Source organism: Podarcis cretensis (genome assembly GCF_951804945.1).
Source record: "Podarcis cretensis genome assembly, chromosome: 15".
Lineage (NCBI taxonomy): Eukaryota > Metazoa > Chordata > Lepidosauria > Squamata > Lacertidae > Podarcis > Podarcis cretensis.
The window spans coordinates 7,179,776-7,462,310 of record NC_137185.1 but is presented as its reverse complement, the minus strand read 5'-3'; the positions used below and the strand labels follow the sequence as shown (position 1 = coordinate 7,462,310).

Below are 282,535 nucleotides of genomic sequence, written 5' to 3'. Positions count from 1 at the left end.
CAAACTTAGAAGCAGTCTTGTGGTTATTCAGAAACCCTTTAAAGATCTTAGTTGAATCTTTCATCCAGTTTTTTTTTTTTTTTTTACTCATTGTGGGTTTCAAAAATATTTACCTCTGGTTGGTGAAATGTTTAAAATTCTTTATTGCAAAATACATTGGATCAAGCTGGCTTATTCCCTTGGCAGAGGATAACAAGCCTTATTTGGAAACTTCTAAATGTTATAAAGGTAAAGGGACCCCTGACCGTTAGGTCCAGTCGTGGTCGACTCTGGGGTTGCGCCACTCATCTTGCTTTATTGGCCGAGGGAGCCGGCGTACAGCTTCCAGGTCATGTGGCCAGCATGACTAAGCTGCTTCTGGCGAACCAGAGCAGCGCACGGAAACGCCGTTTACCTTCCCGCCGGAGCGGTACCTATTTATCTACTTGCACTTTGACGTGCTTTCAAACTGCTAGGTTGGCAGGAGCAGGGACAGAGCAACGGGAGCTCACCCTGTCGTGGGGATTCGAACCGCCAACCTTCTGATCGGCAAGCTCTAGGCTTTGTGGTTTAACACACAGAGCAGCAAAGTGGCTCACAGTCCTCTGATTATTCTGCCTTTGGGAATTTTTAAAGTGTTAGACTGTGTGGGGCTTTCTTACTTAATTGGTGTTATTAAAATGCATGGACTTGACCCTAAATTTATAATTTACCTTGGCTTGACAGAACCTGGCCTTTTTTGTGGTGACACCAGGGATATGTTTCTCTCTGTAGACACGTTTAGCTTGCTCTTTGCCGATCAAACCCTGCTTTTTCAAGGAAGCTGTTTTTGTGCTGGTGGATTGCAGTTGACACTTCCATTCTGCTGTTGGTCTGTTACAGCGTTCACCAACCTCTAGCCCTATATATTTTGAACTACAGCTCAGTCATAGGCAACATGGCCAGTGGCTTTGTTGGATCCTGCCCTGAGATATATCGGCAGAGATAAGAATCAAATATTGGAAGACTGAGACAGGAAGCCCAACAGTGCATACCTTGAGTGCACTGCAGATTCTTCCCTGTCCGGCTGCCTCTGTGGTGCCACCAGATGAAGGTAAGAGTAGAAAAGGCAGTTATGGTGCAAGGCAGAGGAGGTCAGCAAAGAGCAGTTTAGGATAAATGCCCAGACTAGTGGAGGAATTCCAAAGCCCCTTTCTGGGTACTGAACTGTTATGAGCTGCATCTTGCACTGTTTCTCGAACTTCGATCTAATGATGTCCCAAGGCCTAGCAACTTGGATTCACACCATACATTCAATGCACTTTTATACCACTCGAACAGTTGTATAGAGTCCTGGGAACTCTAGTTTATTAAGGATGCTGAGAATTCCAGCTCTGAGGTTAGCACCCTGATACAGCTGTTCTCATGATTCTTTTTTGGGGGGGGAGCCATAAAGTGGTGTAAGAGCACTTTAAATGTGTGGTTGTGACTTTGCTTGGGATTTCAAATGCAAGCCTGAGAGCAGAGTTCTCAAAGCAGCATCACACAGATGACTGATTCCTAACTCTTCTTTTCTTTTTGGAGCCTCAGGTTTGTGGGGGAATGGGCTTTAACAGCCTTTTTAAAAGGTGGAGGTGTTTTTTCCTCCTTGCCCTGAATCAGCTTTTATTGAGCTGCTTGCCTTGTTGTTCTGTTTGCAAGACAGCCCTTTTTATAGACTCCCCTGTGAATTGTTTCAAGGTGAGGCCACTTAGCTTATCAGCTGGAGGAATGATTTATTATCACCTAAGAAGCAACAGGGCGCATCAGAGCAACATAGGCCTTCTTTGAAAACTAAGGGTAGTGGCTTTTAAAGTTTTTGCTCTGTGGGTAGAACTGCAGCTAACACACCAAAGTTCAGCAATGATGGGAGTTACATTCTAAGGAATATTGGAGAGCCACAGGCTCCCCATCTCTCCTGTGCACCTTATTCTGTGATTCAAATTATTGTGTTTCTTGGCATTCTGCCGGGATTTGCTCAGGTGACACTGTTGGCCTTGTGAATCCCATACCTGCAAGGAATTACAGCTTGGTGAATTAATCTTTCCTCGTGAAAACAAGTCCGCTGTGACTTAACTAGGAACATGTTTCCATCCTGTGTCAGTGTCCATAACAAGCTTCTTCTACTGTGTTAAGATCACTGGTCCATTTAGCTCAGCATTGTCCACACTGACTGGCAGCAGCTCCTAAGGGCTTCAGATGGGAGCATTCCCAGCTCTACCTGGAGATGCCGGGGATTGAACTGGGGACCTTTGGCCTGCAAAGCAGATGCTCTACCCACTGAGCTATGACTCACCCCAACATCCCTGTACTGCATTGGCTTTCAAACAGTATTCTGGGGAAACCCTAGGATTTCTTGAAAGCTAATAGGGAGTTCCTCTAAATTCTTTCTGATTTTAAACCCCAAATGGTTTGGAAATGGGTGATGTGAAAGTCAAACCTGCTTGTATATGAGTCTGCCAAGGTCTTGACATCAGCCTTAGAAGTCCTTCCTTGCAGGCCCTTCTTTTAAGATCAGTCAGATTGGCAGGTCTAATACCTGTGGAACATACTCCCAAGAGACATCAGCATTGGCCTTTAAATGGTTCTCACACTCAATTTATTTCAAGCTGCTTTTAACTGGGATGCTGGGCAGAATTTGTGTGTGCGTGTGTTGTTAAAGTGTTTTACTGCTGTGGATTATTAAATTATTCCTTAATTATTTAAGCTAGGTCTTTATACCAGTGTGCTGGACTGCCAGAGGTTTTCAGCCGCTGTTTTATATGACTGTATTTTTAAAAAATAGTATATTGTAGTTCATGCTGTCATTTAGGGACTGCCCTAAAATGTGGCCAGCAATCTTCAGCAAAATAAATAAGAGCCCTCGTGGGTCAGATCTGAAGCTCCACCCAGTCTTCATAGTGCCCAGTCAAATCCCCTGGCAAGTCTCCAAGCAGGGAATGAAAGCAACAGCCCTGTTGTTTCTCCCCAGAAGCTGATGATTCAGAATCTGGAACTAATATATAGCTTGTGGTGATCTACTAGTTCCAGGTTTGTCACTAGTAACAACTGAAAGGCAAATTCTTGGAGGATAAGTCTTCACAACCCTTTAGAGCAACCTTCCTCAACCTTAGATTCCACAGGAGGTGTTGGACTACAATTTCCATCATCCCTAGCTAGCAGGACCAGTGCTCAGGGAACATGAGAGTTGTACTCGAACAAGATCTGGGAAAGGCTGCTTCAGAGCCATCTAAGATAGTTACAGCAAGCTGAACTTGGGAAGATCCCAGCGATTGACGGGCTATTAGGAATTGCAGGGTCCACCAAGCTGGAACCTGAAATGTGCTTCCATTGAATGTGAACCTAGCAAAGTCTAGAGGGTTTCCTTCATATGTTTAGGAGGGAAGGGTGGAAGAATACCACTAAAAAGTGCATTTGACATATTTTTGTGGTGCCACCACTGGTGTGAACCGAGAGTGCCCTTTGGAAGATGATACGGATCTTTTGGCTTGGATGTTGAGGCTCTCCTGCAAAAGATTTGAAGGCAAAGGTTGAAAATGGCATGAGACTGGAGCGGAGATTCTCCTGGCTTGTCCTGCTCCTGAAAAGGGCATCTCCAGCTTCTCCCCCCTCCCGCCCTCCTAAGCCTCGAGCAATCAGAAGTCCAAAGCTCAAGTTGCAGCTTTGAGTTAGTTATACAACCCAGTTTTATAGCTTCATGACCTATAGAGGTCAAACATGCCATTTTCCTGTTCAAAAAGGAACAAGATAGTTCCTTTCTTGACTTTGCCCCAGCGAGGACTCTGCAAACCCACAGGGGTTAAGGAGACTGTTTCCAAAAGTTTGCTAAATGCTGAACTCCATTCCCAGCTTGCCATTAAAAAGTTGTGTGCTTTCTTAATCTATATTTAAGGGGAGAGAGTCTCTGGCATGCAGAAAGCCCCAGCTTTGCATGCAGAAGGCACCTCCCTGGCCTAGATGGACAAATAGCCTAAGTTTAACTGTTAGACTTCTCCATATCCTCCATCACTTCACAGGTTGCAATAGGGGCCAGCCTGCAATATCCCTATTTTAATACCATGGATCACTTTACACTCCCCAGTGGATTAGAGTAGGCATCCCCAAACTCGGCCCTTCAGATGTTTTGGGACTACAGTTCCCATCATCCCTAACCACTGGTCCTGTTAGCTAGGGATGATGGGAGTTGCAGTCCCAAAACATCTGGAGGGCTGAGTTTGGGGATGCCTGGATTAGAGTTCACTCCTATTGCCAGCTGCATAAGATCACAATGGGATACAAACATAAATTATGATCTTCTGGGTCTGCAATAGAAATGGTCTGTGTGGTGCAAATACCAACCTCTCACCGGTTGGGGTGACACTTTCCCTGAAACGTCTTTTGTAAATTCATTTAATGAATGTCTAGCCCTTTGACTGATGGAGATAAAAGGAAAAGTGATCAGCCTGTATTCTGCATGCCAGTCGGTGGGCAACGATACCTCTCTCATACCCCACTTCAGATCTTATAAAAACAAACAAAAATCAGAAACCCTCTCTTCAGCTTTCAGCTCTTCCACTGTCCTCCAGTTTGACCTTGTTGGCTGGGCCCCAAACTTTGGTCAGCCAGCCCTCCCAAGACTGGCCTTTATTGAGCATTGGTTCTCATTTGTTTATGGGGCAGTTTCCCAACCATGAGCATTCATCCCGATTAGTTTCATCCACCCCACACTTTTCATTGTATTTTCCCATTGCTTTCCTAACTGCAAAACGCCTGTTTAAAACAGAAAGTGGGTGGTTAGGCTGTACTTGGGCGACAGAGCACTATAACCCACTTTATTTGTGCAAACCCAAAAATCCGATATGCTCTTGAATTCCTCCCATAGAACAGCAACAACGTTCAGAATTGCAGACCAAGTTGCAATTGTAGACCACACAGTTAAACTATGGAACTTCTAGGAATTGCATGTGGGGAGATTATTCTTGTGCTCGTATCCTGCTTGCAGGTTTCTCACATGCATCTTGCTCAGCCACTGTGAGAACAGGATTCTGGACTAGATGGGCCACTGGCCTGATCCAACAGGACACTTCTTACATCCTTAAGTTCTTGCATTAAATTCCAGAGGGCCGGCGTGGGGTGGGGAGCTGAACTTCCCACCTTGCAGCCTGACGCAGGTCAATCCAAGCAAACCTTGTTTATCTCTGGTGTACCAAGCCGCCCTGAGAGAGGCCCAAAGGAGTCACCTGCTGGAATTTGGATTAGGATGACATTTTAGGTCTCCCAAATTGCCGTCTGTCGTGTCCCGGGTGGCGCTGAAATGACCCCAGTGTAACTATGGGAGAAGATAGCAATAAAATGGATAAGAGCGAGGCCTGGCTGGAATCTATTCATTCCCCATCCATTCCTTCTCTTCTTCTAACACCCCACCCCCAATGATAAAGACTCATCCAGGAAATCCTGCGAGTGACCCTTTGACAGATTAAAAAAATCCACAATTTAAAGGGTTTTGGGTGTGTTTTTGTGTCGTCGTCCCCCAATTTGCACAGCTGCAAACAAACACAGAGTTAATCTTAGGTCAAGCAAACCCTGGTGCACAGCTCAATTATTTTGTTTTTATTGGGTTTTTTTGCATGGCAGGTTTGTCACTGACCACAGAAGTTTTTTTCAGTGGGGTCCAAAGTCTAAACTGCATGGGGCTCAGCTGGGAATCTGCTGAGCTCAGCTGGTGGAAAGTTCTCTGTTCTTTCATCCTTGACTGCCTCTTTGCTTGAATTGTCTTCCACCTTGCCTGAGGGTGGGAACAGAGGGTTCCTCTTGTGAGGAGCTGGCTATTTTAAATGGAGGGCTTCCTCTGTCAGGGAGACAATCTTAGAGAAAGGTCTGTAAGTCAGAGGGCTTTGTATGCAGAAGGTCCCAGATTCAGTCCCCAGCCATCTCCTGGTAGGTTTGAGACTGTCCCCTATCTGAGCCCCTGGAGATCTGCTGCCAGTCAGTGTAGACAACACTAAACTAAGTGGAACAATGGGCTAACTCAGTATAAGACAGCTTCAGAGTCATGAGAACTGGGATCTACTTTTAGGTGAAGGACTGTAGTTCAGTGGTAGGGCATGCAGGAAGTCCCAGGTTCAATCCTTGGCACCTCCAAGTAGGGCTGGGAAAATATTACCAGCCTGGAAACTTGGAAAGCTACTGCAAGTCAGCGTTGAGACTATTGCACTTGATGGGCCCACTCGTCTGATTCCCATGTTTCTCCGATCAACCGTTGTGTTTTTGTTAAGTTTTTACTAGCGTTGAGCTAGATCAGCTCTGGGGAACCTTTGGCCCCTCCTGATGTTGCACTACAATTCCCATCAGGCCCAGCCAGCATGGCCAATGCTTAAAAGATGATGGGAGTTGTAGTCCAACAACATCTGGAGGGCCAAAGGTTCTCCAGCCCTGAGCTAGATGCACCAGTGGTCTGACTCAATATAAGATAGCTTCCTATGTTCCTGAGAACATAGAAGAGAAGACTCCCCGGAGAAGAGAAGACTCCCTGGAAAAGACCCTGATGTTGGGAAAGATGGAGGGCACAAGGAGAAGGGGACGACAGAGGACGAGATGGTTGGATAGTGTTCTCGAAGCTACCAGCATCAGTTTGACCAAACTGCGGGAGGCAGAGGAAGACAGGAGTGTCTGGCGTGCTCTGGTCCAGGGGGTCACGAAGAGTCGGACATGACTAAACGACTAAACAACAACAACCTATGTTCCTATATATTATCCAGCCACCTTCTAATCAATGAAAGAGGTGGGAACCTGCCTCCAGAATATGGCAATGTATGGTTGTCACCTAATAGGTGTGCTTCTGTTCTGGGTTCCAACCAACCACACTTCCTGCAGCTGGCTGTCCAACCTCTCCTGCTTCTCAGGGACCGTGTTTGCACAGAACACTAAGCCGAACCATAGCTTAGCACAAGCACACTTGTTCCTAACTATTACAACCGCTTTGTAACTTTATGGAGGACATGTTTGTCCATGAGAACTTGCCATGATTGCTTTCTGCTGCTTCCGAGAATCAGAGGCTGTAGATGTTGGAATATCCCTTTGCTTGGGAACAGAAGGGAGGCAGGGCTCTTCCTTCCACATCCCGCTTGTGGGCTTCCCAGTAACATCCAGTTAGCCACTGTGAGAAACAGATGGGTCTTGGAGAATAATCCAGAAAGGCTCATCTCTGTTGTGGAGATTGTCGAACACCCTCAAACCGGGTGACCCAGGAACAATTAGCTGAAGGTACTTCCTTGGGATCACGTATTGCAAGATTAGTTAAGCCTCCTCAGTATATCTAGCTTATTTTGTGTTGACACAAGAAGGGAGATTGCAAACTGACTTTATCCAATCTACCACCATGGTTGTGTTTTCTTGTGTTTGTCGTCTTTGGGTGTGCTCAGGGAGATGCAGAAAGCATCTTGGGGCTTCCTGCAGTTCAAATAGATAGAAGGACTATTCTTTTTCTAAAATCAAGAACGACATTTTACACATACAAAATATGCACATTGAAAGTATGTAACAGGACATTGACACACAGGCCCCATCTCACTATACATTTAAAGCAGTATCACTATCACTTTAACAGTCATGGCTTCCCCCAAAGAATTATGGGAGCCATAGTTTGATGGGGTACTAAGTTGTTTGAAGGCCCCCTTATTCCCCTTAAAAGGTAAAGGTAAAGGGACCCCTGACCATTAGGTCCAGTCGTGACCAACTCTGGGGTTGCGGCGCTCATCTCGCTTTACTGGCCGAGGGAGCTGGCGTACAGCTTCTGGGTCATGTGGCCAGCATGACTAAGCCGCTTCTGGCAAACCAGAGCAGCGCATGGAAATGCCATTTACTTTCCCGCAGGAGCGGTACCTATTTATCTACTTGCACTTGACATGCTTTCGAACTGCTAGGTGGCAGGAGCAGGGAATGAGCCACGGGAGCTCACCCCGGCGCAGGGATTCAAACCGCCGACCTTCTGATCAGCAAGCCCTAGGCTCTGTGGTTTAACCCACAGTGCCACCCGCGTCCCTTCTTATTCCCCTTACAGAGCTACAATTCCCAGAGTTCTCTGGGAAGAGGTACCGGTAAACCATTCTGGAACTGTTGCTCTGTGAAGTGAACAGGGGTCCCCTGACACATCTGAGCACCCTTAACAACTGAGAGAAACAAGAATGGGTATATGGTGCACCTAACCTAGCATTGTCTGCACTGACTGGCAGCAGGTTAAAACATGAGTCTCTCCCAGCCCTACCTGGAGATGCCCAGGGATTGAACCTGGGACCTTCTGCATGCAAAGCAGATGCTCTGCCACAGAGCCACAGCCTTTCCCCAAGGGATGCCCCACTTCAGCATCCCTGAGAGATGACCGTATGTATGGTCAGCACAAGAGCACCACCTGTGTCCTGGGAGGTGGACGTTTCCATCATTGTCCCACTCAGAGCCTTCATCACCTTTTAAACAGAGAGGCTGTGCTGATTGCTGGGAGTTGACATTCAACAACATGGAGGGTCAAAGATTTATTGGGTTGTACCCAACGTCAGGGCCTAACTGTGGTCTTTCAAATTTCACTGGTGCCTGTGTGAGGTCAAAATTTGGTGCCCCCCCCCCGGCTTCCATTCTGCTCAGTTCACTACGTCATAGCTGTGGCACCCTGCGGCATCCCCTAGGCTCAGTGCCCAGTACAGTGGAACCAGTCGCACAGCCCTAAATCACCCTCTGCCAGTGTTAACCACATTCAAGTGCAGAATCACTGAAACAATAGATGTGGCTTATTTATGTCCATTCATTTCAACAAGTCTGTTATGAGTAGCACTTAGTTGGATATACAAGATTTTTGGATTAAGGGCAAGATCTCAGTATCTGACATTAAGCACATCTGAAGTGGTACAGCCCTGAAAGAGTGAGCTGCACCACACCTCTACCTACAGAAAGGCACAGAGCAGAACATTCTTCCTTGGTGGTATCATTCTTACTAGGCAACTTCTTTCCCATCCCCTGCCTTTGTCTGTATGTTGCACGTATGGCTTCCAGTACATTTCTAAGCACAATTCAAAGTGTTGGTGCTGACCTTAAAGCCCTAAATGGCTTCGGCCCAGTAGACCCGAAGGAGCATCTCCACCCCCATCACTCTGCCTGGACACTGAGGTCCAGCTCCAAAAGCCTTCTGGTGGTTCCCTCACTGCGAGAAGTGAGGTTACAGGGAACCAAGCAGAGAGACTTCTCGGTGGTGGCGCCTGCCCTGTGGAATGCCCTCCCTTCAGATGTCAGAGATAAACAACTATCTTTTAGAAAACATCTGAAGGCAGCCCTGTTTAGGGAAGTTTTTAATGTTTGTTGTTTTATTGTGTTTTTAATATTCTGTTGGGGGCCACCCAGAGTGGCTGGGGAGGCCTGGCCAGATGGGTGGGGTATAAGTAATTTATGATCATCATCATCATTATCACCATCACTATTGCAGTTTTCACCAAGCACCACTGACCACCATGCCTCTACCCAGCTCTACCTCTCTTTTAAATCCGAGCCAGTGAAGGCGGTGAAGGTCCTGTGTGAGTGTCTGGAGGCGGTTGGAGGATGGATGGCGGCTAACAGATTGAGGTTGAATCCTGACAAGACAGAAGTACTGTTTTTGGGGTAAAGGGGGCGGGCGGGTGTGGGGGATTCCCTGGTCCTGAATGGGGTAACTGTGCCCCTGAAGGACCAGGTGCGCAGCCTGGGAGTCATTTTGGATTCACAGCTGTCCATGGAGGTGCAGGTTAATTCTGTGTCCAGGGCAGCTGTCTACCAGCTCCATTTGGTATGCAGGCTGAGACCCTACCTGCCCGCAGACTGTCTCGCCAGAGTGGTGCATGTTCTGGTTATCTCCCGCGTGGACTACTGCAATGCGCTCTACGTGGGGCTACCTTTGAAGGTGACCCAGAAACTGCAATTAATCCAGAATGCGGCAGCTAGACTGGTGACTGGGAGTGGCCGCCGGGACCACATAACACTGGTCCTGAGAGATCTGCACTCGCTCCCACTATGTTTCTGAGCACAATTCAAAGTGTTGGTGCTGACCTTTAAAGCCCTGAACGGCCTCGGTCCCGTATACCTGAAGGAGCGTCTCCACCCCCATCATTCAGCCCAGACACTGAGATCCAGCTCCGAGGGCCTTCTGGCGGTTCCCTCTCTGCGAGAAGTGAGGTTACAGGGAACCAGACAGAGGGCCTTCTCGGTAGTGGCGCCCGCCTTGTGGAACACCCTCCCTTCAGATGTGAAGGAAATAAGCAGCTATCCTATCCTTAAAAGACATCTGAAGGCAGCCCTGTTTAGGGAAGTTTTTAATATTTAATGCTGTATTGTTTTTAACACTCGAGTGGGAGCCGCCCAGAGTGGCTGGGGAAACTCAGCCAGATGGGCGGGGTATAAATTATTATTATTATTATTATTATTATTATTATTATTATTATTAATGGTACACAACAGTTGTATCTTGCAATGTAAGTCTTAGGACTGTAGCTTCTTAAGTTTATATGGGGAAAGCAGACATGCGTATATACACATGCACACACTTGTTGTTGTTGTTGTTTAGTCTTTTAGTCATGTCCGACTCTTCGTGACCCCATGGACCAGAGCACGCCAGGCACTTCTGTCTTCCACTGCCTCCCGCAGTTTGGTCAAACTCATGCTGGTCATGCACACACTAGCAAGCCTCAGTTGTTACCAGGAGGATTTAATTGCAATTCACCAATGCGTGTGCGAGCCAGTGAGATGTTTCTGGTTCCAAGAAGAAAACCGCCAACACCCCCCTGCACAATCTGGGCTTCAGCCCAAACCCGGCCAACCTCTTGAGAGGACATCAAACACCAGCCGTCTCCCATCTAAGCTGCAGTGGGTGTGACCCCGTCTGCTTTTGAAGTTATGCCAGCTCCTGATTGTAGCTTTTTATCAAGTGGGTGGCAGCTGGGGTTAGCTGCACCCTCTTCCATTACTTTTCCAGGGAGCAGGGAGGGGGAAGCTGGTTTAGACAGATAAAACAAGGATTTAAACAGTATTATCTAATCCAGAGTTCCAATTTAGATAAGGGCAAGTAACCAGTTCTCCCATATTAAGAACATAGGAAGCTGCTTCATATGGAGTACAGAACATTAATCTCCCTATGCTCAGTATTGTCTGCTCTGACTGGCAGTGGCTGTCCAGGGTTTCAGGCCGTTGACATTCTTAGCTCTACTGTGATTGAACCTGGGATGTATTTCTGATGCCCAGCTGTTTTATTTAAGCATTTGTAAACTCATTCATATTTTTCTTTTTAAAAATCTCTGAGCACTGGACATTATAAAAACAACAACAGCGACAATATCATTAAAAAGCAAAAAGCACAACGTCAGACCAATAGCTCAGCAATATATCAACATATAAAAGCAAAGAAAATTAAAATTTCAGGGCATCAGGCTCCACCCTAATGGAGCAGGGAATATCTGGGCAAAAAGAGAAGTCTTTGCAATGCCTCTGAACCAACTGGTGGTTACTTCTTCATACAAGGCTGAGGGAAAGGCTTTCCCCAGTCCTGGGGCGGCGGCAGAAAATTTCCCATTTCTGAGTCACTGCCCAGCAATATTCTGTAGGGTGCAGGGCCAGGAGAAAAATTTCCCCGGATGAGCTAAGAGTTTATGGCAAGGGCAAAAATGATTTCCCAGTGCCTAAACTAGATTACACAGCTAAAATAAAGAAAGCTAAGCAGGAAGCAGACGTCTTTGTGACACTGGATAGCTCCGTTGGTTAGAGCATGGTGCTAATAACCCCAAGGTTGCAGGTTTGATCCCTGTATGGGACAGCTGCATATTCCTGCATTTCAGGGGGTTGGACTAGATGATCCTCAGGGTCCCTTCCAACTCTTTGATTCTATGCACGCTCTTTTCCTTGACCTTTGCCACCTGAGATGTGTGTTTGCAGGACCCACCCATATCTGTGACTGCTTTTGATTCAGAATGCTAAATCATTGTAACCTGCCTTGGGACCTGCTGGTCAAGGGCAGGTAGTGAATAAGAATAATAAATACAACTGCTGAAATGTTGGTCTGTTTCTGCTAAGTGGGCAACTGTGCGGACAGCAACTTCCAAGGCCCAGAGGAGGCAGGCAGTGGTTGGAGCATGCTTGTTGCTGTCCGCACATTTGCCCACTAATAATAATAGTAATAATAATAATTTATTATTTATACCCCACCCATCTGACTGGGCTTCCCCAGCCACTCTGGGCGGCTTCCAACAGAACACTAAAATACAATAACCTATTAAAGTTTAAAAGCTTCCCTAAAGAGGGCTGCCTTCAGATGTCTTCTAAAAGTCTGGTAGTTGTTCTTCTCTTTGACCTCTGATGGGAGGGTGTTCCACAGGGTGGGTGCCACTACCGAGAAGGCCCTCTGCCTGGTTCCCTGCAACTTGGCTTCTTGCAGCGAGGGAACTACCAGAAGGCTCTCGGCACTGGACCTCAGTGTCCGGGCAGAACGATGGGGGTGGAGACGCTCCTTCAGGTATACGGGACCTAGCAGAAATAGACCAACATTTCAGCAGTTGTATTTATTATTCACTACCTGCCCTTGACCCAGTGGCGTAGCGTGGGTTGTCAGCACCCGGGGCAAGGCAAGTAATTTGCGCCCCCTAACCCGTGGATTTGCGCCCCCCAACCCGTGGATTTGCCCTAACCCCAGATGTTGCGCCCGGTGCGGCCGGCCCCCCCTGCACCCCCACGCTACGCCACTGCCTTGACCAGCAGGTCCCAAGGCAGGATCGGACATAATGATCCACTTTGTGCACCTTGGACCACCAAGATTCCCAGGTAACCATGTGCAAAGTTTTGTGTTGCCTGAAATGTCCAGCTGTAGAGCACGCATGACACTGATGCATGGCCCTAGTTCTCCGTTTGCCTGAAGGCATGTACGCACATCAGTATTTATCGAGAAGCCCCTTGTGGGTTTTGGGGGGGAAGGATTGAAAAAATGCTGGTGGGGGATGGAATGGAGTAGCCTGGGAAAAGGTCTGTGGGCTTGGCTGGCTGGCATCCTGAACAGCGGTACTGCAGCTGGCAATATTGTGTGGCAACAGGTCCCACTTGTTCATAAATGGTGAGAAACCCCAACTTCAGCTCCCATCATTGCTGACCAATGGCCATGTTGGGGCTGAGGATGATGGGAGTCAGAGTACAGCAATATCTGAAGAGCCACTGGTTCCCCCATCCCTGCGCTAGACCGAGATGAGAAAATATATCCTGTGCTGACTCCACACAAGCACTAGGTGGCGCTGTGTCCCAATTTCTATTTTGGAAATCTTGTTTAAGGGTAGTTGTCAATAGAGAAAATTGCACTAAAAATGCTAGATTTTCATGAGGACTTAGGTAAAAAAGAAAGAAGAATTGCAAACTGATATGGAGATGTGGGGAACTGGTCTTAAGACTGGAAAAAACCGAGAAACCAGGAGAAACTGAAATTAACATATTTGTTCATCGCTGGTACTACATGGTTTCATTGTATCTCACCTCATGCCTACACACACACACACACACACACACACACACACCATTTCAGCTCAGCCCTACTTCAGAGGTCAAAGCCAGCACTTTGAATTGTGCCCAGGAATGACCCAAAAGCTAGTGCAAATCTCTAAAGCATCGGCAAAATAATGTACAACTTGGCTGCCAAGTTCTGAAACGGCTGAAGTTTCAAATACTCTTTAAAAGGAAACCCATGCTTAATGCATTGCCGTAATCCAGCTATGCAATGCATTATATTTGAAAGATGGAGCAAGCTTGTTTTCTCCTGCTCCAGAGGGTAGGACCTGAATCTGTGCATTCAAATGACAATAAAGGGGATTCCAGTTTAACATTAGGGAGAACTTTCTGTCAGTAAGAGCTATTCGACAGTTGAAATGGTCTCCCTCAGAAGGTGGTGGACTCTCCTTCATTGGAGGTTGGATAGCCATCTGTCATTGATGCTTCAGATAAGATTCCTGCACTTCCGGGGGTTGGACTAGATGACCCTCAGGGTCCCTTCCAACTCCACAGTTCCAGTATGCCATCTTTGTGGTGGCCTTAGAGACTCTTAGAGCTCCTCCAGACACTTGTTTATTGGCTATTCAGCCTGATTTCCTTGCACAAAGCATACAGAGATGTTAGATCATGTCTGATCTTTAATGAGCATCCGTTTTGATTTGTTTGCAGGGAGGCTGTGGGACAACAAATATTCACCCTAATTTGCTTGCTCCTTTTGTGGAAGTTAGACTGTGTTCAGTCTTCACTCGGTAGTGGCGCCCGCCCTGTGGAACGCCCTTCCAGCAGATGTCAAAGCGATAAACAACTACCTGACATTCAGAAGACATCTTAAGGCAGCCCTGTTCAGGGAAGTTTTTAACGTGTGATATTTTAGTGTATTTTTGGTTTTTATGGAAGCCGCCCAGAGTGGCTGGGGAGGCCCAGCCAGATGGGCGGGGTATAAATAATAAATTATTGTTATTGTTATTGTTATTGTTATTGTTATTGTTATTGTTATTGTTATTGTTATTGTTATTGTTATTGTTATTGTTATTGTTATTGTTATTGTATTCACTGAGTGTTCATCCTGATTTGCTTGTGGGGTATTGAATATGTCTTCCCATTAATTATTTGTCTATCCCATGCTTTTCAGAATATTTCCCCATCACTTTCCTAACTGCAAAAAGCCTGTAGGGTTTCCCCCCAGTTACTTTGTTGCAACAGAGTGCTGCACAAATCCACATTTATGGTGTGCCGTCCAGTTCTTCCCACAAACTGCTGGCAGTCTGGAGGCAACCAAAGAGGCAACTGGGTTACAGGAGAGGCACGGTCTGGTCCCCTGTGGTGCTTCTTAGGCGGCTGATCAAATGCAAACCTGGTGTTTTAACGTTTTGCTTGTAGTGGATGGTGACTACTGGGGTTGGTGGAGCGGAAGGCAGGGAGCCCAACAGTAGATGAAGCCAAAACCAACTGGCCGGCAAGGCTAAATCTAATTTTGCCTCCATCCTGTTCCCTCCTGAGTTCTTTGAGGTCAGCAGAGGAAGCAGGCAGGTGATTGTCTGGCTGAAGGTAGACTGAGGTTGGTGGGGCAGTGCCCAGTTCGCCCTTATGGACCTGTCTCCGTTGGTAACAAGGAACCTGACAGACACTCAGTGCAGCTGCTATGCTATGCTACCCTTCCAAGCAACATTCCCATAGAGCCTCTGGTTCCTCCCTCCCTCCTCCCACATTTGCAACTCCTTTGGTGGTGTTTTCCCTCCTAGCTGATTTCTGAGCTGGCTTGATTTATGGGATGTCAGAAGATCCTGACTTGCCAACATGGAGGAGGAGGTTGCAAGTGAATGTGTTTCTGGGATGACTCTGACTCCCCTTGTCCTCCCCGCGGCGCTTCAAAGATATATATATATATATTGAGCTCCCAAGAATTATAATAATAACAGCAGCCGGCTTCAGCCTGGGAGTTGCTAGCTGGCTCTGCTTCTAAAATAGGTGCTTGTAAAGAGGCAGGGCAGGTGGGGAAGAAGGCAAAAGTGGTGAGGTTCTAAGGAGATGGCTATTATGTGTAGGTCATTAAAATTAGCATCAGCTGCCAGTACTCTAGCATTACAGGAGAAAGTTGGGTGAAATTACACACTGCATTTTTTTAAATATTTAGTTTGTTGCCGTCCTCACAGAGTGATTTCCCATTAAAACAATTAAGAACAAAGAAAAACCCCAACCCTATAAATTTTGTTAAATAAAACAAAGGAACAAACTTGCTGAAACTCCTTTGGCTACTACACAATTGTTAAAGGTGCAAACCCTCTTTCTTCTCTTGAAGCTCATCAGGGATGGGGGGGGGGGGACCTGTGGTCTGCCAGATATTGTTTTCCTCTGGTTCTCCTCAGACCCTGCTGGAGTGGCCCATATCCAGGTATGGTGATAGTTCAGCACCATCCAATTCTCCGTTAAAGTAAAGGTAAAGGGACCCCTGACCATTAGGCCCAGTCATGACCGACTCTTGGGTTGTGGCGCTCATCTCGCTTTATTGGCTGAGGGAGCCGGCGTACAGCTTCCGGGTCATGTGGCCAGCATGACTAAGCCGCTTCTGGCGAACCAGAGCAGCGCACGGAAACACCGTTTACCTTCCCGTCGGAGCGGTACCTATTTATCTACTTGCACTTTGACGTGCTTTCGAACTGCTAGGTGGGCAGGAGCTGGGACCGAGCAACGGGAGCTCACCCTGTCACTGGGATTTGAACCGCCGACCTTCTGATTGGCAAGTCCTGGGCTCAGTGGTTTAACCCATAGTGCTACCCGTGTTCCTCTAATTCTCCGTTGTCACATAAAATGCTGTGGAAACCAATGGAGTCACAGCTTGTGTCACAGTAAATGTGTTAGTCTTGAAGGTGCCACGCGGCTTTGAGAGTGTGCGTCACCCTGAGCACTTTGGAGGAAAGGTGTGTGTTGATCAAACAAATGTGATTGATCACATATACTGATATAGGAGCTTCGGGGCTTGTAGAAGCTTCTCCTTCCTCTCTCATAATACTAGACCCAGGGGACATCCAATGAAACTGAATACTGGAAGACTCGGGACAGACGAAAGAAAGTCTCGTGGAACAGTGGCATTCCCTCCCACGGGATGTAGTGACGATGGGCACCAACTGGGCTGGCTTCAGAAGAGGATGAGACAAATTAAGATTATCGGTGGCCACTAGCCACGATGGCTGTATTTTGCCTCCATTGTCAGAGACAACATTACTCTGAATGCCAGTCATTGGAAATTAGAAAATGGAAGAGTGTTCAGGTTCTGCTTCTGCGCTTCCATAGGCCACAATGAGAGCAGGGTGCTGGCCTGATCCAGGATAGCTGCTCTTATAATCTTAGAGGTAAGGGCGTAATTATGGCACCCCCTTTAAATTGACCTCAAACAGCCCAATGTTTGTAGGGACAAAATTCTGAGGAGCCCCTTCTGCAAAATCCAGAATCTTCTAGACTCCACCCTTGACCCCCATACTGGCTCTCTATATTCCAACTTTGCCCAGCCACCCCTGTGGTGCAATATGGCCTAGCTGTGCTGTGCCAGTGTGGTGTAGCGGTTAGAGTGTCAGACTAGGGCATGGGAGACCCAGATTCGAATCCCCACTCGGCCATGAAGCTCCCAGAGTGACCTTGGGCTAGTCACTCACTCTCACACTAGCCTACTGCACAGGGTTGTTGTGAGGATAAAATGGGGAAGAGGGGGAGAACTTGGTTCTCCACCTTGAGCTCCTTGGAGGAAAGATGGGATACAGATGTAATAATAATAATAATAATAATAATAATAATAATAATAATAATATCTTTATTGTCATTGCCCCCTCTCAGGGACAACGAAATTTACTTGGCTGCTCCATCCACCCAGGTAGGGCACTCCACACAAAATCAGAACAACTATAAAAACACTAATTAAAACAATGCAATATAATACAGCAAGGAAGATTAGATGACTTTCGAAGTCCAGGTTTCCCATTCAGGGCCGAGATCGCTCTGGAGAAGAAGCTGTTCTTGAGGCGGCTCGTTCTTGTCTTCATCGTCCTGTATCTCCGTCCCGACGGCAGGAGCTCGAAGAGACAGTGACCAGGATGCGATGGATCTTTTACTATGTCCAGTGCCTTCCTATGGCACCTTGTGGCATAAATCTGCTCTAAGGTGGAAAGTGGGCAGCCAACAATGCTCTCTGCTGCCTTAACAACTCTGCACAACCCCATCCTGTCCTGGGTAGTACAGCTTCCGTACCACACACATAAGCCATAAGTGAGCACGCTCTCAATGGCACAGTGAGAGAAGGCAAGCAGCAGTTTCTGCGGAAGATGGTTTTTCCTTAAGATTCTCAAAAAGTACAGTCTTTGCTGCGCCTTCTTCACAAGCCCCCTTGTGTTGACACCCCAGGACAGATCCTCTTGTAATTCAATACCCAAAAATCTGAATGTTCGGGTGGTGCTGTGGTCTGAACCACAGAGCCTAGGGCTTGCCAATCAGAAGGTCAGTGGTTTGAATCCCCGTGACAGGGTGAACTGCCCACCTAGTAGTTTGAAAGCACGTCAAGTGCAATTAGATAAATACCGTATTTTTTGCTCTATAAGACTCACTTTTTCTCTCCTGAAAAGTAAGGGGAAATGTGTGTGCGTCTTATGGAGCGAATGCAGGCTGCGCAGCTATCCCAGAAGCCAGAACAGCAAGAGGGATTGCTGCTTTCACTGCGCAGCGATCCCTCTTGCTGTTCTGGCTTCTGAGATTCAGAATATTTTTTTTTTGTTTTCCTCCTCCAAAAACTAGGTGCGTCTTGTGGTCTGGTGCGTCTTATAGAGCTCTGGCGGGAAGGTAAACAGCGTTTCCGTGCGCTGCTCTGGTTCACCAGAAACGGCTTAGTCATGCTGGCCACATGACCCGGAAGCTGTACACCGGCTCCCTCGGCCAGTAAAGCAAGATGAGCACCGCAACCCCAGAGTTGGCCACAACTGGACCTAATGGTCAGGGGTCCCTTTACCTTTATATACCCATCAGCCCCAAACTATGTATATCACCCATCCAAGTTCCCTTTTCCAGCTCAGCGTATTTTGTGAAATTCGGAAGCAAACAGTAAAGACTATTTTCTCTCTGTCTTTACAAATGAGGGAAGGTTAATTACCCTGCACCTCTCTGCCAAAACCCCAAAGCGGGCAGTGGGCAGTGAATTTCAGGCCGCCATTGCCTGCAGATCTGACATAAGGACAGGTGGCAAAACTCCCCACTGGGAACACCATCAGCCTTCTAGCTTGGAGACGTGAGGCAGCTGGTCTATGGCAGTCCCCTGGCCACCTTTCTATTGCACTCCAGTGAAATCCAGCTAACAGCCAGCTCCACCTGTTTAAGGAAGGAGAGATGCCTATATTTTCCTTTGTGTGCGTGGGTGGGTCAAATTTCACCTTTTGCAGGGTGAAGCGTGGGCAGATGAGAACCTCTGTTTTAACGTTTGGGTGGCTGTCATTTTGGCCTTCCCCAGCGAAGGTGTCATCCAGGCCACCTGCCTGACTCCGTCACTCTCGCTCTGCTCAGAACGGTGTGAAATTTAACTTTTTTCCTTTTCTCTCTCCCCTACCCTCCCAATTTCTTCTCTGGACTTTTTCTCTTTCTCTTCTCTTTTCTTTTTTTAAATTCCCCCCTCAAGCGGAACTGTTCTCAGAGAAACATTCCATTTCACAAGCGCTAACGACTTTCCTCTGTGCGCTTGCATTAATGAGGCCCAGGCCTGGCCCTCATCGGAGGGAAGCCATGCAAGTAATTGCCCGCATTTTTAATTCAGGAGGGTTATGATAGGAGAATCAAAGTCACACACTACAGTCGCTGAGGCCGACTCCGTCACGGGCCATTGGCTTGGCCAATTTTCTTTGATTTCCCCCCTTTTTTTGAAAAAAAAATATATATATATTTATTGCTCTCCCCATTTCCATCTCCTTCATTCTACTTGTGTGCGAGTCTGTTTCATTAAAATAATAATAACCAAACCTTTGTTTTGAAAAGCCAGTCTTTTCGGAGACCCCCACCAAAGTTTCCAAGCTTTAGGCTTTTCAGCCTAGAAGCTGAGGTCGTCCCCTGGCCCCTTGCTTCTCTGGTTGACGGCTGGAGATTATTCCACACCTGGGTCTAACTGTTGGGTTATGGGAGACTGCTTCCGCTAACGCTCTCCCCCAGATCGAGTTCGGTCTGCTGAGAAGAGGGTTGATGCATCCAGCAGGAAACGCGCTAGAGAAACAGGACAGTTTTTGGCTGTGCCTCCCCCACCCAGCTACCCGAGGCCCTCTTGGGAAAGGAGAAGACAATCAAATTAGGACCCCAAACAACCAATTTTGCCTTTACGAAGGGTCACTAGCTGGATCAAGGGCCACGGCTTCATGTCTTGTGGGAAAGGAGGTTGGAAGGAGATGAGTGTATAGGTGTTTTTAACTATCTCAGGGTGCTAAACGTGACTCTCGCCTCCGAAACCAGTCAACAGCAGTGAGAGGCTGCATGCACAAGGTACATTTGAAGCACATTTTTCTACCCAAAGATTCCTGGGAATTGTAGTTCTCCCCTAACAGAGCAAAACCTGTTTTTGGTTTTTGGTGGTAATGTGCTTTAAGCGTACAGTGGTACCTCGGGTTAAGTACTTAATTCGTTCCGGAGGTCCGTACTTAACCTGGAACTGTTCTTAACCTGAAGCACCACTTTAGCTAATGGGGCCTCCTGCTGCGCCACAGGAGCATGATTTCTGTTCTCATCCTGAAGCAAAGTTCTTAACCTGAAGCACTATTTCTGGGTTAGCGGAGTCTGTAACCTGAAGCGTATGTAACCTGAAGCGTATGTAACCCGAGGTACCACTGTATAAGCAGTAATAGAAGATTATTCCTTTCACATAGCCCCACTTGGAATCATCTTAGGATCGGTTTATGGGCATATTTATTTACTGAAGTCCAGTTCAAAGTGCTGGTTTTGACCTATAAAGCCTCAGGGACCACTTCTCCCCATATGAACCTACCCAGACCCTGCATCCCTCCTCTGAGGCTCTTCTCTGTTTGCCACCTCTGCCACTCTTCCGGAAGATGGCAACTTAAGAAGTGGCCTTTTCCGCAGTAGCTCCCCGCTTGTGGGATGCTCTCGCCATTGGAGGCACGCCTGGTGCCTTCGTTACGTAGAAACATTTCTCTTCACCCAGGCCTTTGGCTGATTAAACAATCTATGGCCTTTTAAAAGGGACGCGGGTGGTGCTGTGGGTTAAGTCACAGAGCCTAGGACTTGCCGATCAGAAGGTCAGTGGTTCGAATCCCCACGACAGGGTGAGCTCCCGTTGCTCGGTCCCTGCTCCTGCCAACCTAGCAGTTCGAAAGCACACCAGTGCAAGTAGATAAATAGGTACCACTCCAGCGGGAAGGTAAACGGCGTTATCCATGTGCTCCTCTGGTTCGCCAGAAGCAGCTTAGTCATGCTGGCCACATGACCCGGAAGCTGTCTGCGGACAAATGCCGGCTCCCTCAGCCAATAAAGTGAGATGAGAGCTGCAACCCCTAATAGTCAGGGGTCCCCTTACCTTTACCTTTATGGCCTTTTAAACTTTGGGGGGGTATTGTTTTTGTTTGTTATTATGGTATGTATTTTGTGGTTTTTATATTGTAAACCACCCTGTGATCTTCGGATGAAGCGTGGCATAGAAAATAAATGATAGATAGATGATGATGATGGTAGATAGATGATAGATAGATAGATAGATAGATAGATAGATAGATAGATAGATAGATAGATAGATATAGATGATAGATGATAGATAGATAGATAGATAGATAGATAGATAGATAGATGATAGATAGATAATAGATAGATTAGATAGATAGATAGATAGATAGATGATAGATAGATAGATAGATAGATAGATAGATAGATAGATAGATGATAGATAGAGAGATAGGTTCACAAACAGCACCTATGATTCTGCTTTCTGGCTTGGCTTTAGCAAATATTTGATGGATGGATATCAGGAACAGGGCCTATTTGGTGGTGGGACCACAGGTGTGGAGCTCTCTCCCAGGGAGGTCCAGCAAGAGCCCTCCCTTTCTGTTTTTAGGACACTTCCAGACTGTTGCTATTGTCAGGCAGGATTCCAACTATGTACTGGCAAATTAAGGTTGCACAATCAAAATTGATTTGGAACTGGATTTTTTGAAACAAGGAAAGTGATGAGGAAATGCATTGGAAAATGTGTGATAACATTTTCATGGCGCAACATCTAACTTCACTTCAAACAAATTATCTCAATAAAGTGGCTGGATGGAAGCAGGCAAATGTTGATTTTAAAAAAGAAAAGAAAAAAGGTGTTTTAGAATTGACTTCTGCTGTCTTTTAATTGTGAATTTCTAAATTTGCTACTTTTAAAAAACTGCTGCGTTTTATACTTTATATATTTTAAGTGTCACCTTTTTATTGTTGTTATTACACTTTGTTTTTCTGTGAGCCACTTTTGAAAACTGTTTTAAAAGCAGGGAATAAACAAATAACACTCATTCCATTGGGTCTCACACACACCCCAAAATAAAATTTGTACCTGGGCCCATTGACAAGAAAAGTCTTACCTTGCAGTGCAGTATTGCACATGTTTACTCAAAAGAAAGTGCGGCTGTAATCAATAGGGCATCATCCTCAGGATTGCATCAGGTGGCCATTTACCTATTGTCAAGATGACAGAGATTTACATAAATGTGCATGTGCTAATTTATACATCAGAGATGCAAATCTTTAAATAGCAGTATAATACTCCGCACTGTAGTGGGGATGACTGTGACCAGTGATCTTTCTGGGTGTGTACAATGGTACCTCGGGTTACATACGCTTCAGGTTACATACGCTTCAGGTTACAGACTCCACTAACCCAGAAATAGTACCTCGGGTTAAGAACTTTGCTTCAGGATGAGAACAGAAATCGTGCTGCGGTGGCGCAGCAGCAGCAGCGGGAGGCCCCATTAGCTAAAGTGGTGCTTCAGCTTAAGAACAGTTTCAGGTTAAGAACAGACCTCCGGAACGAATTAAGTTCTTAACCCGAGGTACCACTGTACCTGCTTATTCTGCTGTGCAGCTGCTGGCAATTTCAGAATCCCAGCTTCTAAGAACATAAGCCCTACTCAATTGGGCCAAAGGACCATCTATGCCGGCATTCACAGTAACCAACCAGGTACCTATGGGGAGCCCTAGGAAAGCAGCTTTGAACCTTTCCAGACTCAGGGTCCACTAATAATCTATTTTTCTCTCTCTTTCTCTCCTCCCTCTTCTCCTTTTCTTGCTCCCTTTTGTTCCTTCTTTATATCGCCTTTATTTTAACTCTTTTTTTCCCCCCGAAATGAAAGAAAGAGGCCCTAGTTCTGTTGATGCCCATAGAATGGAGTATGTAAAATATAATGCAGTCAAGGTTTACCTGCTAAAAACCCAGGCATGACTTTGAAATAGCACTAAGGCTTTAGGATCCTATTTGCATGAAGAGACACATTAATATTTCTGCTGATGTTTTTTACAAGGTCAGGAGCTGACATTTCAGCTCTACCTTCCGGAATATCTTTAAGTGCCAGGCAAAAACATACCCTTTATCCCAGGCCTTTGGCTAATTAAACAATCCATGAGTGTGTTGAGGGGGTACTGTTTTTGTTTGTTACTATGGTGTGTATTTTTGTTCTTTTATATCAGGGGTCAGCAACCTTTTTCAGCCATGGCCCGGTCCACCGTCCCTCAGACCATGTGGTGGGCTGGACTATATTTTGAAAATAAATAAATGAACGAATTTCTATGCCCCACAAATAACCCAGAGATGCATTTTAAATAAAAGCACACATTCTACTCATGTAAAAACACGCTGATTCCCGGACCGTCCGCGGGCCGGATTGAGAAGGCGATTGGGCCGCATCCGACCCGCGGACCTTAGGTTGCCTACCCCTGTTTTATATTGTAAACATGCTGCTCTGGCTTTCCTTTGGACCACATCAGCAAGACCAAGCGAGGGGTCTTGTCGTCTGGACACCCCAGGACCTCCATCCACACTGCCTCAGAGAGATCACTTCGATGCCGGCAGCCAATGCAACGGTTTGACTTCACCCTTGGAGGCACACTCCATTGTCTCTCCAGACAGACGGGTGTCAACAGCAATGGCAAACCACCCTGTGATCCTTGGGTGAAGGGCAGTATAGAAGTTGGAACCACCACCACAACATTCCCAACTTTATGAGGAATGGTTGAAGGAGTTGGGTACGTTTAGCCTGGAGAAGAGAAGACTGAGAGGTGAAAAGATAGCCACCTTCAAATATCTTCTGTGTGCTCTAGAAGGTGGGACCTGGACCATTGAATTCAAATGACAAAAAAAGGAGATTCCAATTTAACATTAGGAAGAACTTTGATAAGAGATGTCAGACAGTGGAATGGACCAGTGGCTGATCTTCTAGTCTCCAATTTCAGCAACGCCCTGTGTGACCCCAAAAGTTGCCCCCTTCCCACCTCTCGCACTCCATTCTAAATCATAGTTGCAGTGTCCCTGGCAGAGTCCCCAAAGTTCCAAAGGTAAAGGACCCCTGGAATGGTTAAGTCCAGTCAAAGGTGACTATGGGGTTGCGGCCCTCAGCTCGCTTTCAGGCCAAGGGAACCGGCATTTGTCCACAGAAAGCTTTCCAGGTCATGTGGCCAGCATGACTAAACAGCTTCTGGCTCAACGGAACACCATGACGGAAACCAGGGTGCACGGAAATGCTGTTTACCTTCCTGCCGGAGTGCTACCTATTTCTCTACTTGCACTGGTGTGCTTTCGAACTGCTAGGTTGGCAGGAACTGGGACAGAGCAACGGGAACTCACCCTGTCGCTGACCTTCTGATTGGCAAGCCCAAGAGGCTCAGTGGTTTAGACCACAGCGCCACCCGCTTCACCAAGGCTCCACACCCAGTGTGACCGAACCAGTCATGCTCCCCTAAATCTGCCTCTGAGTGGACTCTGTCAGTAGGTAGTGGACTCCATTGGAGGCTTTCCAGCGGAGGTTGGGTGGCCATCTGCCAGGGATTCTTTAGCTGTGGTTCCTGCATTGCAAGGGGCTGGACTAGATGACCCTTGGGGTCCCTCCCAACTCTACAATTCTATGATTCTAAAAGCCCTACTTGGAGATGCTATTGAACATGGAACCTTCTGCATTCAAGTCTGAAGAGCTTCAGACTGGGGTGTGGAGCTTGAAGGCTACTTCTCAGGGTTTCTGCACTTCCTGTGTTTCATACCTGGAACTCGCCTTTGCCAGCTCACCGTTCCAGGTGTTGTTCATTCAGAACTACCCCTTACAGGGTGTCCCAGTCCAAATGTGATGTTTTCCTCCCCCCCCCCCACTGCGTCCCAGCAGAATCTTCCAGTAACACCTGCCGCCGCCAAGCTCAATTTATTCAGCCTGTCGAAATGGGTCCGTTTTAGGGGTCTGAAGGTCACTGCATCTTGTTTCTGCTGCCCACGGCGATGCCATTACTCACTTCCTGTGTTTTGAAATGAAGGCTGGCATCGCAGACCAGGTTCATGACTGTGCAGGTTATCTCAGAAGTCGAAACAGGGAACAGCCTTTTCGTGATGTGTTGCGGAAAAGCACACACAATATCCGCATATATGCAAGGTGTGTCATGAAACCCTAATAAGTGGGGTTTCATGTACATACAGCACACTGCTTTTAAATGAAAAATAGCTCCAGGGGGTTATGCTTTGAGTGGGAGAGTGATGGCAGGGGAGGCTGCTTAACCCCTTCCCCACCTGCCGTTTCCCTGCTCTAAATTGTCCCCATCCGAGATCGGATGTGCCATTACACTTGCACACACATATGGACAGAGTAGACCCGTTGAAATTAACGGGGCTCATTTTAGTCAAGTTCATTAAGTTAAATAGAATTAACATTGGATGCAACCTCCCCCGCTCCAATTTAAATAAAACAAAATTTAGAGTTTGCTCCCCAAGGAAAGCAGAACCTTCCTTTTCAAGTGTGTTACCTTTTCCTTGGTTCCTTTCTTAAATATTAACCCAAACGCCATTGGATGAGTGTTCAATGGAGCAGAAGGACCCCTGTTCAAAGTACGTGTGTCTTGTGCAAGTATCTGGGGGGTGGGGTTTGGGAGGGTGATTTTATTGAGGACGCATTCCCCTTTCTTTCTGACCCTTGAGGCCATGCTACCCCTTGCGCTAAAGTGGGGCAATCCTCAGTGGTATGAAAAGTGGTATGAGAGCATTACTTTTTGTGCTCGTGATGTTGGGGTAGTTAAACTTGATCCCATTTACAGCGCTATTTGCTCCTGCAAAGGTTTTGGGGTGGTCACACTGTTTTGTTTCCAGCCAGTGTACGTCCTATAAATTCCTGCTGGAATCCTTTTCATCCCACAAATGTCCCACAGAACATACCCATATTTTTCGCTCTATAAGACGCACCAGACCACAAGACGCACCTAGTTTTTGGAGGGGGAAAATAGGGGGAAAAAATTCTGAATCTCAGAAGCCAGAACAGCAAGAGGGATCGCTGCGCAGTGAAAGCAGCGATCCCTCTTGCTGTTCTGGCTCCTGGGATAGCTGCGCAGCCTGCATTCGCTCCATAAGACGCACACACATTTCCCCTTACTTTTTAGGAGGGAAAAAGTGAGTCTTATAGAGCAATAAATATGGTATGTGTGTTGTCCTGCTTTTGCTGCCCTGTAGTGCCAGAGTTCCCCTCCAAATGACCATAATGTGGCCACATTGGGAAACCCTCGCAAAACAACTGATAACGCAGAATGAAGTGTGGATGGACCAGCACACATCCACTTTGAATGTGCTATAGTTGCAGCAACAACGTGCTGCAGAGTAACCTGATGTGGCCATTGATATTTATGTATGTTGCGATATTTATTCAAAAGAAGGTGAAGGGTGGCTATAGATAACATTTCTCCTCTGTACCCTTACGGCCTCCATCAGTTACTAATCTGCACCCCAAAATGAATATTAATTGTTGCAGCAATTTCACTCAAGAAATGCACATATAGACTTCTTGTTCATGTCTGTTGACATCTTTTTTATTTAACAAAAAAAAAGTTCAGGGAGGTTGATGGCTGATACTGAATGTGTTTCTCTCTTTCTTTGCTTTCCAAAAGTGAGGAGGATAACTTCAAAGTGGCTGTTATTTACCTCCTGGACAAAGAAAATCCAGGATTTGTTTGCAAAGTGCTCAAAAGACATCAATTATTGGAGCAACAAGAAGTCATTTTCCCCCCTAGCTGTGCCTCCCTCCTTTGTATTTAAAGAAGTTGCAATAGGTCACAAAGCAAAGCTGAGTGCATTGAAAAGCACTTATTTCCACAAAGCAAAAAATTAGCCAGAAATTCATTGGCCACTAGTTTAGGACTAGGCTAATTTGTGAGATGGCCTAGAAATGGTTAAGCAGTCTAAATGGAACCCTCATGCTCAGAAGTCTACCTTGTGAGTAGGGATGGGGAAAAATTTCCTTCACATTTCAAGGTGAATTTACCTAATTTGTCCTTTCTGAAACAATACACAAACCGAAACACAACTATCCTTCAAAGTCTGCACCATTGCAAATTTCACAGTTCAGTTTTCTAGGCAAGTAATGTGCACAAAAATGCATCTACAAGGGGAAAGTGTGTTTAAAATGCATATATTTGTTTTAAAAACCACACGCCAAAATTAAATAGGAAATTGCATAGGGAAACATGTATACTGGGAGAAAAGGAACATTCCAACACTGATTACTTTTCAGGAGGACTTTTATTCTTAAATGCAAACTGATGTGGAAATGTGGAGAGCCAAGCTTACAACTGGGAAAATAAGAGAAACCAACACTGACCTATTCGCTCATACCTCCAGATGGGAAGGTAGCTCAGTTGGTAGAGCACGAGACTCTTAATCTCAGGATGATGAGTTCAAGCCCCGCATTGGGCAAAAGCCCTAAACGGCCTTGGTCCAGTATACCTGAAGGAGCGTCTCCAACCCCATCATTCTGCCCGGACGCTGAGGTCCAGCGCTGAGGGCCTTCTGGCGGTTCCCTCATTGCGAGAAGCAAAGCTACAGGGAACCAGGCAGAGGGCCTTCTTGGTAGTGGCGCCCGCCCTGTGGAATGCCCTTCCAGCAGATGTCAAAGCGATAAACAACTACCTGACATTCAGAAGACATCTTAAGGCAGCCCTGTTCAGGGAAGTTTTTAACGTGTGATATTTTACTGTATCTTTGCTTTCTATGGAAGCCGCCCAGAGTGGCTGGGGAGGCCCAGCCAGATGGGCGGGGTATAAATAATAAATTATTATTATTATTATAAAAGATTCCTGCACTGCAGGGGGTTGGACTAGGTGACCCTCAGGGTCCCTTCCAACTCTACAATTCTGTTCTCCCTCTAAGTCCCAGGTGCTGAAGGCAGCAGAAAAAGGGCAAAGAGTTCCCCAGGACAAGGCCAGCTGAACTTTGGAGATGTGTGGGATCATCAAAATGACCTCGGTGACTGAGATGGAGTCAGGCGATCCTCAAGTTACTTTCGGCCTTGCTTGTTCCGTGCTTTGTGAAGTAACACAAGAACCTTGAACCTGGCTGGTAGTGAATTCTCAGCTGGCTCAGCCTCTCTGAGCAGCAGGTAGCCTGTTCCTGGAAGCAGCCTGGCCACTGCCTTGTTTTCCCCACCCTGTCCTAGCCACACAGTTACAGAGACACATGCTGTTGTCTGTCCTCTGCCAAAGAAAAGTACAGTCCGTGGGAGGTTTAAGGACGCGCGGAGGATCTTTGATCCCTTGCAGATTAGTCCTAACACCTGCAACTTGAAAGGCACATTTGGAAGATCTTATGCCGCGTCTCCTGAGGAATAGGTGGAACCAGTGCTTCCCACAGGCCTTGGTATGACGGACATCACTCCTGCAAATACGTAAATACCTGCTCTATAAGACGCAGTGTTCCCTTCTTTAAAAGTAAGGGGAAATGTGTGTGCATCTTATGGAGCGAATGCAGGCTCCATGGCTTCAGCGAAAGCAACACGAAGCCTCCGGAGTGCAGCAGGAGCTCCCGCTGTGCTCCGGAGGCTTAGCGTTGCTTTCGCTGAAGCCAGGAGAGCAAGAGGGGTTGGTGCACACCTGGCTTTGTTTTGCTGGAGAGGCGCTGCGCAGCTTTCCCTCTCTGCGCAGCGCCCCTTCAGTGAAGCGGGAGGAGAAATGGAAGGGGCTCCGCTTCTCCTGCCGCTTCGCTGAAGGGGCGCTGCCACAGAGAGAGAGAGAATTTTTTTCTTCTTGTTCTCCTCTAAAACTAGGTGCATCTTATGGTCGGCTGCGTCTTATAGAGCAAAAAATATGGTATGTGCCCAAGGAGGAGAACTGGCCCAAAGCATTGGGAAGTAACAGCTGAGAAGACTGCCTGGGGCATTTTTGTCGTGCGTGATGCTCAAAGTTCCTTACCAGCGCTGTCATTAGCATATGTGCCGCCAGGGTGCAAAGACCCACCCAGCGCCCCCAAATTTAGTTTAGCCCTCAAATTAACTTTTATTATGTTTATGTCAGACACCACACTAACGCCTTATCTCTTGTTTACGAAAGAAGGGAGGAAAAAGAAACAGACTTCCTTATTTGCTCATTTATTTACAATACACTTATACTTAAGGATAAAACACCACCACACTTAAACTTAAAAGTATTGTTTAGGCAAGTGGGCCGCGGGTGGTGCTGTGGGTTAAACCACAGAGCCTAGGACTTGGGGATCAGAAGGTTGGTGGTTCGAATCCCCATGACGGAGTGAGCTCCCGTTGCTCGGTCCCTGCTCCTGCCAACCTAACCTGCCAACCTAACACTTCGAAAGCACGTCAAAGTGCAAGTAGATAAATAGGTACTGCTCCGGCGGGAAGGTAAATGGTGTTTCTGTGCGCTGCTCTGGTTTGCCAGAAGTGGCTTAGTCATGCTGGCCACATGACCCGGAAGCTGTACGCCGGCTCCCTCGGCCAATAAAACGAGATGAGCGCAGCAACCCCAGAGTCGGCCACGACTGGACCTAATGGTCAGGAGTCCCTTTACCTTTACCCTATTGTTTAGGCACCTACTTAAGAGGAACATCAGTTGTGTCAAAGGTGCTGCTGACCCCACTGCCACATAGCAGCTCAATACAGTACGTAACATAATATTTTGATGTAAGAGTTAATTTTGCGTGCACAGCGCCGTTGTGAATGACAAGCGCCGCAGCTGTTGTGGTGCATCTTTGGTAAATGAGTGCACAAAGTCGAAAGTCCTTTAATGAAACAGTAGGTATACATTTCTGTAATACCTATGTATATATTTATTTTGTTTCTCTAGCTTGATCAAAATTATTATTATTTCATAACAGGTAGGTAGTTAAGAGCTTAGGCAGCTTCAGCGGTGGGTGCCTGGTGCCCCCCAGAATTTGGCGCCCAGGTGCCCCGCATCCCTTGCACCCCCAGGTAAAGACAGCCCTGTTCCTTACAGTCTGGAAAGTGACGAGTCTGGATGTATAATGTAGTATAGGTTCTGAAACAATTCTTAATCGCCCTTTATCAAAAGATTCCAGGGCGGTGTCTGAAAGCGTGACTTAAGATTGATTCACACAACATATCAAGGCTATTTAGAAGCAACCAATAAGCAAAACAAACAAAACACCATATTTACTCGAATCTAATGCTCACCTTTTTTGGCCAACTTATGTTGTGAAAATTAAGGTGTGCATTAGATTTGATGGCACATTTACATCCACCAGCAAATACTTTTTGGGGTTTCAAGGTTCTGAAAAATGAGGTGCACATTAGATATGATGGTACATTGGGCTCAAGTAATTATGGTAAATAACCCCCACCAAAGCTAGAAACAAAACAATTCCAAAAATTATCTAGGATCTAAAATGCTCCTGTTCTTCCACCTTGTGAGTATCTCAGTTCATAGGTTGGGGCAAATGCTTTCCTAATGACTGGATTGTATATTTTGATGGCACCAGCTTCAGCCTTTTATGGGCTTGGCAAAACAAAGGCCTGCAGTTTCACACTGGGCATATTTGTGTTCGTAAGACAATGGCTGCATTCACACACAATGCTAAGCCATAGTTTGTTTTCAGCATGGTTTGTTCTGGGCACCCTGAGTCGTTATGAATGTCACACAACATCCTATTTCTCTAAACCTTGGTTTATTTGTTGCTGCCTTGGCCTCATGACTTTGTGGCTTGATGAGTGCCTGGAATGGAATGGCGGAACAAACTGTGGTTAAGTGAGGCTATTGAGTTCATATGTAATACCAAACCAAAGGTAAAACAAGCCATGGTTTGTGAAATTATGGCTTTACATCATGGCTTTGTGCTGGAAAACAAACCATAGTTTTACTAAACAAACCATGGTTTACCTTTATGTGTGACCGGGCGAATAACTCCATAGAACAATAGGATAGCAGAATAACATTTGGAACACATCTTCATGACACCATCCTGTACCGCAGGTTAGACCCCCAACTTAAACCCTGCACTCATTTTCAAGCCATCAGCAACGCAGGAGACAATACAGGGCACAGAGGGGGAGGTTGCCAGGCTGACAACGGGCAATGACGCAAGCGGAAGTTGCATTTCAGCGACGGCAGCAGTGAGGGGAGCATCCCGTTGCCTATCTATGGCTGCTGCCGCCGGCCTCCTCCCTTGGGCAGCTCGTAGCGGCTGCTGGAGAGCAGGCAAGGAAGACGAGAGGCCATGGCGCCAAGGCCCAGTCCTGCATGATGCGCTGGCTCCGAGGAGCAGTCAGGGACAGGCTGTCCTGGGTGGGAATAAAGGGGAGCAGAGCAGAGCACAAGGAGTCTTGAATTTTTTTAAAGTGCTTTGTGCATCCACATCTAATCTTGTCCTTTTCTTAATTTTTTTTCCATTTTTTGCATTACTTTTTGTAAATCTTACCAAAAAATAAAATCAGAATTAAGGGGTTTTCTCAGGACGCTGGAGAGTGTGTGTGCTGTGTCCTATTTGTGTTAGTGGTGGTGGCATTTGCCCTTTTTCTGATAGGAAATGCTTGGGGGGGGGGGGACACCAGGGAAGAGATGGCATATAAACCAAATCAATAAGGATAGGTGTTAACAGTGGTGTAGCGTGGGGGGTGCAGGGGGGGCCGGCCACACCGGGCGCAACATCTGAGGGTTAGGGTTAGGGGGTGCAAATCCACGGGTTAGGGGGCGCAAATCCACGGGTTAGGGGGCGCAAATTACTTGCCTTGCCCCAGGTGCTGACAACCCACGCTACACCACTGGGTGTTAAAAGAGCCCCCAACTCTCCACCCCCCCCGCTTGTCTCATGGGCCCAAAGACAGTGCCCCAATGCCCCCTCCGTCGCTTCCCCCTTTGCAAAGGGACAACCTGTTCCCCTTACTCCCACTCTCCTGAACCTACTGCAGCAATTCAGACTGTAAATATTAGGAGTAGGACGTCCTTAGTGCAAGTGGAAACAACTCCGAGCAATTCCTGTGCAGTTGATTGAGCTTGGAGGCCAAAAGTATATATAAAAAATAAAAAAATAAGTGACTTCTTTCATGCCGGTTCCTTTCTTTACTTTCTTTCTATCTATCTATCTTTTTTTTTTTTTTTTAAAGCCAAAACCACAGCTTCCCCATCAGCCAGAGGCTGGGGGATCAAATACAGGTCATATTTAGCAAAGGTGGAGATGAAACACGTTTAAAGGAGCTGGCGAATATGACATCACTGCGTGTAAGAGTGGGGGGGGGGGCTGGAGAAAGTGAGGAGGGGGAAGGGGCTCCGTCCTCAGCCAAAGGAGTCAGAATCCCATGGAGACGTTTTTTTAATGGCCCTGTTTGTGAAAAACACCTCTCACCCACAGAACGAGAGGTCGGAGTGCAGTTTGTTGGACGCACTGATGCATTCAAAAGAAATTGTAAAATAGAACCTTTGTTTTCTTTCCTTCTGGAAAAAAAAAATCACATACAGTGGTACTTCGGGTTACAGACGCTTCAGGTTACAGACGCTTCAGGTTACAGACTCCACTAACCCAGAAATAGTACCTCGGTTTAAGAAGAGATGAGAGCAGAAATCGTGCTCCGGCGGCAGCAGGAGGCCCCATTAGCTAAAGTGGTACCTCAGGTTAAGAACAGTTTCAGGTTAAGAATGGACCTCCGGAACGAATTAAGTTCTTAACCCAAGGTACCACTGTATTCGTTCTTGAGGCACTTCCACACCACTTGTTTAATGAGCGTTTTAGGGAGATCAGATGATGTTGTTTCTTTAAAGAGTACCCATTCTGATTTGTTGGTGGGGACTTTAGAGGACAGTCGCTTCATAGCAAGTGTTATCCCACACATTCCAAAGTGTTTTCACTTTCCTCATCACAAGAAGTCCAATCTTTTTGACCTGGATTGGCAGGGATGTGATTGAATCGGGAGGAGCCCTTCGTCACTCTGTCACACTCTGTCACAGAAACAAGCGAGGGCTTCTAAATTCTCTTTTGAGTTCGGAATTGATTTTTTGCCTTCCCTCCCGCAAAAATAAAATTAAGTTATAGGTTTGTTTGTGGTTTTTTAGGGGCTGTTCCACATTGACAACCTGTTTTGCAAGGGCTACTGGGAAGCTGGAGTCTGTGCTTACTATTACACCCAGTGGCTAGAAGTGGGCAATTCTGATGCTCTGGACTTAACGTGTAAATTACCCAGTGGTGGATGGTGCCCATTGGGGCCTAGATGGGGTGGAAGACAGGGAGCCCAACAGTGGGTGGAGCCAGGGTGAGTGACAGCCAGAGCCGGAACCAGTGACAGCCAGAGCCAACTAATTTTAGTTTCTGCCCCACCCTCTCCTTGGATGCGGGCAGCACAGTAAAGAGGAAGAGGAAGGGGGCAGCAGTGCCACCCCTGGGCTGGAAGCAAGTGAGAAGGCGGGTGTCAGGCAGCAGGCTGAGAGCAGATTGAAGCTGGTGAGCCAGCTCCCCTTATACCCAAGCAGACCGACCTCCTCTGGCATTGTAGTTGTTTAGTCGTTTCTCCATGGACCAGAGCACGCCAGGCACTCCTGTCTTCCACTGCCTCCCGCAGTTTGGTCAAACTCATGCTGGTAGCTTCGAGAACACTGTCCAACCATCTCGTCCTCTGTCGTCCCCTTCTCCTTGTGCCCTCCATCTTTCCCAACATCAGGGTCTTTTCCAGGGAGTCTTCTCTTCTCATGAGGTGGCCAAAGTCTTGTAGCCTCACCTTCAGGATCTGTCCTTCCAGTGAGCACTCAGGGCTGATTTCCTTCAGAATGGATCGGTTTGATCTTCTTGCAGTCCATGGGACTCTCAAGAGTCTCCTCCAGCACCATAATTCAAAAGCATCAATTATTTGGCGATCAGCCTTTTTTATGGTCCAGCTCTCACTTCCATACATCACGACTGGGAAAACCATAGCTTTAACTATACGGACCTTTGTTGGCAAGGTGATGTCTCTGCTTTTTAAGATGCTGTCTAGGTTTGTCATTGCTTTCCTCCCAAGAAGCAGGCGTCTTTTAATTTCGTGACTGCTGTCACCATCTGCAGTGATCAGGGAGCCCAAGAAAGTAAAATCTCTCACTGCCTCCATTTCTTCCCCTTCTATTTGCCAGGAGGTGATGGGCTCAGCGGCCATGATCTTCGTTTTTTTGATGTTGAGCTTCAGACCATATTTTGCGCTCTCCTCTTTCACCCTCGGCATTACCTTCATTTATTTCAAAATGTGCCAAGTCAGCCCTGCTGCATTTCAGGGGCCCCTCCTGCTCATTCTACTGAGTCATCTCATCCAAAGTTCTATCCTGTGGGTGTTCCCCACCCCCTAAAATAATGTAGAGAAATGTGGAATTGTAGAGCTGGAAGGGAACCCCCAGGGCCATCTAGTCCACCCCCTGCATTGCAGGAATCACTGCAAATAATGAGGAGTCTGAAAGCTCAGTCAGTAAAGCGTGAGACTCTTAATCTCAGGGTCGTGGTTTCAAGCCCCATGTTGGGCAAAAAATTCCGGCATTGCAGGGGGTTGGACTAGATGATCTTTGGGGGACCCTTTCAACTCTGCAATTCTGTGACTAGGATTCTATCCCTCAGATACCTATTTATCGAACTGCTAGGTTGGCAGGAGCAGGGACCGAGCAACGGGAGCTCACCCCGTCGCGGGGATTCGAACCGCTGACCTTCTGATCGGCAAGTCCTAGGTTCTGTGGTTTAACCCACAGCGCCACCCGCATCCCGCAAAAATGTGTACGTTAGGGGAAATTACATATTTAAAAAATGTGTCTAGGAAAAATTTGCACCTAAATGCTGGAGAATTTTCATGAGAGTGTTCTTTTTTAAAAAAAAGCACACTGAGGTGGAAAGGTGGAGAACTGGATTTCAGGTTGGAAAAATGAGAATTTGGGAGAAATTGAAATGGGCAAAATCGCCCGTCCCTAGAACACCAGAAACTGCCTTATACGAAGTCAGACCATTTGTCCATCTAGCTTGGTATTGTCTACACTGACTGGCAGCAGCTCTCCAGGGTTTCAGGCAGCAGTCTTTCCCCAGCTCTACTTTGAGATGCCATTGGGAAGCAAACCTGGATCCTTCTGCATGCGCAGCAGGTGTCCTCCACCTGACAGTGGCAGGATTGCTTTCAACAACAGTAGCTCTGCCCATCCCCACCTGTCCCTTCCCACGACCGATTCCCAACAGGACAGAATTATTGAGCTTGAAACTTCTGAGAAACGGTGTGTTGTCCGAGGCCCTGAGGAACCCAGCAACCCTGGGCAAGCAGAATGGCCGTGATCTTCATCTGAGAAGAATTAATGAGGCATGTAGGATAGTAATGGGTGGAGGGATGGGCGGGGGGGGGGGGAGAAAACACCCAAGCAACTCTCTCGCAATTCCCTCTGGACCTCCTGCCCGTGGAGCAATGGGTCTGGCGAGAATGGGGTCGAGGGGCAGTGGTGGGGAATGGCAGTAAGGGAAGGAGAACAATATCGCCTCAATTAGCACGGTGTTTCCAAAAGTGTGGAGAGCAGCCAAGGCCCGGCTTACTGACTGTGACAGAACATTATTACAATCAAACGGGCATGGAATTTGCTCAAAGGCCAAGCTGAGGCGTTCCTTCACAGATGGCTGACTTCTTGCACCACAGAATCTCTGCCGACCCACCAGCTCAGGAGGTCGCTTGGTGCAGGGATCTTTAGAGTCTCAAAATCCTAGGTAGCTCAGGCCAGGGATTGTCAGGATCCTGCCCAACCCAAAACCCAGAGAGACCTCGATGTCAAAGACCAGTTGCTGGAAATTGCAAGTGAGGAGATTTACTGATTCACTCAGCTGCTGCTTGTGGGCTTCTCATGGTTGGCCACTGTGAGAACAGGATGCTGGGATTGGTGACACATTGGCCTGATCCAGCTGGCTCTTTTCTTGTTGTTCAGTCTTTTAGTCGTGTCCGACTCTTCATGACCCCATGGACCAGAGCACGCCAGGCACTCCTGTCTTCCACTGCCTCCCACAGTTTGGTCAAACTCATGCTGGTAGCTTCGAGAACACTGTCCAACCATCTCGTCCTCTGTCGTCCCCTTCTCCTTCTGCCCTCCATCTTTCCCAACATCAGGGTCTTTTCCAGGGAGTCTTCTCTTCTCAGGAGGTGGCCAAAGTATTGGAGCCTCAGCTTCAGGATCTATCCTTCCAGTGAGCACTCAGGGCTGATTTCCTTAAGAATGGAGAGGTTTGATCTTCTTGCAGTCCATGGGACTCTCAAGAGTCTCCTCCAGCACCATAGCTGGCTCTTTTAGGTTTATTTTATTTCAGGCACCCCCAAACTCGGCCCTCCAGATGTTTTGGGACTACAACTCCCATCATCCCTAACTAACAGGACCAGTGGTCAGGGATGGTGGGAACTGTAGTCCCAAAACATCTGAAGGGCCGAGTTTGGGGGTGCCTGTTTTATTTGATGTATCGGATTTATATACCGCCCTTTATCGAAAGATCTCAGGCTGGTTCACAGAATGATAACACGAAACAAAAAGCACAAACAACAGAAGCAGCAAAACGATGACCCACAAACGCTTTAAAAGGCTGTAGAATATTAATCGGCCTGGTTGAAGAGGAACAATTTTGCCTGGCGCCTCAATATATAAAGGAAGTCACCAGGCAAGCTACTGCAGAAAAGGGCCCTTCTCATGTTTCTCCCTCTGGGGCGCTCTTGGAGGAGGCACACAAAGAAGGGCCTCTGATGATGATCGCAGAGTCCGGGTTGGTTTATATGGGGAGAGGCAGTCCTTGAGGTGTTGCGGTTCTTAAATAAGAGGCATGGGACCCTGTGGAGAACCCCAGGCAATCCCAAGTATCTGGTCACATTAACCTCTAGCTTGCGGCACCCTCCTCCTAGAATATCGTGAACCTGCCCCGAGCCCAGATTCCTCCTCTTTGCTCCTTACAGACTTCAAGAGTGCAATGAGGCTTCTCCATTTGTGGCACTGCCCCACCACCCTCAGTCTGCCCTCAGCCAGCCCCCTCCTGCCTGCTCTTCTATGTACAACAGTCCAGAAGGGGCCTCTGTCTGTCCGCTTCCTCCCCACACTCTGTAGTCTTAATGTTGCCGTTTGTAGAACTTAGTATAGAATTGTAGAGTTGGGACTGGGACCCCAGTGGTCATTTAGTCCAACCCCCTGCAATGCTGAAGTGGTCCATATGATGGGGAACGAACCTGCAGCCTTCATCTTTTCTGCTCTGTTTTTGTTTCTGCTCTGCTTTGGTCTTTCGTATTTCATGTGGTTCTCCACTCAGGGTTAAGGAGGGCCTAAAATGCAGATGAAGGTGATCGTTGGTTGAAGAAGGACTCTGTGTGAGAGGCAGGGGAGGAAAGAGAAGAAAGGGATGCTCCCAGGTGAGAGCTGGGAGGGTTCACCTTTCTCTGTGTGGGACAAGTGAAGCTGAAAAAGGATTTTGTCTTCTTTTCCCTTCCACTTTCCCCTTCATTTTAGTTTAGTTTGGTTTTTTATGGTAATGTATTATGAAGGGCCTTAATAAAAATCTTACAAATTGATATACGATCAGCACCACACTCTAACCCAGGCATATGCAAACTCCGGCCCTCCAGATGTTTGGGACTACAACTCCCATCATCCCTGACCACTGGTCCTGTTAGCTAGGGATGATGGGAATTGTAGTCCCAAACATCTGGAGGGCCGGAGTTTGCCTATGCCTGCTCTAACCACTGGTTCAGAGGATGATGTGGACAAAAGCAGAATTAGTTGGTCCTGCCTATCATGGGCTTCTTCTCTCCTCCCTGCACTTCTGCCCTAACAGTTCCAGCAGCCCCATGCAGAGGGGGTGCAAGCAGCCGGGTGCGTTTGCCCCGGGCATCAGAGGGCAAAGTCAACTGGGGTACCCTGCCAGGGGGCTGCCACACTTACGCTGTCATGCCAAGAACAAGACTCCCGGCCTGGGCCTCACCCAAGCTCTGCATGGACCTGGGCACCAGCCATCACTGCAAGAGTGAAGGCAGCAGTGGACCTTGTGGGAAGCCTTCTCCAAAGCAGGGTCCTCCAACTGTTGTCAGACTCCAGCTTCCATAAGCCCCAGCAAGCCTGAGCAATGGTCCAGGATGGTGGCAGTTGTAGTCCAGCAACATCTGAAGGCCCTTCAGATGTTTTCGGACTACAGTTCCCAGAATCCCCCACTCATTTGCCATGCTGGCCAGGGGCTGGTGGGAGTTGGAGTCCAACAAACTGTGTGGAGGGTCACGACTTCCCAAATGTTAGATAAGAGAATCAGCTGTGTACAATGACCCAGCAGATACGAGGAAGGGCTTCTAAAAACTCAGGCTGCTACCCTAAACACACTTCCTAGAGGCAGGAAGACCCTCTGAACTCAGAAGGCACTTCCTTCTGAGTAAAGATGGTTTATGATTGCAGGCACTATGATTTTTTTATTTAAAAAAATTAAAATTAGGGGAGCCTTAGGGCCTTGCAGGCGCTATCTGAAGACACCATGTTGGGAACCCCAGAGTAAAGTGTGGAATGGACTGTTTTATTGGAATAATTTCATAAAATCATAGAATTTGAAGGGAGTCTGAGGATCAACTAGTTCAACTTCCTGCAATGCAGGAATATGTATCAAACCTTGGGTGGATCTAAAAATGGGGGGGGGGAACCACGTTATAAATAAGTTAGAAATTAGATCATTTTAACAACAAAATCTCTATGGAAAATCACTTTTTAAAATTTTCTGCTCTCTGGCACCATCTGGTGTTGCATATGTATAGCGCATTCAAATCACTGTTTCTTTACTAATGTAGCTGAGTCCCTCATTTCCTTTCTAGATCAACGACTGGGTTCTGCCATATGGAGGAAATAGACAGAGGCACTCCATGCCCCTACTTTTGCTGGCAAAAGAACAATTGGAATGTCCTCAGGAACCCAGAAAAAAATGCTGAGCAGGCTCATATCCTGCTCTAGAGTGTTGGACCTGATCCAATGGCTTCAAGTTACAAGGAAGGAGATTCCAAGTAAACATCAGGAAGAAGTTGCTAATGGCTAGGGTTGCTGGACAGTTGAATGGACTACCTTGGAAGGTGATGGACTCTCCTTCCTTGGAGGTTTTTAAGCAGAGGTTGGATGACCATCCGTCATGGATGCTTCAGCTGAGATTCCTGCATTGCAGGGGGCTGGACTAGATGATCCTTGAGGTCCCCTCCGACTCCACAGTTCTAGAACTCCATCTTTTGTGATGGCCTGAGAGCCTCTTAAGAGTTCCCCCAGACAACTTCTTTATTGGCTATTCATCCTGATTTCCTCGCACAAAGCATACAGAGATGTTAGATCCTGCCTGATCTATATTGATGTGTGCCTTGCTCTTTTGCACAGAAGGAAAAATAATCCAGTTAGTATTCTCTTGAAGAAGGGTAGGGAATCTCAGGTCTGAGGGCTGAAGCTGGCTCTCCAGGCATCTCTTTTGGGTCCCTCAAGAAGAGGCTGGAGCCAGGCCACACCTCTCACTGGCTCTGCTCTGCCCCCTCCTGTAATGTGTCCTTCACATGTAATAATACCTATTGCTGGCCTGGATTGATAGGGTGGGTGTGTATATCTGTCTGACCACACCCACTTTCGCCATGCCTGGCCCTTGGAATGTGTCCCAAAAACAAATGTGGCCCTCAGACTGTATAATCTTCCCCAAAATCCCCGCCTGAGAGGCTTGGATTAACTACCCCAGTAAATACCCATCTATGTGAATCAGTCCTTGGCTGAGAGATTAATACCTCAGTATTTGCAGACCCCAGACTGGTGCCGCACTGATCACACCCTCTCTCCCTTTAAGGAGGGAGACATGATGGCAATCATCAGTTTGCCTACCTTGATTAAAAGGGCCTTGTTCTTTTAGGGAAGGCTTTGATTTGATAATTGGATGAAAGAGAAACACTTCCGAAGTCTCCATTGTGCGATGCATCTTTTGTTCAGTTCTCCCTTTCCAGTCCGCTTAGCCAGAGAGGGGCAAATGACGTTTTAAACCTGACGTTTCAGCAGTGGCGTAGCGTGGGTTGTCAGCACCCGGGGCAAGGCAAGTAATTTGCGCCCCCTAACCCGTGGATTTGCGCCCCTAACCCGTGGATTTGCGCCCCCTAACCCTAACCCCCAGATGTTGCGCCCGGTGCAGCCGGCCCCCCCTGCACCCCCCACGCTATGCCACTGCGTTTCAGGGCACTGGGCCAAAGCTGTCTGTAGCCAGGCCAAATGCCCAGAGTGGTCAGATAGGGACGGCTCAAGATGCTTTGCGGTTGAAGAACAAGATGTTGCTGCACATTGCATATGGAGAAGCTGACTGGACTGGCAAGCAAATCTCGGATTGCGTACACCCCATACATTTAAAGCACAAAGAATCCTAAGAACTGCAATTTACCTCCACTACAGCCCTGTTTAGGGAAGCTTTTAATATTTGATGAATTATTGTATTTTAATATTTTTCTGGAAGCCACCCAGCCAGATGGGTGGAGTATAAATATATTATTATTATTATTATTATTATTATTATTATTATTATTATTACCCTCCCCTGTACAGTTTTCCCCACCTGAGGCAGGCACCTCACTCCACGTACTGCAGGGATGGTAAACAGTCTCCACCCAAGGGCCACATTCTCTTCTGGGAAAACTTATGGGGGCCACATGCCAGTGCCAGATAGGGCCAGGTGTAAATTTTGTAAATTTTGCATTTGTATGGCGGGCTCGTTTGTACATACTCACTCACACCCACTCTCTCGTCCATCTAATTTCCTGTTGGGTCTTCCCTCGTTCCACTTCTGGTATTACCCATCTCTTAGCCTAACTCCCTCACAGGGTTGTTGTGAGGCTGAAATGGGAAGGAGAAGTACCATGCACACCACCCTTAAATTCTTGGAAGGTAAAAGTAGTATATAAATGTACTAAATAAGTAAATATTCAGAGGTATACTGCTCATGCATCTGAAAGCAATTTCTAAACAGTATATGTATAACGCTGGGGTTGTGGACCACGCAAAGAATAAGGTCAAAACTATTCATGGAAATAGAAAGCTGTAAAATACCTGTTGAAATACATCAATATCCATAACACTTTAGAGTAGCACAGGCAAAAATAAAACTAGATCGTTCCCTGACCCTAAGATCTCACAGTCTAAATGCTGACAGTGGGGCTGCAGACAACAAGAAGATAGGAGGGAGAAGAAAGAGAAAACCACAGATAACAGACAATAGGGAATAGGGATGAGGCTGAGCTCCTGTTAATTGAAATTTTGTGACTAGTCTGCAAGATTTGGGGTTCTGCAGAACTCTTGGTTCTAGGAAATGCTATATAGACTCTGTATAACTTGACAGACTTCACCCCTGGAAGCATGCTCCACTGTCTCTCGAGAAAGACGAAGGCCAACAACATTTGCCATATTGTTGAGCTTTTTTTGGGAAATCACCCCAAAAAGGCAAAGAGTGATACTCAAACACATACATACTGGTTCTGTTGGCAAAAACCCAGACATTTTGCCAACCCTGGACATATGGCAACCTTACAGGCTGCATTTGATTCTATATAACTTGGAGTGAGCCCAACCATTATTTATTTATTTTTTTTAAAAAAATGCATTTCACTATTTCATGCCTATAAAAGAAAGATTTGGTCATATCTAATGCAAGAGTGGAGAACCCATGGCTCTCCAGGTGTTTCTGGATTCCAGCTCACATCATCTCTGACCATTGGTCATGCTAGCTGCCGGGGCTGATGGGAGTTGTAGTCCAACAACATCTGGAGAGCCACCAACCCACCCTGTCTACTCTGCTTCGGTTGGCACTCAGCAACCACCACTGTCAGCCTGACCTCATTCATGTGCTAGATTTTGGTATTAGCAAATAATTTTCTAGTGCAATTAAAAGAAAAAGTTTTAGAAGAAAAAGAGGGGATCATCTATATCTTAAAGGGACCCCTGACCCTTAGGTCCAGTCATGGCTGACTCTGGGGTTGCTGCGCTCATCTCACTTTACTGGCCGAGGGAGCCGGCGTACAGCTTCCGGGTCATGTGGTCAGCATGACTAAGCCGCTTCTGGCGAACCAGAGCAGCACACGGAAACGCTGTTAACCTTCTCGCCGGAGCGGTACCTATTTATCTACTTGCACTTTGTTGTTTTTTTATAATATATTTATTAAAGTTTTCAAAAATGATACAAAAAAAGAAACAACAAAAATATAAAAATACAAAAATAAAAACAATTTAAAAACACGTACAATTTCCATTCACTTATTTTCTTTTAACTTATTTTCCCGACCTCCTCGCACCTCCCTTTCTTATATTCCAATTCAGATTATTTGTTCAGCAAATCCTCACCATTAGTTCTTTTACTTATTTCGAAACCTTATTTTCCATATCTCTTAGCATTACAGCTGGAAACCATTTACTTTCTTTCCAACATCATTCTAACATTCATTAATTTTACAATATTTCTGCAAGTAGTCTTTAAACTTCTTCCAATCTTCTTCCGCCGACTCCTTTCCCTGGTCTCTGATTCTGCCAGTCATTTCTGCCAGTCCCATATAATCAATCATCTTCATCTGCCATTCTTCCAGAGTGGGTAGATCTTGTGTCTTCCAGTATTTTGCAATCAGTATTCTTGCTGCTGTTGTAGCATACATAAAAAAGGTTCTATCTTTCTTTGGCACCAATTGGCCAACCATGCCCAGGAGAAAGGCCTCTGGTTTCTTCTATCTACTTGCACTTTGATGTGCTTTCGAACTGCTAGGTTGGCAGGAGCAGGGACCAAGCAACGGGAGCTCACCCCGTCGCAGGGATTCAAACCGCCGACCTTCTGATCAGCAAGCCCAAGGCTCTGTGGTTTGACCCACAGTGCCACCCGCATCCCTATCTATATCTTATGTATGGTTAAATAACGCCTCTTGTTCCTGGATGGAGGATAGAGAGGGGTGTGTAGAAACCAGTCTAGTGTACAAATGTAAAATTTACATTCTTAGTTCTGCCCACTTTTGATTTTAACCCCGCCCACTCCTGGCATGTGCCCCCCCCCCCAAGTTGAGTAAAAGGGAAGGCGGCCCTCGGACTGAAGATGGTTCATCTTGTTACCGGAGGCTTTTTTAAATGCAGAAGTGACACCTGTGTATACAGGTTTAGGGGTGAGATAACCTGCAGAATCCATTGGAATAAAAGTCTGGGGTTTTTTCTTCTTCTTCCCTTTGGTTTTATGTTTTTTCACTCAAGGCTCTGCCAAAGTGCTTCTTAAAACAAAAACAAACCAAGACTCCTCCAGCTATATGGCAAAGGAGCCTCCTTTGAATTCAGGTATTGTTTTCCAGAAACAACCACACACACACACACACACACACACACACTTGCCTCATTCCATCACAGCTTAAAATAACCACTGCCCACTCTGGAAGTTAAATTATTATTTTTTCCTGCTGCGAACACGGTCAGCTGGGGCACTTCCTTGTTGGAGCTATATTGAACAGTATTCTTTTCTCTCTAGCCACCCCCTTTCAAATACACCTCTGGAGGGAAAACTGGAAAGTGTTTAAACAAAACCGCCTAGGATTCTTTGCTCAGCCTAAATGGCCTTGGAACCGGCCATGCCCTCAGTTAAGGTTTTTTTTTCCGTGGAGGCAGGTAAACAGACCTGGAAAGGAGCAGACACCTTTGTTGTGTGTGGCTGTTAAATTTCATTCAGCTTCTCAAGTAATTTGGTAGCATGCATATATATATATCTCCAAAATTAAAGGCATTTTGATTGTCAGTAAATAAAGAAAAATGTTTCACTGGGACCTGTCTGACACAAACAAATAAATAAGCAATCGACAGTGCAATCCTATACTGGTCTACTTGGAAGTAATTTCCACTGACTTCAGTGGGGCTTATGACCAGGAAAGCAGGCACAAATTGGAGTCTTCCGTTGTGATATCCAGTCTCCTACTGCTGAAGACAGTTCCTAAATGTAGATTGGGAGTGGGGGGAAAGTTGGTTGCAAATCTGGTGGGGGTTCCGTGTCCTGCTTCACTCTACCTGTCCGTGCAGTCCACGGCCACGTGCAAGGCTGAGTCTCCTATGCACATCGCCACAAGTTTAGTCGTTTTCTCCAGATCACCGGCTGAAATGATTAAAAAAACCGAATCGCACTTTTAAAAAGCCATACGGACATAAGGACCATATCGCTTTTCTTTGACATGTTCAAAGGCAGCAAATACATCGCCCGCTGACATTGGGTGTGTGTGAACTTTTAAGGCTGCAGTTCTATGCACGCTTAAGCTAAGAGTAAGTTCCATTGAACACAGTGGCACTTACTTCTGAGTAAACATGCATTGGCTTAATGAAGGAAAGAGAGACGCACATGTCTGAGACTGACCACACTCCTACCAGGAAGTGAGTCCTTGGACACAAACAGCGGAGCTTACGCCACAATCAACATACAGCCCCGTTCTCTGCTTGTGTTTACTTAGAAGTAAGTCCCAGTGAACTCTGTGGGAATTACTTCTAAGTAAACACGAATCATTTCAGAGGGCTGGGAGCGCTTAGCTTTTTTAGCCGGACCCTGCTTGCAAAGTGTTTAATCGTTTTGTTTTAACTGAAATTGATTGAGTTAAAATGAACGTTTGCTCATTACAAATCATAAGCAGGGTCTTTTTCGTTGTTTAATTAAGAAATGTTTGTTGACACATGTACACATGCAAGGAAGGTTTACCTAATGCATTCTTGCAAAGTACAGCTTATTTTTTTAAGTGAAAATAATCATTCCTAATTTCAACTCAACTTCTTCTCAAGTAAGTGGATCTGGGCTGCAAATAAAAACCAACAAATCTTCCAACGTGGAATTATTTTTAAATGAAGTATTATATTTTATTTAAAGTATATATATTTTGACCAGTTCAATCATGCAAAATATTGTTTTCTATAGTTCAGATTTGGACCCAGATCTCGAATATAAAAATACACACATTTCAAACGTTGTTTTAAGTCTTGACAAATTTCTCTCTAATGAACCTCAGAAAATTGGAACTGGTAGCGAGTAGTCGGGGGCATAAGAAGGAGAAATAATAATAATTTGGGAAGTTCTTCTACCTTGCGAAGTGACAGGTAATATTTGTCCTGTCAAGGTTTTCCCTACCAAACTTGAATCCAGAAAGAAATCGAAGGAGATAGAAAGAAATCTGGGGAGTTATAGCTATAAAAACGGAACATGAAATTGACAAAGCCACTATTTTAAGACAACGGTGAAACTGTGATCCCGCAGAGCCGGTCAAGGGATCGGGACCCATCTTTCCCCAATTTATTTTCTTTTTAAGCGAACGGGGGGGGGGAGGTTTCGATCCTGCACGCTTAGCTCAATTTTTGGAGTTTACAGGACGAGGCGAATCGATCTAATCTCCCCAGCGGTTTCCAGATTAGCTCCCCCCTCCCCACAAGAAGGAGAGACTCTCGGTCGCCCTTGATAGCTCACCTCACCCTCCCTCTCACTCTCTCCCTAAACAGGTTCAAAGTACAGTGAAGAAGAAGAAAAAAAGATTTGGCGATCTCTTAGACACCCTGGTTCTGAGCGCAGCCAATTCTAGACAGGGGAGAGAATCCTGGTGCGGCTCTCTCTCCCCCTCCCCTCCTGCCCAGTACCACCCCCCTTGCCCATCATTTGCATGCTGCAAGAATGCCCCCGCCTGCCCACTTCATTTGCATATCTTATATTGCCTAATGGAGATCATCAAATTGGAGTAGAGGCCGGCCGAGGCATCCTTCGAGGGTGATTCTCCAGTGATCCTCTCTGCAGAAACAGGTGTCAAGACTGGAGATTCGGGGGGTTACCATCCGAAAGGGAAGCAAAGCTGGATTTCTGAGGGTCGGGAGTTTTTTGGAGGGTCTCTTTCCTCACCCCTTCCCTAACCCTTCCCCCCCTTTCCCTCCCTTTCTCTCTCTCCTTCCCCCCTGGTTTAAAATGGTGTCCAAATTGAGCGCTCTGCAGCAAGAACTTCTCGAAGCGCTCCTCACCTCGGGGGTGACCAAAGAGGTCCTGATCCAAGCTCTGGAGGAGCTGATGCCCACCTCCGGCACCGCCAGCGGGAATAGCAACACCGCCAGCAACGGCGCCTACGGGGTCAAACTGGAAAACTTGCAGCTCTCGCCCAGCAGCGGCGGAGGCAGCGGCGGCCCCGACGTGGACAGCAAGCCGGTTTTCCACACGCTGACCAACGGGCACGGCAAGGACAAGCTGTCCGGGGACGAAGGCTCCGACGACGGGGATGACTTCGACACCCCGCAGATCCTCCGCGAGCTGCAGGCGCTCAACACCGAGGAGGCGGCCGAGCAAAGGGCCGAAGTGGAGAGGATGATCAGGTAAAAATTAGGCAGCGGGGACGGACGGACGGATAACCGGGCTCCAGGCAAGCCGGGGGCGCAGCACCGCGCGCGGAGTGAAAGGGAGAGGATGGAACGTCCAGATCAAAAGGGGGGAGGATGGAACGTCCAGATCAAAAGGGGAGGATGGAACGTTCGGATAAACGGAACGTTTGGTCGGACGGAGCGTTCGAAGCCGGCGGGAGCCTTTGGCGCAAAAACTTTTTAAAAAAGAGCACGGAAAAATGGGGGGTGGGGTGGTTTTAGAAGTTTCTATTTAAACTCTCCCTCCTCGCCCCCACAGTGCATCCCCATTTATTTCATGTCTCCTATTGAAACATGGATCGATTGGGGGAACCCACCCACCTCAAAATTTTGCCCAACCACGTTGTGATCCCCGTGGTCAGCATACATATGCCTCACCCGCGCGCAATTTGAGAAGGCTTGTCTGGATTCAGGACCGAGGTGTTCCCCTTATTCGGCCACCCCCTTTTAAATACATGAAAACTGATTGCCATGCTCCCTAAAACAAAAGCCGAAAAGCCTGCTTTCCCAGGACGCGGGCGGCTCGATCTTGTGCGTGTTTTACCCGGGAGTTAGTCCACTGTGTTGAGTGGGGTCTTCCTTTCCTAGGAAGCCTGTTTTAGGGGTGCAAGTCCCAAGAGAAATGAAAAACTCCCGCCTTCCCAGAATCCCCTCACGTGAAACCCTTCCCTCTCACGCCCAGCAAGCTAGTAAACAAATTGTCACGGTAAGCAGGGTATATATACTATGTCTTTTTATTATTATTTTACAGAATTTGTAGATTGCTCCAAAAATCGAAAATAAAATAAAAACCCTCTAAACTGCTTACCATGATTCCACCCGCCATTTCAATAGGTTGAGCGGGAGAAAAAGTAATATTTGGACTGGATCTTTTTTTAAATAGAAAAGCCAAAATATTGGCCACGCTTAGGGGAGAGTAAGTCCCATAAAATGCAAGGAAATTAATTTCTGAGCGAAATTCGCCTAGGATTCCGCTGCAGTTTTTTCTGAGAAGATGCAAAAGAGCCCAGTCGCTGCTCCGCTGCCACAGCTGTTCTTGTGGTTGTGCTTTTTGAAATCGACTTACCTAGAAGTTGAGTTTCCAGCTGCCCTCTGCCCCTCCCCTCAGACGCTTCTTTGCCCAAGGTGAAGGCCAAAAGGGAAGAAGGACGAGACTTAAACCGCTTGAGGGAGGGAGGGGGATAATTTCAAGGGGGTGGTGGAACAACGTGGGAATTCTTCCTTTATTTCACATCATCTTGTTTAAATGGGCTTTTCTTCGTGTGAGCGTGCACCTGTGTGTACATAATTTGTATAATACCGTATACATAGAGTAGATATCACATCTGCAAGATACGTATGTATTATGTCGTGCCTTAATTAGGCATTGCACGCGTTATATGGATGACGCACGTGTCATTCGTTGAAGGTCAAAAAATTGGTGGATTTTGACAGTCTCAGGTGAATTTCGGGACGGTCGGAAACTAGGCAGGCAACTCCTTGTGATTCAGACACAAATCGCTGGCGATTAGCTTTGCTTTTCATTTATTCGCAAGGACTGCCTGGAATTGGCAGCATCGACGCAATGTCGAGAAGTGGCCAAGTTTTGTGGGATTCGCTGACATTCTCTAATTTAAATTGATGAATATACAATATTTTAGTGAAGCACACACACTGTGGGGAATTTTCAGCACCTATATTTGTACATGAATATCGACAAGCGGCCAACTTTTCCGAAGTCGCTCTTATACAACGTTGACTGACCCATATTGTTGAATATATAATATTTGTGTGTGTGTGTGTGTGTGTGTGTGTGTGTGTGTGTAGATATATACTCCTCAGTTGCTTTTTCTCAAAAAAGACAAATCATAAGCATGATAACCCATAATAAATAATAATAATCTGCCATCATCTAGTCAAGAAGCCATCCATCATAATCAATAATAATAGCGATATAAAGTCCATAAAGAGAAGTGGGAGTTTGTTGTTAAGGGGTATATAACAACAACAACAACTAGTAGTAGTAGGAGGAGGAGGAGAAATATATTTGTGGGTAGGCCCCAGAGAGAGAAGTGTGAGTTTGATTAAAAGGGAATCTAATAATAATTAACTCCGAGTAAACCCTTCCACTTCCTAGTAAGATTTCCCTCCCTCCTCTCTCTGCAAAAACTTTTCTTTTGTCAAATAAGCACCTCGTTTGCTTCCATCCCCTTCTCGGTCCAAGTTCCTCTTCTCTTCCCTTCGATTTGTTAGCTAAAGATCTTATAAATATGTGTGTATCTCTCAACTGAAAGTCAGCTGAACGGCTTTGACAAGTTGGTTACTAATTATCCCGCGTAGTTTACGATTTTTTTTTCCTTTAGCAAAATATCAACTAAATAAACTCTGCTATTTATTAACCCCACACCTCAATTTAAAGAGAAGCTGGGGATTTCTTCCCGGTTTAGCTCAACTCTCCTCAGCGGCCTAGAAGCCAACAGCTCAAAAATGGCTTTCAGTCTAAAGGTAACTTTTTAAAAATTATAATAATACTTTTTTCTTGATTTATTCTGATGGAATGTAATTGACTAGGGTTAGGTTAGGTTAGGAGAGCCAAGCATAAATATATTTCCTATTATTCCCATCCTGCTTTTTTTTTTTTTTTAAAAAAAGCTATTTAAATGGGAAAATACGAGGTGTTTTGTTTTTTAAAAAGGACCCAGGAAATTCAGTAGTGTTTTGAACGATTTGTTTCGTCTAATTCAATTTCGTTGAAGTGTGTTCAGTGGGATATGCTTAATGTTTTGAGGATCGCAGCCTGAATTATTAAGGTACTTTTTGGCACCCGATCCAACGTATAATTTACTCGGAAGCAAGTTCCAGGGAGTTCAGTCGCGCTTGCTCCAATTTTAACTGGGCAACATAGGATTTAGTGAACGGGACTTTTTCGAACAAAGGGGGTTAGGAACGGGGGCTGTGTGGGCTGCAATCTACTATTGTCCGTTTACTTTGGAAGCAACTCAACAGAAACTGTGGCTTACTTCAGAGTAAACCTACCAGAACAAGGCCACACTTTTGGATCCCATGGGTTGGCTGGGGAAGTTCATCCCGGAGACCACGTTTCTTCTTTTGTGGCCGGATCTTAACCAAGTTTCCTTCGTTTATTTCCAAAGGCGCTTACTTTTGAGTAAGCGTTTTTTAACAGCCTATATACATAAAAGAGGCAGATCCTGCGCGCGCCTTTGTCCACAAGTCAACCCCAGTGAGTTCAAGGAGGTTTACTTTCCGGTAAATACCCAACTGCTTGGTTTAAACTGGTAGGCATATCGCCCCAAAGAAACACTCCGGTCCCATTTGGACGTAGCAAACGTCCCTTGATTTTCAGTGCTATTGACGTACGGGTAATAAATGTCACGAGGGGTGGGTTTGGGGAACGGACAACCTTCTTCCCCCCCACAAAAAAACCCCTAACCCCCTGAGATTTTCAGGCCAGTATGTCAATCCAATTGCCTTGGACAAACTCTGGAATTAAAAAAAGGCTTGAAACCACTATGCCTAATTTTAACAGCTCCGAGAGAGCAGGGACCCGAAGCCCCTTCCCCACCACTGGTCCGTTTACACGCCATATAATAAAACCGGAGCATTTGTATACGTGCTGCCGGAGCATTTGGAAATTGGCAGCACGGTGCTCTTTCAACACCCCCCCCCCCATCTAGGATTGCGGCCTAAACGTTGTAGAGGCTGCAATCTTATCCACGGCTCCTCGGTTAGAAAGGAAGAGGAAGCGAGGCCCGGTTTGAATTCAGTGGGGCTGACTCACGAGTAAACACGCACAAGATCAGGCCGCGCCCTTCTGGGAGAGAGAGAGAGAGACCCTCGGCACCTCTTGTAGGCTAAAGGGATTTGGCAAGGCGTTTTGTGGATCCTAATCTGGTCAGTTTCCCATTGATCTGAATGATCTCCATTCGCAAGGGGTCCAGGCCTCTCTCGATCCACGCTCGGGCCGGTTCGTAACAGTCCGATCCAATGAATGCGTATTTACTTAGAAGCGAAGCCCGTTGAGTTCAATGAGTTGGGGACTCCCAGGGAAGTATGGGCATAGGATTCCCAGTGCGAACTTACTCAGAAGTAAATTCAGTGGGGATTGCAGCCCAGGAGAATTCCACCGGAAAGACCCCCAGCAGCAAGCAGAATCATTTCTTCAGTGATTGCATTTTAACTCTGTTCCACGAGGCAGGAACCAGTTTGGAGTGCCTATGCACAGCATAGAAAACATGCAGAGAGGACCAAACCCATTTTTATCGAGGGCTTTCATCCAAATTCCCAAATTTTCATATTATTTTATTTTGGCAGATATTGTTGCAAATATTCAGTCAACCAAAATGATGGTTTTGGTGTGTGTGTGTGTGTGTGTGTTTTGGTGTATTATCAGATGTTAGGATGTATGGCAAAATGGAACCTCCCAAGTCTGGAGCAGTCTACCTCTGGGCCACAGCTGCTTGGCACTGATAGGAGGGGAAGTTCATATCTTGCCAAGGGTTCTGAAACTCATGTCTTTCAAGGGGAGGTTGCCCAGCTTGTCAGGAACCAAGAATGATGGACACTTCCCCCTGATGCATACAATGAAGCAGTTCTTACGTTTAAATAAATCTGACCCAAATCTGATGGCGTGGAAGATACTGGAGAACATAAACTTCCAGCACGTGGGGACTGGCTGTTATTAATTTATTTCTATAAATCATCAACAGAAAGATACACAAGAGCTTGCGATTAAAAAAAGAGAGAGAGGGGAGGAGGGTTATTCATTGGCAAAGTTGTAAATCAAATCCTGGTTTTGTGTATGTACCCACATGTGTCTCTGTGTAGCGGTGGGGGGAGATGTTGGTTGGTTAAGAAGTGAAGAGGGAAAGCCTACACAGATTTCCCCCCGCCGCCACGTCTTTCAAAGCACACCCTTAAATAAATAAGCACAAGCATGGTAGCTGTGCTCTTGCAGGAAGGCTCCTCAAATATTGCCTTGGCCTGACCAGCTTAGTCAATTCGCTCCAAGGCATGTCATTCCAGTTGGCACCCAGTCTTACTTGGAACAGGGACGCGGGTGGCACTGTGGGTTAAACCAGGACTTGCCGATCGGAAGGTTGGTGGTTTGAATCCCAGCGACGGGGTGAGCTCCCATTGCTCAGTCCCTGCTCCTGCCAACCTAGCAGTTTGAAAGCACGTCAAATTGCAAGTAGATAAATAGGTACCACTCCGGCGGGAAGGTAAACGGCGTTTCCATGCACTGCTGTGGTTTGCCAGAAGCGGCTTAGTCATGCTGGCCACATCACCCGGAAGCTGTACACCGGCTCCCTCGGCCAATAAAGCGAGATGAGCACTGCAACCCCAGAGTCGGCCACGACTGGACCTAATGGTCAGGGGTCCCTTTACCTTTACCTTACCTGGAACACAGCAATCAGCCTTATACTAAGTCAGACCAATGGTTCCTCTAGACCAGTGTTGTCTACACTGACTGACAGCTGCTCTCCATGGTTTCAGGCAGAGGTTTCTTCCAGCCCTACCTGGAGATATGCTGCAAATTGAACGTGGGGAGTTCTGCATGCAAGGCAGATGTTGTACCCTTGAGCTAGGGCCTTTCCTTTGATATGGTGGTGCTGGATTCACATTTGTGGCTGGTTGAAAGGGGCACCCAATCCTTAGAATCATAGAACGGTAGAGCTGGAAGGGACCATGCAGGTCATCTAGTCCAACCCTCTGCCATGCGGGAATCTTTTGCTCAATGTGGGGCTCAAATCCATGACCCTGTGATTAATAGAGTCTCATGCTTGGGCGGGGAGTGGAGGTGAAAACGGAACTGCGAAATCAGAGGACGCTAATAGGGGAGCTGCTACAAAAAACCAATTTCCTGTAAGCCTGCTAGATGCCATTGGACTTTGAATCCCATCAGCCCCAGACAACATAGCCAGAGGTCGGGGATGATGGGAGCTGTGGTTCAGCAACATCTGGTGGGTACAGGTTCCCCATCTCTGCCCTTGGGACATCTGGCTAGTTCCTGCTGCGAAGAAAGGCTGGACTAGCTTGTACGCAGTCAAAATAAATTAAAAAATTAAAATATTGTCCAGTAGCACCTTCGAGACCAGTTGGTCTCGAAGGTGCTACTAGACAAATTTTTTATTTATTTTGACTTATATTATTTATCGCTTCTGGGCTCTTGCAAGACTAACACCCCCACTTCAGCCATAAGTGCACCGCCCCTCAAAAAGTGAGGAGATCAGCTCCCTCTTGATGGTAGGACAAGGTAGGATGGTAGGGTCATGTGATGCTAAAATTTGGCGCATCCCCCCCACTGTTCTACACTGCAATCAACAAGTCACGCTTCCCTAAAACTGCCTCTGGTTGGGTTGTGAGTGTTAGAACATGCTAACGTTTATTAATCTGAACGAAGTGTTTTGAAAACCACTTTGTGACTAAGGTGGAAAGGTGCAGGGATCCTATCCCTCAATATTGGTCTCTCATCCAAGTACTAACCAGGCTTGACCCTGCTTAGCTTCTGAGATCAGATGAGATCAGGTGTGTTCAGGGTAGTATGGCTGTAGACCACCTTAATATTGGTGTAAAAGATGGTACGGTTCCTGCACTATTAATACTGGTTTAGAAGAGGGATTTCAGCAGCTGTAGCTTGTCATGTGAAGTGCTGCCTTTTCTGTCTTTCACATGTTCGCAAACGGAGTCTGAATCCTGGCAAGACGGAGGGTCCGTGGGTGAGTAGATCCCAGGTCCTGCTCTGGATGGGATCGCAGTACCCTTGAAGGAGCAGCAGTTTGGGGGTGCTCTGAAATCCAGCTCTGTCACTGGAGGTGCAGCTGTCCTCAGTGGCTAGGAGTTTTTGTTGGTGAGACAGCTATGGCCATTCCTGGCTTGGGATATCTTGACCACAGTTGTCCGTGCATTGGTAACCTCACGGTTGGAATACCGCAATGCACTCTACATGGGGCTACCCTTGGGACTGATCTGGAGGCTGCAGTTGGTGCAGAATGCAGTGGCAAGGTTGCTTGTTGGAGGCAAGCTATTGCCAGCATATAACAACTTGCTTTCAGGATTTGCAGGCTGGCTGCCGATTTGCTATCGAACCAAGTTCAGGATGTCAATGCTAAGGTTACCTGAGAGATTGCCTTATTCCTTATACACCTGGCAGATCGCTGCAAACTTTGGAGACCGTCTTTCATGCAAGGTCCAAAATTTACAGAAGTTCCCTCCATGGTAATGCGGAGCAGCAGGGCTTTTAGTGTGGCTTCCCCTGCCGCGTGGAATAGCTTTTTCCTGTTGAGACACAAAAGGCACCCACAATCTGCACTTTCCAGAAAAAGACTTACTTGTTCCAGTGGATAAATAGACAAATGGATCTTTACCATTAGTTTTCATTTGTAACAGTTTATTTCTTGTTTTATATGTATTTATTGTTGCTGGCTTTTAAACAATTTTAAATTAAAGGTAAAGGTAAAGATACCCCTGCCCGTACGGGCCAGTCTTGACAGACTCTGGGGTTGTGCGCCCATCTCACTTAAGAGGCCAGGGGCCAGCGCTGTCCGGAGACACTTCCGGGTCACGTGGCCAGCGTGACATCGCTGCTCTGGCGAGCCAGAGCCGCACACGGAAACGCCGTTTACCTTCCCGCTGGTAAGCGGTCCCTATTTATCTACTTGCACCCGGAGGTGCTTTCGAACTGCTAGGTTGGCAGGCGCTGGGACCGAGCAGCGGGAGCGCACCCCGCCGCAGGGATTCGAACCGCCGACCTTTCGATCGGCAAGTCCTAGGCGCTGAGGCTTTAACCCACAGCGCCACCTGCGTCCCTCTAATTTTAAATTATTTATGTGTAAATCACCTGGAGATGGTGGTTTAGAAGGTGATTAATAAATTAATTGAATAATAATAATAATGGTGAATACCTAGCTCATAGGTGACCAACCTCTGCTGGATGACTTAATTAACATCGGAAGTTGCCTTATACTGAGTTAGATCTTTGCACTGTCTAGCTCAGTATTGTCTACACTGACTGGCAGCAGCTGTCCAGGACATCTGGCAGGAAAGCTCTCCCAACCCTATCTGAAAATGTTAGGGGTCATCTAACTTTCTGCCTGCAAAGCAGATGCTCTTACCACTGAGATGCAGCCTTCTCCAGCAAGGCAGAGCCTGCTCACCCCTCTAGGCAATTGGATCCATCCCTGGACAGTTCCTAGCATATGTAAGTTTATTCTAATTTGAAGTTGTGGATTTTATTCCCTTGAAAAGCATTGCATTGGAAAGGGGGATGTGGTGTGTGTTAGCAAAATCCCTTCTGTGTGGTTACCACTGGCACTGTCTATTTGCACTCGCAATGTTGCAGACGTCACACAAGGAGCACAGGTGTGCAATAAAAGCCTGACCTGTGCTGAACACATTGCTTGAAGAACTAGTCCCAGCAGCTTGTCAAAACCTTTTAAAATTAAATTTTGTGCTAACTGCTGTAGGATTTATTTTAATGCTGTTACTGTATTTTTAATGAACGTTGTTGTAAATCGCCTTGCAATCTTTTCATATTAGGCAGTACTATTTTTAATGCATATTCATATTTCTAAGAGAGAGAAGAAATGAAAAATATCTGATTTGGCCTCAATTGAGAGTTCAAGGGAGTTGGATAATGGATAACCAAGACAGTACCCAAAACACTCAATCAAAGCTACACTAAACTTTCCCTTAAAAACCTCTAAGGAAGGAGATTCCCTAATTTTCCTCAGCTGGCTGTTAATTGCCAAACTGCTCATCTAGATCCATGGTTCTCCTTAATATTTAACACCAGCCTTTCCTTGTACGCTTGGGCGTATCTTCATTCCCTGCTAGGGAGGTCTGAAAATGCTAAACATACATTGTAAACAACTTGACTCACCCACAGCCAAATGGGGGTTATCTTCAATCTGTGACACAGAGGTAAAAACGCTCAGGTTTATAATAACCCATAATCCAGGATGCCCCTCATTTGAACTCCACTGAATAAGGTATGGAGCTCATGGCTGATGAGAAGAAAAATATGAAAACAGGTGTTCTGTTTTGTTTTACAATTCCCATTCCAGGATAATGGGGATTCTGTTGCTACCATTGTTATTTACGGAACCTGCGTGTGTAGAAACAAATCTCCTAGCAAAAGGTAAAATGTACATTTGTTGTTCTGTGCACTTTTGCCATGCCCACCACATGCATATGGCCCCTGGGAAGTTGCTCAGTAGGGAATGTGGCCCTCAGGCTAAAGAAAGATTCTGCTGCCCTGCTATACATGCCAGTGTGGTGTAGTGGTTAAGAGCGGTGGACTCATAATCTGGTGAACTGGGTTCGATTCCCCACTCCTTCACATGCAGCTGCTGGGTGACCTTGGGCTAGTCACACTTCAAAGAAGTCTCTCAGCCCCACTCACCTCACAGAGTGTTTTGGGGGAGGAAGGGAAAGGAGATTGAGACTCCTTCAGGTAGTGATAAAGCGGGATATCAAATCCAAACTCCTCCTCCTCTTCTTCTTACCTGGGACTGAGTCCCACTGAACTAAATGGGACTTACATTTGAGGAGACGTGCATAGGATTGCGTGCTGGACGGCTACAAACCTTTGTATGCGTTTAACCTGCGAGTAAGTTCCATTCAGTTTCATGGCATTTTCCTTCTGATTTTGACATCTGTACTGTAATCGGTCTTTGCTTTACGCAAACTAGAGCAGCTGTCCCTGTCCTTATCTGAGTTGCTATACCTTGTATTTTCCTTAGCCATTTAGAATTTGCTTGTCCTAAATGGATTCTAATTCCCCAACGCCACCCATTATTTTTAGTGATCTTGGTCTGCCGAAGGACCAGAGAGTAGTTTGTAGAAAAGAAGGGAAAGAACAGAATATAATTGTTGAGATGATATTTTCTAAATTGCTTTGGGAAGTAGTAGATTAGTGGCTTTTAGAGCTGCTTGTCCTTTCCAAAATAATATTCCAATCCTTCCTTCCTTCTTCAGTAAATTATATATTGAGAATCAGGATAAAAGGAGTAAGAAAGCACATGTGTTGTTGTTTACAGTTTTATAATACAAATGGTATTTGGTTCATCTCTGAATTACAGCTCCATTTCCCTGTACAGCAGAGCTTTCCAAAATGTGTGTCGCGACACTTTAGTGTGTCAGCTGCAGTGTGTAGGTGTGTTGTGCCATATGTGTCTATATCTCTATATCTCTTATAAGGGGTTAGTTGAACCTCCGGTTTGCTAGTAAAACTGAATTACTGTGTCGCGAAATTATGCATGTCACCAGCATGAAAAGTTTGGAAATCTCTCCTGTACAGGCTTCCATAGGCTTGCATTGTAGCATGTGGTACAGGGATTGTTATTTATTTATCTATTTAGTGCATTTGTACCCCACTCTTCAGCCGAAAAGGCACCCAGTGCCACTTACATATAATCAATTCATAGAATCATAAAATTATAGAATTAGAAGGGACCCCATGGGTCATCTAGTTCAATGCAGGAATTGAATCAAGACAGTCCCTGCCCACAGGCTGATGATGATGAAGAAGAAGATGATGATGATGATGATACACACAAGGGGAAAAGGACAGGAAGGGAAGGGAGTGGAAATCCAACTCAGTCTCTATACACATTGTTGTCTTTATTCTCCCTCCCCTTTTGAAACATGTAACAACCAAAGATAGACACCGTTGAGGAATTATCGTGCACCTGGGACATAATTTTGGGTAGTTTCGTAGGGGAGGTCCTGTGTTTTAGAACAGATCCTTTCCCACCCATCCCAGTAATTCAGGACTGGGGTAATTTTTTCACTCTTAGGTCTTCATTCCCTACTGATCAACCTTGCAGGGGCCAGTGGTGGGTGGGGCCAGAGGTAAAAGTGGTCTAAGCAGCAAATGTAAATATTACCTTTGTATAGTAGTCTGCTGTTTCCTACACACACTCCCACCCCTCTCTCTATCTTTCATTCAGGCAAGTGAGAGGCATTATCAAAGTCCAAGGATGCATTCCAGACAGGCAAAAAAAGATTTTGGGTGCAATACTGTGCTAGTGGGGGGTGAGGTGTGGGGAGAGACTTCTTGAGGGCCAGACAGAGAGGTCCGGAGGCCACATTTGACTCCTGGGCCTGAGGTTCCCCACCTACTTGATCACCTGTTTCTTTTGTCTTTTTGCCTTCTGTGTTGGTGTAGGAGGTGATTTTCCATAGCTGATTATGAGTGTAGACTGGTTATGAACTGGATTGAGTCAGAGATGTCACAGTATAGCTTACCTGGTGCTGTTCAGCCTAAAAACTGTTTCTTTCTTACCCTCCCACCCCCCAGGTCATGGGGTGGAGGGGTGGTGGTGGTGGACTGTAATGACAGTTCTTGTGACTTGGCTAAATTGTGTGTTCTCATGGCTCATAAAGCAGACGACCAAAAGAGACCATTCTTCAGTGCATAATTAAAAAGCAAACAGAAGTTTGCTGTTTGAAGGCCACCCAGAGATGCAACTTCCTGGTCCGTTGGGGACCTATAGCCTATATTAATATTAGAGGAGCGGTTCCTTCCTCTTTTTTTTACCCGCACATACCATTTGAAAATTGCTTAGGGTCTCTTGGTGGGTTTTTCTGTGTCTTCTGTTGATTGCCATTGACTGTGTTTGATGTTGAATGATTTTCAATTGTATTCTTATTGCTTCTTTTATTGCAAAATACAATAGAAGACATAAAAGAAGCAATAAAAATGCCATTAAAAATCAGTATAAATATTCAATGTAATGTCTTCCGTCTTCCAACACCACCACCCTGGCTTTAAAATCTTCTTAACATTCCTTTTGTGCTGATTGCTATTTTTTAAAAAATCAGCTGACTGCTTTTAATATTCTCATTTTAATGTTTTTCTTTGAATCTGTTTAACTGTGATTGCTTAACTTTTTTGCTAGCTGACCTGGGAGGGGCGCAAGGGCCGCTTTCTCTCGTGAGCAGCTTTTCAGGGACCACATGCCCATAGTGGAGAGAGGCCAGAGAAAATGTTGATGGGCAGAGCAAGTGGGCAGAGCAAGAGAGATGTGGCTTTTACCTTTGTGGAATAGCCAACATTCCAACTATGAATAAACCAGGTGTTCCTACCCATGCACAACCACTCACTTCTCTCATCTGGGCAAGGAGGAGATATTATCAAGAACAGATTCCAGCTAAACAAAACACCCAAGGTGGACCAGTGACTGGCATGGGCTGCGGAGACTCCTACGTGCCTGATAAAGAGAATTGGAAGCCCATTTCCAGCCTCTGAGCCAGAGGCTCCCCTCCCCTGGATTAAATGAATATCCAAGAGCGGTGAAGAGGTAGACCTCAGCTGAGGAAACACAACCTGAATCATGATGCCATTGCAGGTTCAGTCCTCTCCCCTGGTGCAGTTTTGAATGGAGAAGACCCACAGAGTCCCCGCCCCAGCTGCTCCAGGGTTTCCAGTGTCAGGGCAAAGTTTCCCTCCTGTACAAACAAAAGATCAATCCCATGGCCCCTAAGAGGCTTTTGCAACCAGGTCCCTGTTTGCTTTAAAGGGAGCCTTTGTACCTGGAGAAGAGGCTGGCTTTAGGGAGCCTAGTTCAGGCCCTCTGTGTACCGGGTGATGAGCACAAAATAATAAGCACATATCCATCCCATGAGAACTTATTTTGCCACCTAGGGTAGGGGTGGTGACCCCGTGGCTCTACAGATGCTGCTGGACTATGGTTATCATAATCGCTGGTCCTGCTGGCTGGGGTTGAAGGTAACCCAACACCCAGAAGACCCTTCCTTGATTTAGGGAGTATGGACACACGTTTCATCACACATACAATTATTCTTCAAGAGCATCTAGGACAGCATGCCTACCATACATTTAAAGCACACACACTGAAAAGAATCTTGGGAACTGTAGTTTACACCCAGAGCTACAATTCCCAGCACTCTTAACAAACTACATTTCCCAGTATTGGGGGAGGGGGGAAATATGCTGTAAATGTGCTTTCAATGTGTACGCTTCTTCTTCTTCTTCTTCTTCTTCTTCTTCTTCTTCTTCTTCTTCTTCTTCTTTTCTTCTTCGGCAATCACTCATAGCCGAGTAAGATTGTCTTCCATAAACATGGTTTTAACAATGAGTCCGTAAGTGACTGTGGAGGCCAATTCTGGATCCACACGTCCTTCCACAGTGGGGACAGTGGTCTGACCACCTCACTGTTTTATGTAACAAGTTGTTATTGCTATTAAGCTTTCAGGTACCTTGTTGGTTCATAATAATAATAAAAAAACAGAAGTAATAACAGTATTATAATAACGCCTTTTGTAGGAACTCAGGAAAGCTTGCTCACTATGTTAGGAACACAGGTAGCCGAGTCAGACCATTAATATGTCTTGTTCAGTATTGCCCACACTGATTGGCAGCATCTCTCCAGGGTTTCTGACTCCGGTTCCTCTAGCCCTAGTGGTTGGCTGGCACCTTCCGTGGATTCAGTAGCTGGCTCATGTCCCCATGAGGGAAGAGGGGAGATGGGAGTCCTGGTTCCTCAGCAAGGACAAGCTTTATCCAGGAAAGGGAGAAGTACATGCCTCCTCCAGTCTCTTTCCTGGGACTCAGCTATACAGCTGCAAATAAAACGTTTGAAGTGTGTTTTACATGCAATATACAATGAGACACTAGATGGCGATGGTGAGCCTTATGGAAAATTCAATGTATTTTTAAAAACGCCTTTAAAAAATCATTTTCAGAATGTTTTTTATGTGTGTGTAGATTCCACCCGGGTCTCATCCTCCTGTTTGCCATCCTCCATCATCTGTCTTAAGGTCTGTCACTCCACTCCTGGAGCCTTGCAGCACTTTGGGACTCATGGCAATGTGGATGGGGTGGAAAATGAAGAACTGGAGGGGAAGGGGAGCAGATTGGAGTACCATGGAGGAAGGTATGGCTGGCAGAAGCTCCATAAACAACATACAATTAAAAGCACATTTAGATCACATTCCCTTGCCCTGCAAAGAATATTGGGAATTGTAGCTGTGAGGGGTAAACAACAGTTCATAGGATTCTTGGGTGTGGGAGAAACACTTCATACAACGTTTTGTTACTGGTTAGTAAGAACAGTGCTGTTAGTCTGCTGAAGAAAAAGTAACAGAGTCTAGAGGCACTTTGTAACTTGGGATACCTCCAGACACCCTTTTTATTGTGTGTTCATGATTATTTCTGATCATTTTAATATTAGGGTCAGTCCAACACAGTCCTGCTTTTCAACGCTGTTTGTGCCTGCTGCTTCGTTGCCAAACAACACATATCCTGCAACTGCCTCCTGAAATCCCATTGCTTTCTGATACCGTCAATACAGTGGTACCTCGGGTTAAGTACTTAATTTGTTCCGGAGGTCTGTTCTTAACCTGAAACTGTTCTTAACCTGAAGCACCACTTTAGCTAATGGGGCCTCCTGCTGCCGCCGCGCCGCCAGAGCACGATTTCTGTTCTCATCCTGAAGCAAAGTTCTTAACCTGAAGCACTATTTCTGGGTTAGTGGAGTCTGTAACCTGAAGTGTATGTAACCTGAAGCATATGTAACCCGAGGTACCACTGTATATAATTTACTCAAGAAGGAAGGAAGGATTGGAATATTATTTTGGAAAGGACAAGCAGCTCTAAAAGCCACTAATCTACTACTTCCGAAAGCAATTTAGAAAATATCATCTCAACAATATATTCTGTTCTTTCCCTTCTTTTCTACAAACTACTCTCTGGTCTTCAGCAGATCAAGATCATTAAAAATAATGGGTGGCGTTGGGGAATTAGAATGTATTTAGGACAAGCAAATATAGCGTATGTAACCTGAAGCGTATGTAACCTGAGGTACCACTATGTTCTGGTTTATTTTTGCTCTGCTTTTGTTGCGTTGTAGCCCTTCCAGACACCAGTAATGGGATGTACCACTAGAGAAGCCCCACAACACCAACAAAAACAGAATAAATCCACAACAAATGCTCAATTATTTGGTCAAAAACATTCTATAACATGTTCTATAACATTCTATAATATGTACCCACAACCCCCCCCCCCACTGATCTCAAGGAACCCTTAACAGATATGAGACAGGCGATTGGCGGGGGGGGGGGATACTGAGGGAAAGGGCAGATTTTGGAGGAAGAATGCCTGGCTGGGCAGAATCCCCTTTGTATGCGAGTGCAGATATAGTTAAGATAGATTTTCTTAATCCGGAGAGCCAGGGTGTGTGGTTTTTTTTATAATCCAGGAGAATAAATTCTTGGCATATTTCTTGGGAGGATGTGGGGTTTTATTTGCCTACCCTTGTTGTGAAGATGGCTGAGATGCTGAGGGCGGGAGAGCAGGGCAGGTAAACTCTGTGACAAAACTTATCCGAAACCACAAACCCGCGAGCCGCCTGTGATTGGGCAACTTCCAATGTTTGTCGGAGGATCGCTGTGTTTTCCTGACCTTGTGCATGTAGCTATCGTACGTTTCTGTGACTCAGCAAAGGGCCTGACTTCCATCCAATAACTGTGGGTACACAAGGCAAGAAAAGAGATCGCAAAGTGGTGTGGTTTTGTAAGAAAAGTTGCCACTGTCAACTGTGCACTCCCTGGTAGAGTGAGAAAATGTTCAGAGGCAACATTTTCAGTTGGTTAGTGACAAACTCCAGATGTATAGCCATATTGGTCTTTTAAAAGACATTTTAAAAGAATAATGTGGCATGATAATTTTTTTGGTGTGGGGTACTTGTGAGGGGACTGAAGGCAAGAGGAGTTTACATTTAATTTCCACACTGAGTGCAGATGGTGGATACTCTTATTTATGCCCCCCCCCCAAAATAAGCACTTTTTCCACCTGTTGAAGCTTCAACGTCCTGCTCAGATGTGGATTCATTGTAAAGATGAATCTGGCCACCCTCAGGCACCTACTGGAGCCCCAGAGCCCCAAATACTGCCCCCTGTTCTGGACTTCATATTGGTAATAGTGGTGAGTGGCCATTTTGCAATGCCCAGTGTGGGGTAATGTGTGAAATTAAAATGCCACTCTCTTATGGGATGCCAACATTATTAGACTACTTCCACATGTCCTAAAGGTAAAGGTAAAGGTACCCCTGCCCGTACGGGCCAGTCTTGACAGACTCTGGGGTTGGTGCGCCCATCTCACTCAAGAGGCCGGGGGCCAGCGCTGTCCGGAGACACTTCCGGGTCACGTGGCCAGCGTGACAAAGCTGCATCTGGCGAGCCAGCGCAGCACACGGAAACGCCGTTTACCTTCCCGCCAGTAAGCGGTCCCTATTTATCTACTTGCACCCGGGGGTGCTTTCGAACTGCTAGGTTGGCAGGCGCTGGGACCGAGCAGCGGGAGCGCACCCCGCCGCGGGGATTCGAACCGCCGACCTTCCGATTGGCAAGCCCTAGGCGCTGAGGCTTTTACCCACAGCGCCACCCGCGTCCCTTCTTCCACATGTCCTAGAGACCTGTAATTTGGTCCATGAGTAACTCAACACGCTCCAGTGATTTTTTAAAAAATCAGGAAGGTAGAGGCAATTTCTACATTTCTCCCTCAAAATGAGGGCATGAAGTTTTACCTCACAACAGAGGCCAGCCCTTGAGAGCAGAGCAAACGGGAGGCCATCACATCTGAGGTGAAATTTCAGGCTGTGAGTGTTCTCCGTCTTCTTCACACACTTGAGTCAGCCTTGGAGTGATTCCAGTTAAAACCAGTAATGTGTATCTAGAATTTCCCAGAGTAGCTGTATGATTCATTTTATAAAAGTCAAAACACAAATAACTTCGTGTACGTGTTTGTGTACGTACATGTGGGTTTCTTGGCTTATTTAAAGACCTGAATCTATGAATGGGTAATTCTGTCCTGCATCATTGCATCATGGCTTCTAGTCAGCTTCTGGCCGGCCCTGCCATTAGGCATTGTGAAGTGGCTTTCCTAGGGCAGATGCTTTGGGTGACATGAAATTATTTGTTGTTGTTGTTGCATTTTTACTGAGAGGTATGGGGAACTCTCTGCAATTCAGGGATTTCAACTACAGCATTCATGACAGATGGCCATCCAATCCCTGCTTAAAAACCTCCAAGGAAGGAGAGTCCACAACATCCTGAGGGAGTCCGTTGCACTGTCAAACAGCTCTTTGGCCTGGGTGCCTTTGTTGGGGGCGGGGAAAACCATGCCATTTTGCTATTCAGCCTCAGGCGGCAAATATTTTAGAACCACCCTGGGTTGAGTCATCAGGTAAATTTTAAACAAATTTTACTCCAAATATACTTTCCCCTCAAGGGAAAAAGCATAACTCCCCACCCTACTTTTTGATCCTCAACACACCAAACATTTTACATGCCTAAAACTGTTTCTTCTAGTGCCTTCCACAGAGTGGTGGTTAACTATCATTTCCCCCCTTTCTTAGCGAGGACCCTTGGCGAGCGGCGAAGATGATCAAGGGTTACATGCAGCAACACAACATCCCCCAGAGGGAGGTGGTGGATGTCACTGGACTGAATCAGTCCCATCTCTCGCAACATCTCAACAAGGGGACGCCCATGAAAACGCAGAAGCGGGCGGCTCTCTATACGTGGTACGTCCGGAAGCAGAGGGAGATTCTCCGGCGTAAGTATAATTTTTTTTGGCATGTTGTTGTGTGTGTTTGTGTGCATACGTCCACATTGTGTAACTTGACAAGAGAGTGGGTTCCAGCTGGTGACCTGTTGACATGCACTTGCCATGCGGTTGAGCTGCTGGAGTTCCATCACCACAGAAGGATGTTGTACGTTGGCTGTGCTCTACCTCCACTGCCTGAGGCAATGTGCCTTTGAATGCCCATTGCTGGGAACCCCAAGTGAGGAGAATAGTGTTGTTGCACTCAGGTCCTGCTTGTGGGCTTCCCATTGGGGCATCTAGTTGGCCACTGTGAGAACAGGATGCTGGGCTAGATGGGCCTGATCCAGCAGGGCTCTTCTTCTGTTAACCCCAGCCAATGTAGCCAGTAACCAGAGATTATGGGGTTTTTATTCCAGCCATGGGGTCCCAATCTGCAGCATCTCCAGGCAAGATTAGGAAATGTTCTAGCACATTTGCAAAGCTAAGCAAGGTTTGGTATGGTGTTTGAGATTTCCACATTGCAGGGGTGTGGATTAAGATGACCCTCTGTCTCCTTTCCAACTCTACAATTCTACGATTCTAAGTAGACCAGGGGTAGCCAATATTGATTATGGCTCCCATCATCCCTGACCATTGGCTATGCTGGCTTGTGCCAACGAGAGTTGTAGTTAGTCCAAAACACCTGGGCTACACCATGATGGCTACCCTTGGCATGGATGATAGTGAGCTAGACCATGGGTAGGCAAACTAAGGCCCGGGGGCTGGATCCGGCCCAATCGCCTTCTAAATCCGGCCTGCGAATCAGCATGTTTTTACATGAGTAGAATGTGTGCTTTTATTTAAAATGCATCTCTGGGTTATTTGTGGGGCATAGGAATTTGTTCATTCCCCCCCCCCCAAAAAAAAATGTAGGTCTGAGGAACAGTGGACCCACCCCCTGCTGAAAAAGTTTGCTGACCCCTGAGCTAGACAGACCATTGGTCTGACTCAGTATTAAGGCAGCTTCCTAGGCTACCCTTCAATTTCAGGGGATGGGGGACCTGTGCCACCCATCACATGTTATTAGGCTACAACTCCCATCATCCCCCAGCTAGCATGGCCAATGTGAAGGGAGTGTTAGTCCAACAGTATTTGGAGAACCACACTTCATCCTGCTCCACCGTGATCTGCAGACAAAGGACGAAAGCGTCTGAGTGCTCTATCACAGAGCCTCAGAGCCTCACCTACCCTATTGATCAGGGAGCTGAGGCTAAGATAATCTTGTTATCACTTATCTGGGCATTAGCTCCGTTGAGCTCAGTGGGACTTAGTTTTGAGTAGCTGTTTATAGGATTGTGCCACATATTCTGTCACCTCCCATCTGAAAAGTTGGGTTTCTGTCATCTCTGCTCTCCCCCTCCCCCCCCCCCCCCCCCGCCAATCCCATACACAAACGTTTCATTTTGTTTTTGTTGTTTGGCATTGTGGCACTGGAAGAGCAACCTGGGCTTTCTTCTCTGGTAGAATTACCTTCCAGGCTTGTCTACAGAGATCTGAGTAAATTTAAATAGGCTATTGTGTCGATTGCCTTGGGGAGGACAATGTCATGCGGACAGAGTGATCCAATTAGCTGGTTGCGTTCTGACACATCCAAAGATAAACTGGTTGACTTTTGTTTTGCTTTCTTTTGTTTTATGGCACCAGGTTTAAGCAGGGCACAAGATACCAAGGAGGTATTGCAAAGTATAATTATCACTGTTTTTGATGAATAGATCTGAGGTAGATCAGAGCTTCTCAATTAGTCAACACATATAAGATTCTTGCCCCACCCTAAAAAAACCCCCACCTCTTTTCTTTTTATCTTGGCAAAATTTCTGAGCATTTAAACAGCCACATGAAAGGCAGAAATATAGCAGCTCAGGTTTTCAACATGCAGGAAAAAGCTTAACCTTCTGAATTTCTCGTGTGCTATTGAAGCCTACAAGAAAGAGAAAGAGAGTTTGTCCACACGAGACCAAAATGGGAACATCATTCCAGAGTCTTCCTGGACCCATCCCCATTTTAAATGCAAGATTTTAGAATCCTGGCTGTTTCAGAATTTCCAAAGATCAAAAGGTCCACATTTAAAGCGGGGAGAGATCTGGGATAACGCTGAGATGGGGAGGACATCATATTGATGTCCCTAAATTATTGGGGAAACAGATTGGTGCAAATCCACATTTTTCTCTGATGTATGCAAGCCCAGAGAGAGAAAATGTCAACCTTACAGGCAATTCAAACTCAAAACTTGATTAGCGTGTTGGTGGGCCAAGGGGCTAAGACCAACCTCTCTAAAGACATACAGAGTTGGACAGGACATTGGAAGTCATTCAAGTGCAACTCCCTGATTCATACGATCTTCAGTGTAGGATCCTGTGGTGGCCTTGACTGGTGGCCCATTTAGCCTCTGCTGATAGCTTATAACCATGGTTTGTTACACATCGGAGCCCAAGCCTTGAAAAAGTGTGGCTTGCTGGGGCAGTCACTTCAAATGCTTGTCAAGAGCAGCTGGAAATCAAAAAGCTCTGGCGAAACACACCTTGGTTTGTTTGCTCATCTGTGAGACAACTCAGTTTGCTTGAACCAACTGGTAAAACAAAACCCATGACTTCACATTATGTTGTGAATGCTGCTGCAGTTTGTCGTAGCTTTTGGTTACCGTATTTTTTGTCCCATAGGACGCACCTAGTTTTTTTGGGGGGAAATAAAGGGAAATTTTTTTCCCTTTATTTCCCCCCCCCCCAAAACCAGGTCGGGGAAACCAAACCAGGTCGAGGAACAGCGGGATGGTGGCGCTGCGCCTCCCCGCTGTCCCCCGAGCTTGTGGGGCTGGCCGATGTCTGCCCGAAGCGTGGGGCGCTCTGCTTCAGCGCGCCCCGCGCTCCATGCAGCAGCCTGCTATCCGCAGCCTAGGGAGCCCTGCGGGAACTCCCGCAGGGCTCCCCAGGCTGCGGATATCTGCCCGGCGCGAGGGGCGCTCTGCTTCAGGGTGCCCCGCGTGCCGGGTGGCAGGCTGCTATCCGCAGCCTAGGGAGCCCTGCGGGAACCTGTATTCACCCCATAGGATGCACACAGATTTCCCCTTCATTTTTGGAGGGGAAAAAGTGCGTCCTATAGGGCGAAAAATACGGTAGTTTGTGGCTTCTCCTCCTATTGAGGGTAACAGGCAGCCAGCCAGTCATACCCTAAACCAGACAATCCTTTCCACCTCCTGCTTTTCTGCCCCTCTCACAGTCAGTCAGTATTCTGTGCCCACTTAGGATTATCAGTTTTCACTGAGATCTCCCGCCGCAAATATTTTGAACTTGTGCAAAACTTGGGTCCTTCCAAGTCGGCTTCTTCTGCATGGATTTTGGCTACGTAAGGACCCATACTTGGGGCCCACAGCAATTTAAACTGGTATGATACTGCATTAAAAGTCTAGCGCAGATGGGACCTAAACGTACACAGAATTATAGCCTGAAGCTAGGCCCCTTCCACGGCTTGTCTGAGACCTGGGGCGGCAAGGAGCCATGGGGTGTTCTTGGCATGACAACATAAGTGTGGCATAGCCCTCCAAGGCCCGGGGCAAGTGTTCCCGGCTTCCCCTTCTGTGTGGGCTTGCCCTGACCACTGACTCTGTTGGATGGGCTGATGGGAGATGGAGTCCATGAACATCTGGAGGGCTACAGATGTTCTCCATCCCTGACCTAAAGGGCTTAACTTGAGATCAGCTGCCTGCTTCTTACACACAAGCCCTGGCTTGGTAGTCAACTTCCTCTAGTCTCCTGCTACTTCTGGATTGAGAGAGGGCATTCTGCATACAAGGGGGGGGGGTACAGCTGGTGGTCCCAAATGTAGGATTCCCTCCCCAGGGAGGTTTGCTTGGCACCAAATCTAATGTCTTTTTAAAATTTCCTAGCATATTGAATAAGTCGCTTTTATTGGCTCAGCCAGATTTTATTACAGTATTCTGCTCTTCTATGTCTCTTGTATTGAAATTTTTAAACTTTTGTTTGTTAGCTTTTTGCTTTCTATTTTGTCATGGCTAATATCTAAGAAAATACTGTTATTGCCTACAAACAATGGGTATTTATTGTATGTCTTTTATCATTATTATTATTCAGCTGTCAGGGGGATATTTTTAATGAAAGGATGGGGAATTCTCTAAATGCAATAAGTGAACAAATAAACAATAAGCACACTGGAGCCTTTTTGAGCTATTTGTCCCTCGCTAGATTGAAGTTTAAACATTTCAGCATTGCTTGTCTTGGGGTGGAAGAACTATATGTCTAGCCTAGGCCTTTGAACGTGGACTGTCACTGAGCAATTTTCAAGGGAAAAAACACCTGGGGGAAGGGGAGGCTACTTTTTCTTTTAGCTGGGATCATCTCAATGTGAGCTTGGAGTGGAAGAAAAATAGCTTTGGGGGGCGGTGAATCCCAAGAAGTGTTAAGGATTCCCTTCTGTTCATGGATATACATGGGGCGGGTAAGGGGGCAGTCCCCAACCGGATGAAACATAACCCCCAGATTCCCAGTTTTCATTTTAAAAAATAATAAGTTTCTAGCATTTGCACCTATGAGGTAAAATGTAGAGGCACTGTTCTCCCCATTTTTTTTGGTCAGAAACTAGTATGCTCACCACTTCCATCGTTTATTAAAAGCCCTTCACTCTGTAGCCACAACGTCTCCCTGTTTTGAAACAGGGAGACATTGGGGCTGCAGCTCCACAGAAATATTCCTGCAGATTGCTCCCATCTGCGGCTTCTCCTCTTGAAAGCAGGTTCCCAACCCACCAACTCACTGTAGCACGTTCAAAGAAATGGGCCCGTCATGTGCCTTCCTCCGCTGGAAAGAGGTTTTCAAAAGCTTGACGTGTTTCCTTAATCACACAATCTGTACAAAATGGAGGATCGTAATTGTTGTAGTGGGAAGCAATTGCAGTCCCTTGGGCCAAATAAGATCTCCAGAGGGGTTGTTGCCTGCTCTCCCCACACTTAACCTAGCAATTCAAAAGCACGTCAGGGGAATAGCCAAGGGCAGTGCCCTCCAGGAGTGGATGGACTCCAGCTCCCATCATTCCTGTCCACTGGGGCTGATGGGAGTTGTAGTCCAATAACATTCAGAGGTTGCCAGGCCAACAATTTTTTTCTATCTGGGTTTTCACTGTTTGAAATATGGCAACCCTAATGTTAAAGCTACGCTTGCCCCAGATGCGGGCCTAGTTTGCCTCAGCAAACTGCATCATATAGGCATAGCTGTCAACTTTTCCCTTTTCTTGCGAGGAATCCTATTTGGAATAAGGGAATTTCCCTTTTAAAAAGGGAAACGTTGACAGCTATGCATATAGGAGAAGCTTGATCAGACTGTCTGGCTTCCATGAAGTGAAGTTTACTCTTGTGCAATGAAGGTTTTCTTGTTGAGTGGCGGCGGCTATAGGCCCGATCAAAATCTGCTCCTTTCTCTTTTCAGAATTCAACCAGACAGTCCAGGGTTCGGGAAATATGACAGACAAAAGCAGTCAGGATCAGCTGCTGTTTCTCTTTCCAGAGTTCAACCAGCAAAGCCAGGGGGTGGGTCAGCTGGACGACCCCTGCGCCGAAACGCCCAGCAAGAAGATGAGGCGGAACCGGTTCAAGTGGGGCCCCGCTTCGCAGCAGATCTTGTACCAGGCCTATGAACGGCAAAAGAACCCCAACAAGGAGGAAAGGGAGGCCCTGGTTGAGGAGTGCAACAGGTAAACAGAAATAAGGGGGGGAAATAAACGCCTAAAACTTAAGCCCTGCACAAAAGACAAAGGCGTCTTCCCCCCTGTCTTGCTTCTAATTAGTTGTTGGCAGAGGGCAAAGCCTGCATTGTTTTCGTTAACCCCCATTGTGTGAAGTGTCTGGCACGTCCTGTGTCAAAGGAAAAAGAACCTGGTATTCTTACCATCTAGGATAAGTCAACAACTGAGAGAAAAAACTACCCAGGAAGAGGGTAAGGCCTGCAGGAGTTTGAGACTCAGCCCTCCACCAAGTTAAATTCAGTCCCTGAGGAGGCTTATTAACGGCGGACCCCAAAATTAGGGATCCCCCTCTAAACCTGTGCCCAAATGTGGGGTTTTCCCTGCAAAACTTTGGCACAGGTTTGGAGGGGATCCAAAACTGTGGGGTTCGTAGTTAACGGGGCCTCCACAAGGGATGTATAATGGCCCCTGGTTTTGTAGGCGGCTGAAAGCAAAATATAATTTAGTTATTCTTATTGGGATTTCCAAGCTGCCCTTCACAAAAATGGCCCCAGGGCAGATTATGATATAAAAATACAATATTGAAATGGATTAAATAAAAGGGTTGAGCTCCTCGTGTTGAGTTAAGCAACTTCTTCCGGTCCAATGGCAATATTTCATTGAGGGCAACATTTGGCGATGTGCAACCAGTCACTACTGCAGACCTGGGCAGAGCAATGGTATGATCCCTACATTTTACATTGTATTTCAGCCATGCAAAAGGCAGGGGTTTATCTACCCACACCCTTTGGGGAGGGCTAGAAGGCCCCAGAAGCATTCATAGCCATGTGTTTATGCATTTTAAAAAGATGTGCTGGAAAGGGTTTGTGGTGAATAACAAACTTTTACATCATTATTATATACCTGGAGCAGTTTCAGAAATATTTTGAATGTATTTTTGTACTTTGGTTTCATCCGCACAAGTTCCCATGTAGCCTTTTCAAGGTTGATGATGATAAATATGATGATTTAAGCAAACAAATATTTATTTACTGTATTTCATAAGATTTATACAACGCTTGACTGCAAAAAAACCCTAAAAGCATTTTGCAAAAAGATAAAACAAGGAAATCAAGAAAAATTTACAACCACACTTCAAAACATAAAAAGTTCAATTGCTAAAACAAATGAAACTTCAACCTTCTAAGCATCCAGGTAAACTTGTGTAAACAAGAAAGTTTTTAGCAGGAGCCAGAAAGAGTCCTATGACGATGCCTCCTTGATCTCAACAGGCAGGCAAATTTAAATTTGTCTTAAATTAAAAACACCAACCTGTTATAGTACTTATTTTATTCAGAGTCTCTCTTTTCTGTAATAACATGGCTTAAAAGGAAGGCCACGTTTTATATAAGCATGTTAATTTCCTTCTGCAGGAAACCTATCAGAACGTCCCACCTTGGAGGCTGATGGATCTGTATGGATTCCTGAGAGCCCTTTGTGAAGTGGAGGCTGGTCTATTTGGGGGAACTGCCCTACCAACCCCAGTCTGCCCTCAGCCAGCCTCCACCTGCCTGCCCCCTTACTAATCATCAGGCAGTCTCAGTGTTGCCCTAGTATAACTCAGCAGGGAGGAGGATGGGGACCAAACTAGAATTGGTCCCCTCTGCCTGTCCAATGGGCACCAACCAGCACTGCCTTGGATCATGTTTGCTTTGTTCAGCTAGTGTTCCTGTTGATGCTCTGATTGCTCTGAGGGGTAGAGAAGATGGCCCAGGCGATGCGATTGATAGAACCAAAGTACCCTCTGCTGCTGTGGAAAGCTGGACTTTCACCTTGGGTTTTCGGCTCCCATAAGTCCCTATTGAGTGTGGCCAGTGTTCGGGAATGATGGGACTTTTGTTTATTTATTTGGCAAAATTTATATACCCATTGTGTAAGTCAAAATTCTAAGCCATTTATTTAAAAAAAGTCAGTGAAAGACTAAAGTTGAAAATGTATGTGTGTGCAATCGTAAATGTAAGTACAGTGGTACCTCGGGTTACATACGCTTCAGGTTACATAAGCTTCAGGTTACATAAGCTTCAGGTTACATACGCTTCAGGTTACAGACTCTGCTAACCCAGAAATATTACCTTGGGTTAAGAACTTTGCTTCAGGATGAGAACAGAAATCGTGCTCCGGTGGCGTAGCGGCAGCAGGAGGCCCCATTAGCTAAAGTGGTGCTTCAGGTTAAGAACAGTTTCAGGTTAAGAACAGACCTCCGGAACGAAATAAGTACTTAACCTGAGGTTCCACTGTAAAATCAAGAGTTAAGCTAAAAACAGATTAAAGCACATTTCAGCTTTTACATGTCTGTATAGGTTTTCCTGAACGAAAACAGGTTTTTAGCAGGTTCCGGAAGGTATACAGCAAAGGCACTACTGGATGTAAATAGGCAGGGAGTTTGAAAGTGTAGGTGCTGCCACACTAAACTGTTACAAGTGCCTCATAATATTAGTTCTGAGCTCGTAAGAAATCAGTTCAGCAGCTCAACTTTTAACACATCAACAGCATCTAGACAGCCACTGTTACCCCCATTAAGTCCTCATAAGGTTTTCTGAACACCAGTGGAATCTGTCATCCGTAGAAGCCTGTCCCATAATAAATTCATTAAGTCTTTAAGGTGCTTCCACTGCTGGAGGCAGCATGCTTCTGAATGCCAGTTTGCTGGAAACCACAGAAAGGACAGATCCTGTTGTGCTCAGGTCCTGTTTGTGGGCTTCCCATAGGCATTTGGTTGGTCACTGTGAGAACAGGATGCTGAACTAGGTGGACCACTGGCCTGATCCAGCAGTGCCAGGATAGCTCTGGTTGCCTACCGAAGGCTTTTATTGCAAGCTTTTTCAATGAGCTCTCTTTATTCTCCTCCTCCTAGGGCAGAATGCCACCAGCGGGGTGTATCCCCCTCTAAGGCACATGGACTGGGTTCAAATTTGGTGACGGAAGTCCGGGTCTACAACTGGTTTGCGAACCGGAGGAAAGAGGAGGCTTTTCGTCAGAAGCTGGCTATGGATGCTTACAGCACGGGCCAACCTCACAGCATGAACCTTTTGCTCTCCCACAATTCCCCCCATCATGCGCAACCCAGCTCTTCCCCACCAAGCAAAATGTCAGGTAAGGAAATTATGTGTTTCCCCAGCAAACACTGTTATAAGCACTTGCTGTTTATAGTACATTTCAGAGTAAATGACGACTTAACAAAGTGACATAACCAGAAGTAGTTCACTGCTTGCAAGAAGCTTACAATCAAAAACAGACAACGGGGAACTCAGTAGTAGAGACTGTTTATTATACCATCATTTACAAAATCTCGTAAATGCTGGTATTGTGTTGCTGGGAATTGCAGGTGAGCAGAGTGCTATTTCCAGCCAACCTAGCAGTTCGGAAGCACGTCAAAGTGCAAGTAGCTAAATAGGTACTGCTCCGGTGGGAAGGTAAACGGCGTTTCCGTGTGCTGCTCTGGTTCGCCAGAAGCGGCTTAATCATGCTGGCCACATGACCCGGAAGCTGTCTGCGGACAAACGCCGGCTCCCTCGGCCAATAAAGCGAGATGAGTGCCGCAACCCAGAGTTGGTCACGACTGGACCTAATGGTCAGGGGCCCCTTTACCTTTACCTAGAGTGCTATTGCATTCGGGTTTTGTTCTCTGTTTGCTGGCCACTGTGAGAACACAGTGCTGGACAGATCTATGGCATGTCCACATTTGGAAGACTCCGCAGTTTGGAAAAGGTTCAGAAAGGGGCAACCAAGATGAGGAACCCCTGTTGGGAGAAAGGTTGCAGCATTTGGGCTTTTTTAGTTTAGAGAAGAGGCGAGTTTGAGGCAGCGTGACAGAGGTGTATAAAAATTTTCACGGTATGAGAAAAGTGAATATAGAGAGAAGCTTTCCTTCTCTCAAAACACCAGAACTTTGGGCCATCCAATGAAGTTGAATGCTGGACAGACAAAAGAAATACTTATTCACACAGTGCATAGTTAAAACTCTGGGATTTGCTCCAAAGAGATGTACTGATAGTCACCAATTTGGATGGCTTTGAAACAGGATAGGGACACGGGTGGCACTGTGGGTTAAACCACAGAGCCTAGGATTTGCCAGGCAAACATATACATAAATGTATGGGCCACATGTTTGAGGCAGCACAGGGGGCAGTCCTGGAGCCATTTTGGCTCCCAAACTGACCAAATGTTTTCTCTGCAAGGTCAAAGGAAAATGGAAACGCCCCCCCCATTGTCTTTCCATTCACAAAAGGGTATATCTGTGTATGAATAGGGTGAGCCTGTGACCTGGCTCAGGAACTAAGTATTTGTCACTACAAAATACTGGCCAGGATCCCCAGGGTATCCAATCAAGTAAACATTAACAGGTAACCTGCCAGACAGGAGATAAACAACGACAGGAGATAAACAATGCACTCAGATTTCTGTGATGTAGGTATGATGTGTCTGGGGGGTGGTCTTGAGCTACACCCCTTCTGTGATGTATGATGATGTTTCTGGGGGTGGTCTTGGACTCCAGGACAGGCAATTTTAAATGTCTATATAAGGGCGGGCACACCTGGGTTCTGGGTCTTGCTCCTTTCATGTGAGGGGAGCACCCTGTTACAACAGTTCAATAAAGATCAGGCTTACGAGCTGCTTTGCTTCTCAATATTCTCTGGTTTTCCTCTGTTCTTTTCTCCAACCGATGGAGAACCTACAAAGGACTCTATAAGGGCTCTTGTGTCACCCATAAGGGAATAAGGGCAGATTTTCGTTTATTACAGAATCCCCGCGACGGGGTGAGCTCCCTTTGCTTGGTCCCTGCTCCTGCCAACCTAGCATTTCGAAAGCACAAAGTGCAAGTAGATAAATAGGTACCACTCCGGCGGGAAGGTAAACGGAGTTTCCATGCGCTGTTCTGGTTTGCCAGAAGCGGCTTAGTCATGCTGGCCACATGACCCGGAAGCTGTACGCCGGCTCCCTCGGCCAGTAAAGTGAGATGAGCGCCGCAACCCCAGAGTCGGTCACAACTGGACCTAATGGTCAGGGGTCCCTTTACCTTTAAAACAGGATTAGACAAAATGATGGAGGATAAGGCTGCCACCAATGGCTGGTAGCCACAGGGGCTATGCTCTGCCTCCACTGTCAAGAGGCAGTGTCCCTTGGAAAAACAGTTTTTTTAAACCTTCCTGATGCCATCATGGGCACAAATCATCATGGATGCACAATAAAAAAGGGGACACCCTGAGGGGAACTTTCACTGCCTGTCTCATGCTCTCCCCCATCTGTGTTTATGGCAAGTCTTTGGTCATTTTATAACTTGTTGGGTGGACCAGAGGGTTGTCACAAAAGCAAAGCAGGATAATGGAGAGGGACGAGAGATGGGGAAGCAGGCACATTTAAATTGGGAGAGTTTGGAAAGGGACAAGGCTAGAAGAGAGTGGCGCTTAATTGGGGGAGGGGGGAGGCTATCTCAAGTGACTGAGTGGTGTAGAGCAAGGAGCATTGTTGGGCAGAACAATCCCCATTGTTCTTGTACCTGTAATCTACACACCAAAGTCAGCGAGCTCAAGAGGCAAACAACAGAAATCAGCTTTCTGACAAGCGTTAGGGTTGTGTTGGGGTCAGTGTGGGGTCACTAGCTCTTTTCTTTTGGGTCTCTGCTGCTGGTTCCTTAAACAATACAGCATCCTCAATCTCTATCACTCTCTCTCTCCACCCCCCCCCCTTTCTAAAGGAACGGGTGGAGGGAGACAACTAATGTAATCCCACCCAGTTGCAGCATGGAAGCTGCAGAACTTCTATCTAGCATTGCTGGTTACAAACAGGGAACTGATAAATGGGACCTTTTGAGTCATCTTTTATGATGGAAGCACTCAAAATATTGCATCATACTTGTGAACAGCCACTGTGCTAGAGTTTCTGTTTTCTGGTTGGGATTGAATCACATGCCAGCAAATTCAGGTTGTACAATTAAAGCTGATTTGGTACTCTTGCGCAGCACAGCTACTTGCTCCCTCCCTCCCTCCCCAAAAAGGATTTTATGTGGTAAGGAAAGTTATGGGATCATCCACTTGGAAAGTGTGGGACTGCTTCGTGCAATGTTGTCTGACCCCTCCACCCACCAGTCAGAATGAGTTCTCACTAAATACTTACCGTAAATAATGTTTTTGTTTAAGAATGCTTTTCCTGATGGTTGACCCGGTCATTTATAAGATATCAATTATAGATCTGCATAAATATTCTTCTTTGGTTTTTAGAATTTGTCAGAACAATGCTATTGTTGTGAGAATGTTACGTTTTGGGGTCTGGGTCAGTTTTCATCTTACACAGTGCTTTGATGGCTTTATGCTATAAAGCAATCTTTGAATAAATAACCAATGTCGTTTGCACAATCCACATAATGCATTCAAAGCACATAGCTTCTACCATAAAAAGGAAGCCTGGGATCTGTCATTTGCTAAGGGTGCTGGGAGTTTTAACTCCGGGAGGGGGAGGCTACAGTTCCCAGGATCCTTTGGGGGAAGTCATGTGCTTTAAATGAATGTGACTGTCTTCTGATGTCCTCACAAACTCGGTGCAAACGAATCACCAGAATAAACATTCAATAAACAGGGTGTCTGGGAGCAACCTGAATTCAGTGTCAGTCAGGCTCACCTTTGGACTGGACCCCTCGTTCTTCTCATCAGACTACAATTTCCAGGATGTTTTGGTGGAGGAGCCATTATATTATTACCATTAGTATATTTTATGAAATTTGTATACCATCCTTTACCCATAGGTCTCAGGGTGGTTCACAGCATGTTATTAATCGCAGCATAAAGTTTTGTGGCTAAAATTAAAGTCTCGGAAGAACCTCAGAGGAATCATCGTCTACAGATTTCCTGAATTTCAGGCCAAAATCTCTCCCAAGCCCTTTCTGGAGTTGAACCTAGGATACACTAGAGCCAGTGTGTGTTCATATCACTGAGCTACGGCCCTTTCTCTGATTCACATGTCATCATTTAAGCTGCCTCTAATCTTAAATGTACAGGAAGATTTTAGCAGATTGAACCAGTCTGGTTTTTATCGGCTAAGGTCCTCCCTGCCCTACCCACCGAATTGAAATCCCACCCATCATTGGGATAGTGAGACCAATTTACCCTCCGGCCTTCTGCAGATGAATAAAGGGTGCTTATGTAACACCCCTTTCCTCATGCCAAAGACCACTGACTGATCAGGTCACAGCCACACATGGTACATAAAAGCACTCCTATAACACTTGAATCATCATGGCTTCCCCCACCCCAAAGAATCCTGGAAACTGTAGCTTGCTAAGGATTCTGGGAGTTGCAGCTCTGTGAGGGGTCTCCTGCCAACTTGCAGCACCCTTAACAAACTGGGATTCATTTGTCATGATGGTTAAAAGTGGTATAAAGGTGCTTTAAATGCATGGGGTGGATGTGGCTTGATTCCACTCCACTGGCTGTATTGATTTCACCGATTTTATTTAATGTCATTTTACAACCTATTCTCTAGTAACTGAAATGCCAGCATAGCATTAGTTAAAGAAATGTTAGGGCTGGGGTGGCGACAGCTACGATTATGTGCTAGCACAGATCACATATACTGTGTGCAGCATGTGCCTTTGGTGTTCCTGAACATGCATCATTATTATTATTATTATTATTATTATTATTATTATCATTTATTAATTCATTTGTATACCACTTACATACCAAAAAATGGCTGTAAAATCCATAATTAAAATGCACAGTAACAAATCCTTTAGGGCATCAAAACATCCTTAATTGGAATATGCAGCAATGCAAAAACAATTGAACAGCACAGCAATTAAAACATTTAAAAACTAGTTGAAACAATGAAACAAGAAGTTCAGTTCAGGGGAAAGCTTGCCTAGTCAGGGGTGTTCCTTCAGAATGCCAGCCCTCATGGCGGCTCCTGTATTTGGGCAATGAGGGCGTTCCACAACCCTGGTGCCACCAGTGTAGAAGCTCGCCTCCATGCTGCCACACGCTGGTGATAATCAGGCTGTGGCAAAACTACCGGTTATATAGATCCCATTAACTGATTGCAGCATGTGCTAGAAGGGAATCACAAAACCACTCCTTGCCGCCAAGATTGAATGGGGGGGGGGGGCAGGGGCTGAACCTTAGAATTATAGAGCTTGAAGTTGTCTAGTCCAGCCAATTGGAAGCTTACAATTATGATTATTGTTGTTATTAATTACCCACCTTTGAGCTGCTAGGAGGAAAGGTGGGCTGGAAAATACAAATAGAGTGGTACCTTGGTTCTCAAACTTAATCCGTTCCAGAAGTTCGTTCCAAAACCAAGGTGTGCTTTCTCATAGAAAGTAATGCAAAATGGATTAATCCATTCCAGACTTTTAAAAACAACCCCTAAAACAACAATTTAACATGAATTTTACCATCTAACGAGACCATTGATCCATAAAATGAAAGCAATGAACAATGTACTGCAGTCATACAATCAATCAATCAGTAGCTGAACCAGGTTCCACACAGTCACAAAAACAAAACAAAAAAGCCACAAAAACACAAAATAGACAGACCTCAGCGTAACACTCAAAACGGAAGTGTAACACTCAAAATGGAGCACATTTGGCTTCCAAAAAATGTTTGCAAACCGGAACACTTAACTTCCTGGTTTGCAGTGTTTGGGTTCCAAGTTGTTTGAGTACCAAGGTGTTTGAGAACCAAGGTACCACTGTATAACAAAAATACAAATAATCATGGGAACTGTAGTTGAAGGGTGCTGGGAGCAGTAGCTCTTTGAGGGGTAAACTATGGTTCACAGGGATGTTTGTTTTAAATATGGTTTAGATAGATGTATGGTGTGTATGTAGCAGTGTTCCTCCGACTGTCCTGGATGTGCTTTGAAGCAGCTGCCTAAAGAGGCTCCACTCTCTTCCCCACTGACCACAATGTGACCCTAGTGGTGGAATGTCCCACACAATACCCGTGTGACAGAGAGAGGAGCTTACTCTCTTCTGTCAGGGCCTGATTGCTTACAAGATGCACTACCAGCACACTGTCAGCAAAATCAGCTGTTTTCAGTGTTTTCCCTGCTTGCCTTTACAATAATACGCCAGCATGGAGTCGGGAGGGGGGGTTACCCTGGCTTTGTTTCCAGCCCCCCCCAGCCCCCCCCAACTCCTCCCGGTTATGCATGCTTAATTGACAATTAAAGTTGGGGCTTTGAACCAGCGTGGGTGCCTTTGATGTGTCCTCCGCATCCCTCCAGCATCTGTTGAGTTAGCCAATGACTCTCTTTTGTTTTTCCCCTTATTACGGGGCCACTGAGATGGTTCAGCCAGTGTCCAGTTTATTCCGAGAGGATGGAAAGGCTCTTAAATGTGGTCCTTTTAACCCATCCTCCCTATATCCCTTCCTTTAAACAATAAAATAAATAGCATTGTGCTTTGGATCAGCAAGGTTTGCCATTACAGGCCTCTACCTCAGAGGGCACAGACTTCAGTCCGAAAATAGTGAAATTCAACACTCTGAGAAATATGGAATTGTCACCATGCTGATTCTTAAGAACATAGATTGTTGCCTTAATACTGAGTCAGACCAATGGTCCATCTGGCTCAGTATTGTCTACACAGACTGGTAGCAGCTCTCCGGGATTTCAGACAAAGGTCTTTCCCAGCCCTATCTGAACCTGGGACCTTCTGCATGCAAAGCAGGTGCACTGCTGCTTAGCTATGGTGCATCCCAGGAACATAGGAAGCTGCAATATACTTCACAGGTCCATTTAGTTCAGTATTGTCTGCACTGACTGGCAGCAGCTCTCCAGGTCTTTCCTCTTACCTTTTACCTGTTCTTTTTAAACTGGGCGTGCCTGGGACCTTCTGCATGCAAAACAGGAGCTCTACCACTAAGCGGCAACCCTTCTCCCCCCCTCCCCTTTCCTGGAAATATCTACTTAGTTAAAACTTGTACCCTCATTTCCACAAGTTTGTAATGGGTTCCAGGAACTGTAGCTCTGTGGAATATAAACTACAGTACCCAGGATTCTTTGGGTGAAGTCTTGTACTTTAAATGTATGGTGTGTGAACAAACATCTGAAATATCTGAAAGACCATCTCCTTCTTTACAGACCCTTCTTGGGTGTTAAGGCTGGCACAGGGGAGGTCCTCTTGGAACTTAATGCTGTTCTTGAGAGTTTGCAAGTTTGCCACAGAGAGAGCCTTGTGATAAGGTGCTCTCTGTGGCAGCTCCTGAGCTCTGAAATTCTCTCCCCACGGAGGTGTCCCTGGCTCCTTCATTGCACAGCTTTCATCATCTGCTGAAGATGCATCTTTTTGCTCTGGCCTTGGACACCTGGTAGATATAGATTAACCCATATATTTAGGATTCTGATTGTAGATTGTTTCAACTAATTTTCATCCTGTGTTTTTATATTGTATTCCACCCTGGGACCTTATGGTGAAGAGTGAGTAAGAAAATCAATAAATAATAATAATGATGAAAAGGAAGAAACCTTTATCCATTCCTGCTACCTCTCTTCAATTGGCCAGATATTTTTTTAAAAAATATTTTTATTAAAGTTTTCTTGGTTTACAAAGGTATGCACAATGCCTCTTTTTTCAAGTTGCATTTTCCATAGGTCAATTTCATTTGTTGAGAATTGGCCAGATATTGACCCAGGGACTTTCTGCATGTGGACATGTGCTTTCTTGCTGAGCTGTGACCCTCTCTCAATAACTGGTGTGGGGTCTGTAGGACCTGTTCTAATTGATTGATGGAATCTGCTCCTGTAAAATATGATGATGTCTGCTGTCTAAGTTGGCTTTGAAAGGAGATTAGACAAATTGAACCGGAGGACAAGTCTATCAATGGCTCCCAATCATCCTGGCTATATACTTCTCCCAGGTTCAGGCCCAGAAGCAGTATTCCTCTCAGTGGTAGAGCACCTGCTTTGCATGCAGAAGGTCCCAGGTTCAATCCCTGATATCTCCAGGTAGCACTAGGAAATGTGTCTTCTCCGAAATCCTGAAGAGCTGCTGCCTGTCAGTGTAGACAGTACTAAACTAGGTGGACCAATGGTGTGACTTGGTATAAGGCATCTTCCTACGTTCCCATATCTAGAGGGAAGGGCCATAGCTCAGTGGTAGGGCACCTGCTTTGCATGCAGAAGGTCCTAGGTTCAAAACCCAGCATCTCCACGTAGTTGGTGATGGGAAAGACCCTTTTTTTGCCCTGGCCTCTGCAGAACTGCTGCCAGTCAGAACAGACAATAGTAAGCTAGGAGGCAAATAGTCTGACCGGGTATAAGGAATCTTCTTATATACCAGTGGCTGAGAATCACAAACTGGGGAGAGCGTTCTTGTTGTTACGTCTTGCTTTTGGGCTTCCCGAAGACACCTGGATGGTCTGTGTGTGACAGAAGGTGGTGGGCTAGACAGATTCTGGGTCCAATCTGGCAGGGCTCTTCTGTGTTTACTCTAGAATGTATTCCAGAATCCTTTGCCACACACTGGAAATCCTTCCACAGTCCTGCACATGAGGCTTTCCTAAGCAGCTGATGTGCGAAGGATCCCTTCCGGAGGCTGAAAGAAGAGCTGAAACTTACAGCCACAAAGCTCTTCGTTGGAGGTTTAATATCCCCCCTTTAATTTACTCACCTGCACAATGCAAGGGGCAGGGGAGAGATGGAATTTGCAACTCCTCACAGGCCGGCTGTTTTTTTTGCTGACCCCACTGATGACTCTCCATGCTGGGATTTGAACTGTCCTTGCACTGTTTCTGTAGGGTTGTCTGGAGCACTAAATTCCTTAACTGCTTAATAGCATGCCTCAAATCGTCTGCAACCCTCTTCTGTCCCAAGCCACTCTAGCCAGTACTAAATAATGTGCAACAGTTGTATGCAATTAAGCTTTGAATTCTGAAGGGATGAGGAGAGAGGTATAGCATAATTTATACATTTTTTTTGTGTGTGTGTAACTTTCTTTAAACCTTCTTAAGAGGATGGCAAAAGGGGAGGGTTTTTTTTAAATTGCTGCTGACCATTTTCACTGTGTCTGCTTGCACAATAACCCTGTGATGTATAACTCCCTATAACTCTATAAAGAGTTCACTAAAACACCTATTTTACAGATGAGGGACTGAGGATCCAGACATAGGTTGCTTCCAGACCACTTGCTTACTGAGCGCTCATCCTGATTTGTTTGCACAAGGTTTGTGGGGAGGTTAGACAACATTGGCTGTTTATTAAGCATTCGTTCTGATTTGTGCGCAGGAAGGTTAAACAGCGTCGCATGAAGCAATTGTTATTCCATAGTTTCCAGGGCTTCTTCTCATCACTTTCCTTATTGCAAAAAGTCCCCTTTGTCTTCGTCTTTTTTCTTTCTTTTGAAGCAGGCTTGTTGCTCAAGAGCTCCAAATGAACTTTCATTACACAATCCTGAATTTGCCAGGATGAGGTTAAATCCCACCTGAAAACAGTGACGGTCTGCCCCATAGATACTTCCCTAGTGCAGGTTCAGCCCAATATACTTTGCTGCCTGAAGTGTTATTCTCCTTTCATGTGCATTTCCCCATAACTTTCTGTATCACAATCATCATCATCATCATCATCATCATCTTTTCGGCAAGTGGGTTTGCCGAACTTTAATTCTGCAATCTGAATTTGCCAGTAGGCAGTAAAAATTTACCTGAAAATAGTGACAGTCTGGGAAGTGCCCTCTATAAAATCAGACTTTTGAGGGTAGGAAAGAAACAGGGAAATGTAGTAAAGAGGATGGGATAAATGACTGCATAACCACCCTGCAAGCAAATAAGGACAAATGCTCATTTTTGTATAATCTTCCTGCAAACAAATCTGAACAAATGGTCAATGAAGACTGGGCATTGTTTAACCTCTGCATAAGCCTGTGCAAGCAAATGAAGATGAAATGCTCAAATAAACAGTTCATCTGGAGGCTCTCAAGATGGTACTTGGGACTTAATTTGGGCCAGGATTGAGCCTGGGCATCTGCTTTCAAATAGCTAGACTTGACCCTGAAATGTGTGAATTAAAGAAATTAATTAATTACATTTCCCCTGAGTGTATTTCACTCACCGTGGAGTAGCTAAAGAGAGTTCATCATTCACACCAGAGATGAACTGTAACATATCCAGGGTAGTGTTTTGGAATGGATGTGGCATCCATTCTGACATCTCTCTTTCTAGTATAAATCAACTCATCAAACGTCAACCAAATCAGAGATAGTAGCACAACATACCAACTTACTCTTCACGTAAAGGAGACAAGTGCTTTCTTCTTTAATTATACCACTGTTTCTACGTGTCTTATGATTTTCAGTCCTTTGGAATAAAGTTGTAGGGGTTAGTTCTCTGGGGGAAGGGGAGCACTTAAAAAGGTTCTCAGTGATTTATTCCCCATTCTACTGCTAGGAGGAGCAGCAGAATGCTGGATTTGAATGCCAAAGGGGGACGGCCCATCCAAGCCCCATATTTTACGCTTTCTTGCTCATTATTGTGTTGTATCAGCTCAACACGTTGTTTAGGAACCTTTTCTGGTTTTATTGGGGATAATTAGAGCTTTATGGCACCAGCCAAATAGGCAAAGGAGGACAGTCACAATAAACTGGTTTATAATGGACATAAATGATTCGCCCCACAGCCGCAGGAGAGTAACGCTTTCAAGCACCTTTTGAGTGGCAGTCTCTTGTAGTTTTTGCTGGCTCTCTCAATAGAATCCGTGGGCTCTTGTAGATGAAATGGTACAAAGGCAGAAATGTTGATCGGCCTTTTGGTGGGGAGGGGGTGTGGAAAGAGCTCCCCCCGCGAGTCAGAAGAGTTAGGGGTTATCCACACTTCCTCTATCCCTGCTTCTTTCCCCAGGGAGAAACCATTCCTTAGTGCTCAGTCGAGGAAAAAGGCACTCCGGTTTTCAGCGGATTACTGTTTGTTCTGATTTAGAACCACTTGGACCCATGCCTTCAGAATTGTAGAAAAAGCCCTTAGGGACTTGGAGACTTTGTGACTTATGAACTAAAAAGTCACAGCCACCCCATACATTTACAGTAATCCCTGTTGCACCACTTCAACTGCCATGGCTCCTCGCCTAAAAAATCATGGGGACTGTAGTTTGCTAAAGGTGCTGGGAATTCTAGCTCTGTGAGGGTCCCCTAAAAAAACTCACTCAGCATCCTTAACAAACAAGAGCCCCCAGGATTCTTTAGGGGAAGCCATGGAAGTTCAAAGCTTGGTATCAGAGTGCTTTCAATGCATGGTGTGAATATAACTGAAATAAAACATCCAGTTTTTGGAGGGGAAAGTATTAAAAATAAAAATGCAGGTAATGACATGCTTTTATATTATAAATACAGTGGTACCTCAGGTTAAGTACTTAATTCGTTCTGGAGATCCGTTCTTAACCTGAAACTGTTCTTAACCTGAAGCACCACTTTAGCTAATGGGGTCTCCCGCTGCCGCCGCGCCGCCGGAGCGCGATTTCTGTTCTCATCCTGAAGCAAAGTTCTTAACCCGAGGTACTATTTCTGGGTTAGCGGAGTCTGTAACCTGAAGCGGATGTAACCTGAAGCGTATGTAACCCGAGGTACCACTGTATATGGCATGTCCTGATTTGGAATACAGTGGTACCTCTGGTTGTGAATGGGATCTGTTCTGGAGCTACGGTCACATCCCAAGGAATTTGCAACTGGAGGTGGCGCTTCTACGCATGCGCGCGGTGCGTAGAGCACTTCTGCGCTTGCGCACAAGGCGAAACCCAGAAAAATACTTCTGGGTTTGCCACATACGTATCCCGAAGGATACGTAACCAGAGGTGAACACAACTAGAGGTACCACTGTACTTGAATATGGTTAGGAGCAGAGGAACCTGCCTTATACTGTGTCAGACCGTCATCCATCTAGCTCAGTATTGTCTACACTGACTGGCAGCAGTTCTCCCAAGGCCAGGAACATTCCTAGTCTTGCTTGGAGATGCTATTGGGGCATGAACCTGGGACCTTCTGTATGCAAAGCAGATGCTCTCTACCACTGAGCTACAGTGGTAATAAATTTATTAAATTGGTATACAGCCCTTCACCCAAAGATCACAGGGCAGTTCACAACAAAAAAATACAAAATGAAAACACACATGATAAAACAGGAACAAACCCATAACCCCCCCCCACACACACACAAACACATTTAAAAGAACATAGAATGAGCCCAAGGCCTGGTTAAAGAGAATGTTTTCACCTGGCACCTAAAGATATGTAATAAAAGCACCAGGCAAGCTGAAAAAGTTGGAAAGGGGCAGAAAAAGGCGAGGTTTTCTGAAATTATGCATGGCATGGAGAGCGAACCTTTTCTCCCTCTCCCATAATACTAGAATTCAAGGTCATCCAAGTTAAATTTATGGGCAGTGGATCCAGAACAGACAAAGGGCCTCTCCAGACCGGTGTTTTATTGTGGGTCTGTTCTGCAGCATGGTGTTAACACAGAAATAGTGCATTAGTGGTTGATTTATTCTACTTTATTTTGTTGTGCTTTTCTATGAGCACTGTCTCAAGGGGCTATAGTGGAACAAAAGTGGAACAAAAATAAACCAGGACATGGTGGCGTAAAAATGGGTTTGGGATTCCATCTGGAAGTTACGGGATACAAACCACTGGAAATGAAGCAGTGTGACTTCCCCAAAACCTTTGCAGGTACAGTGTTGGAAGTGGGATTGTGTGTGACCTCCCAGATGCTATCATAAGGACAAATCATCATGAGTGTTCGATAAAAAGGACGTCTGGAGGAACCTGAAAGGAAATATTCCCCCCCACCTACCCACAATGTGCAATTTGGAAAGTTTCACCAAACAAGCCAATGTGGTTAGAAAACCGATATTTTCTGTGCTTGCGCAGGAAAACATGAAGCAGCCAATAAAGGCATTTGATGGGCTCTACAACCTGGAGTCGGAAACAATAGTTCAGGTCCCATAAACAAGACTTTTATATTCCGTCTGCTCCTCTACTAAAGCCATCTTTATGAAGCAAGGCGCAGTCACGCAGAGGTGGTTTTTCTATCAGGCTTTGCTGCTGAGAACTAATGGCAGAGGGAGCTGCGGGAAGAATGAAACCTCTCCATGCCACAAGAGCCTCACGCTGTGGCAAGGGAAGAGGGCGAACAATGGGCTGGGCTTTTCAATGCCTGTCTCGCCCAGGTTTTCCATAAACCACAGACAATATCCTTCGCACAATATATTATCCCAAGACATTCAGAAGCCAGGGAATCTTTACCTTCCAGGCGTGCTGCTGAGGATTCTCAATATTTATTCATTTATTCCAAGCTAGGAATATAAAGTTGGTTGCTGTCATTTCATTTCCAGGGCCAGTTCAAAGGGCTCACATTAGCATTTAAAGCCCTGAACGACTTGAGCCTCAAATATATTTCAGAAACCACCTCCTTCCCTATAGACTATCTCAGGTGTTAAGATCATCAGAGGGGGGTCCTCTTGGCAGTTCCTTCACCATCAGATTTTTTTTGGGGGGTGTCTGCCCAGGAGAGGGCATTATTTGTGGCAGCCCCTGAATTGTGGAGAATTCGCTCCCCACAAAGGTGTACCCAGCACCTTCACTGTGTAGTCTTCAACAAACTAAGGCGCAACACTTTGACCTGGACTTTGACTCCACACACACATACAGAGAGAAGGCAGGCAAGAGAGAGTAGGACTGGGCAATATATTAATATATCATCCAAAACCGGTTTGAAGTCCATATTGTGATATCCATTTCATAATTTTTGAACTGGCAGTATATCACAAATCATGATGTATATTTGACCTTGGCGGTGTATCATCCAAAACCAGTTTTGAAGTCATATAATGATATTGGTTTCGTAGTTTTTGACCTGGCAATATATCATAAATCATGGTGTGTGGGATGTGGGTGTTATGCAAAAATCACAATGGAGGAAAAACCATGAAGCCAGCCAATGCCTCTACATAGCTCCACCCTTATTTCAGACATCGTGATATCACAATGTTTGGCTGGTGATATATCATGATGTTGAAATCCAGGTATCGGCCAGCCCTAATTAGGAGACTTCCTGTTGTCTTCCTTGTAATCTGTAATGTCGGTTAATCCATCATTAACTGTTATAATATTGTACTGTTAAATTGTTGCAGCCCATCCTGGGACCACCTGGTCCCAAACAAGCTTCTTAAGTAGAGATCTTTCCAGTCTGCATCTTTATTGGAATTGTTTTTCAATGATTTAACTGTTTTGTCATTTGTGAGTTTGGGCTCATCCACACAGCCCTGAATGGGAACAAATGTCATTGGGTTTTCTCCAGATTGGCATTTGCTCTGATTTAGGTCCTAAAGAGCTGGTTTTCTAGGGGAAAGCAGCAAGTCAAAGGCTTAACCACTTAAGACTCATGCCTAGAAAGCACAAGACAAGTGGGAAACTGTGGGATATGAACTATTATTAATGATAATAGCAATAGGCAGGTAAGAAGTGTTGTTGTTTGTTTCCTTGTTTTGGTATGTTATGCTGCTGTACCACCAAAGCACATCCCCCCAAAACGACTTGCCAACCAATTAAAAACCACACATGACAATAAAATCCAGTCAGTTTTGCCCTACACTGCAACTGCATTTTCATAGAATCCTAGAAATGTAGAGTTGGAAGGGACCACAATGGTCATCTAGTCCAACCCCATATGCCTCCAAGAGCAAGGTTGCTGAAATACATAGGCCTTTGGTCTGACTAGTAGGGCTCTCCTGATGTTCTTGCCATCGCCGCAGGCAGGGTCAGCTTGAAGTACCCATATTTTTCGCTCTATAACATGCACCAGACCATAACACGCACATAGTTTTTAGAGGAGGAAAACAAGAAAAAAAAATCTAAACAGTGGATGTATGATTTTTGTGGTTCATGCTGTGGCCACAGACATGTGATCTGACAGTGAGTTTGGAGTAGCCCAATGCAAAAATCCTGAGGATCCATGTGGATCCATGCTTTGTAACCACGTTTTAAGTGTGGAGGGAAGGAAAAGCACTCAAGGGACAAGGAGCACGCATGGGGTGTGTGGAGAAGGATGCTGCTAATAATGCTATTTAGCGAGCTGAGTGGGGAGGAGAGAGGGACAGAGAGCCTGCTTGCTCTAAAGGAACCAACCGGACAGGAGCCACTTACACTCGTGTAAGCGGCTCCTCTCCTGCTTTGCTCCTTTAAAGAAGCAGGCTCTCTGTCCCTCTCTCCTCCCCACTCAGTGGCTCTTCTCCTGCTTTGCTGTTTCAAAGTGAGCCACGGAGGAGGGAAGGAAGGGGAACCATGGATCCTCTGCTCACGACTGCAGCAGATCCCCCTCCGCCACCCGTAGGCATTCCCTCCATAACATGCACAGACATTTCCCCTTACTTTCTAGGAGGAAAAAAGTGAGTGTTATGGTGCAAAAAATACGGTATTTCTCTTCCTGAGGTGAAATACAAGATGGCACCATTGCAGAAGCTGGGTGGACTGGGAGTTGAGCCTCGCTTCAGCCCTAGTTCCAGGCAATGGGAGAGTGTTCCCCACTGCTCCTTAGGAGAGCCGGCTAGTTATGGTGGTGCAGGGAGGGACCACATGGCGTGCACACACTCAGCTCTGTCCTTCAGCAGAAGCGTACAGCCAGGGGGTTGCCAATGCCGTCTCCTAGCATCTTCTGCCTGAAGCAGTTCTCTTCACTGCCTAATGACAGGGGAGGACCAGAGAACATGATCAGAAAAAGCATATTTGTACTTGGTTTCTGCAGTGCTTAAAAAGAAATCCATTCTGCCAGAAGACCCTGTATAAACTGTAACCACCGGTCTGTAGCTAGAAATTTTAGGATTTGGGGGTCCAAAAAGTGTGTGGGGAAGTGGAAGAGAATCAGCAAAAGAATTTCCAGAACTCCAAATATACATGCACCTTAATATGCTTGGCATTATTTAATTTTATTATGTATTAATGCAATAAAATACATAGAATGTCCCATAAAGCTTTAATTATCTCTTAACGAGATTTTTCACCTTGGAGTTAACTTTCCTAAGAAGAAACCGATTCTCCTTTTAAATTTGCAAAATCCATGTGGATTGTGGGTGGGGGAGGATGTAATGAAGGAATCGGTGTTATTTACGTTTCAATTAAGAAAAAACAAACCTCGTCCCTCAAACTCAGCTCTCTTTGTTCTAATTATCTTCCCTCCCATTGTTCAAACAATGTTTCAGACTTTCTGATCTGGCCCGAGCCTGGGCACCCTTTGCATGAGGTTAGGAATACAGTCAAAGAATGCGGGTGTACAGCGCTTCAGATTGAGCAATGTTTACCCTGTTCTTGTCTGGGGCATCCACTTGCGCTGGCAAAGGTCCATTTGTCAAAAGAGCATTCTTCCATTATCAGGGATGGGGAAAATAGAGGGTGCCAAAGACATCTCGAGAAAAAGGCCTCTCAAACACTTTCCGCATCTGTGGCATGGGGTCTATATGGGTTGCAACATCCACACGCCATACATTTAAAGCAGATTCCTTCCGCCGAAGAATTCTGGGAACCGTAGCTTGCCTTTCACGGTTCCCAGCACCCTCGGCAAACTACAGTTCCCAGGATTCTTTGTGGGCGGAGAACATGTGCTTTAAATGTATGGTGGGTAGATATATTCTGGGTTGAGGTCAACTCAATGGATTTGCACGGCTTGACTGGGTCAGTGTATATATCCCCTGAGATACATCCACATGGTCTTCTCTGCAAAATTGCATCAAATATCCATCTAATTCAGAATCCTGTTTCCTGCATTGGTCAACTGGCTACTGGGTTTCAGTGAAGTAATCTGTTGGCTCAGGAGTCAACAACCCTCTAGAATGTTGCTGGACCACAACTTGCATCATCTCCAGCCTGCATGGTCCATGGTCTGTGATGATGGGTGGGGTGTTCCAATAACCTCTGGAAGGCACCATGTTGGTTACCCCTGCTTCTCCAGAACTAGACCGCAGGGCTAGCAGTGGGGCTGAGTTCGAGTCTTATCTGGTGTGCAAGTCTTGGGAAGGACCTTGGACTGGTCATGTTTCGCATGCTGAACTTCCCAGGTTGAAGCCTGGTGGCCTCACCAGTTAAAAGAATAAGCTGGTAGGCAATGAGAAAGACTTGTATGAGAGCTGCTGCTGCCAGTCAGAGTCAACAGTGCTGAGCTAGATGGACAAAGGGCTCTTCCAGACGGAACTTTTATCGTGGGATCGGGTGCTGCTTATGCCACAAGCTTTTTGCAGCATGCACACCCACGTTTGTGTTTGCATTTATTCCGTGCTTTCCCCACTAGAAAAATAGGCGCCAGTACTCACCATGAAGTTGTTACAGTAAGTAACAAAAAAATAAGGAGAGGCGCCAGTACTGCATACCCTTGAGTACCCACTGAAAAAAAGTATTTATTATTTTTATATACCTCCTTTTCTTGGAAGGAGTTCAAGGTGGTGTACATGGCCCTCCTCCTTCCATTTCATCTTAACAACCCTGTGAGGTGGGTTAGGCTAAGATATGGGCTGCTGGCCTGATCCAGTAGGCTCTTATTTTTTTTATGCTAGGATTTCAACCCGAGACCTTCTGCAGGCAAAGCATGGGTTCTGCCACTGATTCCTCCTTTACCAGGTCCACTGTGGTCACTTTAGCTGCCCAGGTGCTGCCTGGGCTTTATCTTCCCCCAGCGGCTCGCCTTCCAACAATGCTTTTGGTTTGTGGCGCATGACGGTGCATAACAAATTACCTCTTGAGCCTCAGGAGTGATAAAAGGGATTTTGTTTCCCAGCTGGCTTCCTCAGTTAATTATTTCTGATCTGCTCTGTGTGCCTTCCAGTGCCGCATCCAGTGTATCCCATGGCTGAAGGTTTTGAACATTATATATATAAAAAAAACTTAAACACACCTACGGTGTATCATTTCATACCTTCCAACTGCTCCTTGTTTAACAAGACGAGCTGTCTGTTTTTCTCACAGCTGCTGGTGTGTATTGTTGGACACACATCTGGTATATGGGAAGGATGCACAGTGGTACCTCGGAAGCCGAACGGAATCCTTTCCGGAAGACCGTTTGACTTCCAAAACGTTTGGAAACCAAGGCGTGGCTTCCAATTGGCTGCAGCCAATCAGAAGCCATGTTGGACATTCAGGTTCCAAAGAATGTTCGCAAACCGAAACACTCACTTCCGGGTCTGTGGCAGGCATTTGGGAGCCAAAATGTTCAACTCGCAAGGCGTTCGACTTCCAATATATGACTGTATAGGGAGGGACCACAGCTCAGTGGCAGAGCATCTGCTTGGCATGCAGAAGGTCCCAGGTTCATCCCCTGGCATCTCCTGGCAGGGCTAGGAAAAACCCATACCTCAAACTTCTGCCAATCATTGTAGGACCTTACCAGCTTGGAGGCAGGACATCTCAATGACTGCCTGATTCCTTATATGCCCAGTCACTTGATTGGGGGATGGGGGTCCTCCATGCATTCAGTGTTGTGGGCCCAGGCCTGTGCAGCTCCCTCCCTCTGACTTGAGATGAGACAGGAGCCCTCCTTGCTGAACTGCACGTGAATGACAAAAGGGGTGTTCACACATTACATCCAACAAGTGTACAACCTGCGTGTCTGTGGAGCTGTACAATAATTTGCATGTCCTGTTAAACCAGTGTACAGTCTTTGCACACATGTATACAACAGGTGAGCTGTACAAGTGAAAAAGCATACACTTTCACACCAAAACTTGTACTTGTGTAGAGACAGCCTCTGCCTGCATCCAGTCAAATGTATGAACTGCTCTTTTGTGGACACAAAACGGCTGAGCTGTGCACTTGTATAGTTATTAACATGTCACGTTCAATATGCACACAGACTCCGTGTACGCAAAATCTCAGCTCTAGAAAGCAGCACACCTGCACGCTTTCACCCACACACTTGCACAGCTTGTATCTGTGTCCAGCGTAATTTGTGAACAAGCCTAAATACTCTCTGGTTCCAGGAGGCATTTTAAGGTAGCATCCATGTTTCTGTGTGGGTTTTATGGTGATCTTTTAAGTTGTTTTATTCCCTATATGGCTTTTTTATTATCAAATGTACACCGCTTAGAAAGTGCTAATGCTGAAGCAGCATATAAATGCCTTTAAAACAAATAAATAACATGCCTGAAACTATTTGAATTATCTTCTCCCCAGGAGTCCGCTACAGCCAACCGGGGAGCAATGAAGTCACTTCCTCCTCCGCCATTAGTCACCATGGCAACAGCTCCATGGTGACCACCAGCCAGGCTGCCCTACAGCAAGTGTCTCCAGCCGGTTTGGACCCAGGCCACAGCCACAGCCTGCTCCCACCGGACGGCAAAATGGTGAGCACACCTGCCCTATTGTAGCTCAGGGACTGATAAGATAAGATGGCCTAGCAAGCAAAACAAACAAAACTTTCTCTTTTTCATTTTTTTTTTTTTTGAAAACTCTGGGAGTTTGTGTGTGCATGTGTGTGTTTTTTGCACAAGACCTGTGTTAAAACAATGAGGCGTTTGTAGGGACGGGAAGGGGGAAAGCCTGAGTACACTGAGGAAAAAGTCATCAGGCTGACCTTACCTTTTCCCTGGCAACAGGTAGTGACACAGGCTTTGAAACCCGCCAATAAATGTGACACAGAGCCGTTCTCAGGGTATTGATTGAATGCCTGCTAAATTGGAACGGTGGGGTGGATCATTGTTTGCTCTTCGCTGTTGATGACATTCCATTTGATTAAAACACACACACACACACCACCTTCAATCATTCCATCCCCACTGAAGTCATTTAGCAAACTCCCATGATCCCTTTCTCTTTTAACCCCTATGACTATCTACATTCAGGCCAACAGATGTTAGCAAAAGTAATAATGGCCTGGTTCGTATGTAACAGTAAACTATGGTTTATTAAACTATGGCATAGTGTTATGTGTGAACCCAGCTAAGCAGTTTAACTATGGCTTGTTAACTATGGTTAAAGATGGATAACTAAGGTTTGCAGTTGGTTTATTAGCCTTCATTAACATTAACCATGGCTTAACATTACAAGCAAACCTACTTCTTAATTATGATTCAGGAACCATCACTGCAAGTGAAGAGCGGTAAATAATTCAAGCCACTCTCAAAGCTTGGCTGCTGCTGCTAATGCTTCTAACAAATCTGTGACATAAAAAACACACCCCATGGTTTAAGTAATTGTCTGCCAGATGCTTCAAATCTATGGTTCATTAGCTATGGTTATCATTAGGCATGGCTATCATTAGGCATGGTTTAGTGTTACTTGTGAACCAGGCCACTGTTTTTTCCAATAGAGATGGAAATAATGACAACACTAATGGCAGGGTGAGCTCTCTATCTCAAGAAGACATTATATAAAAAGAGAGCTCAGGGCAGACTTCTTGGCCATTGGCTGATCCCAGCTTTGTCCCTCCTTGACAAATGAAAGGCACCTGTTGGTCTTACTCCTTCTGCCATGTTTCAGGTGGACTCTGCCTTTTGGGGGAAGGGTGTGTGTGTGTGTGTGTGTGATTGTTTTCAAAAGCAGAGTTTGCATATTGAACCATCCCTTCATGATGCAATTAGAATCTGAAAGTGTTTTCTTAAAAGAAACCCTGCAAAACTAACCTGAGATTGGGGGTATGGGTGATTTCCTAGCGATGTCATGGGCACTGGACAATCAGTGTGTGTATATAGGTAGCATTTAAACTGTGCTGTATCATGTTTATGTGTTACGTGGAAACTCTTAATGCAAGGTACTGAGCCCCCTGATTAGAACTGGGACAGATTTAGGTTGTGATTGCCCTGTGAAACTAGTTAAACACAGCATGTTTTTCAAAATCCCTTGGAGCCTTTAAGAACTACAGTGGTTCCTTGGTTTAAGAACAGTTTAGTTTATGAACAACTTGAATTAAGAATGCTGCAAACCCGGAAGTAGGTGTTTTGGTTTGTGAACTTTGCCTTGGAATAAGAACATGTTTCGCTTCGTGTTGAGTGTGTTCTATTTGTAAATTGAGTCCCCCACTGCTATGGGAAAGCAAGCCTTGGTTTAAGAACGCTTTGGTTTAAGAATGGACTTCCAGAACGGATTAAGTTTTTAAACCAAGGTACCACTGTACTTTTTATCTAAGCAGAGGTGGTGAACCTTTTTTAAACCCTCTAGTAGCCATCTGGGCAGGACCAAGGGCCAAGGAGGCAGGTCTAAAGAGGTGGGGCTATGAAGGTCCTCTTCTGCTAGATATAAGCAGGAGCTGAGCTTTTGTGCAGGTTGGTGGGTGTCTAGATGAAATTTAGTTATAATGCTACAGTTTTACTTCTTTTCCATTTTGTAGGCTTATAGAATTATTACCACATTGATATATAAAATGGTTTTATGCTGCCTTTCATTTAGACTTGGGATTTCTGTTTTGATGTATGTTGTGAGTGCTTTCTGGTGCATGATCGTCAAATTATATTATTATACATCCTTCAAATAAATAAAATCAAATGAAATCTGTCTCCTAGCCCCATCAGGTAAAAATCAGAATCTGCATTGGAATTTGCCTAGGCATTTTGCCAATGTTTTAATTCCCGACATGTGTTAGTCTGATCTCTGGGTGTGCAGTCAGTCTTTTATGACTCTGCACTCAGGGTCATAACGCTGGAGAGTGTCTCTGCAAGTTTTCTTTGTGACCATGGGGTCGAATTCTTTCCTGGTCAGGTGACTCCCCTCCCCTGTCCTTATTAATTCATATATTTTTCTGTCCCTAATCGCTTTTTCAAGATTTGCTGATGCATTAAATGGTTTGTGTAAATGGGGTGGTTTTTTTGTATCACATGCATGCCTGACTGAGGCGACCTGGACTTGAGGAATTTCTCCTTCCTCAAGGTAAGCATACAAGGAATTGTGTCCTGAGTTGAAGGAAAGCCCCCCCCCCCTTCTTATAATGTATGATCAGAGAGCGCTGAAAGCTTTAGTAGATATGCCCTCTGTAAGTTGCTTTCAATCCATCAGTGTTCCTGGTGGACTGTAAGGAAGAAATAGACAAATCTATAGTGTTTGGTTTCTTTACATCTCTGCAGCAATTTACTTTTTAAAAAAAAAGAATCTTCATGAAAATTTCCAGCAATTTAGTGCAATTCCCCCCCCCCAATAAATACATATTTGTATGCAGTTTTGACTAATATAACCATTTCTGCAAGCCAGTTCTCATAATCTAATGCATTTTTTCTATGTTAATTTCACTAACGCATGCATCTTTATGCACACTTTCACCTAAGTATGCATTTTTGGTTGGTTGGAGAGCTGCATCACAAAAATTCAGAGACATGCCATTTTTGAAGGATACTTGCATTTCAATTTGCATATTGGTCTGCAAAGTGCAAATACCTTTCTCATTAAAAATGAAAACACAAGCCAGTTTTCTCCCCCATTCCTTCCCTAGGTTGCCTCAGATGTTTATTAGAAGTTCCTCAAGGAGAAGGGCTAACTCCAGCCTTATTTGTTATTTATTTAATTATATTGATACCCCATCTTTCCTCCAAGGAGCTCAAGATGGAGTACAAGGTCCTCCCCATTTTTAACCTCACAACAACCCTGCTAGTCATGTTAGGTTATAATAATAATAATAATAATAATAATAATAATAATAATAATAATAATTTATTATTTGTACCCCACCCATCTGGCTGGGTTTCTCCAGCCACTCTGGGCGGCTTCCAACAAAGACCAAAAATACACTAAAATGTCACGCATTAAAAATTTCCCTGAACAGGGCTGCCTTCAGATGTCTTCTGAATGTCAGGTAATTGTTTATCTCTTTGATATCTGATGGGAGGGCGTTCCACAGAGTGGGTGCCACTACCGAGAAGGCCCTCTGCCTGGTTCCCTGTAGCTTTGCTTCTCGCAATGAGGGAACCGCCAGAAGGCCCTCGGCACTGGACCTCAGCGTCCGGGCAGAACGATGGGGGTGGAGACGCTCCTTCAGGTATACTTAATATATACTTAATAACTTCAGGCTGAGAGGCAGTAACTGTGGGTAATTTATAGTGGCAGCTGCCAAGCATGCCTCTGCGCACCGGAAAAGAGAGCCCCGGGCAGTGGCAATAGCTGCCCGAGGATGCCCCTCTTATGACACCAGGCTTGAAAGGCTGCTCACCTATCACTAGATAGGCCTATCACTTGATCTTGTGCTCTGTGTGTGGCCAGAATGGTGTGTTAAGTGTGTTGGACGGCATGTCCTCACTGAGGCCGGCTGCCTGGCCAATGACCCCCGTGAGGAGAATGCGAACTTTAGCACAGACAATGATGCCGTTGCCATGGGGCCAGGCAAGTGGACCTTCCTGCCCAAAGTGTAATGGCAGCCATCTTGAAAACAGTTCAAAACATCCACCGTTCAACCTCTGAGGTGTTTTTGCCCTCTCTTAGCCCCTTGTTCCCGAGCCACCGGTTCCTGGTATTATAACACTTATTTCCCCTCTTTGTTTGGGCAATGCCAGCTTTCAGTACCAGAAGTGTGAGAATATTCTAGAAATTCACCTTGTGGGGTTATTTTCCTTGGCCTAGCTTGACTGATTCATGTCACACTGGGTGGTTTTTATAGTTGCTTCCTCTCCCTTGGCCAGGGATGCATAGTTCTCTTCTGAGACAACCTGGCCTTCCATCCAGAAAGTCGTTTATTGACTACCGTAGCCAGGCTCACACGGCACTCTACAAATAATGTTGCCCCCCTCCCATGAAATGTGAGGCCAGTTTTTGGAAGGCCAGGTGATGACGCCTGTAGGAATGTTGAAGGACTTTTGAGATAAGAATAGCAAAATCATTCAGGGCCAGGGAAGAGCATGTGTGGTGTTGTGGTAAGTGTGTTGGACTTAGGACCTAGGAGCACTGGGTTCAAATCTCCACTTGGCCATGAAGCTCACTGAGCGACCGTTGGCCAAATCGCTTAGCCGGATAAGGGTTGTGAGCATAAAAGGGGCTGTGGTAAACGGTGTTAAGGCCCTTGGAGAAGAGGAATGTAAAAGTAATAGTAAATCTATAAAAGTCTCGGGTGCTACTGGGTTTCCCCCAAAGGAAAATTTGAGGCGAATTGGAAGGCAACTGCTCAAAGTAAGCATCTCTGGGAATTCTGAGGTAAAACAACAAAAGATTTCTAAAAGGACATACAACAGTAGTAAAGGCTGCATCACAAACCTCTGTGCACAATCTTACTTATTTGTAACTTTTATATCCTGACTTTCTGCCTGTATGAGACACTCAGTGGAGCTAGAGCTGTTGGGCTGACTGTCCATGCCTCAGTTTTGAATTGCCCCTTCTTCCTTTCTTGGCAGATTACGGCGCCAGGAGGTGGGCTTCCCCCGGTCAGTACTCTCACGAACATCCACAGCTTTTCCCATCATAATCCACAACAGTCCCAGAACCTCATCATGGCGCCGTTATCAGGTGTCATGGCTATCACACAAAGTAAGTGCTTTTCTGCTGGACTGGAAGGCTGTATCTTTCTTTATATGATATGCAGTGTGAAGGGCATTTTAGAGGGAGAGGAGACAAGTCTCTCCCCTGAGGATCTTACAGCCCAAAGTTCAACAATGGGAGAAGAACCGAGGAAAATGGAAACAAGTGTGAACACGGAAATAACATGTTGTTATTTCAGTTACACATACTTAAGCTTAGGTACAGCAGGATAGGTATAGGCAACATGGTACCCACCAGATGTTGTTGGACTGCAGCTCCCATCTGCCTCAGCTAGCATAGCCAGTGGGAATGGCTGATGGGAACTGTAGTCCATCATTCGTATGGGAAGCACCACATTAGCTGTCTGCAGCAGAGCATGTGGTGATGAAGGGGTTGGGCCAGAGGCTTCATAGAAAAAGTGAGCTTTGAAGAGGGGAAGGAAGGAAGGCTTTTTTTGGCTAGCTGTGGATTGCATTCAATGTTAGTCATACACAGAGTAAACCCATTCATGAACATAGCTAACTTAGGTCTACTGATCTCATTGGGTTTACTCTGAGTACACCTTTACCTTTGCCTTTTTTTACTCTGAGTAAAGCTTTAGAGACTTTCATTAAGAATTTCTAAAAATTTTATACAGTGGTACCTCTGCTTACTGGCCCCTCTTGTTACGTGGCAAACCCGGAAGTATATTTCCGGGTTTCGCTGTGCACACATGCGCAATAGCGCTCTATTGTGCCGTGCGCATGCGCAGAATGGGCACCTCCAGTTGCGGAAGCCTCGGGATCTGTACCACCATGTGTGAATCAAGGCAGAAAGGTAATTGATGTATGTTAGGAATAATCTGGGGGACCTTTTCCAGTTCAAGGAAGCATTCCCTTGTAGGAATTGCGTGACAGTGGTGGTCAGAGCCGGAAGCAAAGTGGGAAAAGCAGTGGATGAGACTCATATACCTTTGCACTGTGGATTACATTCCGGACATGCAGAAAGCTGCAAGGGCCCAGATTCCTCACCCTGTTCTAATTTGTTTCCCCTTTCCCCCTTTTCCTCTCTCTCTCTCCCAGGCCTAAACAGTTCCCAAGCACAGAGCATCCCCGTCATCAACAGCGTGGCCAGCAGCCTGGCAGCCCTGCAGCCCGTCCAGTTCTCCCAGCAGCTGCACAGCCCCCACCAGCAGCCCATCATGCAGCAGTCGCCCAACCCTATGGCACAGCAGCCCTTCATGGTGACGCAGCTGCAGAATTCACACAGTAAGGATCTTGTCAGGTATTTCCCGAGGTGAAAAGAGCGACTAATTGTGCCCACGTCTCCACCTTACATTTAAAGCGGTATTATACTGCCTTCACAGCCATGGCTTCCCCCACAGGATTCTGGGAGTTCCATGGGGAAGAGGGATTGATTGTTAAACTGCTCTGGGAGATAACAGCTCTCTGTGGGAAAGACGAGAGTCCCTAAGAACTCTCAGCACCCTTAGTGGACTACACTTCCCAGTATTCCTTGGGGGAAGCCATGATGCTTTAAAGTGCTACAGGAGGGCTTTAAATGTATGATGCAGATGTGGCCGAGGTGCTGTCTGTCTGTATTGTTGGGAGGAACAGTTTTTACAGGGGCCAGAATTTTAAAATGTTGAATCTCCTTCCTAGTTCTCGGTTTCCCAGAAAAAAACAGAATCTGTGAATCACTGTCTTAGCGAAAGTAGGGTTTGCCTTGCTTTTAACAGAACACAGCCCTGCCTGGTCCAAGTCCAGTTTAAAATAAGGAACCCTAAAACGGTAGAATTGGAGGGGCCTGGACAGCAGACAGAAGCGAAAACAGGGAAGAAGGGGCACTGTGGTGTAGTAGTTAGACCTGGGTTCAAATCCTCATTCGGCCTCAGAGCTTACAGAGTGATGTTGGGGCCACTCAGCCTTTCTTAGCTTCAGTTCTGTCACTGGTTTGTTCCAAGGATAAGGGATGGCAGGGGCACTACGTTAGGGGCATAAGAAGATGGAATTGATTTCTGTTCTGACCCATATTTATTGCATGCAGCACTGTATCTATTCCGCTGCGGTTCAGCTCCCCATATTACATTATTTGCCTCGCTGTCTGCTGTGTTGGAAATTTACATAATCATTATGTAATTATTCAGTTTCCAAGCTGAAAACAACAGCAAATACTAACTGTGTTCACTCGATTGGTTTCTGTTCTGGATGGGGGACCAATAAGTGTAATTTGTGCTCCCGCTTCCATTTCTAACAAATTTTAAAACTCCATAAAATAAAACCCCCAACTAATGATATAAGAGTCATCGTCTCTTGGAGTGAGTCTTTCTCCATTGATAGGGTGAGCCTGTTTATACTGTAGTTGCACGCTAAAAGGGCTGCCTGTCTTCCCCACTGCCTCACATGACAGAAGTGCTGTTGTCGTTTCCCTCCACAGTGTACGCGCACAAGCAGGAACCCCCTCAGTATTCCCACACATCCCGGTTCCCTTCAGCCATGGTGGTCACGGATACCAGCAGCATCAGTTCGTTAACCAATATGTCTTCCAGTAAACAGGTAAATAATGAACAGCCAAGTCTTCTTTGTGAAAACTGGTACGCCAAACAAAGCCACAGATTCAGAGCACAGCCCGATATGAGCTGGGGTTCTGCCAGCCTCCTAGCTGACTGACAACACTCCTATACAACTAGAGTTGCCACATCTCCTGAGGGAGGCGAGCCCTGGAGTTAGGGGCTGGAGCCTGATAAGATGAGGAAGGACCTAACAATGTGTTAGCACTTGGAGGGTCTGAGGAAGAACCTTGTTGTGCCTAGTGCCTCAGGGGTGGGATTTGAAGTCACGAAAGGATAGCCTGGCCCTTACACCTCCTCTTTTTATGAAACCTTTGGAGACACGTTACTGCACCCCTCCAAAAAATAAAATAAAAATCCCCTAACCAGTCCATTTTGCTGTAAATGGCCTGAGCCATTTAGCGAGGAGTTCTAACAAAAGGTCCTCTTTTCTCCTGCTTTAAAGGCAGCTTTGCAGACCGTGGGAAATATTCAGCCTTTATCGATTAACAGATAGTTAGAGGAGAAAACCTTGAACTTCTCAAGAGATAAGCTTTCGCGTTTTAAAAGAAAACAAGGCGTGCCAAAATTATTATAATGGGCTGGGTTCAAGAATGTCTAGAACGAGAGCCTGGATTCCCATACAGGGCCAGTGTTTCCTGAGGTTGCTCAGAAGGGGCTGATGAATGGAAGTCTCTGTGGGTGCTTGCGGCCAGGGTTTGCTTCAGTGTTGGGTGCATTGAGAAAGGGCCGCCCATTGCTCAGTGATTAGAACACATGTTTCACATGCGAAACTTTCCAGGTTCAATCTTGAGCCTCTCCAGACAGAACTAGGAATGTCTCCATTCTAAAACCCCGGAGAGCTGCTGCCAGTCAGTGTCGACAATACTGAGCTAAATAGAGAAGTGGTCTGACTTGGTGTCAGGCAGCTTCCTATGTTCCTAAGTCCTAACTTCCTAGTGGTGCAGCAATAAAACTGCTAGCACATTTGGCAAGGGTCCGTTATGGTTTCAGAATGGATGGAGGAACTGCGTTTTGAGATTCCTGCTTTGCAGGGGGTTGGACTAGATGACCAGGGCTCACTTCCAACTCTACATGGTCCTATGATTCCACAGAATTTGATCTGGCTGGAACTTCCATCCCCTGGCAGACTGCTGAATGGGGCTAAGTCTAGTTTAACTGATCATCATGACCAGCCTAGCAACCATAACGCCAAACGTGGCTCAATGAGAAATGGGTGTGAAACCCCCTTGGAGAATTTCCTCTTAGCTAAAGTTTAATTATCCCCCTAAAAATATTCATCAGATATTTTTGCCTGATGCGACAACCTCATTCCAGTCCTAAGGATGTCTATAAACATACAAATAACCCTCCAAGACATTTTGCCTGGTTTGGTAAGGATGCTTTTGAGAAATCCCTCAATCGTTTTGCCTAAGAAAGAACCACGAGATTACAGTGGTGCCCCACAAGACGAACGCCTTGCAAGACGGAAAACCCGCTAGACGAAAGGGTTTTCTGTTTTGGAGGCGCTTCGCAAAACGAATTTCCCTATGGGCTTGCTTCGCAAGACGAAAATGTCTTGCGAGTTCCTGCGGGGTTTTTCCCCTTTTTTCCCCCTTTTCCTAAGCCCTAAGCCGCTTATCAGCTGATCCGCTAAAAGCTGCTAAACCGCTAATAGCGCTAATCTGCTAAGCTGTCAATGGGCTTGCTTCGCAAGACGAAAAATCCGCTATACGAAGAGCCTCACGGAACGGATTAATTTCGTCTTGCGCGGCACCACTGTAGGTCCCATCACAAGCAGTTTAGATCCATCACAGCCGGTGTGTGAAATCTGTGTGTGCACAAAAATAATTTCCCCCTCTAGTTTACACCAATTTACAACACTGAGCTTTTGTTCACCTTGTCTGGAGAGTTCCTTCTGGACATTTTCAGTTTCCACCATCCTACCTGATTTGTTTATATGAGCATGTTGTCCATATTGGTTGGTGGCAACCGTCTGGATTTGGAACCACATGAGGCCTTGCAGAGAAGTGTTTACCAGACTGCACTGGAAGGCGAAAGTGTTGTTTTCAAAGCCCGCCACTCCTGTTGGGTTCCCACCCTTTGTAGTGAGCCGGAGAAACCACCCTTCTCCATCAGTCAAGCAATCAGGCACATCCACACCACTGGGGGAAGAAGACCATTTCCTTAGCAAGGCTCTATCGATTCATCTGCCAGGCACTCAGCCATAACTTTGTCCTTGATTGATTATTCCATCTTGCCCTCCAGTTGACTTTGATGCTTGCGTGTTGGAACAAGCCCTCCTGGATTCAGGAAGCGTCCTCTTAATCAAAACCCAGCATGATGCTGCTTGCTCAGCCTTGCTGGGGCAGTCAAACGTGGGCATGGGTGCTGGTGCTAAAGAAAACTCAGCTTATCGTTAGAAGAGAACTGTTTGGGATAATCGGCAGCAATCAGCTGTTTCCCCATATTTATATTTATATTCAGCCATTTTTACACACACACACACAACACACACACACACACACACACTGCATAATCAAAAACAATTACTAAGTGGTTTACATAAAATAATACAAAAAAATTATTGTTATTAAATTTATTTGTTTGATTCCTATAAAAATACCTTGTTATAATGAGGCTATTATTGGACTGTAATTGAAAACTAATAAAAATCATTATCAAGAAAAATACCTTGAAGCAATTTGACAGCAAAAACATCAACAATAAAAACTACCATTATTTCGAAACAATTAAAGCAATTCCACATGTCAAAATGACTGCCGTAAAGGTAAAGGTACCCCTGCCCGTACGGGCCAGTCTTGACAGACTCTGGGGTTGTGCGCCCATCTCACTTAAGAGGCCAGGGGCCAGCGCTGTCCGGAGACACTTCCGGGTCACGTGGCCAGTGTGACATCGCTGCTCTGGCCAGAGCCAGAGCCAGAGCCAGAGCCAGAGCCAGAGCCGCACACAGAAACGCCGTTTACCTTCCTGCTGGTAAGCGGTCCCTATTTATCTACTTGCACCCGGAGGTGCTTTCGAACTGCTAGGTTGGCAGGCGCTGGGACCGAGCAGCGGGAGCGCACCCCGCCGCAGGGATTCGAACCGCCGACCTTTCGATCGGCAAGCCCTAGGCGCTGAGGCTTTAACCCACAGCGCCACTTGACAGCAAAAACATCAACAATAAAAACTACCATTATTTTGAAACAATTAAAGCAATTCCACATGTCAAAATGACTGCCATACACATACACAAAACAATCAGAAGCAATTCCATATTATAACAACATACTGTATTAAAAACAATTTCATATGTAAGAACAATTTCAAACCAAAGTACCGATAGAGACTGGAATAAATATACCTATATATGTATTTTTAAGCTGCCTTTCAGACTGTATCCTTCTTAATGTGACTTGCATTAATAACAGTTAACAAACATTAGCGCATACAATCCAATTTACAGTGTAAACGGTCAATTTAAATAAATCCAATATAATAAGAAGAGCCTGCTGGATTGAGCCAGTGGCCCATCTAGTCCAGCATCCTGTTCTCACAGTGATCCACCAGATGCTGGTGGGGAAACCAGCAAGCAGGACCTGAGCTCAACAGCACTCTTCCCTTTTGTGGTTTCCAGAAATTGGTATTCAGAAGCATTGCTGCCTCTGACAGTGGAGGTAGAACATAGCCATTGTAGCAAGCAGCTATTGAAAGCCATAGAACCATAGAACTGTAAAAGTGGAAGGGACCATGTCTAACCCCCTGCAATGCAGGGGGGGGGGTTGCCCAAGGTGGGGTTCAAACCCACAACTCTGAGATTAATTGTCTCATGCTCCACCGACTGAACTACCCCAGATGGCCTCTTTTAAAGCCTTCCAAGTTGGCGGCCATCACTGCCTCCTGTGGGAGCGAGTCCCATAGTTGAACTTTGCTCTGGGTGAAAAAGTACCTTCTTTTGTCTGTCCTGAATCTTCCAACCTTCAGCATCATAATACAGTTCAGCAGTCAGCAGCAAAGCAGCAAAGACCCCAGCAGTAGCATGTGCAATCAGACCTCCAATAACAGCCACAAAAGATGATTTTTAAAAAAATCCTTTTTAAAAGCCCTTTAAAAAACATAACAAAAAACTTGAACTGATGCAGCCGGCTGCATATTTACCAGACACTGAGGAATTGGGGATGAAGTCAGGGAAGTTCAGAGTGGAATGGTCCTTGGTGCCATCCCCAGATGTGCCAGAAATACTTGCACAAGAGAAGCCCATTGTGCAAGTAGCTCTCTAGTCCAATGAGGTTGCTTTGCCTTCCTCTGACTTGGGAGGACTCCAGCTCAGAAGCCCTAGTGCAGAAATAGCCCTCCAGAGGTTGCTGGATTACAATTCTCTTTATCCTTGACCATTGGCCAGGCTGGCTGAGGCTGATGGTCGATGGAAACCCAACAACATCTGGAGGGCACCATGTTGGCTACCACTGTGTCCTAGTGCAACTGCATTCTCCCCTGCTCTATCAGAGCCAGCAAATGCTAAAGCAGGGTGGGCCCCTTTAAACGAAGAGGCTCATCTCCTTGTTTTTAAATCTTTATGACTTTTGTGTTTGACTACTATGACCTATTTTTAAGATTAAAGGGAAATTCGTGGAAGGAACTCGAGTCGACCTTAGAAAAGGCTTTAACATTTATAAGAAAATTGGATAAGTAAAATCTGGCCAAGTAAATGGTTTTTTTTTTCCAAAATATATATATATATATATATACAATAATAATTTGCAAAGGATGAGAGATATGAATTTGCTGAGTTAATGTAACTGAATTAGGATGTATGAAGGGGGGGTGGGGGGAGGTCAAGAACTGGGGTTAGGAAAGTAAGGTTATGAAATTTTATACGTGTTGTCTTTGTCTATGTGTGTGTATGTTTGTCTTTATAAAATGTGAAAATTTAATAAAAATATTTAAAAAAAAAAATAAACGAAGAGGCTCATCTCAGCTAGCTACTGAGCTGGAGCTGGAGCTCCTATTTCAGGCTCAGTCTGAGGGTGGCTGGTGCTGAAGCAACATTTGAGTGCTGCTCTTATGGAACGGCCAGGCTGAGCTCTGCAGAGAGCTCTCCAAGGTGCTACTGAAGCCCCTCCCCCTTTCTGTACTTTAACCTAACCAGCTAAACCGATTTGTAAATAAACAACAACAATAATTGTATACTGCCCTTCATCTGTAGATCTCATGGCGGTTTACAGCATAAAAATGTAAGATCAAAACACCATCCTACAGTGTAAAAGAAGGGACGCGGATGGTGCTGTGGGTTAAACCACAGAGCCTAGGACTTGCTGATCAGAAGGTTGGTGGTTCAAATCCCCGCGACGGGGTGATCTCCCGTTGCTCGGTCCCTGCACCTGCCAACCTAGCAGTTCGATAGCACGTCAAAGTGCAAGTAGATAAATAGGTACTGCTCCGGTGGGAAGGTAAATGGCGTTTCTGTGCGCTGCTCTGGTTCGCCAGAAGCGGCTTAGCTATGCTGACCACATGACCCAGAAGCTGTACGCCGACACCCTCGGCCAATAAAGCAAAATGAGTGCCGCAACCCCAGAGTCTTCCGCGACTGGACCTAACAGTCAGGGGTCCCTTTACCTTTACTTTTAAAGAAATGCTCTTTTCTCCAAGATAATCTTTTTGTACGTGGTAGGTGTGGGAAACCCTTTTGACCCTGAGGGGCCACATTCCTTTCTGAGCAACCTCCTGGGGGCCACATGCCAGTGATGGGCTAGGCCGAGAGGCAAAAGTGGGCACAGCAATGAATGTAAACATTACCATTGTGCAGTAGGCTAGCTGATACACACACACACACCCTTCTCTGTCCTCCCATCTCAACAAGCAAGAGACATAATCAGAGTTCAATGACACATTCCAGCCTGGGAAGAACACTCAAGGAGGGCTTGAGGCCTGGCCAGTGAGGGGGTGGCCTGGGGAATTTAGCCCCTGGGCCTGAAGTTCTCCACTCCTGGTATATGACTTCTAACCTCTGCCTCCCTCTTCTTTCCCTCACCTCATACCCCTGCCCCTTTTAGTGTCCGCTGCAAGCTTGGTGATGCTCCATACCTCACTTCCTTTGCCTATAGCAACCAGAGATTATTTCCCCTCATCATCCTGCCAGCGAGCGACGATAGAGTCCTGGGGCCAGGAGGTTATCAAGAGGTCTGGCGCCATACCAAAGAGAGCCCACCAAACCTGGCGAGAGGGCTGGAAGTTTCAAAGACAAAACATTTTGGTGACTTTTGCAAGGGGTGCAAAGATAACATCCCTGTGGGTCTCTCTCACACCACACCCCCCAGCCCACAGTATTTTCCAAGACTTACTGTCTTTTAAGGATTTTGATAGTATTTTTCCTTCCCTGGGGGCATTTCTTTGCGAGAGAAGTGAGAACAAAATGGATATTGGACTGAGGAGGAGTTTGGAGAGAGTGCAAAAGCTGAAGATCAATCATATTTATAAAAAGTTACATTCCTCTACCAAAATGGACCAGAGAGTGAAATTGGGGCTGTTACTTCAGGTTGTGGAGGATGAGCTGCCTGTGCTGTTGAACTGAGCCAACGGAACTGTATATAGAGAAACGCGGTGATTTCCCGGCTCCTCCCTTTCCTCCCCCCCCCACACAGCCTATCCAGAGAGATTTATATATTAAAGAAAGTTAATGTTGTCCAATGGATGTAAAAGAAATTAAGTGCAATGTTCCCTTACTTGTACATAGAACAACAAGGTCTCTTTATTATTTCTCTCTCTCTTCTTGGGAAGGGCAGAAGTTAAGTTTGCAGTAATCCCAGGGGTTTTTGTTTGTTTAAAGTTTTTTTTTTTAATACACACAAGAGGGAAGGAGAGAACAACCTGAGGACATAAGAGCTTCCTGGATCAGGCCAGTATCCCACTTTTCCCACAGCATATTGCCTCTGACTGCAAGTAGAACACCTCTCTCGTGGGTAGTTGTCTTGTCTCTCATGTTCCTAGCCAAATGCGATCATTTACCAGCATTCCTTATGGTGTGTTTTGGGTGGGGAGATAGAAAGGATTATGTTCCAAGTGATGTGAAAACTGAAGACTGAAAGTAACACTTGGATTATTGGCCACTGTCAGGCTTCGGGGAATCAGATTCCTCCCCCGGTGGCAGTAATTAAACAGATCAAACAAAAGGGAGCATTCTTGCCAGATAGTTTCTTTAATAATCACAGCGAGAGACAAATGAATGCATATCTCTCTAAAAATGGCGTGGGTCCTAGTTAAGGTTCACCCCCTCCGTCCCCATTAATCTACGTCACTCCTACGTTTGGTAATCTGATCTTGTTGCCTCTGCGCTTTCTGTTCTATCCCTCTCAGAGCCCGTCTAGTCCTAGGCGAAGGGGAGTCAGGAATGCTGTCCAAAGACACTGAATCTGCCAGCTGTCCCTCTCCTGGTGTTCCCTCTACTAGCTGTTCCTCATCCAGTATTTCCCAGCTTTTCCCCTCTAGACTATGCCCCTCTGCAAACCACTGTTCTAAATCAATACTGTCCTCCTGGCCTTGGGAAGGGGGAGGAGCTCCCACCATTCCTCCAGCCCCTGACATCCACATTCGACCTGGGCAACATTGCAAGGGCCACCTACCAAGGGTGAGTGTGCCCAGAACACATGCAGCATTCTCCATCCAGGCAAGCAAGAAATACCATCTCAGTTCAAGGAACCTTCTGGCCAAATACAAATTCATGCAGGAAGGGTCAGTGAGGGGTGTAGCCCGGGCAAAGTCCTGAAGACTGGACAAGAGATGGCTGGAAGACTTTTGGCACCTGGTCTCGAGGTAGAGGGTGCCTAACAAAATCTGCCAGCCCTTCTCCCCCTAAGTTAAGCCAAACTCTGCTTCGCTGCGGCCTTCTAAAAGCAGCAAGGGAGATCACAAATGGAAGAGACCCTCTCCCACCTTCGTAATCCATGCCACTGCCATGAAAGGGACTGAACTGCATGTCTTGGGCTTGGTTATATCAACACCATAGACAAATGGTTCTGAATGGTTGCTTTGTCTCTGCAAGGCAGGGCCGCATTCCCTTTTGGGCAATGTTTTGGGGCCCACACGCCAGTGGTTGGGAAAGCCAGAGGCAAAAACAAGAACATTATTAAATGTGAATTTTGCCTCTGTAAAGTAGGCTTGTTTCTACACACACACACACACCCCAACCATTGCCTCTCTATCCAGACAAGCAAGAGGCATGATCTGAGGGCACAAACCAACTGGCACAAAAATTCAAGGAGGGTGCAAAGCAGGGTTGGCGAGGGGTGTGGCCTGGGAAGGTCCTGAGGGCCTGATGGGGAGAGGCTGGGGGCCATAGTTGTCTCTTAGGCCAGAACTAGGCCATCCTTGTACTAGGACTTTGAGGAAGAGGTCTAGACCCCTGTTATCAGCAGTGATGCGAGACTCAATTCTTGTTATTCATTGCAAGCCTGATACCTGGCGACTCCCAAGGAAGGCCCTCTTCCCAATAAAGGACTGAGTCTCTTCCCACCAGCTGCCATTCACTCTCCAGTACCTTCACACAGGAGCAGAGATCACAACTCGGTGGTGGCAGGTCCATGAGGGCAAATGGCCCACCAACCTCCACCTGCCTTCTTCAGCCAGTGAACACCTGTCTGCCTTCTTACAGTCTCAATGGGCATCAGTCCCCACCGGATCACATAAAAGGATTTGACACAGGGAGGCGTTAGAGCACTTGGCAGTGGGGCTTGTGGGTTGCCCCTGAAAGGAGCTTCAATCCTCAAACAGTGGGGCAGAGTCTGAGAAGAGTCATCTGGGCCTAGAGAGAAGTAAAGGTTATGTCTGCAGTTGGGTCTCTGGGAGCTTCTATCCTATCACTCTTTTCAGGTAGCAACAAATTCAGGTTGTACACAAAGCCGATTTGTTGCACCTGTACACCTAGCTCACTTCCACCCCTCCCCCCCCCAAAAAAAACCAGCCACTGGGCTTTTTGCAGTTAGGAAAGTGAAGGTGAAATGCACTGTGTAGTTGTAGACAACTCAATAAATAGTTGGTGTTGCCCAGCCTTCCTTGCAAGCAAATCAGGAGAGATGCTCAATAAACAGATTGTTTGGAAGACACCTCTGTTGCAGCAAGGGGCTAGCTCTCAGTGACCTGTCCATGGTCCTGCAAGCCTTGAGAATGACTATCCTTGCTATGCCTGGAGGCCGTTATAGCCCGGGATCGTCCAGACACCCTGAAGTGCATGCCTTGTCAGCCCTGATTCCCTCTAGCATGTCAGTCTTCCAACGTCGCCTCCTGTTTCCTTGACCGTAAGTGGCATCTGCCCTCCCAGAGGCAGAGCAAGGGCCAAAGGTGAGCAGCTGAGAAACCCCAGGTCCAGACTGCCATGCTGCAATAAATACACAGCTGCTGCTCAAAACTGGAACTGTCCTTTCTGCAAAACTGCAGCGTTTACCATCATGATTAGGGACAGACATACCTGTCGATTTCAGTTCCTCCCGGTTTCTCAGTCTTCCAATCTGAAATCCCGTTCCCCACACCTCCTGCAGCAATTTGCATTTTAAAAAAAACTTTATGAAAATTCATCAGTATTTGTGTGCTAATTTCTCCAAATAAAAACATATTTTGTATGCAACTTTGCCTATTCCCGCAATCACTTCCTCCTGATATTATGCATTTCTGCATGTTGTTTGCACAAATATGCACTTGTATGCACACTTTTCCCTAATGCAAGGATAAGGAAACCTTTTTCAGCCTGAGGGCCAAGTTCCCACTTGGGTAACCTTCTGAGGGCCACATATCAGTGGTGTGTGTGTGGCAAAAGGGTGTGTGGCCTAACATACACCCCTCTCAATCCAGTCAATTATTATTATTATTATTATTATTATTATTATTATTATTATTTATACCCCGCCCTCCCCAGCCAAGACCAGGCTCAGAGTGGCTAACAACCAATAATAAAAACAAGTTGATTAAAATACAAGTTAAAAAACAAGATTAAAATACAACATTAAAACATTAAAATGCAGCCTCTTCACAGGAGGAGAAAGGAAAAAAGAAAGAGGGGGAGAGAATCAAATTGATTCTAAGCCAAAGGCCATGCGGAACAACTCTTACAGGCCCTGCGGAAAGAAATCAGATCCCGCAGGGCCCTGGTCTCATGAGACAGAGCGTTCCACCAGGCCGGAGCCAGTGTTAAAAAGGCCCTGACTCTGGTTGAGGCTAATCTAACTTCCTTAGGGCCCGGGACCTCTAGGGTGTTGCTATTTATGGACCTTAAGGTCCTCCGTGGGGCATACCAGGAGAGGCGGTCCCATAGGTTTGAGGGTCCTAGGCCATGAAGGGCTTTAAAGGTCAAAACCAGCACCTTGAACCTGACCCTGTACTCCACCGGGAGCCAGTGCAGCTGGAAAAGCACTGGGTGAATATGCTCCCATGGCAGAGACCCCATGAGGAGCCTCGCTGCAGCATTCTGCACCCGCTGGAGTTTCTGGGACAGCTTTAAGGGCAGCCCCACATAGAGCGAATTACAGTAGTCAAGCCTGGAGGTGACCGTCACATGGATCACTGTGGCCAGGCCGGGGCGGAAAAGGTAAGGGACCAACTGCTTGATGCGGCGAAGGTGGAAAAATACTAAGAGGTATAATCCTAGTTAGTTCAATTACACTTTCAAGCCAGTAGGGGGCGGTGCAGAGCAGGGCGTGGCCTAGGTAGGATCCCAAGGGCTGGGTACAGAGGCCTGGAGGGCCAAATTTAGCCCCTCCTGCCCTAATACAGTCATTTTTGTACACATCATTGGACAGGGAACTGCATCACAAAATCTGATGGGAGTTGTAGTCCAAAACATCAGGAGGGCACCAGGCTGCCAAAAACTGCACAACAGCAGCAGCAGCAAGTAGGTCAAAATTAAATAGTAAGGGTCACAATTAACCTGGCCTGAAAGGAATGGGCAACTATGCACTGGGCCCAGACGAGGACTCATTTTGCCCCCCCCCCCTTTTCTGATGCTGGTGTGTTATTCAGTGTTATAAGGAAAAACTGCTCCTTTCCCCTTATAGGGTACCCAAGAACCCGTATAGAGTCCTTATGTAGGTTCTCTATCAGTAGGAGAAAATAACAGAGGTCAACCAGAGAATATTGAGAAGCAAAGCAGGTAGTAAGCCTTTATTAAACTGTTGCAACAGGGAGCTCACACACACACACACACACACACACACACACACACACACACACCACGCAGGAGGGAGGAGGAACTCAGAACCATGGTGTGCAAGCCCTTAAAAAGACTTTTAAAATTCCCACCCTGTAGCTCAAGACGCCCCCGCCATACATCATATATACATCACAGAAGGGGTGGTCTACAGCAGAATTCTGTCTGGCAGGAAACCTGTTATTTATTTTATATCTTAGACCTTATAATTCTCATAATATTCAGCATATCCAATTAGGAACTTAAAGAATTGAAGAGTTTGCAATGCAGGGGTCACAGCTAAAGTCCTGGCATATGGCCATCCAATCTCTGCTTAAAAACTTCCAATGAGGAAGAGAGTCCAGAACCTTCCGTTCCAGCTTCTGCGACTGCCCTGTGAAAAAACAAGCCTAGACCTAAAAGCCAATACAGTGGTACCTCAGGTTAAGAACTTAATTCGTTCTGGAGGTCTGTTCTTAACCTGAAACTGTTCTTAACCTGAAGCACCACTTTAGCTAATGGGGCCTCCTGCTGCCGCCGCACGATTTCTGTTCTCATCCTGAAGCAAAGTTCTTAACCTGAAGCACTATTTCTGGGTTAGCGGAGTCTGTAACCTGAAGCGTATGTAACCTGAAGCGTCTGTAACCTGAGGTACCACTGTATAGCAACCTCAATCAGATGGTTATCAGGAAGAAACCATCGCTGTTGCCTTGAAAAGCTCAGGTGTGACGCAGAGGTGCGCGGCAGCAGACCTCTCGGTAGGGGCATTAAGAAATTTGGTGGGAAAAGAGCTGACCTCTCAGTCACCCTGCCGAAGAAAGTGAGGCCTGGCCCACACCTGTTCAGACAGGCAAATCCTCTTTGCCAACAGTGGCGGTGTTTGCTCTGGAGGAGGAGGGCAGGTGAGATCGGAGGGGTAGATGTAGCCAGGTCATGCTGAGGTTACCAATTCCGCTGGCACCCTTGGCATTAGAGCCTTTGATAGCACAGCCCTGTTTTGCATGGGGGTTTTGTGTGTGTGTGTGTGTGTGTGTGTGTGTGTGTGTGTGTGTGGTGCTGGTGCATCACAAGCTGAGGTCATGACCCACAAGTGAGTCAACAGATCGTGAAATTCTTATGCCCACCACCAATGCCCTCCTGGCCAAAATAAAACAAAATCATAGATCAAACGTAAGTGCTGATGGTTATTAAACCCAAGCAGGGTTAAAGAGAAATGATAAATATGCTTGGTTTGCAGAGGCAGAAGCAATATTTTGGGGTGGGAAAATTAAGGGAAAACTGTCCCCATTAAAATAGCCTGATGGGGATGGTGTATGCTGCCCTTTTATGGAAGAGAAGCCTGTGCTGTGTAGTGGTTAGAGCAGGACCTTAGAGACCAAGATTCAAATCCCCACTCGGTCATTAAGCTTATTGGGCAGCCTTTGGCCCAATCCTAGTTCTCTCAGCTCAGCCTACCTCATGGGGTTTTTGTGGGGGTAAAATGGAAAGTTGGGGGGGGGTTGTATGTCACCTGAAGCTTCTTAGAGTAAAGGTGGGGTATGGAAGTCCTAAAGCAATAAACCCAGGAGGAAGGAGGGAATCAAATGGAGAATTTTGAAAGAAGACATGGCTGGCTGGCTGGCTGGCTGGAGCACTGAACAGGAGCGCTCCATGCTGCAACATTCTATTGCAGTGCCATCCTGTAGGCAAGGAAAATGACACATTTAGAATAAAAGAAGAAGTGCTAGTTTGATTAATGTTCAGTGTTTGAGACAAGGGTGGAAAATTACCTTTCTTAAATAGGAGGAAGGGAGAACAGAGATTGAATGACACAATTGACTCTTCCAGGCCATAGACAACAGGCCTCTGAATATTGTTGTTTGACTCCAATGCTCATCAGCCCCAGCGAGAATGGGAAGGTAAGAACATAAGAAGAACTTTGCTGCTGGCTATCATCTGGTGACGAGCCGTTTGAAAAGGACTGGAGTAAATTTATACAATATATGAAAGAAAATTGTAAACATTTGAAAACGTTTGCAGGTTTTACTTAAAATATTTTGTAATGTTGATATGTGGAACCGGTTTACAAACACAGAAGTAAATTTCTTTAAGGATAAAAAGAAGGTAAATCACGTGATATAGGAATGCTAAGACGAAAGTGTATACCTAAGAAAGCCAGGGAATGGGGGGGAGTTGAGGCTCAGGATGAGCAAAGATGTTTTGATTTTGTTGATATGTGACAAAGTATAAAATGAAAAACCTAATAAAAATTATTATTACTATTTTTTAAAAGGGAGCTACTTGATGGCAGATTTTATTACAGTATTATTTACTTGAGTGAAGTGAGAGCTGGACCATAAAGAAGGCTGATCGCCGAAGAATTGATGCTTTTGAATTATGGTGCTGGAGGAGACTCTTGAGAGTCCCATGGACTGCAAGAAGATCAAACCTCTCCATTCTTAAGGAAATCAGCCCTGAGTGCTCATAGGAAGGACAGATCCTGAAGCTGAGGCTCCAATACTTTGGCCAGCTCATGACAAGAGAAGACTCCCTGGAAAAGACCCTGATGTTGGGAAAGATGGAGGGCACAAGGAGAAGGGGACGACAGAGGATGAGATGGTTGGACAGTGTTCTCGAAGCTACCAGCATGAGTTTGACCAAACTGTGGGAGGCAGTGGAAGACAGGAGTGTCTGGCGTACTCTGGTCCATGGGGTCACGAAGAGTCAGACACGACTAAATGACTAAACAACAAATTAACTTGAGGCGCAGCAGGCAGCTTCCGGGCATGCATTGCAGGGAATAACAATACTTGAGGACTGGTACGGAGTTTTCCAGCATGCATTACAGGAAAACACAGTAGTAAAGGAGCAGCAGGGATTTTCCCAGCATGCACTGCGTGGGAGAGACTACGGGAGCATCTCGAGCAAGCGCTTCCAGTCATACCTTTGCAGGTCGGCTGTCACCAGCCTCTTTTCTTTGATGATGAGTCAGGTCAAAAGGGAAACAGTGCCATGACTCCCTCGCAGACAGCAAATACGTACAAGTCCTTTGAAGTCTGCTGGGAAATTTGCTTAGCTGAATCCGCCTACTTGCCATGGGAGAGGAACGGAGAAGTCAGTTGCAGTCTGGCCTGGCTGCTAAGCCCCAGGGATCTGTGTGGAGCTGATGTCTGCAAAAGACCAGCTCAGCAGAGGACGGTAGGATCCGTTGCCGTTGAGATGTGTCACTGCGTTCCAGCTAGGGACAGGGAATTAATTTGATTCAAGCTTGCACTGAAAGGTGAACCTGCCAAGTTTACATTTTCCAAAACGTTAAAAAGGTAAAGGACCCCTGACCATTAGGTTCAGTCGTGGCCGACTCTGGGGTTGCGGCGCTCATCTCGCTTTATTGGCCAAGGGAGCCGGCGTTTGTCCGCAGACAGCTTCTGGGTCATGTGGCCAGCATGACTAAGCCGCTTCTGGCAAACCAGAGCAGTGCACGGAAATGCCGTTTACCTTCCCACCGGAGTGGTACCTATTTATCTACTTGCACTTTGACGTGCTTTTGAACTGCTAGGTTGGCAGGAGCAGGGACTGAGCAACGGGAGTTCACCCCATCACGGGGATTCAAACCACTGACCTTCTGATCAGCAAGTCCTAGGCTCTGTGGTTTAACCCACAGCGCCACCCGCATCCCGCTCCAAAACGTTATGTGAACTGAAACATAGCCACCCTTGGGACTTCACGCTTTTCCTGATTTTGCAAGGCACACAACATCATCCAGCCAACTTGCAGACAAATGAGTGCTCCTCTAATAGCTAACTTTGTGCAACCAAACTTGGATGAATGCTTAACAAACTGGTCATTTGGAAGCGACCTTACTTCCAAAGTTCTTACAAGCGTTGCATCAAAGCAAGTGTTTCCCTGTGCCTTCGAGTGCATTCTCGTGCCAGGCTGTTGTTTTTCCTCCTCCTCCTCCCTCCCCAATCCCTTTCCCCTTTTGTGACATGTCTTTTAGATTGCAAGCCTGAGGGAAGCGACAGTGTGTTTTGTTCTCGGCTGCAGAGCAGGGCAAAACTGCTTCAGAACAAATAAATAAAGAGGAACTTTGCACTGATCCCTTTGCGGAATTTAAAGCCTTCTGTCTGCCGCCTGCCCATCACTTTGGATGCTGGCTCTCTTTCCTTGTGAGTCTGTCTCCTCCCCTCCAAGCATACTTGAAAGCTGCCTACTGTAGATAATCACAGGTGTGTCCTTCTGGGTAAACCTCATAAAACTTACCTCTCCAGTGCTCTCTGTTTACTTGGAAAAGACAGCCTTGATTTTCTCCTGGGACAGCCACCTAAGTTCTCTCACTGACCTTCCAGCTTCCCTCTGAACCACACCAGATTTCTGTCCCAGATTAGCTGGGCAAGGAGAGGCTCGTTCTGCCTTTGATGGGACGGCTTTTTAAAAAATGAGGGGGTTTTTTTTTGGGGGGGGGAGACAAGAGAGGGAAGCATCTTCATTTGAGGGCCAGTTTAATTGCTTGACAGCTTGATGCTAATGAACATCTTGGGGAGGAGATCGGGAAGCAGCTATTGACTGGGATGTGTCAATCAACAAAACGGGACTCTTAAAAGTTTCTAAGGATCCATAATAAATAAATGTGGAAGGCAATAGGGTGTCCTGTTCTGAGCACCGCCTGAACAAGGTTGCGAAAGTGAGCCTCCCAAATGTACAGTGGTACCTCAGTTTATGAAAAACCCTGTTTATGAACTATTCGGTTTACGAGCTAATGCAAAACCAGAAATTTACCTCGGTCTATGAACTTTACTTTGGTCTAAGAATGGAATCCGAACGGTGGAAGGGCACCGGCAGTAGGAGGCCTCATTAGGGAAAGCATGCCTCAGTTTAAGAATGGTTTCGGTTTAAGAACGGACTTCCGGAACAGATTAAGTTCGTAATCTGAGGTACCACTGTGTTCGCATTGTAACTTATTATTTATTTTAGATTTGCATACAATGGTCTCATTTTCCTGTCACAATTAACCGTGGTTTAAAAACAAGCTAAGATTTGCGGAAGGCCTAATGGACCAGTGAGTTTGGCTGTTGACCAGGGACGTCTGTGGGCAGGATTCCTGTATTGCAGGGGGTTGGGCTAGATGACCCTCGGGTCCCTTCCAACTCTTAAGATTCTATGAAATCTATGGTGCAAATGTTCAGGGTATGGGCACTGCAGGGCAAGAGCCGTAGCTCAAGGGTAGAGGTGGATGTCCCAGTATGAATCCTCAGCATTTCCAGGGTGAATGGAAAATACTCCTACCTGAAACCCCTGGAATTTTGCTGCCGGTCAGTGTAGACAACACTGAGCTAGATCACAGAGCAACTAAGAAAGCGAATTGCTGTGTGGACGGCGCAGTATAAATCCACCACTAAATGCGCTTGCGGCCTCAATTTCAAGCAGATTCTTAGGTATGGCAGAAGGGATCTGAATTGTGGAAAGTTTTAGATTTGTCAAAGGTTGTGTGTGTGTGTGTGTGTGTGTGTGAGAGAGAGAGAGAGAGAGAGAGAGAGAGAGAGAGAGAGAAGAGGAATGGTTCATTATTCCGCAATTGTTCCGCTGTTTTGTACTCCTCTCTACTGGACACTGCTGGAGACAGGATACAGGGGAAGAAGGATGGGTTAGGCCTCCCTTGTTTTAATTCTTACCTCTGATGAAAAGCCCGCTGTGTTTCCTTTCCTGCCACCATCAGCACTTACTCAGCAGATTCCTTGAGGGCTGCCGCTGTATACAAACGAGACTCTCCCTTTTACATGACCAAGCATTCCCATTGTCCGCATGACCTTCCCAAAAGCTCCAGTCCTCAGAAATGGCTAGTTCCATCAATGATTGGCCACAAGACGGATGCTTCACATTCAAAGCGCTAATGCTCAGGTTAAACTGTATGCCCCTTGCAGCAGCAACACTCTTCCCTCCTTGAGTTTCCAGCAACTGGTGCTCAGAAGCAAACTGCCTCTGAGGGAGGCAGCCATCCTCCTGGCTGGAAGGTGCTGGTAGCCTTCTCTTCAATGAACTTGACTACTACTCCTTTAAAGCCATCCGAGTTGGCGGCCATCGCTGCCTCTCGTATGGTGTGAGGGCAGACCATTTGATGGACAAAGATAACTGCTCCTCGGCCGATCTGCCTCTGTGTGCCTGCGTGTCCTCTGTGGCTACAACTGCATGTAAAGCATTGTGACAGCCATTTTAAACAGTCATGGCTTCCTCCCAAAGGATTCTGGGAGCTGCAGTGTGTTAAGGGCACTGAGAGTTGCGAGGAGACCCCTGTTTCCCTCACAGAGCTGCAATTCTGAGAGTTCCCTGGGATGAGGGATCGGTTGTTCAGCCCTTCTGAGAATCGTAGCTCTTTTAGGGAAACGGGGGCCCCCTCACCCCTCTTGGCACCCATAACAGACCACAGCTCCCAGAATCCTTTGGGGGAAAGCCATGACCTGATGCATACCTAAGGGTTGCTGAAACTGGCCCTCGCCAGGGGTGCAGGCCCAGGGAGGGGGGGCCGCAAAAATTACCTTTCAGACCTGTGGAGTGCATGACATATATATGTGAGGCAACATATATGTCAAGATCAAACATGGGAGGAGCTTCTCGCCCTTCTGGCCCTTATAGCACAAAGCCGTGTGGATGTTTTCTGCCCTTCCTCCTCACCTTGCCCTCACTCTGGACACTTCAAGTGCTTGGGTCATGTAAAATGTAGTAATTCCTAATGTGTTATTGCAGTAAAGTGATTTTTGGGGGGTGGGGGTGGGGGGACAATACAGATCCTTGCCAAGGGCACAAGAGACCCTCCATATGCCTCTGGCTATGACTGCTTAAAGAGGCATCATAGTGCTTTAAATGTCAGGTGTGAATGTGGCCTGTGTGTGTGTGTGTGTGTGTGTGTGAGTGGAAGGTAGCCGCTGCATGCACTTGGCCACACCTTCTGCCAGCATGTGGCCCCCAGAGGCTTCACCGGGGCCGAATGTGGCCCTTGGGCCACAGATCACTAGCATCTCCCTGTTGTTAAAAAATATATGACTGACCGCATGTCCATGTAGCAGTTTGAACACTTGGGGAGGACTATGTAAATGCTATTCTCATTAGCCCTCCCACTCAGCTAAATGAATTCTAGCTAATTGAGAGGGGGGAAACAAACAAAAAAGAACACTTATTTGATTTCAGACGAACTGAGGGAAGAGGGAACAGAATGGAGTATCATCTAAAAGGGCATGGCTGGCTGACTAAGAACCCTGAACACTCCACACTGCCGTGCTTTGATGCAGAACACACATAAAATCATAGAATTGTAGAGTTGGCAGTGACCCTGAGAATCATCACATAGTTTTTTATGACTATGACACACACAGGCCCAAAATCCCTTAGTGCGCTTAGCAGAATTGAACCTAGGTCTTCTCAATCCCCATCTTGCCCTCTAACAATGTCATCACGATCCATTCGCGTCTTAATATGTACAGCAATTTATATCCTTCAGCTGGCGAGTTATAAATACAGAAGCATTTCAGACTTGGCCATGACCCTTGCTTAAACTGCATTCGCTGCTGAGCTTTCTAACTCTCCTCCTCAAATTAGGACGGCAGAGACCAAATTGACCCTTGAATCCAACCCCAACACGGGCAAGCGCCCCTCTCCTTTATCCAGGCAATAAACGTGGGGCAATTTGTCTTCTTCAGAGGGACCAGAGCAGCTCGCTCCATGGCCCTCCTTCTAAAGGAAAGGCATGTTTCACAGGAAAGGAGTTAGGGAGTGATGGAGAGAGACGGATCAAAGCAGCTCCTCCCGGGGTGGCGAGAGAGAAAAGGAGCCCAGCTTTGGATGAAAAAGGGATCCCGGTAGACAAACGAGAGGACGATTACAGGGCCCTCGGGAGAGGCAGGAGGTCAAGAAGTTGAGGATGGGTTGGCAACACGGGGAAACAGAAGGGCGAGACAATGGGACACCAAGTGGAAGCAGAGGAATGAATGGGGCAGGCCTTGTTTCTTTGCTGACAAGAGAATAGAGGGGACATCAATATACACTGAGTGCCAAGGCCTGGGGTGGGGGTGGGGTTGCTGTAAAGAGATTATATGATGAGGGGGGACACAGCAGGGGTCAGAGGTCACCAGGGCAATGATGCAGATGAACTAGGAGACTAGAAAAAAAAAGAAGTGAGCAGGATCTTGGAGGAGAAGGGGGACGGAGGAAGGAGATCGCAAAAGCACAAAAAATTCCTCCGTCTTTTTCACGTGCCATTGAATGCGAGGCCATCTCTTGAGCTGTTTACAAAACAAGAGCAATAATGATGATGATGATGATGATGATGATGATGATGTATTGAATGAAACTGGAAAATCTCAATAAGATCCAGAACTACAATAGGGTACAGTCAAGGACCCCAATCAAAAACGCAGTGGTGTATTTGTTGTTGTTGTTTAGTCGTTTAGTCGTGTCCGACTCTTCGTGACCCCATGGACCAGAGCACGCCAGACACTCCTGTCTTCCACTGCCTCCCGCAGTTTGGTCAAACTCATGCTGGTAGCTTTGAGAACACTGTCCGACCATCTCGTCCTCTGTCATCCCCTTCTCTTTGTGCCCTCCATCTTTCCCAACATCAGGGTCTTTTCTAGAGAGTCTTCTCTTGTCATGAGCTGACCAAAGTATTGGAGCCTCAGCTTCAGGATCCGTCCTTCCAGTGAGCACTCAGGGCTGATTTCCTTAAGAATGGATAAGTTTGATCTTCTTGCAGTCCATGGGACTCTCAAGAGTCTCCTCCAGCACCAGAATTCAAAAGCATCAATTCTTCAAGAATTCCTTCCCTCTTCACCAGACACCTCGCCCAAATTAATCTGCAACCCAACTGTAAATATCTTTACACTGAAATGCAGTGCAAAAGGCCAATCTAGCATTCTTTAGTCCCAGATTGGGCTTAGCTCACTGTGAGAGCAGACCCACTTAAACCAATGACTCCCTTATGCCCCATTGATTTCAACGGGTCTCTCAGGCTGCAATCCTAAACCCAGGAGCACCCTATTAAATGCAACAGGATGTTTGGACACAGGCTGGAGAGGGCTGGTGGGAGTTGTAGTTCCAGACCTAGCAGTAAACAGGTTGGGAAACACTGCACTAACAACCGTGGCATAATAATTGGGGTTGCCTCTATTAATCTGGTCCTCTAATGAGGGTTCGATACATAAAGGAATCTGTCTTTGGAAGCAGGGGTGGCTCACCTGTGGCCTTCCAGGTATGGATGGGCTCCAGCTCCCATCATCCCCAGCCAGCATGGCCAACGGTCAGAGGTGCTGAGAGTTCCAGTCCAGGTATATCTGGAAAACCGCAGGCTAGCCACCGCGGCTAAAGGGTCCCAACTTCCTCTACAGAAGTTCTTTCAAGATTTGGTGTTTGGAAGGTGCGATGGATGACTGAAGAAGGATCCTGCTACCAAGGCAGGGAAGGAAAAACTCCAAGGGTGGGAGTCCGAGAGAAGAAATGGATGCTCCCAGGTGATAACTGGGAAGGTCCACCTCCCCCCTTTTGCGTGAGGTAAGGGTTAATATTGTTGCAGAAAAAATTGGGCTTGGGTTGTGGTCTTTGGTTACCAGGTTGGGCGAATTCAAGTCTTTAAAGGTTCTTGCACACTTTTGTTCTTGGTCTCCTTGCAAGAGAGGGGAAACTGTTGCAACAGAAAAATGAAGATTTCCCTTGTTTTCCTTCTACTGGTTCCTGCCTCCATCTATTCTTCTCTGACCCGTTATGGACTTAGGGAACTCAGAGTCCCTTGGGGAGTCAGGCAGCAAAACCCAGCCCCATTTTCCCCCCTACAAGCTCTACCCCTGATAGAGGGTTCTGTATTTTATTTCTCTCTATCTTCCCTCCTATTTTTCCCTCTTTATTTCCTCTCCCTTTCTTTTCTGCTTTGTTTCTTTTCTTCTCTATTTTTATTTAGATGAGTTTGGTTTTTATCGTATGTTGAAAACTTTCACGAAAAATTCAATTAAAAAAAAAAAGATTCGGTGAATGGAGAAGGAATTGTGCTTGGCTCTTCCGTTCTGCAACAACGTGCGCCGTATTGTTCGCCTTCTACAAAAAGGAAACAAATGATGAAATAAGAGGCATCAGAAGGCTGCTTGTCAATGGAATCTACCCAGGCTGATTGCCACCTCCGATTGCCGTCCGGTGACGTTAATCAGCCTTGCATAACCTGCGCTGCGGCATGAAAGCAGGGCTTGTAAAATGGGGCCAGCACCTTTCGTTTCAGACTCTGACTCCCATCGGCCCCACGCAGCACACAGAGAGACAGTGTGGCATAGCGGTCAGAGCACTGGCCTTTGGCAGACCAGGGTTCAAATTCCTACTCAGCACATGGAAGCTCAGTGGGTGACCTTGGGCCTGTCACTGGACTCTCAGCCTAACTTACCTCACAGGGTTGTTGTGAGGATAAAACAGGGAGGGAGAACGCCCTGTGCCATCACTTTGAGACCCAAGGAGGAGAGGTGGGACATAACTGTAATATTATATAATAAGAGTTATAAGTCTGAGAGTGGTTTAACAATTTGTCAGCCACAGCTGACCAACGATTCAGGGGCCCTGGCCAATTTTTTTCCACTGAGGTGGAGAATCTGCTTTAGCCAGAGGGCCAAATTCCATCATTCAGGGGCCAGTGTGGGTGGGGCCAGAGACAGAAAGTGGGTGGGGATATGGGCGGGGCTCATACCCTATGTACATGAAGTCAGTGGAGAGCCTGTCTGAGTGTTGGACCAGAGTTTGAATCCTCACTTAGCCATTAAACTCGCAAAGTGACCTTCAGGCCACTCACTGTCTCTCCATCTTACCTACCTATACATATGTATAATGGGGAGGGAAGAACCATGTACAGCACCTTAGACTCCTTGCAGCGGTTCTCAACCTGTGGGTCCCCAGATGTTGTTGGACTACAACTCCCATCATCCCTGAGCTCTGGCCTTGCTAGCTAGGCATGATGGGAGTTGTAGTTCAACAACATCTGGGGACCCACAGGTTGAGGAAGGCTGGCTTAGAGGCAAAGGTGGCATATAAATAAATAAGGGTATTCCAGCTGCACAAAATTCACACACACACACACACACACACACACACACACACACACCTCCACCCAGCCCAAGCAAGAATTATCACTGTTCAAAGACACATTCCAGCCAGGCAAAGGCTCTTGAGGCAGGGGCGTGACAGTCCCAAGGACCAGATGGAGAAGCCTAGAGGGCCGCAGTTGCCTCCAGGCCTGAGGTTCACCATCCCTGCACTATAGCTTAACCTCTGTTACTCCTGTGAGCAGCAGCACAATCTCAACGATGAGGTTGATTGTCCCATGAGAGCAGCTTGAGCCTCGTGCCCCTGCATGTTGTGGGCACAAGTTGCCTTTTGCCAGGTGCCCACCGCTGATGGCTAGAGAGGAGCTGTAAAAAGTTCTCATAGGGCCGAGGCTTTCCGCCAAGAATCTCGCCCGACGAGTTTTGCCAGAGCGAGAGAGCTTACTCCCTCTTTCTTCATCGCTCCCATTATTGGGGCCGCCCTCCGAGCCACTCAGCCACAGCTAATGGCACACTAAGGCCATAAAAGTGTTCAGCGTCTTTACAGTCCCACACTGGCGTTTGTGGCCTTTTGTACAACCCCGCAATTGCGAGTTCATCCAGCCGGTTGCGTTCCCTCATTTTTATCTCCCCGTCCCCCAGGAGAGTGAAAGCCTGGCAAATGCCCTTGCCTTGCTGCAGCAGATTCTTGTCAACATATTGGCACATGTGTTGACATGACCTCACGCAAGGATGGCTGTGGGTCAGTGGGCAGAAATCCGTGTGTGTGTGTGTGTGTGTGAGAGAGAGTGGAGAGCCACAGGTTCAATCCCCAACAGCAACTCCAAGCTGTCCTCAAACCCTGGAGAGCGGCATCAGGGGTGGTTTGCACCCATTGAAGCTGGTAGGGCAGGGAGACCAACAGGAGGTGGAGCCAAGGAGAGGCAGTGCCAGCCCCGATTGGCTGGAAGGAAGGAGGCTGGCTGTGGGCAGGCTGAGATTGGTGGGGCAGTGCCCCATTTGCCCTGAGGAAATGCTTCCTTCCACTGCAGCTGTTGGCTGTCAACACAGACAGTGCTGAGATACATGGACCAGTGATATGACTCCGTATAAGGTAGCTTCCAAACAGTCGCCATTTACGAGTCCGTTTGAGTTCTGTCCCTTCCATCTGAGCTTGTCCATCGCTTTGTAAGCTCCAAGTGCTCTCATTTACCAGGGGCAGACCCTGTCTGCTAATATTTCTCCCCGGTCAGTAGCGCTGTCTCTGTTTCTGACTTCTATGGATAAGGACCCTGGAGAAGCTTCTGCAAGCCAGAACCCACTTCGTCAGATGCATGAAGCATTATCCTCGTGGCGCTGCCAGACACGGACGATTTAGTGGCCCCCAATCATTGCTCTTCTGCTTTAATTTCAGGGGGAGGAGAGAAGAAACGAAGGCAGTGCTACTTGGGTAGGGCAGGGCTAAAGTGACCGGGATGGTACCTAGGTAGAAGAGAGGGAAATGCCTAGAGCATTTGACAGAGGCGGAACAGCTGTGCTATTTAAATTCCACTGAATTTAAGAAGTTGGATGACCAGAGAAAACGTTGGGAGGGGCTCCACTCCACCCTATATGCACGGTTTGACACAGAACCGTAGAATTGTACAGTTGGAAAGGACCCTGAGGGTCACCTAGTCCAACCCCTTGCAAGGCATGAATCACAGCCATAGAATCCTTGACAGATGGCCATCCATACTCTGTTTTGAAACCTCCAGCAAAGGAGAGTCCACCATCTTCCGAGGGAGTCCATTCCGCTGTGGAACAGCTCTTACTGCCAGAAAGTTCTTCCTAATGTTTAGTCATAATCTCCTTTTGCGTCATTTGAATCCATTCGTTTGGGTCCTACCCTCTGGAGCCGTAGCAAACAAGCTTGCTTCCATCACCCACATGAAAGCCCCTCAGATATACAATGGTACCTTGGGTTACAGACGCTTCAGGATACAGACTCCGCTAACCCAGAAATAGTACCTCAGGTTAAGAACTTTGCTTCAGGATGAGAACAGAAATCATGTGGTGGCAGCGCGGTGGCAGCAGGAGGCCCCTTTCGCTAAAGTGGTGCTTTAGCTTAAGAACAGTTTCAGGTTAAGAACAGACCTCTGGAATGAATTAAGTTCTTAACCCGAGGTACCACTGTACAAGGATGGCTCTCCTATCACCTCTCCATCTTCTCCAGGCTAAACACTCCCTCAACCGTTCCTCACAAGGCTTGGTTTCCAGACCCACAAATGCGTACCGTTATCAAAACAGGTGTTAGTCACTTTGATGCAAAGTTTTAAGGATGTTATCAGTCCCTGTTACGTTGGCTGCTTTTAATAACCGTCCGGCCTGATGAAAAATGCCGTTGCCGTTTCCCTCCCTTGCAGTCTGGGACTTTCTGATTAATGGTGCCCTTTACGGCCAACCTTTTGACTTTTCTCTGTGTGTTTGTGTGTTGGGAGGGGGCCCAGAACACTGATAAGAAGGCCTTGGGTGGGCACGGCACCCAGAAAACAGTTTCCCTCACAACTTTTTTGTCCTTCTTTTCCATTGCAATGATTCCTTGCTACCCCCTTCTATTTTCTTTATACAGGAAACAAAGAAAGGACACTCCAAACGGATTCCGCCAGGGTCATTAGCTGGCTCTCACTTGCCTGATCTTCATTTAGACGGCGGTGACTAATGGGACTAATGGCCGTTGTGAGGGGTAAGGAAGAAGAGAAGGGGCATTTGTGTAACAAAGATCTATAAATCATCTCAGAAGCGCAGGGAGGATCCATCACTCAACCAATAAAATCTATTCAGCGGGACAAAGAGTGGAAGGGAATCCCGGAATATTCCCTCACCGTCAGCTGGTTCCCCCCCCCAAAAAAAGTGGGGGGGGCATCCTTCCATTCATAATATACTTCCCCCCCTTAATAGAGTATCCGGATTTGGGGAGCTCTGTCTGTAATAAATAGGAACAATGCTTCAGATTGGGATTGTCTGGTTTGTTACTTGCGATGACTACTGAAGAAACACAAATGAAAGTTGTGTTGCTGGGTTAGTGGGGAACCACACAAAAAGCCAGAGCACAGAAGTAATGTTATTAGGACCCCACAAAGCAGTAAAAAGAATCGCAGTGGATGACAGTGAATTTCGCACAAATGACACGACAGTGATAATAATCCATACTTGCATTCAGTCTTAAAGGTGCTCACATCGCTTTACGTAAAAAGCCAGTATCTGCCATAGACAACAAGGTTGGTGACTGAGGTGGGCTGTGATTTGAGCATGCACGCTTGGCTTGGAAGGGAAAAGGGAATCTTACTTCTAGGCTGGCTTCCCCCCTCCGAATAAAACTTCCAGAGTAAAATACAAAGAAATCCAAAACATAATAATCACAATAATAATTGTGCTACTCATTGTAAAGCAATTTAGGCAAATTTTGTAAACAAACAAACAAACCACAAACTTTGTACAGAGTACAATGATGTTTTTGCTATTTATTGTGCTACCAAAGCTGCTGTTTCGTGAGGTTATGTTGCATATTTTAAAATAATAATGTGTTTTCGTGTTCATGCGCTTTTATAATAATATGTATTTTTACCTACGCTCTTAAATAAGTTGAAAGCTCCTTGGATATCTTTTTTGTGCAAAAAGCGACAAACATATATGTAGATAATGATATTGATGGTGAACCTGGAAAAGTATAGCATTTTATAAAGGAATCTTGGCTCATTAATATGGATAAGTAAGGCTGCACACCCAACCCCACTTAGATGACTATTAAAAATTCTATTCCGCCCTTCATCCAAGGATCACAAGGCGGTTTGCAATATAAAAACACAAAAATGAACACCATAGTAACAAGCACAAACAGTAAATCTCTCTCCCCCCGCCCCCAGTTTCAAAAGCCACACTTAGCTGGGTGTCAGCCCCGCTGAACTCTAAAGCACTTATTTCTGAGCAGAGGCAGTCAGTTGTGCGAAGCAGCTGAAGGCGCCGGTCCCCATTGCGTGCCTCGGGTGCCCTCAAGCGGTGGCCAATGGAAGAGCAGCCAAGTCTGCCTCGCGCGAGGCGGCATTCTTCTCTGAGGCTCAGCCGGATGCCAAAGAGATAAAGTCACTATGGACCTATAAATACACTTCCGGGAACCCACGCAAAGAACGGTAACACTGTATATCATAGATATTTTGGGGTAGAGCGACTCCTCTAATTTTTTTTTTATATTATTAGAAATGTGATTTTATTGCTTTTTTTTTTAACCTTGTTCAAATATTTTGATGATATCTGAAGACTGCAGTCCAGTGGCTACTTACCTGAAAGTTAAGTCTATTCTGTAGAAGCCTATAAAACTCCACTCAGAAGTAAGTTCTATTGACTTCACTGGAGCTTACATACTTTGTCTCTGAAGCCAAAGCAGGTGCTGTAACTTGCCAGCGGTTTGACTTTACCCCCAGAAGGCGCAGTCTTCCGTCGTTTCCCGAGGCGTGCAGATAGATGCCAAACCACAAAAGGAGCTTCTAGTCAAAGTGAGGGCGTCATATGGAAACCGGAATGTAGGGCTAGCCGTACTTCATCTTCTCCTCCCGTATCTCTATAACTTTAAAGAGAAAAGCGACTCTCTACCTTCCTTACCCTCTCTCTATGGTTCTACGACCGGAACCGCTCCGCCTTACTTCCGTTTCTTCTTCCGGGTTCGCCCCCCTCCCGCCCGGTTTCCGAGTCCCCCGTTGCCGAGCAACGCGGGCACTTCCTTCCGGGCCGCGCGGTGCCTGTCGGGAAGCATGGATTCGCACGAGCTCTTCCGAAAGCTCGGAGCCGGCGCCAAGTTCGACGTGAAGCGCTTCAGGAGAGACGCGGAGCGATTCAAGGTAAAGGGGGGGGGAGAGACAGCAGTCCTTCCCCTGCCTGGAAGCCCCATCCCTGGCTTCCCTTTCGTGGTTGGGCCTAGTTCCACGGGAAATGCGCTCTGTTCACCCCCAGGAGCCTTTGGTTCCATTATTATTCTTATTATTCTTATTATTATTTTAGTCTCAGTCTTATTCTCTCGTTCTCATTTACGGACAGTTTAAATTTCATGCCCCTGACAAAAATGGGCTGAGAGTGAGGAATTTGCTTCCCACGCATTTTCCTCCTTCTCAACCTTCTGGGGGCCACATGACAGTAGTGGGCAGGGCCAGAAGAAAAAAATGGGTGGGGTAAATGGAGCTTGCTTGCTTCTCCCCACGCCAGCCTCCAAACCAGGTCGGGGAATAGCGGGATGGCGGCGCTCCGCCTCCCCGCTGTCCCCCGAGCTTGTGGGGCTGCCCGATATCTGCCCGAAGCCCGGGATGCGCTCCGGATCGCGCCCCATGCTTCGCGCTGGAGGCTGCCGCCCGCAAGCCTTGCGAGCCCGGTGGGCACTCCCGCGGACTCCCAAGGCTTGCGGATAGCTTCCTGAAGCCTGGAGAGCGAGAGGGGTCGATGCGCACCGACGCCTCTCGCTCTCCAGGCTTCAGCGAAAGCCTGCATTCGCCCCATAGGACGCACACACATTTCCCCTTCATTTTTGGAGGGGAAAAAGTGCGTCCTATAGGGCGAAAAATACGGTATAGCTCATGAAGGGTATGGCCTGGGGAGTCTTCTGAAGGTCAGATAGAGAGGCACAAAGGGCCATTTTTGGTCTATGGGCTTGAGGTTGCCCCATCCTGTCTTACTCTACAGTGGTCTTTAAGATGTCACCAGGTGCTTTGATTGTTTTTATTCCAAGAGACGCACACAGCTATGCCTTTGGAAGTATTTTTTATCACGCTGCACATATTATTCTTGCAAAGCAGCGGCATAATGGAGCAGGGGTGAAGCATCATTTATTTTACGGCGGCGTGAAATGATGTGTTCCCTATTCGAAAATCCTCTGCATGGCAAATGAAGTTTTTTGAGCCCTGGCTGGCTTTGTGACCAGGCAGGGTTCTTGGTACCTGGTTCTCCCTGGGGAAACAAGAACTCTAAACCACAGGGATGTTGTGGATCTGTTTGATTTCAGGTGATCAGAACTAAGGATAAAGAAGCCGGAGCATCGGAGATTCTGGGAGAGCTTGACTTCTTTGCTAACCCAAGCAAAAAACCACCCAATCCTTCCGATGATGGCGGAGGAGGAAATTGTCTTTGTGAACCCCAAGTTGAAGCATTGGAATCACAACCTGAAAATAAAGGAAATGAACCCAGATTGGTGGGCAAGGCGAGGGCTGCAGAGAAGAGAAAAGGAGATGGGCAAAACATGGAAGGGAGGGGCAAAAAGAAAAAGGCTCAAGGTAAATGAGTGAGCAGTTCTTTTTAAAAAAGAATACATTCTTTTTTATTCTTGTTAATGAGGCATCCAGGAAGCATGGGCAGTTGTCAAGTGATACAAACTCATTTGTACACAGTTGTGGCAGCAGAGTAACACTTTAGTATGATTAATCTCTGAATTGCCTTCCACATATATACTCCAAGCAATTTTTGGGACATTTTCTTAAAAAACAGCACAAGAACAACAGAATATAGCTATAATGAACAATGCTGGTATTCTGGTGGCTTATAATGTTTTCTTGCTGGGTTCAGAAGCTGATTGGATATTCTTCTTGGATCCTGATCTCCTGTTTTACTTCTACCTGTGATGTACACTGGGCTTACCTGTACTGAGTTGTGCCTTTATTGTAATAGGTAGCTTGGAGGAGTTGGTGTAGTTGCTGACTTGTGTTGCACTAACAGTAATATTACTAATAATAATTTTATTATTTGTACCCCACTCATCTAACTGCGTTGCCCCAGCCACTTTGGGTAGCTTCCAGCATAATATAAAAAGTTTGGCCCACAAGGCCACTTCCCTGAAACCGAACCTGCCTGTCAATCATCTGATAGGCCAGGAGTGGGCAAGGTTCAATCTTTCTTGGTGCTGCTTTGCCAAACTGCCCCACTTTGACAGGTGGGAGGAACCCCCTACCTTTCATTAGCCTAATTAGTACTTCGGGTTAAGTACTTAATTCGTTCTGGAGGTCCATACTTAACCTGAAACTGTTCTTAACCTGAAGCACCACTTTAGCTAATGGGGCCTCCTGCTGCTGCCGCGCCGCCAGAGCCCAATTTCTGCTCTTATCCTGAAGCAAAGTTCTTAACCTGAATCACCATTTCTGGGTTAGCGGAGTCTGTAACCTGAAGCGTATGTAACCCGAGGCACCACTGTATTTACATTTTGATATTTTTTTTTTTTGTGAACCACTTTGAATGCAGATTTATTTGGGTAAAAAGCATCTTAGAAATGACAATGGCAAATGGCAACGTCATCACTACCTGTCAAAGTTGGCCTGTAGGGGTGGGTGTAGATAAAAGATCAGGCCCACAAGGCCAAAAAAGTTTCCCATGCCTGTCTGAAGTGGTGATTACACAGCAATTTAGTTTTCATCTTTTTGTTCTGGTTTATATACATGGATGTTCTTGAAACTTTCAGAGGCAGCCCCCATAAATCTTGGTACTGAAAATGAGGGGATATTGTGGATGTCCACTTTGGAAGCAAAGCTCAGCGCTCCAAGGAGCAAGGGGGAGAAGGAGCCCCCTGCAGCAAAATTGGAACAAGCTAGACAAGAAAAGGTGTGTTGGTTCTCTTTAGTGTGCTACCTGGAAGCGATTTGGAAGTAGTAGCAAGTGATAGCCATGAAACGCTCTGGGGTGACCTTGGTCCAGTTGCCTTCTTTCTGTCAGTCTAACCTGCCTCACAGGGTTGTTGTGAGAATGAAACAGGGAGGAAAACAGGGTGTACCACCTTTAGTTCCTTGGAGGGGATAGGTGGGGTGTGAATGAAACCAATTAATTAAAAATAAAGTCTGCTGAAAAAATGGCATGTACTTTAACCTTAAATGATTGAGGGTTGAATTTGAAGGTTAGCACGAGTTAAGAGAATGATCAAGGGATCCTGACTAACATTTCATCTCAGAACATAAGATAGCAGGGATTGATTTCTAGCAGGTGAGCTGTCACATTTCTAAAAGTGTTCAAAAAAGTTTTGCCAAGTGAACTTCAAGTCTGCATCCCCAGGGACCCTGAGACTGCTGCAGTAATGAGCTTGCATTTTCAAAAGTTGTATTAGTTACTGGCATTTTAAAATTGCAGGACATGTTTAGGTCTCCCCCCCACCCACCCCCCGAGCTGAAAGTTTACATGTCAAAAATTGTGTGCTTTAGTGTAATCTTAATACTGGCAACCAAAGCACGTAGATGTGGGGTTTCTTTTTAAATTTAAAAAATAATGACTTCCACTTTAATGTAGCATGTACATATTGGAATTTTCTAGGTAAATCACTTCAGAAATAAGCACAAGATCTACATTCAGGGAACAGATCTTCCGGAACCTATTGCTACATTTGAGCAACTTGCAAAGGAATACAACGTCCACCAGAAGATCATGCAGAACATTGAAGCTGCAGGGTTCCAGACTCCCACACCGATTCAGATGCAGGCTATTCCTGTCATGCTCCATGTGCGTCCTTGGTTTAATATTTCACCTTGAGGTGAAACGGTGATGTAGTCTGTGATGTTCCTTAAGTTATCCTTGTTTAACTTCTCCACCGGCAAGATGGTGGGGGGACGGCACCTATTTTGCAGACGTGTTATGAACTCAGATTGAATTATCACCCAAAGTCCTTTTTTGTGCATATTATATACTATAAATGACAGGGAGAACTGAACATTTCTGTGGTGCATTTTTCACCCATTGTGGCTTTCAGCACTGTACCAGGTGCCTAACCCAGCCTTGGCTCATTCCCTTTTCTCCTCCACCCCACCAGGGTCGTGAGCTTCTGGCCTGTGCCCCCACTGGTTCAGGGAAAACATTGGCTTTCGGCGTTCCTGTTTTAGCACACCTGAAACAACCTATGAATAAAGGTTTCAGAGCACTGATAATATCCCCTACGCGGGAGCTTGCCAATCAGGTATGACTATGTTATGTTATGTTATGGTATTGTATTGTATTGTATTGTATTGTATTTTTGCCCTAAATTGGATTTGACTGTGCGTTTAATGCTTGCTGTCAGGTTGTGAAAGCTAAACAGGGAAGTGCTTCACCCATGTGGTACATTCGTCATGTAAGCTTTCCCAAAGGAATAGTGGGCAGTAAGTAAGATGTTGACTAATAGGTGAGAACAGTGAGTTGCTTTAAATGGTCATATATCTGTCTTTCTAGCCCTTGACTACCCACTTTGCTTGGGGTTGGGGGGTAAAAAGGTAAAGGTACCCCTGCCCGTACGGGCCAGTCTTGACAGACTCTGGGGCTGTGCGCCCATCTCACTTAAGAGGCCAGGGGCCAGCGCTGTCCGGAGACACTTCCGGGTCACGTGGCCAGCGTGACATCGCTGCTCTGGCGAGCCAGAGCCGCACACGGAAACGCCGTTTACCTTCCCGCTGGTAAGCGGTCCCTATTTATCTACTTGCACCCGGAGGTGCTTTCGAACTGCTAGGTTGGCAGGCGCTGGGACCGAGCAGCGGGAGCGCACCCCGCCGCAGGGATTCGAACCGCCGACCTTTCGATCGGCAAGTCCTAGGCGCTGAGGCTTTAACCCACAGCGCCACCTGCGTCCCTAGGGGTTGGGGGGTACCTTGTACTTATTTACATTACACATTTATACGCTACCGTTTAGACAAAGAAAGGGCTCTCAGAGCAACTTTCAAAAAACTCAGGCTTACAATTTTAAAAGACATGTCATCCAAGTCCCTTGGAAAAGAGTTAAGAGCCTCGGACAGAAGATCACCAGGTTGATGGACTATATGGAATTGACGAATGACTGGCAGAATCCGAGACCAGGGAGAAGAGATGGTGGAAGAAGATTGGAAAAAGTTTAAAGTTTATTTTTAGAAATAGAAATATTGTAAAATTATTGAGTGTTAGAAAAATGTTGGAATGAAATTTTATGGCTTTAGTAGAAATGTTATGCTATAAGGAGTTAAGCATAAATAAGCATTATAGTATTAATGGAAAATAAGGGTAAAAATAAGTTAAGATATTTATATGACAGAAAATAGAGAAAGATGGAAAGGAATTGCTGAAACAATTAATAGAAGTGGAATACAAAAAGGGAGGTGAGAGGAGGTCGATGAAACAAGGGAATGAAAGAGAGTACTGAAATGGTATGATGTATGTTTTAAAATTGTTTTTGCTTTGTTTTGTTCAGTTTAATGTGTCAATGTTGTGTTTTGTATTGTTTATATATTGTATTGTTTTTTTTCCTTTCTTGTTTTTTCTCTTTTTGTCTTTTTTCTTCTCTTTCTTTTTTGTAAGTTTCAAAAGTAATAAATATTATTTTAAATTTTTTTTTTTTAAAAAGACATGTCATCCAAGGAAAAAAGGAATAGCAGGGAGGAGGAAAAAGCAAGCTCAAGCATAAATTTGTAAAGCTGCATCTGATACCAGTGGTAGTTCTGACTTCTAGTATATTTGTCCATCTAGCCCAGTATTATCTACTCTGATTGCCATCAGCCCATTCTGGGTCTCTGGCAGAAGCCTTTCCCATCACCTGCTACTTGATCTTGTTTTTTGAGTTGGAAAAGCTGGATTGAACCTTGGATCTGTGCTGAAATATGGGCCCTTCAGACTGTCATTGCTGTTTATTGTTGTTATTATTATTCTGTTCTTGAACATAACTCTGAATGTGAAGATAATTGGGTTCTTTTTTAAAAAAATGGCATTCATGTTCATTTTAAAAAACAAATGATTATTCCTTTATGTTTTAGACACACCGAGAGCTGCTTAAGCTGTCAGAAGGTATCGGCTTCAGAATACACATGATCCATAAAGCTGCTGAGGCTGTGAAAAAGTTTGGGCCAAAGTCATCTCAGAAATTTGGTAACTTGGACATAAACTGGAGTTCACAGATTCCAACCCACTCCCTATTCCATTGCCCTGCCTGGCTAATTGTGTGTATGCCCCCCCCCCCAGATATTCTGGTGACTACTCCAAACAGACTTGTCTATCTTCTGAAACAAGACCCTCCAGCAATAGATTTGACCAGGTAAAAAAACAGAGCTCTAAGTTCCTTCAGTCTACCAGCATGTTTGACACATGCACTAAAATTTCTGAGTCCAGCCTCTGGCACCACCCTGAGCTCCTTGGAGAAAAAGTGGACTGTAAATGTAAGTTTATATACCTCACTTTAATACTAGCCAGGGGTGAAACCACTTCAAGGATTCATTCTTAGCAAGGCCATCTGGGAAAGGGTGTGCCCTGTGTCTGATCCTACTGGCTGTGTAAGACTTGTACATCTTTCTCCCCTCTAAACTGCCTATGTCCGCCTTCTGCTTTGCCCTAGGGTTGAGTGGCTGGTGGTGGACGAGTCGGACAAGTTATTTGAAGATGGGAAGACGGGCTTCCGAGACCAGCTTGCCACCATCTTCCTGGCGTGCACCTCCCACATTGTCAAGAGAGCCATGTTCAGTGCAACCTTCGCCCACGACGTAGAGCAGTGGTGCAAACTCAACCTAGACAACATAGTGTCTGTCTCTGTTGGAGCAAGGCAAGTGTGGAAGATTGAGCGTTGCCCCTTTCTCTCTCTCTCTCAATGTTCTCACATTCCTGTTTCTAGCTAGAGAAGCTGGTTGATTTTTGTCACACTTCCTTGAGCTTTGTGGAGCATTTGAGTATTTTTGCCTTAAGGCTGTCATGAAGGAAGAGGACACTTGAAAAGTCCCTTTGCCTGCTGTCTTCCCCTTCTGGGACCTGATTCATTCCATTTGGTTCCATTCACTGTCATTGCGTACTTTTTACAGTCTCTTGTGCTGCTGAAGAGGCAAGCGGTTTTAGCCTGAAGAGTCTGCTTGCCTCTTCAGCACATAGTGGAAACTTTAGGGACCTCTGACTTTTTGGTGTTGCCTTGCCAAGTTTTAGGGTTGGCCGGAAAGTGTGTTAAGGAGTACTGTGCATTAACTGTGGAATTAGGAAGGAGTACTTAAAGCTGTCTCTTAGCTCATACTGCAAACCCCCCAGGTTGCAAAATGTCCAGTGCTGTTCTTTACACAGAACTGGGTGGGTGAGAGAGGAGGAAGTGTGAAGAGTGCTTTCTTTCTTTCGTTCTTTCTTGGGGCTGTGTGGATGGAGCAGAACTGCTCTAAATAAGTCACCTGTGCTGAGGTCTCCCTCATCCTGTGACGGCTTTAAGGAAAGGAAAGAACTCTGTTCAGTGAGCCCCATCAATCTAGGAGCCTTGGCTGCAAGCTAGTATAAAGTGTTCTGTGTTTCCGAAGCTTTCTCATCTGCAAAAAGCTTGCAGCGGGCTGGTGGGGAACTTGGGGTCTAAGCATCAAATGTGGCCCTCCAGGTCTCTGTCTGGCCCTCAGAGCTCTCCTTAGGCCACACCCCTTACCAGCCCTTCTTTGCACCATCCTTCAGTGATTTTGCCTGGCTGGGAATGCGTCGTTGAACTGATAGTACCTTTTGCTTGCCTGGATAGAGGACAGAGAATGGTTTGCAAGTGTGCATGTGAAAACTAGCCTTCTGGAGGAAAAGTTGTTTTCTGGCCCTGCCCACCATATGGCCCTCAGCCCCACCTCTGGTTAACACCCATTCTGTTGGTAGTTTTCTCACTGACATTTCCTTTTGAAATAACTTTAATCCCAGTCCATCTTCAAGCCTTGACAATGCCTACCTGTTCTTTGATTTCAGGAATGCTGCGGCTGAGACAGTGGATCAGGAGCTCTTGTTCGTTGGATCGGAGACGGGGAAACTGCTAGCGATGAGGGGCCTTGTGAAAAAGGTTGTTTCCCAGAGTAGTTTGGCGGCCAGTCCTCCTTCCTAGAAAACTAGGGATTGCAGCTGTCCAAAGGGAATAGTGTTCTCCCAACAGCTCTCAGCGCTCTTAACAAACCGCACTTCCCAGTTTGACTAACACCCAATGCAATCCATTGGAACAAGTGGGGCTTCCAATTAAACATAGATAGGGCTTCGTGGCGTGAGTTGTTTGGTGCCTGCTACCCCTGGGTCTGGGTCTCCTGACTTTTGTTACCAGACTTCCCCCAACTTTTGGCCCTCCAGATGTTTCAGACTACAAATCCCATCATCCCTTGCCAGCACAGGTATGCTGACTGGGGAAGCCCAGGGAGAAAGAGAATGAAGCAGCCCACCTGTGCACTGCTCATATGGCTAAGATACCACGAGGTTGAATCACTGTTCGCATTCTGTGCTTTGATTGCAAACTCCCTGGCACAGAAATACTTAGGCCATTTTTGCTGGGTATCTTTGTGAAGCTTGTGCTGGCAGAGGCCAATTGGAGCCGTCGCCTGAAACAGCTGGCAGCCACCAGGGTGAGGAAGGCTGATCATGGCTGACTATCTCAAAAATGCTACCAGGCCCTTTTTGCATTTGATCAGCCACCAAGCTTTCTTTCACCCCCTCCTTCCCTCTTTCTCTTTGCAGGGCTTCACACCACCTGTCTTGGTCTTTGTCCAGTCCATTGAACGGGCAAAAGAGCTTTTCCACGAGCTCATTTATGAAGGCATCAACGTGGACGTCATTCACGCAGACAGGACCCAACAGCAGGTAGGAGAAACGCTGCTGAACGTGGAAGGCAAGTCTGAGCAGCTAGGTTGTTCCTCCGTTTTCCTTGACATATTTAGAAGCAGGTGTCAGGGGAGGAACCCGCACCCAGGAATTGATGCAGCTTGAGCAATTCTGTGTTGCCAGCTTGGCGTTATAGAAGCCACAGTGTAATTGTGGCTTTTGTGAAGCTGAAGAGGGAAAAAACCACCAATACACGTTTCTGTTTCCCCTAGAGAGACAGTGTCGTCCACAGTTTCAGAGCGGGGAAGATTTGGGTCCTTATCTGTACTGCTCTGTTGGCAAGAGGCATCGACTTCAAAGGAGTGAACATGGTTATTAATTTTGACTTCCCGAGTAGCGCTGTGGAATACATCCACCGGATCGGTGAGTGTGGGCTGTGCATTTCCATCACACGGCTCTTGGTTATTTCAGACTTCTGTCCACTCCCACTAGAGGTTGGGAGGTCCTGCTTGGGCGCTTCCCATAAGAAGCATCTGGTTGGCCACTGTGAGAGCAGATGGGCCTTTGGCCTGATCCCACAGGGCTCATCTTATGGGGAGAACAATAGCACAAACCATACCTTGCACAGGTGGGGTCTGGAGCAGGCAATGCTTGCTGAATTTTGGGCCCCTGAGTGGCACCTAAAGGGTTCTCAGTCATGTTGGCTTGGGCTGCTGGTAGCTGAACCCCCTTTATAATGTTTATTCTATGCTGGCATGTGCTCAAAAGGTAGATTTGCTTATATGTTCCTTTCCTCCTCCTCCACAGGCCGCACAGGAAGAGCAGGGCACACTGGAAAAGCAATCACCTTCTTCACTGAAGACGACAAGCCATTATTGCGAAGGTACCTCCCTTGCTCACTGCTGCTGCTGTGACTTTTTGCCGCTTGCTTGTTTCTGTTGCGATTTTGGTCCCTGGTTGGCGACTCGTTTTCTTTTGCTTTTTTAATAGTAAGGGCTGAAGAGCCTGCAGCATTGACTGGCTCTGCCTGCTCCTTCCCTGGTGAAGGGCTCTTCCCCCATTGTGAGCAGTAACAGAGGCTTTGGGTGGAGCTCTTTAGCAGGTCTCCCCTCCTACTGTTGACTTGGAATGAGGATAATCTTGTAGCAACACTCATAATAAATGGCAGGGGGGGCCCCTCTGCCAAAGCCTCTTTTCATCTTTGAACTGTGTGGGTGGTCAAGTGCCCTTTTCCTGTGCCTTTGAACCCAAGAGGGACTTAGGAAGCTGCCTCTTACTGATTCAAACCATTGCTCTGCCTAGCTTAATAGTATCTACACTGATTGGCAGGGGCTCCAATTTCAGACAAGACATCTTTCCCAGCCCTTCTTGGAGATGCCAGGATTGAACCTGGGATCCTCTGTATGAAAGCCACTGAGCCATGACTCTTCCCTTATAGTTTCTTCCTAAGAGGTTGATGTATTTACATAGTGGGGGGCTGATAATTGGGGATATTTGGAGGCCCAGTAACCTTTTGCAAATCTCAACTTTTGCCAGATGAAGTTTTTCTACAGTGGTGCTCTTGCTCCTCTGACTGAAACAAACTTTCTGAAGTTGGCAGAGAATTATTGACTCTCTCCTCTCTCCCCGCACCCCTGCCATCCCTCGCTTTCTTTCCTTACAGTATCGCCAGTGTCATTCAGCGAGCTGGTTGTCCTGTGCCAGACTACATAAAACATTTTCGCAAGCTTCAAAGGTAAGTGAGCATTTTGATTGAGCCACGTAGGAGAACGATGGTGGAAGAGCGCCAGGAGTTGTTCTGTTTCCCCTCTCTTCCAGTCCACACCCTGCCCCCTCATTTTTATTTTTTTTGTCCACACCTGTTGGGCTCTGGTCAGTTGTGGCTGCTCTGGTCCTAGTGATCTTGGGGGGCTGGTCCAGGGACATGGTACTGCAGCTGATGCTCTTTGACTCTTGGAAGGGAATGCTGATGCTCTTTGACTCAGGAGGGAATGCTGTAGGAGGTTGAGCAGTTTGGTGGGCGGAGGGGAGCATGAGTGTGATGGTCAGAGTGGAATGAGGGAAGGTAGAAGCTTTTGGTAGTGGTTGAGAATTAGGCAGCGGGAGTGGCTTTGAGCCCTCCAGGCAGGGGCAATACAGAAGGGTGGCAAGGACCTTAAGCCGCCTGCCTGTGCTCTTTGTGAACCACCTTCAGCTGGTTGTGGGGTTTTCTGCTCTCCTGAAAGCCTTTACTTTCCCCCTGTCCCCTTGCCCCAATGTCATTTTCAGCAAGCAAAAGAAGAAGTTGATTAAGAAGCCTTTGGAAAGGGAACACATTCTTACATCTCCCCAGTTCTTACGCCGGAAAGCCAAGAGAAAAAAGTAAGCTGAATTTTACTTGTTAAAAGCTTTTTGAGGGGTGGGGAGAGAGGTGTAATTTCACTTAACCAGTTCTGCAGGACAGAGGAAAAGTGTGTGAGAAATGTTATTACCAGTTCTATTTATCCAGGTAAACGAAGTAGAAGCAGACCATTTGAGCATCTGTTCCCCTCAGAGCTACAATGCCCAAAGTTCCCTGGGAAGAGAGATTAGTGGTTAAACCACTCTGAGAATTGTAGCTTATTTATTGGGTATATGAAGGAAGTTCTAGCACCCTTAACAAACTACAGTTCCCAGGATTCTTTGGGGGAAGCCATGACTGTTAAAAGTGTTATCCTAATGCTTTAAATATATTGTGTACATGGGGCCTTAATACCTAGTGGGTCCCATCTACTTCAGTATTGCCCACACCACTGCTCCCCAACCTGGTGCCCTCCAAATGTTTAGAACTACCACTGCTATCAGCCACTGCTACATGCCTGTCAAAGTTATACAACATTTCTATGTTGAAGAGTTTGCAATCAAGGGACAGAATTTCAACAGTGATTTGTCCCTGTGGATCTTTTGATGAATGAGCAGAAGGCATGGATGGGATGTTTTGTCCTCCTAGGTCAGGATATTTTCTCCTTAACATCTGTGCACAACTGGATTGAAGCCACCAATCTGCCGGGCATCTCAATGAATGGCAACCATCCAGCTGCTCATAGAGAGGGGATCTGTGTTTGACCTTGAGAAGAGAGCCCTTCAGATTTCTTGGAGGTGGGGAGGCATCTGGGCCCCGTTCTGACAGTGGGGATGCTCACGTATACCCAAACTGCTGTTGATTATGGCTTAATTTCAGGGTTAATGCACAAGCCACGAGTCTCTCAAACATCTTAACCCTTTTACAGATAGGTAGCCGTGTTGGTCTGCCATAGTCAAAACAAAATAAAAAAATTCCTTCCAGTAGCACCTTAAAGACCAACTAAGTTAGTTCTTGGTATGAGCTTTCGTGTGCATGCACACTTCTTCAGATACAGATACAGATATCTGAAGAAGTGTGCATGCACACGAAAGCTCATACCAAGAACTAACTTAGTTGGTCTTTAAGGTGCTACTGGAAGGATTTTTTTTGTTTTATCTTAACCCATGTCTCTCTTATGTACTGTCCACCTGCCCTTCACTCAATGTGATCTTACGTTGACTGGATTGGAGATGGTGGTATAAGTTTTTTTACCCTGAAATTCGATTCTGCTCCTGAGTTAGCTTGAGAGAGCATGGCCTTCTGGTGTTCAAAAGGGATTCCGGCTTAAAAACAGCACTTCCAAAATCTGGCTCCCACACAGTCTCCTGCTGTTCTTTCCCCCTCTACCACGTCAAGGCAGAGAGAAAGAGACTTTGCAAAGCTGATTCTTGCAAGCTGCACGTCAGTGACCAAGAGCAGTTACCAACATTTGTTGTTGTTGTTGCTGCTGCTGCATAAGAAGGGTGTTTCAGTAACATTCAGTGGAATGTAGAATTGGGAAGAAAACACAGAGAGAGGAGGAGGTGTCTTCAGATCTGAGCTTCAGTGTGAGAGAAGGTAGAACCACCTTGGGGAGGAACCATATTTCAGCAGCATCTCCAGTTAACAGGATCAGGTTGCAGGAGACAGAGAAAGACATTCCATCCTGAGACTCGGGAGGGCCACTGCCAGCCAGCGTAGACACTTCTGGAAGGCAGCTTCATACATTCCTATGTAGCTCAGTGGTAGAGCATTTGCTTTGCATGCAGAAGGTGCCACCTTCAATCACTGGCATCTCTAGGTAGGACTGGGAATGTCCCCTTGTCTGAAAGCCTGGAGAGCATCTGCCAGTTCTGCCAAATCTCATCCACACAGTTCTGCCCTCTGAACATTTCGGCAACACGGGAACCAAATGGAGCCCATAAAGTTCCCTTTTCCTGGCATGTGAACCCTTCATTCAAGTTAGTGCTTTTCACATAAATCTTCAAGTCCCGCTGCTTTTAACATTCACACCTTTCTACTTAGCTTTTAATAAAACCAAAACCCTTTAAATAGGCTTTCTCATGCCAGCTTTTTTGTTTATTAGCAGCTAGGCACAGTGCTTCAGTTCTCTGTAGCTCATATTTATACTCAAGTTACATAAGCACCTGCTCTGTATTAACTCTGCCAGAAGTGAAATATTGAAGATAAGAAATTACCTTAGACTTAACACAACCATCAGTCTATCTAGCCTAGCATTGCCCGTTCTACCTGGCAAAACCCAAGGCCACTTTTTAGCTGGATTTGAACCTGGGATCTTCATGCGCAGAGCGCACTCTACAACTGTAGGCCTCACTCTATACAATCTGCTTTGTTGACAGCTAGTAGACTGCAATAAGAGCCTGATGATTGTTATTAAAGTTGGTTACATGAAGGTACTTTTTTCCCTTTTAGGAGAATTGCTCAGAAAGGAGTGAAGAAAGACTCCAAGGAAGCCAAAACCGAGAATTCTCAGGCACAGACTGTTCCAGAAAACTGATGCAGCGCCTTGAAGGATTGCTCAAAATAAGCAAGGGTGCTATGTTATTTGTAGGAATCTGGGAAGCCACACGGACCATTGATGGAACAAAGAACTTCTTTTATATTGGGGTGCATTTTGCCTCTCTCTGTTATGTTTTTTGGCAGATTTTCTAAGCAAGCCTTTCCCTGCCATTGTTGTGGGGGGGTCAGGCCATCCTGTGCTGTGACATTTTTTTGCCAGGCTTCAAGGACGACAGTGCAATGGCAGAAATGGCTCATCTTCCTCCACTGATGATAAACGTTCTTGTATCCCTGAGTACTGAGGGAGACTTTCCATATCAGTAAAGGAAGGCAGGAGTGCTGAAGGGGTACCCTGCCACTTATGCCTTTAGATTGCTTTCTCTTGTACCCCAGTCTAGCAAATAAAGCAGGGATAGGAAGCCTGTGGATCCCTCCAGATGTTGGGTTTCCAACTCCCATGTACTACAACAGCATCCGGAGGACCCGTTCCTGCTTGCTATACAGTATTAGGTTCTGTAGCAGCTATAAGGTGTAAGACACAGTCGTTGCAGGCTTGATGCTGCAAATTTATAACGCACAGGAAAGTGAATTTTAAATCCACAGTACAATATCTGTGGATGGAAATACCCAAGAGTGTGTTCTTGCACAAATTTACATGCTTTACACAGGTTCATCGGCCATAAAATCTGTAAATCTTCCCAATAAAATGCCTCCAAATGGTTTCGCTATGCCTTGTGTCTTATGCTTCTAAATATTTATTCATTTTTTGTTGCAATTTTTTGGGTTAAGCTGTTCAGAGGAAAAGATACACCATAATGAGAGAGATGTCTATAGAGCAAAGGTGTGGAACCTTTTTGGCCTGCCCTACACTGCTAAGAATGCTTTCCTTCTCCATTCTAGAAATATATATTTTACCAATATCCTTCTAAAGGCTCAGAGATGGGTAGCAAAATGAGAAACACCTCTGCAGGCACACACACCTATTATTAAAAATTCAACATCTATTTTATGAATTTAATAGTGGGGTTTTATTCACCTAAGTCATACAATAGTCCACATAAAATGTTGGTCATGTCTGTTGATCTGAATGGATCTATTTTAAGGCCTTGTTAGATACACCTCGGGGGAAAAAACATGCAATATATTGAGAAATCTACACCGTATATCTATAGATACTTGCTCATTTAGATCTGTATATGAGCTGTCAAAATTGTTTTTATATTTAAGAGAGATTAATACATATAGGAATCTGAGAACTATATACCCATCTTGTTAAATCTTTATAGTTGTTAGATCTCTAATCTTTATATAGATTACAAAGAGCTTTAGGTCTACAGCTAAAAAACACACACGCATACATCTTTCTGAAGATACAGTGCTGAGTATTGACTGTAAAGGTAAAGGTAAAGGTACCCCTGCCCGTACGGGCCAGTCTTGACAGACTCTGGGGTTGTGCGCCCATCTCACTTAAGAGGCCAGGGGCCAGCGCTGTCTGGAGACACTTCCGGGTCACGTGGCCAGCGTGACATCGCTGCTCTGGCCAGAGCCAGAGCCGCACACGGAAACGCCGTTTACCTTCCCGCTGGTAAGTGGTCCCTATTTATCTACTTGCACCCGGAGGTGCTTTCGAACTGCTAGGTTGGCAGGCGCTGGGACCGAGCAGCGGGAGCGCACCCCGCCGCAGGGATTCGAACCGCCGACCTTTTGATCGGCAAGCACTAGGCGCTGAGGCTTTAACCCACAGCGCCACCTGCGTCCTGAGTATTGACTGACATGCATATAAATCAAGATCCTACAGGTACTGACCATAGTTTGTTTTACTCTTCAATGTATTGTCAAGGCTTTTTTTTTGGCATGTGTTAAAACTTACTTTTACTGTGTGTGCCTTGAGGTGACTGTGGAGAGAAGGCGGTTAAAAAGTATTATATTTATTTATACCCCTTCTCCCCCCCCCCCCGGGAATGGGGGACTCAGGGCAGCTTAGGCAAACCGAAACAGGTAATGATGAAGAAGAAAAGACTAATAGTAAATCTAATTATTGGTGAAGTGGAGCGGGTGGGGATGGAGAGACCTCTAGGATGAATAATAGCCTCCATCCTGCTCCACACCTGGAGGGCACCTACAGCCACCACCCACCCCTGCCTATAGGGTGACTCTGCCTACACCTCACAAGACCCCTATGCCCAAGACAGGTAATAATAATCAAAAGCCTAGTAATAAATCAAATTATTGTTAAGGCACAGCCGGTGGGGATGGATGAATAGTAGCCTCCCCACACCTGGAGGGCACGCAGGCACCTGCCTATAGAGTGACTCTGCCTACGCCTCACAAGACCCCTCACTTCCCCACTTTGTGGGGGAGAGAGAAGAGGGCGGGTAGACCCCGCTCCTTCCCGCCCCTCAAGGCGGGCGCTGCCCAGTCGGTGGGCCGGGCCTGGCGGGGCGAGGCGAGGCGAGGAGAGGAGGCTCTGCCCCGGAAGTGGCAGCGGCGGCGGCGGCGGCCCAGCTGACAGGAGCCCGAGAGGGAGGCCCTGCTTCGGGCTCCTGCCTCAGTCGCCGGGCAGCAAGATGGCGCTGCGGCCGGGCCAGGGAGCCGGCGGCGGCGGCGGCGGCGGTTCCCTCAGCACCTCCTCGGCCGCCGCCGCCGCCGCCGCTCCTCTGCCGGGCACCGCCGGGCCGCCTCCGGGAGCAGCAGGTGGCGCCGGAGGAAGCCCCGGGCCTGCCAGGTAGGAGGGGATCCCGCGGCCGGAGGGGAGGCGGGAAGGGAGGCGCGCTGCTTCTCAGGTGACTTGGGCATCTCGGATTATTCAAGGATCCCTCTGGCTCCCCGGAGCGACTTTTAAAGCCTTTGGAGCGGGGGGGGGGGATATTCCCCACCTCGCACCAATTAAACCTAAATATATAGGAAAATACATAGGAGGAAGGAGATGATAGGCACCTACATCATACCTAACACGTACATCATGGTTAGTTCAATTTAGAGCCCGCCCTTCCATCCCAAGGAGTGCGTTTATATGTTTGTGTATCTATACAGTGCACAGGCTATAGATATTAGTATTTGCACGTATAGGCACGCAGCCTGTATGTTAGCTACTTGCCTATGTTATCTTAAATAATTTCTTTCAGATGCTTTAAATGTGATTGATTGGGTGGATTCTTACTCAGCAAAGGCAACACACAAACCTACAACAGGCAGCACACACATAGTATACAGTAGCATACAGTACACATAATGTGTATGTACTTAATCTGCTTTCTCTCTCAGATATTTATGGATAATGGTTGGGGCAGGGGGATCTTTCGCCGTCTTAAAATACTGTAAAGCCATTCTGATGGATACCTAAGAAGGTGTTGTATGGGCTTCTATACCTTATCCGGTTGGTGATCCTTAACATAACAGCATTAGAGGTATTTAACACCCGGTATTTAACATACGGTCAGTGAATGGTTGCTAACCAGTTGACTGAGCTCCACATGGGTAAGAGCCCCCCCCCCCTGCAACCACAGGGTCTTTAAGCAGGCACTCAAAACAAAATATTGAGGCTTCTGGTTAATAATACTAGGTCAGGAGTCCCATAATCTAGGATTAAGGATGGTATGAAAATTTAATAAATTAATCAATAGGTGCTGCAAGACACATTGATATGCTCATTTATCTGGGGGGTAAGCCCCACAGAATTCAGTAGAACTTACTTCTAAGTAGACATGGTTAGGCTTACCCTGTGAGTGTCCTATTTCTTCTAGAAGTAAGGTGAACATCATGTTTCATTGTTGGGTTTCTGGCTGAATGTAAAGATTGGGCAGATATCTGTCTATTAGGCATTTAACATTCATCAGTTTATTTATTATTAAATTAGAGAGAGAGAATTAGAGAGAGAGAAAATGTGAGATTCCTCCCCCTAGTAATTTATAGATAGATGAGAAAAACAGGTTCTCTCCCCCCAACAATTATATAAAACTGTGAAAGAGAGAGAATGGGTGAGGATTCCATTTAAAAAAAAAAGAAGTTTACATTTTTTGATAACAAGTACAGAATTCCACTAACTCCACTTTTTTAAAGTGGGGGAGAAATGCTCAAGGTTGGGTTGCAGGAGTTTATTTTTTCAATTCTTAAATTATTTATTTAAAAACTTATGTTTAATTTCAAGGCAGAGGAACACAACTTGGGTTTGTTTTAGGACAGGGTATAGGTCTTCTGGAGTCCTTTTTCTATTAATAATCCTTTTTCCCTCCTGTGTAATTTTAATGGATGCTTCGGAACCCTTAGCGCAGGAATGTCACTTACTTATACATTAGTTTATCTCTTCCCGCAGGGTATGATTCCCACCCCCACCTGAACAACAACCATATGAGATAGGTTAGACTTGAAGTTCCCATGTCAAATTGAGTTGCATCCTCAGCCGCGATCAGGGGCTACCATTATTTTTAAAAGTTATTAATAGCAGTGGCTGAGCAATTTCAATCATAACTGCAGGGCTGGGTAAGGGAGAATGTAACCCTTTCTTCTAACCCTGGAGCCATTTCCCTGTTAAAAGTTGTGTTGTAAAACTGCTTTTTGCCCCATGCAGCAAAACATACAGGTATCTTATGGCTGCCAGTATTTTTTCCCTACGGGGCAAATACTAACTTTGAGGAAGGTGGCGAGTGATTTTAGAATCTCCTGTGCTCAGTCAAACCCAAGCCCCTCTGCTACCAATATTCCTTGAAAAGAGGTTAAACTACAGGTTACAAAGGTATGACATTCCTGTCCACCTTCCCTATTGTCTATTTTAGATAGCTTCTTGGGGCAGATACTTCTCTGTTTTTATTTACATAACTGTATGGCTTTATCTAATTGATAAAAGTGTGTTGGGTATAGGCTAAGTGTTTTCTTGTTACGGGGTATGGTTGGTGCAGCACTTAAGGGGGATTAATGTAAAGCAAGTGGAAGGTTGAGATGCTGAGAGTGCTTTATCAGTCCATCCCTCTTCCCAGTTTTATTTATTTATTGTTTTTAAACCAGCTTGGTGGATTGAGGATTTGGATTGCAGTCCCAATATCGGTTAGCCACTCTCCCAGAGAGAATATGGCTGCTGTGCTGTGCCTGGCTAGGCGGCTTAAAATTCCACCAACTTCAAAGAGGCATAATTCTTGGAGCCTACGAACATTCCTTTGGGAGTTCAGCTTGCCCTGGGACAGGCAGTTATGTGTAGGTGAACAAGTAAAAGGTTCTGTTGGCTTTAGAGAATGTTGGGTTTATTACCCACTCAAGTTAATATTTCTTCTTCTTACCAGAGCTACTGATGTATCTCTTCCAGTTGAATGTGTGGATTCGAGAATTCATTCTGATGGTGCAGATAAAATATAACTGATAGAATTCTACAGGTGTGAAAACCGTCCAATGATCCCTAGAGGGTCGAAAGTGGTTGAAAACCAGGAGCAAAATGTGCCTGGCATACTGGCGGTATATAAATATATTTTATAAATAAGCAAAGGTGGGATGCTGCCATCTGCTAAATCAGACCATTGGTCCATCTATCTCAGTATTGTCTACACTGACTGGCAGTGGCACTCCATGGTTTTGGGCAGGGATTCCTCCCAGCCCTACCTTGAGATGCCAGGGATTGAATCTGGAAGCTTCTGCGTGCCAAGCAAATGTTCCACCACTGAGCTACGGCCCTTCCTGATTTAGCATCAGAGAAAATGTTGGTCTTGTGTCTTCTTTTTTCTTTGACTCTAATTAGCAGGAGTGTGTTTTCTCCTTTGTAGCTGCTTATAAATAAGTCACCGCTTCTCTGGAAAGCCATGCATGTTTAATGATTCGGCCTTTCTTTGCTTGCTGTGTGGAATGGCAACGAGCCCCTCAGATCAAGTCATGGTTTTGCCCCTTCTCCCCCTCCCTCCTCTTTCGTGGTAGGATCCTGACACAGAAGGATGGGGGGGGTCATGCGTGTGGAGCGCTGATGCAGATGTGTGACTCCAGCAGGGGAGTTTAAACGTGACATGTAGGTTTGAATTAGCACCAGTTTGAGCAAGCAGTAGGTTGAAATTGGGCATGTTGACCTCAGTGGCGGGTTCCTTATGATTAATGCAAGCGTTCATCAAATGCCCTTATTCTTTTGTTCTTAGCAGTGTGCACCTGCTGGTTTTATAGGGCAGGAGATACTGTCCTGGGACTTTAACACAGAAGTAGTAAAGCGCTTTTAGATGGAGGGCCACACTCCATTCTGAGCAACCTTCTGGGGGCCGCATGCCAGGGGTGGACAGGGCCAGATGCAAACGTGAGCAGAGCAATGAATGTGAATCTTACTTTAGTATAGTAGGCTAGTTCTGTCTTGCATCCAGGCGCTATCAGAGCATTATCAGAAGCATTATCAGAGTTCAAGGACACCTTCCAGCCAAGGTGCAGAGAGATGTTTGTGAAGGAGCTTAGGGTGGTTCCCAAGGGCCACAGAGAGAGACCTGGGGGGGCTACTTGAAGAGGACGCCTTCCTGTTGAAGAGCACCATGGTTTGCAAGGGCTGGTCCCCTAGAAGCCTTTACTGTGAGGCAGTGGTTCCCCCGCCCCCCACACGTATTGGGATGTCTTACAGAACTCCAAGCTGATCCTGTGAAGTAAAAACTGCTAACGAACAATTCATTTCACAATTTCAAAATTCAAACCACAATCGCAAGACTTGCTTCCGGCCCTCTTGACTCCCCCACGCAAGGCGGCTCTGCAAAGAACTGTATACAGGCAACGATTGTGTTGCATTTGTTCAAAGCACGTGGGACCATGCATGCCTGCATCACTGCGAACGCGGAGGTGGCAGGAAAAGGGGGCGGAACAGGGTAGGGCAGGCTTATGCGGGCTTCGCAGTTGCATGCGATGACCCAGAATGCAACCCCCGTGCAAATCTGGAGCTGCCTGTAGTGGAACAGGATCACATCCGTCCATGAGACTCTCCAAATGCACAGGTACATCTCCTTGAGACACTCCTTGAAATGGAAGATGCAGCAACCCAACTTAATGGGCTTGTTATGGTCCCTTGTGAAAGGGAGATTAAAAAGGATGTGTGCCTGTGTTAAATGGCCACTTTTCCCCCCTCCTTATTCATCAGTTGTGAGTAGCCCTCAGCCTCTGAATACTGAGGAGTTGCAGTAGTGGAAGAGACAGATTTCATTCTTTCAAGTCCTGCTTCGGAGCATCCAGGTGCTTTGGGTTTGGCCATTGTGGGAACCGGACTGCTGGGCTAAATGGACCTGATCTGTCATGACTCTTCTTACATTACTGTGCTTTTCAGGCAGGAGCAGGAGGAACCTCAGGCCCAGGGGCTGAATGTGGCCCTGCAGGCCTCTCTCTCTGGCCCTCAGAACTCTCCCCAGGTCGCACCCATACGTAGTCCTTCTTCATGCCCAGAGCACTTTTGCCTGGCTGGAATTTGCCCTCAATGCCTCTTTCATACCTGGATGAATACTGCTTGCTTACGCTCTGTGTGTGTATGCGTGTTTTACTGTTCTGTTCCATAAAATGTAATGAGAGTAAAATGCTTTTATTATTGTTTTAAAAGTTCTTTACTCTAATTCCATTTTATGGAATGAAACAATAAAACAAACTGCTTTTCATAGAACATACGGATGTGGAAATGAGAACAAAACCCAGCTTCGAATCTGGATTGTGACTTGTCCTGATGGACAGAAAGGAAATTCCACTAAACTGCTGTGTTTGCAGACAGCTCCAACACAGGAGAGAGCTGCCAGCCACAATTCATTTACCAACTTGACCCCAAAACAGTTGAGGTGATGCTTTGCATTAGAGATTGCACTATTACTCAAAATGGAAGACTCACGATTTTCACCACTTTCTGTTTCAGCTTCATGTTTCCTGTTGCGGGTGGTCTTGGTCCTCAGGGTACGTAAAAGTTCAAACTTTAACGGGAGGGGAAGGCAAGGTATATTATTACTCAGGAAAGGGGAACCTGCAGCCTTCCAAGATGTTCCTGGACTCCAGTTTCCATTATTCCTGATTGGTGGGACCCAAGCTTTAAAGGGCTGATGGGAAATCACCACCATCTGGAGGACTCTTTGCTAGAACTGAACGAGGTTCAAAACTGCAAGTGTTAAATATATCTCTCAGAGTTGTTGTTGTTTTAATATCTGACTCTTTCCAAAATGTGAGATGTGATGCTCAAGACGAGGGTGTTGAAACTTGGGGTAACAAAATTCTTTGGGTTCCTCTTGCATAGATGTAGAGCTCCAAGGCTTCCTTGGGGAGATGCCAGAGCACCTGACAATGCAGAACTGGTGCAGATACATCTCTTTAACCAGAGTTACATTTCAGGTGCTTTCCCCAGAGGTGTTAACTGTTCTTAAGGAATGTGCCAGTGCTGCCATTGACCAAGGTCAATTCTAATTATTTGGCTTCAGAGCTCTTCCTAATGGAATCCCCAGTTAGATTAACCATTATCAAGGCTTGTAATGATGTAGCCCTTAATCGTGACTAAGACATGCAGAGAGGGGAAGGGCTGGAGGAAGGGATCCCGGGATGGCACCCTTGCCTGGCAGACTTGGGGCAGATCCCACTTCTGATACCTGACCTGGGCGGCTTGGGTCTGCCTGCCGCTCCACTTTCCCACAATGTGCCAAGAACAACCCTGCCTCAATGGGAATGTGTGAAATTAAAAATGGCAGCTAGCCCCAGCAACCTGGCATTGATTGGAGCTACCCACAGCCCCCATATGTTAGGTCTGGTGGCAGAAGAAGGGGACCTGCTGGAAGGCGCTATGTCCAGGGCCTCCCCCCTAAATCTGGAGCCATCCCCAGAAGGAGTATGTGATCTTGCAGCCCACCCCCAAGCCCTTAACCAAGCCCTGCCCTGGGACAGTAAAGGAGGAGGATGAGACAGTGGGGGAAGAAAGAGCTGTGAATGTAGGGGGTCCCCCTTCCCCACCCTCTGGACCCCCTCAGAAATTCAACAAACCTACTGTACCTGGAACTGGGTGTGGGAGCGCAGCTGAATGGGACACAGCTGTAAGCAGCCTGAGGAAGTACCATCCAACCTGGGTTTGCCCATAAAAAGAGTTGAGAGACCAGGGTGCTACCCGCTCTTTCCAGGAACTCTTCTCGTTGTGAGACTTTTGTGGGTGAGCTGAGGGTTTGTTTGGACCCCGGGTGAGAACCCAGAGACTGAGAGGGAGGGTGTGTCCAAAGGAAAATGAATTATTATTCATATCACTTTGTATTAATGTAACATTTTTATATGTAGCTGTATTTTTGTAATATTTTGTTTAATTTGTTGTTGTTTTCAGTTTTTATGTACACTGCTTAGATTTTTTTTTAATATATTAAGCGGTTTAGACATTAAATAATCAAGCAAAATAATCAGTTGATTAATAATATTGAAATAATGGTTGGGTCAGACGGTGGCCTGCCTTGGCCCAGATAATTATGCTTGTAGTTGTGGATTAATAAAATTTAGATCTAACAGGGAATCCTAACCAAACCTTTCATGCCTTGGTGTAGGTATGATTCCCATGCAACAGCAAGGCTTCTCGATGGTGTCAGTCATGCAGCCCAACATGCAGGGCATGATTGGAATGAATTACGGCTCTCAGATGCCTCCTGGAACAATGACCATGCAGGTTTGAGACTTGTGCTTAGTCAACAGGAAGCTCTTGGGCTTTGATCTGTATCAGGAGGAGTGGAGCTTGCTGATTTATGCGAGAAACCTAAGGCAGCGGCCCGGCAGGCTTCCCCTTCCTAAGCTTCTTTCTCATAAATAAAATATTTTAATTCCTATCCTTGCTCTTGCACCAAAGCCACCCTGTGAGGCTTCTCAGAATAGCATCTGAGTACAACCAGTGTCAGACTTTGGGGGGCCCTTGGCATTTGGCATGGGGCCACATACTCACTGCCTGCCCCCAGGCGTGCCAAAGCAGTGGCAGGTAGGAGCGCTTTTGAATGGGAGCTAAGCTTGGCTGCCATCCATTGTGGCCACCTGCCATCTTGAAGTTACTCAAATGCAATGCCCCAGCCTGTAGATTTATAGTCCTACTCAGACACTGCTAGGGCAGCCACCATGGGTGAGCTGAGCCCTTATTCAGAAATGAGCTTGCTGCTAAAAGAGAGAGGGAGGGGGAGAGAGAGAGAGAGAGAGCGCACATTTGGTGAACAGCAGTGGAGCCAGGTTGGGCTGGTGAGATGCCCTTTCAAGCCCCTGTGGCCCTTGGGTCGGTGCCCCACCTTGTCAACTGCTGGTGCCGGCACTCTGCCACCACCAAGCATCCTATTTGTGTCTTGGGTGTTACGGGGAGGGGATGAGGAACTCTTTACACAGCAAGCCCCAAAGAGAGCACAGAATCTTGGGGGAAGCATGCTAGAGGGCAACGAGGACGGAGCATCCTCGGTGGTGACAGAAAGTTGAAATGGGAGTTGGATGGGATGGGACGAGCTGTATTGGAAGTGTGCATGGCTGGTTGGAACTCCTGTAAAGCAGGAACCCTCCACCACTGCAGTGTTTTGTTGCTGCAGGTCCCGTGGCCATTGCAGATCGGACCAGAAACCTTCTGCACGCAATGCAGGTGTTTTCTCACTGAGCTGCATCCCTTTCCCAGATTCCTGGGTTGGCTTTCCCCAACGTTTCTTGCTCTTAGCAAGGTGGTTTTTATTTTATTTTTAACATTAAATAATTGAATGCCATTTGCTTCCCAGGGTGGCATGAATCTGGGCCCGATGCAAGCGGCTGGGATGTCATACATGGGGCAGGCTCCCTTCTTAGGAATGCGCCCAGCAGCTCCTCAGTACACCCAGGACATGCGGAAGCAGTTTGTGGAAGAGCAACAGTAAGTGATGCTTAGCTGTCCCCCCCCCACCAAGTGTTGGGATGGAGATGAGAAGGGTCGTTAGGGGCCTTATGCTAGGGCCCAAGAAGAACATTCCGTTTAGGGCAACCATATGGGGCTGACATACCCGTGGTGGGTGGAGCCAGTGGCAAAAGTGGGCGGAGCAAAGGAGATGACTTTGTACAGCAGGCTACATTCCAACTTTTCAGAAACCACAGCGTTCTAAACACACACAAACACCCCTCTCCTTCCAAGCAAGCAAGGAGCATTATCATGCCAGGCAGCTGTGAAGATCACGTCTGAATTTGGAGATTAAGGGTGCCTCGAACAAGATTGGGTCTTGGGCAGTGTTACTTTGTCCTAAGGCAAGCCTGGGGTCAAGTGCAGCCCCCCCCCCCATTAGTGTGCTTACTTGGCTGGTGTTGTCTTTGAACAATGTCTCTTGCTTGCCTAGATAGAGAAGAGGAAGGGTCATGTCAATGCATATAGAAACTAGCCTAGGACACAAAGGTAAAATTTACATGGGTTGCTCCACCCACTTTTACTTCTGGCCCTGCCCACCAAGGGCACATGGCCCTCAGAAGTTTGCACAGAAGTGAATGTGGCCCTCAGGTGGAAGAAGTTTCCCTACCACTGGTTTAAGAAATGTAATACTTAGCTGCAGAAAGCAGGAAAATAAATAGTGGTGGAACATAGGGCCTAAATAATAATCCTTTTTTTTAAAAAATGGCATGGCTTGTATCTCGTTGCAGGAAACGATATGAACACCAGCAAAAGTTTTTCGAAGAGGAAAGAAAAAGGCGCCAGTTTGAAGAGCAGAAACAAAAGCTACGGCTTTTAAGCAGTGTAAAGCCAAAGGTCTGTTGACAAGGGGTGCTTTCAGCAGCACCCTGTCAGATTTTAAAATCATTAACATATTTTCTCTTGAGTTGGAAAAATGAGCACAGCTGATAGAAAATGTAACCTTTTAATGAAACAGTGCAGAACATTGAAATGTACAAGGTTGAATAAAAAACACGATATGAAATGATAAACTTCTCCCGGACAAAAAAATGTTTTAGTTTGACTGTTTCGGCTGGCCTCTTGATAAAGGTTGCCACTGAGATGCAAAGCTGGCTTTTGTTAGGGGAAGAAAAAGTGATTAAAACATATTTTTCACATGCCGTTAAGAGTTTCCCCACGGGTCATGTCTTCACTGTCAGGCAGGGTGCTTCTGAATGCCAGTTGCTGGAAATCGCAGGAGGGGAGAGTGCTCTCGCACTGGCTAGAGGGGCCTTTGGCCTGATCCAGCTGCCATCTTTTTCTTACGCTCTAATGCCTCTGTTTCTAGATGGGTGAGAAGAGCAGAGACGATGCACTGGAAGCTATTAAAGGGAACCTGGATGGGTTTTCCAGAGATGCGAAGCTGCACCCCACGCCGACATCACATCCAAAAAACTCAGGTATTATGTTTTTCATCAGAGATGTGGAGAATGAAAACCCCTGAGCTGGTGCTCTCCTAGTGCTGACCCAGCCAGCATGGCCAATGGTCAAGGATGACACTTGGTCCTGCCACTCTCACAGGCACACTTGGTGGGGACGTGGGATAGGGCCTTTTTGGCAGCTGCTCCCAGACTTTGGAACTCCCTCCCTAGCAAAGTGAGACTGATTCTCTCTTTGTTGTCCTTTCACTGGCAGGTGAACACCTTCCTGTTCCAAGAAGCTTTTGGAAACCAACTCCTTTTAATGAAAGGGCTGGTGTCGTGCTCTTTGTATTGTAATTATTTGTGTGGTTTAAATAGATTTAACACACGCATATAGTTTAAATTTTGTCAATGCGAAATTGCTTTTTCTATGTTTTTAGCAGTTCTTATTTTTATCTGTAAGCCATCTTGAGTCCCATTAGGGAAAAAGGGCAGGGTATAAATAAATAAATTATTAACAACAACAGGATATGTAGTCTAGAAACCTGTGGAGGCCACCAGGGCAGGGCTAAGATAATGAGATGCAGCTTCTTAAAAACCATTTTAGCATCTATCTAGTTGATAATAATTTTATTTGTTTCTTCATTTGCTAATACATTAAGGACATACTGAAACCAGAGTTAAGCACTTATAAATCTCACTGATTCAACCTCTCCTTTTGAAATCAGCAGGACTGAAGGGTGCTTAACTGTGACAGGATCATAGCAACACCCATATAAAACTCGACAGGGAGAATGATATTTTTTCTCTTTTGAGCGAGGGGAAGGGAACCAGAATTAATTGGCTCCACCTACTGCTGGACTCCCTGCCTTCTACCCCGCCAGTCCCAATGAGCGCCAGTCACTACTGCCTCCATTCCATACACCTTCACAGGACAAATGCAGCAGCTTTAAAACTTAGTCACAAGATTCGGATGGGTACTAACAACATGCGCCTCCGGTGGCAAATTCCAGGATAAAGAGGTGCATCTTCAACATAACAGCAAAACCTATATAGTCGTACCTTGGATCTTGAACGCCTTGCGACTCTAATGTTTTGGCTCCCAAACTCCACAAACCCAGAAGTGAGCGTTCTGGTTTGCGAATGTTCTTTGGAAGTTGAACGCCCTGCAGCTCCTGCAGCCAATCGGAAGCCGTGCCTTGGTTGTTGAACGTTTTCAGAAGTCGAACGGACTTCTGGAATGGATTCCGTTCGATAACCAAGGTATGACTGTATAGTGAATTTGCCAGAGGCCCTTTGAAGGGGAGGGAGTTCCACAACTTAGGGGCTGCCACAGACAATACACTCTCCCAGGCCGCCGCCACCTGAACGTCTGAGGGCAGGGGAACTCTCCTCAATGCAGCAATGTTCCTCAGCGCAGCAGTTTACGAAACGCTGAGCGGTACTGCTTGGCATGGAGTCAGCATTGCCAGCAACCCTGTTCTGCCTTCATTAGAAATGGCCATTTCCCTCCCTCCCTCCCTCCCTCCCTCCCTCCCTCCCTCCCTCTCTCTATATTTTATTATCCTTAGCAAAAAGCCTTGTTTTCCTCATTGGTTTCCATTTTGTGTGTACATATGTGTGTGTGTTCATTCCATTTTGCAGATCATCCCACGCCATCCCATTCTACTGTGTGTGTCTCCCAAACCTCTGCCTTTCTTGACGATCACGAGTTTAGTGACTTTATACAGGGGCCTGTCGAAAACGCCCCGACATTCGTGCCTCCCACCTCTTCCCAGCCTTTTCAGTCTTGCCATCCTTCCTCCCAGGCTGGGCAACGGCTTTCAGAGAAGGTTGTGGCCCAGTCTCTCCCTCCAGCCCAGATTCCAGTGTCCTCCATCTTTCACGGCCCCAGGGGGCAGGTTCCTTATTTCTCTGCTTCTCCAGCTTCACAAAACACTCAGAAAACAGGTAACATACCATATATTTGGTGTTTGGGAGGGGATGGGGTACGAAATCCAGCAGCTCTGAATATGGGGATTTGACTTTATGCTTGGTAAATTCCATCTAATCAGAAACAAGTGATTTGACTTAGAGCTGCAACATTTAGGCTGTGATCCTGAGCAAACTTCCTCTGGAGTAAGCCCTGTTTCATGCAGTGGAACATGTATCTAGCAAATATGCATGATGTTGTATTACTAGGTTGCTTAAAAATATTTTGATTGATTTAAGAGGTAAAGGTAAAGATAAAGGGACCCCTGACCATTAGGTCCAGTCATTGCTGATTCTGGGGTTGTGGTGCTCATTTCGCTTTATTGGCCAAGGCAGCCGGAGTACAGCTTCCGGTTCATGTGGCCGGCATGACTAAGCCGCTTCTGGTGAACCAGAGCAGTGCAAGGAAACGCCGTTTCCCTTCCTGCCAGAGCAGTACCTATTTATCTACTTGCACTTTGACGTGCTTTTGAACTGCTAGGTGGGCAGGAGCAGGGACCAAGCTATGGGAGCTCAACCCGTTGCGGGGATTCAAACTGCTGACCTTCTGATCAGCAAGTCCTAGGCTCTGTGATTTAACCCACAGTGCCACCCACGTCCCGATTTAAGAGGTACCCACCCCCAATTAACTGGGCAGCAGAATTTGAAAGTTAGTACTTATAAATCCGTAGTGGCAGGTGCTTTCTTAGAAGAGGTATTCTCTCCTCTCTTGTCACAGAAAGGAATGCCTCTTGTGCTGTGACTTACATATGTGACATCTAAAAAATAATAATCACTCCCTCTAGTGTCAAACTCATGTGGTGAGTGCCAACAGATATGAAGCTAAAATGGAGCTATTGGAAAGAAGAGGGAGGTATCAGCATGTTCAAGAGAAGCTCTAGGTTTTTGGGGGGAGGGGATGGGTTGAAATACACCTTAGGGGCAACTCCCCCTCCCAAGAAACTGAATGAGGCCTGAACAGGCTCAGTAGCTGTGGAATGTTGAGAGCTGGTTGGAAAGGAATAAAATGATGTGTAGGAAGACATGACACCTGCACCAGCCTTGGGTATATGTGGGGCTGGTCATTCATTCTTGTTTCCACACCTTGACAGCTCCTTTTGTGTGTGGAGGCAGGGTGTATTTGTGTGTGGATTGGGGTGGAGTTCCAAACTTGAGATTTAACCAAGTGCCAACAATTCCTCCTTTTATCTGTCCAGGCCCTCCCTTGGAAGAGAAGCCCCTGCCACCCTGTGGGTTGAGTGAATTTGGGCAAGCACAAACCCAACTTAAAACTCCTGATGCTGAGCTCAGTGCTGCAGCTCCAGCTGCAAACGACCCTGATCCCAGGTTAGGGGCCAGTAACTGGCAGCCCGCAGGGGCGCTCCCGAGCGGCAGCCCCGGTCCAAAGGCAAACAAGGCTTCAGAACAAAACCTGTCAGTCCAAGAGCGTGGTGAGCATATCGGTGTCTTGCAGAGCTTACGCTCCAGTGCTGCTTGAACATGCTAACCTCTTTAACACGAATGCCGGGTGATTTTGCTCTGAACCCCTGCTTGAATAATAACAGCGAAGCGTCGATTCTCCTGACTTAACATGTGATGTCCGCAAGTTCTTCTGTTTCTCAAACTCTGTTTGTAACCTGTAAGGGTCAAAACCTAACAAGCTTCTTTGAATAAGATTTGATCCTGCCTCGTTTTCAGCAGAAAAAAAGTTCTTCCAATCATGCATGCTTTCTTCTGATTCTTGTCTTTAGCTGTTATTTACCTTGTGGAGTGGGGGGGGGGGAGTAAACACCTCATCTCCTCAAACAGCAACAAACACACCCCAGTACCATGAATGAAGTTGATGGACGGTGTAGACTTAAGGGCAGGTGATAGGAGAAGGGACATAGGTCAGTTGTGGAGCTTCTTTGCATACAGAAGGTTCCAGGTTCAGTCCCTGGCATCTCCAGATAGGACTGGGAATACCCACTGTCTGAAACCCTGGAGAGCAGCTGCCAGTCAGTGTAGACAACACAGGGTTAAGCAGACCAACAATATGACTTGGTATAAGTCAGCTCGCTGTCTTCCTACTAAATGCAGCACCAGGAGGAGTGGAATATTAAGGGGAGAGATGTAGCTCAGTGCTGCAGCATGTGCAGAATGTTCCTGGTTCAACCGCCAGCAGCTCCAAGTAGAAAGACCCCCTTCTGAAACCCTGGGGAGCCGCTGCCAGTCAGTGCAGACAATACTGAGCTAGATGGATTCTGCCTATGTTCTATAATAATTCACACAAACGTAACTTGAGCAATAGAACCCAATATTAACTGTCCCAGTATTTCCGCTTCTCCATTTAGTTCTCTGCGCACTGCCTGGATTGCTGTTCAGGTGGCGTCTCTCCTAACAGCAGTGATAGCACTTAACGGCCTCTGCAAATTACGAAGGGTTTTGCCCGCTTAAAGAACAGGCATAAAACGAAGTGTGGAGTGCTGTGGAATGAACTTGAGATGGACTCTATGGCCATCGCTCTTTGCAGATGCTAGATTCCACCACCACCACAATGATGGCCATACAGGTGCTTGCTGCCAGCATCACTCAAGCAGCCTCTTCAGTTCCATTTGATTCCCAAGGAGAGGCGTTTGCAGAAGTTGGCACTCTGCAGCTGCAGGAGTGGAGGCTCTGAGGGCCGGTTGTGTGTTTTGACTTCTCCGGCCAGAACATTACCCCTCCACTTCTCTTCAGGAGAAATCTTAGTATGGCTAAGGAAAGCTATTGCTCTTATTACGGCGATTTGTAGAAATAGAAAACCCCCGCCTAGTTGCCATGGAGGCTTATCCATTAGGGCAAATGGGACTCTGCCCCACCAACCTCAGACAGCCCCTGTCTTCCTGCCTTCTTACTTACAACAAGTCAGAGGGTGGCTTCACCTGCCATTGGCTCTATCGCTGCCTGTCATTGGCCTCAATTCAGAAGGTCTCCTTGCCAGCGCTCAGCTGGTCCTTGGTCCCACCAGCGCTCAGCTGAATTGCATTGGTTTTTTTTAAAATTCCAGCAGTCCTAGAAACGCTTCCCAAGAGCTCTGTGTAGAGAGGCTCTGTTGCATATACAGAGTGTTTAAAGCTTGATTTGTGTGCAGAAGGAGAGTCTCTTCCCTCATTTCTTTGAGCGTGCCATTTTATTCCGGACTGCTTGCAAGAGAGGCGATTCCTCCTTTGAAATAAGATGACGGAAGTGTTCCAGATGAGTCATTTCGCTGCAGATATTTCCTAAATATAGTTTTCCTTTCGTGTGTGTGCCTTTTAGGTGTCGGAGTCTTCCCTTCCCAGGATCCAATCCAGCAATTGATGCCTCCCTGGATTTACAATGATAATTTAGTTCCAGGTAATATTAATGGCAATGATGAAACTGAGCAGGAATAGCCTTTGAAGGTATTAGAAAAGGTCATGCAAGCTCACCTCCCATTCTGGATGCCTTGTAATTAAACCAGCTTATTTCTTAAGATGATTTGCCCTTTCTGCAGGTGAGGGGACTGGTATATAGACACTCTGCTAAGTGCTTAGTAGGCAACACTAGATTTTAAACTGGGCTTGCTAAGGGCGTCTCACTTTTATTTTATTTATTGAATTTTTATACCACCCTTCTCCCAAAGGAGCCTGGGAGCATCAAAATGTTAAAACACTACCATTTAAAGTAGGAACATAGCTAATACATGAAAAAAGAGCCAGTGTGGTGTAGTGGTTAAGAGTGGTAGACTTGAAATCTGGTGAATTGGGTTCGCTTCCCTGCTCCTCCACATGCAGCTGCTGGGTAACCTTGGGCCAGTCACACTTCTTTGAAGTCTCTCAGCCCCACTCACCTCACAGAGTGTTTGTTGTGGGGGAGGAAGGGAAAGGAGATTGTTAGCCGCTTTGAGACTCCTTCGGGTAGTGATAAAGCAGGATATCACACCCAAACTCTTCTTCTTCTTCTTCTTCAAACCTTCTGAAAACATTTAGAACAGGGTCCATAAGCTTCATTCAGGTGGTCTGTTCTCTCCCGCTCCCCACCCTGCCATTTTATTCTCACAACAATCCTGTGAAGTAGTTAAGGCTGGTCCAAGAGGTCACGGTGGGCTTTTGTGGCTGAGTAGAGGTTTGAACCCAGGTTTCAGCCTGACACTCTGACTGCTAGGCCACACGAAACCACACATGTCGCAGAAGTGTTCTGCCCAGACACCGAGGTCCAGCACCAAGGGCCTTCTGGTGGTTCCCTCCCTGCGAGAAGCAAAGCTACAGGGAACCAGAGAGAGGGCCTTCTTGGTAGTGGCACCTGCCCTGTGGAACGCCCTCCCATCAGATGTCTAAGAGATAAACAACTACCTGACATTTAGAAGATATCTGAAGGCAGACCTGTTTAGGGAAGTTTTTAATGTGTGACATTTTAATGTATTTTTAATCTTTGTTGGAAGCCACCCAGAGTGGCTGGGGAGACCCAGCCAGATGGGTGGGGTACAATTATTATTATTGTTATAATTCCATGTAGAATTCTGTACATGCTCTGGTTGTTTTCCAGCTCCACAGTGGAGCTGGAGGGTTGGCATTTGCTGGTGTCCAAGTCCAAGTTCATCTTGCCTCTAATTTGGGTTCTTATGTGTTGGCAACTCCTGATTATGCAAAGTCCAGTGATGGCTTTTTTCTTTGCAGATCTGTACAAGAAAATTCTAGAAACCACTATGACGCCCACTGGAATAGACACTGGCAAACTTTATCCCATCCTGATGTCATCTGGACTTCCGAGGGAGACACTTGGGCAAATATGGGCCTTGGCCAACCGCACCACTCCTGGGAAGCTTACGAAAGAAGAGCTGTATACCGTTCTGGCGATGATAGCCGTAACTCAGGTAGGAGCGACTAAACAGTGGGAGGCAAAGCTGGGGGAAGGTCAGCTCACATCTTTTGAGTGGGTTCTGTGCACCTCTTATTAGAAAAGCAGGAAAGGACGTGCTGTGGTACAGAGCTTGTAGCGATCCTGCATCCAAGAAACTGGCCAGATTCTGCACCCCCTTTGCTACAGGGATGTGCCAGTCTCCAAATGGCTTGCTGCACCCCCAGGCATTGGTGGAAAATTACACCAAGTCCTGTATCAATTCAGTAGAGTTGGAAAAATCATTTGAGCAGCAGTGGTCACATACATAAATAATTTTTTATATTGTCTAGGTAACTCCAATCCCATAATTCCCCCTCCCACAAGCCTCTGTTTTCTTAATTGAGGTTATCGCAAACATTTTTTTTCAATTCATTACATATCATCTCTCAGTAGGCTTTTACCTTATTACAAGTCCACCACACATGGGAAAAAATACCTCCCTTATTTCTAACAAATGCTTGATTCCGATTTATACATTCTTGCTAGTTTTGCTATAAATCATTTCCACAAATTTCCCCCTCACACCATAACTTGATGTAAACTTTAATTCTGTGTTCCACAACCGCTCCCATGCCGACATTTCAATATTGTGACCAATATCCATTGCTCAGTGTGTTATTGAAGATACTACTTGTTCATCTTTTGCTTCCCATTCTAATACAGTGGTACCTCGGGTTAAGAACTTAATTCGTTCCGGAGGTCTGTTCTTAACCTGAAACTGTTCTTAACCTGAAGCACCACTTTAGCTAATGGGGCCTCCTGCTGCTGCCGCTGCACGATTTCTTTTCTCATCCTGAAGCAAAGTTCTTAACCCGAGGTAATATATCTGGGTTAGTGGAGTCTGTAACCTGAAGCATCTGTAACCTGAAGCGTATGTAACCCGAGGTACCGCTGTAGCACCTTATAAAAACAGTGCTGCTCTCTATTAATACTCCCCCCTGCCCCCTCTTTTCGCTTACAGAGAGGCCTTCCGGCCATGAGCCCCGACGGTTTGAACCAGTTCCCCTCTGCCCCTCTCCCCACACTGAGTGGGCTCCCGATGGCAATCCCTGTCACGGTGAGCCAACAGCCGATGATGCCGCCGGGGCCTCCCGCCTCCATGCCTCTTAGTATGGCGCCCGCCGTGGTGGGGATCAACATGGCTGCACCAGTGGCGGGACCTTCAACGCCGGCGCCCAGCGGGTTCATGCCGCCTTACCCCCCAAGCCAGGTCAGTGCCGCATATGCCATGCAATAAGTGAGAATCCTTCTTGAAGTGGGTTTAAGCAAGACCTTGTCCTTTCTCGCCAATATTTAAGCAACAGAGCATGAACATGTCTCTTTCTTTTAGGGCTCATCCTGTTTGTTTGCTTTCAGTTTTTAAGTATTTGTGCTTCATTTTTAACCTGCATGCCGTCTCTCCACACGACTGTATGCAAGGCAGCTTAGAATCCATATAAATCACGGTGTTTTTAGATGGCTTTCATTGTGTTTAAGTGCATCTTTTCTTTTAAATTTTACTGGGTTGTAGTCAGTGTTGGTCTGACTCAGAGTAGACACATGGAAGTTAAAGGGTACAACGGTACCTCGGTTCTCAAACATAATCCGTTCCGAATGACCGTTTGACTTCCGAAACTTTGAAAACCGAGGCGCAAAGGGCTGTCTGCAAATTCAATTGAGAAAATTGAAAAAACATGCAGCGGAAGCCATTTGACCTCCAAGGCGTGTTCGAAAATGGAAGCATTTGCTTCTGGGTTTTTGGCGTTCGGGTTCTGAAACGTTCGTCACTGGAGACGTTCAAGGACCGAGCTACCACTGTACTATTTACTTGGGTTCTTTCCTTTCAAGGGGTCAGTTCTGAGTGAAACTTAGTCAGATACAGCCCTGTGGTGGTTGTTTTTAAATACTGCTGTTTTATTTTTGTTTAATGTTCTAACAATATGTTGTTTGTTTTATAAAACTTAGATTTATTTATTTTTTAAAGTAAGTAGTTTATAAACGCATTTCAGTAAATGAATTAACAATGTCCATTAATTTCAATGGGTTTTATGCAGCTATGTTTAACTACAGTTTGCCTCTGCTGTGCATCTGTATGCAGTGTGATAGGATCACCCAGTCACTCTCGATGCAGACATGCAGCAGAATTACTGCTAGCTGGGATAGCTCAGTCAGTAGAGTGTGAGACTCTTAATCTCAGGGCTGTGGGTTCAATCCCCACGCTGGGCAAAAGATTCCTGCAGTGCAGGGGGTTGGCCTAGATGACTCTTATGGTCCCTTCGACTCTACGATTCTGTGATTCTGTGCTCCTTGGAAGGACTCTCTGCATGAGACATGGGAAAGAGCTGTGCTTTGAACAATGACTTATGCAGAAGCTCTGCAAACACCCTCCTCTGGGAGCCGACGCTTCTTTCTCCTTGCAATCCAGGTATGGTCAACAGACCACTCATGAGCATGGAGGTTTCCTGGATTATTTGCTTCATTAGCCTTGGGTTGAAAGTATGTTGAAATTTTGGCCTGTTTTTTCTTTGGAGCAGTTGTTACGGGTTCTGTGGGTGAAATCCCCAGTTCTTTGCAACATTGTCTTATAAGTACCATGCTTGGACTCATAAATACCGTATTTTTTGCCCCATAGGGTGCACCGGCCCATAGGGCGCACCTAGTTTTTTTTGGGGGGGAATAAAGAAAAAAAAAATCCCCCCCCCCAGGCGCGGGGCTGGGGCGGGGGAAGTCCGAGCTTCCCCCGACGCCAGCCCCCAGAACAGGCTGCTATCCTCAAGCCTAGGGAGCCCGGCTGGAAGTCGCGCCAGGCTCCCACGGCTTGCGGATAGCTTCCTGAAGCCTAGAGAGCGAGAGGGGTCGGTGCGCACCGACCCTTCTTGCTCTCCAGGCTTCAGCGAAAGCCTGCATTCGCCCCATAGGACGCACACACATTTCCCCTTCATTTTTGGAGGGGGAAAAGTGCGTCCTATAGGGCGAAAAATACGGTAAATAGCGCTACTTTATCCAGCCCACAGTTTTAAGGGCTTTGCAAGGGGGAGTTCAAAGTTGATTTAAGTAGCTTCAAAAGGGTGGGGAGATTTGAAAGTCCACCCAACAGCTCCCGGAGTCTTTTACTGATAAAAGTTGGCAGTTATTTTCATAGGTTGAGCCTTTTTATCAGAGTAATTTGATAATTAGAGCTCCTCCTCGCACAGCAGAGACTCAGTGGAGACTTGACCCGGCACCATCATCTCCCGGAATGCTTCTTTCTCCTGTGCACTATGAAAGCAAATCTTCTGGGGTGTAGGAACAAAGCATGCTTCTGGTTTTAATGGAAGAGAAGGGAAAGTGTGCACCTCTGCTATTAGAAGCCTCCTAGGAACTTTAGGAGTAGCCAATAAATAACAAAATACATAGATAGCATAGTAGTGCAAAGCTCTCGCCATGAAAGGGGACTTTATGATTTCATATTAATCTAGGCAGCCAAACAGGATGACGACGACTTCCAAGATTTCCAGGACGCTTCTAAGTCTGGGGGGCTTGATGACACCTTTACAGATTTCCAGGGAGAAACATCTGGATCAAGCAAGGCGAGTGCAGCACAGCAGCAGAGCAGGTAGAGGATTTTTAAAACATACTTTTACTGTAGTGGTTTTTGCTGGCAAGTGTGTGTATACTTGTGTGTCAAAAACAAACAAAAATAGCTTTTCACATCTTCCCACTTAGAAGACATAGAAACAGGAATATGTCCCTAGCTCATTCTAAATCGGATCCAGTTACGTTTTAGGCTAGTCATGTCCAAGCTTTGTAGGAGAGCCACTGGTTAGTTCTCTTGTAAATGGGGAACGATTATAGCTCAGTGATCATGTGATTGGGAGGCAAAAAGTCCCAGTTTCAATCCCAGGTAAGGCCAGGGGGAAAACCCCATTTGAAACCTTGGAGAGCAGGTATAATTCAGAACCGTGATGACTGGAATCTTGCTTCCCGCCCCCCACCCCACCCCAGGGAAGGCCTGTGGCTCAGTAGTAGAGCATCTATTTTGCACTGCCAAGTGTCCCAGGGTCAATCTCTAGCATCTCCAATTAGGACTGGGAGACAAACCTGGAGAGCAGCTGCCTGTCAGTGTAGGTGGAGCCATGGTCGGACTTGATATAAGACAGCTCCCTGTTTTCTTCACTGTATCTTGCATTGAAATGAATTCCTGGTCTTACTGCAATAAGTAACAGTAATTACGTTTAACACAGTATAATGACCTATACCATAAACACAGCAATTATGACAGCCTTTTTATTGCATATTACTTTTCCTCTTACGCTTAGAAGCCGCTACATATAAATATGTAGAATGCATTGCAGCCATTCATCTTTGGCACAGGAAATGTCCTCCCATGACGGTCTAATTGGGGTGTGAGTCAGCAGATATGTAGCTGTGGAAGGGAGAGGTTGTTTTTCCTGGAAAAGCCTCACCTGCGCCTCTGTCCCGTGTGACTGCACCTCCCCTCTGGAGTGGCGTATTGTTTGCAGTCTAATATGCTGGTCTAATTGTTTGAAAGACTTATTTTTGGAGGGTGGAGGGGGGGGGGAGTCTCCAGCTCTACAGACAGCTGGTGATTAGACTTGCCGTACAGCATCCTGCTAGATACCCGGTGTGAAGTTGCATAAGATTTCCATAAATGTTACCTCTTGCTCTCTTTATTTGTGTAGTCCCTCTCTCTCCCCCTTCTGCAAGCTGCATGAGTCCCCATTAGCATGCATCTGTGAACCGCTCAGCTTGTAGGCCACTGATAAGGAGATTTATTTGAAAGTGTCTTGCTCCCAGTCCATTTTTTCCAAAAACAAAACAAAACCCCTGTATCTGTGAATCCCACAGAAATCCATATTTTCGATTTGGTGGCGTGGATCTGAGGTTAAACAAAAGCATGAGTTGTTTTAATGTCGAGGATGCTGTTCTGAGCTGTCAACAGGGAGATAAAATATGTGAGTTGTGTGGTGAAGCTAATCTGGGGTGGCTTTGCTTTTTCCCACCACAACAAAACATAGATTTGCATGGGAGCTGCAGTGTTTGGATGCTTAACCAACTAGATCAGTGTGTATTTAACTGCTTTTTAGCTGTTTCTATTGAATTTTGTACATCACCTTCCACCCTCCCTGTTGAACTTACAGTGCCTACAAAAGAGATTTTTTTTTATTCCAGCAGGCATTTTAATTAAAGTCTGATTTTATAGTTCTGATTGATTTTTATCTATCTATGTTGTGGGTTCTTGTACACCACTTAGAGACAGTTGTCATTAAGCTGTATATAAAATGTTCAAATAAATAAAGATAAGAGAGGAAATGGTAGATTTGTCCAAAATGAGCGGGGGGGTGGGGGTGGTGGATGACAGAGGGAACAGGTGTGTGAGAAAAGGATGCAAGAAGACGGGTTCTGGGTGGGCCAGAAATCTCCTTCCTCTTCCTTTTTGCCAGGATTTTTTGTATGGCCGTCTAATTTCTCTGCCCTCCCTTTTAAACTCAAACGGATGATTTTTGGCTTAAGGTAGGGACTGTCAATCCAGAGCAAAATCTATGTAGGTGGTAAAGCGGTGGGGGAACACCATGCAGCTTGTTACTCCATGCAGCTCTCTTACCCTAAAAATATCGTCGGGAAATCTTGCGGCATAAATTTTAGCATTGCGTATATGTGTATGTGTGTGTGTGTGGTTTTCTTCACCCTTGAATGGGGGTAGGGAACCTTTTCCAGCCCAAAGGCCACATTGCATTCTGGACCAGCTTCCTGGGAGGTCACATGCCAGTGGTAGGCAGGGCCAGAGGCAAAAGTGGGAGGGGCAAAGGATGTAAATATTACAGTAGGCTAGTTTAAACACACACACACACACACACACCCCCGGTCTATCCTCCCTCCAGACTGGTAAGAGGCATTATCTTGGTTCAAATGTGAAGCAGGGGGCCAGGGAGAGTTCAGGCCTGGGAGAGTTCTGAGAGCCAGATAGAGAGACCTGGAGAGTCTGAGGTTTCTCCCCCATTGCTGTGGAAGTCCTACCCTGTGCTCTGCCACAAGTAGAAGTGCCCTCGCAGGCCACCAGAAGCTGTTCTTGCATCAAGATCTCTCCCAGCCCCTCCTTTGACTCCGTTTCCACCCTAATGCAACACTTGAGAACGTCTTCTCTGACAACTGAGCCGGTCTCTGTGGGAGCAAGGCCCTTTGTTTTTTTTTTAAAAGAATATTTATTAACATTTCCAAAATAATACAAAAACAAAAAGAACACAAAAAATAACAGAAATACAAAAATACAAAATTGAAAACAATTAAAAACAGATACAATTTCCATTACTTACTTTCTATTAACTTATTTCCCTGACCTCCTCTCACCTCCCCTTTTTGTATTCCAATTCAAATAATTAGCTCAGCAAATCCTTATTATAACTTATTATAACTTATTTCTCAGCCTTTTCATTACAGCTGGTAACCACTTAATTTCTGTCCAACATCATTCTAACATCCATTAATTTTACAATGCTTCTGTAAGTAATCTTTAAATTTCTTCCAGTCTTCTTCCGCCGACTCTTTTCCCTGGTCTCGGATTCTGCCGGTCATTTCTGCTAGTCCCATATAGTCTATCACCTTCATCTGCCTTGGGAGCAAGGCCCTTTGTGCCCAGCCCTCTCCTCACATTTTCCCCTTCCCTTGCTTTTTTATGCAGCGCCCCTCCAATGCTGATCCCGCTCTCCGGCGCGAAGGTGCCGCCCGCTGTGGATAAGTATGCCGTTTTCAAAGGGATTGCCACCGACAAGGCTACAGAAAGCACAGCTTCGCTTGGAGGTAAAAAAAGCAGCTGTCTAAAGTATTGGTGCACTCCTGTTTGTTATGACCTTTAATAGGTTGATCACTCATCTCGGAAGGGTTGTGGCGGTGCTGGGAACACTTCTCCCTTCCCCATGGGTGGCCCAAGACATTTTGGTACCCGAGGCGAACAAAAAAATGTAGCCCCTTGTCCTGGTCCCCACCAGGGAAGGAGAGGTGAGTGGAGATGTACATCAGGAACAAGGGGGGGGGGGGAGAGAGTGACATTGGGGTCAGCCACCTTCCCTGACCTCATGGGTGGGCTGGCCCTGCCTTTCCCCATTTACCAGGTTTACCTTTCCCTCCTCATGCACCAGATCCAAGCGTGAAGCTGTCGTGTGTGAGGTTAATATGGAGAGAGTGAGAGCCATGTAGGCCACCTTGAGCTCCTTAGAGGAGAGGTGGGATATACAGATAACCTTGGTGTAAATCGGCATCCAGTGTGATGTCGTGGTCAAAGTGCTGGACTAGGACCCAGCAGACGAGGGTTCAGATTCCCACTAGGTGACCTTTGGGCCTCTTAGCCTAGCCTACCTCACAGGGTTGTTGTGAGGATGAAATGGGGGGGGGGGACTTTGTACACCACCTTAAGCTCCTTGGAGGAAAGGTAGGCTATAATTGTAATAAACCCTAAGCTAAAGCCCTTGGCCTTGAAATCCTTGATTGCTATGTACAAGGAATATTGATTGTTGTACGGGGGACACCGGTTTGCACCAAACCTGCACTTGCTGATTGCTATGCACAGATGCAGATGTAGACACGGTGACTAAAATTGAAATAAAAACACCGTATCGCTTAGCGATATGATGAAGAACTTAGACTCTGTGCCTGCTGAGTCTTATCCGGGTACTAACTGTTGATGGGTGACTTTAAGGCCGTCCTGCTCTTCCTCTTTAGAGTTCTTTAAACTAGAACAGACAGCCCTTTGGAGGGAGGATGGAATAACTGGGAATAAGCTGCAGCTGAGCACAGTGGGACTCAGTTACTTAGGGAGCGGCCTTACATTGAGTCAGAACATTGGCCCATCTGGCTCAGTATTGCCTGCCCTGGCTGGCAGCAGCTCTCCAGAGTTTCTGACCTGGGTCTTTCCCAGCCTTACCTGGAGAGGCTGAGCGTGGAACAGAAGAGCTTTTGCATGTAAAGCCGATTCTCTGCCACTGAAATATGACTCTTCCGTTGAGATTCCTGAGCAGCATAATTCCTGCTTCCATCTGCTACTACAAAATGCCTAGGCTGCAAGGTAGGGTTGGGAAACAAAGGGGGGAGGGGGAGGCATGTTGATCGCGAGGAAAAGGAAAGGAGAAAGCAACTGATTTTTCTCAAGAAGTGCCCAAGAACACATCTCAGAAAGAATTCTTTCTTTAGCGGCTGATCTAAAGACAGTCACGCAGACACTTTACGTAACGTGCCAATTTTTAACTTGTGATGATGATGATGTCTGTGTGTGTGTGTCTTTTATTCCAGCCTTAATTTAACTATGTTGTGACTGAATTTTCCTTTTTTTAAAAAAAAAATAATTATACTCACAATAGATTATGGAGACAAGTACAGTGCTTTCCGAGTGCTGGAGCAGCAGCCTGAGAGTAAGCCCTTAGGTAAGTGTGCCAGATTTGCAAACCTTGATATCTTTGCCTTGTTGACTCTGTGCTTCTTTTTCAGGTTCTTTAAAGGGTCTCTGTAGGTTTGGCAAAAATCCTACCAGCACCAGTCTCAGGGCATTAATACTGTGTGTGTAGACATTTATTTAAACCAGGGTTCCCAAAGTGGTGAATATTCACTCCCTCTCTCTCCCCCCCCCATATCTCTCTCTCTCTCTCTCTCTCTCTCTCTCTCTCTCTCTCTCTCTCACACATACACACACACACACACACAGACACACAGACACACAGACACACACGCACGGTCAATGGGACCTAGTTTCACTTTTTAATTTTTTTTCATACAGTGTCTCAATTCTAACACCCCTCTTTCACTCCCCCACAAAGATGCAAAGGCATAAAAGGAAGCTGCCTTTAATATTCCTTGACTTTGTCTCATTTACATTCCTAAGAAGTTGGGTTGGGGTCAGTGGCAAGCTCATCAAGGGGGTCAGTGGACTCAGAGATTGGGGGCCACCCTACTTTAAATAATTGAAGCAACCTTCCTGCTGCCTCAGTTGTTGGACTGCAACCTCCATCAATCCCAGCTGTTAGGAAGTGAGTGTAAGTTCTGGCTTAAATGCCTGTTAATATGCAGCTGCTTTTCAAAGCTATGCATTTCTTTCCCCGCTCTTTCAGGCTGTGGGAAAATGCTGCAATGAGCCTTCTTCCTTCTCAGTTTATTGCCATTTTATATAACTGCAGAAAAGCACAGCTTTCTCATAGCTGTTTCCAGGAAAGCTCATTTCCATAAGGTCCCCAAGGGCAGCGTAGTTACATTTTCTGGGAAAGATGCAGTTTCCTGGATCAAAAGGGACTAGAGTCCCTTTTTTAAAAGCACCTTTTTCAAAAGACTGGCAAATATGCTATGGCTAATTAACTCAGTGGGCTACAGGCTGCTTCATCAGATGCTGTGTGCATTTCAATAACCTGAGGCCAGGGGAAACGCATTACGAGTCTCAGTTTCTCAATAACTGGACTGTAGCTCAAGCTTTCCATCGTCTCAGTGTAACAAGTAAAAATTGGAGGCAACCGCTTTGGAGACTTGGAATGCCATTAACAGTTTTAAAGCTAAGCGGGACTTCAGCCTTCTCAGCACCGAGACCGGAGATTTCCTAGGGAGCCTCTCCCTGAAGGAAGTACAGAATATTTTATCTGTGAAGCTGCCTGGCATATCACTCAAAAAGTCGGCAGTTGCAAAAATACCTTTATTAAGGTCAGCAACAAAAAAGTCACAAAATTGTGGCAAGCTTTTGAGATCTCCAGCACCCTTAAATCAGGTTGGAGTGTTGCACCAAGCAAGGGGTTGGCTCAGCATGAAAAACATCTGAGCCCGTCCAGTATTTCAGAGAAAGAGAAGTTGGTTTTGAATTGCCCTCTTTTCACTTTTAACCCTTTCACCAGCTTACATTTCTAACGGAAAAGCTTGCAGCCCACCAGTAAGTTAAGTTTTGCTGTACCTTGCCTCGGTTTGGGTTGACGTCAGTTTCACAAAGGTGCTTTTCTCCCCGTCTGGGAAAGCTGGAGTTTGCACTACCTGAAAGAACCAGGTCTGCGTAACAGGAGTTCTGTTTGATGTGACCTCAGTACCTTTTTCCTCAGTAGCAGGTGGTGGAGCAGCATTGCTCACCTCCAAACACCCACGTCACTGTTGCATCCTGGGAGGTGCAAGGTTGGTGCGGAGCCAATGTACCAGTTGGAGTTCTGGATTGGCTCTGCTGGAGTGTTTGCACTGTACTGACCTCACCACTCCCTTGCCCCTCCTCTCCATCCTTGTATGCAGTCACAGGCAACTGGAAGTCAGGTGACTGTTGCTACCCCATCTTGCCAACCTTTGCCACAGCTTAAACTGGCCTGAAGCGTTGATTTGCTCTTTCTGTTTACTTATGGCAGCATTTGTGAAACTGACTTAACTGGATTTTCTGTTTTCGTGGTGACGGTGATTTGAAATATGATGGCGCAAAACCTCTCTCTCTGTGTGTGAGTAGATATAGATAGAAGTTTTGCATCGCATTACCTTTCAAGTAATGTAGACATATTTTAACAGCAGCTTCTGTGTAAATATGTCCTGCTGGTGAATGGGTTAATCAAAATTAAGTGAATTAAATGGGGCCAACTATGCGGTCTAGCTCTAGTGTCTTAAGAGAGGGGCTGTAGTTCAGTGTCTAGAGCCCCTGCCCTGCATGCAGAAGGTCCCAGGTTCAATTCCTGGCATCTCCAAATATAGCTGGGAATATCCTCTGCCTGGAACCCAGGAGAACCACTGCCAGTCCGTGTAAGCAGTACTGAGATAGATGTGGCTGTGGTCTGACCCGCTACAAGGCAGCTTCCTACATTCCTAAGCATCCTGTTCTAAGGTAACAACATGTACACAGGTGATAACTGGAGAAAGTTGAAGTAGGGCAGGGATTTCCAGCATCATCTTCCAGGCTGTCTGTTGTGCCCAAGCATGACCAAGAGCGTATGTGAAAAAGGCTTCAGAAAATATCCCTCCAAGAATCCAGACTGCACAAGAGACTGTTTGCTCTTCTTGCTCAGTTCTTGTTTGCACAGGTTCAGCCTTTCTGTCTTTGAACATGCCCATTCAGACACACTCACATTTCTTAGGTTCTTGTTAGCATATAAGTTGTGGAATGGGCAGCTACACACCTAGCAAGCAGCAGACCCCTCTGGTCCACATCAGATAAGCCAAAGTAGCTTCCAGCCTATAACTTGGCTCCGTTTCTCCTTTTTGAAGCCCCTCTCAACTCCAAAAAAGCCCTCTGCTCCTGTGGTTACTGCAAAAATACATAGACACCGCTGCCTGCTGTCCTTATCTGAAGTGGTATCATCTCCCCCAAACTCCATTTCAGAGATATTTGTGTAACAAGAAACCATCTTCTCATAACTTCCAGAGGGATGAGCATGCTAGTTTGCTGTAGCAAAACCAGCAAGAAGTTTTGTAGGACCTCAGGCAAGCTGATGTACTATGTCTTAAGCTTTTTGTAGGTAAGATGTTTTGTCATCTTCCAACAACTGTCTCCCACTAAGGAACCATCTACTTGCCTTCCTGATTCATTAACGTGGAGTTAGCTTAAGAAAGGAACGCTGGCCACCACCAATCTTGGGAGCAGGAGACAAGCTGGGTTATTTATTCTTTTTTACTATTATTTCCCCAAGAGATAGCATTACATCGCCGACGAAGACAGTACAAAACATTGACGCTAAAATAATTAACTCCAAGCAGAATAAAAAACCATTAAGCAATGCTGGTAAAAAGAAGTACCCTTATTGGGGAAACCTTTGAGGGGTTGATATTGATCATTTAAAGTTATTGAGGAAAGTGATGGGCTTAGAAATGGTAGCAATGATGGCACCCCATGAAGTTGCCTAAGGAGGAAATTGATGCATTGAGGCACCCCCAGAGAAAAAGCCACCCAGATGATAACATAAGGATAGGCAAGTTCATCCATGTTTGTTTCTCTCAGGTTCTGTTTTTTGCAATCTTAAGTTCAGCTCTCCACATTTCTGCATGAGTTTGCACTGTGTGCTGCGTGTGTTTTCTTTAAGTCCTCATGACGATTCATAGGGATTTTAGTGCAGATTCTAGTATACAGCTTTGCCTAAAATACACATTTTTGCCAAGCGATCTCCCCATATACGATGCATTTTGTAAGTTAATTTTCACCAATGTCAGCGTTTTTATACACACTTTACCCGACCACTTTTGCATGCATTACTTGGCTGGGTAAGTGCATTGCAAAATTCAGAGCAGTGCAAATTTTGAAAGCTTACGTGCATTTTGAGTCATGTGTTGTTTCGGAGAGTCTAAATGAGGTAGATTGTCCTTTAAGTGAAAACTGAATCGGATTTTCCCCCCACCCCGATAAGAGCTGCCCACCTAACTTGTGAAATCAGGGACACTCGGGGAATGGCATAAGGTTTGATTGAAAATAAATAAATAAATAAATAAATAAATAAATAAATAATGAAATGCTTACATTGAATTTGAAGCTTATCTCACTTTGCCACCGGATGGGCTGTTGCTTCTGAATAGCTAGTGCCTTAAGAGCTATGGGTCTGCTACACTGCCGGGGGGGCTGGGTACATTTCTACCCCAAAGAAATTCTAGTTCTTTGACTTGTATAAATTATGCAAATGAAGGCAATTTGCGTCAGTTCTTACAGCACATAATTACAGTTTTGTAATCTAGACAAGCTGTATTCTTCTTTTATCAAGGCTCATTACAATACTGTTGATGGGCTAATACAATTAAGCATGTATAACCACAGCTTTTTAGTTATCGTATGTAGAAAGCATTTGTGCCCACCTATGAAACAGTGATAGCAGCTGATTCTCTTCCCCACCCCAGACAAATTACCCAGGCTTCTAGGAAACCCCTTCTCAATAACCAGACGACCACAGCACAGTTTAGCCGTATCCCACTGGCCTCATGCCCATGATAAAAATCTCTGTTTAATAAGTTGAAAGATGCATAGACTTCAGGAACCTGCACAAAGCTGCTTTGCTCTTCACATGTAGAAACAAGCCAGGAAGCTGCAGTTGACCATTATTGCCTGTTACATTTGAATGAGGAAACTATGGTTCATGTCTTCCAAACAAGCCAGGATTTGGAAACCAACTTCAAATTATGGTGGTTTGGAAGCCATCGACCATGGTTTCCTGGTCTGGGTGTAACAGGAAACTATAGTTAACTGGGGCTCACTGGTTTGTTGGTTCATTCATGTGAAGGGAAGAATGAAGTGGGAGGAAAACAGCTACACAAAGTGTGTACACACCTTGACTTTCTAAACTGAGAGTTGATCGCATGTGAACATGGCCTGCGTGGGACTGTATTTCTTATGGTTACTTTACATTAGGGGTACCTAACCTGTGACACCCCCCCCCTCAGATATTTGTTAGACTCCAGCTAGCTAGCATGACCAATGGTCAGGGATGACCGGGGTTGTAGTTCAGGGCATCATGTGGGCTACCCATGCGTACATCACTTCACTGGTATTTAAGATTGTAGTTTTGCTCAAAATTTCTCTTGGGACAGGCTAGTTTTTTTGTTATCATTATAACCCACTCTGCTCCCCTGTGTGCAAGGGCTTTCCACTTGGCAGAGAAGTCCTTTTCAGAAATGGGTGGTCCTTTTGGTGTACTATTCAAAACTGGGGAATAAGTCTGCCTTGGAAAAAAACAGGAAAAACAGCTGTGAAAAATTCTTCCTACTGAAAGGCTGTAATACCTGACTATACCTCTGTTCATAATTCCAGCGTATGAAAGAAAGACCCAAGATAAATTAAATTATCCCCAATACAGGAAATCACAGAATACTTTAGGAATGAAAATATATGTGAAAATAAGATAATATATTGATCAAAGATGTCCCGTTGGTTTGAATGGTCATCTTCAGTAGAATTTTAAATCTCCCCTGTTGAATTCTATAGGACTTTCAAATGCTTGATTTTGACTGGCTTGTGTTTGCTGCCTGCCAACACACACACACACACACACACACACACACACACACACACACAAAATTTGCTTTGAGCCCTTGGAAAGAACTGAGATGGAAAGTGAACAAAACAAACAAATTACCCGTAAGCCATTTTGAGCATTTGTGCGAATTAATACATTTATTGCTCAGCTGAGAGAGTCACATATGTCGCTCTCGAGAATCCTACTGACGTTTTCCTCCTTTCCCTTGCTCTTCAGGAGACAGCTTTGCAGAGTTCAAGTCTGCCGGAGCAGATGACGGCTTCACGGATTTCAAAACCGCCGACAGCATCTCTCCACTAGACCCGCCGATGAAAGACAAACCTTTCCCTCCGCCTTTCCCTTCTCTACCTGCACAGTCGAAGCAGCCACCACCGCCGCAAGGAAAGCCTTCTCTGAACCTGGCGGACCTGGATCTGTTTTCCTTGGCCCCTGCCGGCAAGAACAGACCTCTCCCCTTTCCACCCGCCTACAACTCGCCCCAGCAGCCGTCTTTCCCTGCACCACCACCTCCGGCTTCTGCCGCTCCTCCGACTCTGCCGGCACCCGGCAACAGCTCGATCCCGCCTGACGACTTTGCCGACTTCAATCTCTTTGCGGGGTTGTCGAATTGTACCTCGGCCGCCACTCAGGATGAATTTGCAGACTTCATGGCTTTCAATAACAGCGTCGGCTCTTCACTCAAGCAAGAGGCCAGCCCCATTCCTCCCGCTGGCTCCTTGGCCAACACTCTGAAGAGCGATCAGAGCTCGGCCCCCACCTCCACCAAATACGACATCTTCAAACAGCTGTCTCTGGACGCCCCTGGCATAGGCTTTGAAGAACTGAAAGACCACACCCCTTCGTCCGTGAAGAGCGAGGACGACTTTGCCGACTTCCACTCGAACAAGTTTTCCTCCAGTTCCGAGAAATCCCTGGTCGACAAACTGGCAGCTTTCAAGCATGCGAAAGAGGACTCTGCTTCGGTCAAGTCTCTGGACCTCCCGTCCATCGGGGGCAGCAGCGTGGGCAAGGAAGACTCTGAAGATGCGCTCTCTGTCCAGTTTGACATGAAGCTGGCGGACGTGGGAGGAGACCTTAAGCATGTCATGTCTGATAGCTCTTTGGATTTGCCAACCGTTAGTGGTCAGCATCCGCCAGCCGCAGGTGAGGAACTAGTTAGATTGCTCTGGTAACGAAAGGCAATGGAAATGTCTAAAAGTGTTGCTCCCCAAGCTGAATTTCAGTATTACGTGCCGGTCCTCTGAACTTGTGTTCTTTGGCAAGCTGCTAATCTCTTAACCAAGCAGTATTACACATTTTTCTTTGTTGTCGTCCGACGTAATTTTTCGATTTGGATGGTTTGAGGTGGATCCTGTGCTGCGCAGTATTGCCAACGACCTCTTAGCAGCCCCAATTCCAAGGGGGGGGGGACCTCTTTTGTTCATGGCGCCACTCCCTGAGGGCGCCCGAGACAAGACTGCTGCCAACGAGAGGCTGCCTCAATACTCCATAGGTGTTATCTAACTATTTTGCAAGTTAGCCTTTGCCCCCTCCCATTGTGCCAAGGGTTGCTCCTCTCTGGAAAGAGACCCGTCTGCTCTTGGAGACCTCATTCATCTCTGAAGATCTGTAAGGTTGCAATGTCAGAGTGAATGTGGCACATCTCTCAAGAAGTTTGGAGGGCATCTCCAAGGCCCACTGCAGACATAATACCAGCTCCCTCTTGGTAATAAGATGGCGAGTTAGCCTCAAATCCTTCCCCAGTCTTTTTTTCAGGGGGTGGCGAACTCCCTCTTGCTGCCTTAACTATATTGAAGCGATACCTTAGCACTGAGGCTCAAGCTATGTGGCATTTCAGTTCAGCTAGGATTTGATACCCACTTGAAGCAGTGGTTACAAGTCCTGATCAAACTGAAGCACAGGTTAACCTTAACCATGGTTAGAAACATTGGTAAGGTACTGCTAAACTATGGCCGCAAGGTGAGGGAGTCGTACCTTTATTATTATTATTTTACTCTCAGTTTAAGGCATAACCAGTGTTAGCATCTTCTTCAAGCCCTCAGTCTGTATTGTAAATTTCCGTTCCCAGCCCCTCCGCCTGTATTCTGAAATTCTGCCTCATGCAGTCTTTGCACCCTCATAATCTTCAAACAGTATAGCTGCCACGTTGTATTTGCACAAGTTGCCGGGCATGGGCGACCCCTTGGCAGGGGAAGAATAAAAGGCTAATGCAGAACTCTGATCAGTGCTCAGAACGGGGAGGCCTCTTTGGCCGGGATTGCTGCTTTACGTTCTGTTTTTGTACACGAAGGTCCATACTTGGGTCCAAAGATGTCTGTGGCTTTTGTAAGGTCAGAATGCTTTCGCCACAACACATTTTCTTCAGGGCAGATCCATGCCACGCGTTTAAAGCACGTCCAACACACATGCAAAGCATATCACCTCCCCAAAGAATCCTGGAACCTGTAGTTTAAGGGCACTAGGAATTGTAGGTCTGTCAGGAGAAACTACAGTCCCCAGGATTCTTTGGGGCAGGGAAGTCATGCCCTTTAAACATGCTTTAAATGCATAGTGTGGATCTGCCCTTAGTCTGCAAGGGGAGGTTCCCAGTGGTGTGTATCGGCATCAGAATCTATAGTTGATGCCCACTTTGTGACTTTACGGAGCCTACCTGTCTCTGTGCAAATAATTGACTTTTTGTAAAAAGGGGACATGCCATCTTGTGTTGCGAATCTGGATCCACTGGTACGGTGGAAGACACTTCCCCATAGAAATTGTCCCATAACTCTGCATTAAGCATCAGGTGAGTGTAACTACCTAGCAAAAGCGAATGGTGTGGGCCTCTTCCAGCTAAGCTCCATGGTGTTTAGATGGGAAGGGCCCTTTTGGCTGGTCCACCTCTCAAGGTTCTGACTTTGGCTGCCAAATTGTGGTGGGTGCTCATGCGTTTGCAAGCTTTCCAAAAGCCAAGGGGATCTTGTGTTGACCATTTATAGTAGGAATCCTCCTCCCTTTTTTCTCTTTCCTTATTAGATTTCCTTTATGAAATTAGAATGAAAGCATAGAAATCCAGTTTGGTTGCAGCTCGTTAAAACATCACACACATGCCCTGTTTTGGGTTTGTGCTTTTTTTAAGCCTGTAAAAACACGAGTGGGAAAACAACGAACTAAGCTTTTCGTGGCCTTTGAAAACAGGAGAGAAATGACAGTATTCCGAAACAAAAACAAAAAAGTATTATTCAGCGTTGGTATTATTTGTGGCAGGAAGGCTATTGCTGCAAGCATCACTTATTTTCACATGAACTAAAATTCCCCCCCCCCCCAAGATATTGAGAAGAGCAGAAATTTACCATATTACAATCATTTTTTAAGTGGTGAAGGCAGGGAGGGACTGTTGGTGGCTTTAGCTATGGAGAATTCCTCTAACAGGGTGCAAAATATCAGGAAATAATTCTTCTTGGTGAAGAATGAAAACATTTTTTGTATGTTAAAATGCATGGGTATAAGGCCTGTTGGGTCGCTCAGTTCCCTGGCTCCTACAAAATGTGTTTTCTTGGAAGTTTTTACTTTGGGTTTTTCCAAAAGCACTTTTTTCCTACTATTTTTCTAATCTTATCGTGTCAGTATCTTTATATGTGGCTCATTTCCCAGAGATGAGTTTGGTGTCCGTAGCAATTCAGTGATAGACACTTGTCGTTTGATTTGTGTTGAGAGATGGATCTTGGGTCCAAATGCTGGGTTAAGCAGATCATGTTCTTTGATGCAAAGTGTGTTAAACTTTTTAAGTGTTGATAATCAGGAGGCTGACAGGGTGTTTTTGTTTGTTTGTTTTCGTTTTGTCTTTTCCAAGACTGCAATGGAAGCTCACTTTCTAGTGCCAACTCCAATGTATTCCTCAAAGGGGCCGGTTCAGTCCTAATGCTTCCTATGCGCTAACCTCAGTCATGGCTCAGCAATGGATCACAGAGACTCCCTTCTGGCTCTTGAGTTCCCACCATTCATAACTATGGTTCACTGTTACAGCTGCATCAAAGCTAACCATCCTTACTGCCACTTAGAGCTGACGGCTAGCCAGCATCTCAAATCTCGGTTGGGAATCAACCCTGATTAGCATTTCGCACAGTTAACTCCGTTGCAGCTGTAATGAGAGCCGCACAGCCCTTTTGCTCCTTCCTTTATGCAAGTGGAGAGATGAGCCGGGAACATGTTGGCTTCCCCTTTATTTCCAGACTGAGAAATTATGGTTAATGGATGACACCCGGTGTGGGTTATTTCCAGAGTAAAGCTATTTAAAACCATCTCTGTTCCTTTCAGCGGGTCTGCTCTCAGGTCTGACTTGGCTGTTTCATCCAAGGGCTTCCAGCAACTTAGGATATGGAGCCTTGATTTGAAATTAGTTTCGGAATCCTGGCTTGTTCGGGAGCCGTTGACCAGAGTTTCCTGGTTTGTGTGTAACAAGAAACTGTGGTTAAGTGCAGCTGCATGGCTTGTATCTTCACTTGGGATAAGGGAGGAGTGAATGCATTCAGCTGTACAGCCAGAGGGTGATCCCTTAAACTTAGTAAAACGGCAGGAAGTATTACATCTGCTCTGGCCCAGACACTTTTTTAAATTATTATTTGGTCCTTGTCTGAAGTCTCTTAGATCATTCTCTCAATTCTTGTTTGTTAAATCAACTTTTTTGTGCTCTGGCGTTTCCATATGCGTGTGTATATATGTTCTGAAGCATTTCAAGCTCTGAATTGATAATGTTCAAGTGTCTATATAACTTTATTTGAAGTTTACATACTTTAAGTAGACTTTTGATTCCTGTTGGTCTGTAAACTGAAATGTCAGAAAGGGACAGTATCCCTTTTATATATTTATTCCTTGATTTAGGAGAAATGGCTGGTCAGCCGTTGGGCGCTTAACTTTGTGTTGTCTTCAGAAGGGGCTCCTCCACAAGAGAGGTTCCTGTCAAAAAAGTGAGCATGTATGTAGAACTGAATTTATCTGAATGTTTCAGTTTTGGCACAGCAAAGAAAAGGACCTAGGAATTTGGAGGCAGTGATGAGTTATAGTGACAAGAAGGGATGAATGTTAGGCCAGTTGTGGGGGGGGGGAGAGATATTAGAATCTGTCCCCTTTCAGCCAAATTGCCTTAACTTCTCTAGGTTGGGGTGAAGCAGAGAGACTTATTTTCAAAATTATTTCAAGGGGATACTGTCTCTTTAAACTTTGCTATATGATTCCTTGTGCAGAAGGCAGCCAATATGAAAAATGTGGCTAGATTTCGAATTTGGGGGGGGGGTGTGTTTAACCTCTGACAAACTTTGAACTTTCTAAGCCCTTGCTGCATGTTAATTTCAACCAGGCTGCTACTGCTGCTGCTTTCCTTGCCAAATTTTAACCCTTTACCCTCCCTCCAAGGCTCTTGTCAATTTGAATTGTTTGGTGTTGGGGTCTTTTTCTTTCCCAAGCCTTCCCTGTCTTTGAATAATGCAGCCAGGGCAAATACCCTCGCCTGCAAATTTAATGGAAGATTGCATAATTTCTTGAACCTGCAGGCCGATAGTCCTTCTCCCCTACCCCCCCCCCCACGCCTTGGTGCTTATTGGGGGTAGGGGAGAGGAATCTTCATAAATTGAAATTGGGCCAGAGATCCCCCACTTTTTGCTGTCAGTTTTCCTCCCCCTCTGATACCTTTATTTGAACTCGACATTTCCTTGTGTGAATGTGCCTTTTCGAATCTGCTTAGATATCTCTCTCTTCTGCAAAAAGACTGACCTGCATGCTTTGATTCTGATGACTGCCCTTTCGAGCTCCTGTATAGCGTTCTCTTTTGCGATCTGTAAGTCCTGCTGTGTTAAATAAATATTTATCTTGGCATATTTTGAAAGTCTGAGCATGTGTGGTTTTTCTTCCCCCTCCCCACTTTTTTAAAGAGTCCAGAAATGAATCTGGTTGCCATCAGCAAAAAAAAAAATTAAGCCCTTAAAAGTTTAAAGCAATCGTATCCCCTTCTACTGAAAACGTCTCTCTCTCTCTCTCTCTTAACATCTTCCAGAGGGGTAGCTGTATTAGTCTGTTGCTGCAAGAACAACAGAGTTATTACAACATAAGCTTTTGGGGACTAGACTGCACTTCATGAGATACGTGAAGTGAATTTATCAGTTTTCTGAGATAGCAATTATTATGTCATTGTTGCTGGCCATTCATAGAAGAGTTGTCGGTAACACAGACATCCTGACATTGGAAGCCAGTTAACACACACAGTGCGACAAACATGCATTGTTCTCATCCGGTCCCCAAGTGATAGCATTAAATCTCTTGACAAATGGTTATGCAGCTGTTTCTCCTCTTTTTAGTGACTGTCAGGGCAGGGAGAGGAGAGGTGGTGGCGAAAGCCAGCCAGCCAGCCAGCCAACGCAAGTATGCAATGATGGACAAGAGCTCTGTTTGTGGCTGAGAGACACGTTGCTCAGGCTCAAGAGCTTGGGCACGGTTTCTAGGGCATTACAGGGCCAAGGATGACAATTCATGAAGGGTGATAGCTATGCCCTCCCTCCCTTCTTAGACGCACAAGGCCTGCTGGATCTGCCCTGAACCTCCAGACAGTCATCTTCCTTGGATATCCGCAAGTCGTAGTGTTACGAGAGAGGGAGGAAAACTTTTCCCTGTCCACTTTCTCTCTGCCGTGCATATTTCTGCCATGCCACCTCTTGCTTGCCTTTTCTCTAAGCTAAAATACCCCAAATGCTGTAAACAGGAGGAGTTGCACCATCCAGCCTTCCTTCACAAAACTATTGAGTTGCTCAAGCAAGGTATTCTATCCCGCTTCCCTCCCTGTGCCAACTCCATTTTCTCCCTTCCTTTCCAACTGGCACTCTGTGTTCTTTGGGTTCTGAGCATGCTTAGTCCTCATTGGTGTATTTTTTTGGGAGGGCTTTTGTGCCCCCTTAGGGTCCGTTTTCAAGATGATGCCATCCTTCTACAAACCTCAGAGTTCTCCCATATCATACTTGAAGTGGCCCACTTCAGCTCCTGTTCTTCTGGAGCTCCAGTGTTTGCTACTAGAGATAACATTCTTCTCCTGCCCCCCAGCCAACTAGAGAGTGGGTTCCCATGAAATTAATAATCTGCAGATGAAGGGTTCTTTCCAGGTATGGGGGAACATAAGAAGGGCTGCCTCACACCTAGTCTGACCGTTGGCTCCTCTAGCTTTTAGTATTGTTTACACTGCCTCAGAGCAGCTTTCCAGATCTTCCGGTAAGGGCCATTCCTAGCCCTACCTGGAGAGGCCGAGACTTGAACCTGGGACCTTGTGCATGCCAGGCAGTAGACACGACGACTGCGTACACACTGCATGTCTAAAGCATGTGACTTCCCCCCAAGAATCCTGGGAACTGAAGTTTGTTGAATCGTAGCTCTGCGCGAGCTGAACTACTGTTCATGATTCTTGTGGGGAAAGCCATGTGCTTTGAATGTCTGGTATGTGGGCCCTTAGCCATGATGTCTACATTTTATATCCAGTTGCTGGGTATCGCAGGTGGGGAGAGTCCTGCGATGCTCAGGTCCTGCTTTGCGGTTTCCCATTGAGGCATCTGGTTGACTGTTATGAGAGCAGGAAGCTGGGCCTCCAACAGGTGTGCTCTTATTTGCTCCATTGGCTAGGGTTGGAAAAGACTCTCATGGATCAGCACCATTTACTTAGCGAGGGGGCAGGTAGGGCATACCATGCATATTTTGTGGCTGTACCTGTGATCAGGCTTTAAGGCAGCCTGGTGCAGTTTCCAGAGGGTGGAAGATTTGAGGGCGATGACTGGATTATCCACAAGGCCAACACACCAAAGAACTGAGTGGAGATGAGCTTTGCCAGGCGCACTCAATGAATTGTGAGGAAAGCTGGTAAAAGGGGCAGCTTTAAAAAGGGCTGCTTAATGTTTCATTTAAAGTGGTTTAGTACCCCAAAGGAATCCAAGATGGCTAAGAATTTAAGAAAAAAAACCATGCCTAACAACACCCGTGTTATTTGTTTCACGAGATTTATGCACCACTCCATTGTAAGAAAGCTTCAGAGAGGTTCACAAGAATAAAGCAACGGAAATGTCAGTAAAAAGGGTTGAAAACCATTATTTAAAATCTTCAAAGAATGCTTAATATCAATGATTAAAAGCAGATAAAAACATATGTCAACACTCTACATATCTGGGTAAAGGTAAAAGTAAAGGGACCCCTGACCATTAGGTCCAGTTGTGGCCAACTCTAGGTTTGTGGCGCTCATCTCGCTTTATTGGCCGAGGGAGTCAGCGTACAGGTTCCGGGTCATGTGACCAGCATGAACAAGCCACTTCAGGCGAACCAGAGCAGCGCACGGAAACACCGTTTACCTTCCCGCCGGAGCGGTACCTATTTATCTACTTGCACTTTGACGTGCTTTCGAACTGCTAGGTTGGCAGGAGCAGGGACTGAGCAACAGGAGCTCACCCCATCGCAGGGATTCAAACCGCCAACCTTCTGATCGGCAAGTCCTAGGCTCTGTGGTTTAACCCACAGCGCCACCCGTGTCCCTTACATATCTGGGTAGTCTTGCCCAAACAGAAACATTTTCAGCAAGAGTACTGGAAAGAGTACAGCAAAGTGGCCTGCCTGATATCAACAGGCAGGGGAGCTCCAAAGTCAGACAGCCTTTCAACAAGGTCGATGACCTTTTAAAGCCGCCAGGTTTTTGCTGGCCTCCTGAAACAGTAAAGTGGCCTTAGCCAACCTGGGTCCTGCCAGATGTTTTGGACTATGACTGCCTAGGAATGGTGGGAGTTGTAGTCCCAAACATCCAGGTTGCGGAAGGTTGCAGTATAGAGATGGCCTGAGCTGAACCTCAGTTGGCAGAGCATTCCGCAGGGTAGGTCCCGCTACAGAAACGAACCGTAGTTTGTGCCAGCTTCAGCTGCACACTAACCAGGTGAGTGTTGATGCCTTTGGGGATGTGTTCCAGGGTATGTGGGTAGAAGCCTTATTCCCACCCACCACCCACTCCAGTTTTCTAAGGCAGGGAAGCTCCTGTGAGCACTGCTCATGTTCAGCCCGTTGCCAGAAATCCAGAATGAAACTTAAGTTTTAATGCAACGTGAGCCTGCCAAGAGGTAGCAATGGCTTTATAGGGGAGAAGAGACTATCAATGGCGTCTAGTCCTGATGGCTGCAGGCTGCTTCTAGTATCAGAGGAAGTTTGTTTTAAAAGAAAACCCACACCTAGCATTTTGGCATCCGCAGGCTTGGCTTGTGGCTTTTCAGTAATGAGTCAAACATGTAAAGAAGAGGCGAGGAACATGTGGCCCTCAAGATATTGCTGCGCTCAGCATCCCTGGTCTGCTCACCAGGTTGACTTGGGAGTCCAGCAACATCTGGGGGGTCACATGTTCCCCATCCCCACCATAAACCTCTGCCCAGTCTTGTCTACTCTGACGGGCAGTGGACCTCAAAAGTCTTGGGGCAGAGAAGGGTCCTTCCCAGGCTCTCCTGCCTCGGGATGGGAAAGCTGTGGTCCTGCAGATGCTGCTGGACCCCCAGCTCCCATCAACCCAGACTGGTCACGCTGTGGAAGGGCTGGTATTCATTGGAACTGGTGGGGCACACAGCAGGGAGCCCCAAATAGGTGAAGCCAGAGCCAGTGGGAGACAGGGCTAACGAATTCCAGTTTTGCCTCCACCCTCCTCCTCCCTGCTGAGTTGTACAAGGGTGGGCGCTGAGGCTGAAGAGGAGGAATCTAATGGGCACTGCGACACCATGAACCAGCTGTATTTGAGAAGGAAGGCAGGTGAGGCCTGGCTGGAGGCAGACTGAGCTACGTGGGGCAATGCCCCATTTGCCTTAATGTACCAGCCTTCGCTGGAGTCCAACAACAACTGGAAGGCCACAGTGTCTCTCATTCCCGAAGCAAAATGAGAACAGCCTAGTGCTGTGTTGAAGCACAGTGGTTAGGAAAGCCTTCTAGAAAGGGTATGTCTTAGCTGTCTGCTGAAGGACAGGTAAAGATGGAGTCAGGCCAGCTTCCCTTGTTCTGTAGCTGTGGATTTACAAGAACAACAATCTTTGAGCCCTGATCTTTGAGCTCAGACACTGTACTTATGACTGCAGAGGATCAGGTTTCGGAGGTCAGTAGCTACAGATGGGAGCTGCCAGTTTTTGAGATACTCTGGTGTTCTCCAAAATGGCACCACCTTTGGATTTGACTTGTGTCACTGTTTGCTGAAAACACTGGTCACTAGTGCTCTAATGGTTGGGTCTTCTCCTTCTCTTTTTCTCTGTCCCTCCCTTTCTAGATCTCGATGACTTGAAAGGGACCACCTTTGGAAGCTTCAGCAACGGCTCCACTGTGAGTGGCTTCCCAAGCTATGATTGGTCTGACAAAGACGACGCCTACCAAAGCAGGAAGTCCCTCCCCTTCCCCTTTCCTCCAGGAAGTGGCTCCTCCTTGGCCACCTCCATCCTCCAGAAGAAAGAGACTCTGTTTGGCAGCTCGGAGAACATCACCTTGACCACTGTTTCCAAAGTCACCACCTTTGCAAGTGAGGATGCTCTCCAGGACGTGAAGTTCTCACCTTTTGCTAACTTCAAAGAACCTGACCCTCAGTCTGCGGACCTGAGTGACGATGACGTTGAAGGCTTTGGGGAGTTTGCAAGGCCTTTGGCAGAGACATCTGGAAGCCCAGCTGTAGGCACGCCCCAAGAGGCTGACTCTGCTGGCCTCTCCGTAGAAGCAGCCAAAGAAGGCACCGACGACTTTGGAGAGTTTCAGAGCGAGAAGCCCAAAATCAGCAAATTTGACTTCTTACTGGCAACTTCCCAAGGGAAGGTGAAATCGAGTGAAGAAATGATCAAGAGTGAGCTTGCAACGTTCGACCTCTCTGTTCAAGGTGAGTGTCTACATTGGCCTCCAGTTGTTCTGGACTACAGCTCCCATCAGCCCCAGCAAGGGAAGGGACCTTGCTCCCTGCTAGAGCTTCTGCTTTGCATGCAGAACATCCTGGAGAAGCAAGATGCAGAACTACATAAGCCTTTGTTCTGATTCAGCAGAGCTGCTTTTTAGGAAAGGCTTTGCAAGCTACATTTGGCCTCTGATCTTCCTAGCCTGCATAGTATTAAGCAAATCTTTAACACTTTAGGGCAAGTAATTGAAGTTTGATTGAAGTTTTGATTTTCAAGGAGCTGAGTTCTGCCTCGCTGTGCAACATTCATATTGACCTGGTTTGCACAGAACACAAAGCCATGGTTCATTTAACAAACCATAACTCAATCTTGAGTTGTCCCACAGATGACCCAACAAACCGTGCCTTCTTTCTCTAAAGTTTGGTTTATTTTCTAGCTGCTATCGCTCTTGCCTCATGTCTTTGTACCTTGGTTAGCATCTGGGGAGGGGTGGTGAAACAAAGCATGGTTAAGGAAGGGTGCTGGCTTCACATATAACACCAAACCATATTTAAAACAAGCCAAAATTTGTAACACAGCAGCAAACCATGACTTCAGATCACGATATTTTGGCAGTAAACAAACCACTGGGCAGGGTTCTCACATAATGCTAAGCCATGGTTTAATAAAACATAATTGAACAAACTGTTGCTTAGTGTTACGTGTGAACGAGGCCAAGGTCTTTTCTTCTTCTTTTTCATAGAATAATAAAATTGTAAGTTAGAAGGGTCATCTAGTCCAACCCCCTATAATGCAGGAATCTCAGCTAAATCATACACGACAGATAGCCAGTTAACCTCTGCTTAAAAGTCTCCAAAGAAGGAGAGTGCACCACCTCTTTTGGAGTCTGTTCCACTGTCGGACAGCTCTTACTGTCAAATAGTTCTTTTTGAGGTTATTATTCTAAATGCTCTGTTCAGAACTGGGGCATACACGCAACCCTGACTTTCCATGTGTTGTGTTTCTTTCCAGGATCTCACAAACGGAGCCTGAGTTTGGGCGACAGAGAGATCAGCCGCTCCTCACCTTTGCCACCTCCGGAGCAGCCGTTTCGAGATCGGTCAAATACCCTCAGTGAGAAGCCAGCCCTGCCCGTCATCCGAGACAAGTACAAAGATCTCACAGGGGAAGTGGAGGTAAGGAGAGATTGTCAGAGAGGAATTCCGGGAGGCCTATCCTCTTTTAGGGACCTGGGTGGCGCTGTGGGTTAAACCACAGAGCCTAGGGCTTGCCGATCAGAAGGTCGACGGTTCGAATCCGCTGACGGGGTGAACTCCCGTTTCTCGGTCCCTGCTCCTGCCAACCTAGCAGTTCGAAAGCACCTCAAAGCACAAGTAGATAAATAGGTACCACTCCGGCGGGAAGGTAAATGGTGTTTCAGTGCACTGCTCTGGTTTGCCAGAAGCGGCTTAGTCATGCTGGCCACATGACCAGGAAGCTGTACGCCGGCTCCCTCGGCCTATAGAGCGAGATGAGCACCGCAACCCCAGAGTCGGTCACGACTGGACCTAATGGTCGGGGTCCCTTTACCTTTACCTTATCCTCTTTTAACAGCTGAACATATGTGTATGAATCACAGAATAGAATTTCCTGGACGTTACCACTAGAGACTGCAGGGGTGGTACGTTCTCAGACATTATAAACAAAACTTTTTGCTTGTGAGGAAAAAAGATAATTACATTCTCTTCCTGAGTTTTCTATACTAAGGGAGTTGTGTTTTAATAGAAAGGGAGCATATTGGAGTTGAGATTTCACCTTTTTGCTGTGCAAAGTGGTAGAATCCCAGAAAGGACTATGCCACAATATTGCTGAACGTGTAGAATCATAGAATTCTAGAGTTGGAAGGTACCCCCTGAGGGCTGTCTAGTCCAGCCCCCTGCAATGTTCTTTGGTGGTGGTGTTCAGATAGTGCTGCTTTGGAGCTTTTGATCCCTGCCATCCTGGCATGCAGGATGTATTTCACCTAGGTTAGAAATATAGGAACATAGGAAACTGCCTTATGCTGAGTCAGACCATTGGGTCCATCTAGATCAATACTGTCTGCACTGACTGGCAGCGGCTTTCCAGGGTTTCAGGCAAGGGGACCTTCCCACCCCTACCTGGAGATGCCAAGGATTGAACCTATGACCTTCTGCATGCAAAGCAAGGGCTATACCACTGAGCTATGGCCCTTCCTCAAAGGAAACTCTCTCCATCTTTCTATATCCTCCAACCAGTGTGGGTTTGGGTATATTACATTGATGGACCACTTCCCAATCTCCACATGAAAACCACCTGTATCTTTCTAGGAACTTTCCTTGCTTTTTGCTACCTCTGTGTAGCAGGGGGTGGGAATCACTTATAAGGCAGTCATTACTAGTTCTGATTTATTTGTTTATTTTTGAAACCTGTGGAATTCTGCTGCTTCTTTTCCACCTAGGAAAGTGAGAGATATGCCTATGAATGGCAGAGATGTTTAGAAAGTGCCCTCCAGGTAAGTACATCAAAATAACGCCCTTCTTCTTTGTATACCTCATGTGGGATGGTCACAGGTTTTGATACTGTGTGTATGTGCCAGCTCCTACGCATAAACACACAGATAGAAAAGAGTTACTATCATTTAATTAGAACTACAGTACAGTGGTACCTCGGAAGTCAAACGGAATCCGTTCCGGAAGTCCGTTCAACTTCCAAAACATTCGGGAACCAAGGCGTGGCTTCTGATTGGCTGCAGGAAGATCCTGCAGCCAATCGGAAGCCGTAGAAGCTGCAACAGATGCTCGGGTTCCAAAGAACGTTCGCAAACTGGAACAATCACTTCCGGGTTTGTGACATTCGGGAGCAAAAACGTTTGGCGGTCAAGGTGTTTGACTTCCAAGGTATGACTGTACATCTCACCGCAGTGGGAAACCACCGACTGCTGGGGTGGAGAGGAATAATTGACGTGTGATATTGGATGGAGGATTAAATCTATAGATTAAAATTTAAACCTCCTATCCCACATGTGTGGGAGAAATGCAAAAATAAGCAGGCTTTCTAGCAGAAGAAAAACACTTGGATGTTTTGCAGCTTTCTGAAGCGTAGGAATAAAAGCAGTTACAGAGGTACCTCGGGTTAAGTACTTAATTCGTTCTGGAGGTCCGTTCTTAACCCGAAACTGTTCTTAACCTGAAGCACCACTTTAGCTAATGGGGCCTCCTGCGGCCGCTGTGCCTCCGGAGCACAATTTCTGTTCTCATCCTGAAGCAAAGTTCTTAACCTGAAGCACTATTTCTGGGTTAGCGGGGTCTGTAACCTGAAGTGTATGTAACCTGAGGTACCACTGTATACCTTTTTTATACCTTTTTATTTGTGGTCTTCTGACCTCCTTCCTTTTCACCTGTTTTTTAGCAAGATAAACAAAAAGGTTTACAGTGGTGCCCCACAAGACGAATGCCTCGCAAGACGGAAAACTCGCTAGACGAAAGAGTTTTCCGTTTTGGAGGCGCTTCGCAAAACGAATTTCCTATGGGCTTGCTTCACAAGACAAAAATGTCTTGCGAGTTCCTGCGGGTTTTTTTTCCTCCCCCCCCCCTTTTTCTAAGCCGGTAAGCCGCTTATCCGATAAGCCGCTAAACCGCTAATAGCGCTAATCTGCTAAGCCGTCAATGGGCTTGCTTTGCAAGACGAAAAAACCGCTAGACGAAGAGACTCGTGGAACGGATTCTTTTCGTCTTGCGAGGCACCACTGTACTTACATTTCAATGCAGGCAGAAAATACAGCAAAGTAGTTTACTGAAAAATACTTCTAAATTACAGTAGAATAAAAATTGGTGGTCTCAAAATAGGGTGCCTGTGTCTGGAACCCCCAAAGACACATTTGCTTGTCTTGGAAGCAAGGTGAATGGAAACAGTCTCCTCAGAGGTGGAAGGAACTGTAAGGGGTTATATCCATTGTTACAGAATTCCTGGCCAGAGGAGGCAACAGAAGTGGCCACACACAGAGAGGGTTCTCTCTAGGAAGTTTAAGGATTCTCTGTGTACTAACCCTGTTCTTGTCTAACCAAACATACATTTGTGATTGGGCTGCAAACCTGTGGGTGGGGCCAGAGGCAACAGTGGGCAGAGCAACAAATGCAAATTTTTGCCTTTGTACAGTAGGCTAGTTTCTACACCCATTCCACACACACCTCTTTCCTCCACCAACCAGATAAGCAAGAGGCATTGTCAGAGTTCAGGGATGCACTCCAGCCAGGCAAAACCACCTGGGTTGGGAAGCAGGGCTGCTGCAGGGGGTGGTCTGCGGAGGTTTCCAAGGGCCAGATGGCGAGGCCTCCAGGGCCACATGCATCCTGAGGTTCCTCTTCTGTGGCATAATGTGAATGCACGTGATGTGGCAGATATTTTGGAGATAAGCAGGCCTGGGCTCGAGGCTCACTGGGGATGCTATGAACGCCATCCTGAGTTCAGCAGAACAAACAAGCGTCTCTTGTGTGTTAGGTCATCAAGAAGGCAAACGACACCCTGAACGGAATCAGCAGCTCCTCCGTCTGCACCGAAGTGATCCACTCCGCACAAGGCATGGAGTACTTATTAGGTATGGATTTTACCGCATCTCATGAAGATGAGGAATTAAAACAGGGAGCAAAGACACCCAACAGCTCTGCTTGGGATGTGCCTCTTTTTTTTAAGCAGGAGAAAAAAAATATTTTCCCACTTCCTGAAACCTCATTTGTTTTTTTTCTCCCCACCTCCATCTACCCTTTAGATTTCTCTGTGGTTGACGCGCTGTGTGAGACTCTGATGCTCTTGTTTTATCTATTTATAAAAAAATATTTATAGACATCTATTTCAACAACAAAAATCAAAATGGTTTGCAACTAAGTTACATAAAAGCCTACAAGGGTGTGTGGCCCGGGGAGAATTCTGAGGGCCAGAGATAGAAGCCTGGAGGGCCACATTCATTTTGGTTCCTCACCCCTGCCGTCTGAGGGTTGCCATGCCTCCTGTGACCCCTCCACCCTCATCTTTGATCTCTCAACAGGGGTCGTTGAGGTTTATAGAGTCACAAAACGGGTAGAGCTGGGCATCAAAGCCACAGCCGTCTGTAGCGAGAAGCTCCAGCTACTACTGAAGGACATTGACAAAGTGTGGAACAACCTGATCAGTTTCATGTCGCTTGCTGCTTTAACGGTAAGGCCTTTTGTGTGGTACGTCTCTTGTGGTGGGTCCACTTAGGCATATTTTGCTCTGCTCCCAGTGTTCAGACTCTGAGTGCCGTTGGAGATACGGATGGTTTAGATGTGCTTAATGCTTTTAGATTGCTGTAAATAATCTTTTGTTTCTCAATGGTTGTTTTATTTCTTAATTATTTGCTATGCTGAGCTGCTTTGGGTGAAAGCATGAGACAGAAATTTAATAATGATGGTGATGGTGATGATGATGATGATGATGATGATGATGCAGCCAAAGCTAGATGGACAAATAGTGGACTGTGTTTCTGTGAACCAAGATAGCATGGAAGATAGAAGGCAGAGAACAGATTAGAACAGGGATCAGCAAACATTTTCAGCAGGGGGCCGTCCACTGTCCCTCAGACCTTGTGGGGGGCTGGACTATATTTTTTGGGGGGGGAATGATGCAAAAGCACCACGAGCCCCGGTGGCTCCTTACCTGTGTCTTGCAAGTGGCAGGGGCTGGCAGCAGTGGCGGGACAATGAGTGGCACGTGAAAGGGCTCTGGAGAGGGGCTGCTTAATCTAGCGGCTGCTTGAGTGCTGCTGCTGCTGCTGCTGCTGCTGGCACCAACAAAGGCCAGTTCCCTTCCTCCTCTAGGCAGGGTGGGGAGACGCCAGGAGGAGGGAGGGAGGAGGTGGCGCCGCCACCATGTGAGGGAGGGGGAAAGAATGCGCGCACTGGCGAGCCACACGGTGATTCCCGGACCATCTGCGGGCCGGATCCAGAAGGGAATTGGACCTGATCTGGCCCGTGGGCTTTAGTTTGCCTACTCGTGGATTAGAAGGTAGAAGGCAGCTTAGAAGAAGTTGGAAGCTAGAAGAGACCATGGAAGATAACTTAGAACAAGGCAGGAGATAACTACTTATGAACAATATACTATTCCAACCTCTGTTGTTCCTCCTACAGCCTGACGAAAACTCACTCGATTTTTCCTCCTGTATGCTTCGCCCGGGAATCAAAAACGCCCAAGAACTGGCTTGTGGGGTGTGCCTCTTGAATGTAAATTCTCGAAGCAAAGTAAGTAGAGGCTGTGTTGTTGTCTGTTTTTTTTACATCTCCCCACCTATCTCAACCCCTGTTTGCATTTGCTGCCTTCCACCCTTGCATTTGCTCCACTAATTTTAACAAGCACCCGGAGCATCCAGCGACCCCATCGCAAGTAGCTTTGGTAGAAAGCCGCATCGCGGAGAGCCGAGTTCCTTCCGAAACGCCCTCTCCCGCCCGTCCGAATGCATGTTGTTGCTGCTGCTGCTGCTTCCAGCTCGGGTGGAGACCCCAGGCAGCCTTAGTGGGGCCCGCAAAGTTGGGAAGTAAGAGGTACGAGTCCCTGGGCCTGTGTGGATCCACCCAGCAAGGCAACACAGTCTTCCTCAAATAAAAGGGTAATGGCCTTCCAGATATGAGACTCAAACTCTTGTTAGCCCCAGCAGCCAGGAAGGATGAGAACTGCAGCTGAGCAACGTCCAGAGAATCTCAAGTTACCCATCGTTGTTTTATAGGGCAAGAGTCAACACTGATGCTCTCCAGTGATGGGCGTTGCAATCTGACAGTACCTGTCGGGTCGCAGGTGTTCCCGATTACTTGTAACTTATTTCCTAGGCAACTGGGGGGTTGACTCTGGAGTCAGGGGTTCCCTGCAGCTGGCTTGGAGCCTCTATCTTCTTTCTTCGTAAGAGACAAGCCCCACAGCCTTCAGAAACTCGGATTGTCAGTGGGATATATTGGAGCAGCTCTAAAAGCCCCGCTGTGTGGAGCGGGATGGGGACTCTTAAAACATGAGCGAGTTTGGTTGGCAACCAGCTCCCCTCTTTTGGCGACTATGTTTTGACCCTTTTCTGGTTTCGACGTTTTCAGAAAGAAGAGAAGCCTCCGGAGGAACCTCCTAGAGAAGTACGGACCCGTGAAAGCTATATACATATATATATTTCCTTTTAATGTTTGCCCTAAGCAAGGTGGTAGCGGGGACCGTTGGCACCCTCCTCCGTTTGTCTCCAGTTAACAATTACTGTGCCTCTCCCTCTCTCTAACCTCTCAATTTTAATCAACTAACTCGCACTCGAGTCCATTCCCCTAAAGGGCCTGGTTCAAACTGAATGCTTAGTGCAAGCCTGCAAGCATGTGGAACTTCCAGAAAGGAGACAAGTAGCTGCTTTGTTCTGTCCTCTGGTCCTGCTGCTGCCCGCTAAACCATGGTTTGGCCAAGCGTGTCATCTGAACCCAGTTTCATGGCTTGTCTCACTCTAGACAAACCACAAACTCTGATCAAAGTTAGTTCTATACTTCACCACTCATGAGGAGATGAACGGCAAGCCCAGGTCCAGATGATGCGCTGAGCCTAAAGCTGGGACAGAGGAGGATCAAAGAAGGGACACTCTCCTCTCAGGGAGCCTGCATTCTTGCACATTCCCACTAATCCATGGTTTCGCTTAGTTCTGCGCACAAACCGAGTCTTTCTCGTGTCGGCATGCCTGTTGCTTTGTGAATAGATCTGCTTTTTTGTGGTGGTCTGTGTTGTGGTGTGGCAGAAAGAGTTGTCTGTGTCATTGGCTCCTACCTATCTCGCCTTGCGTGTTGTGGCAAGAGGGGCTTGTGCCGTCCACCCTTGCTGTGCATGAAGATGTTAAAAACTTTTCAGGTTTTGATGGTGGGGGGGGGTCTGTGGGGGTCACCTTCTCTTTCAAGTTTGGGGGGGTCTAGTTCAGCCTGATGACTGCTTCTCTTAGCTCCTGCGTGTTGTTCAAGGTGTGGGGTTCTGTGTGTTCCACGATTCCTCCATGGGAGCAAAGACTAGCTGGGCTCCATCATTTGCAACGAATTAAGGGGCTTTACCCAAGGATACTTCATTTATTTTTATCCACACAAGTGGGTCTGTGCAAAGTTAGGGGTTGTTTTCAAAGCTGGTGTACAGTCACCTTATTATACTCCTACAGCTGTTTCTCACACAATTACATAGAATCTCTTAACGTCATGGAAGTGCTTTGCATTCTAGATATCTGCGAGGTGAATAGCTGCGACTTCAGACCAGCGAGAAAACAAGTGCATTTCTTCCAGTCCCCCAAAAGCAGCACTCTCCCCAAAGTACTCCACCTGCTTGCTCAGCCATTGACAAATCAGCCCTGGGGTGTTTGTGTGTGTGGGCTGCTTCCTTGAAAAGCGGCTTGCCAGCTACGCCCAAGTCGGAAACTGCTCTCAGGTGCATTTCAGCTCCTTTGTGGTTTCCCACGCTAGATTTAAGCCGGCAAAACCTTGCAGTGCGTCCTCCTTGCCTCTTAATGGGAGTCCCCCTGGTTCAGGGTTCCGCCGTGCTTTCTCCCGTGATATAATATCACACGATTTGGCAGGCCGGCTAGATTTTACATGAATTTTGGGGCAAGGGGAACATTCCCCTGCTGGGATGCAGCCACCCGAAAGGTCCCCTCTCTTTCTAGGAAGGGCAGGCAATGCTTTTCAGTCCAAATTCTACCTTTGTACAGCAGCCCAGGGTCTACATGCCATCTCTGCATCCAGGCAAGTGAGAGGCATGATCAAGGACACATTTGCAACCAGGAAAGCAAGTGGTCTGGGTGTGAAGCAGGGCCAGTGAGGGGTGTGGCCTTGAGAGGGCCCTGAAGGGCCAGGTAAAGAGGCTTAGAGGGCCGCAGGCCTGAGGCTCCTCTCGCTCCTTGTCTTATAGCCTCCGGCCTTGCCTGAGATGGAAGGAGCACCATGCCATAAACAAACAAAATAGATTCTGCCTTCAACCAGCCTCTTTATCTTCCCACTTCTTCAAAAGAGCTGCCTTTAAATGCTCTTTTCAATCACACAAAGTGGAAATTGAAGGCCCTCTGTTGCTGGTTTATCCCAGAGCTGTGGCCATGGTTTGATGGCGATGGCTTGCGAGCTGTTAGGAAGCTCCACAAAGAGACTGAATGTGTTTGTTGGCTGTCAGTGTGTACCTGTGCGTCGCCGGCATCCAGGCCTCTCTCCGTGGTGCAATGTTTCAGCACATGGGAGCATCACGGCAGTTCCTAACTCTGCTGTTTGTTTGTTTCCCCCCTTCTTCCCCGCAGGCCTTTAACTCGGAAACGGACAATTTCAAACTTGCTTACGGAGGGCACCAGTATCACGCCAGCTGCGCCAACTTCTGGATCAACTGCGTTGAGCCCAAACCCCCGGGCCTCATTTTGCCTGACCTACTTTAAGCGGACTTTGTTCCTTCAGCTTTGGCTTGGTCTCGATAGGGGAAGAATACACTGGAGGGGCAGTGGGGGTGGGGTGGGGAGGGCTGTCAGTAGATGTGGAAACTGTTCTGAGCTAGCGCTTAGGGCAGTCATCCCTAGGCTGGAGTGCTCCAGACGTTCTGGGCTACAGATCCACAGCCATGCTGGCTGCGGGATGGGAGTTGTAGTCTGCTGCAGCCAGACATCTCCAGCTTGGGGGAAGACTGGGTTCAAGTGTATATATATAAAACGTTTGTTTTTAGACTAGCTGTTCTCTTCCAAAAGGGTGAAAGCCACTATGTTTTTTAAATCTGCAAATTCCCTGTGATGGACTTCTCAAGAATTTGGAAATATCCACTGATTTGGGGGTGGGGTGGAGGCGTGGATTGCACTGAGGCACAAACTGTGTTTCTCCAGTAGCATTTGACCAGCACAGTCTGCCCTTCAAGTGTTGGCAAATTTCTTGTCTGCTTAATGAAGGTGGAGGAATCTCTCTCCCACAAGTGATAACCTCTGTTTTGAGTGGCTTAGAGCCCCTAGCATGACAAAGTCAGAAGGAGACAGGGTCGGCTTGGGATCCTTGTTGGGTGGTTCTTGTTTTTTGAGCAAGGTCTTGAATAGTTTTTCACTTCTCACATGGTGAGCTTCCAAAACCAGGTTTAAGTGTCAGGGGTCCCCTTCTCCCCACCTCCTTCCCCCTACCCCACCCCACTGGCAAGGCACTCTTGGCTTTAAGCATGTCAGCTCAGAATTGCTTGCAGGTATTATCAGACAAAACTACCATTGCTGAGTTTTGGGGCACAGGCAGGAAACAATTGGGCAGATCCACGCCGTAGATTTCAAGCAAACCTGATGCACATTTGAAGCGCATGACTTCCCCCAAATAGACTGTGGTTTGTGAAGGGTTCTGAGCACTGTAGCTCTGCGAGGGGGAAGCTACAGTTCCCAGGATTCACTGAGGTGTGGAATTGTGCGTTTTAAATGTGTATTGGCTTCACTTTAAATCTGCGAGTCTGCCCTTAAAGAAGCCCCCCCCCCCCGCACTTTGAAAGCAGCTGATCTTTACAGCCTTGAGACCTCTCCCTAGAATGAACCAGCTGTCAAATTTGGCAGTGTGGAATAAAAATAGACATGCGGAATGGCGGAGGGCTCTCAAAGTGTGAAATTGTGGAGGGTTTCTTTTTGCTTCTTCTAAAGGGCATTACCACTGTTTGCGACTCCATTAAGTTTGCAGAGAGAGTGAGAGCCTCCAAAGGGTATAACCGGCTTATATCGATTAAACGGCCGTTTCTCAAACGCACCCTCTTTGTGGTACGCCGACAATTTGAGGGTGGCTGGGGGAGGCGGCCTCTTTCCTCTTTTGAGCAAGTGGGTCGTATCGTTTTGCGGCTTCGAGAGAGCAATGGTGCAGAGAACGCAGTGGAGCAAAATGGGCTTTTCTTTCTTTCCCTGTTCCCTTTCTTCAGTACCTCCAGACTGCAAACCACCTCGCTGAAACCGAAGGCGGGCGGGGAGCTGTTTCATTAGGCTTAAACGAAGCAAGCAGCCTGATTATACCATTAAACCAGGTATAGGCAAACTCGGCCCTCCAGATGTTTTGGGATTACAACTCCCATCATCCCTAGCTGACAGGACCAGTGGCCAGGGATGATGGGAATTGTAGTCCGAAAACCCTATGCCGGCATTAAACAATCAATGCTCGTGCCTCTCTTTTTTTAGAGAGACTTGCCTGCTGTGAGCTGTTGATCTCTCCCTTCACTTGGATTGGCAACCTGATGCTGCTCCCTTGGTTGGAGGTTGGTGGGGACTGGCCTAGTGATGTTCCATCTCCCAGTGTGCTGTGCTTCATGATCCACCACTGTTGAAGTTATTCCCCCATTCCACCATTGGCAGCGCTTAGGACTACAGGGTGGGGGACCTCCGGCCCACAGGCTGAATTTGGGGTGTCAGTTTCCCCTTCCCCAGAAACCCCACCTTCCCCACACCTGATACATCATGTGGATGTCCGGTGTGGGGCAACCAAAGGCACAGTTGGGAGCTGGCTCCTGCTGATGCCTGCTGTGAGCTTTTGATCTCTCCCAGCTTGTGGCCAGCTTGTTTATACATATCGCATTCTGGTGAGTTTCCTCTCTAGCTGAGGACCAGATCCACTGACAGCACAGCCTGACAACTGGAGGCACAGCTTAGGTCTCCTTTAACAGCTGCAAAGAATTTCCAGCACATTCCAGCTTTTTCCCATCCTGATGCCTCAGCGAGGAGGGAAGGAGCCTGGCCACCAAATTTCTCCCAGCTTTAGAAATCTGAAAAGCGCCGTAGGGCAGAGAGCAGGAGCTGCAGGAAGGAAACAGCTCGTCCGATGGTTATATATTCCCTTGGGTGTTTCACTTCCATGGAACAATGAGCTGCCTCGTTTTGGGTGGCTGCACCCTTTCAATCCAGTCTTGCGTGGTTGGCCAAACCGTAGTCAGGACTCCAGTGTGTTCGGTAAATAGCGGTTCATAAGGAAATTATCTTTTGGTGCCTTTAACCACACCCAAAAAAGTAAGTATTTGGGAGTCATAAGTGCTAACGGGGTCAAACTTGGGGTGTTGTCAGAAGACACTAGACTTGGCTCTCGCATCAGTGGTGCAGTGGGAAACTTAATATCTTCAACACCAATGACAATGTGGCAAAAAGAGTGATCCACTTTATCTTTCATCCTGCATCTTTCCATAGAGAAAAGTGCACGCCGCATAGTGCTTCCCCGGGAAAAGTGACATCCTCTGAACTTCCCTCCTGGCATTCAGCTACTAAGACCCCACTGCAGGTCTTCTATGGCTCAGGCGCATCAGCAAGCCTGACATGCCTAAATTTGAACCATGGGAATGATCTCACGCATGTTGCTGAATCAGACCGATCTGCACATAACGGAGGAGTTGGGTTTTTTTTATTAGCAGTTCCAGTGAGACTAAGCAACGAAACCTCATCCCACAAGTTGTTGGAGAGCCTCAACCGCAAACCTGAGTATTCAAGCACTGGGGGCAAAAGTGCCCCTCATCCAAGGAGGATGTCAATTGTTTATGTGCTAATTTTTCTCTCCAGATTGCTCTTTAGCCTGTATTCAGACGGGCCGAGGATCGAGAGAGAAAAAGATCAGTCAGTGGAAAGCAAAGGCAGCTCTTCAGCTCTAATTACGGCAGAGCTTACTGAACTGTGCCTGTGTGTAAGGCTCACGACGGATCTGGGAAGGGAAAATAATCGCCTGGCTTCTGTTAGTCACAGTGCCTTGTATAGTCCACCAAAGGAACATTTGCGGAAAGGGGGAGAAAATAACAATACACAAACGAAACACCTTTCTTTGTGTTTTTGTGACGTGAGCAATGTTTGTTTGTTTTTCACTGATGAAGGCTGGTTGCGTTGAAGGTGGAGGGGCCTGGAGTGGGCTTCTTCTGCTATAGCGTATCCAACTCATTTGGAAGACTGGCGTTGTGTTCATCCATCCCCTGCGCTGTGATCCTGTTAGCCAAGGGCCCCGGTGTCCTTGGAAACTGTATCCAAGGTTACGGTGTTTTTCCGAGGCTTCATTGTATAAGGTTCTGCTTCTCTCTGCCTCGCAGCCGTGCTTTGAGTGTGGGTTGGCATCTACAAGGAAGGTTTTCATGAGCTGGTCTTTCCATCTTTCTAGCCTTTTGACTTCATTTCTCTTTAAAAAAAACAAAACAAAACCCACACATTTTCTTTCTTGGGTGAAGCAAAATGCTAACGGTTGTGCGTCCTTTTGTTCATTTCTAAATATACAGATGTGGGGGGGGGGGCTTTTGTTTTTTGTTGGGTGGGGTCTCTGCTTGTGAACTGTGTTCTGTCTTTTTGCATGCATCTTAGCCGCAGGTTTTCCTTTTCCTTAAACCTATTTCAAAATGTATCACAGCCCTTGTGTGTCTGCCTGTTCCTTCCTTGACTGTGTTCCAGGAGCTCAGTCCTTTGAAAAATGGCTCTATACTCACAGCCACGTGTTCAGAGCACGTGGCTTCCTGCAAAGAATCCTGCAACTTCTAGTTTGCCGGGGATGCTGGGAATTGTAGCTCTGTGGTGTGAAAACTACAGATCCCATGATTCCTTGGGGGAAGCCGTGCCTCTTAAAGAAACACGCTATCAACATACGGTTTAGAAATGTCCGTTGATGCGTTTGATGTTGAAAAGTGGGGCCAGGGGTGGAGAGTGAGGTTGGGCAGTGGAGCCCAAACCTATGGTCAGATCCATCTACGTTAGGGATGGGGTAAGTTGAGGTCCTCCGTATGTTATTGGACTGCAGCTCCCCATCATCCCTGAACTTTGGGCATCCTGGCTGGTGGGAATTGTAAAGCCAAGAGAACCACAGGTAAATCAAGCAACTCAGAAGCCATATTTGTGCTTCAGCAAGATGGCTTTATCCTGCCCAACACAGATTACCAGCCCTGCAGTCCAAGGCAGGCAAATAAGGCAATGCCATTCCACTGACAGCAGGAGCCCAGCATGGTCTTTTGGATCATGGCAGGCAAAATGGGGGGTCTTCCCCCCCCCCCGCAGCATCCACCACTGGGAGCTTCTGATATCCTGATTTCTCTCCCTCTGCTGAGACGTGCAACCTTCAAAAAGCTCCCCACCCATCCAGTGTCGTACCTGGGCAGTCACATGGGGAAGGATCTGATGCAGCTGAGTTGCCCACCCTGTAGAAAGTACAGCACAGGAGCCAATATAGAGCCCCTACTCAGGGGGAAGTGAGTCACACTTAGTCCCCATTGAAATCTATGTGTCATCATTAGTTGCGGCGAAAGGCAAATCCTTTTTATTCGGTCAATAATCTGCCTTGGATTGGGTCCGTCTTCACTAAAGGCTCTAGATAACCCGGCAATTCTGCTTTCGTTTCACGTTTCGGAGGAGGAGGTGCGGAAAACGGCTCTGCCACGGCAAACCAGGCCACAACTAATAAAGGGAATAAAATGAATCAAAACCCCATTCCACGGATACAGTCTGATTAATTGCATATCAATTATTGGAGTGGCATAGCAAAATTGTATTGCTACACTAACTTATATAGATGTACGATATATGATTCCCCCCCCCCGGTCTTTTTTTAAAAGATTGGTATTATTCAGCTCTTTGGATGGTACCCAAAAGGAGAGACGATGCAGCTTTAAAAGGGCTGCTTCAGGAGGAGAGAAAGATCTTTTAACATCTTGGCTGCCTCCAAAGTGGTTTTGTGGTTGACTCGACTGTGATCTAAGGTCTTGTTTTACTTTGCGGTGTGTGCTGTTGCCGATTTTATATATATATAAAAAAAGCCTTTTGAGAGAGAGTGAGAGTGGTCCTGTTTTTAATTCCCAGTGTTTGTTTGCTCTCGCAGTGGTGTACAAACTCATTTTATTGATCCCTGTGAAATTTCCTGATCTTCAATAAAGCACTCTTGTTTTCTTTTTATTTCCTTTTACTTCCGAAAAAAAGGTTATTTGAAGCTTAATAAAAACGAACCTTCACTGATGCTCAGCTCGCATGTTTTTCATCCTATTAGAGCTCAGAGGCACTTAACCAAATGGACTGCCAGTGGTAGCAGGTTCAGGACACACCAGAGGGAAGAAGGTCTTCTGTACTGGTGCCACTGGTTCCATCCAGCTCAGTATTGTTGATGCTGGCTGCAGCTCTCCAGGATTTTGGGTGGGTATATTTCCCCAGCGCTACCTGGAGATGCCAGGGATTGAATCCTAGGACCTACTTGTCCGCAGCGCAGGTGCCCTACCCCTGAATGGCAGCCCTAAATGAATATAAGATTCTAGTCCTCAGGGTTCTGAAAGAGAGGGCTAATTGCAGACTGGCAGCAGGTTTCCATATGGTACTTTCCCAGCTGTACCTGGGCATGTCGGGCACACAGTCTGTCTGCCACTGAGTTACAGCCCTTCACTGACATTCCCGCAAGATGTTAAAGGAGAAAAGACTGTGGACAAATTAATGGAGGATAGATCTACCAGCCGTGATGAGGAAAGTGGAGCCTCCAGCTGCAGAGGCAGTGTACCTCCACAATACCTGGTGATGGGTCAAGCAACAGAGGAGGGACACTGTTTTCGTAAACTCCCTAAAAGAATCTCGCTGGAAATGAAATGCTGGAGTGGGTAGTCTTTGTTGACTTTGGGGTCCTAGATGCTTCTGGACTACAACTCCCATAAGCCTCAGCCAGGTGACTCTACTGATCAAGTCTGATGTAGTCCACCAGCATAAGGAGGAGAAGGAAGAAGAAGGGGAAAACTGAATTGTATGAATCTTAGCACACATGAAGACTAGAATCATTAGCTTGATGATAATGATGGTGATAGGAGAGAGAAACCACTGAAGCATGTGGTCTGGTTCCAGTGCAGAATTTCAGAAAACACACTTAAGGTCACAACCATGCCATACATTGAAAGCATTCTGGTATCATTTTAAAAGTTGTGACTCCCCCACCCTGAAGAATCCTGGAAACTAGCTTGTCATAGAGCTAGGCTTACCAGCACCCTCCACAAACTACAGTCCCCAGGATTCTCTGCGGGAAGCTGTGACTTGAAGCAGTAAAAGAGGGCTTTAAATGCATGGTGTGGGTGTAACTTGAAGTCTAATCATACCAGGCATCTGCCTCAAAGGCTGAGTATTGCTGCGGTGATACACTCACTTGAAGCTATAGCCTGAGGGCCAAATGTGGACCTGGTGATACACCCCAGGACACACATCCTTCCCTTGCCACATCCATCAACAGCCCTGTTTTGAGCCCTCGAGTGTTTTTCATTGGCTGGGAAGTGTCATAGAATCAGTTGGGAGGGACCCTAAGGATCATCTAGCTCAATGCAAGAATATGCAGGAATTCCCATGCAGGAATTGAACCTGTCTGATAATGCCTCTTGCTTGTCTAGAGGGAAAGTGGAGGGTGTGTGTGTGTGTGTGTGTGTGTGTGTGCAAACTAGCCTCCTGAACATTCACATCCATGGCTCTGCCCACTTGCCTCTGGTATCTCCCTCTGCTGACAAATGGCCCCCAGTAAGTAGTCCAGGAGGGAATATGGCCCTTGCACTGCTAAGGGTGCCTGTTCAGGGCCACGGGGCTGCTGCTAGGCCAGGAGCATCCCAAACCCTGAGATTTCAGGGCCCCAACCTGAAACCCAGTGGCAGTCCCTGGTGATGTCACGGAGGTGGGCCCTGGAGATGGAGGTTAATTGGGAGAGGGGAGCAGAGAAGGGCAGTGTCTGTGCTAACAATTTGCAGCCAGTTGCTGCCGGGCTTGAGCTTGCAAGCCTCATGCACAGTCTTCTTCATATTTCTTAATTAAATTTTGCCCACCTGGAGTCTCAAGCCCTGTGTGTGCCACTTGGAAGGGACCAAGCAAAGCTGGAGACCCTGATCTGCAGCTCTGGCAACACTAGTAGAACCCTACTTTAAGTGCTGGCTGGAAACAGAGGTGCTTTTTTCCAGTTTTCATCAGCTTTCAAGCACTATTTAGGCAGCCAGGCTTGATGCTGATTCGAAAGTACATTTAGAAACAGCTCTGCCAGCATGGGGATGAAAAGGTTCAGAGGGTGGCTTTTGAGCTTAGCAGCTTGTACTGCGCAAGTGTTGACAGCAGCAAGCAGGCTGATCTGTAGGAGGCAAGCAGAAATGCGGGCCTTTTAGCGACTTGGCTTGTGGCAGATCTGACTTCTTGTAAGCTTGACTATCTGGCATAGTAAACTGTGACTGTGATGAAGCTCCCGAAGCTCTGTCCATTTCCCGTGTGACCCATGTGCGGGTGCCTTCTGCAACCTGTTAACAACGCCATAATAGTGCATTGTGGTGGATTTATACTAGACTATCCAATCATGATTCTGCCTTCTAGGTTGTCCTCAGGCCTGTGGGGTGGGGGACAACCACTTGCCCTGGGCCTTGGAGGGCTACGCTGGTTGGGGCATCTTGGCAAGACTTCTGTCGTGCTAAGAAGAAGCCCCTGCTCCCCGGGCCTCAGACAAGCTCTTCCTGGGCCTGGATGTCCTGTGATGCTTCCCTTATGTGACTGCAGTACTGGCATTGGGAGAGGTAGGCCACAATGAAAGTGGAACCACCCCCCATTTCACGGGATACTTGGTACGGGATACTTGTGGTTTGGAAAGCTGCAGGATTTCAGCAAGAAGCGATGGGGGCATGTACCAATTTGAAACAAAGGCTGTATATCTGCCTCAAAACTTTTGTAGGCACAAATGGGATTGAGAGGGTGATCGCGTGTAACTGCAATGATTCCATCCTGATCACAAATAATAATGAATGCACGGTAAAAAGGATGCCGAGAGTCACCCTTATATATTGCTGGGGCATTTTGTGGTATTGCTTAATTCTTTTCAAATACTTTGCCAAGGAGGATTAATCTGGATGTTCCAGATTAATTTTAAGGATCCAGACCAAAAAACCCTGATGTTGAGCAGGTAAGGGAGAAAAAGAACAGGACACCTTAGTTGTCCAAATTATTTTATTTGTGGCGGATTGTCCGGTTAATATTCTTCCCCCCAACCCCCAAATCAAACATTAGTTGTAAGTTCCCCAAAAAGGGATGGAAAACCTTTCTGGATAAATCTTTCAAAAACTTTTAAAATAAAATTTCAAGGGCATAGTATTTCTCTGGGGTCGGATGTTGACCATGTAATTTTTTTTTTTTTTTAACCCAACATAGAGTAATCTTTCCTCTGGAAAAAGGAAAGGTCCACTCTTCTCCTGATGAGGCTTTTTTTTTGGCCAACAAGCTGGTGTAACAAGGGAGGGATACAGGAGAAGAAAAAGAAGAAGCTACCGCATTCACAGACAATATTTGGGTCACGTCTTCCGACGTTTTTCGTGTGCTTGGCTTCATTTATGTATATTGTCGAACTGGGCTTGCGGTTTCGTTTTGTGGATGCTGTACATCTTCACCAAAGTAGCTGCAACATTCACTCCACGGGACGTTAGGATTAAGGCCCCCCCAGGTTATGGGGGTTGCTGGTTTAGTGCTCTGGAAATAAAAATGCTGTCTCACAAAGGAACCGAAGAAGTGGACCTCGAGGAGAGACGGTTAACTCTCTCCACCGCGACTGGTTTGAAAGACCTCGTTCTTTCTGCTCCCTGCCGACTCCCTTCAGATCCCCCAGTAAGGCACGAAGGTTCTTCTCTCCCTCATGTAAACATCTGGCATGATGCCGTACGGAGTCTGTACCATTTTAACGGTGTTCCTCCCGTACAGCTCCCGCTCATAGTCTATGAGCTGCCTCCAGAAGCCCACGTTGGGGTGGATGACCGGGCGCCTGGACTTCACCCAGTTGTAGGCCTCCAACAAGGTGACATTCTGGTATTTCATAAGGTAGGCGATGCAGAGAGTGGCCGAGCGGCTCACGCCAGCTGCGCAGTGGACAAGGGTCACGCCGTGCTTCCGTGCCACGCTCTGGATCTTGTCGGCCACGCTGTCAAAGTACAAGGAGATGGGGGCGTTTGGCATGTCAGCTACAGGCACTTTGACGTACTCAAACTCGGGGAAGTTGAAATTGGGGAGCTCGATGGTGGCGTTGACGATGCATGTGATCCCGCGGGCCAGGAGGAGCTGCCTGTTGGAGGCGACGCTTCCCTTACTGATGTACAGGAAGGGGGTGATTTGGGCAATGCCGCCCAGCGCCCCTTCGGAATACAGGCGAGGAGTCATTAGAGTTCGTGGCAAAGTGTAGTGCCTTCGGGAGGTCATGAGCAGAGTCCTAGGAGGTCCTCAGGCTTCCATTCCAGGTGCGCAAAACCCAGATTAAAATTCCTGTCTTGGCAAGGTGGCGGAGCTCTGCTTGCGTTGTTACTTCACCTGCAAAAACGCCAAGGAACAACAGCTTTACAAAAACATGTCCGTACATGCCGGAAAGCTAGGAGCTCCGAAAGGTTAAACATGGCACAGCTGCCAATGCAAGTTTTGTTGTTTTATTTCTTTGGTTTCTGCCCAGCTGTTCCTGCCCAAAGGAGCCCAGTTAAATGTGGACCATGTGTGCTGCCTCTGAGCACCTTGGAAGAACAGCAGAATAAACAGTTAAATAAAATAATGCTGATTTAGGGTAGAGGTTGCCAACCATTTCAGACCCATGGCTACATTTGCAAGCCAGAGACATTTGGCTCAATTTTGGGGTGTCCTGGTTTTTACTTTCTGAAATATAGCAACCCTATAATATATGCAAAAAAACCCAGGCCCCATAAATGAGGGCTAACAGACAAGCCTGCTTGCAAAGACCCTTGGGAAGTATAGTTTTATCGGCCTGCCTGTTGTTCACTGGACTACAACTCCCATAGTTCCTTGCTTGGGGGTGGAAAGAGCTACAACCTCTGGCCTCAGAGACTAATTTTAATGTCCTCCAGGCACCCTCAGTTTGGCTGCTTGGTTGCTGTACTGAAAATAACACCACTGCCTTTTGCCTTTTCTGCCTGGACTTTCATTATGAGGTAATGAAGCATTTACTTTGGGGGTGGGGTAACTCTAGGGTACCCCTCATGTACCTTTTTGGGGGGAGCAGATCAAGATGTGATTGGGGTGGGAGCTTTGGCAGCCCTTTAGTCAACCCCCCCCCCCAACCCCAGCCTCCATTTAACATGGCAGGTGTAGATTCCAAGGCATTGTGGGAAATTTATAAATGGCAGCTGCTAGATCCAGCAGGTCATTTTTTTTTGGGGGGGGGTGGGGGGGTCCCACAGCAGATGTCAAGCCATGTCAGGTGGACTGCCTGGACCCTCAGCAGCATCCTAGATGCTGACAAAAGGGAGAAGGCTATTTGCAAGGTTAAATTAATTGTGTGTGTAAAAGCTGCCAAATAAATAAGAGCAGCAAGGCATTGTGTTCCTCTGACGTTGTCATTTTAACACGCTTGGTTTAATAATCACCTCAGGCACAAAGCGCCTCGCTAGGCCAAAAATGAACAAAAAAACCCACCCTCATCGCAGCAAACACTGATAAATCCACTATGGTGTGTGGTTGTGTTTGCCTGACGTGTGGAATTTTAATTCGAACGCAACAAAAGAGTTGGCAGGGGAGCGTTTAAAAGGAGGTTTCTCCAGCTCCAGAGGCCTTTCAATAGACTCATTCAGGGGCAAGACCCCATTCTTCACTACCTCTCTTAATGAGCCCGGCTTCGTTAGTGCAACATGCGCATCTTTGGCTGCCCTGACTCTGAAACTTTGATCTCACTGGGCCCTCGTTTTGGCAGCCATCCTCCAATATATCAAACCGCAGTGCGAAACCTCTGGCCTGCGAGCCAAATTAGGCTTTTGACGAAGCTGTTTTGACCCTGCCATGTTTACCTGCCCTACGCCAGGTGTAATGATGCAGCTCGGCTGAAAGTAAGGTTTGCAAGCACTGTCAAGCAGCGACTCTTGCAAAAGCAGTTCCATCATGCTTTTGCAGATGCCACTGTGGCCGCTGAAAAAACTAGCAAGGTGCAGTTATTAGTGACTTGGGTTCAAATCCCCACGGAGCCGTAAAGCTGTGCTGCATCTCTTGGCCATCCCCTACCTTGTCAGGTTGTTGTGAGGAAAGAAAGAGAGGGGGGGGGGGGAGAACTACGTACATAATCCTGAGCTCCCTATAGGAAGGGCAGGATAAAATGTAATTAATAATGCCAACAGGACACCTTGAAACATATTTTTCCTCACATTCATAGTTCTTTGGAATCTCATGAGACAGTGCTGGAGGAATTAAAATAAACCAAGCTGTGGCTTTAGTGTGGGAGGCTTGGCGTTTTCTGTACCGTATTTTCTATACTTTGGTTTATTAGATTTGTTTCTCTCCCCCCCCCCCCATTGGGTGTGAATGGCGGGTGAGGATCAGGGAGTCGGGGTGGAAATGGTTGGCTTTTGCAGCTGTGATGCTGAAAAAGCAAAAAAAGGAATAAAACCTAACTGGAAACAGTTGGCTAATTAATTCACACCACAGCTTTGCACCATCCAAGCATTTTCTTTTTCAAGATTTGCTTGCTTCCAAAAACGCAGGAGGGTGGAAAGAAACAGCTCTCTCTAGTCTGGCAGGGTAAGACTGCTGCGAAGGACAGTGGGGAGAGCTATGTTCATCTGAGCCAACTTTGAGAGAAAACTCTTCCATGCATGTGTACATCAATTGTTTTCTCTGTCTTAAAAACATAAGAAGTGCCTGGCTATTTCAGGCCAATGTTTGTGCTGGTCATCATCGTTCTGCATTATACTGCATTTACTTGCTGCTTATTTTAAAAGCCTAGCACCTTATTTGCTGAAAGAGCAGAGTAAAAACATTGAGGAACAGCCTGATCATTACAGTGGATAATACAAGGTTGCTGCAGAGTTGTGATTGCTGAGCACAGGATCTGAACAAAAAGGGGCACAAACTGTGAATTGTCTTGGTCACAAAATGAACCCCCTGCATTGTTGCAAGCCTGGGCTAAGCAGGTCAGGTTGCTTTGGCCTCAGATCAAGTTGAGATGAGTGACATGCTTACCGCCAAGGTGAGAGGAGGCAAAGCCAGAGCACCGTGCTAAGCGCTTTATTTTTAAAGTCAAATTCGAGGCTTGTGTGTGTTTATTCACAGCTCAGCTTTTCCAGCTGGGAGTCAGCTTTGTTAAGAGCTTCCTTGATATTTCCCTGCCCTTTTGAAGTTTGTTCTTTCTTCCTTTTTTGAGTGGCTTTTTGCTGGTGCTTAGAGCCAAGCCACAAATTTGTTGTTAATAAATATGCGCTGGCTTCAAAGTGGGAAGACTTAAGAACCTGCTAATGGCAAATATTGGCAGTGACTCATGACCAGTGGGATTTGCAACCAAATGTTGCAGTACGGAGTGCTGCTGTTCAGGATGCCAGCCAGCCAATTGTGCCCTTTCCTGAGCTACTCCATTTCTTCCCTCCTCCCCTGCAAAACAGTCAGCTGGTTCATTTTGTGCCCAAGGAACATCCTCAATTCTCGCACTGAGTTGTTTTTGCATTTTCTCTCCCTTGGGTTTATTTTACCCTAAATATTTTTACACTTCTGCAAAGCTTGGAGTTTCCCTCTTAGGCCTTAATGGTGCTAATTTGGCTACATAAGGAAACACACTTGGAGATTTGGAGTGCGAATGAGGGCTGTATAACTCAGTAGTAGAGCATCTGTTCGCATGCTGAAGGTTTGATTTTAAATCCACAACATCTCCAGGCAGGGCTGGGAGAGGACCCTGCCTGGAACCCTAGAAAGCTGCTGCCAGTCAGTGTAGATCAATTATGGCCAAACCTGGCCCTCCAGCTGTTTTGGGACTACAACTCCCATCATCCCTGACCACTGGTCCTGTTAGCTAGGGATGATGGGAGTTGTAGTCCCAAAACATTTGGAGGGCTAAATTTGGCCATCAATGGTATAGACAATACTGAGCTAGATGGACCAATGGTATGACTCTGTAGAAGGCAGTTTCCTGTACTCCCATGTTCTGAGTTTAAAGCATACTAACAATTCTGTTTTCAGTGTTCCAAGTGCCTCAAGTTCATGATCTCAGTCATAGGAGCTTGGTGTGTTGTAATGCAAGAATGCAAGGGGCCAGCGACCCTCCAGATTATTTTGACTACAACTCCCATTATCCCTGACCACTGGCCATGCTGACTAAGGCTGATGGGAGTTGGAGTCCAACACCATCTGGAGGCCCACAGATTCCCCACCCCTGGAATTGTGGTTGAGTGTGTCAAACTAGAGTCAGGGATATGCAGGTCAAAATCCCCTCTCTGTCAAGAAGCTCATCGGGTGACCTTGCGCCAGGGACCACCTCTCAAGCCTGATCTACCTCACAGGGTTGTTGTGAGGGCAGCACGATGTATACCACCTTGAGTTCCGTGGAGAACAAGCAAGATGCAATTGTAATATACCAAAAAATAGGAATAGTTCTTACAACAAAGGCCAACCAAAAGGAGGACTGAGGGTAACAATCATGGCTTACTTAAATTCTTGAATAATCTGAGAGGCCATTATGAGAACAGACTAGGTGGGCTCCAGCATGATCATCTTATGCACTTACATTTAATTGCAGTGCAAAAATCCCACCCCCGAAGGTGTATTCGAGAGTGAGTGGGCTTATGTGCTTAGCTGTTTGTTAAATATGCTGCTTGAGGCAAAGAACTGCTTCAAGCGGCCTATGATGTCTTTGAAAATACACCCAACCGTAAAAGCCCAACTACACAAATTCCTAAAATTATCTAAAGCCCATGGAAAATGCAACATCTCATTAACTCTCTACTAAGCTCAAAGTTTAAAAGCAAGAGCATGTTTTTAAATCCTAATAATAAGAGACGGTGTTGGCCAGTTTTCAAAGGAAAGAAGTGTGTGGGGTGGGGAGAGAGTAAGGAACTGGGTGCTGTTTCTGAAAAACAGCTTCATTTGGTTCGGTGCTATGCAAGCTCGGAATGGTGGGTGGATGGGGAAGCTGAAGTTCTTAGGGTACAGCTCCTATCATCCCTGACCAAATGTTATGCAGATCTGGGGCAAACTGGGGTTAGGGATAGTCTATCAACATCTGGAGGGCCTCTGGATTCGCCATCACTACAGTGGTACCTCGGGTTAAGTACTTAATTCGTTCCGGAGGTCTGTACTTAACCTGAAACTGTTCTTAACCTGAAGCACCGCTTTAGCTAATGGGGCCTCCCGCTGCCGCCAGAGCACGATTTCTGTTCTCAACCTGAAGCACAGTTCTTAACCTGAAGCACTATTTCTGGGTTAGCGGAGTCTGTAACCTGAAGCGTATGTAACCCGAGGTACCACTGTAAAACAGTGGGAAGCATCGCAGCTCTCCATTATAGTTTTGTTTTTAAAACAACCACGTTTCTAGTTCTCAGGAATATAATTTTTTAAAAAAACAGTTTCTCTCCAGAACATTTCGCTTCTAGGCTTTTCTTTCCTCCCTGTTGTTACATTTTCTGGTTCCCCTTTCCTAGCACCCCAATGTAAAATTGTCTTTGCAAGGCCCCACGTAAAAGGGAAATCTATGGTTAACTGGATTTCCCAATGTTCTGTTTATGTGTTTTATCAAAAACACAAAATATGATGACGTCACTACCTTTTTCATCCTTTCATGGAAGCCAGGTTCCACCATGAAGTTTTCTATATGTCTTGCCCCACCGAACGGCTGCTAGTCTATTCAGTCACTGCTTACTGAACTGAACATAACTTCAAATTGCTTCAAGCATCTGAAAAGCTTCCTTTGTGACATCAGCATTTAACTCAGCCAATCACCCTAAACGTGAAAGGCTGTTGGGTGGGATTAATTCAGTGCTGGATTTAGGGCACTGCAGGTGGTTCTCCCACACAGGGCCGTGAGTCAAGGGGGCACGAAATAATAATAAAACATATTTATATGGGTACCTACTGAGAAGATCCATAAAAAGCAACTGTACCAAAAGGAATGATTGTGAAAATAAGAAAAATTGTCCCAAATTTTGTCCTCGCTTAGGGCTCCGTATTACCAAGGTCTGCTCCTGATTACTTAGATTAAGAGAGAGGATGATGGATAAAGATTAGCTTCCATTTATTTGGGCTTTCCATTTTTCCCTTTGACTCATGACTTCTAAAAAGATGTGTATGGTAAATTAATCAAGTGTAAACTACATTGTCTTTCTTTGAAGAATATACAGATATTTCAATTGAAAAACACACAGTTCCCCTATTTAGGTATTGAAGCTCTTCTTGACACGAGGTTGGGCAAACCTTGCATTGCATGTTGGATATTTGTAGCTAGAGTTGTAGGTTTTTTAAAAAATTAATATTTAGTTCTTGTGCTTACAAGCTTCCAATGAGGTAGGCAGCCTGTGATGCAGCAGGCTGCAGACAGGAGGCAGTATTTAATTACAGAATGCTCTCTGGGATTTTGTGTGTGTGTGTGTGCGTGTGTGCGTGTGTGTGTGTAATCTCCCTGCACATAGACAACTAACTTGCCAAGGTGAAGCCCTTCACCCTGACATGCTAGCTTTCCATAGGCAGAGAATCTTGATTTTGTTTGGTGGAATATTCAGCTATATTCAGCCATCACAATTAGGTCTGAAGTGGTGTGACATACATAAAGTTGCCACCTCCCTGGATGATCTCTAAGGACTAGACCAAGTTGTATCTCTGCTCGGTAAACCAGAATCTAAAACGGATTCTAAACTGGATCCTGAGCCATTTCTCCCACCACCTGTGGGCCATGTTGACAAGTGGGCTGGGCCGCCCACCTGTCAATCACTTGATATAACCACGACAGCCAATCAGGCTTTCTGTAAGCACCAACCAGTTGTGTTTACATCATATATATGGCATCAGATGTGGGACAGAGGAATGTGGTTTGGGGAAAACAGCCCCACAAGCCTAATCCGGCCAGATGTTCTGACCACCAGTAACCTGAATGGATGGCTCTAGTTCATCCCCAAGGCATGGCGGGTGGGTATTGATAGATATGAACTGAGGCCCAGGGCCCAGCGTCTGTATGGAAGCCTTAGAGATCTGTCGCAGGCACAGCATTCTGTGTACTGGGCCAGTCTGGATTGATGGGTCCAATTCTGCCCAAGGCAGGCCAATACATTCAAAGACTGTAGTAATAAGCCTCCAGAGTAAAAATGGTTAGAAACATAAAGCAAACCCCCCTCTGACATCATTACCCTCCTGCTGCTAAATACCAATTAAAGTGACAAGATCTGATACTGCTTGTTTTATTCCATCTCTTTTTGTCCTCCCTAATGACTCTGCAAGACATCTTCCTATTACCCCTTAATTTTTATTTTTTTATGGCAGTGTTTTTACACCAGCCTGCCTGGCAAAAAGGAACCTCAGCACTAAGCAGAGAGCTTTTTTGGGGAGGGGCAGCGTTTCCAGGGTGTACATTGCATGCCTCCCTGCATGAACTGAGAGGCTGCTCTAGCATGTGATCCTCTACGGTTGCACATTGCAAGCTGGGATGGTTCTGGGCAGTGTGGCATAGTGGTTAGAGCACTGGACCAGGCCCAGGTTGATAGGCGCATAAGGGGAGCTGTGCTAGTTCAGGCCCACGGCCCGTCTAGTCCAGCATCCTGTTCTCACAGAGGGCAAGCAAGATGCCCCTATGGGAATCCTGCAAACAGGATCAGAGTGCAACAACCCTCTTTCCCCACTTGCGTTCCCAGCATATTGCAGCGGAAGGAAAACATAGCCATCAATGTTAGTTAGTAAGGTTACCAGACATCCCTGTTTCCCAGGGACAGTCCCCGGATTTACAAATCAGTCCCCTGACAAAATCCTATCATGCCTATTGAAATTGAAAAGTGTCCCTGGATTCATTGGGGAAAAAAAATCTGGTAACCTTAGTAGTCGCTTGATATAGGCTCATCTTCCATGACGCTCCATTCCCCACGCGGGCTGGGCAATATCTGGTTTTCAACATTGCAATATATCACCAGCGAAACATTGCGATACACTGATACATGTCTGAAATAAGGATAGGGCTATGTAGAGGCATTGGCTAGCTTCATGGTTTCCCCCACATTGTGAGTTTTGCATAGCACACTCATCATGATTCGCAATACAGTGCCAGGTCAAAAATTATGAAACCTATACCACCACCACCAATAAATAAATAAATAAAATAATTCATTAATTATACCCCGCACCATATGGACTTCAAACCTGTTTTGGACGATATGTTGCCCAGCCCTACTCCCCACTCGGCTGGTCAGCCCTTTTATTCTGCTCAGACGATTCTGATCCTTTGCTCTTTTTTTCAGAGCTAAGGGAGAAGCAAGACTTGCCTTATCTGCCTTGCTTTGTCACTGCAAAGGGAAGGGGCAAATGCCAATCTTTTCTAAGATTATGGGTTTTCAGTGTCCTACGGGGGCCCAGGCAGGGACAAAGCATCCTCTTGGATCTGGTGCAGGAGCCTGGGGCAAGCGATACTGAAGCCTGCTCTTGAACTCAGAGGCGCAACTAGAACAAGGGCAGCTGCGTCTTTGATTGCCATGGTGTGTCCAAAAAGATACGCCAGGACTTCACCTGCTGCCTGGCAGGGCACCACTCTCTTTTGGGTTTTTGTTGTTGTTTTTAAATCCCTGTGAACGTCACTCATTTTAATTTCTTCAGAGATTAAACCTCAAAGCAGCAGTACTCGTTAAACGAGCCCTTGCAAAAATCACTATATCAAAATGGATTATGTGGCTGGCTACTTCATTGAGTTGAGGGAGCCTTGTCGAGCTCAGGGAGGAAGAAATATAGGGGTGGGGGCAGACAACGGCTCAGTTATTATCTTGGTGTCTCAGTATTTCACCTTTTTACTTGTGTCTAAGTCAGGCATCCCCAAACTCGGCCCTCCAGATGTTTTGGGACTACAATTCCCATCACCCCTGACCACTGGTCCTGTTAGTTAGGGATGATGGGACTTGTAGTCCCAAAACATCTGGAGGGCCGAGTTTGGGGGTGCCTGGTCTAAGTTATCAGCATTTAAACCCGTTAGGTTAACAAAAAATGATAAAAATGCTCAGAGAACGCCTGTGTGCATTGTGCATTTAAAGTCCACTGCCCCAAATCCTTGGACCTGTAACTCACTCCTCACAAATCTACAAGTCCTAGCACCCTAGCAAACTACAATTCTCAATATTCTTGGGCTGGAGGGGGCAGGAATGTGCTTATATGTGCTTATATTGTTTATTTTTAAATGCCATTTTAATCAAACACTATGGGCAGCTTCCACCTAAATTTAGACTCGGGGCAGATCCACTGAAATCAATGGACTCAAGCCATTTCCGAGTCCACGAGTCTGGACCCAGTCTAGTGATTTGAACCCCGGTACTCTGGGCCAGCCAGTGTCAAAATGAATGATGCCCTTTCTGTTAGCAAGGCCAGAGGAGGAAGGCCATCACCAGCCAATTATTTTTATAGAGTGTTTTATACATGGCTGCAAATCACAGTGCAGTGGCGGGGGAGCGGGGAAATGCAGCCAAGGTTCTCCCCGCTCGTGGTCGGCCAGGGCGCTTCTGCTGCTCTGTAGATAATTCTCTGCAGGCTTCATAAACTCATCTGGACAGTCACTTAGCAGAACTAACAGCAAATGAGTTCCAATTTCCCCACTGAATAGAAGCTCTCAGCCTTAAAAAAATGATTGTGTTTCTTTTTTTAAAAAAGGAACCACATTTACCAACAAAGCTCAAGCCCTTTAATAAGAAAAAAGTAAGGGGACTGGCTTTTTTTTGAGGGGGGGGGGGAGTCCAATGTTTCTACCACATGTGGACTTGAAGGATTTCTGAAGCTTCTAGTGCCTTTTTATTGCACTGAAAAATAATAATTGCAAGTGGCTGTCATCATATTATAAGGGCTGGTGCCTGTTATTATATAAGGCCCACCTAGTCCAGCATCCTGTTCTCGCAGCAGACAACCAGATGCCACTTTTGGAAAGCTCACAAGCATTACCCAAGTACAGTAGTCATAGAATCATAGAATTGTAGAGTTGGAAGGAACCCTGAGGGTCATCTAGTCCAACCCCCTGCAACACAGGAATCTCTATCCTTTCCTCATCATCTTCCCTATCAGCTGGAGATGGGGGACAAATTTGATTCAGTTTGCATTTAAAAGCAAACTGAACGAATCCACACTTTCTGGAAGAAATGAATTGAAACACAGTTGTCCTTTGAAATTTGCTCTTCTCTGAATTTTGCAGGGCCATTCATCAGCCAAGTAACGTGTACAGAATTGCACATACAGTGGTACCTCGGGTTACATACGCTTCAGGTTACAGACTCCGCTAACCCAGAAATAGTACCTCAGTTTAAGAACTTGGCTTCAGAATGAGAACAGAAATTGTGCTCCAGTGGCATGGCGGCAGCAGGAGGCCCCATTGCTAAAGTGGTGCTTCATGTTAAGAACAGTTTCAGGTTAAGAACGGACCTCCAGAACAAATTAAGTACTTAACCTGAGGTACCACTGTACTGGAGTGAACTGTACGTAGACTTGGCCATTATTATTGTGGTAGTTCCCAAACTTTTTCACCCATGGACCACTTGAAAATTGTTCTTGTTAATGATGATGATTAAATTTATTACCTGCCCTTCAACAGCAGGTCCCAGGATGGTTTACGACAGTTTAGAATTCACAACGGTTAAAACCAATTACAGGTGTCAAAGGCCAAGATGGTCTTATGGACCACTTAATGATTTTTCAACCTCTTGTAGCAATTGCCATTCGCTGGTGCTAGATGCTGTATCATTTGTCTTTGTATTTTTATTGCTTATTTTATTTTGTATTGTACTCTATTCTTTTAGACCTCTCATTCCATAGAACTCAAATCATAATACAATAAATTATAACCTAAGAAATAAAAGAAGCACGAAGAAGACAATTGAAAAATCAATATAAACTCATAATGCGGATATGCCACGGACCACTTGAATGACGGTCAGGGACCGCAGATTGGGAACCCCCAAGTATTGGGGAAAAGAACATTTAAAAATGCATTACAATTGCGAAAATGGGTATATTAGGAGAAAAAGTCTCTGAAATGCTTATGCATTTTCATGAGGATTTAAACCCCTCCCTACAAACTGATTTGCGGACATGGAGAACTGGAGACTGGAGAAAGTGAGAGAAACCAAACTGACACATTTGCACATCCCTAATAGCCATTGATGGTTTTATCTGCCAGGGAACTGTCCAATCTTTTTAGAAGCCATCTAAATTGGTGGCCATCTTAATGAGATCTTCACAAGTGGAGAGGTTTCACATGAGAGAGTTAGTTCCAAGTGGGCCTGAGCCTTTGACATGTCTACTGTGAAGGCTTTCTTCCTCCATGTTTTGCTAACAGTCATTCATGTGTCTTTGAGCTTGGAGTTAGGCCTCCAGGTCAGAAGGGCTCAGCTTCCTGTCGACCTCAAGGCCAACTTCTCCCTCTCAGTTTCCTCATTTAAACTACCAGCCCCAGCACAAATGCAAAATCCATCTTCTTCAAAACACACTTGTTAATCATGACCATCTCTCTAATTACATATTAGAGGGGGGCCCCCATTTCCCTTAGACATTCCCCAAAGTTAAAAGGCTGGCCTTGAAGAGGAAATAAAGCAGTTCCTTAAGTAAAGGAGGCCAGAAGTACTAAAGGATTTTAAGCCACTAAGCCTCCTTTCTCCTTGACTGTTGAGGCAAAGAAGATAAGGATATGAAAGGAGTGGGTAAACTGAGCTGCCTAGGAGACTTTGCCGAGAATATGGCCAATTTTGTGTATGTATATACAATTTTTTGTTAGGGTGCTGGCAGAGGCAAGGAACCAGTGGCTTTCCAGATGTTGGTGTACTATAACTCCTATCATCCATGAGTTCTGAATATGCTGGCTGGGGCTGATGGGATCTGGAGTCCAGTAACATTTGGAGGGCCACAAGTTTCCTCACACCGGCTGCGTGGTCTCTCCTTTTTGGGCAGGAATGGGAAGATTGTGGCTCCACAGTTGTTGGGACTCCAGTTGTCATCAGCATTCGCCTGCATGACCATGGATGATGGGAATTGTAGTCTAGCAATATCTGGAGGGTGACAGGCTCCTCCCCTTAAAAAGAAGCAAAATAAAAAAATACACCCCCGCATACCCTCAAACCCACCACTGCTTGTCTGCAGGCAACCCATTTTTAAAGGAACTCTTACTGCAAATGAAGATGGTTTTATTTATGATGCAGATCCCAAGGTAGAGCGAGCTGCAGATTTGTAGCAATTTTCTTCAGCAAGTGCTAGGCAGGACAAGGCCATGAATTTGCAATTTAAACGTAGTGCCTTTGACTTGCTCTTGTTTTTGGTGGTGTTAATGGAGTGTGCTTTAGGCTCGGTTTATGTGCCTGGGTGTCCTGGGTGTTAAGAACCAGACACCATGAGTATACACAGATTGCCGCCAAGGGATATATATATATATATATATATATATATATATATATATACACAGCTTGAGATGAAGGGGCTTGGAAATACATGCCAAAGCAATGTCCAAATGCCACTCGTGGGAGTTGCAGTCGATGTAGGGATTATTAATAAAGGCTGGGACAAGGCAATAGAATCAGCTTTCTTTCTCCATCTAAAGCAAAGGCCTGGACTGAGTTTCTGATAAAAAGTAAAACTTACTATATAATCAGGGTATCTAACGGGGGGTGGGGAGCTGTAGCCCTCCAGATGTTGCTGAACTGCAACACCCATAATCCCTGGGCGCTGGCTATGTTGTTTGGGGGGGGGGTGATGGGAGTTGTAGTTCAGCAACACCTGGAGGGCCAGAGGTTTCCCACTCCTGGTATATACGGTATGATATGTATGGTATATCCTGGACAGGGCTGGTTACACAGATTGACATCACCTTGGACCATTGTGCCTACAGCCTTCCCAGTGTTGTTGGACTAAAACTTCAGTCATCACTGGCCTTGCTGGCCAGGGGTGCTGATGGGAGTCCAACAGGGCACCAGGTTGGGGTAAGGCTGGCCTAGACCATCTTTCATGGGAGCTGGTGCTGGTGCAAGCTGAAGACTGCTGCCTCAGCAATAAAACTGCTAGCACATTTGCAAAGCTAAGCAGGGTCCAGTAAGGTTTCAAATTGGATGGGAGACCACATGTTGAGCTTCCTGCATTGCATGGGGTTGGACTAGATGACCCTCAGGGATCCCTTCCAGCTCTGCAATTCTACAATTATATGAATGCGGAGACTTGGAACTTGTTCTCTTTCCTGGGTGTATCTCATTTCAGGTTGTGGCCTGTTTTATCTGCCTCTTAGGAGTTAGTGGGAGGCATTCGAGAAGCTACTGAGCCACATGTTGGGAGGCATACTACTGCAGATTTGTTTTGGGAAGGCTGAAGTTCCTAGGAAGCTTAGGCAGGGTTCCTTAAGAGCAGGGGTTGGGAAACTGCAGATCCGGGAGCCTAACAAGAACCTTTTGTTTAAAAAAGGATGGTTGCTGGGAGTTCACCGACAGCTCTCTGGTAAAATGAGAATCAAATACAATGAGAGCTAGGGTAAAATGAAGGTTTTCATTAAAACAGCTTTGCATCTGCCACAAGGAAATGAAAAGAGTTTCTGTTGCTCTGTTGATCCCACAGAATGAGAAAAGTGAATGTATTTTTAAAGGCAAAGGTAAAGGACCCCTGACAGTTAAGTCCAGTCGCGAACGACTCTGGGGTTACGGCGCTCATTTCGCTTTACTGGCCGAGGGAGCCAACGTTTGTCCACAGACAGTTTTTCCGGGTCATGTGGCCAGCATGACTAAGCTGCTTCTGGCGAAATCAGAGCAGCGCACGGAAATGCCGTTTACCTTCCCACCGGAGCGGTATCTGTTTATCTACTTGCACTTTGACGTGCTTTCGAACTGCTAGGTTGGCAGGAGCTGAGACTGAGCAACGGGAGGTCACCCCGTTGCGGAGATTTGAACCGCCGACTTTCCAATAGGACCATAGTCTTTAAAATACTGAGATCTAGCTGCTTAGAACACTAATTTAGCCTTAACTATTCAATGTACTTTTCATAGCTAGAGTGATGGTTTCCTAGAAGCATATGTTTTACTTTGAACATTTGTATGCCACTGGTTAGCTAGGAACTCTCTAAATTAGGAATCGCTTGAGGTTGGAAAGACTAGATACCTGCTTTTAAAAAAAGTTATGTTTCTTGCTATTTTAGAGAAATTGACATTCAATATTCAAGAGGCTAAGGGTGACTGATCTTTCCAATTTCACCTCTGTTTGGGGGTTATTTATTAAATATATGTCACATGGGTGGCAATTCCCTTTGAAATATGATTTCATTTGGCGGCATCTATAAACAGGCATGAATGTTTTCTTGTTTCCTATTTCCCCCAGTGTAGAACGTAAGTTGTGTTTTTATACCGCGTTTATAATTTTATAATGGTAACCATTTTATTCACTCCTGGTATGTTATTTTTCTTTTGACTCTATTATCAAAAGCTACATGTATTGAATTGATATAGTTTTGCTGTTTGCTTTTCTCTTTGTATGTATTATCTGTTTTCTTCTCCTGGAAGTTGCCAGTCTATGACCCCCATCACCCTTCGGACTGTGGAACATGGTCTTGTGGGTATAAAACAAAGATATCCACTGAGTTGGGGGACCAAACCTTCCACACCTAAGTAGATGCTTAGGAGTAGGGTTGCCATATTTCAGAAAGTGACAATCCAGACACAAAAGTTGGGGTTTTTTGCCCAGAGTTGTTGAGCTTTTATTGGGAAATCTCCCCCCCCCCAAAAAAAAAGGTTTCTATTTGTAATGAAAATCGCCAAAAACTACATTACCGGCTACCATACACCCAGATTTTCCTAGACATTTCAGCGATTTCCCAGACGCTGTTTACGAGGACTGAATACTGGCTATGTCCAGGAAATTACGGGCGTATGTCAACCCTGCTTAGGAGCTACACAATTATTTGCTTAACAGTCCGGCACCACACAACACCACTTAGCTCAGTTGGCTAGACTGCAAGGGTCAGCAAACTTTTTCAGCAGGGGGCCAGTCCACTGTCCCTCAGACCTTGTGGGGGGCTGGACTATATTTTGAAGGGGGGGGGGGGAAATGAACGAATTCCTATGCCCCACAAATAACCCAGAGATGCATTTTAAATAAAAGCACACATTCTAATGTAAAAACACTGATTCCCAGACCATCCAGATTGAGAAGGCGATTGGGCTGGATCTGGCCCCCGGGCCTTAGTTTGCCTACTCATGGGCTAAACTAGTGTGGTGCTGATAACACCAAGGTTGCAGGTTCGATCCTTGCATTGCAAGGGGTTCCATAATCCTATGTGCAAAGTTAATACATTTCCCCTGCACCTCTGATGAGTTGCCTGGTCTTAAATAGGTACAGCAGGCGTGGGGGGACCTGCAGTCCTTTGCATGTCATTGGACTACATCTCCCATCAACCCCAGCCAGCACGGCCAATGGTCAGGGATTGTGGGAGTTGTAGGCCATCAGTATTGACCTGCTATTCAAACCTCTGACTGGCATACACACCGTACATTTAAAGCACACGTCTCTCCCCAAAGAATCCTGGGAACTATAGTTTGTTAAGGGTGCTGGGATTTGTAGTGCCGCAGGGGTAAACTACAATTCCCAGGATTATTTGGGGGAAGCAACATACTTTAAATTTATGGTGTGTAGTATTTGCACCTCCCGCCTCCATATAAACACACGATTAGAGAGTGGAGTGCATCAAAAGCCAACAGCTCCTGGAACAAAGAAACTCTATGGGTTGTACGTTGGCCAAGAACTCCCCCTATTCCTCCCTGTTGGCTGGGGCTGATGGGAGTTCAGCAATATCTGTAGGGCCACAGGCTCCCCATCCCTAGTATGAGACAATAGAGCGTTTTGTGTTTATTATGATTTGAATCCGAGAGATGGGAATTCAAATCCCACCTCAGACCTAGGTCACATCCAAACCATACAATTTAAGCACATTTATGTTAACAGCCATGGCTTCCCCTCCTCAAAGAATCCTGGGGACTGTAGTTTATTCCCCACAGAACTACAGTTCCCAGCACCCATCACAAACAATATTTCCCAAGATATTTTTTGTGGAAGGGGGGAGCCATGACTGATAAAGTGGTATAAAGTGCTTTAAATGTAGAGAGTGGATGCGACCCCAACCTCATTGGGTGGCTCTATGCCTCACTTTCCCCTTCTGTAAAACAGGAATATTTATCTCCACCTCCAGAGGGTGGCTGTGAAGGAGAACCGCATTGTTTTGGTTTTAAAACAGCTCCCCCATCGAAATAATAAATTGTGTATTAAAAAAATGGGGGGGGGGGAGGTGTTTGTGTGTGATGGGATCTCTGCCTGTGTGTGATGGGATCTCTACCCAACATTAAAAAGCTGGCCAGCACAATGTGGCCTGGTGAATACAAAACAAAAACCCTCCTTTGGAAAGTTCTGAATGAGCAGCGGATAATGAAAAGGATCTGTAACCGTTTAAATCAATAATTAACAACAGATCATTCTGACCAGCTGTCCTCTGCAAAAACGTCGGAGGGATTTTTGCAGGAGCAGAGGAGGGAATGCAAGCCTCGAAGATGCCTGTTTTTAAAAAAGAACAGGGCAATTTGTCGTTGTTGTTTTAGTTTTCTCCTTCTTTTCCACCAGAGTGGATGAAACTAGATATCTGGCCAATTCTTCGCTTGCTCCCCCCCCCCCCCCCCACAACAACTACACAATACCAAGAACGAACGCAACACTCTCCAGTATCACTAACACCAGGTAAGAGACTTAGAGGCACCATACCAAAATACGCTCGAAGAAACCTCTTGGCAAATAGGCTGGGGTGGAGGGTGGGACCTTCTCTAGGGAAGCGTCAGAGCATCAGAGACAGAGCACCTGCGTCGCATGCAGAAAGTCTCAGGTTCCATCCTCAGCACCTTCAGGTAGGGCTAGGAGAAACCCCTTGCGGGGGGGGGGGTCTGCTGCTGCCAGCCAGTGTAGGCATGCTGAACTAGGTGCACCAGTGCTCCGGCTCTGTGCAAAGCAGCTTTCTATAGCCTGCTCTTGAAACAGATTGCTGTGGGTGGAATATCCAGCAGTTTAAATGAACAGAAAAGTACGTCCAGCGTGTCCCTCCCCACCCGCAACTCAGCATCAGTGTAGACGTTCTTTGGGAGTAAATAGCCACAAGTGCGATCTTGGAGCATAAACGCCCATGCACCTACCACTCTTGCACTTGAGAAGCCTAGCTCATCGTGCCCCAAATCCACAAGTCATCTCTCTCTCTCTCTGGATCCCGTTTCACGATTCGCTCCCCAAACCGGCAGCCCCCAGACTCAGTGGGTGGCCGGCGTTTTCCTCCCAAGCGCATCACTTCTGGAACAGCCTTCCCCAAAAGCACCTTGCAAACCTGCCTAGAGTTGGCGAGACGAGTTGCTTTCTCCCTCTTTGCCTTTGTTTCTCTGCCCTCTCCCCTCGCCTTTAGGAGAGGCATCGCTTTCAAGCTTCCTTCTCCTCCACCTGTCCACCATCCAAGGGCTTACGCTTTGGGGCAGCTTACCTGGTCCGCAGAAGCTTCGCAAGCCGAAAGGTATCCCTCCTGTCTGCTCTCACCAGAACAGCTGAGAAGCAGGCTGGCTCAGCCTTGCTTATGAATGGGAGGATGGGGCTCTGGTCTTTGCGCTTACTGTGCGCTGGGGAATGTGGGGAGGTGCGGAGCCTAGCTGCTGACAGCTGATCTCCAAGCTCCGCCTTCCCAGCTGTGTGTGTGTGTGTGTGTGTGTGTGTGTGTGTGTGTGTCTGGTGGTGCACAGGGTTACTAAGAGACGGCTATACCAGGCAGACAGCAAGAGCCTATAATAAGCAAGATGAGTCAAAGCTTCTCCGGCTGTTTTTCTGTCCTTTTTAAAAAAATTTAAAGGCACCGGCCTGTGAAATAGGGAAGGCTCTTTTTAAAAACGTGACCTGGGTCCTTAAGGGGGCTTTATTTGAGATAATGTCTTAAGCCCCAGCACATGTTTTGCAATGTGCCCCCCCCCCCTGTTCTGCCCGCCCGAAGGGCCTTTCGACCTTTCAGTGGAGGCGAACAAATAAATGAATGAAAATCAATGAATTGCTCAGGGCCTGGGACGAATGAAGCCGTGATGAAGCAGGGCTTGGAGGAGGAGGGGCATCTGTGGCCCTTCAGATCAGCCAATAACAGGCCAATGGTCAGAGATGAGGGGAGTTGTAGTCCGTCAGTACCTGGGCTGGGACCACAGGTCTCCCACTCGTTTAATAAAAGAGTGAAGTGTTTGGTGGATTTTCCCTAAGCCCAGGAGGGGATAGGGGCAAAGTTTCAGCTGTTGATTCCTGCTGCTCAGTGCAACCTCATTTTTTTGCCTGGGGCGGCAGATACATAAATCATTATCAAGAGACAATGATTTAAACTATGGAAGTGGGACCTGCAATAGAATGTTGCAGCGTGGAGTGCCCCTTTTGGGGATTGCTGGTGAGCCATGCCCCTTTTCACCAGATTCCATCCCACCCCATCCTGAAGTCAGCCAGCATTCTGTGCTCGCTGATCATGAGCGACTGGGGAGGCAGGTTGCCTCTCCCGCAGATAGTTTCTACTTCTGCAAACTTTGGGGTTCGCCTGAGCCTGTTGATAAGACTGTCAGAAGAGCCTGTGTGCTGGATCAGGCCATGGGCCTATCCAGTCCAGCATCCTGTTCTCACAGTGGCCAATCTAACACCCCAGTTCCAATCTAACTGCTGAACTATAACTCCTATCAGGCCGAGAAAGCATGGCCAATGGCCAGGGATGGTGAAATTGTAGTTCAGCAACATCTGGAGGGCCAGAGGTTCCCAAACCTATTCTAACCACTCCCAGCAACCATGGAGTTTGCTCCCACTGCCAAGTTGTGGCAGCTGCCAACTTGGATGGCTTTAGAAAGGGAATTACAGTATACATCTTAATGAATGACAACTTTCAATAGGGACAGATGTAAGTTTCTGCATTTAAGCAGAAAGGACCAGATGCACAAATACAAGATGGGGGACACCTGGCTTACTAGCAGTACATGTGAAAAGGATCTAGGGGTCTTAGTGGACCACAAGGTTAACCTGAGACAGCAGAGTGATGCAGCATCAGCATCAGCAAAGAAAAAAGGGTAATGCTATTCTATAATGTCCAGGACAAGAAAAAGTAATAGTACCACTCTATTCTGCCATGGTCAAACCACACCTGGAATACTGTGTCCAGTTCTGGGCACCACAGTTCAAGAAGGATGTTGACAAGCTGGAACGTGTGCAGAAGAGGGCAACCAAGATGATCAAGGGACTGGAAACCAAGCCTTGTGAGGAATGGTTGAAGGAGCTGGGCATGTTTACCCTGGAAACAAGGAGACTAAGAAGAGATACAATAGCCATCTTCAAATATCTTAAGGGTACATGTCACATGGAAGATGGAACAAGCTTGTTTTCTCCTGCCTTGGAGGGTAGGACTCGAACCAGTGGCCTCAATTTACAAGAAAGGAGATTCTGACTAAATGTTCTAATGGTAAGAGCTGTTTGACAGAGGAACGGTCTCCCTCAGGAGTCTCCTTCCTTGGAGGGTTTTAAGCAGCGGCTGGATGGCCATCTGTCATGGATGCTTCAGCTGAGATTCCTGCCTTGCAGGGGGCTGGACTAGATGACCCTTGGGACCCTTTCCAACTCTACAGTTCTATGATTCTATGACAGAACTATCAGTAACAACTAGACCCTGAATACCAGTGGGGAAGTGCTCTTGCACTTAAACCTTGCTTTGGACTTTGGACTTTGATAAGCATCTAGTTGGCCCTTGTGAGATCAGGATGCTGGACTCGATGGGCCTTTGGGCCTGATCCAGCAGACAGGCTCTTCCTTTGTTCTTCTGGAAGGGAGAAGGCCTTGCGCTGCTTTCTCACTTGCACCCTCAGCGTTTCCAAATACGAGCTCTGAGGTTGCCATCCAGCAGGAATTTTACAGGCCAGATAGAATTTCAATCCTCCAGGCCTGTTGGCAGAGCAAGATAGGCTGGTGTTGGGCTGTGGGTGTTTGCTGCTGGTGCTAGCTGGAAATCCCAGTTCTTCGGCGGTTGCAGTCTGGAAAGGAATCCACAGTAACACAAGAAGCTGCCTTATACTAAGTTAGACCGTCAGATCATCTGGTTCAATATTGTCTACACGGACTGGCAGCAGCTCTCCAGGGTTTCAGAGTGGGGGCAGACTGGGCATTGCAAGCCCAGCTGGGAGATCAAATCCGGGAACTTCAGCAGACAGTGCAGATGCTGTACCCACTGAGCCACATATGCCACCAGGTCTGCTAATTAGCATGCAGAATTGATCCTTTTTTAATTTTTTAAAACTTTTCTTATAACAAGTAATATATGAAATAACACACACAGCTTGAAGACATTTAAACAGCATATAACACTGCACGGTAACATCGAATCCCAGGTACAAGTGAGCAGAAGGATTTCTATATTATTATTTTTTCCTGACATTTGATGTCATCATGGAGAATGCCCTTCATGGTAAGCATGCAGAACCGCTGAAATAATTTCTGAGCGTGTGCAAAGTAGGCCTGCCTTGTTATTGCCCATGTCGCTGGCCGTTGGGGTGAGAAAACAACTGCTTGCTCAAGGCCACCTCGTGAGGTCATGAGCTGAGGCAAGACTCGAACCCAGGTCTTCCTGGTTTGTGGCCCGGCCTCTTTGCCACTGCATCAACCCGAGCAATGATCTGCTGCAATGTCATCGCCAATTGCATAAAGCTGTAAATAGGAGTGTGTTGTGAAGCGGCTGCGTCGTTGCCGGGTTCCCATTCCCAAAGCCCAGCATTTTTTGCCTGTGACCCAGCCAGACAGCCATTACGTCCCTCTGCGGAATGGTTTCCTTCTGAGGTGCTATAATTGGTGTCCGACTCACTCGCTTACTCAGACAGCGAGCCCATGTCGCCACATGTGCAGGAATGTGGTTGGCATCTCGGGTGCATCATGCTTCCTCTCCCCGCTGCCATCTCCCTGGTTACCGAAAACGTAACTAACTTTTCCCTGCTTCCGATTGGCAGGAAGGCCAGCTGGGATCAAGTTCTCCTCCATGTGGGAGGGACTGGCTTAAACGGCAACAGCGAGAGAGGCCTTCGGATGCAGCAGCGCAGCAAAGATGTCAGCGCTCTGCTCTGCCTGCGGGATACCAATGAGTCAGTTAAAAATATCTTATTTATGAAATGCCACGTCACAAAAGAAAATAGCAGGCTTTGTGCTTCAAGAGTTATCTTGAAAATTTCAAATTGTCTTGAAAAATTACTATCCCAAGGTTACAAAAGTTGTGTGCCACTTGCCGAACGATACCAAGATCCTAGGACAGGGGTGCCCAAACTTTTTTCAAAGAGGGCCAGATTTGATGAAGTGAACATGTGTGAGGGTTGACTAAAGTTGATTTTACCCCAGGATATATACTGCCACAGGGGCCAGATTAAATCGACAGGCAGGCTGGATTAGGCCCCTGGAACAGACTTTGGACATGCCTGTCCTAGGGGAGAATCGCAGCACAGCGGAGAATGTTGTGGGTTTAAGAAATGCGGTTTATTCACCTATTTGCACCTTTGGTCTGTAGGGAGGGAGTCCATATCTCTCAGCATGGTCATTCCAAAAGGAGCTTGTCCCCCACAGCAGTGCAGCCAGCCTCCTCAAGATGGATCCCGGTCTTTTTTCTTCCCTCTTCTTCCCAGAACACCCCACTAAAAAACTCTCTTTTCCTGTCACCTCACACCTAAAGGTAAAGGGACCCCTGACCTTAGGTCCAGTTGTGGCCGACTCTGGGGTTGCGGCACTCATCTTGCTTTATTGGCCGAGGGAGCCGGTGTACAGCTTCCAGGTCATGTGGCGAGCATGACTAAGCCGCTTCTGGCAAACCAGAGCAGTGCACGGAAACGCTGTTTACCTTGCCGCCAGAGTGGTACCTATTTATCTACTTGCACTTTGACGTGCTTTCAAACTGCTAGGTTGGCAGGAGCAGAGACCGAGCAATGGGAACTCACCCCGTCACGGGGATTTGAACCGCTAACCTTCTGATTGGCAAGTCTTAGGCTCTGTGGTTTAACCCACAGTGCCACCCGCGTCCCTCCCAGTTACCCTAGCAATCTGCAAAAAACCTCAGGGCAAGGGGGAAGGACAGTTCTCTTGCATTGCCAATGGCTCTCAGTGGCCATGTGTGGTTTCGTAATGGCTCTAGCTTGGCCACGTCATTTTGCATAGGCTAGCTCAGGAATTCCTCTGCCGTTTGTGTATCTCCCTTCACTTCCCAAATAACCAAAATCCTACCACTTATTAATTTCTAGAGTTTAGTGGGGAAGATCCAAGTGCACAAAGCGACTCCAAACCAATCACTTCCTTGTCCCATCTCTCCCACGCAGTTGGAGTCAGAGGGATAGTCAGAGGGTTGGAGGTAAGAGGCCCAAAGTTACAGATCCGGGGGCCCCTATCCTTCTTGGTGTGTGTGTTTTGGGTATGACAGACATTAGAGGTGGGGGATCTTAAAAATGCCCCCCTTGTAACAGGAGCCCGAGTGACAGGAGCGATCCAGCCGTAAATCACACTGGGCAAGTTGGACTTAGCAAAAACAGAATTTGCACAGGAGTTTCAGGCCTAATGAGCACAGCGACTCATCTCTGGCAGGTCTTTTCCCCATGAAGCAGTTGTCGAGACCTCTCCCCTTCTCTCCAGGGTTTTCCCCAAGCAATCTGAGACTGTACCTGTGTGAAGCTAACATCTCCTCCGGCCTCTTCATGCCTCTTCTGGTTCTGGAAGACCAGGGGAGAGGGGAGCTTGTCGCAGCAGGAGGGGGAGACCTCCTTGGCTCTTCACCAGCCGGACGCATCTCTGTTTCTTGGTCTCTCTCCTCCCGCCCTCCTGCTTCTGGACTTTTTTTTTTTTTTTTGGTTACAGACTCTCTCTTCTCACTAAGCCCTGTTACTTCTCCAGCTCCCGACACCTCCTCCTCCCAGGCTTCTCCCTCTGACCGCTCATTGTCATCTTACTACCAATCCCTTGCTGCTGAGCCTTCTTCCCTTTTGGTTCCCCAGGTGCTTCCTCCCACCACTCCTCTGTCTCTAACCACTCTGGGACACCAAATCTGCTCTTCTGCCCCAGGCAGGCTTTCCCACACAGTCGAGCTGTGCCCCAAACCTCTGCCACTCCTCCCCACCCCATCGATCCCTCTTCTTTAGCCCCTAGCCAGGGCCTTGACCCACGCACACCGGAGGCAATGAGCAGCAACCCCAGCTCAGCAGCAGGAAAAGCAGCAGCACCACCCCTGGGTCACTTCCACTCTGGGAACTTGGGGGCAGCCCTCAACTAGCCCTCTTCTCCCTCCTTCCTGGCGCTGTAGGGCAAGGACAGAGCTGGATTTAAGGCAGCACGATTGTTTCCCCTGCATTAGGTGTGGATCCAAGGGGCACCTTCTCAAACACTTGCCCAGCTTCGGGAAGGAGGCGTGAGGGCATTTTAAACTGTGACATTTTAAGCTGTTGAGGTGCTCTCTCTCTCTCTCTCTCTCTCTCTCTCTCTCTCCCTCCCTCCCTCCCTCCCTCCCTCCCTCTCCCCCCTTCTCTTTCTCTCTCTTTTTCTCTCCCTCCCCTCTCTCTTCCTCTCCCTCTCCCTCTCTCTGTGTATAAAAAAAACCATGGGGACTAGGGAGTGGAATGGAGTATCCTGGGAAAGGACAGGGCTGGTTGGCTGGAACCCTAAACAGGAGCACTTCACACTGCAACATTTTGTTGCACGTCCCTCTTGCTGTATTATTTGAAGCAGTGTTTACGGTGTCTTGTAATGGTTTTCATGAGGAAACCCAAAATGGTTACCCCCGTCTTGCCGACTGGGATAGTGGCAGAAGGGGCTGGAGTGCAGGAAGCAAAGCACCTAGGCCCTAGCCTAAGAGTGTGGGTGATATTTTAGTCAGGGGTTCCTTGGTTGGCTGTTCCACATGCAACCAAGCACCCACGACAGGTTTACGACACCTGCTATCCATCGCAAGGTGCACTCATTACAGCCACAGAGCTGGCCTCGCCTTCCCCAGATCAAAGTGAGGCCAACGGCAAGGTTTGGGAGCGGGGTTGATGGGTTGCCGCATGCTCTCATGCGCTTGGGTGAATCGCTGACTCCAGACCAATGACGCCAGCCTCGTGTTGTTTGCGTTGTGTGTAGAATGTTGCCAGACCGGTTTGCTGGTAGGTTGGAAGAGCAGCACTCGGGTATCAGTTGTGTTCTGGCTGACATCCTGACCATTTTGCCTTGGGGGGAAATTGCGGCGCTTTTGATTTGTGCGCTTGCGAACTCAAAAGTCTAAGCTTCTTAAGCTGGTGGGCTTGAAATCCACTGGAAATCCACCCACACTGCAACAAGGCTTTAGACAGGTGGGGGCTTTTTCTGCCGGTGTAATCTGTAACATGCTATTGATGCAATAGCAGTGCCTCGGTGGCGGATTTTTACTGGGCCGTCTGCACACAGTTCTGCTTTATTAGTTGCTTTGTGATGCTTCCCCAATGTTGCCATAGCATTGCTGTCTTGAGGGGTGCTCTTGCCCTGTGATGCAAGAAAAGCAGGGCACAATGATGTAAAAAAGGGGTTTGATTCTTATAACACACACACACACACACACACACACACTCCCTGAATATTTGTGGTATGCAAAGTTACAGTATTTCAGTAGCAAGTTACGGGACACACGTGGATTGGAAATGTAGCTGTATGTCTGCCCGAAAACCTTTGCCGATGCAAACATTGTTGAAATTGTGTCATCATGAGCACAAATCATCACTGGTGCATCACACCATGATGCCAAAAATTTTTACCAGGAAGGGAGTCTTGATGACTTGAGGCAAGTAATGGCAACATGTGATGGCATTCTTAACAAATTATTAATTGAGCAAACTTCCAAGTTTGCGTGTGGATGGTACCTCCTGAGAGATACCAGAATCTGGAGTTCAAGGGCAGGTCCTTACCATATATTTAAAGCTTATTCAATGTACGGGGTGTATGGGGTTTTAGGGGAGGGGGTAGTACCTCTGGTAGGGTCACAGGTGGCACTGTGGGTTAAACCACAGTGCCTAGGGCTTGCCGATCAGAAGGTTGGTGGTTCGAATCCCCGCAACGGGGTGAGCTCCCATTGCTCAGTCCCTGCTCCTGCCAACCTAGCAGTTCGAAAGCACATCAAAGTGCAAGTAGATAAATAGGTACTGCTCTGGCGGGAAGGTAAACGGTGTTTCCGTGCGCTGCTCTGGTTTGCCAGAAGCGGCTTAGTCATGCTGGCCACATGACCCAGAAGCTGTACGCTGGCTCCCTCGGCCAATAAAGCGAGATGAGCGCTGCAACCCCAGAGTCGTCCGCGACTGGACTTAATGGTCAGGGGTCCCTCTAGTACCTCTGGTGGAGAAAGTGTATGTGCTTCTTCTGGGATTGTTGGTCCACTTTTGGTCCCCACCCTGCACTCCGCTCTCACCTGCGGCTCCTGGAAGCTGCCAGCATGTGACAGCGGATGTACCCTGCGAACAGCTTTGACTGGCCAGCCAAACCGGGCGAGGCTAGTGGATGGGTCTCAAACCCTCATTGAGTCAGGGACTTCCCCTGTGTGTGAGGACAGGCTGACATGTATGCGGTTCTTGTGCGAGTTCTTAATGGGATACCCCCCACCCCTGGGGAACCGCATGGCTTGAGAGAGGTGTAATTGGTGGTTATTAGAGCTCTGTGCAAAAGGACTTACTTTGCTCTTATTTCTGAGCTGAAAATTATGCATGCACAATTGAGCGTTTGCCCATTGTTTTTCTTTTTTAACTGTTTTTTTATTGAAAGATTTTCATGGATGACAAAGGTACATATAGTGTCTCCATTTTCAGTTGGTAGGGTCTTTTCCACAGGTCTTTTCTACATTTGGTCTGTCACACTTCTATTCTAGGCATTGTGAGATTGGGGGGCCAAGAGAGGTGGGAGAGAGAAGGGAAGGTAGTGTTCTTTCCTTCTTTTGCATAGTGAATTTGTGGAGCTTTATGTCAGCGTCATACGGATAGCTTCTTTATCTATTCATTTGTTTGTTTTTGTCGGTGGTGTGGGAGATTGGGGAGCCCAGAGCACAGTTGGTTGCATTCTGCATCTGGCCCTTATCAGCACCAGCAGGTGTGGGCCCCATGCAATTTTTAACTTTTTATAATAGGCTGGTTCCCACACATAGTCATGGAATCCTTGCAAGCAAGAGGCATGAGCAGAGTTCCGGGAGACACTCCAGCTAGCAAAAAAAACACCCAAAGAAGGTGCAATGTAGGACTGGTGAGGGGTGTGCCCAGAGGAGAGAGAGTGGGGCTGAGGAGGGGGGGTTGCAGCCTTGGGAGGGAACCCCTGGCCTAGCCAATCCCACGGGGCTGTTGCAAGGATTAAATGGGGAGGGGGAAAACAACATGCACCACCCTGAGCTCCATGTAGAAAGCTTGGGATTTAAAAAAAGAATAATTGTAATTAGTGTTTTTTTTAAGAGTAGGATCAGCAACTGGCAGTCAAAGGGCCAAATCTGCCCAACATCAAATGGTACCGTATGGACTTCTGCAATTGCCCATCACCCCAAGGCAAAAGAGGCTTTTAAACCAACAGTAAATGAGGCAGCCAGGCCACATGCAGCAATCGCGGGGGACAACAACAGGATATGGGGCTCCGGTTTGTCGCTCCCTTGTTACACTTGCTTTCCAGGAAATAAAATTACTGCCCAAAGGTTTTGGTTTGGCGGTATGTTGGCTGAAAGCCTCCCGTGCCCTGTCATTACCTTTTCTGTAAGCACAATTATGTTCATGTAGGCTTACTCAACGCCGAGATGATTCTGTGCCACAAAATGGTAGAAGTGATGTCATTTGCCTGGTTTTATTTTTCATAATCGTGTGCCATCCTGGACTAGAGCTGGGGAAATAAGCTTCTTTGCTCCTTATTTTATCTGACCTTTATTCCTCATCACTCGTCTCACTCTCCCCGCAAAAGAAATCTTAAGGGGCATACTTGTTGGCTGATATGATGACAATGCTTTGTCTCCCAATGCTTGTCTTACTAGTGTGGAGTAGAGTATTGTTATTCATGATGACTATTTTATTATTAGGCTGACTATCTGTATGCTTTTTACTATGCTTTTATCACTGATCTGTTTTTAATGCCGCACATTGCCCTAGGATCTTTTGATAAAGGGCAGTATATCAGTGGAATAGATAATAATCATACTCAAGAGCAAATCCATTGAAAATAATAACTATGACTGTTATTGGTTCCATACAGTTCAGTGAGTCTACTCTGAGAAAGGCACAGAGGCATACAACCAATTTTATATATTAATTTTCAAATATTTTTGTAAGCATCCAACATAGGATCAAATTCCAGAAATGTCTATCCTTTCTATCCAAAGCTGCCATTCCCAGCTCTTTCCACTGGGTAATCATGAATAATCCTTTCTTCTTCATTTTAGTAGTTCCTTATAATTTGAACGATAAAGAGCCAAAGTTTCCAGATTAGCTGTTGTCTGTGTCTGTCTTATCCTCCTGGTTAATTGAGCCAGATTCCCTTTTGCTTGCCTGCACTCGTTATTTTACCAGCCCGGATTGCCGAAGACCTTGCTGGATGAGTGACTCAGTTAAGTTAAAAATGGTCTTGAATCTACCAGAACAGACATGATACCTTCAATGGAATCTAGATGTCCATTAATCGAGTTCTGGCGCACATTCTGTCAATGGGAGCTGTTCAAATGGGCCTGAATTGAATGTTCAACAGTGATAGACCACTTTAAACGTTTGCCCATAAATGTTGTTCCTTCTGCCAAAACATTTGATGGAATGAGCAGTTGAGGGAGTGGAAGGGAAATGGACAGGAGGGTTAGTAGGTGACCTGGTTGCTCTAAAATATTATAACTCAGCCCTAAGGGCAATAACGTAGAAGAACAGAAAATGGAGTCAGTAACACTTTCTGCTCTGCTACTGAGGAAAGTAAAGTAACCCTTCGATTTGTCCCGTGGGCTACCATGTGAACATGTCAGCTTCAAGCAACCGCGACCCGCTTGTCACGTATAAAACAGCCTAACATATTTGCAAAAGCCGCTAAAAGTATTTGTGCTAGTCGTGTAAAAGACAACACTGTAGATTGCGCAGGGGATTCATTGATTTGATTTATGGTCAATGGTTGCTTATTTTTGGATCTTTCTTAGTAGGTCTTATTGGATTTGCTGGATTTGTAATGGCTTTTGGTCAAATACAATAAATGATTGATTGATTGATGGAAATATTTTTGTACTGCTTAATATTTAGGGTTTCTAAGCAGTGTGTACATAAATATTTAAAAAGTGGGGGAACAGTCGAATAATTAATAACGATTACAATTTCACTGTAAAAGCAGAAAACTACTATAAGACGCCTTCTAGGCTTGGGGAATCTGTGGGGAAGGCCATAGCCCCATGGCAGAGTGTCGGCTCACATGCAGAAGTCCCAGGGTCAAACCAATCAGGGCTCATCCTCACTTTTGCTTGATTGTCTGTAACTTGGACAAAGTTGTGTGTGTGTGTGTCCGTCCCTTTTGGGGCCTTTGATGAGCCCCAAATGATTTGAGGGTGCTTCCAGACTCTTGCTGTTTTTGCCTGGGGTTGATTCACATACTGTCAAAGCCTCTAAAGGAGGAGAACAGACTACCACCTTCTAAGGCAGTCTGTTCAAAAAGTTCTTCCTTTCCCCCCCCCCTCAATACATTTTTATTCAAACTATACAAATAAACATATCAGTGTAAATATAAAATACACAAATAAGCATACCAGTAAACATATCAGTGTACATATAGATATAACTATAACTCGTTTACATAGTGTATTATATTCCCTCCCCAAATTATACAAAAAAAGAAAAAGCCCCCCCCCCCCAAGAATAAAAAACACAATATTTGGGCTCTACTGAGCCCTGGGCTTCCCTCCACCCTTTTGGTAAGTATCAAATAAGTTCTACAATCACGTATTTTATTTTTAATCTTAAATATTAACCACTCTCTGTTAGAGTTATTCCAGCACCGCTAGTGCCCTCTACAAGCTATTTCCAATATACTTCCAATATTTACTCCAATTTTTATGAAATTTCTGTTCATCTTGGTCTCATATTCTACCTGTTAGTCTAGCAAGCTCGGCATAGTTTACCATTTTAACCTGCCAATCGCTTATACTAGGTATAGTTTCCGTTTTCCAGTTTTGTGCCAGCATAGTTCTTGCAGCTGTGGTGGCATAGAGGAATATTATCTTATCTTCCTAAAGTTCTTCCTAATGTTTAGTTGGAATTACCTTTCTTGCCATTTGAACCCAATGTATTGGGTCCTAGCTTCAGGAGCAACGGCAAACAAGCTCGCTCCATCTTCCATGTGACATCCCTTTAAGTATCTGAAGATGATTCTCATATCACCTCCCTGTCTTATTTTATCCAAGCTAAACATACTCAGCTCCTTCAACCGTTCCTCACCTGGCTTGGTTTCCAGACCCTTTATCATCTTGGTTGCCCTCCTCTGCACACCTTCCAGCTTGTCAGTATCCAAGTCAGTCACCTGGAAACAAATGAACCTAACCATGTGTTGGCAGCCGGCCTCATTTAAAAATAAATTGAAATATACTCAGAGTCGCAAAGTGATTTCATGCTCTTTATTCAGCTCATAGTGGTGAGGAGGAAGAATGAAAGTCCCCTCAAAGTATCTGCTTATATACATTATTTACACAATGGGCTGCACGTGATTGGCTGATTCCGGAATTCTCCTGTAGGCCAATCAGGTTGTGGATTCACTTCTATCTGCAGCATGATTAGGTGGTTCCTGCCGACCAATCATACTGCTGCATTGTTCTAGGACCAATCAGACTGCTGCATTCTGAATCCTATTGTTCTAGGACCAAGCAGACTGCTGCATTTTGGATCCTATTGTTCTAGGACCAAGCAGACTGCTGCATTGTTCTAGGACCAATCAGACTGCTGCATTCTGAATCCTATTGTTCTAGGACCAAGCAGACTGCTGCATTTTGGATCCTATTGTTCTAGGACCAAGCAGACTGCTGCATTGTTCTAGGACCAATCAGACTGCTGCTATTTGGATCCTATTCAACTCAGTACATAACATAAATAAATGTTCTGGTCTAGTAACTTGCTAGTGAGGCTGTTGTGATGATGTTTGCATAACATAATCTGGCCTGCAGAATTTGCCCTTTCTTGACATTTGTCTTTGGCTCTGCGATGTGCAATAGCCTCATTGTGAGCCAGCTTTATTGTGGTTAGCCATTCGCATTGGGGAGGTGTGTGTATGTGCGAGAGAGAGAGGTCGATCTTCACTTCTGTCACATTTTTTATTTTTTGTAAAGCATTCTTTTGCTCTGCCAACATCATGGTTCTGGACTAGAGTCAGAAATTTAAAAAAATAACCAGAGAAGCATTTAAACACCATGCAGTATTATTTATAAGGACCAGACAAAAAACAGCAACCGCCAAACACTCCAGACGACTTCTGGTTTCCAGATGGCCTGGAATAAAACAGAGACAATGTCGGCTTGTCCTATGAGGGAGACATGCATTACTATTCAGCCTCCTCTCCAGCTCAGACCTCTTTACTTGCTGAGCTTATCAGGTAGACTGAAGTGAACAAAGGCCTTAATTACCTTCCTCCCAAGGTGAAGGGGAGTGGCCTAGCTAAGCCTGGACAGTTTACTCTATGGCATTACAGTTTACTCTATGGCATTAACCCCTTCACACATTAATTCAACTTAAGCATGTTGGTTATATGAGGCTGCCTATCCCACAAACCCCAAAGCTTTTCGGTCTCCTCCTCACCCCACCAGAATTCAAAATAGTCCTCTAGCCTTACATCCCTCTGATTTGTTGCCTGATCTGGCAGCCATAGGTAGGGTTAACACATCCTTTCACGAGAGAGGCTTTCCTGTGCCTTTTAACAACTGCATACCTTGGTACCTTGGCTGTCTTTTTTAAAAATATGTTTATTAATTTTCCAATAATAAAAAAAACATACAAAACAGACATCTTATTTATCACCAACATCCTCTTTTTGACTCCCCTCAGCCTTTCTGATTCTCCGTTCTAGTTACTTCTTCCACATTTCTCACTTAATATTGCACTACCTTAATATCTTATTTATCCCTTTTTTTTAAAACAATATTTCTACCTTACATTTTCACAGAACTTCCTGAAAACCTACAAACGTTATTTGATTATCACATAGTGTTTTCATATACTCTGTAAATTTAATCCAGTCCTCAGTGAATCTCTGGTCACGTCAATTCCTGATCCTTCCTGTTAATTTATCAAGTTCCGCGTAATCTGTCAATTTCATTCTCCATTCTTCAATCGTAGGCAATTCTTCTTGTTTCCATTTTTGGGCCAACAATATTCTTGCTGCTGTTACTGCATATAAAAACAACGTCTGTTCTTTCTTATTAACTTCATTTCCTATTATTCCTAGTAAAAACGCTTCTGGTTTCTTAATAAATGTATATTTCAACATTTTTTTCATCTCATTATATATCATCTCCCAAAAGCTTTTTACGTTTTTACATTCCCACCACATATGGTAAAATGTTCCTTCTTTTTCCTTACATTTCCAACATTTATTACTTACTTTATACATCTTTGCTAACTTCACTGGTGTAACATACCATCTATACATCATCTTCATCACATTTTCTTTTATTGTGGTACACGCAGTGAATTTCTTTCCTTCCTTCCACAATTTTATCCACTCATTCAGTGGTACCTTGGTTCTCAAATGCCTTGGTTCTCCAACAACTTGGAACCCGAACACTGCAAACCTGGAAGTGTTGCAGTTTGCAAACTTTTTTTTGGTTTGCAAACTTTTTTCAGAAGCTGAATGTGCTCCGTTTTGAGTGTCACGCTTCTGATTTGAGTGCCACACTTCTGATTTGAGTGCCACACTTCTGTTTTGAGTGCCACACTTCTGTTTTGAGTGTTACGGTGAGATCTGTCTGTTTTTGCTATTTATTTTGCGTTTTTGCAACTCTTTTTTTGTTTTTGTGACTGTGTGGAACCCAATTCAGCTACTGATTGGTTGACTGTGCCTGCAGTACATTGTTTATTGCTTTCATTTTTATGGATCAATGGTCTCGTTAGATAGTAAAATTCGTGTTAACTTGCTGTTTTAGGGGTTGTTTTTAAAAGTCTGGAACGGATTGATCCATTTTGCATTACTTCCTATGGGAAAGCGTGCCTTGGTTTTGGAACGCTTTAGTTTTGGAACGGACTTCTGGAACGGATTAAGTTTGAGAACCAAGGTACCACAGTAATGGGGTGGAATCAGAGACGAGGTACGGCTTTCTCATTTAGAAAAGATGCATTGTCTGAAGGACCTTCTCATCAGCATGGCTGTTTATGGCGTAAGAGCCCAGTTTGCCAAGGAGCCAACAACTTTATTAGCAGCCTATGCTTTGCAGCCATAGTGGTGGTGATGACAGCTTAAGAACACCTTTGTCAGGGACCCCCCAGTGGATTCTGTGTTTTCCCTAGCTAGCATTGCTTTCCATTCTCTGCTGGACTGGTTTGGTACTTCCCTAATGAATTAGGGCCCGTTGTAAGTTTAGATCACTGTGACATCTTTCTTATCATGTACGGTTGCCTTGGAGTAGCTATGGCATTGATAAGGTATAATGCTGTTGTTTTCATGTGGATTTTATTTTTTCAACTTACAGGTTAGTCACACGTTTCCTTTGAAGACTATGGGGAAGGGCCATAGCTCCGTGGTAAAGCACCTGCTTTGCATGTAGAAGGTCAATCCCTGGCATCTCCAGGTAGGGCTGGCAGAGAACCCTGCCTGGAGCCCTGAAGAGCCACTGCCAGTCAGTGTAGACACTATTGGGCTATATGGATCAGTGGTTTGACTTCGAAGGAAGCTTCCTTATACTGCTCCTAAGCAGTATAAGAACAAGACTGTGTGTGTGTGTGTGTGTTGGGTACTCATGAATGGTAGGTGTTTGTACGAAGTCATTTAATGGTACAATGTATTTATGTTCTTAAGTGTCTCGTGTGTTGAATAACAAGTGACTAACAAGAATTGTTGTTTTTGTCGTTTTACTTCTTACTAATAAAGGTTCTGTTTTGAGTACATGTTCAACTAACTGAATTTGTGAAGAACTACTAAAATTTCCATGTTCCCTGCAAAGCAGGGGCGTGTGGAATAGATGGGCTGGTTTCTTTGTTTTTCTTGCCTTGAGTGCTGCTATGTAAAGCAAGGCTGGGCTTGGTATAACCTGTACTTCCGAACATTCCTGATTTTAAATTTGTGTGGCAGGGACAAGTTTCTAGTCCTCATGGTCAAAAGAAAACAAACAATGTCTCACTGGACCAGGCTAAGGTCCATTTCCAACAGTGGCTGGACAGATGTTTCTGGAAGCACCTAAGGCTACCTGTGTACAGTACTGGAGGCTAACTCTCATGGCTTGACTTTGGCATCTGATACGCCAAAGTATACTGCCAGGAAAATTAGAATTATACACACAGAGAGAGCTAAGAGATGCTCCAGTATTCTGGTGATGGTACACCTGCAGCAGGGGACGGTGTCCTTCCAGATGTTTTGAACTCCCAAGCCCAGCTATGGTCAGGGATGATGGGAGTTGTAGTTCAACAGCATCTGGAGAGATTTGTGATCTGAAGCACCGTTCATTCATTGCTTGTTACCACCTTATGTACCTGCTATTGCTCTTCAGTTCTGCACAACTCAACATTGCGGCCAGGTTTTACTCAGAGTAGACCCATTTGAATTAATGGAAACAAGTGAATCACCCCCATTATGCTTAATGGGGTCTGCTGCGGGTAGGACCAGCATTGGCTACTGTCCCCTTTCCCCTGTCAGCCCATCCTGAACCAGGCATTTAGGTTTGGGCAAAATATGGCCTACAGATTGGAGCCACTTTAGGTAAGGTGAGCACATTTGAACAAATACTCTACACGTGCATGATTTTTGCACACAAAATAAATCTGAATTCTTGATGCAGAATTTAGACACTTTCAAAACAGATGACAAATAACTATTATGTTCCAAATGTTTTCCTAAATTGGCATGCCTCCCTCTCCCTCCTTCCCCCTTTCTGAATGGTGTAATTTTAGAACGGTGCAATTTGGGCATGTGATGCAGCTTTTAGCTCCTCCGGCACATGCCGAGCCTCTTGAAGCAAACAAGTTTTAAAAGGCAGGAAAGGGGAGAGGCAAGCGGAGCTTCTCCCTCGGTTGGCTCTCCCACACAAAAGCTGAGCACAAAATGGGTTTGGGAGCCGCCGTTCGGTGCTTAAGCTCTTCCCGAGTGCCAAGGCAAAAAAGCAACAAAGAACAACCTCTGCGCTTCCATCCTTTTTTTAATCATTGCAAGAGGTGTGAAGGCCCACTCCATACTTTAATAATAGATTACATGTCCCACAGCTCTTCCCAAAAGTTCAACGCTGCAGAATGCCAACAAAACATTACATAGTACAGTTTAGAACAGGATGAGAAGCCAGCCTTTGTAGAGAGCTCTTCGCCATCCTATCCACCATTCAGCAAAACGGAGGGTCTTTGAGTCAAAGCAAAAGGCTCCCGCTTCCCCCTTCAGGCTTTGGAGATGTATCCTTCCCGGATAAGGAAGTCGTAGATCTTTCTGGTTTTGTTCACGTCGATCTTGATGAGGGCTCGTGCCTGGGCAAGCCTCAGGCCCCCTTGCTTCTGGCACTCGTTGACTAAGGCCGCTTTGTACTCCAGGTAGGCTCCGGGGACCAAGCGAACTACCTGGCAGAGCTGGGAGAGAAGGTCAGAGGTCACGCACACCCCGTCAAACATTTCTCCACCCTGCCCATCAACTTCCCTAAGGCTGCACTATCTCAGTAACCCTTCCAGGTACAGTGGTGCCTCGGGTTAAGAACTTAATTCATTCTGGCGATCCGATCTTAACCTGAAACTGTTCTTAACCTGAGGTACCGCTTTAGCTAATGGGGCCTCCCGCTGCCGCCATGCCGCTGCCACACGATTTCTGTTCTCATCCTGAAGCAAAGTTCTTAACCCGAGGTACTATTTCTGGGTTAGCGGAGTCTGTAACCTAAAGCGTCTGTAACCCAAGGTACCACTGTAATGGAAATATTTCAAATTCGGGGGGGGGGGGGGAGCAGCCACCCAAAAATAACATGTAGATGGAGTCCAGCTGCAGAAAGGGGAAATGGAGTGTGGGGAGATAGAACACAAGAGTTGGGGAACCCATTTCTGCTTGAGGGTCGCATTCCCTTCTGGGTAACCCTGCCGGGGGCCATGTACCAGCAGTGGTCAGGGCCAAGGGCAAAAGTGCACAGAGCAATGAAAATGAATGTTGTATTTCGTGCAGTAGGCTTGTTTCTACGCACCTCTTGCCCACCCTCCGTCCAGATAAGCAGGAAGCGTTATTAGAATCCACCACCCTGCTCCAGCCAGGCACAAATGCTCCATGGGGTTGCAAAGGGAGCCCCGCGAGGGGTGGAGCCTGGGCTTGGAGGGTGTGGCTGGAGAAGGGGTGTGGCCTGGGAGGAGCTGGGCTGCATTTGGCCTCTGGGCTGTGGCTCCCTAATCCTCCACTGCAGCGTTCTAGGTGAACCTTCCCAAGGTGGGTGCCTTTCAGCGAGTCATTACAAATGGAAAGCTCCCAAAGACATGATCGGAACCACACATGCCCTCCGATAATCCAGAAAGGCCATGTGTTTATCATCCGCCGAAGGTGGGCAAAACCCAGCCTTCTAAATCTCTGCCTGCGTTTGTGTGCATTGGCAGGGAGGGAGAAGAGCTTGCTCCTTCGCAGCACTAGGAAACATAACCAACCTGGGGCGAGGGGGCTAGCAATGACTGACGGAGCCTGATGGGGGACATGCCAATAAGGACAGCTGCCTCTTAATCCCCCGCAGTCGGGCCAAGCCTGCTCCCTTTTATATCTTTTCACAAAATTGGCACTCGGCTCTGCCCAGTGATAACGGAGCCAGAACAGTTCTGCGGAGCAAGGCTCTGCAGGCGGGAGTTCTTAAATCCTGGAAGTTTATTACCGAGGCAAACCCCCAGCCTCTCCCGGAGACTGAAATGGGGCTTCTGCAAAAGGCCTGCAGTCCAATTTAGCAAGGCGGCAACAGCAGCAGCAGCTGGTCCCCCAAATCCAGCTCGCCTCTGAAGTTCCCAGTGCTATATAATGACCCCATTGGAGACACCAGCTGCTTATTTCCCCCGCTCCTCCTTCCTTTTAATAAGGAAATGCTCTGGCAAAACCTCCGGCAGGAACGAGACGGCAAGAGCAGAACGTCTTGGGAAAACGCAGCTCCTTCTTGGTGCCGCAGACAAGGTGGCTTCACCTGTAACACGGGAAGGCACCCAAAATGCCAATTTAGTAGCTAACTGGTGGTGTGTTTTGTCGGGCTGGGAAAGCTTATCGGAAAAGGCTGCACATCTAAGATTTGCCTGGGAGGAGCAAAGGAAAGCAGCCCCAAAGGGAACTGGTGTTATCAAGTGGCCCCAGAGAAGGACTGGAGAAGTACAGTGGTACCTCGGGTTACATACGCTTCAGGTTACAGACTCTGCTAACCCAGAAATAGTGCTTCAGGTTAAGAACTTTGCTTCAGGATGAGAACAGAAATCGTGTTCTGGCGGCGCAGCAGCAGAAGGCCCCATTAGCTAAAGTGGTGCTTCAGGTTAAGAACAGTTTCAGGTTAAGTACGGACCTCCGGAACGAATTAAGTACTTAACCTGAGGTACCACTGTATTGTTGCCGTCTCCTTAAAATAAATCCTGGCCCTTTTCTTCTGAACAAGCTCACTTACACTCAACTCTGTTTCTATTTACACACACACACACACACACACACACACACACACACACACACACACACGGCAGCATAGACACATAGATCCACACTTGGGTACACACGTCTTCTTTCAATATAAGACTAGCTGAGCTGAGGTGGAGGTATTCAGACCCTGTTTGCAGATGCTGGACACAGAAAGGTGCTTTACACAGAGTCAGACCACTGGTCTGTTTAGCTCAGTGTTGTCTATGCTGAGTGTCTGCAGGGTTTCAGGAGTGGGGGTTTCTCTCCCTGACCTGCCTGGAGATGCTCAGGCACTGAACCTGGGACCTTCTGAGTGCAAATCAGACGCCCTGCCACTGAGCTGGCTGAGATCAGACAGGCCCTGTCCCTGTTGAACTTCTGGTGCCTGGTGATGACAAAGTGTCCATCCCTTCTATTTTACGGTTAATGTTAACCGATTTTATGCTGCATCCCTTTTGTATCCCTCCTATATTCCTATTGCACACTGCTTAGAAATTGCAGTTTTAAACTGTACAGTCATACCTCATGTTACGTTTGGTTCATGTTATGTTCTTTCAGGTTACGTCCCACGGCAACCCATAAGTACCAGAAAGGGTTACAGTGGTGCCTCACAAGACGAAAAGAATCCGTTCCACGATTCTCTTCGTCTAGCAGTTTTTTCGTCTTGCGAAGCAAGCCCATTGACGGCTTAGCGGATTAGCGCTATTAGCGGCTTTTAGCGGCTTAGCGGATAAGCAGATAAGCAGCTTAGCGGCTTAGAAAAGGGGGGGGGGGAAGTGGGAAAAACTCGCAAGACCTTTTTGTCTTGCGAAGCAAGCCCATAGGAAATTCGTTTTGCGAAGCGCCTCCAAAACGGAAAACCCTTTTGTCTAGCGGGTTTTTCGTCTTGCAGGGCACCACTGTACTTCCGGGTTTCACCGCATGTGCAGAGGCACTAAATTGCGCTTCATGCATACGCACAAGCACCAAATCACGCCACACACCTGCGCAGATACGGTGCTTCAGGTTGCACTCTTTTTATGTTGCGAACGGATCCCGTTCGCAACCAGAGTTACCACTGTATATACGTTATGTAAATAAAGTAAGTGTGGGGCTAATGACATTCTCTTAAGAATGTCGCCCAGCAATATAATCCTATCCATAACTGACCACAGTCGCAGGAAAATCTAGTAGCACACTTGTGGTTTTGTAACGATGGGCAACATCACAAAGAATCAAGTGAGTCGGTAATTAGGGCAGCCTTGTAAACAAGCCCATGGAAGTTTCCAGCCTGCTAAGCAGGTGGCAGAGGGTTCAGGCACTCTGTCCCTTTCGCAGCAGCTCACTGACAACCTATGCTGTGCACAGAGCAGGGGCTTTGCTCTCCTGCCAGCCTGCTTTGCTGAGTGCAGCAGAGGGGAGAAGCAAGGCTGCTGCCTCCCGTGCGCAATTCTATGCACTCACCAGCATGCATCTCCTCACTGCCTGTGGCCACCAGGCTAGCTCTTAAATACTAGAGCAAACGATCCCTTGCAACGTGTGCCTCAAAACTCTTCATTGCAATAATTTCACGTCTTTCAGCCAGAGCAAGTTGTGGTGGGGAGGACTGTGGCTCAATGAGAAGAGTATCTGCTTTGCCTGCAGAAGGTCCCAAGTTCATCCCCAGGTAGGCAGAACTGTACCCTTGCCTAAAACCCTGGAGAGCTGCTGCCAGTCAGTGTAGACAATATCGAGCTAAATGGACCAATGGTCTGACTTGGTATAAGGCACCTTCCCGTGCTCCTACGCAGGCCCCGCAATCAGCTACCTGTTGTTGTAACTGTTTTTGACTGGGCTTATGGTTTACTGTTGCCCGAGAGGCCAATGGCCCTTTAAAGCTGCGGTTTCCCCAGGCAGCCTCTGTTCCCCATTTACCTCTTTTTCTTTCTCGTTAAGTTTCTCTGTGCCTGGGAGACCAGTGAGGTTCAGCGGCGGTGCACTCCGTCTACCTGCGAGGAGATAATAAAAGCAGCATAAACACCCAACCGCGGTTAACAAGGAGCTGGTGGCTCTGAAAATCAGAGGGTGGGTGTGGGAAGTCAGGATAGTCAAAGCGGTGCCTGCAGAGAGCATCAACTATGGTTGTTGGTTTTTTACTCCTTTGATGACTATAGTATCTACAGTCCTAGTGTGCTATTTTGAGAGCACCAAAATGGGGGGGGGGGGAACAACCCACCACATTAGCTTCTGATGCACGTGACAAAGGTTCACTGACATTATAGTAACAATGCAGGAAGAACAAAATGAATGCTGTGGCCCTCCAGATGTTGCTAGATTGATTGATTGATTGATTGATTGATTGATAACAGGGTGAAACTGCCTTTGCCCCACAGCACCTGTCATGTAGGCTGGGGCTGGTGGGAATTTCGAATCTGACAGCATCTAGAGGGCCGTAGGATCCCTGCCCCGAAAGAGATGAAGGTGGCGCCGAAAGGATTTGAGATAATACATCATATGCTGCTGTTTCCCCCCCAAATCTGTTTTTGAGTTGTGTGTGCTTTTATGAGTTTGACACAGCATCGACCTCTGTGTTTGGGCTAATAATATCTTTTAAAGTTTATGGGGGATGGTCCACAGCTCAGGCTCTGTCCCTGGCATCTCCAGTGATGAAGGGTTTCAGGTAGCAGAGTAGCGAGACACAGATGTCTGAGAATGGGAGAGAGCTGCTGCCAGTCAGAGCAGACAATACTGGGCTGGATGGACCAGTAGTAAGTAAGACGCTCAGTGTGCCTTGCACTTTGCACTGTTTATTTTGGGTTCCTGCAACAAGCCTATGCAGTGTACCTTCCTGGGGATGGGAAGTATAAGTCAGGATTAGGCAAAAGCAGGTATTAAAGGGAGTGAGAGAAGCCTTCCAGGAAGCCACTGGTGTGGGAGAGGTTGGAGGGTTGGAATGTTTGTGACTGGGGGCCTTCAGTAATGTGTCTGGGTTGCTGTGACCAGGATGAGGACTCTCAAAACTGATGGGGAATTAGATGCCGAATGGGCTTCAACATTGAATCTACTTGGATTTTGCTTTTTATCAGGGATGGGGAGCCTGTGGCCCTCTGGATGTTGCTGATTCCGACTCCTATCAGCCAGCATGGCCAACGGTCAGGGATGATGGGAGTTGTAGTCCGGTGACATCTGGAGGGCCCAGATGTTCCCCTCCCCTGCTCTGCATAATAGCTTTTGATTGCAAGCTACTCCAGCCTCTGGGACTGAGCAGGATAAAAAAATCCCTATCAATGTGTTTATTTACTCAGCAGTTAAAAGCCCCACTGAGCTCAATGGTACTTAAGTGTATTTACCAGGAAGTAAGTGCCGCTGGGTTTTCACGGTATGCAATTCCTGGCAAATGTGCTCAGGACTGCAGGCAAAAGCAGGGAAGTGCAATTTGCTCAGCTGCTTAAGTGCGGATTTGCACCTGGCACATTCAGCTGTGAATGCACCTGAACCACACCTAACCCTCACACTGTGCAAAGTGGGGCAGTTATGGGTGACAGAGACATGTCTATTAGGCTCGGCCACCTTTCCTCTGAGGCGTGCAGCGTGGAAAAAGTTACAGGCTGCAGAGCTGAAATGTGGTTGCGTTACTCACACTGAAGCTCAGGCTTGTGAGATGGAATTGCTGGAAATCTGCAGCCGAGTAATGGCTAAGAGCCCCTATTAGAAAACAAGCTGTCAAGAGAGAAATCTCGTGTGTGTGTGTGTGTGTGTTTTTTTCAATAGTACCCACATTCAAGCAGCCTCCCTTTCGCCTCCATCTTGAGGGCCCCTAAAGCAGCATTAACTACTAATGTCTTTTAATATGTTCCTGGCTCCAGCTCCACCATCAAATATTGCATACGGACCACTGATTTGGGGAAAAGACAGCAGAGGGAGCTCTTCACAGGAAGGTGCAAATTGAGGAGCTGGAGACACAGCTCACAGCCCCTATATGCGCAGACAGCCACACGCCTGATTGCAACACGTGAAGTGCTCTTTGCCATGGGATGCCAGCACTGAAAGAAGTCAAGCCAGGATTGAGCCCATGACCCTGGAAGAGAAGGGTGTGTGTTTGTTTGTGTGTGTGTATTTGTGTGCTTGTTCTCCCACCATTCTGTTTTGGCTCGTTTATTCCATTCATTCTTGCATCTATATCCCTCCTTTCCTCCAAGGAGCTCAGGATGGTTCTCGCCCTCTCCAGATTACCCTCACAACAACCCAGTGAAGGAGGTTTGGCTGAGATTGTGGTCACCCAGTCAGCTTCAAGTGGCTAAGTGGGGATTCGAACCCTGGTCTCCCAGGTCGCACTCTAACCACCACACCACGCTGGCTGCCAAAGACTTGGGAGCTTAGGAAATTTGGAAGCCTTATGCTGAACTTATTCTGAACTGCCTGAATTGATTGGCAGGGTTTCGGGCAGGGCTTCTTCCTACGACAGCTCTGCCTGGAGATGCTGAGGAATGTTGTACCATAGACTCCATGAGTCAATAGACCTTCAGAGGTTTCCTATCCCAGGGGTAGCACCTCAGAGAGGCCCCTGCTCTGCTGCAGTTGGTGGCTTTCCGATGCCTGTTTCCTGGTCAGCAAGGAGTTTGGGTGGGAGGAATCAGCAGCTGCCCAGCATGCAGCAACCTAGTCCTTCCTTTTAATAACAGGGTGGTGTGGGATTAGTAGTGCATTAACAGCTAATGGGTATGGCTTGTTTTCCCCATTTCTAACAGCACTGAAACTGGTGCAAGGGCTGGAAATGTGGGCGGAGCCTGGAAAGCACTCACCTGAATTTGAGGTTACCGGCATTGTGGGACTCAGGCCAGAATCTCTAAAAATGAAATTTTAAAGGAAAACGTATTGTGAATAAGCCTCATGTGGCACGAGAATAGGTAACACACACATTTTTTCCACGTGCAAAAAAGCCCCCCCCCCATCTCAATCTCAGCTGAGCTATTTTATACTCCTGGGCCTATCTTGTGCTGGTTCCACCCCCTCGCTGAGGTTGGTGGGACAACCCTTAAATGGGCAGAGCTCTGGCCTAAAGTCTAGTGCTGCACCCCCCTCTGCAAGTGTATGGTGGTCTGCCTGGATGAGCAAGCTCAAGAGTAGCAGTGGGGCCCTGATGGCTGAGGATACCAGCCTTCAATGGCTCCAGAGTTGCCATCTCTGGGGCTTTCGGCTTGGGGCGTGTGCCTCGAAACTTTCTGGTTGCCTGCGCCAGCGTTACTAGAAGGCAGGATTGTGACAGGCAAAAGTGCAGGAAAGGGCCCGGAATATATAATAGGGAAGGCACAGAGATTTCATGAAAAGTAAGAAACAAGTTATACTGGAAAGCACGTGGGAAATGTCTGCTGAATTCTCAGAAGACAGAAAATGGGCTAAATTATTATTATTTATTATTATTACTTTGGGAGAGAGTATATATGTTTCTGGTTGGCAAGGCTTATCCTGGGTTTTCCCAGAACAGGCGCTCCCACCTGGGTAGGAAACATGAATTCCTGTTTTACCAGATTATGTTCTTAAAGTCGCTTAGCTCCACCTTTCTTTCATTAACGAGAATCTTGGTCCTGGGCAGATATTTCATGGCAAAATTGACACAGAAGATCCCTAAAAGCAGATTCAACCACTTACTTTTTTGTATTATGCCACACCACACACCCATTTGCTTATTCTGGGTTTACGAAACAGCTGCTCCGTGCCAATTTTGCTCTGGTTTCACTAAAAACAACCACCCCCAAACCCTCCTTTTTGGTTGACATACATGTCCGCTTGCCGACTGAGCCACTGCTGACAAGCACTGCTGTCCTGGATGTACTGGAGGACTTCGGAGAGCATTGTGCGCTTCAGGCACTCCTCCTCGCGGGTCTTTTTGAGCCGGTCATATGTTCTTGCACCTGCGCCAAGAAAACAATTGTTGATATGGCTCACCAGACAAGCGAACTGCCACAGACAGCTGAGCCATGCGAAGAAGGCTAAGAAGGCAAAGCAGCTTTGGACCCAAGTTAGCCAGACCCATGCATTTCCAGTGACTCTGCCCCGAGAAGGGCTGATGTTGGATACAAACCATATGTACATTAGATGTCAAGTGTGGTAGATGTTGACATTGACCAGTGAGTCCTAATGCTGCAGTGCTGGGAAATCCCAGCATTTGCTAGTTCTAGCAGCAATAATTTACATGCGGGAACTTTTTCAGCCCGAGGGCCGCATCTCCTTCAGCTCAGTCTTCTGGAGGCCACATGCCAATGGTGGGCGGGGCCAGAGGCAACGTGGGCGGGGCAATAAATGTATTTGGAGGCTGGGAGTTGTACAGTGGGCTACGTTCCACACATATACATACCCCTCTCCTCCATCCAGGGAAACAAGGCATTATCAGAGTTCAAGGACACATTCCAGCCAGGCAAAAACACTCTAGGTGCAAAGCAGCCAGGAGAGGATGTGAGCTAGGGAGTGTCCCAAGGGTCAGATAAAAGAGGCTTTTTTTGGGGGGGTGATTTACATAACCAGCTGCAAGAGCCAAGGGTCTCTCATCCTGCCAGTGAATTACTGACCTGTTTTCAATTTGAGATTGAACTGAGCTCAGGGTTAGTTACTCAGGGATAATTTGTCACGAAAACCAGCTTTGCTTAGGGGGGTCTCAAATATCTGAAGGCTTAGTAAAGGTAAAAGGACCCTGACCATTAGGTCCAGTCGTGACCGACTCTGGGGTTGCGGTGCTCATCTCGCTTTATTGGCCAAGGGAGCCGGCGTACAGCTTCTGGGTCATGTGGCCAGCATGACTAAGCCGCTTCTGGCAAACCAGAGCAGCTCATGGAAACACCGTTTACCTTCCCGCCAGAGCGGTACCTATTTATCTACTTGTACTTTGATGTGCTTTTGAACTGCTAGGTTGGCAGGAGCAGGGACCGAGGAACGGGAGCTCACCCCGTTGCGGGGATTCGAACCGCCAACCTTCTGATCAGCAAGTCCTAGGCTCTGTGGTTTAACCCACAGCACCACGCGCTCCTTATTCAAGAGACAGCTTGACTAGGCTTGTCCTGTCTTATGAGCAAAATCAAAAAGCCCAAAGCAACCACTCAGAAGTCATCTTGGCATGAAATGGTGTATAAATGTGTAAACAAGCAAGGAAATAAAATGATGATGATATGTGAGTTTGTCTGCTGACACAGCAGAGAGGTTTGTCTCTCTCCCTGCTTCTCCAAAGCAGGAAGCTAGACTCTGATGACTAGGCAGGTAGATATAGTCTTCCCTCTGATGAAAGGCACTCCTGCATTCATGAGTCAAACAGGTAATTCCCCAACGCATTCAGAACTGGTCACCGCTGCAGAATCCAGCCATTTGCCTTGTGAGGCGTTCCCTAAACAATCAAGGGATTCAAAGCAGTTCAAATTGCTGCTTGCCCAACCCCCAAAAGTACAACGGACTGACACGCAAATGAACATATTTCGGATGGAAATTACTTATGATAACATTCTGCTTTGAATTAAGTGCCACAGCAGCCCAGCCATGGCTAATTTATTCAGCATGTACTTACTGCAGAAATTGGTGATCCCCGCTGTCCTGTACTCCTGAAGTCGTTTGATTTCCCTTCGCAGCTCAAACTCCACTGGGTAGAATAACAGAAACATTAAAAAAAAAAAAAAAGGAATGGGAAAAGGTCACCCCTGGGTGCCCTATCCACTACTATACAACCCTGGCTCTTCGTACGTAATGCGGTAGCTGGAGTCGAGTCTGGATCCCTCAGAATTTCAGCCCTACCAAGTTTCTAGCTGTCTTTTGAAAAGGCATTTATTTATATTCATTTTTTGGTGTAAATGTGGGGAACACGCTCCCCCCATGTATACAGGATAAACATCCATTAACAAAGGAACTCAGATCTACGATGCTTCCATTGGGTGAGAGCATCCGTGGGGATGGGGAGAGGCAGACAGGCTGAGACAACTGCTGAAGTACTTCAATGCAACAAGTCTCTCGGAAAGCTGGTGTGGGAGCCAAGTAGCTGCAGACATGTTAATGAAAGTGACAAAGGGGAAACCGGGTCTCTGTGAGCCAATCCGGGGCCTGAGAAAAGAGATGGGAAAGCCAGGCAAGGTAGAAATGTGACAAGTCCGAGATAGCTGTCTCGAACGGGGATTAAACACCAGTTTTTGGAAGAGCAGCTTCTTGTAAAACTGATTGAAAAAATGAATTTCAGAGGTGGGAAACAGTTTTTCAGCCTGAGGGCTGCGTCGCCTTCTGGGGACCATGTGCCAGTGGTGAGTAGGGACAGAAACAAAATGGGTGCAGCAATGAATGTAAAAAATGCCTTCATACACTAGGCTAATTTCTACACACACATCCTTCTCTATCCTCCGTTGGGTAGAAGTGTTGTCAGAGCTCAAGGGCACATCTGTGGGGTGTGAACCAGGGACAGTGAGGGGTTTGGTTTGGGGAGAGTTTTGAGGGCCAGACAGAGAAGCCTGGAGGGCCACATTTGGCCCCCAGGCCTGAGGTTCCCCACCCCTGCGCTACACCTTATAGAATATGGTATACCCTTATGAGTGAAAAACGGTGTGCAAAAGCTAAGAGGCCGAGTTGAAAATTCCCTAGTTTCTTTCTGGCCAGAAACTGGACTGAGGTCCTAAGACTAACCTACCTCACAATATTGTAAGGATAATCTGGAGAGGGAGAAAGCCAGGCATGTCACCATAAAGGTGAGATATAAATTTAATAAAAAAATTTAAAAGTGGCTTTATTTGTAAACTACTTGAAGGTTTGTTTTTTAATTGAAAGGCATATATAATTATTACATGTGTCTATGAAGCACACGGAGTTCTTTGAAGTGCTATGTAAGTGCTATATATAAATGCTAAAATTATTATTATTACTCTTAATGTTTATTTGCTTCCAAGCAATTAATGGCGGTGTGTCAGGGAAGGGGAGAAGAGGAGGGCAAACCGGCCTATTGATTGCTCCATTTTCAGACATGAGCAGCACCTGCACTTGATCACATTAAGAGACATTATGAGCTAATTTTTTTTGGAAAAAAAAACCTTTCCCAAGTAACTAATTAGAAAAGTTTTAGATCTCAATAAAACCACAGCTATGCAGAAACTGCCGCGCCCATTTCTGTGAAAAGTCCCTGGCGTGGAGCACAGAAACAGCTTTGAAGTTGTTGATGCGGGCGTTGCATCAAACAGAAATAAGAGGAAATGTAGAGGGGAATAATCGTTTACAACTGCCTCTGCTGGAATGCAGAGAGGCCAATTAAAGATTGTTAATTATGCAAACTAGATGAGTGGTTAGATGATGGAAGAGTGAGGCACCTTTGAAAGGCAAAGCCTCCAACAAGATGCCAAGTCATGGGATCCCCACAACTTGACACTTAGTGGCAGCCTTGTCAAAATCTTGCTGAAATTCTGCCGCAAGTGCTTTCTGGGACAGATTTTCTAATAATAAAACAACTCATTAGTAAAGGTAAAGGGGCCCCTGACCATTAGGTCCAGTCGTGGCAGACTCTGGGGTTGCAGCGCTCATCTCGCTTTATTGGCCAAGGGAGCTGGCATACGGCTTCCGGGTCATGTGGCCAGCATGTCTAAGCCGCTTCTGGCAAACCAGAGCAGCGCACGGAAATGCCGTTTACCTTCCCGCTGGAGCGGTACCTATTTATCTACTTGCACTTTGACGTGCTTTTGAACTGCTAGATTGGCAGGAGCAGGGACTGAGCAACGGGAGCTCACCCCGTCGCGGGGATTCGAACCACCGACCTTCTGATCAGCAAGTCCTAGGCTCTGTGGTTTAACCCACAGCGCCACCTGCGTCCCTAAACAACTCATTGGAGGGCTGCAAAACTCCTGAAGTTCAGGAGCCTCAGAGTCCCTCATTTCTACAGCTGTTTCTGTCTTATCCCTCCCCCTACAAAAAAGTGACATTCACATGCTTGGGGTGGTTATCTGCAAAACTGATTTGGTTTCCGTGAGGGTAGAACGATTTCATATATCACTTTGCATTGTTTCCTTCGGGGTAAAAGTGCAGAGACTTGGCTTAAATTGTGGGTGGTTCCTTTGTGCTTATGCTGTTCCTTATTCAAAGCCGAGACCAATTAGTAACTGTACTTGAATGAGGGCCAGCTTCTCTACTCTGGACAACTGGGTTAATTTCACAACACCTTGCACAAGACGTTGTGTGTACGTACATGTGTCAGCAACTACTGCCTAGAAACCTGTTGCTTTGTTCCAGGGACATGAATCACAACTGTGTTATATACATGAGAGTTTTGCTTCAAGACATGCAAAAAAAACCCCAACGCAGGTATTTGCTGCATACTAGCTTGGGCAAATGAAAAAACAAATATAGCTGTCACAGTCGGAACAAACTTGTGAACTGCATCAAATCAGTCACTGGGCAAAGCAGGAGGTTTTGATCCCTTCCCTCAAGTATCTGTTCAACAATGACAGAACAGGTTGTGTGTGGTCATTTCTCTCAACCCATTTTCTTTGCTGATCTCCTGTCCTAAAAGAAGGGGTCGGGAGCATCTGTGTCCAGCATGGCCAATAGGGACAGGGATGATGGGAGCTGGGAAGGCCAAAGGTTTGGCCACTCCTCTCCACACCGCGGTCTTCCTTACGAGATGTGCTTTTGGAAATAAAACCTTAAGATGCCCTCGACAGACTTTGCGGCTATTAAGCAGCCTGTAATAAAGCTATTTATAATGCCACTATTGATCTTCTAACTGAAGCAGCTGGAATAGCCAGACTGGTGAGTGTACTTTATATCTGAAATGCTAAGGACTGGGCAGGACCGAACACACATCTGTTGGTCTCCAGATGTTGCTGGGCTTCATCTCCCATCATCCCTGACCATTGGCCAGGCTGGCTTGGACTGATGAGAGCTGGAGTTCAGCAACATCTGGTTGCCCACTACCATGCTAAAAACTTGGTAAGTAGAATCCATCACTCAAGCAACGAAAAGAAACCAAATCCCATGCACCAACTATTTTGTGTGTGCGCCAACATGTGTGTCCACACTCAGCTGTGCTTCTTTTAAGACAGGCATCCCCAAACTTGGCCTTCGAGCTGTTTTGGGACTACAATTCCCATCGTCCCTGACCACTGGTCCTGTTAGCTAGGGATGATGGGAGTTGTAGTCCCAAAACAGCTGGACGGCCGAGTTTGAGGATGCCTGTTTGAAGGGCTTGGCACAGCTCTAAAGCTTGCATCCCGCTATGGCAGGAGTGGAGGACCTTCAGCTCTCCAGATGTTACCAAAATACAACTCCCATCAGCCCTAACAGTCATGGTCAATGGCCAGGGGTGATGGCAATTTGGCAACATCTGGAGGGCCAAAAGCACAGGGGCCGATTCAATAAAAAGGTTTCACAATTTCCTGCCTTTTTTACTGTACCACAATTGCGGTGGAAACTGTATATACCAATGATATTTGGGGAGGGGGACTTTTACTGCTAATATATATAGAGAGAGAATTCATGTGTGACCCTTAGAATGGTGCAACGTGAAAGAGGAACACAAGCATAAAAGACAGAAGACCAGGTGATGCCTACATGCGTGACTTTCTATGAATTTGTCGTGCTCCGTCGGTCCCAGGATCCTTGCAAAGCGCCTCATGGTCTCGTAAAGATCTTGAACCTCTTTTGGGTACCTTCTTTCCAGAACTGCAAGACAAGGGGAGGACACAGAAGGCTGCTTTGTTAGCAAAGGAGAAAAATGCAGATTCAAGGAAACACCACGAATGCGATGCTGCCTCTTCTCGGGTGGAGTCCATGAACCATGCGCAGGTCAGATAGAAGTGATCGTGTGCTTAGCTGAAAATTCCCGATTTGTGGCTATTTATTCTTAACTATTCTCCTTAAATGGGTTCTCTCCAGGGCTCTGGTCCATTTTCCAGTGGTGGCTGGTGCCCATTGGGACTGGTGGGGCAGAAGGCAGGGAAGCCAATGGTAGACAGAGCCAGGGCCAATGACAAGGGGGACCGACTTATTCCAGTTTTGCCCTCCTCCTCCCTGCTGGTTTCTACAACAGCAACCCTGAGAGACTAAGGAGGAGAAGAAAGTGGGCGGGCAGTGGTGGCACCCCGAAACTGGCCGTAACTAAGCAGGGAGGCAGGCAGGTGGGGGCCTGGCTGAGGGGGGGGGGGACTGAGTTTGGTGGGGCAGTGTGCCATTTCCCCTAATGGATCAGCCTCCAGTGCTATTTTCAATCACTGAAATGCGTTCCATGGTGTTAGCCTGCTTGTGTGTTCATGTATCTACCTGTAGAACCCCTCCTCTCAAACCTCTTAAAAATTTGCAGCTGCTCAGTTCAAGCAACACCAACACAACATCTGGTTATGTGGGGCACAGGTATTAAACCTTGTAAGCATGCAGATGTTGGGGCTGCGAGTTATCAGGAATGGACTGACATTTTTCTGCTTAGCAGAATCCATCCATTCTGGACCAGTTAATACCGAGATGACAGTCCCAGCAGGCCAAAGGTGTGGGTGACCATAGTATGTGGCTATTGGGTGTTTTGTCTCCAGCTTAATAACAACAGTTACAATAATAACAAAAATGCACATGCATTTTAAGTAGCCTTTTTGAAAAAATGGATTAATACGCTGCTGTTGCATGGGCTTCTAATGGCCTCCCATCCAAGAGGCTGATAAGATCCCACCATTGCTATAGCCATATACTACTGGCAGAATCAGAGGCACTACCCTTCTGATACTAGTCACTGGGTGACTATAGCAGGAGAGAGCTGTTGTTCACATGCTCTGCTTGCCTGCCTACCATAAATGCTTAAAGCCCTAAACAACGCAGGCCCCAAGTATCTGAAAACCACCTCCATCTCTACACACCTTCTCAGGTGTTGAGCTCTGCAGAGGGGTGGGGTGAGCTCTCCTGGTTTATCTGCTACCCTCAGAAGTCCGGGCAATGGCACCCCCTGGGGACTTTCTCCGAGGCAACCCCTAAATTGTGGGATTGTGGAGGATTCCCTCCCCATAGAGGCACATCCAGCACTCTCACTTTACAGCTTCTGTTGTGCAATGAAGCTGCACCTCTTTGCCCTGGCCTTCAACAAAGTATGTTTGTTTTGCAGGATCCACCTCTTCTGCCGAAATTTATATTGTTCTTTTCGGTTTTTATAATTGTACATATATTGTTATAACCTGTCCTGGGAGCTTATGGTGAAGGGCAGGCAAAAATAATAATAATCATATATATAAATGAATCAAATAAAATAAGCAGCTGGTTGGACACTGTGGGAAAGAGGATGAAGGACTAGACAAACTTTTGGTCTAATCCAGGGGAGCCCCAATGCTGCAGAGTCAGAACATTCGCCAGAACCACTATTTGCCCCCAGAGGTAATTTCATAAACAGAAAATAGGAACACCGAGGTATTTAAAGGGTGAATCAGGCAGCATCCTTTCAGGCCAATTTTAGCCAGGCAGCACAGCCATTAAGGCTGACAGCCGAGATACTCACTCTGGAACTTTCTGAGGTTGATGAGTCCGTGGTCTCTTATAATTCTGTAATTGAAAAAGGTACAGCCTGTATTAGGACCATTGCCCAACTATAAACAAGCAATCCTGCAACAGAAAAGTTATCCTGGGAATTCCTAGAATCTCCTCGTTAATAATATTTTCCAGGAAAGGCTAGGCAAAGCTTCTCTTAGGACTACAGTCGTAGCTTGGAAGTTGAACAGAATCCATTCCGGAAGTCCGTTCGACTTCCAAAACATTCAGAAACCAAGGCACGGCTTCTGATTGGCTGCAGGAAGCTCCTGCAGCCAATCAGAAGCCACAGAACCTGTGTCAGACGTTCGGGTTCCAAAGAACATTCGCAAACCGGAACACTCACTTCCGGGTTTGCGGCATTCGGGAGCCAAAATGTTCAAGTCACAAGGCATTTGACAACCAAGGTACGACTGTCCTTAGACACATCAGCTGTCTTCAGGGTGTGGTGAGAGGCCTTCTCTACACAAGCATCAGTGAGGTGCTAGAATCCTGAGGTGGCAGGATGGAAAGGGCTGTAGAGGGTCTGCCTTGCATGCAGAAGGTCCCAGGTTCAAGCCCCAGCAGCTCCAGGTGGGTCTGGGAAATACTCCCTGCCTCTGACTTGAGGAACTGCTGCCAGTCAGTGTGGGCAATACTGAGCTAGATGGTCAAACGGTGAGGCAGCTCCCTACATTCCCATGACTGCGACAGTTCGGTCTCCGAGGATGGAAAACACTGTTTTTAAAGTTCCTACCCATGTTCTGTTTTGTCTTTAAATGGCATCCAGGTAAAAAAAATAAAATACCTCTCCTGTTGTGCTAGATTTCTGCTTGCAGGGAATTTTTTTCACATGAGAGAGCATTCAAAAATGTGAACCTCCTTACATGCTTGCAATTCAAAGTGCTATTGCACATTCCACTATCACATGCTACTGTGTAGATCAGGCTTCAGTGTCTAAGATACCTTCCCAAGTCCATGAAAGCAGCATATATCTACAGGCCTGTAGACAGCCTCTCCCTTGGTTGACTGTAGCAAATACAACTGCTTCCACACGTGTTCCCACAACTGTAAAGGCGCAATGATAGCTCTGCCTCGTGTTTGCACAGAGCAGCACTATGACTGCCCCCATGGCATTTCTCTCTCTTGCTAGGAGAAGGCCTGGCTAAGGAGAGGCTGGGGACCAAACCTGTTTTATTTATAATTCCCAAAACTGGCCAAAACTTCTTGTTCGTCTTTGCTTTTGTGCACACTTTTATGGAGATACGAAGAGCAATTGCAATGATAAATAGCTATAGAAAGAGGTGCGTGTTAAAGAGACACCCAACTGATAAGTAAGCAGAAAGACAGCCTTTGGAAGCAGTTTTCATTTGCAACACCAAGAGGGCAGTGGGAAGGTATTTATAAACCTTTTATGTAGCTTGCAGCTTTCTATAAATAGAGGCAACGTGATAGCACGGAAAAGGCGCAAACGTTTTTAAAAGCACCAATTTGGGGACATCGACGTTACTCCTTTAGCAGGAGATGCTAATTAATTCCTACCCTACTTCATATTCTACTGCATGACTTAGCCTTGGAAATAAGATTCCAGGCCTGAGGGCCTGGCATTTCCTTACTCTGTGTTAAAACCATAGAGAATTACCAGTGTTTAGGCACCTGTAAGTGCACATGATGTTTTCTTACATCTTTATTCCTGATTGGAAAAGCTGCTGGAATGTTTTAATTCAAGTCTGATTTTAACGTTTTAACTGAATTTTATTTTTATTTTGGTATTGTGATATTTGTAGGCTGCTAAGAGTCTATAGTAGTAGAGTGGTACATAAATTGTATAAATAGATTAAAGGGGGAAAAAACCTATTTGGGCAGCCGTGTCCTGCGTAGGACACCCTGTTCCTTGCCTTCTTTCTACCCCAGGGTCTCTCAAACCTGATGGGATCATGCCGTGCTTGTGGATCTAGCACACCCACCTCTCTAAACCTAGAAACTTCACTGGATGTGCTTGCGTTCTACACCCCCTTGTTCCGCCTCTTCCTCACCCAGGCCCAAGTTGCACCACTCCTGTTGGCAAAGTGGTAGACCATCCTGCCATGCATGCCAGAAGTCTCAGGTTTACTCCCTAGCATCTCCTCCTGCTTCAGAACACTGAAGAGCCACTGCCTGTCGATGCAGACAGTACAGCGTTAGATGGGTCAATGGGCCTAACTCAATACAAGGCAGCTCCCGATGTTCCTCCCTGCTTCCTCCACCCAACTACCTACATCCCTGGTAGCACGTTCAGCCTGCCAAGCTGGGATTTACTCTCGCCTTCTCCGCTGGGTAGCCCAGTGCGTGGCAGCTGCGAAAAGGGCGAATACCAAACCAAGGATCAGAAATGACTTAGGACCCAAATATCCGAGACCTGCTCCTTCCCTACAGACCTCCTCGGGTGTTAAGATCAGCAGAGGGGGTCCTCTTGCTAGTTCTGCCGCCCACAGAAGTTCATGGTTGGTGGCATTCTCTGTCGTGGGATTCCCTCCCCACAGAGGTGCATCTCACACCTCTATTATATAGCTTTTGGCAAATGCTGAAGATGCTTCTTTTCACCCCTGGCTTTTGGCACCTGAGATGTGTGCTTCTGGGACCCACCTTATTCCTGTAACTCAGGGGTCAGCAAACTAATCACCTTCACAATCCAGCCCGCGGACGGTCCGGGAATCAGCATGTTTTTACATGAGTAGAATGTGTCCTTTTATTTAAAATGCATCTCTGGGTTATTTGTGGGGCATAGGAATTCGTTCATTTCCCCCCTCAAAATATAGTCCGGCCCCCCACAAGGGCTGAGGGACAGTGGACCGGCCCACGGCTGAAAAAGTTTGCTGACCCCTGCTGTAACTGATTTGACTGCAGTTTTAAATTGTTTCACCTGCGCTGGGATCTGCTGGTGAAGGGCACATTATACTAACAATCCCCCCAATAGCCTAATGGCAGGATAAAAATCTATGGTGCGAACACACTTGAAACTGTCCACAGTTCGGGTTGCCTCAGAAGGCAACTGGAGCAGCTCCCCTATGAGGAAAGGGTACAAGTTCATTTGGGGCCTTTTTGCTTAGAGAAAAGGCGAATAAGAGGCGACATGATAAAATTATGCATAGAGTACAGGAAGTGGATAGCCAAATGTTCTTTCTCCACTCTTTCATAGAACTAGAACTTGGGAATATCCTGCCCTAAAGCATCATGGGAAAACCTAGCATTTGCCCAGACTTGAACAAGAGCAGTAAATGGCCCTTGCATTACACTGGGATTCTTCCATGCAACTCAAATTAAAAGTCATTTTAATATTTTTAGGCTGAGGTCTGACAAGCAAGTCTCCTCCAGCCACATACTGACTTTAAATTATCTGCTGAAAAGGGCATTTTAACTGGGAGGGTAGGGGGAGAAAAATGCACTAGACTTCCATCAAGCTAACTACTTTTTAATAACGCACCTCGACTTGAACTACACGTTTGAAAAAATATTGAGATGTTGGGAGTGTCACTAAATAATTCTACAGAGAGTCAGGTAATTGGCTAAGCTGCTGACACAGAATGTTTTAATTAGCCAACTCATCGGCCTCAAGCTGGAAGTCCACTGTAGCAAAGTCTGTGGTGTCAATTATCTGCGGGTTGCGGTAATTAGAGGATGGAGTTAAGAGTACCGGTGTCTTTATACCAGAATAGACATCACGTGTACAGCTGGAGAGTGGATGGCTTGACACTTGCTGGATATATCTATGTTTGAGGTTCTCAGATGCAGGTATGAATCCTTCCAGCAACACCTGCAGCCAAGCTGGTGCTCTGCTTTCCTTTGGAGCACATCAGTGAGGCTGAGAGCGGGGTCATCTTCTGGGCACCCCAGAACCTCCTGACACACTCCCCAGGCTTGCGTCCCAAGGAGGTCACTTCGGCACTGCTAATGCAGCAGTTTGACTTCACCCTCACAGGCGCACTCCATTGCTAATGCGGTTTTTTTATTGTATTTTTTTTACTGTGATTGTTCGTTTACTCTGGGACTTTCTAACCTAAACCTTGGCTATTGGACGGATGTGAAGGCAAAAAGCAAAGCAAAAAGTTTGGAAGTCCTTGCCCACGACAGTCCTACCTTCAGATAACAACTTTATATCCAAGGGAAAAAGGTGTAAATATCTGCCACACAACCCCACCTTCTTCATATTCTCTCCCCATGGTTTGCTGATGTTCAAATTTGACACCCAGCCCAGAATAGCTATTCTGCAAAATCTTTGTCACAGAACTCAGCAAGCACACTTGGATTTGAAAGAATGAAAAAGCCAGGAACTCACTTTTTCCTTCGTTGCCTTTCCTTTAACCTCGAGTGATAGATATCTACAACTGCAATCTTCAAAGCTGTGTAAGTTCCAGGAGAGAGGGGAGCAAAAGAGATGAAAAGGATAAATCCTTCACACTTACGGAGAAATATATAGAGAATTAGCACAGAGCTTATCTCCCAAATCCCCAAAACAACAACCTGTTTTCATCACAGCATGAAAAACGACACAGGCCTCAGCAGGGAAGAGACTAGCCAAATCTGGTTTTTGAGATGTTACAAGAGAGAAACCTTCTCAAGGCACTGAAGTGGAAGCAGTTTGAAAGTCTGTATATGAACTGCCGCTGTTTTGAGTCTTATTTTTAGCTGCTTTGATATGATACATGACATATTTGCATTCCATTATTGGAGGGAGAATACCTCTGAATGCCACTCGCTAGGAATGACAAGCAGTTGCATTTAGATGTTGCACCCTATGGGCGTTCCAATGGGGCAACGTGCCAGCCAGTGAGAAGAGGGGCCTTACAAATGACCCAGCAAGCTATGAACTGTGTGTGTGTGTGTGTGTGTGTGTGTGTGTGGTGATCCTTATTGTTTTAGGGTAAAACATGTGATGAATATATAGTTGGGAGCTGTCTTAGGAGGGCAGCCAGTGTGGTGTAGTGGTTAAGAGCGGTGGACTCGTAATCTGGGGAACCGGGTTCGCTTCTCCGCTCCTCCACATGCAGCTGCTGGGTGACCTTGGGCCAGTCACACTTCTCTGAAGTCTCTCAGCCCCACTCACCTCACAGGGTGTTTGTTGTGGGGGAGGAAGGGAAAGGAGAATGTTAGCCACTTTGAGATTCCTTAAAGAGAGTGAAAGGCGGGATATCAAATCCAAACTCTTCTTCTTCTTGCTCTGAGAGGTGGCACAAAAATGTTGAAATGTATAATGTGCCCCTGTGGTGTGAGACCTTGCCCCACTGAGGTGGCTCCCACGCGGCAGGATGCGCATGTGAAGAAGGGTTAACATTCCTGCATCTTGCTAAAAGCCAGATAGCACATAAAACACCAACGCTTCAGGGATCCAAACATGGCTCCCCCCAAAAATCAAGAATCGTAACCGAGGCTGAAATTTTGCAGTAGCAAACAGTGTGGCGCTGGGGCGGTGGTGGTGCTCCCCTGAGCTCCTGACTGCTGAGCCACTACTGCTTATCAGGAGGGAGAGGGGTGAGGTGGCAGGAAGGCGGGGGGAGTGCAAACACTTCAGCAGAGCCAATCCAGAGCTCCTGCTGCTGCATTTGCACTATGCTGGCCTCACTGCTGCCTCACCCACTCTTTCCTGGTAAAGGACGGGCACTCAGTTGCCAGGAGGTCAAGGGAGCGATGTCCCCTGCAAAGCTGCTCTGTGTGTATATGTGAGCATACATGTGTGTGGGGGGGGGGATATTCAGCAAATAAACACAGTAAAAAAAATTACCATGTAGAATCATAGAATTGTAGAGTTGGAAGGGACCCAGAGAGTCAGCAAGCCTAATTCCCTGCAATGCAGGAATCTCCACAAATGCTCCCCCATCCAATTTGACACCACACTGGACCCTGCTTAGCTTTCCAAATGTGCTAGCAGTTTTATCGCTGCACCACTAAAGCAACTGGAGGACCACTAAACCATCCCTTGTTGCTTCCAATCTCTGAGTGGCGATACCCCACATTTCCTCACAACGCAAAACACACCGTGTAAAAGTTCCGAGTCATCCTCCACAAAGTCTATATCCCTTAAATCCCATTCAGCATAGTTGTCAAATTCCTGTGGGAGGAAAAAACAACAACTATTGACACAGATGCTGGCAGAAGCCAGGATTTCCACTGTCCAACAACACAAAGCATAACAGAACTTGAACATTTCCCTGTGGTATAAAAACTTATGGAATTTGATCGCCGCAGGAAAAAATAACACTTAAATTACAGGTTTCCAAGGGAAAGGAGGGCCCTAAACACTTCTAGGCAGATTAGTGGGAATTTATTTTGTGTTTCGGATTTCGACAGGCAGCAATCTCTTCCTGCACCATCCAGAGAAATATGGATGTCAGGATTTAAGATCGGGTGTTGCGACTTTGTACAGTTACTCCTTTATTTGCCCTGCCTTGTTTTAGATATCTTTAAGTTGATATTTTGCTGTGGTTTGCATTTAATACTATGAAAATAAACAAAAGGGGTTTTGGTTTTTTTAAAAAAAGAAATTTGTGGATTTTTTTTTAAGGTCTCAAGAACCATTGATTTAATGCAAAGGAAGAGATAGCAAAAATGACAAAAGAGCTTTGCAACAACCCTTTCACTCCCAAAGTCTTCAAGGCAGCAAATGGACCACACCACCAGCAGTTCTTCTCACAATTCCTGGGGTTGTCCTTGGCGATTTAGGTCACTCTGCTGCCTTGACGACTTGGAACCAGGCTCCTTCACAGCTGTGTGCTCTGGTTTGGTGTAGGAGGGTAGGGAATAAAATAAGACAAAGCAAAAAGTGTTGCTTGTTGATACGCCCACTTCCAGATCCTGATATGAATTTAGCAGGAACTTGATGCCAATTCATCAGCTTCTAACAATAACAACAATAGCAGCAGGTGATTTGCAGCGACTCTTCTCCAGTTGCGAGCATCTCTGCTGCACAGACTGTGCATTTAGTCAATCTTGCTGCTCCCCCAGCGGGTTCCAAGCGGTATTGCATCCTATGCTTGTTTATTAAGTGCCCAGTGCCACCAAATAACCAAGCCAAGCCTCTGAACTAGGGGTGGGGAACAGCAGACCCAGGGGCCAAGTGTGGCCCTCCATGCCTATCTGGCCCTTGGAACTCTCCACAAGCCACACCCCTTATCTCCCGATTCACACCTCTCACTGCTCCTATTTTGCACCCCAGTTGTATTTGCTTGACTGGGATGCGCCTTGAACTCTGAACATGCCTCCTGCTTGTCGTAGAGAGGGGAGGGTGAGGGTGAGTAGAAAATAGCCTACTGCACAAAAGTAAAAAATAAATAAATGTATTCCTTGCTCTGCCCCCCTTTGCCTCAGGCCTCGCCCACTATGTGGCCCTCGGGAGGTTTGTCAGAAAAGAATGTGGCCCTTGGTTCCCCAACCCTGGTCTGAATCACCACCACAAGCCAAAAATCCCACTATAAGCTCTAAAATATGACATGAGAAATACATTGCAAGTGGTACTGAGAAGTATCAGATGCAGAGACGAAAAGGCTTTCATTTCATTCATTCATTCATTCATCCACCCCCCTGCCCCAATTTCATGAATTGGCTCTCAGCGTTGTTTATGAAAACAAAGGGGAGGGGGAAAGATGAATCAGGAAAATAACAAACAGAATCGTAGAGTTGGAAAGGGACCACAAGGGTCATCTAATCCCACCTCTTGCAATACAGGAAACATTTGCTCAACGTGGGGCTCGAACCCAGCACGGTCTCAAGCTTTACCAACTGAGCTATCCCAGCCATAACAACATTCATCCTATTTGTCTCTGGCAGGAAAGGCAAAGAGCCACACCGAATGAGTTCCTACCTCAATGAAGTCTGCTCTTGCTGGCATGTATCCAGCCATGTCCCTGGAGAGCAAAGAATCAAAGGTAGGCCGTGGAGGATCTTCAGCAGCTGGGAGGGGGTGGAAAGCATGTTTTAGTAGTGGGCCAATTTAAAAAAAAAATTATTTGCACCTCCCCTCCTCTCAAAGCAATGGAGGAAAAATGGTTTGAATAGCATGCAAGGGGAAGGAAGTGCATTTGTTAGCTTGCTTTTTTTTTTTTTAAGTTCCTAAGTTAATAACTTGCTATGCATTTCTGTAGTGCCTAACTGTACCTGTCACTGATTCATGTCCCTGAAGGCCCATCTCTAGACACAGAATAAGGCATATGTAGCTAACACAAAAGTCTGCATCTCCAATCATCTCTGACTAGAGTCATACCTCGGAAGTCAAACAGAATCCGTTCCGGAAGTCTGTTCAACTTCTGAAATGTTCGACTTCCAAAGCGCAGCTTCTGATTGGATGCAGGAAGCTCCTGCAGCCAATCAAAAGTCACGGAAGCCCCGTCGGACGTTCGGCTTCCAAAAGAATGTTCACAAACTGGAACATTCACTCCCAGTTTTCGATCGTTCGGGAGCCGGAATGTATGACTCCCAAGGTGTTTGGGAGCCGAGGTACGACTGTACTGGTTGTGCTGGCTAGGGTTGATGGGAGTTGTAGTCCTAACAGCCTCTGAAGGGCACCACACTGGCTAATCTGGGAATGTGAAATGCTGCCTCTGTCCCTGCCATAGACTCTTACAATAAAACGGGATGGCTGTGTCACTGTGTTGATTCTCTTCCGCTTGCTTCAGATTTAATAGCGTGGATGCAAAGAGGGGGTTGTTGATGAAATGCTTCATGTAATGCTTTTCACACTCCTCTTTCGTCTTTGTGTTCATCTGATTTGCTACATCCTGCCTATAAGAGAGAGAGGAGGGGGAATAGTTCTGGTTATGCATCAATCAGAAGGAGGATTGCTCCGTTTTGCATTACCCACCAAAGCAGGACAGATCTCAATGTTTAATCAGGCATAAAACTCTCACCAGTTTCCAAAGCCACAATCCATCACAGCTTCTAAGAGGGCCATTTCTTCTTGAGCTGTCCAAGTCGGATCAAGGACGGGGAAGTTGGATGTCTGGCGATATGGGGGAAACAAGGAACGGAACTAATTTTGGCTGTGATTCTGAGCATGGTGTTCAGCAGCTTAAATCCCACCCATCACAGCCTTTAGTGGCATTTTGAACTTGCCTTGTCACCAGAAATCAAGACGAGGAACAACACGTTAGAGCACATATATATGAATGGCACACTAAAGCCCCAACTTGCAACCGATTGAGTTCTGGACGTCAACTCAGCTCAGGAATCCCCATCTCCAGTTGACAACCAAACTCAGCCCAAATAAAAATGGTCTCATTGATGGTGGCCATCAATGTCTCCTGTGAGAGAGAGACCTGAAGTTTAACTACCGTATTGGCCTGAATATAAGCCGCAACCGCACATAAGCCACACCTTTAAAATTTGGCGGCTTTGGGGAGACTTGGGAGCCGCGGACAGGACGAGCGCCACTGCCCTGTGCTGCTTTCTGGGGGGGAGATGCACCGCTTTGCCGGTGGCCTTCCCCCCTTTGCTCATCCGGTGTAGGGGAGGCTTGGGAGTGGCGGGTGGGCTGCGCGCTCTTGCCCTGCGCTCCTGTGGGTGGGGGGAGCCGTACCACTTTGCCAGCGGCATAAGGTCATGAATATAAGCCGCACTTTAATTTTTCACAATCAGAATTTGGAAAAAAGTGTGGCTTATATTCAGGCCAATACGGTATGTGCTGTGTGAATAAATGCTTTCTTTTATCTGTCCTGCATCTTCCAACATTCAGCTTCACTGGATGACTGATCTGTGTTGACATCAGAATATAACAACAACATAAAAAGGTAAAGGGACCCCTGACCATTAGGTCCAGTTGTGGCTGACTCTGGGGTTGCGGCACTCATCTCGCGTTATTGGCCGAGCGAGCCAGCGTACAGCTTCTGGGTCATGTGGCCAGCATGACAAAGCTGCTTCTGACGAACCAGAGCAGTGCACGGAAACGCCATTTACCTTCCCGCCAGAGCGGTATCTATTTATCTACTTGCACTTTGACGTGTTTTCGAACTGCTAGGTTGGCAGGAGCAAGGACTGAGCAACGGGAGCTCACCCTGTCGCAGGGATTTGAACCGCTGACCTTCTGATCGGCAAGTTTAACCCACAGTGCCACCCGCATCCCACAACATACTCTCTTATTAATACAGATCACATGCATAAGACACATTTAAAGCACACGACCTTCCCCAAAGAATTCCAGGAACTGTAGTTTGTTAAGGATGCTCAAAAATGTAGCTTGGCCTGATCCAGCAGGCTATCTTATGTTCGTAAATGGTGTTCATAACTCAGTGACTTTCCCCAGAGGCACCATTCCAATCTGGTATGTGGGACTGCAAATGTCCATTGCTGAGTAGTACATTTCCTTAGGTCTACATGTACGAAAACAAATTATTCCAGTAGCTGGGGAACAAGAGATCAGACTGCTGCTTCTGGAATGACAGTTTAAAAGCTCCAGCAGCACGCCACAGGAATTTCAAATTATTATCACGTAATGTAAATATCTCACAAGCTATAATTACGGTTAGCTCCTGAAAGTGGTATTACAGAACACAACGAAGACCTCTTCGTTTACTTCTCTGTGGCTGTAATTCCAGAAGTAACATGGGCATGACAGATTAAAACACAAACAAAACACACCCCACTACCCCCCAGAAAAACAACCACTGTTCAATGGGAAACCTGTTTTAGGAGTTTCAGTGGAACAGAAAATGTAACTGTTCTTCGTGACATAACAATTTAACTAAAGCGTTTTCTGGTTAATTCAGTACACGAGGAAAAACATTATTGTTCTACAAAGTAATATCTAGGGCAGAGGTAGCCAATGAAGTGCCCCCCCCCCCCCCGCTAGACTACAATTCCCACCATCCCTGACCATTTGGCATGCTGGCTGAAGGGAATTGGGAATTGTCGTTCACAGACATCAAGAAAGCACTACACTGGCTACCCCTGGTCTAATGAATCTTCTAATGCAAAGTGGTTAAAACCTGGTCTAGGCGGGACTAGATTGGGCCTTCCGAGCAAATTTTTCTACTCTCAATCCCCAAGACCCCACTAATTTTGGAAACATCTTCTTCTTCTTCTTTTAATTAGATACAATGCTGGGGTGGGCAGAGTCATTTAAGGCCAGGCCAGCCCCCTGATGAGGATGCAAATTGCCCCCTCCCTGGTTGCCAGAGTGATTATTAGATGAGCCGCAAGGAGGCAATATCCTAGGGCTGATCTGCAAGCACTGGCTGAGGAGGGGGGGCTGTGCATCCTATGTGCTTGTGTGCGCGAGTCTGGCATCGCCACAACTACCACTGGCTTCTGACCTCAAACCCCCATTCTATCAAGATCAGGCATCCCCAACCTGCGGCCCTCCAGATGCTTTGGCCTACAACTCCCATGATCCCTAGCTAACAGGACCAGTGGTCAGGGATGATGGAAATTGTAGTCCAAAACATCTGGAGGGCCGAAGGTTGGGGATGCCTGATCAAGATGTGTCCCCCAGAGATTGACAACGAGAAGAAAAAGCAAGGTAATCAGAAAGGTGCATTTACCACTATTTCATAGGTGTGGTCGCTCTGGTGTTTCTTGTACTCAAATCCGATTGTGAAGCACTGCAAAACAAAGGAGTTTGCCACTAGGTTACTTTTCTTCCTTCTTTCCGTAGATGGGAAACAGGGACTTTATACTGACTATAAAGAGGTAAAGGGAAAAGGACACTGGGATGCCTTGATCACAAACAAAACATCCCTTCCCTATAGTTCTTTCCTGGAACCTTTCTAACAAACAGTTTCCTTTTATTGGTGCTGTGCAATAAATAAACTGTTAAGCACACAGGACAAAGGGTCTGACTCCGGCATATAACACCATTGACTATAATTCACAGGCTCAGGTTGGCAAGAAGACTGCTTTACAACAAAGAATAGCAAGCTGTTTGCAGGAGTCAGCAGCCATTTTAGGCTAGTGGGCAGATTTGTAATTATGAGAGAGCGCCATGGGAGACAGAAAATGGCTGCTATGGAGGCATTCTATAATAGCTTCAGCGTAGGAGAGGCTGAGCCAGTACGAACAGGGACTGAGCAAGAAGCACAAACAGTTTCTCAGGTATTGTTGATTTCTGAAGAAATGTTTTCGGAGACCTTTCAGAGCACCACAGGAGATAACAGCAGGCACACTGGTGCCTCGGGTTCCACGTTGGTGTCCCCATATGTGAGCCACTGCCAGCTATACAAAAGAAAAAGAAAAAGCAGCAGCAAGAGCTGGGAGCTCTTGTCTTATTGATATGCCCTAGTCTGCTTCATGGTGATCTGGCTACTTGGCTTTCAGCATCCTGGGAGAACACAACAGGCTTGGCAACTCAACCCTCCTTCATTTCCCTCCTTTTAACTGTAAGTTTACCTGCAAGCACAGCAAGAAGGGAGGTGGGCCGCACTCTGCACATTTTATGTAAGGTTCTGCGAGGTAAGAGGAACACCCTCGGCATGGCGGCTTGTCAAAGGGGTCATCTGTAAAGCCAACAAGACCAATACGTAATAAAGCTTGGGCGCCATTTTGCAAAGCAAACTCCTTCACTTGTTGTCGGCGGAGAAAATGACACAGCAATACATCTACATGTTAAGGTAAATAGGACAGGGTGGGGAAAGTTTGTGGAATATTTGAAAAATCCTAGCATGCAAGCAAGTTCATTAGTAGGGTTAACTTAAATCAAGCAGTTAAAATTATTATCAAGAGAAATGGAAGAATAACTTAAAAACGGAGCAAAGTGGAAAATGCAGTGTTAAAAATTTAAATCAGAAAAGAAACCACAAAAGGGGGGGAGAGAAGTCAAATATGTAATTGTACCAGATGTATTTGTTTGAAAGGCGTGTAATTGTGATTCTTTTTATTGAGGAAAAAAATTAAAAAGAAAAAGATAGATAGGAAACTGCCCTATTCTGAATCAGACCATTGGTCCATCTAGCTCAATTTCAGATCAGAACATTTCCCCAGCCCTTCCTGGGGATGCTGTGCTGTGAATCTGGGACCTTCTGCGTGGGCCAGGGTGTTTTTGTGCCAACAAACACTAGTTGGGCGTACACTGAAACTACTACGTGTCCCTAGTGATGCCAGCCATCAAAACTCAAGCTGGTTCATATCTGTTCAACCCCATCCTACGCAGGTGCAGGAAACCTTTGGCTGCCCAGAACTGCTGAACTACAGCTCCCATCATCCATAGCAAGCACAGCCAGTGGTGTGGGATGATGGGAGTAGTAGTTTAATAACATCTGGAGGGCCAAAGTTTCCTCTTGCCTGCACTAGTTGAGATGGAATGCCAGGAAATGGATTTTATATGGATTTCTGGGTTTCCTCTGTAAACCTTGGGGTTTCCCAAGGCTGCTACTACCTCCCCCTTGAATGTGGGTGGGACCATTTTGGCTACAATAAGGAACAGCACCCTCTGAACATGAGAAACAGAAGGAAGTTGCATAGCCACATATCATTCCACATTCACTTATGATCTCGCCAGATCAGGTGGTATCTTTCACCTAGCACTAAATACCTATTTATGAAAGTTGGAGGTTCACATTGCAAGCACTATCAGCAATCTTTGAGTGACTCTACTTACTGCTGAATGATGTCAGACGCTCCATGTTCCTCCCTTGGGCGGCTGAACTTCACTTAAAGACTACAATCTCTCATTGAATGAAGCTTTCCAGTGTCGCTCAAGCCCTGTAAAAAGAAAAATAAAGATGCGTGCTCGTTTGTAGGCCCCTAGAAGAAAAATACAGGAATACAGGAAGATGCCTTATACTGAATCAGACCATTGGGCCATCTAGCTCAGTACTGCCTGCACTGACTGGCAGTAGCTTTCCAGGGTTTCAGGCAGGGGACGTTCCCAGCTCTGCCTGGAAATGCTGTCAACAAGAAAAGGAGCCGTCAGCATCATTGGTCCAGTATTGTGAAAGACTCTGCAAATAGAGATTCAGCAGTTGCCTTCTGTTACAACTTGTGCCCACCTGACCGCTTCAATTGGCAGCACCGACACTTTTACATAATGCCCACACCGCTTCTGTAAGAACATGATTGTCTAGTGTGGCAGCACCGACACTTTGGAACTCCCTGCCAATTGATATCAAACAGGCTCTTTCACCCATCCTTTTCTATGGCTGCTGAATACATTCTCATTTAGTTTGTGCAAAACTGTAAAAGTTTTAATTTATGTCTATTACATTGTAGTTTAAACCTTATCTATGTTTTAAGTGGGCCAGTCACACTTCTTTGAAGTCTCTCAGCCCCACTCACCTCACAGAGTGTTTGTTGTGGGGGAGGAAGGGAAAGGAGAATGTTAGCCGCTTTGAGACTCCTTAAAGGGAGTGAAAGGCGGGATATCAAATCCAAACTCCTCTTCTTCTTCTTCTAAATGACGGCTGTAAACATTTAGTAGTAATTTTATTTTATCCTTTTTGTAAACCGCTTTGAGGTTTTTCTGCAATCAAGCAGTATATACATTTTATGAAGTAGATAAAATAAAATGAACCTCCAAAAGACTGTTGAAATCTTTTCCATTCCACCAGGCCCACGCAGGCAATTAAGAATACATCTTTCCACAATAATCGATGTCTGGTTTTAACTTTTTATACTGCTTTTACTGTAGTTTTATATTCCATTGTTGTAGCCTCACTCTCTCTCTGTTTATATATATATGTTTTTATAAATAATAGATAAGTCATCTGGAGGGTCACAGGTGTTAACACTGAACATAAGATGGAACAAAAATAAAATTTGATTTTAATAGCAGTTTTATCAATGAGTAGCTGAAGCATGTGGCTAGTGGGGAGAGGAGGCAGCAGGGTCTAAGGCAGGCTTCCTCAACCGCCTCCCGATGCTTTTGGCCTACAACTCCCATGATCCCTAGCTAGCAGGGCCAGTGATCAGGGATGATGGGGATTGTAGTCTCAAAACATCTGGAGGGCCAAGGTTGAGGAAGCCTGGTCTAAGGTGTACACACTGTGGAAAAAATAAATCAAGAACAAAATGTGTGTCTGCGTTTAAGATTCCCCCCTTCATCACCGGACTCCATCAAGACACAGGTGTTGACAGGCCCTTCGAAATCAACCTTCCCTTCCTCCCCACAACCTTTTATAGTCCCCCCTCCCCGCCTGACGCCTCAACGTCACAGCAACCACGCGCTCCCTCGTTCCCCCTTTGGCCAATGAGGTGAAGCGGGCGGCAGCGCACGTGAGAGCGAGTTCCATCCGGGCTCCGCCTCAGCGCACGCGCTGACCAGGGGCGCGCCTGGCTTTCGTTCCACTTCCCCCTCCCCTCCTGAATGTGTCGTTCCTTTCATTCCCCCCCCCCGCCCCAACACACAAGCAACCGGTTACTTCCGCTCTTCCGACACAGCCGCCCCGCCCCTTTTCTCTCCCTCTCCCCTCCCCGCCGCGAAGCACACCGCAGCCCCGCCCCTTGATTACCTGCCTCGCTTTTGCTCGTCTTTCGCTTGCTTTGCCGACTCGACCCGGCTTTAAATTACGTGCGTTCCGCGCAGAACGGAGCGGCACAGGCGGCCCCTCCCTCTCCCCCTCGCAGCCGTCCGTTGCGCTCACGCTCTTTCTCTCTCTCTGGAACGTGCTCGGGCCCGAATGGGTGGCTGTGCACGTGGGCTGTCGAGACCGCGCGCGCGTGCGCGTGCTCCTGCTCCCCTCCCCTCCCCCTCCCGCCTTCCTCCACCTCAGAATACTGTACAGTATACTGTATATATATTCTCACCTCACTTTATATGCGCATAAGTAGAACGAAGAAAGCTCACGGCAGTCGTAGAATATATTCGTAATATGCCAAGATTACTTGGGAGTAAACACATTAAAAAAAAAATGGTTTTCATGTGAAATGAATAATAATAAACCAATAAGGGGAAACGGATTACACAGCAGTGGGGCACGACAAACGGAAATGACAATACATTACTGAGGAAAAAATGAGCGCCTGTAAAGAAATATACGTTGAGAAAGCTCTATGCGTGCCATATATCTAAAGCATATTGGTAATAGATTTATTCCCCCCCCCAAATAATACTGGGAACTGTCACTTAGACGCTGGAGATTTATAGCTCTCTGAGGGGTAAATTACCTTTGGGTAACTGGGAGAATTTTGGGGAAAAATAATAATAATGGTTGCTGCAAGGAAGAGCCTAAGAAGAGTATTGACACGTCTAGGATTCTGCTTAGGCAAAATGTGAAGTGGTGGCTTAAGGTGTTGCATTACAATTTAAATGTTTGGTCAACTTGTACAAATAATTTAAATAAAATGAAGCAAACGTTGATGGCACCAAGTAAAGCAGTTCAGCAATATTAAAATAAACATCCACTTGACACTGCCGAGTTGAGACACAAGTATTTTTTAGAATAAAATATTTTGAATATAAATAGGTGAGGGATAATTATTTTGCCAACACCTGGCACATATAAAAATAGGGAAATGACCAACTGCCTCTAGGTGTTTATGTGCGTGAAACGTGTATAGGATGGTGTTTATGCAAGTGTGCTATATATGTGCGGACAATAAGTTGTGTCAGGTGTGTGTGTGTAAAGGTTTTGTGTAAGTGATTAAATACTTGGACAACTGTATGCTTACAACAAATAAAAAATAAACACATAAATGAACAATAACTCAGACAAACGAAACACTGCCCCACCTAAGCCCAAATAAAAAGAAATTTTAAAAAGAAATTTTGAGTACATAAGGGGGGTAGATGTAGCTTGAATTTGCTATTTCTGAGATCATGTTGAGAATTTTAAACACACACACGCACACATACACAACCCAGTAAATGAGAAGACACCTTTTATTTCACTTATTTCAGAAGCAATGCCTAAACACTCCTGAATTAAGATGTTTTGGGGGTGTTGGGACTTGATGTTAAACTTCTACCTGGAAAACAAATGAAAAATATACTTTATAATATAACAAGTCAAACTTTTGCATATTAAACAGTACTGTTAACATGGGGATGGATTTTGTCAGTTCAATGCAGGACTGGAAAAGCAATTCCAAATATTTTACTTCCATGTGCAATACTGTAATTAACTTGCATGCTTTTTTTGTTTTTTTTAAAGATGGCCACCAATTTGAATGACTTTGAAAGGGGCGTTACACAAATTGGGCTGAGAATTGCAAGTGGTGAATGGGCTGTCACTCTCAGACCCAGTTTGTGGGCTTCCCATGGGTATCTGGTTCATCAGTGTAGGAAAGAAAGAAGGGAGGCCAACAGTAGATGGAGACAGAGTCCATAACAGGGAGAGACAGAGCCAATTAATTTTGTCTCCATCCTTCTCTCATTTGAGTTCTAACAAGGGCAACCCTGAGACAAAGGAGGAGGAAGCTGGCAGCAAATGCCACCTTCTTGACTGGTTGTGAGTTGGGGTGGTGGTGCAGATGTACCACTGGCCTGGTTTAAGAAGACCTTTCTTAAGTTCTTATGGCTGGATTGGTCTTATGTGTGATCTGGCAGGGTTCTATTTGTTCCAGAACCATGGACTATATGGCTTTTGACGGCTACTAGCCACAGTGGCTATGTTCTACCTCCACTGAATACCAGTTACTAGGAATCACAAGTAGGGAGAGGGCTACCGCCCTCAAGCCCAAGTTGTAGGCTTCCTTTTGGAGGACCTGGTGCACCATTGTGAGAGCAGGATGTTGGACTAGATGAGCCTGATCACGCAGGGCTCTCTTCCTACGCCCAGGGAAGTCTGTCTAGCTGAATGGAATAAGCACGACTGAATTGTTAAAAACAAACAGACCATGGTGGGGATTCCGTGTGCTGCAGGATTTGTGGCTTCCGTCATTTTCTTCTCTTTTGCTTCATGTTTTTGCGTAGGGAAGAGACATTGCCTCCAACAAGGAAGGGAACACTGAGTGAAGAAGAAACTTAATCAGCATGGCTAGGCTGGTCTAACTCCATCACAAAGCCCCGCCTAAGCCCATGTCTTCAAGACAGACTTCACCAACCTGGTGCCCTCCAGATGTTTTGGCAGTCAATGCTGCCCTCTATATTGGTCATAAATAAGGTATGGCAGGTGGGGACTGGGTGAGGGCAGGCTCAGGTGGGTGGGGCAAGGCCTCATTTGCCTTAAGGGACTAGCCTCCTGTGCATTGCAATGCTGTGAAGCGTGTTTCGTCAGCCTCCTGCCTGCCAGCCCCAATCTCCATTGGCTCCTAATCACTAGTACTAGGCTCAAAACCAGGTACCAGTGTGCTTCAAGATGGCCTGTTTAGTGACTGTTCATCCTGAGTGCCCCCGGTCCACTTCCTCTGGTTCAGTGTCCCAGTCATTGCTGCACTCTGGGGTCATGACAAGTATTGAGGACACATTTTGACTGTCCCTCCCAAAAGAAGCCCGCCTTGTCCACCACTATCAATTTCCTTGGGACTTGGACAGGCCAGAACTAGGGTTGGGTGAATCTGTCTATTTTGGTTTCAGTTTCTCATTTTTCCAGTCTTGAGTTCAGTTCTCCACATTTCCACATCAATTAGTGTTTGTTTGTTTTTTCAAAAATTATCATGAAAATCGATTAGCATTTTATTGTAAATTTATCCTAATACACACATACTTGTATGCAGTTTTGCCTATTATACACATTTTTGCAAAGCAATTTCCCAGTGTATTTATTATTACTAATATATGCATTTTATGCTCACGTTATGCATTTTTGCACGTTTTACGTGACTGTATAACTATTGCAAAATTCAGAGAAGTGCAACTTTCAAAGGATGGCTGTGTTTCGGTTTGCTTATTGTTTAGAAAAGTGCAAATTAGGTAGGTTCATCTTTAAATGCAATGAATGAATTGAATTTCTCCCCCAATCCTAGTCAGTACATGAAATTTCACCACTATTTGCTCCACACTGAATCCTCTGCAAATATGGGTAAGGGCCCTAGTTCAGTGGTGAAGCATCCGCATTACATGCAAAACGCCCTAGGTCCAATCCTTGCTATCTCCAGAAAAGGCCGGGGGAGAACCCCGCCTGAAACTCTGGAGAGCTGCTGCCAGTCAGTGTAGACAACACTGAGCTAGATGGACCAAGAGTCTGACACGATATAAAGCAGCTTACTTATTTTAAATTGTCGCAGTGATTCGGCACAAGCAAACTTACAGGACAGGGGACTTCGCATACACCAAATACCATAAAGAAGAACATCAGGGGCACCATGACACACAAGATGGCTATTTTCAGGAAGACACCTATCTTTTTCCTGTCCTCCATCTCATCTGTTTCTGGGGACAGAACGAGAAATACGAAGCATAATATAGGCGAGATAATGTAATAATGAAAGACAGGAGCTGTGTTGTAGGGTATGTTCACATTTACAACTTTAAAAGGCAGCACAGTTGTTCCCCTTGCTGCGTTTCAAGATGCATTTGCAGACTCTTGCTCACATCAGAGAGGGGGTGGTGATGTTTTCACCCAATATGCATGACCTTTTTGTCTTCCTTGCCCCTGCAACCCCCCCCCACGCCTACTCATGAAACATATGCTAGGGTTGCCGTATTTCAAAAAGTAAAATTCTTCACATCCGCAAACCTTTTTCTTAAAGAAACCCATCAAAATTGTTAAGCTTTTTGGGGGAAACCTCCCCCGCAAAATGGTGATTTTAAACTTTTGGAGCTGTTTCCACTGCTTTTTCCATCACATTGCCATACATCCTGGTTTCCCCCTGAAATTTTGCAGATTTAGCAAAATTCCTCCATGACGCCGTTTTTACACTCGGAAACTAGGACACGTCAGGATTTTTCCTGACGTATGGCAAGCCTAGCATATGTTTTCATCTGTGCATGTGCAATGGCTGTCTTAAATGTTCACAGCACAGATACGGTGGATTAAGTTTTCTAGTCGGATTTAATCTGAATCAGGGCTGGGGGGGGGGGCCGCATCGGACAGCAGTATTTGTCAAGAAACTGCAGGATCAATATGGGCCATGGCTAACATGTGAATGTGGCTTCAAAAAGTAGCACTGGGAGCCATTGAATGTGGAGTAAACATTAATGCGAACACATCTGTGGTCTCAAGACCAGGCTTCCTCAACCTTGGCCCTCCATATGTTTTGAGACTACAATTCCCATTATCCCTGACCACTGGCCTTCTAGCTAGGGATCATGGGAGTTGTAGGCCAAAAACATCTGGAGGGCCGAGGTTGAGGAAGGCTGCTCAAGACATTTCGGTGCCTGAGGTGGAAAATCTGAGTGGTATTTTCCCACCTTTCAGCACACCAACAGTGACTGGTGGGGCAGAAGGCAGGGAGACTAACAGTAGGTGGAGCCAGAGCTAATGATGGGCGGAGCCATGTAATACTACTTTTAGTCCTCCTCTTCATTGAGTTCTACAATGGCAAAACTGAGAATGAGGAGGCAGCTGACAGTGTAATGAGAGATCTTGTAATTTGTTGACACTCCCTCCTTGTTAAGTATTTGGCAATCTGAGGACTTGCTGTGTCCAGTTCTGGGCACCACAATTTAAGAAGGATATTGACAAGCTGGAACACGTGCAGAGCTTTATGAGGAATGGTTGAGGGAGTTGGCTATGTTTAGCCTTTTGAAGAGGAGACTAAGAGGATATATCTTCAAATAGGTAAGGGACTCCCACATGGAGAATGGAGCAAGCTTGTTTTCTTCTGCTCCAGAGGGCAGGATCCAAACCAAGGGATTCAAGTTACAAGAAAGGAGATTCCAACTAAACATAAGGAGGAGCTTTCTGACTGTAAGAGCTGATGGTGAAACAGACTCTCCATACAGGTGATAGAGTCTTATTCCTTTGAGGTTTTTAAATAGTTGGGTGGTCATCTGTCATGTATGATCTAGATGAGATTCCTGCATTGTAGGGCTTGGACTAGATGACCCTTGGGGTCCCTTCCAACTCTACAATTCTCTGATTCTATGATCTGCACTAACTATTGTTCTGTTGCTTGTTAATTTCACTAGGACTGCCAGCTACTTTGAGATGGGATTCCTTCAATCCACAGAAGAACTCCTCCGTGAATTGTGCACCTCAAGTCATGCAAAAAAAGGTGGGATCTAAGCTTTTTTTAAAATATATATATATATTACATTTTAAGTTCCCCTGACTTCTGTCCCTGCAATATAGCAAAGTATGCAGTATTTATTTCGGCTAATTATTCTTCTTACGCATGCAAAACTGAAAAGAAAAAAAAATTCATTACCTTGACATGTTGCATTGATTCCGATTTCATTTGCCTTTTCCAAACTTCTTGCAAAATTTTCATTATTAGTTTGATTGCTGATGATGAAACAATCCGACACCCCTGGCAGAAGCACTGTGAACAGAAATTGTATCTGGGGTGTGTTTATCTGCCAGGGAGTTAAATTAGAAAAGTTGAAAAAGAATGCTTGCATCTTGCAATGTCCCTGATGTCAACACCTCCCCCCCCCCAGCATTATACATATGTTAAAAAACCTAGGTGCCATTTCTTCAGCCCAAGGGCCACATTCTCTTTTGAACAACCATACGAGGGCCACATGCAGGGTCAGAGGTAAAATGGAACAATTACCTTTTAACAGTAGGCTAGTTTATACACACACTCACACCCCCTTCTCTGCCCTCTCTCCTGACAAGCAAGAGGCATTATTATCCAAGGACATATTCCAGCCAGGCACACAATTCTCAGGCGGCAGTGCAAGACCAGTGAGGGGCGTGGACTGGGGGGAGTTCTAGGGGCCAGATACAGAGGTCCAAAGGGCCACACTCAGCTCCCAGGCCTGAAGTTTGCCACTCATGTCAGGGATGAGTCATAGAAGAGGGTAAGATAGCAAAAGTGGACAATGGGTTTTAGCTAACTAAATTCTACTCAGAGTGAGCCCACTGAAATGAACAGGCCGATGTCTATTAAGTTCAGTGGGTCTATTCTGAATTGAACTGACATGGAATACAACCCAATGCATGGCCCTCAAGCTCTCCTTCCTTTCCTTACCTTTCCCCATAATTCTAGCTTCTGCCTGACTCTGGAGGCTCTTTCTGTGATCGGCCGATATCAAGCAGCATTTAGCAGCACAGCCCCTCTCATCAGGATCTGCGATTTGTTTCATGCCATAGAAGAGATCCATAGCTTTTAGTTTCCCTCTGTACATCTTTTCGGAAACAATGAAGTGTACTTGCATGTTGCCTTGAGGTCCAGAACATTGCAAAGCAGCCACAGTGTGATTTCTGGACAACTCCTCTCTAGATGTGTTTTCACTTTCTGTAGAAAGACAAAGTAACAACAACAACAACCCAAAACCAGTTGTTACTTAAGATAAAGGAATTTAATAAGTTGGTCTTAGGATTCAGCTACATTGGCAAAGAAAAAGTGTTTATGTGTGTTGTATATGCATTATAACACTGTAACATCAGATGGTGCTGTGGAGTTCCGTTTTTGCCAAGCTGATTTCTCATACAAAGTTTACAAAGCACTTAACTTAAATGCTTCTTTGATGTGTCTAGATCCAGCCTTAGACCATTCCAGCCTATGCCTTGCCACCTCCGAAGTATCACCTTCCTTGTATTTCAGCTTGTTTGTGCCCTTCTCACCTTCCTTTCTCCTCCTCCTCACTTCTTTGCACACTTGCTTAAAAGAAGAGGCAGATTCACATGTGAGATCACTCTCAAAGGGTGGGGAATCTCTGGGCCCCAGATCTAGTTAGGTCCAGTGTGACTTGCTGTGCTATAGAAATCAGCTTGGAATACTGTGTGCATTTCTGCTCACTGCACCTCAAAAAGGATATTGTGGAGCTGAGGAAGGTTCAGAAAAAGGCAACTGAAATGATCAAGGGGATGAAGCAACTACAGTATAGGAAAGGTTGCAGCATTTGGGTCTTTTTAGTTTAGAGAAAAGACAAGAGAATTGTAGAGTTGGAAGGGAACACAAGTGCCATCTAGTCCAACCCCCTGCAGTGCAGGAACCTTCCACCCAAAACAGGGCTCAAACCCGTGACCCTGAGATTAAGAGTCTTACGTTCTACTGACTGAGCTAACAAGAGGCGACTTGATAAAATTATGCATGGTGTGTAGGAGGAATGGATAGAGAGCTTTCTGCATCTCTCATAGCAGTGGAACTCGGGGACATCCAAAGAAGCTGAATGTTGGAAGATTCCGGAGAGGCAAAAGAAAGTACTTCTACTCATAGCAGTGTATACTTAACCTGTGGAACTCGCTGCCACAGGAGGCACTAATAGCCACCAAACTGTGTAGCTTTCAAAGAGGATTTAGACAAATTCATGGAGGATTATCAATGAGTACTAGCCATGACGGCTATGTTCTGCCTCCAGTAGCTGGCTGGAAACAGCAGGAGGGAAGAGCGCTGTTGCACTCAGGTCCTACTTGCAGGTTTCCAGTCGGCATCTGGGTGGTCGCTGTGAGAGCAGAATGCTGAGAATGCCTCCTGCCTCGATGATGTATGTGGTGGAATGCAAAGCAATGAATGTTCAATAAACAGATGATGTTATACATGCTCACTGCAAAATTTGTGCAAACAAATACGAAGGCCCAATAACCAGGTCATCAGGAAGCAACCTGAATTAACCTCTTTGGGAAGCCAAAGTGAGGGACCTATGGCTTCCCACAGATGACATTGCTGGACCATGGCTCTCACCATCCTACTCGGCTTGCCAGTACTGGCTGCAAGGGCTGATGGGAGCTGGGAGTCCCACAACACCTGGAAGGCTGTATGGGCTCCCCATCTCTGCTTTAAACAGAGGGTTCCTTGAGAAATCTCAGTGGTTTTGGTGGCCTCTACAGAGGAGAAGTCATTCCTGAAGCTCTCCTACCTTTCAGTATGATGGATATTCTTTTTGTGCTTTTAGGAAGGAGTTCAGAGAATCTTTGCACACAACAGTGATAGTTCTGGAGTCCTGAAAGGGAATGGGCAGAATGGATGAACAGCCTTATGTAGATGGACATTCCTCTCCAATTTGTTTGTTCCTAGCTGAGAAAGGTCTCCCCATTGCTGCAATGTCTATAATGGTCCTTTGCTCTTCCAAACTAGGTTTCTTTATCCTGAAATTGGCCCCCTTATAGGGAAAAACAGAACTGGGAAGGGAGAGATAGAGTGTGCTTAACTCTCCTCCTGGTGGCTCCTTTGGGGTGTGCCTGCAACTTGCACCTGGAACCCTGTAGTGGGAAAGTCTTATGGGGGTGAGGGTGGTTATCAGTGAAAAAGCACCAGCTAGGGAAAGGGTTCTCTGATCCTGCAGCTGCTTTTTCCTTTGGCCCTCCAGATGTTGCTGAACTACAATTCCTGTCAGCACCAGCAAGCTAGGCATGACAGGAGTTGTAGTTCAGCATTATCTGGAGGGCCAAAGGTCCCCCAAATGTGCCTTAGAAGAAACAACCACCACATGTGTTTTACTCACGTTTCTATGAACATGTTGTTGTGAGCTTGGGGTATGTGTGTGTTAGGCTGTATGGTCCTACTTTGCCACTCTAACCACAACTCCACACTGGTTGTAATTCTGGACACACAACCTTGGGAAAAGTCCCATTTTGTCCAGTGAAACTTTCTTATTAGTTAAATTCATTCTGCATGTTCCATCGAGAAACTGAACCCACTATTTATATTTTTTTCTTGTACAATTTGTTTGGATTCCTTCCTTTACCTTTTGTATTGGAATATAGAATAATCTTTTTTTAACAGAAAGAATGATCTGCTTACCTTGCTGACTAAAATCTTGCATCAGCGATAAACTAAACAACAGTATAATATCCATAATGTTGGAATGAGAATTAGGTCATGATTTACTGTCCAATTCCTTGTTTTCTTTTCTTCTATATGCACATGCCAGTTTGAGGTGGAAGTTGCTTCTTAAAAGGGACTGTAAAATTGCTAGGTAGAGTTGGGGAAAAATTAATATTGTTCCCCCAAAAGATCACGATTGCCCTGATTTAAAATGCCTGAAATCAGAAAATGCAAACTAATTCATCTGACAGTGTTGACTGTTTCCTCCTTTATTTTAGCAGTTTATTCCATTTTAAGATCTTTTATTGCCACAAGATGATGTGCTTTAGGTAATAATTTCCATTATAAGCATAGTGTCCACAAGTTTCTCTTAAGCATTAAATGAAAGATTAACAGGAGGAACTCAGTCCTCTAGAGATTGCAGCCTGTATATATACGGACAAAAAAACCCTAATCTATGCCTATGCCTGAAATTCTGTTCTGTTCCATTGTGCTGTATCCAGTTCTAGAATGGACAGGTTATGCTGCTTCTGTTGTGTGGCCTTCTAGAATTTGGGACACTTCCAGAGAACCTGTTTATTGAACATTTATCCTGATTTGCTTGCAGGACATAAGTCAATGGCATACCTTCCAAGTGTCCCTGTTTTCCAGGGACAGTCCCAGAATAATGAAAGCCATCTTGGCTTCTGATTTGATCCTGGAATGTCCCTATTTTCCCTGCCAGCCCCACTGCCGCCAAGCTCAGGGAGGAGGATGAACCAGCACTTGTGCTGAGCGGCTGCTACAGCTGTGAGGGAGCATCCTCTGGCCTCTCCATGGCCACTGCTGCCAGCCTCCTCCCTTGGGCAGCTTGTAGCATCTGCTGGACAGAAGGAGAGGCTGCCACTGCCAAGGCCCAGCCTTGCATGATGAGTGGCTGGCTCTGAGGGGCAGGCAGAGGAGAGCAGTGCCACCCTGGGTGGGAAGAAAGGGGGAGGAATGAAAAGGGGATTACCCGGTTTTCTCAGAACGGTGGAGTGGTGTACTGGTGACAGAATTCTCCCTTCTTTTGGACACTGAGGACCAGCGCTGAGGGCCTTCTGGCGGTTCCCTCACTGTGAGAAGTGAGGTTACAGGGAACCAGGCAGAGGGCCTTCTCGTTAGTGGCGCCCACCCTGTGGAATGCCCTCCCATCAGATATCAAGGAAATAAACTATCCGATTTTTAGAAGACATCTGAAGGCAGCCCTGTTTAGGGAAGTTTTTAATGTTTGAAGTTTTATTCTGTTTTTAATGTTCTGTTGAAAGCTGCCTAGAGTGGCTGGGGAAACCCAGCCAGATGGGCAGGGTAGAAATAAATTATTATTGTTGTTGTTGTTGTTGGAAATGCTCTGCGGAGCAGAATTGGAAGTCGAGGAGGGTCAGTTGGGAGGGGAGAGTGAGAAATGTCCCTCTTTTCAACTGAGGAATGTTTGAGGGTTTGCAATGGCCCAACTAGTCCAGCATCCTGTTCTCACAGTGGTCAACCAAACGCCTCTCCCGGGAAGCCCGCAAACAGGACCTGAACGTGACAGCACTCTCCCTACTTGTGATTCCCAGCAATTGGTATTCAGTGGCATACTGCCTTGGACAGTAGAGGTGGATTGCAGCTGTCATGGCTAGTTGGCTTTTTGTCTAATCCTGTTATAAAGCCATCCAAGTTGGATCAGCCAAAAGACCAGTCTAGCCATAAGAAAAGCCCTGCTGGATCAGGGCCAGTCTAGTCCAGCCAGCTGTTCTCGAGGTGACCAACAAGTTGGCTCAGTGGGAAGCCTAAAAGCAGGACCTGAGTGCGAGAGCAACTCTCCCCACCTGCTGTTCCCAGAAGCCTGGCCTTCAGAGGCACACTGCCTCCAACTGTGGAGGGAAAACATAGCCACCATAGCTAGAAACTATTGACAGCCTTTTCTTTCAATGTTTGCATTTTTCTGTTTGTTTTTAAGGAGGATACAGGCTGTCTCTGGGCCTTTCTAACTTCATTTTGCAAAAAAAATCACACTTCAGAGTAGATTCACCACTGCACACATTTAAAGCATATTCAGTGCACATTTAAAGCACACCCTCACAGTGATACAATTCCTATTACCAGGGATGGCCCACCCATGAAGCAGGGTGAAGCAGCCGCCTCAGGTGGGGGAAGCCCCCAAGGCAGTGCAGCCACTGTCACCCTGCCGCTGCAGGTACTGGCGAAGTGGGGTGGCGGGAGAGGCGGCAGGGCAAAGATGGACATGCTGCCCAGCACCCATAACAAAACACAATTCCCAGAATTCTTTGGGGGAAGCTATATGCTTTTAATGTCTATTGAATGTGCTTCAAATGTACGGTGCATATCTGCCTTTCAGTCTCTTTTGCAGCCCTTGGTTTGAAAGTCACCTGTTCAAAGGATGTTTGTAGGATTCATTCTTCTTCCCCTTGCCAACACAAGGTGGTGATAGAGATTGGCTTTGCAAGTTAGCTTTCTTTTTTCTGAAACAGCTGTGGTAACTGCGTTGCTGGATTTTCTTTTTTGGAACAGAATGGCTTTGTAAAATCTCAGTTTGGTAGAAATGGACCGTTACTGGATTAGGGATTGAGGTGGATGACTGCTTGGAGGTGGTGAATTTGACTGATGTTGAAGCCTTGCTGGCTACTCCTGTAGAACATGCACACTCTACCTCTAAAGCACATTAGAATATTTAGATTCAGCTTGTTTCAACTGGATCTGACTTCTACTCGGATTCTTTAGAAAAGTGAAGTGTGTTCATATGAGCTTTATTTCTGTGTGTAATGGTGGGGCCTGATTTGAGAGAGCAAGGAGAGAAGGGGTTAGAGGAGTTGTGCTCATGATGCTCGCTCAAAAATCCAAATGTGCCCACAGGCTTTAAAAGGTTGTGAATCTCTGACCTTAAGTCTCACTCTGCAGTGACCAAATTCAAAGGAAGCCAAAACCCTGGGGAAACGCTTGCACCCCTGGACAGAAATGTAATCTGTGATGTTGTCTTGCCTTGTTTGCTTTCCGCAAATTATTGAGCCCATCCCACTTTGTAGCTCTTTCTCTTTCCCAGTTCTGATGTTCCTTCGTAGGATTTTGAAATTGCTATCAAAGTTTGATGCATGTTTCACAACATGAATTCCAGCAGTGTAACCAATTAACATGTTGCTGACATAAAAGGACATATTGCTACAAAAAAGCCCCCCTCCCTGATGAAAATAATGTAGTCCAGGATATTGTAGTCTCACATAATCTTGCGGAGTCTTGCTCAATCTATACAGTGGTACCTCGGGTTAAGATCATAATTCGTTCTGGAGGTCCGTTCTTAACCTGAAACTGTTCTTAACCTGAGGTACCACTTTAGCTAATGGGGCCTCCTGCTGCTGCCGCACTGCGATTTCTGTTCTCATCCTGAAGTAAAGTTCTTAACCCAAGGTAGTATTTCTGGGTCAGCGGAGTCTGTAACCTGTAGTGTCTGTAACCTGCAGCGTCTGTAACCCGAGGTACCACTGTACTCACTTTGATGAGGCCATGAAATAGTGAATTATGTTATATTTTGAAAGCCATTCTGAAAAATGAAAACATTGTTCACTCTCCTACCCCTGGAATTCTAGCTAATGGCTACTGTTCATATGAGAGAGAGAGAGATAGAGAGAGAGATTGAGCGATTACACATACAGTGGTGCCTCGCAAGACGAAATTAATCCGTTCCGTGAGGCTCTTCGTATAGCGGTTTTTTCGTCTTGCGAAGCAAGCCCATTGACAGCTTAGTGGATTAGCGCTATTAGTGGTTTAGCGGCTTTTAGCGGATCAGCTGATAAGCGGCTTATCAGCGGATCAGCTGATAAGCGGCTTAGGGCTTAGGAAAAGGGCGGGAAAAGGGAAAAAAACCCGCAGGAACTCGTAAGACATTTTCGTCTTGTGAAGCAAGCCCATAGGGAAATTCGTTTTGCGAAGCGCCTCCAAAACCGAAAACCCTTTCGTCTAGCGGGTTTTCCGTCTTGTGAGGCGTTCGTCTTGCGGGGCACCACTGTATGTGTCAGAGGTAGTGGTACTGGAAGAGGCAAATATCACCTGTGTCGAAGCAATGATTCTTCAACATCAACTTCGTTGGACGGGTCACGTTGTTCGAATGCCTGATTATCATCTTCCAAGCAACTACTCTATTCCAAACTTAAAAATGGAAAGCGTAATGCTGGTGATCAACAAAAGAGGTTTAAAAACTCTCTCAAGGCAAATCTAAAAAAATGTAGTTATAAACACTGACAATTGGGAAACACTGGCCTGTGAGCGCTGCAGTTGAAGAGCAGCCTTTAGCAAGGGTGTCATGGATTTTGAAGACACTCAAACTCAGGACAAAAGGAAGAAATGAACTAAGAGGAAGGCACATTTGGCAAACCCTCACCATGACCAACTCTTACCTGGAAGCCTATGCCCCCACTGTGGAAGGATGTGTGGGTCCAGAATTGGCCCCCACAGTCACCTCTGGACACACCACTAAGACTGTGTTCATGGAAGACAATCTTACTCAGCTATGAGTGATGGCCAAAAAAGAAGAAAACCAGCTTTTCAAAGTCTGGCGGTCTTTGAAAAGCCCCTTTGCCCTCTTAGCACCCTGCTAGGTAATCCTATTGCTCCCCAGAGAGCAGTACTGCCCACTTTGGGAACCACTGATCTACCTGAATATATAAGCTGTTAAGAGAGCCTGGCCGTCCTTGGAAATCCAGTTGTTCACATCAGTCAGCAGAACTAAGCCCACAATAAGCTATTTTAAGCAGCTTAAGGATTGTACCAAATTGCTGCATAAGGATAAATCTTTTCTTTGCCC

The 282,535-nt window shown here is 46.3% G+C and overlaps 6 protein-coding genes and 2 long non-coding RNA genes across 19 annotated transcripts; 4 read left to right on the top strand and 4 right to left on the bottom strand.

Moving 5' to 3' along the window:
* Positions 1–45,570: 45,570 nt before the first annotated feature.
* HNF1B (HNF1 homeobox B) lies at positions 45,571–106,281 on the top strand. Of its 3 annotated transcripts, none has more exons than XM_079955645.1 (9): positions 45,571–46,287; positions 63,714–63,913; positions 69,376–69,640; positions 72,525–72,763; positions 91,800–91,969; positions 96,929–97,061; positions 98,114–98,315; positions 99,468–99,586; positions 105,633–106,281. In XM_079955645.1, the coding sequence occupies exons 1-8, from the start codon at positions 45,890–45,892 to the stop codon at positions 99,580–99,582; spliced, it is 1,722 nt and encodes a 573-aa protein (XP_079811771.1). In that variant the 5' UTR covers positions 45,571–45,889; the 3' UTR covers positions 99,583–99,586; positions 105,633–106,281. The 3 variants fall into 3 exon arrangements, with proteins under 3 accessions (XP_079811771.1, XP_079811772.1, XP_079811770.1); XM_079955646.1 differs by having other exon boundaries at positions 45,575–46,287; positions 69,454–69,640; positions 98,114–98,299; XM_079955644.1 differs by having other exon boundaries at positions 45,575–46,287; positions 98,114–98,299.
* A 20,213-nt stretch (positions 106,282–126,494) lies between these two features.
* DDX52 (DExD-box helicase 52) lies at positions 126,495–140,839 on the top strand. The gene is made up of 15 exons (XM_079954449.1): positions 126,495–126,635; positions 127,787–128,054; positions 129,230–129,369; positions 130,069–130,254; positions 130,562–130,705; positions 132,501–132,612; positions 132,706–132,778; positions 133,076–133,285; positions 134,425–134,515; positions 135,175–135,297; positions 135,531–135,681; positions 136,066–136,141; positions 136,922–136,993; positions 137,527–137,619; positions 140,033–140,839. Exons 1-15 carry the CDS (start codon positions 126,549–126,551, stop codon positions 140,115–140,117), a joined length of 1,911 nt encoding a protein of 636 aa, XP_079810575.1. The 5' UTR covers positions 126,495–126,548; the 3' UTR covers positions 140,118–140,839.
* Positions 140,840–142,670: 1,831 nt separating this feature from the next.
* Positions 142,671–198,825, top strand: SYNRG (synergin gamma). 7 transcript variants are annotated; one of them, XR_013833495.1, is made up of 24 exons: positions 142,672–142,844; positions 147,951–147,988; positions 149,599–149,717; positions 150,787–150,917; positions 151,670–151,775; positions 152,248–152,359; positions 153,965–154,270; positions 155,488–155,721; positions 157,550–157,627; positions 158,929–159,125; positions 160,113–160,361; positions 162,589–162,725; positions 165,810–165,928; positions 167,482–167,544; positions 173,287–174,213; positions 183,350–183,943; positions 184,968–185,131; positions 186,415–186,468; positions 188,454–188,550; positions 188,998–189,146; positions 190,097–190,207; positions 191,045–191,080; positions 193,240–194,719; positions 194,759–198,825. XR_013833495.1 is itself a non-coding variant. In XM_079955389.1 (23 exons), exons 1-23 carry the CDS (start codon positions 142,687–142,689, stop codon positions 193,369–193,371), a joined length of 4,311 nt encoding a protein of 1,436 aa, XP_079811515.1. In that variant the 5' UTR covers positions 142,672–142,686; the 3' UTR covers positions 193,372–198,825. The 7 variants fall into 7 exon arrangements, 6 of the variants coding, with proteins under 6 accessions (XP_079811516.1, XP_079811515.1, XP_079811518.1 ...); XM_079955389.1 differs by having other exon boundaries at positions 193,240–198,825; XM_079955390.1 differs by lacking the exon at positions 191,045–191,080 and having other exon boundaries at positions 142,671–142,844; positions 193,240–198,825.
* Positions 198,826–201,847: 3,022 nt separating this feature from the next.
* Positions 201,848–220,492, bottom strand: DUSP14 (dual specificity phosphatase 14). 3 transcript variants are annotated; one of them, XM_079955905.1, is made up of 2 exons: positions 220,337–220,492; positions 201,848–203,205 (listed from the first exon to the last, which is right to left on the bottom strand). In XM_079955905.1, the coding sequence occupies exon 2, from the start codon at positions 203,095–203,097 to the stop codon at positions 202,501–202,503; it is 597 nt and encodes a 198-aa protein (XP_079812031.1). In that variant the 5' UTR covers positions 203,098–203,205; positions 220,337–220,492; the 3' UTR covers positions 201,848–202,500. The 3 variants fall into 3 exon arrangements, with proteins under 3 accessions (XP_079812031.1, XP_079812032.1, XP_079812033.1); XM_079955906.1 differs by lacking the exon at positions 220,337–220,492 and adding an exon at positions 208,415–208,561; XM_079955907.1 differs by lacking the exon at positions 220,337–220,492 and adding an exon at positions 203,886–205,154.
* On the top strand, positions 203,213–253,054 carry LOC307204358. The gene is made up of 3 exons (XR_013833634.1): positions 203,213–203,831; positions 241,189–241,273; positions 251,249–253,054. It is a non-coding gene; the product is annotated as an uncharacterized lncRNA (long non-coding RNA).
* TADA2A (transcriptional adaptor 2A) lies at positions 237,161–268,654 on the bottom strand. 2 transcript variants are annotated; one of them, XM_079955757.1, is made up of 16 exons: positions 268,473–268,654; positions 266,624–266,727; positions 265,417–265,523; positions 264,573–264,632; positions 261,945–262,036; positions 261,662–261,819; positions 260,903–260,991; positions 259,081–259,153; positions 257,384–257,447; positions 253,061–253,104; positions 251,140–251,250; positions 247,136–247,207; positions 245,366–245,498; positions 244,389–244,432; positions 241,522–241,595; positions 237,161–237,593 (listed from the first exon to the last, which is right to left on the bottom strand). In XM_079955757.1, exons 2-16 carry the CDS (start codon positions 266,646–266,648, stop codon positions 237,408–237,410), a joined length of 1,332 nt encoding a protein of 443 aa, XP_079811883.1. In that variant the 5' UTR covers positions 266,649–266,727; positions 268,473–268,654; the 3' UTR covers positions 237,161–237,407. The 2 variants fall into 2 exon arrangements, with proteins under 2 accessions (XP_079811883.1, XP_079811884.1); XM_079955758.1 differs by lacking the exon at positions 266,624–266,727 and having other exon boundaries at positions 268,473–268,653.
* Positions 238,858–240,173, bottom strand: LOC307204382. Its single transcript, XR_013833659.1, has 2 exons — positions 239,669–240,173; positions 238,858–239,634 (listed from the first exon to the last, which is right to left on the bottom strand). It is a non-coding gene; the product is annotated as an uncharacterized lncRNA (long non-coding RNA).
* A 1,174-nt stretch (positions 268,655–269,828) lies between the features above and the next one.
* Positions 269,829–278,190, bottom strand: LOC307204266 (uncharacterized protein C17orf78). The gene is made up of 7 exons (XM_079955873.1): positions 277,696–278,190; positions 276,812–276,895; positions 274,981–275,247; positions 274,213–274,326; positions 272,151–272,272; positions 270,798–270,908; positions 269,829–269,928 (listed from the first exon to the last, which is right to left on the bottom strand). Exons 1-7 carry the CDS (start codon positions 277,748–277,750, stop codon positions 269,917–269,919), a joined length of 765 nt encoding a protein of 254 aa, XP_079811999.1. The 5' UTR covers positions 277,751–278,190; the 3' UTR covers positions 269,829–269,916.
* Between the last annotated feature and the right edge of the window lie 4,345 nt (positions 278,191–282,535).

What these genes read in the sequence shown, in the direction of transcription:
- DUSP14 (XM_079955905.1), bottom strand. Translation starts at nt 203,097, where the DNA reads ATGACCTCCCGAAGGCACTACACTTTGCCACGAACTCTAATGACTCCT.
- SYNRG (XM_079955389.1), top strand. Translation starts at nt 142,687, where the DNA reads ATGGCGCTGCGGCCGGGCCAGGGAGCCGGCGGCGGCGGCGGCGGCGGT. An exon ending in CTGGAACAATGACCATGCAG is followed by an intron (nt 149,718 to 150,786) that starts GTTTGAGACTTG and finishes TTTGCTTCCCAG; the next exon opens with GGTGGCATGAATCTGGGCCC. An exon ending in ATCTCACAGGGGAAGTGGAG is followed by an intron (nt 185,132 to 186,414) that starts GTAAGGAGAGAT and finishes TTTTCCACCTAG; the next exon opens with GAAAGTGAGAGATATGCCTA.
- DDX52 (XM_079954449.1), top strand. Translation starts at nt 126,549, where the DNA reads ATGGATTCGCACGAGCTCTTCCGAAAGCTCGGAGCCGGCGCCAAGTTC. An exon ending in GAGACGCGGAGCGATTCAAG is followed by an intron (nt 126,636 to 127,786) that starts GTAAAGGGGGGG and finishes GTTTGATTTCAG; the next exon opens with GTGATCAGAACTAAGGATAA. An exon ending in TCTGTTGGAGCAAGGCAAGT is followed by an intron (nt 133,286 to 134,424) that starts GTGGAAGATTGA and finishes CTTTGATTTCAG; the next exon opens with GAATGCTGCGGCTGAGACAG.
- HNF1B (XM_079955644.1), top strand. Translation starts at nt 45,890, where the DNA reads ATGGTGTCCAAATTGAGCGCTCTGCAGCAAGAACTTCTCGAAGCGCTC. An exon ending in TGTCATGGCTATCACACAAA is followed by an intron (nt 97,062 to 98,113) that starts GTAAGTGCTTTT and finishes TCTCTCTCCCAG; the next exon opens with GCCTAAACAGTTCCCAAGCA. An exon ending in ATATGTCTTCCAGTAAACAG is followed by an intron (nt 99,587 to 105,632) that starts GTAAATAATGAA and finishes TGCCCCTTTTAG; the next exon opens with TGTCCGCTGCAAGCTTGGTG.
- LOC307204266 (XM_079955873.1), bottom strand. Translation starts at nt 277,750, where the DNA reads ATGGATATTATACTGTTGTTTAGTTTATCGCTGATGCAAGATTTTAGT. An exon ending in AGCTAGAATTATGGGGAAAG is followed by an intron (nt 274,327 to 274,980) that starts GTAAGGAAAGGA and finishes TTCTGTTCACAG; the next exon opens with TGCTTCTGCCAGGGGTGTCG. An exon ending in AATCAATGCAACATGTCAAG is followed by an intron (nt 272,273 to 274,212) that starts GTAATGAATTTT and finishes TTCTGTCCCCAG; the next exon opens with AAACAGATGAGATGGAGGAC.
- TADA2A (XM_079955757.1), bottom strand. Translation starts at nt 266,648, where the DNA reads ATGGAGCGTCTGACATCATTCAGCA. An exon ending in CAACCTCAGAAAGTTCCAGA is followed by an intron (nt 251,251 to 253,060) that starts GTGAGTATCTCG and finishes CTTGTCTTGCAG; the next exon opens with TTCTGGAAAGAAGGTACCCA. An exon ending in CTCAGTCGGCAAGCGGACAT is followed by an intron (nt 244,433 to 245,365) that starts GTATGTCAACCA and finishes TTTCATTTTTAG; the next exon opens with AGATTCTGGCCTGAGTCCCA.